The sequence below is a fragment of the Cavia porcellus genome, unplaced genomic scaffold (assembly GCF_034190915.1).
Source record: "Cavia porcellus strain 051 isolate PalLab524CR breed Dunkin Hartley unplaced genomic scaffold, mCavPor4.1 scaffold_26, whole genome shotgun sequence".
Lineage (NCBI taxonomy): Eukaryota > Metazoa > Chordata > Mammalia > Rodentia > Caviidae > Cavia > Cavia porcellus.
Genome location: NW_026947509.1, coordinates 34,482,412 through 34,766,010, shown reverse-complemented (window position 1 = coordinate 34,766,010; position 283,599 = coordinate 34,482,412). Strand labels below are relative to the sequence as shown.

The following is a 283,599-nucleotide window of genomic DNA, read 5'->3' as shown; positions in this document are numbered from 1 at the left end:
CTCCTTTTTTTGGTCTTTTTGAGACACAATTTCACTGTGCAGTTCAGGCTGGCCTTGAACTCACTTTGTAGCCCAGGCTGGCCTTGAACTCAAAGCAATCCTCCTGCCTCAGCTTCCTGAGTGTTGGGATTACAGGGGTGCACCAACACAGCTGGCTCAAATTTTGGAAATACTATACCTACTGTACTTGGTTTCCATTTAGCAATGTTTGTTGGAAATTGTTTCACAGCTGTGTATATGAAGCAACTTTCTTTCTTTCTTCCTTCCTTCCTTCCTTCCTTTCTTCCTTCTCCTCTTTCTTTTTCTTTATTCTTTTTTATTTTTTTGAGGCAAGGTCTTGCTTTGCAGCCCAGGTTGGCCTTGAACTTACATCGATTCTCCTGCTTCAGCTTCCTGAGAACTAAGACACCAGGCCTGCGCCTTCATCCCCGGTACCCAGTGCAACGTACTCTAGCAGTCTCACTGTATTCTGTTGTGTGGAGGCGCCATGACTCATCTAACCAGCAGCTTATTCATGAGCTTAATGTTTTACTGAGAAACAAAAATCCCACAATAAAAGTCCCTGAGACTTACACCTTTGCTAGCAGGCACTGCTGAGAATTCCCATGCTGCTCGTGTCTCATCGTTAAGCTCCCTAGGGACTCAGGGGAAGAGAGGGTTCCAGCATTTTTAAGATCTTACATGAAATACCTTTCCCTTAACTAAAAAGAAAAAATCATGCATTACGTCGATGCACACATAGGTGCTGTGAACATTCTCGGAACATTCCGTGTATGCTCTTTGATGTGGCAGCTTTCTAGGAGTCTGTGCTTTCATGTTTGTGAATTTCTCACCGGGACTTGGGAGAAAATATCTCGAGGTGCGCAAAGATCAGGGTCCTACAGGTGTGGAACAGCGCTCCCTGGAGCTGTGTGTCGGAATTTCTGCGGAGGTAGGTCCCAAACGCAGGCCCTGTGGACAAAGCAAGCCCAGATGGCCAGCCTGCTTCCTGCAGAGGAAACACACCAAAATACCCACAGGCCTGTCTCAGAAACTGGCCGGTGTAACAAGACAGCCACAAGGTATATTTATCTGATGGGAAAGGCAGGCCCCTGTGCAACGCACATCTGAATGAGCGCTGTGACCACACCAAAGGGCCAGAAGGTGAGAGAAGTCATCGCGGTGGGAAACCAAGAAGGGAAAGAGAAGCGCAACTCAGAAAGGGCCCTCAGGCCACCTGTGTGTAGCTGGGAATGCTCAGACGAACCGTGGATGGGTGAGTGTGATGGCACACACCTGCCATCCCAGCACTGGGGAGGCTGAGGCAGTGGGACTACAGAGAGTTTGAGGACAGTCTGGGCTATGTAGTCAAGCTGCGTTTGAAAAAAAAAGAAAAGAAAAGGTAAACAAAATAAAATATGCTCGAAGATCAAGCCTGAATTTGGCCGAAATGCAAAGAACAAAAACTACTAACAAAGGGAGAAAAATGATCCAGCGATCTGACAGGAAGCAAATATCCGAGGGTGCTGGGATGCAGCAGGCATGTGAGTGGGGACGGGCCTGAGGCGACTCTGGGAGGACCATCTCTGTCCTAGGGCCTGCCGGCGGCGTCCCTCATTGGAGGACTTCAAAAGGAAGCTTCTCACCTGGTAATCTCTGAAGCCCGAGCTAGCAATCACTCTATGGACCCGCAAAAAGAAATAGGTTGAAAAAACCAAAAACCTTCCAGCTAATGGCAGAGTGAGCAGAGAGCCTGAAATATTAATCCTCCGCATCCCCTCTGCAGGTCTAGAAAAGGGGCACACGGATTGAAAAATTTCCCGGCTGGCCAGGTCATGGCTCAGGGCTGCGGAATACAGAAACCTCCTCTCATGCAGATATGGTCTCAAGAAAAAAATTCCCTCCGAATTTTAGACTCCAAGAGATAATGACAGGGTGTGCAGCACAGCGACATGAGCTGGAGGGCCTGGGAGCACTGACAGCAGGAAGCTATGCAAGGAGAATTAATGGAGACAAAGAAACAGATATGGGATCATGGGGGCACAGGCTGGAGACAGAGGTCACCAGAGCCACAAGTTGCTGGGGCACGAGAAAACAGGGCAAGGGGCTCAGTATTATCTTAGGTAATACTTAGATAATACTGTGGGACAAGGTTGTGCCTCCCTGGGGGTGCTATAAAACTGCAGGTTTTATAAGTATCTCAGGTTACAGGAGGTGGGGATGAGAGGAAAAACAGAGCATGGGTGAAGCACAACTCTTCTTTCTTTCTTTTTTTTTTTTTTTTTCTTTCTGAAACAAGGTCCCACTATCCAGCCCAGGCTGGCCTCAAACCCACAGTGATCCTCCTGCTTCAGCCTCCTGAGTACTGGGATTATAGATGTGCACCGCCATGCCCAGCACAATCACCAACTCTTTGAAAATTCAGCTTAATTTTACTCTTGGTTAACATGTAACATTCACACGCAGCAACAGGGCCCGATGTGGTATTTTAACACACACCCCCAGCGTGCATGGACCTTGCCTGGGCCATTAACTCCCCCCTGCCTACCGTTTCTTTATGTGTGGAGCCCTCCAGTTCCCCGTCCAGAGTTCATAGCACAGAAAGGAGGTGATTATGGGGGACCGTCACCTTGCCGTCTGCCCAACACCACGGCTTTTCTCGTGGTTTGTTTTTGTTTTAATAATCACAGAAAACATAAGTGTCAGGCTTTTTAAAGTCTTAAACTAAGTACTGTAAAGGAAAGGATGTGTCTTTAAAATCCCCAAAGAGTAAAAGAAATAAAGGAAAGCTTTGGACTTGATCGCAAAGGAGGAAAAAACCAGGCACTGCAACATAACAATAAACAAAAATTCAAGCTTCCTTTGCCAACATACTCAGCTCAATTAAGGAACAGAATTAGGGGCCCGGGGGTTTAACTCGCTGGTGTAAGCGCCTGCCTGGCAAGTGTGAGGTCATGAGTTTGATCCCCAGTACCAAAAAATAAATAAATAGAGATAGAAAAGAAACAGAATTGAACTCTGGTCCTCTAAAGGGCACACTGAAGTGACACAGCACGTTCCAGTGTGAGAGTCCCATGAGACAAAGCAAATGTAAGTGGAAGCCCCGGTGGCAGCACACAGGACCAGTGCCACAGCACTTTGGAGTAAAGTCACTCACCACAATAAAGAAAGTTGTCTTTTGGTAATGAAAGAAAAACACAATTGTGAAGGCCACTGCTGTATAGTAATCTAATCCATCGGATGGCTCTGGATAAAGGCATATAAACTGAGCCGCCTGTAATCCCAGCACCTAGGAGGCTGAGGCAGGAGGATTGTTGCAAGTTCAAGACCAACCTGAGCTACAAAGTGAGCCCAAGGCCAGCCTGAGCTGCATAGTGAGACCCTGTCTCAAAAAGACAAAAAAAGTATAAACTGGACACTGTGACGCACACCTGTAAGCCCAGGATCTGAGAGACTGATGCAGGAGGATTACTATGAGTTTGAGGGCCAGGCATGGTGGCATATGCCTGTAATCCTGGTAGCTAGAAGGCTGAGGCAGGAGGACTGCTGCAAGTTTGAGTCGAGCCTGAAATACACAGTGAGTTCAAGGCCAGCCTGAACTGCACAGTGAACCCCTACCTCAAAAAGAGACCCCCAAAAGTTTTGGGAAATCATAAAAAAATTATAAAGATAAATAAGTCAGTTAAAGGAAATACCAGAATCAAGAAATTTAATAGGTGGTGGTTTTTGGACAGAAATGCGTATCTCTAACCACTATGGTCAAGAAGAAAAGACTCAAATGATCAAAGTAGAAAGAAAAACAAAGAGGCAAAGCTCAGATGGCGAGGAACAAAAAAGTAGAGAGAAACTTACAGGCATTGACATCATCGATGATTTGGGAACAAAACCCAATTTACCACAATTGAAATACGAGTTGACACAAGAAGCTGAATTTATTAATAGGCCAATAATCGTGGGAGACACTGAGAATCTTACCCAGTAATTCCTGTGCTCTTAAAACAACCCCTCTTCTTTAGGCTCCTCTGTCCCTCTGTCCCTCCCCCCTCCCCCTCACTCTCCCCCTCTCTTTTTTTCCTTTTGGGGCTGGGGATAAAGCACAGACCCCTAAGTACATTTGAACCACTGTGCTACAACCCGGCTCCTCATTTCAAATTTTTAAACAATAGATATTTTCCATATTGTATGAACTATTTCAGAACATAAGACAGTGTTCATGAATTTCTACCACCACACAAATTTATCCAACTATCAAACATAACAGAGGAAGAGCTATTACTTAAATGCAATTGTTAATATATATATACAGTTTATACACATAAACACCCATATATATACATAGCATACCCTAATTACAAAGTACTAGATAAAATTCAGGATGTTAAAATTATAAAACGTCATTACTAAGTCAGGTTTAGTATACAAATACAAGACAGTTTCAAAGTTAGAAAATCTATTGATATTGTGAATCATTAAGCAAAAATGAAAAGTCATCTGATTATATCAACACACACTTTTCACAAAAGTAAGTTACACAAAGGAATAAAAAATTATTTTCACGAGGCTTGGTGTTGCACATCTGTAGTCCCAGTACTCGGGAGGCTGAGGCAGGAGGATCACTGTGAGTTCAAGGCCAACCTGCACTACATAGTGAGACCTCCCTCAAAAAAAAGAAAGAAAGGAAGGAAGGAAAGAAGAAAAGAAAAGAAAGGAGAAAAATACTTTCTACACAGCACAGCAACTTTGTATTTAATGGTAAAGGAATAAAGACACTGACACTGAAATCAAACACTAATAACTTACAACCTTCAAACAATGCACTAGGACATTTAACAGAAATAATAAGAATAAATGCAACATTTGCTCACCAAAAAATCAGTAATATAAAAGGAAAGTTTAATCAATAAATTATGCTGAGACTGTCATTGAACAGTTCAAGGGTAAAAACTAATTTAGATGTCAGCGCATACCACACAGCAAGAGAAATTTCAAATTCATTAAAGAATTACATTTTCAGGGGCTGGGGATTTAGCTCAGTGGCATCAGCGCCTGCTTTGCAAGCGTGCAGTCATGAGTTTGATCCCTGGTACCAGTAAAAAAAAAAAAAAAAAGAATTACATTTCCAAAAAATCAATGACATAAGCACCTGCCTTGCAAGCACGCAGTTGTAAGTTCGATCCCCGGTACCAAGTACCAATAAATGAATAAATAAGTAAATAAATACTGGTTACTAGCAGAAAGTAAATACTTTTTTAAAAAAATCAAACAATAAAATGACCCCATGAAAATTTAGTAGAAAATTTGTTTATAAAACACACTGGAGGAAAAAGCTCTTTGCCAATTTAGAATGATTAAAAAGCAAAAAAGGCCAGGTGTAGTGGCACATGGCTGTGATCCCAGAACTTGGGAGCCTAAGGCAGAAGGATCACAATAAATTTGAGGCTAGCCTGGGCTACATAAGCAAGTTCAAAGTCAGCCTGCACTGCATAGTGAGACCCTGTCTCAAAAATTAATTAATTAATTAATTAATTAATGAAAATCATATTAAAAAATAAAATAAAAGCAAAAACACTGACTAACCAAAAGCAGAATTTTTTAAATTAAAAAATGAAACATCACATAACAACCGGAAGAAGCAAAATGTTAAATTATGTTCTTTGTGATGAAGAGATTCGAAATAAACAAAGAAGCAAAGGACGAAAACAATTCTCAGAAGAGGATTTAAAAAGACATGAAAACTTTTACTTCTCAAATTTAGCAAAGAACCTGGGCAGGTTCCCGAGAAATGCTTCCTGCTACACAAATGAGTAGGAACCCGTTAATATACACGCTTGGGATTCAGTCATTTAAAAAAGGACCAGAAAAACTGCATTAGCTTTTTATCCAATAATTCTTAGACTTCACCTTAAGTAAAATACGCAGAAGAAAGGAAAATTATATATAAAAATATGCTTACTTTGGTATTTTTTTCTAGTAACAAAAACTACATAAAAACTTGTAAATGCCAGCAAGAGGTTAATTTCATCAGGGTAATGGAGTCAATGGAAACTCTCCTGCATTATGTTTATGCTGACTGAGTTATGTAAAAACCCACAAACTAAAGACTTCTCTAGTCAGAACGATTTTAACTGATTGAAAAAACCCACGCAGAGAGGGAAAAAAACCTAGAAAAAAGTTTCCACACACCTAACAGTGGTGCCTTCTAGCAGCTAGTCAGTAGGTGATTTTCAAATCTGTTCTCTTTTATGTACTATGCTAATTATATCATAAGATACATGAACTACAAAAACAATTTAAGGTTCTCTAAAAATTATATCAAACTCTGGGAGAAAATTGTAAGAATTGTGGGGATGGGGATGTTGTTCACTGGCACAGCGCCTGTCTGGCAAGCACAAGGTCCTAGGTTTGATTTCCAATATGAAAAAAAGTTAAGGATCACGATAAAAATGAAAAAAGACACACACAAAAAAAGTTAAGGATCATTTTCGATTTTTCCTTAAATATCAGACCTTCAAAGTACGGTCAGGTGTAGGTTTGATATATGGCAAGTGTGAGGTTTACACAGAATTCAAAGAAATGTGTTGAGCTAACCAGAGGTCAGCTGGAAGGTATAATCTTACCAGCTCAAAAATGAACACTTTGACCAGGTTTAGTGGCACATGCCTGTAATCCCAGCACTCAAGAGGCTGAGGCAGGAGGATCACTTTGAGTTTGAGGCTAACCTGAACTACATAGCAAGACCCTGTCTCAAAGGGAATTTAGGAATTTGAGAGCAAAGCATAAAGTGGACAAGAGAATTAGAAAGCATCAAGAGAGAAAGCAGCTAGGGGCCAAGAAAGCAGTAGCACAAACCCCGCCTGTGATTCTTAAATATAATTTTAAAAAATCTTTCATTTTCCCATATGTCAGCCTTCATGGATAAAAACAACATTAAAAACTCCAATTGCCAGGTTGACAGTGAAAAGGAGGCTTAAAAAAATAATATCTAAAACATAACTCACCTGAAGTTTGATGAGTGATTAGCAGAAATAAACAGAGGCAGAATTTGAAACTTCAACATTTTTCGAATTGGATAGTTGCGTTAAATTACCTTACCTACCTTCAAAGGACCAAAAGAAGAGGAAATTTACAGTAGAAACTGAAAGCGAAAATCACTATATCTCAATATAGAAAAAGGAGCAACTCCATAGAGGTCTACACAAATATCACTTTAAAATTTCATATTAACAAGCGCTGTACAAAGAGCATCCCTTTTTTAAAGGTCCAAGCTTTTTTTTTTTTTTTTGTCAATGCGAAAGACAGAGAAAAACAAAAAGGCAGGGGTTGGGGACACAGCACAGCAGGAAAGCGCCTGCCTGCTAAGGACAAGGTCGTAAATTCAATTCCTGGTACCAAAAAAAAAAAAAAAAAAAAAGGAATAAAGAAAGAAAAAGAGAGAGAGAGAATGAAAAGGCATAGCACAATGATGAATAATCTAGGGTTTATCAGGCATCTCTAGAAACCAAGGAGCCATGGAAGGCAGGTTTTCACAGGGAAAAGACCTGCGAAGGTCAGGACTCCCTTATAGTAAAAGTTAAGGACAATGTAAACTTGCAATTTATGTTCCAAAGAGACAGCAGAGCCATCCGTGGTGGGGATGTTCCAGAAATGCCAAAAAAAGGGAGCCGAGATGGAAAAATAAATGTAGTCAGAGAACTTAGTGCTGCTCTTTAAAAATATCACTCATCAATCAGCTGAACAAAGAAATCAGATATCTGGGTGGCCCAGCTGGTGAGGAGGACAAGCAGACCCAGGTGGAGATGAGACCGTTCACAAAGACGATCTGCTCTGCAGAGGAAGGGAAAGGCTTTCACCGAACCAGTGCCGATTCTGGGGCCAACGCCTGGCAAAGGCCAAGGCCGTTTTCCACTGTTTGGTCTCAGCCTGAGAGCACAGCTCCCGGTCAGTCCCCAGCCCTGCGGCAGCTTCCTGCTATGACCAAGGTGCAGCAGGCTTCTCTAGGCAATTTCATAGCACGCGGTCAGAGATCTGATGGGAAGGGAATTGCTGAGGTCCGGAGAGGAACAAATGTTTACACCCCAGAGCTGAAAGCAGTCGCAGTTGAAATGAAAACAGGAATTTCTGTGTGTTTTTCCTGTAAGCAGGAAAATGAGAAATGAGAGGGGCCAAGGCTACCCTGAGAAAACCTAGAAGAGGAACAGCGGTGCTCGAGGGTTGGCTGGCCTGCAGGGCTGCATTCAGAGAAGTCGGGGGGGGGGGGGGGGGGCACGATGCAGGCAGAGGGAGAAAAGACCAGGGGTGGAAATGCTCACAGGAGGAGGGTCGTCCCTGGAGGGTGCTTTTGTTAGTTTGTTTTTAACCCTGAAATGAAATATTCCTCCAATATATCACTGTTTTGTGCTTTTCATGCTGTTTTGTTTTGTTCATTTTGTTTGTTTTTGAAAGGGTCTCCCTATGCAATTTAGGTTGACCTTGAACTCACTATGTAGCCCTGCCTAGACTCAAACTCCTGGCAGTGCTCCTGCCTCAGCCTCCCAAGTGCTGGGATCATGGGCATGCACCACCACATCTGGGGTGCTTTCTCGTGCAGAGGAGACTTGGAGTCCAAGGCCTTGGTTCTCCTGTGGCTCCCTCACATGATCCCTGGAGTCCCATCCCCAGAGTTCTGGCCCCTGACAGCAGCCTCACAATGCTGGCTATTGCTGCCTATCAGTCCACCTTCTGGACTGTGCAGGTGCAGGGCGCTGTGGCCCCTGGTGCCTTAACCCCTCACCCCACCCCACCCTAGCCCACCTGGTGTGGCTGCGTGGCTGTATGTGGGCAGCCCAGACAGCGAAACCCAGCTGCGTGGCTCGGCACCAACCCAGCCGTCCTTCCACTCCGTCCCGGGGCCTGGGTCTTCCAGAGAAGCTGGGCCACCGAGGCACGCAATGGCGTCATCTGTGGGTGGCAGAGCCCCCATCTACTCAGGCATCAGATCTGGGTCACCTTGGGCCGTTCGCACCCCCACCACCACCAGGAGAGAGAAAAACAGGTGCCGCGGCAGGTGTGCAGTTTGGGGGACCTGGACTTGCCCCAGCCCGAAGTCACGCCACCCAATCTCCCCGCCCAGAATCTGCTTGCGCTTGGGTTGAAGTTGGGCTCAGACACTCACTGGGCAGCAGTGACCTCCCACTCCCCTGGAAATAACCCACCACACTGCTTCTGGACCAGGCTGCAAAGAGGGACTCGGAGCCCAAGGACAGAGCCCTGGTGCCGACTCTGCCGGAGAACCGCAAGGTTGGAGCAGGGACTCAACGCTGAGCGCTCCAGGGAGGTTATGCGCACACTCCAGGAACATTATCGCTGCACCCATTTTACAGACAAGAACGCTGAAGGGTCCCCAAGGTCCCACAGGCAGAGGGGGGCCCGCTGGGGCGCACATCCTGGGTCCTTCATCACACACACCCCAAACCCCACCCCCGCAGTGCCAGCAAAGCGCGCCTCCATCCCGGAACCTCCCCCCCTCGCTCCTGAGCTGCCTGGCTCCGCCCCGCCCGCTCCTCCTTCTGCTTATCATTTCCCTCCCACGCTCATACCTCCGGGCCTCCCACGTCATCCACCCACTGTGACCAAGGGGGGACCAGTGGAGTCATCTGTGTACCCCATGGGAGTGTCCCGCAGCTGCCCAGGACATGGACCTTTAACTCATGACGCCTCCTAAAACGTGGTCCCTGGGAAAATCTTTCAGGGCAAGCGGAACAGGGCCGAGTCCTCCCCGGAGATGAGGGACATCCCGGGCATCTTGTAGACCCTGTCCTATCCCCACCACCATGGGCAGCCCAGAGCCCAGCCCAGGGCAGTCCAACAGACGTTTCTTGACCTGTGTCCTCACTGTCACGACGAAGCCAGAATTTTCAGATTTCTGACTCCTGCTGTGTCTTCCCTCTTGGCCTCTCCAAGAGACACTGCATTAAGACTAAGAGGTGCATGGTGACACACACCTCTAATCCCAGCCCTTGTGAGGCTGAGGCAGGAGGATTGCCATTAGTTTGAGGCCAGTTTGGGCTTCACAGTGAAATCAAAACCAGTGTGAACTACATGATAAGATCCTGTGCTCCAAAAACAAAATCAACAACTACAGTAACAAGCAACCGCCAGATGACAGTAGTCACAACTGGCTAGGTGCTCACCAAGGGACAAGCAGCCCCCCTCATTTACTGAATTCAGAGCCCAGTGAGGAAGAAACCAAAACCATTCCATTCTCCATGGAGGTAAACTGAGACCAGGGAAGAAGCAGCAGCTGGGAGTGGCTGGACTCAAGCTCCCATGCACTCTGCTGGCCCCCAGGCACCCCAGGCACACTGCTCAGGGCCTGCAAGGTGATCCCTGAGAGCGCTGGGTGATTTCCCAAGCAGATTCAGAAGGAGTGGGCAGGGCCTGAGAAGGTGCTGGCACCTATGCCAGTCCCACGGTGACAGCTCCAGGGCTGCCCATGGGAGGTCCCCACATTGACCTCACGCTATAATCCTGACTCAGATCAGGAGGAAGTTGAGGGTTCGTAGAAAAATGTCACTCACAATCAGGGACAAACTAGGGCTGCCTGCTGCTGCTGCTGTCATGAAGCGTCCCCAGGGACTGTCACTGTCCTGTCACAGCAAAGCTGGGGCAGGTGAGGCAGAGCCCCACGGGGGATGCTCAAGAGAGTCGATCAGAGTCTGTCTAATAAAAGCCAGGCCAGATCAGACACTTCCTGCCTCAGTTTCCCTAAATGGCCTCGAGGCTGTTACCTGTGGATGGTCCAGTGCAGCTGAGAGAGCTGGGAAATGTCACTTCTCCTCCAGGCTGGGCCACCTGCCTGCTTGGGGCAGCGCCACTTCCCTTCTGTGGCTGAACTTCCTTGGAGTGTAATGAGGGGGTGGGGCCAGAGGTTCCTAAGTGGCTGAATCGAAGCAGGTCAGCTGTTTCTGGGGGGACCCTCCACCGGGTACCTGTCCTCTGGGCAGAACCAGAATATGGGGCCAGGGAGCACATTTCCAGTAAGAGGACATGAACTCTCCGGTCTTCTTGGAAGATCTGTGCCTCTACTCAGCCAAAAGTGAAAAACATGCATGTGTGTGCGAGTGCATGCATGTGTGTGCATGTACGTGTGTGTGCCTCTGTCCGTCTGTCCGTGTATGTCTGGGTGTGAAGGCCTGGGAAGTTTTTGGAAGAGAAGGAAGACAAGGACATCACACAAGGACAACGAGGAGCTGACAAGGGCCACCATGACATCTGTCTAGCACTGCTAGAGTTAAGATGGGGAACAGAAAAGTGGGGGTGCTGGGAAGGTGTCAGGAGGCCAGGTCGCTGTGTGTATCCCCGGAGTGGTCGGCAGAGCTCACCTCAGGGTCTCCCATCTCGGATCCTCACACGTCCAGGCAATAAGGAAAGTCTGGGCTGAAATTCGGCCCAGTGGGTGCGGTTCCTAAGCCCTCAAGCTCTTGGAGGCCCCTCCAAGGACCCTGGTATGAATTATTCCCTCCAAGTCAAGTGGGCTGTGACTTTCGAATGTCTACAGAAATAGAAACTACCTGAGGTGGCCCTGGGTGATTCGTCCAGCATGGTCGTCGCTGTAGCAGCTGCATCTCATGTGAGAAGCTGCCAGCCCTCCAGAGCTCCAGCTCCCGTTGTTTGATGAGGAGGTTGACAAGATGGTGACAGCCATTCTAGCTCCCTGCACTGGTTCTGGTCCCATGGCACTGGTACATGGGTACCTGCAAGCCCGCTTCTTGCACCATAATGGGGCATCAAGACAGGACATTGGACAATCCTTTCCCTGATGAGGTCCCTGCACATCCCTGGGCCAATCTATGCCAACGATGGCTGCCAGATAGGCAGGACAGCCAGGAGTTCATGGCCAGCAGCATAGAAGAGGCCCACGCCTGAGCCTGTGGTGTCAGAACATTGGGAGGGGTCCCTCACCCTCTGAGTAGCCTGCAGAAAGCAGTATCATGGCTCAGCCCTCCTCCGAGAAGGCTTTACCAGCCTTCTCCGGCCACCTTCTTCATAAAAATGGGAGTTTCTGTGTCTTGTGGCTTGTTGTTTAAATATTTGACTATATGAGCACAACTCAGAACTGTACATGTGGGCGGCTAGTGTACTATCTCTGCCCCAGCTGCCTAAATGCAATTCCTTGCCATTCCCTAGGGAGACACACGGGGCTGAGGCTGGGGTTCCCCAGGGAGCAAGCCACCCAGGTCCCACCCATGGCCCCAAAACTGCACCCAGCACCCCCAGCCATCCTCAGCTCGACCCAACAGTCATAAAGAAGAGCTTCTTGGAAGACACCCCTCGCCCTCCCAGAGGTACCATAGGGTCCTGCTGGTCCTGTCACCATCCAGGACAAATGAGAGGCTTTGAGAGCCCGGGAAGATCCTGCCACCTTCCAGATGGGGACCATAGGACAGGACACCAGCACGTACCTCCAACATCACCAGCACACAGCCCAAGAGCTCAGGAGCTAGATCCTTCGAGGGTGGGGACCAAGCCCTTCTGATCGAGCTCACCACCGAGGAGGGCTCCACGACACCTGGGGACTCACCACATCCTCTCCCCACGCTGGCTCTGCCGGGGCCTCCAGCTGCTCAGGGCCTGGCCTGCCCTCCCAGAGCAGCCCCTCCACAAAGGTGATACTCCACAAGGCAGGGCACACACCAGGCAGGGAATGTCGAGAGTGGAGACTGGGGGCAGGAGGAGGGCAGGAGTCCAGCCCATGCTCCCAGGGCACGCACATACACACGCACACCCACACTGTGCAGGGATGTTGTGGAAAAGCTGTCCCATGAAAAAAACCTTCACATCGTCCTCGCACTTGTGCAACTCAGAATCCATCACAGTGGCAGTGGAGCGGCTCAGGGACCAGATACTGAGCAGCCTCACACCAGAGGCAGAAGGCAGCTCCGGGTGGGAGCAACAGCCAGGACAGGAAGGGACAGGGACAGGAAGTGGATGACAGCCTCCTGAGTCATCAAGGGAACCTGATCCTGAGGAAACCCCAGCAGGCCTGGGGTGGGGACCGCTCCCCTCAAAGAGGCTCTGCAAACCTAACTCCCCTGCTTACCTAACTTCTCTGAGTCTGCTTCCTCATTTGGAAACTGGGGTCACGAGTTCATCCATCAACCAGGGCTAACCTGTGCTCAAAGCTGGCAGTGGTACAGTAAATGTAGCACCTGCCACAGAGACACTGAGTCATCGCTGGCAGGGTCCGGGGGCTCAGGGTGCCCACCGAGCCCTTGCCTGAGACCATGTCCCTCATTGATTCGGTATCTGCCGCCATCTCCCCTGCAGGGTCTTTCTCTCAACAAAGGAAAGTGGGGGTCCCTGGTAATGGGTGCCAGCCCCAGCAGAGCCTGGGGGCAGGGGAAGGTGAGGTGGGATCAGAGGTGACTCGGGCAGGCTTATGTCATGTGGCACCTGCTCGTCTCATCTTCTGCTCCACATCTCCAGGTTCTGTATCCTTCCTTCCCTGAACACCACCTTGGCATGGAGCCTGCATGGCTCCCACGGATGCTCAGGCTGCTGGGAATCCAAAGTCCCAATCCTGGAGCCTTGGCCAAGTCCCAGGCCCCCATTCTGCCCCCTGATTGTCCATGAAGACATCTGGGCCCTAATTGCCACTGGTGCAGACCAAAGTTGCCAGGCTTACTTGCAGGTGGGCACGCTGGTGCTGGCAAACATCAAGGCCCGAAACGCTGAATGCCAGGAGTAGGGGGAGTAAAACTTGCAGCAGCCTTCTGGAAGGCACCGATCCCCCCTCCCCAGACCTCCCCTCCGTCCTCCCTGGAAATGCAACCAAGAGGCCAAAAGAGGAAGTCTAGGTACTCCACCAACTGCACATTCCTGTCCCTATTTGCCCTGTTCCGAAGAGCCTGGTGCTCCCGCAGCCCCGGAGCTGCCCAGGAGTCCTGCTTAGGAGTCAGCTCTCCCAGCTGTGGCTGTCCTGGCGTTGGAAGGCCATGGCACTGGGCAGAGGGGGGGCCTTTCTCTATGAAGATTCTGGAAGAGACAGACATCCAAGCTGCCACTGCTGCTGAACTCAGGGTAGGAACTCGGTGAGCTCTGTGATAACAGGACCCCACTTGGAGGGAAGCTGACTGTGTCCCGGTGGTCCCCATGCCCTGTGCATGGAAGCTCTGTACTCTGCGGGATTCTTGGGGTGGGGTGGGAAGGAACTGTGACCTGGCTGTCGGGAGGACAGGGTCCTAGGCTGAACCCTGCCAGGAGCTTCCTGCCTGATCTCTGCCTGCCTAGGCCTCAGGGCTGGTGGAGGGGACCTGGGTTTCTTCTCAGGTTCTGTGCTTGGCCTCCATGGCTTTAGCATTCAAGGTCACAGCTTCCAAGTTACTCTTGTTAGTCTCTTGAGGCCATGGAGAGAGGTGAGCAGGTGGTGGACCTTTTTGAAATATATATTTTTCCCTTTATGTTTCCTGCTGCCTCAAATGTACTGTTTTCTTTTTTATTTTATTTTTCTTTTTTTGCATTTTGGCTGTTAATATACATTTATTTATTTGGTGCTAGGAACTGGACCAGGGCCTGGACTGTGCTAGGCATGCACTCTACTCCTGAGTTACATGCCAGCCCTAGATTTCTGCTTAGTGACTCTCTACTATCCCGTCAAGCCCTCCTCTGCTTATGTGCATTTTTATCTTTGCTTGGCTTCATGGAAACTGCTAATTCTGGTAGCATGGGCTGTCCTTTTGTTCCCAGGAATCACCAGGTAGCTAATAACGAGGACATCTTCAAGCTTCCATAGTTAGGGTAATTATGGTACCTCCTTCCTTCCTGGAAATCTTCGATTGGATTCTGATTGTTGTTTTAATCCTGGAGTGGAGGCTAAAGAGTCCATACAGAGCCCCAGCTCTGTGTCTTCAGCCTCTTCCTGGTCACAGCCCGCACCCAGCCTTGGCCCTGCCTTCATCTCCACCCTGGCCAATCTGACTGTTGAAGGACAGGGCATTGAGGATGGTGACAAGGCTCATGCTGGCCTGGGCTTGCATCACTCGTCCTAAGGATTAGTGATCTAAGACTTCACAAATAAAAGCAGTTCCTTCTTTGAGCCAGCTGAGAGGTGCATGGTTATCCGCTTCCGTTACAGAGGAGGAAACTGAGGTACAGAGAACCCCAGGACCATGCCTAGACGTGCAGTGCACTACAGCTCAGAGGTGCACTTTGGACCCCAGCTTCATGGCAGTGCAGACCTGCGTCAGTCTGCACATGCTGTACCTTGATATTGAGTCAGTAAATATGCAAGGTGGTGGGAGGCTAACCATCCTGATTTGATCAAGGCACACATGTACCGAAACTTCACATTGCATCCCCATAGTTTGTACAAGTGTTTATTATGTGTCAGTGTCTTCAAAATTGAGCAGCAAAATATACCATGCCTGTCTGAGACACTAACCCACATTTCTGCCAGCAAGGACCCTCAGCCTCCACATCCTTGCTTTAAGGTGAGACCTTCTACCCTTGGCTCCTGCCAGGTCACCCTCCTCGCCGGCACATGGTAGAACCCCTGGACCCCCCAAAGGCCCCCTATGCCTCTGCCCTCCCTCTTCAACTGTGAGTGAAGTCCCTGCCCTCCACACTTCCCAGGTCACCCCAGTCCTCCTCTCCACCCTCAGGCCTCCCCACTGGAACAAAGATGGGAAGGACCCTGGAACAAAGATGGTGGTCTGGGATGGGGACACCCCTTTCCTGGTACCAGGCAAGCCCAACCCCCCAGGAGACGCCACCTCATGAGGACCTTGTTCAAGTTCCCTGGTATCCTGAGTGCCTGATCCTTGAAGCCTCCTCCTCCTCAGGCCACCCATCATCTTCCCTCCCCAGGGATCTGTACCCTTGGGGCACACAACTCCTGTGTAGGAGTGGCCCAGAGGAGCAGAGAGAATGTCAGAAGTTTTCTCAAGACTAAAAATGGCTCCATTTGAAGGTAGAAAACGATTCATGAACTGGATGCATACGTTCTGTAACCTAAGGTGACTGAAACCTGACTTTCCCTATTACATAATTTCCAAGTTACGGAGATTCTGTGAAAGTACATTAAATGCTGTTATGTAATGCACATAATGCTGTACGAAGGGAAAGCTATTACAGACGGGAAAGTTCTCGGTGTTCATAAAAATAATTGGATCTGTACTCCTAAATGAAAAGAGCCTGGGCATGAATATTTATAAGGAGGGCGCCTTGCTCCAAATGCAGGAGGGTGAATGCAGGCACCTTCTGGCTGCCCCCTCTCCTCCCTCTCCTCCTCCGAGGTCCCGCCCTGCTCCTCCAGCCTCTCCTCCCACTGCCCTAGCATCACCTCCTGGCTTCCCTGAGCCACAGAGCTCGGCCTGTTCCAGCCCAGGGCCTGCGGCCTCCAACAGCTGCTCCAGAGCCTCTGTTTGGTGATGTCCCAAGGACCGGCCCCAGGAGAACAGGACAGGGACACCCTCAGGTTTCAGAGCCCTGGTCTGTCCCCACTCTGACACTGGCCGGAAGAGCAGCCACAGCCCTGCCCTTCCTGGCCCCTCAATGTCTTCTGCACCCCCACTGCAGCCCTCCTCCTCCCACAGGGCCTGGCAGGCCCTGCCTCCTTCTCCGACCCCTCTCTGCTCCTCCCTCTTCTTCTGCCCATGGCCTCCCTCTGGCCCTGTCTGGCCTCTGGTCCCTGCCAACTCTTTAGCTGTCTCACTCCTTCCCTATCCCCACGGGGCTTCCACCCATTGACTAGGACCTGCATCCCTGCCAAGGCACCGGGACTGGGACCACTGTAAGCTCGGAATCCGGAACTTGCAGGACAGGAGGACACTGGTGGTGGGCAGTCTGGCAGGTCCCCAAGTGCCCTAGGACATCCTCTCCCCACACCGAGCCTTCAGCCACCTAATGGTGGAAAGAAAATGGAGCCCCTTGGGTCTCCCAGGGCCACCACCAGAAGTCAGGAGCTGAACTTCGGGGCCTGAGTGCCCTGGCTTGCAGCTGCCTCCCTCCACAGAGCAGCCCAGCTGCTCCCCAAACCAGCCTTCCCAGGAGACAAAGATGGGGGCCTCCTTTGCACAGCAGAGAGGGGGAAACCCCACTGTGGGGTGCTGGGCATGGAGACCAGGGGCTGTGTCCCTTCCCGGGCCCTGCCCACAAGAGCTCAGTCTCCAGGGGCCCAAGCTGGGTTTCTGAGGTCACATCGGCGCCACCTCATAGCTTCCTGCTGCCCCTGTCATCCCACCTGGCCATCTCCCATCCTTGCTGGCCCATTCTAACCTGGGGTCGGGCCACTGTGCCTGGGTGCCTTGTAACTTGGTGCTAAACGACAGGGCTGCCTCCACAGGCTGCCGGCCGGGGCATGCAGCTCACTGTTTCTGGGGCCCTCCCTGCCCTGGCTGTTTCTCCACCTGAACCCTACAACATACAGGACTAACTGCCCTCTTCCTGCGTAACAGCAAGGGTGGTGACTCCCATGACAGCCCCAGGACACAGAACCGCAAACCTGTGTACAAGGCCAGCCTCGCCCCTCACCGAAACTCAGAGAGCTCAGCGTCCGTGTCAGCAGATCCCCGGTCACTCTCAGCCACCATTCCCAGTCCTAGTTTCCCTGACCCTCAGGGCCATAGGCCCAGAGGCCAAAGGTGAGGCTGACCACGGTTCATGACAGAGCAGACCAGACTACCAGTTCATGTGAGCCCATCCGACATCTTAGACAGACACGGGTTTCATTTTACTTAGGTCACAGAGGACACGTCAGCGGGTCCCAACATGGTAGCTGGTTACAAAGGACACATCAGCAAGCCACAGGCCCGCCCCAAAACACTATAAAAAGCCTCTTAGCCTGGAAGAGACACTGAGGTCTCTCCCAGGTTAGAATAAATCTACTTGGACAGTTGAGTTCTTTCTGCTCAGTGAGTCTGTGCTGACAGCCCCAGCCCGCAGCTCTGGACAGTGGGGAAGACACTGATACAGGCCTGAGGAACCAGGGAAAAGCCAGCCTCACATAGTCCTGGGTGGTCAGCACTGTCTAGGCCCCTCAGCCCCACACGGCTGAGGTCACCTTCCCAGGCAGACTCTGCCACCTGGGCTGAGTCAAGGTGACCATTTGTCCAGGTCAGCCCAGGTGTGAGGGGACTCAGTGTTAAATCAGGTCAGTCCCTGGCAAGCGTGGAGATTGGGGACTGGCCCTGTCTTCAGTGTCAGGGTTCCCCTCCCTGACTGACCCCAAGAGGAGGACATTGCCCTGTTCAGTTCCTGGCTCAGCCCAGGACCCCAGCACCCAGCTGACTGGGCCCAGATCTATCCTGGCTCCAGGATATACAGGGGCCACCTTGCCACCGCCTAGATAGAGACATGTGTCCACCTTCAGGAGGGGACCGTGGGCAACCAAGGAGAGCAGCAGATGCTATGCAGACTTCAGCTCCCAGAAGTCGGCTGCCTATAAGAGTAATCGGTCTGGATGACCCAAGAGAGAAGTCCATGGAAGGTTGTCATAGGCAGAAATGAGTTCTTGGAACCAAAGGCTGAGGAAGCCGTTAGACTGAGAGCCAAGCAGAAAGTAATTAAGATTTAGGACACTGCTTCTTAGGCCTTCCTGTGGGGACTCGGTGGTGACTCTGTCTCAATTGAGCCAGCTTTGCTGTGCCAAGTGTTGCTCTCCTGCTTAGTCTTCTTTTTGTATTCCTAGTCTTATGTCTTTATTAATAAATTTTAAAGCACAACTAGATTCATTGTATAAGAATGTCCTGCTTTTATACTAGACTTCTGGGTAGAAACATTAAAGTAAAATGTACTCTATGATAAAATGTAGTCCCTGTAATGTGTGTGTGTGTGTGTGTGTGTGTGTGTATGTGTTTGTGTGTGTGTGTGTGTGTGTATGTGTGTGTGTGTGTGTAGTCTGAGTAAAAATGTCACCACCAAAAAATGCCTTGCCCTGGTTTATTCAAAAAGACCCCTCAAGACAAAGCCCCTGTCTCATTTAGAAGAACAAAACACGCGTCAACTATTGAAACATGCAGCAGGGTAACAGCATAGAGGAGAGAAAACTCACTCAGTAGAGAAACAGGATCTAGATCTTTTAAAATCTGGTTAGACTCGTTTTCATACTAAGAATTGGAGTCTTTGTCAAGTGTCACATTAAAAAATTCTGATGGGAAAGACCTTCTTCAGCTACTGATTGAGGAACTGAAGCCCTGAGGGCGAACTTTGTCTGGAATCAGACTGGTCCTCCTAGAATATGCAAGAAGCACAGAGTTCTCTTTCTGTAATGAGATGACCGCAAAAGAAAAAAATACCCGAGCAGCCGTGCATAACCTGGTCTTTTACCTTGTTTTCTTGTAAAACGGTTTTAACAAATATTTTAAATTGCTTTGAGAAATGTTGCTGCTTCCCAATAGCTCTTCACTTAAAGGATAGAAAAGAGCAGCTGCGCTGGGGCTGAAGAGGAGAAATTCAGAGAACAAGGAAGATTCCAGGTGTTTATCTGGAACGTTCTAGAAAAATACGAGATGCTTTTTAGGAGCCTGAGGAGGCAGGTGGAGTTCCGAGTCCCCACCCAGGCTGGTGCTTCTCTTCCGCTCCCCTGAGCATTTGAAGGGTGCCATTTAGGACAGGAGAAATAAAGCCCCCAGTCAGTCATTTATGCACAAAAACCTTGATTCTAGCTCTATCTTTGGGGTGAGAATAAACACCCCCAAGGGGGCCAGAGCCTCTTTCAGAGTCTTCTCAACATTGCCTCCAAGTGGCACTTCCAGAAGGGTCAGCCACAACCTGGTCACTGCCTCCTGCCCTGGGGGTCAGGGGGTCTGTGGTAGCACAGAAGGCTTCACTAAAAGCTTTACTGGGTGCAGGGCCACACACCTGAAATTCTAGCTACTCTGAATGATGAGGCAGGAGGATCGCCAGTTTGAGACCCACCAGGGAAATTTAGCAAGATTTTGTCTCAAAATTTAATGGAGCAGGGGGTGAGGGGGGCCAGTGCTGGGAATGTAGCTTAGTAATATAGGAACCCTGGATTTGATGCTCAGGGCAAAAACACGAAAACAAAGATGGCAGATTTTCAAAATGGTGGCCAGTGGGCCTGAGTGGCTGAGAGTAAGTGCTCGCAGAGCGCTCCCCCAGACTTTTCCACCATCCCCACAGCCCTGGGACCTGGGCCAAGCCTCAGAGAAGCCAGGGCTCACCCTTGTCCTCAGGACTGGAGGGTGGGGAAGGGGTGCCTAAGGGACTGAGCTCTTTCCAGCGGCTCCAGGAAAGGAGTCACCAATTTCCTTACTTGGTAGGAACAGCACCCAGTGGTCAGCCTAGCTGACTCTGTCCCTGATGCTGGCATCAGGGAAGGAGGGAGATGCTGTGGGTCGCAGAGAGAACAGAAGGTACGCAAGGATGAAGCAGGTTGGAGTCAGGGAATGAGGAGCCCCAAATGTCCCCCGGGAAAGTGTCCAAATCATTAAGAATGGAGGTGGTCAGGGGCATTCCTCTTAGAATTGGTCCACTCCACTGCCCCAAGGTAGATCACATCAGCTGCCTGATCACCTGGCCATAGGCTCTATAGATTTTCCAAGAGAATCTTCGAGGGCCCATGAGCAGGGACCCAACCCCCAGTACAGGTGTCCACAGATCCATAGCAGCAATGGGGCCAAACTTCTCTGTTTATCCCAGGATGAAGAGGGAGAAACCAGGGTATAACCCCGTGAATGGTGCAAATCAAAGAAGAAGGAGCTCGTGGAGCCAGGGGAGGGGTGAATGTGCAAGGTGCACAGGGCCACACAGGCCCCCAGGCATGGAGGACAGAGGAGGTCACAGTCCCTCCCCATGCAGCAGCTCCCTAACTGCAGCAGTGAGGCAGGGCCAGGCATTAAAGTGATGTCTGACCCTCAGGGGTCAGGAGATGCACACAAAGCCATGTCCCGCAGACCCAGGGCTCCCCCCAGGTCCTACAATGCTGAGGCCCAAAAAGGGGACACAGATGACCTGGGGCAAACGCGGCCTCCAGGAGTGGGTTCTCCCCGGCCCTGTGGCTCCTGCCTGGGCCAGGGCCCCATAGCCAGCTGCAGGGAGAGAGAAAGGGGGAGCTGTGCAGCAGGGGCCTCATTGGCAGCAAGGGGAGGTTGTTACCCTCTGCCCATCTCGCTCCTGACACCACTCAGAGCTCAAGGCTGGGGACTCCAGGCCAACTCTTCCACTCCCAAAGCACCAGCACACTTGAGCCCATCTGTGGGCCTCACTGCTGTGTGGTGCCCACCCCTACCCAGGCTGAGCTGAGCCACATGAATGGGCCTTGGTGCCAGGAGTCCCTGACACCTGAACCTGGGCGGCATCACCAGGTCCTGCCTGCTCAGCCTGGACTCCCCTCGGTCTCCAACTGCCTCCACCGCCAGAGCTGGGCGCCACCATTCCCCCACACGGTCTCGTGGGAACACAGGGCTCTTGTTCCCTGTGAGTCTCCCCAAATCATGACTGGGGAACCAGACTGTGGCTGGGGAAGTGCAGGGACAAATGTGGTTGCAGTGTCCCCTCTGACTCTGAGTCACACGCAGCTGGTCCCTTCTTTCAGTTGAATGTCACATCCCCAGGGAGGCCTCCCTGACCCCAGCCTGAGCCAAGGGGCTGTGTTATCAGTTCATGGTTCCATTTTTTTACCAAAATTGAAATATTTATGCTGAGCATGGTGGCACACACCTGCCCAGTACTCAGGAGGCTGAGGCAGGAGGGTCACTGTGACTTCAAGGCCAGCCAAAGCTATATAGTGAGGCCTTGCCTCAAAAAAAAATAAATAAATAATTAAAAAAAACCCCAAAATAAAACAAAAAAAGCTGTGATAGTTAAATATTTTAAACATGTTGAAGATTTGGGTGTTTAAATTATAAACTCCAAGGAAGCACATCTTCTCTGTTTAATAATTATTAAGATGAGTACTTGGGATGACCCACTGGTCTGCAGTCCAAGGATGTGGACAATCTGGGGTCCATTGGACAGGAAGCCCGAGGCCTGGTGTAGCCTTTCCCAATGCCAAGCAAGCCCCGGAGACCAGAGTGAAAGAAGGTGCCATCCTTACTAGACAGGGCAGGAGGGACACAGCAGGAACCTCTGAGGACATGTCCAGTCCAGAGGGGTCACCCCACGAGGCCACACTCCAAGGCCAGCATCCCCTCCTGAAGACTGGCCCAGATCAGCAGAGACTCCGAGACCTTCTGCCTCAGTCTGTCCCCAGGCAGGGTCCCCAGGCTGGCAGGGGGAGTTAGAACACAAATTCCAGCTTGGTCAGTGGGCAGGAAGCCCTGGGGAGAGGGTAGGAGGGTGGTGGGGGCCCTGCAGGAAGGGGCTGCAGTGGCAGATGGGAGCAGGAGGGCAGGGTGGGGCAGGGCAGGGGCATGGGCACAGGTGCAGAAAGCAGTGAAGAGGGAGCAGGCAGGAAAGAGCTGCTGCTGCTTGATAGTGGCCAATGTCAGAGTGAGAGCGGAACCCAGGGCAGTCCAGGCATGGGGGCCTCAGAGGGACCAGCAGGCGAGGACCTTCACCGTGGTCACCCATGCAGCCCCTGCCATCAGGATCCCGGGAAGGCCTGGGGAGCGGTTGGGTTGGGCTGCTTCTGACTGGGCAGAGACCCAAGCAGGCTAGTGCAACCGTCAGTCACCCAAGGACCTCTGTGAGTTCAGCTACCCAGAAAACTGAGGCCGCCCTGTCCCTCATGCAGAGCCTGCACCTTCCCCAGATCCCCAGGAAAACCCCAGAATGTAGGGGGCAGGGAGAGAGCAGCAGGGAGGACTGGAGGGCACGAGAGTTCCAGTAACCTAGGCCTGTCAGTTCTGAGGGAAACGTCCACATCGGAGATGACTGTGATGGGCTGGGGGTGACTCAGACACCATGTCATGCCCCAGCTGCAGGCCCAGGCCCAGAGAGCAGCCACACATCTGCTGAGCACTTGTCACACATGCACACAGACGCTGCTCAGCAGGACTCCTTAGGCCCAGGCCACCACCCCAGAGACCCCAGAGAGATCCCACTTCCTGTCCTCCTGATGACCAAGATTGCTTCCTACAGTGACAGACCCTGCACCAGGCCTGCAGATGTAGCAAAACCCTGAACACATTTCAACCACAGCCGTCCCTGCCTGATGACAAACCAGGGACCTCCACAGTCTCCCCTGTGTGCCTCCAGGAGCTGCCATCTTTCCTCCTTGCATCCCCTGCGGGCTCAGGCCCAAGCAGCTTGCTCACTACAGACACAACAGGCAGAACGGAAGGGGCCGTCGAGGAGTGTAGGTATCTGCTGTGTGCTAAGAATGTATAAGCCAGATATGGTGGGGCATCCCTGTAATCCCAGCACTCAGGAGGCTGAGACAGGAGGACTGCTACGAGTTTGAGGCCAGCCTAGGCTGTGAGTTCAAGGCCAGCCTGAGCTGCATAGTGAGACCCTGTCTCAAAAATAAATAAATAAAAATAAGAGAAGAAAAAGAAAGAGCGAGCTAGGGGAAAAAAGGGCCGGAGGTGTATTTCAGTGGTAGAGCGCTTGCCTAGCCTAGTAAAGTTCAAGGTTCAATCCCCAGCACTACAAAAACAAGAAAAAAACACTGTTAAAGGAGGCAGAAAGTGCTGTAGCTGCTGTGAATTCCAGCAAGCCATGCAAAACACTTCTGGCACAAAGTGAGTGATGCCATAATAAAGACTTTTTCAATATTACAATTTTATTTCGGTCACACAAACGAAGCATAAGAAATTTAAATGAAACAGTTACCGTGAAATTGGCAGAGAACTGAAAAATCTGCAGAGGAAGTAGACCTACACCCTGAGAACCAGCACTCTTTAGGGTTTCCTCTTCAGTATTGATTGACTTAAGGTTTGTAACGCTTTTAAGTGTGCTTTTAAATCCCGAGGACCATGCCGCAGGGATTTTGCACCAGCACTAAGAAGTACCTGTCCAGTTGGTGGCTGCCTCGTTGGCTGCTTACAGAGCATCTGATGCGGGGCTGTCACTGATCTGTGCCCAGCTCAGCGTGGGAACAGCAGGACCTTCTTGTCACTGAAGGAATCCACAAAGCTGTGCTCAGCGGCAGACATCAGGCCCAAGAGCGCAAAACCATCCCTGTCGTGTGGTTCCGAGGCACATGGCTGGCCAGGAAAGTAATTTCAGGTTCTGTTTCTTGTCTTCATTCCTGAAATCTCTAACAAGGACAGGCCTGCCACATATGTCAGCAATTCAGCAAGTGTGTAGAGTGATTTAATCAAACTTCCTGGAAGGAACACAGCCAGTCTTGTAAAATGCAAAAGATGGAAAATACAACGTGACTCAGCAGCTTCTCTTTGTCACACGGATACCATGACAACGTGAGGCCAGAGTCCAAAGCTCTAGTGCATAAACTGGCTTAAAATTTAGCATTTGTCCCGGAGCTAGTGGCTGAGCAGCTAGTGGCTGAGCCAGGAAGATCGCTGTGAGTTCTGGGCCTGCTTGGGCTGCGTAGCAAGTTCAGGGCCACTCTAAACTACATAGCGAGACCTCATCTCAACAAAACAAAGCAAAAACAAGACTTGGTTTTTTATTTGAGTCTTTTATCTCACTTTGAACCATTTAACTTACCCAAGAATGCCTAAAGTGATTTGTGACCAGATTTCTGGCGCACATAAATGTTTATATTGTCAAAGTGTAAATACCAACTTTTAATTCTGTTAGCTGTGACATTGGAGCAGTAGTGGCATTTTTTAAAGTGTCTCTCACTATGTAATTCAGGCTGGCCTCAAACTGTCTGCCATTCTCTTGCCTCAGCCTCCCAATAAAGTGTCCTTTTAAAAATGGGTGCAGTGGGGTAAATCCTAGCACTCTGGCAGGCTGAGGCAGGAAGCTTGAGCCCAGTGTAGGCAAGTTAGAAAGAATCTCTCAAGATAAAAAATAAACTGAGGGTGATAGTACACCCCTGTAATCCCAGCACTCGAGAGTTTGAGGCAGGAGGATTGCTGTGAGTTTGAGGCCAGCCTGGGTTACTTAGTGAGTTCAAGGTCTGCTTGGACTATGAAACAGGATCTACCTCAAAATAAACCAAACCAAACCAAAACAATAATAATAATAGTGATAATGTAGTGGAGACTCAAAAATTGCTAGAGCAGTAAATTTTAAATGCTTTCCCCACCAAAAAGAAAAAAATACATAAAGGGATAGCTACGTTGATAGGACTATTCCTGATTTGGGTGTTTCACAGTGGGTACATATATTGAAGCATAACAGCGTGCACTGTAAAATACACTCACTTCTTGTCAGTTATGCCTTGACTTTATTGAAAAAGTGCATAAAATGGTTTAGAACTTAGCATTTGAGCTGGGGTGGTGGCTCAAATGGTGGAAGAGGCCAGCTGAGTGCTGGGCAAAGAGGCTACCCCCTCGGGTGCATGTGTGCAGGGCTGAGGGAGGGAGCAGGCCGGCAGAAGGCCAGGCTACAGGGGTCGCGCAGGCCGCCCTGTGCAGAGGGACTGGCGCTCACAGTGGTGCAAGCGAGAAGGACCAGCCCTCGGTGCCCAGGATCTCCAGGCAGCTGTGGCAGTGGCCAGTCCACATGGCCCTATAGGACTCTATTGTGGCTCTTTGAGGTGTGGTCACATCCTATTCTAGGGAGTCCCCAAAAGTAAATAAGAACATTCATAGGTTCACCGTGAACCTGGTGCCACCTGACACCACTGTCGGTTTTCCCATGTTGGACCTCAGGGTGCTCAGTTTACTGGGGATTGAACCCCCAGGACCTTTGCACTGGGCCAGATTCCTAGCCCAATTTTTTTCTTCCTTTAAAATTTAAAGCAGGAGCTCACCAAACTGCTCTGGCTGGGCTGGAATTTGGCAGTCCTCCTGCCTCACCTCCCCGAATGCTGGGATTGAAGGCATTTGCTACCACAGCGGTGCCCAGCAGTCCTCACTCTTTATGATCATGAATAGACAGTAGGGGAGAAGAAAGCCCTTAGCAGAGGCAAGTCAGAGACAGAAGTCACCACTGTGCTGACACAGTGACATCTTGGTCTCAGGCAGCTGCATGCTCCAAGTAAAGGGCAAGAGCACAGTAGAAATTCTCATCTCACGGGAAGACCACATCTACTCTGCCAGCTAATTAGGGATCTGGTTTTCACTGTCACTCCAGGCTCGAAGCCCCCTCCACACTCCCTGCTTCTCTCCTGCTGAAACTGACTTCTGTTTTCCCCTGCAGTGAATCTTGCCTGTTCCTCACAAAGCTGTGCTGAGGGGCACAGACCCCTGTGTGGCCCCTGGGCCGCCCCAGCCACCCCAGCTGTGTTGCTTTCAGTGACAGCTGCTTCAGGGTCCTGGGAGATAACCTCCGTCCTGTCCCCGGCCAGCCTCGCCTGCTTCTCCGGGCCCCCGGTGGGTCCCAGTATTCATCCCATACCACGCTGCTAGGGAAAGCAGCTTCTCTTGCCACCCCAGGTCCCATATATCAGACAGAATCGACTCCCTCTCACTCCCTCTAGGTTTAGGGCCCATGTGTACAGTGCCTGCAGTGGACCGACTGATGAAGCATCAGTTCTGCGGTCCGACACTGTCCCTCAAAGCCATACACACATATGTTCATCCTTTGAAACCTTGTCTTAGTCTTTGTTTTGTTTTGAGACAAGATCTCGACATGTAGCCCAGGCTGGCCTCAAACTCACAGTGTTCCTCCTGCCTCAGCCTCCCAAGTGCTGTGATTGCAGGCATGCACCATCATGCCCAGCTCAACTCTCTATGCCTGAATGGTGTGTTCAGGGTCTGCAAGACTACGACATCACAGCAGATTAAATGCACACAGAAGCCACCACCATCTTTAAGCCAGGCACCGAAAAGATTCGCAGATCTGAAAAATAATGCTTCTCTTCTGGTTCATTTTTGGTTTTAGAACCTATAACTATTTTTCATGAAGAGTGTTATGTATGAAAATATGAGAAGGTTTTTGTTGTAGTTTCTATCATGATATCATCTGCATAAGAAAGTCCTTACCCATTTTTAATGTACAAGGTCACACAGCTTGAGACCCACTGCCCTGGCCCGGACAGGGTGGGGCACGGCTCAGCTGAGTGGGGCTCTGGACCGCTGCCCTGTACAGGATGCGAAGCAGCTGGACTGGTTTCCTTTTCCTCTCTTCTCCCCACCCCTTATATTTTTCTGCACTTCTCTTCCCTCTCTTCTTAGCGTCCTCTTGTTCTCTTTTCCCTCCCCATACCTCAATTCTCAAAACAAAAGCTGTACAAATAACAAAACCCTCCTGCCTTCATATGAAATGAAATTTCCTCTCACATCTGATTAGAGGTTTAATGACATTTGAAATGGCTTCTCTTTATTACTAATCTCACTCAAAAATAAGTAATGTGCATATTTCTCAAACACATCTTCACACGTAATCAAAGAACTGACAGTGAAAACGAGATTCCTCCCTTTGGGTTGGGCTGGCAGAGATTTGCTGAGTGCCAGAGCGCGGTGGGGACAGACAGCCCCAGTGGTTTCTAGAAGGCAGCTGGAGACACGGGCAAAGTGCCTTGGAAAGGACCAAGCCTTTGGCCTAGAGAAGCGAGAGAGGCTGACAGTTTCTCTCAGTGCCAGTGGCAGCTCGGAATCACTGGGGACCCCAAGAATTGAGAGCAAGAGCCCCCCACTGAACCCAGAGCAGCTGCCTCTGAAGACAGAGAGGGCTGCTGCACAGGCAGCAGACACGGCCTGCTGTAGGGTCCTCACCAGGGCCTGGGCCAGCCCTGCAGCAGGCAGCATGCACAAGGCAGACGCAGGTGGCACAGCTTAGGGAAGGGGTCTGCGGGTCTGGGGACACTGTGGAGGTTCCTCTCTATGTGGAAGGCTCTCTGGTGGCCTCCAGGTCTTCGGCAATGACGTCTGACTAAAACACACACACTGAAGTAGTCAGTCAGAGCCTGGCCATGCTAATGAGGCCGGCTCACCCAGAGCCTGGTCTCAGGCTATCCTGTTCCCGGGCAGGGACATGACACAGCCCTGCCAAGCTCTCTGCAAGTGCCCAGGACTCAGCCGCTGTCCCCCAGAAGTCCCTCTCCCCGCTGCCCTTCACTCTCTCAGGGCCACCCAAGCCCCAGCAGGCCCATCCTGTGGTGAGCATTTCTGAAGTCTGGGGACTGCAGGGACGGGAATTTTATGATGCAGGATTGCCAGACAGGCTGCTGCACAGCCAAACAGACCCCTACTGCCCTGTCCCTGTGCATGCTCCTCAGGGCTCCTGCGGGCACCTGCTGCCCTCTTGAACCCTCTGTCAGCTTCTCAGAGCCATGGAAGCCCCTGAGCTGTGGCCCAGGCTCCTCCGGCCCTGCCATTTGCCCCACATGGCCTGAGACTTCCCTGTGTCTGTGGTTGCAGTGGTAATAGTTTACCCATATGACCAGATCTTGGGGAATTTCAGTGATGCTTGTCACTCCCTTCTGGGTGCAATGGCTCATAAAGAGTCTCAATTCTAGAAAAACTGTCCCTAAGAGGCCAGAGATGCAAAGGTATGGCTTTCTGCAGAGACCAGCTGCAACTAAGGAGGTTTTGTGTGAATCCTGGTACCTCCCCCAGGGCTGGAGGTAGATAGAACAATGCCTGCCACCCCAATATGTCCTGGTACTGATCCCCAGGGCCTGTTAATGGGTTAAACCACATGGCAAATGGAAATTAAAGTTGCTGATGGGGTCAGGTGTAGTGTCACACGCCTGTAATCCCAGCACTCGGAAGGCCGAGGCAGGAGGATCACCTCAAACTGAAGGCTAGCTGGAGGATATAGTGAATTCAAGGCCAGCCTGAATCACACAGACTCTGTATCAAGTAGAAGGAGAAGGAAGAGGAGGAGGAGGAGGAGGAGGAGAAGAAGAAGAAGAAGAAGAAGAAGAAGAAGAAGAAGAAGAAGAAGAAGAAGAAGAAGAAGAAGAAATAAAAACCAAGAGAAAGAATTTACCAAGATAAGAATAAGAGTTTATTTGAATCAGAGGAGCAGCAAGCGAGTTGCCAAGGCAGAACTCACCATTTCTGCAAGAGATGGGGATTTTCATAAGGGCTCCAGGGAAAGAGCTCCAGGCAACAAATGTGATCATCTCGAGAACAGCTTTTCCAGGTCACTTGGATCCTTTAGGGTCTTCCGGGAGTGGCTACCTTGTGTCTGGAGTTAGGCATTCAGAGCTGGAGTTTGTCAAGGCCATTTCCTCCCAGAAGCCCTTTAGTTACCGGGAAGGGTGCCCTTCTCCATCTGCTTTAAGAAGAGGTGGCTCAGGCTCATCGGGAGCAACGAGGGGGTCTTGCGTGCATCAGAGCTCTGCATGTGCTGGATGGCTTTGATGACCTCGGGGCAGGTGACTTCCAAGACAGGCTTTGACCACTAAGGGTTTTCTGCCTGTTTTGTGACCCACAGGCAATCACCACGAATTACCTGGGTGGTACTAACACACTCACAAGAGTTCTTTCCTTTTCTTGTGTTTTGGGTCAGGGTCTCGCTCTGTTCCAGGCTGATCTTGAATTCACCATGTAGCCTAGACTGGCCTGAAACTCATGGCAATTCTCCTGCCTCTGCAAGGACTGGGATTACAGGTGGGCACCACCACACCTGGCTCACCAGAGTTCTTCAAGGCAAAGAGGGAAGAGAAGAGAGGAGGCAGATGAGAGGTGACAGTGGTAGGCTGCAGATCACTCAAATCTCGGTCCTGGAAGGAGGAGCCACCAGCCAAGGAAGGCAGGCAAGGCCATGACAAGGGATAGAAAGAGGCCTTGCCCTAGAGCCTGCAGAAGGGCAGCAGCCCCGCAGGGAGCTCCTGCACCATAATAAATCGGTGTCATGAGAAGCCCCTGGCAATGTAACTTGTTACAGCAGCAACCAAAACTAAGACAGCTTTTTAGGGGGCCAGCATGCCCTGTGTTCCTGGTATAGGGCCCCCGCTGAGCATTAAGGGGCAGGACCAAGTCGAGGAGCTGTGGGAGCTGGAAGCCCCTGGGGTGCAGATGGACAATGCCCACAGCCAGAGGGAGAGGATGGCTGGGTCCCCGGGGCTCCTGGAACCCTCTTCCCTGGGGATTCCCAAGGTGGGTCCTCAGCTGAGCAGGCTCTGTGGTCTGATCTGTGGGCCTTGGTGAGCAGGTCACGTTAGCTGAGCTCATTCTGAGAACCACAGCTTCCAAGGCTGCATTCTGCTGCCTTCTGATTGACAAGACCTTGTCTTGCTCAAGCCAACACAGCCAGGAAGCCCAGTCATAACCAGAAAGCTTCTGAGAAAGTTCCGTGACTCCGGTGCTTCACAGTCTCTGCTCCCCAGCCACAAACTACCCCCCAGCCAGCCCAAACAGAGCTGGTGGCATCAGGTGGGCGGCGAGCCCCCCAACCCTCCCAAATCCCAGCCCCTAGCAGAATGTAAAAGGCACCATCAATGCTCCATCAGTGACAGCTTTTGCAATGACAACTGAGCCCTGCAACTCTGAAGCCACTCTGTCATCTGGAGAGTGTCAGTTCCTGACCACGGGCCCTGTTCCCATCTTTCCATGTCTCCTCTTCAGGAGGAGCTGTGTGCCTATCACACTCCTCAACTTGCCTATTCCTGAACCAAACATCTTGGGCTTAGCTGCCTTAGCCTGGGCCTCAGGTGGCTCTGGGATCCTTGTGGGAGGTTCTGGGCTCTGTCACCATCCCAGTGTGGTGTGATCATACTTCATCTCTTAGCAATCGAGGCCCCAAGAACGTTGCAATCCAACATCTCACACCCACTTGGCAACCACTGTGTCAATCTGGAAGCTTCTTCCGTTCCTGTTTGTGTTCTTCTGAAAATCTGTAAATGTCATACTCTCTGAAGCTTCTGGGTTCTTTTTGTCGCACGTGAAACTTTCTCAACAGGAATTAATCGTGAGATCCCCCTCCTATGAGTTACCGTGAAGCAGCCATGTGACTTTTGGAAAAGCACTGACCTACATTGGGCTTGATTCTTTCATTCCAGGAGTGTTTGTTAAGAGCTCCACGCTAAACCCATGGAAGAAGCTGCTAGAGAAGCAGAAAGCAGACCGAACAAAGCTGAGTCCCAAGCTTGCAGCCCGGTGGGAGGAGACAGATACAAGCAAGGCACTAAGATAGATGGACAACTGGCTGGTGACAGATGTCAATGACAAACCTAAAGCAGAGAAAGAGGATCAAGGGTGACAAAGGCAGAATCGAAATCTGAATTCGACAGCCAGGAAGATCAGGCTGCAGAGGTGAGCACATGACATGAGGTGACGGCACTTCATATGAGGTGACAGCAATAGTACACTCACCTCACTGAGTTGTTATGAGGATTCTTTGTTTGTTTTGTTTTTTGAAACAAGGTCCCTCTACCCAGTTCAAGTTAGCCTTGAACTCACTGTGTAGCCCAAGCTGGCCTCCAATTCACAGCGATCCTCCTGACTCAGCTTCTTTAGTGCTGGAATTACAGGCACAGGTCATCACACCCAACTGAAAGTCTTTTTTAACTCGGACCTTAGGCAGTCATGGTGAAATAACTGAAATTGACAGATGACAAGAAATGTCTCTTGATGCAATTGCAGTGAGGGACAGATTCATCTTCTAAGTTCCTCTCACTGTTTTCATCCCTTTTGCTTTGTGACAATTATTTCCTCTGTCACAAGAGCTGGTATCCTATTTCATACATCTTTTCTTACAGTATCTCCATCTGCTTCAAGTGGCAACTAAAAGAATACTTCACACTGCCCTACTGGGATCATGTTGGAGAACAGGGGAAAACCCTGTGGTTTTCTAATGATTTTGGGTGGTTTCCTCAGGGATTGCCCAGTAGAAAGGTTTGGCTTCCTGCTTTCCTTCACCTGACAGCGGGTCTCAATCCTTGTTATGGGCAGGTATGAGGACGAATCAGACATACTTAAGAAACAAAGAGGCTTTCATTCAAGTCCCTTGCTCTCCCATTAACTGTCAGATTCCCACAATCTAAACACAGGAAAGATCTTTCTCACACATATTCTCTCCAGCCTATTCAAGACAGTTTTGGTGTCTGAAATCAGTGGAACATTAGTAGTGTCAACACTCAGGAAGCTATTAAATATCAGTTCAGTGGAATTTTCTTAGAACTGTGAAGCAAAACCAAATATAATTCAAGTGCAGGGAATAATTATCTTTACCCATGGTAGACCAGATGTTCAGATAGAAAATTTAGCCAGAAAACGCCATGTTAGCCTTGATCTTTGTACTAGAAATTTCCTCCTAATTCTCCCAGGGACCTGAAGAGAGTCCCAGTGGCAAGGCCAGTGAGAATTCTTGCTCTAGCATTCATGTGAAAGCAGGACTTTTCTCCCAATTTTTATTCCTTTAAATGTCAAGCTTGCAGAAAAGTTGAAAAACAATTAAATAAATACTCATTCGCCTTCCACATTACGTGTGTGCATGTCTTTGTTTTTTAGCTTTTGTTAAACCATTTGGAGTAAGTTGCAGACAAAAGGTCACTGCACACCTACACAATCCACCTGCATCCTTCTCACAAGACATTCTCTTTCATAACCACAGTACTATTGTCACAGCAAAAGGGTTCTGAGCTGGGCCTCCATCCCTCCTTCCGTCCCTCTTTTTAGAGACAAGTTCTTGACAGGTTGCCCAGTTCAAGCTCAAATTTGCAATCCTTCTGCCTCTGCTTTGTGAATAGCTGGGATTACAGACAGCCAAGAAATCTAACATAGATATAATAATGTCACCTCAGAGATGGTTCTTATTCAAAATTTCCCAACTATCTCCCAAACATCTTTTACAGCCTTTAAAAAAATTACCCTAGGGGGCTGGGGATTTAGCTCAGCGGCATAAGTACCTGCCTTGCAAGCAGGCAGTCTTGAGTTCGATCTCCGGTACCGATAAAAATGAAAAAGACAAAAAAAAAATTACCCTGTATTAAATCAAGATTGGAACATTATATTTGACTGTTTAATACATTCTCATTTTAGAGCTGTCTCCCTACCTTTTTTTTTTGTTCTTCATAATATTAACATATTTGAAGTCTTAAGGACTATTCCCTAGTCTCCATTTACCTAATTATCATTCTCATGAGGCACTCAGATTAAGCATTTTGGGCAAAAATAATACATACATGTCATCTCTCTGCTATAGATCACACAAGGGCATATAATGTTTTGTCTGCTCCATATTATAAACCTAATTCTGATCATTTGGTTAAGGGGATGGCCCATCTCCCCTCGTAGCTAAGATAAACTTGTACTGTTTGTTGCTGTGTATGTCTCCTGCACCCAGCACCCTCTCGTGTGAGGCCATTCACATCCGGTTATTTCAGGCTCTACAAAATCAAATTCATCCTGCCCTCTTATTCATCTGCTGTCATTCTTCTGTAAAGACAAGCTGAAATCTGGGTTTTTAACTATGATAGATTACATTTAAAACACACACAAAAAAACCTTCCCCTGGAACAAGGACAGTGGTCATGATGTACTGTGTACAAAAGAACTAGAGAATTTCCAAAAATCAGAAATTGCCATTTTGTGGTCCCCACTCCTTTTCCTCCACCTCACCCTTCTTAACCTTAAGCTGCTCCATGACACATGCTCTCAATGTAGATTTTAAAAGCTTTATCTTTTTTTGGTCTCTTTGAGACAAGGTGTAGTCCAGGCTGGCCTTGAACCCACTCTGTAGCCCAAACTGGCCTTGAACTCATAGCAATCCTCCTGCCTCAGTTTCCCAAATTCTGGGATTACAGGCATGATCAATCAATCATTCACACCGTGGGAAGTCATGCCATCAGCTCCATTTTCCAGATGAGGAAAATGAAACCCAGAAAGGCAATTTGCCCAAAGTCACTCAGTGACAGATCTGGATTCCAACCAGGACCCATCTGACTGTAAAAGTCATGTCCCTGCCCAGCCACGTTCCTGAACTACGGAATCAGTATACAGACACATACAGCAAACACAGCAATCCTCAGTGTTTATCAATGGTTAAAGATTTCTTCATCCTTCCCTCTTGAGTGTTAGCAACACATAATTAAAAGGCCAGAGAAACTTCACCAAAATAAAATATGAGGCTGTGTGGGTCATTGTTATCTTTGTCTTTATACTTCTTTATGTGCTCACTCTGGCATTACATACACTAAAATATTCTTATCTGTATTTCCTATTTTCCCAAGTTTTTCCTCAAACTTATCTATATTCCCAAAGTATTTCCCACAACAAACATACACCTCAGTTGTGACAGACACAGACCGTGCTTTAAAAGAGGAAAAAGGCATTGAACAAATTTCAGATTCACAAAGTCTCAGCTGGGGTCTGCCTGTCTCCCTGAGAGCCACCATCAGAGGGTAAATCCGTGGGTACATCCAGGTCTTAGGTGCCAGCAAGTGATAAGTTAGCAACATGCAGTTGCATGGCCCAGGCTACACCAAAGAAACCCATTTCCCACTTTTCCTGTAACCACAAGCTGGCTTTCTGCAAAACTCCAGACAGTTACCAAGGTCAGAAAAGCTTAAACCTTGCACTTCATATCTGTCAGAATGAGATGGACCACACTGGAAATGATCATGAAGAAGGGTGAGACAAGAAATGCTCTTTGACAGAAGAAAAGTGAACATACGGCTGGAAGGTCAGAACCTGGAGAGGTTACTGAGGATTTTAGAAACTTCTAGAAGGAAAGTCAGAATTGCAGACCAGACCATCATTACTCTGAGGGATTTACAAGATTCTTGGCCTTTGGAGTGTTTCTGTGTCACTTATTTTTGTTGTTCTGTCTGTTTCTCCTATAGCCTTCAGCAAGAAAAACAAATGCCTTTGAAAAACAAAAAATAGGGATCAAAAGGGGGAAGATGAAATCCCATTACAAAACCATGCATAATTCTAAATGACAAAAAACCACCAAAAGACATTAAAGAGCCTGGAAGGCATTATTTCTCCATCATCCAACAGGGAAAAAATGGAACAAACTGAAAATCAATAACTTTTCTTAGATCCCTCAGAGAACTGAGGTCACAGAGCAAACCGCTCACCTTGAAAAGGGGAGAGATGGAGGAGAAACCATGACTTACCGGACAGACACACCTGGAGCAGCGGGGCAGTCAGGGCACTAAAGTGGCCTGTGAGGAATTGCTGGTGGCCAGCACGGGAAGCGCAGACTCCCGGGGTCCTACACTGTCCTGGAGTTTTCCCCAGAACTCCCCCAGATCTCCTCTGAAGATGACAGAAAAATCCCCAGGCAAGGGAGTGGGAAAGTAACCAATTGACAATAACACCGCCCGAGAAAAGTAACCATTTTCAGAGTCCAGAACATTCTGCCCTCCCTGACCAAGGCCTGCCACGAAGGGGCACTCTGTCAGGGCCTCATTTTCCCTAGCAGGGAGCCAGGAGCCCCGCTTAATCTCCTGGACTCACATTAGTGCAGGGAAAAAAGGTCAAGGATGGCTTCTCAGGGCCACAGTCCAGGGACCCGGGTCCAGTGAGACTTGTCATGCTACCTCACACACCCCAGTACTTTATGCTGTTAGTTTCTTTGGCTGCCTTTACAAATACCCAAGCTGGGGATGTGGAGGGCCTTCAGCATAGAAATGTATTCTCCCACTGTGCTGGAGGCTGAAAGTCCAAAATCAGGATCCAGGGCCACAGGGCGCTCCCCACCCGGACCCCCATGCTGTAGAGAAGAATCCTTCTTTCTGTCTCCCCCTTTCTGGTGGTGGATGGCAATACGCTCATGCCTTGGCCTGCAGTTGCATCATTTCAGCTTCTGCCTCTATCACACGGCCTCTCCTCTGTCAGAGCAGACGAAATTTTACCTCTACCCTCTTAGGGCTTACAGCCAAATCTAAGAATTAAGCTTATCTAGAAATTTATAAAGAGAAAAGCATAGAAATGTGTTGCATGCAAACGTTATGGGACACGGGGTCCTTCACAAGATCTCTTTTGAGTTGCTGCAATAGAGTACCACGGACTGGCTGAAACACCACAGAAGCCAAATCTGCATCTCATGGTTCTGGAGGCCAGGAAGTCCAGCGTCAAAGTGTTGACTTGGAAGAGAACATCAAGTCTCTGCTTAAGATGGCACCCTGAATGCTGTGCCCCCACACAACAGAAAAGCAAAAGAAAATGAAGCCACTTGCAAGAGGTAAGTTTTCAACACATGAATTCTGGGGGACATTTCAGACCTCAGCAGAAATGAAGCCCCACAGAAGCAGCTCGAATCAAACGTGTACCTGGCTGGGCAAAGATAATAAGATGTGAAAATGTGATTAGGCAAAGGGGCAGGAGCTAGGATAGGTAGAAAAGTTAGTGTAACTGGGAAGAAAAGTTAGTTTAACAACTTGTTTGTAAAGATTTGCTTCCACGTCAATTTTTTTTTGTCCTTGATGATAAGAATGTAACTTTCCTCCTGGAGGGAGGACACTGTTGACATGGGAAGACAGCTTTTATCTCCTGCCGTCAGGAAGGAAGAGGGGACGCTGCAGTGTTCTGCCTGCTGCTTTTGTAAGTGCATTGAACTCGATATAATCTTCACGCCCATGCAGCGTATTTGGGGGTAGCAATGCTGGCTTCCTTCAGCTCTGTGTCTTTGTTTCTGGATACCTTGTCTTCTTAGAAAGATTCAAGGCATGGTATTTAGGACTTTCCCTAACCCAGTGTGACTTCCTTTTGACTAATTACATGTGCAAAGACCCTATTTCTAAATAAGCTCACATTCTGGGATTCCAGGTAAACATGAATTTTGAGAACACACTTAAAACCACATCAACAGATCCAGGATAATAAAAGTACATTATAACCAAGAGAGCCGCTAGACACAGTCTAAGAATATTCTTAGGAAAACTAAAAAACAGCAGAGAAGGGGAAAAAAACCCTAAAACCAGAGAAAACGGAAAGTCTGTGGCACCAATGGTAAACATTAAACAAAGCTCAGCTCCTGATCAAGTTGACCTAAAACCTATATTCAAAGCCTGATGGGCTCGGGGCCCATTACCTGGGCAGCATGTCCGCATTCAAGAAAAAAATCACAAGGCATACAATTAACGTCTCGAGCTGAAGAGACACAGCAGGCATCGCAGCTAAACTCTGACACGTATGGTGAAGAGATTAAGGTAAAATGTGGAGCATGTCAAGCGAGCTAATGGAAAAACAGGCGGATGGCATGCAAAACTTGATGAGTAATGAGAGCAGAGGTGGAAACCAGAGGAAATGCTAGAGATCACAGCTGAGGGGCAAAGGAAGAGAACGAAGGAAGTACAGCAGCATATCCAAGAACAAGAGAGAAACTACAAAAGCACTACCCGAGGTGTGACGAAACTTCTCCCTTATCTGAAGGAGAAGAGGACAGCGGCCGAAGAATTTGAACTAACAATGTTCGGAGATTTTCTCCATTAATGATGAAATCATGGATCCAGGGCACTCCAAGAACAACAAGCAGAATAAATACAAAAACAAACACATCAGCACCTAGACAGGTCACAAAGAGCAGACGATGTAAGAAAAGAGAAAATCATAGAGGAAAAAATACCTAGAGGGACAAACCTTACCTAGAGAAGAATAATCACAATGATGATATTGGACTTCTTGTCCAAAACAACACAAACAAAAAGAGAGCAGACAAAATATTTGAACTATTGTGTAGGGGAAGAGCTCATCTTCTACTTTTTTTTGTTTTTGAGGTAGGGTCTTGCTATAGAGTGCAGGCTGGCCTTGAATTCACTATGTGGCCCAGGCTGGCATCCAACTCTTGGTGATCCTCCTGCCTCAGCCTCCTGAGTGCTGGAATTACAGGTATGTGCCACCATACCCAGCAAGAAATCTTAAAAGAAGTTCTACAGAGAGAAGGAAAAAGACAACAGGCCAGAGACTGTTGAACATAAAGAAAAGGAAGAAACGAAGGTAAAATAAAATCTTTTTCTTTTAATTGGGCTAATGGTATCATGTACTGGGTGGCCATAGCTTGTGGAAAAGGATAATGAATGACAGTAACATTCAGAGACACAGGAGAGAGGGACTGGGGATCCCTGCTATCTGTGCCCCAGGAAAGCAGTGTGGGCGTTTGAAAAGAGCCAGGCCGAGCTATGAGGCTCCACTACAAGCTCTAAGTGGGGACGGGGGTGAGCGTGATCTTCTGCTGTTCTCTCAAAGGCCAAAGTGGCATTTGAGGCCTAGCTGATAAACGTTAAGAGAAAAGCGAGCGAGAACAGAACCGTACAAAATGCTGTCAAAAGCAGAGGAGGCACAAAAGAGAGGAAAGTTTAGAAAAATAATCAGAGAACCTGGGCAATGAATAGAACATAGTTGCAAACATGGTAGATATGAAGGAAATTTTGTTAAGAATTTATTTTCAATGCTCAAAGTAGGACAATTAAAAGGAGAGCAGATTTTCAGAATGGATAAAAAATATGCTGCCTATAAGGAACCCACTTTAATATAAAGATACAGATAAATTGAAAATAATGGTAAGCAGAGCATAGTGGTGCTTGATGTAATCCCGGCACTCAGGAGGCTGAGGCAGGAGGACCACCAATGTTCAAGCTGGCCTCTGAAAAAGCCTCAGAAGCAGCTGGATCTAGAGTGTGTGATGTGGGATTGCTACCCTAGGGTCGGGTAGGCTCGAAAGAATAGAAGGGACAGAAATAGGCCTGATGTTGCTGCTTGTCATAGGCTGCTTGCTCCTTCTGCCTTGCCATGGACTGTTTGCTTTGGAGTCAGCCAGTTATGGACTGAAACCTCCACAGAGTGTTAACCAAAGTAAACCTTTCCTCCTTTCGTGCCCTCTTGCGTCCCACTCTTCCTTCCATCTCAAATCCACCCATCCCCAAGGTAAGCTTTGAGCAAATGGCCTGTGCACACTTTTCCTAACCCACCCTGCACCCTGTGGAATGTCTTACTCTAGTCCTGTGGATTGAACCCAAAGCTTTCCTAATGAGCTATACTCATTTTTTATTTTGAGACAGGATCTCTCTAAGTTGCCCAAAAAGCAAGACTCAAACGTGCAATCCTTCTGCCTCAACCTCCCAAGTACTGGGGTTACAGACCTGTGCCACCATGCCTGGCTTTACTTCCAAGTTTTACTGGTACCGTGCCGGCCTTTTAGTCCATTTTATGCACATGGCTAATTTACATCATGAGCAGAGATGTGGAGCTGTCAGGTCTAAGATGCCAGCCCCAGGCCAGGGATTCCTGGGGAGTCAGGCTCACAGCAGGTAGGAGAGCAAGCAGGGCAAGCCCCAAAGAGCGAGGTGGTCTGAACTTGCTCTTGCGGTCAACCCACTCCCAGGATGGCCTGAAGACATTGACAGTGCTAGGGTAATGACGGGTCCAGCTAGCCAGGACTCAGCTATCTGTACGTTGCATCTGCCCAACTTGATACTGGACCCAGAGAACAACTTATCTCCAAGAGCAACTTCTATGTTTTCCTTCTCATCCCAGAGATAAACCTCCTGCTCCCTGTGTGCGCATGTTGCTGAGCCCTCTCCAATCTCAAGACTTCACAACCACCCAAGCACCCAGTAACTCTGCCTGTCTCCTGTTTTACAGACAGATGCTGCTTCAAATGAGCTGTTATTATGTCATTTTTCCCACCTACCAAACTCCTCCCCCAGCCAGAATAAAAGTAGTCCCACATCTTTGTTCTCGCTGAGAGCCACTACACCCCCCTAAGCTGTCCATGCCCACACTGAAGGCCTCTTCCTACTTTGTCCCCTTCTTACCCCTCATTTTCTCCGTGTTACCTCAGATTGAGTGCCAAAAAATACTCAGGTAAACTGAGGGATGACCAAGACCACCAAGTCAGGCCAAGTGGAATCAATAAGTGCAGTTTATTTGAGCCTGAGTGAAGACAGGCAAGAGGCAATAAGACCATTTGTGGGGGGAAGGTTTTATAGGGGTGTTCGGATAAGGGAGGGGTATGTAGGAAGGAGTGGGCAGTTCTTAGTCTGTGTCTGGAGTACTTGGGTGTCCTGGTGACATCCGTATCTTGCAGGTACGCTGCCTAGGGTGGCTGCTTGTTCATGTCCTTTGCAAGCTCTAGCTCCCCGCTATCCAGTTTTTTTTTGTTTTTGTTTTTGTTTTCTCTGTCTGGGCAAGGTCACAGGACCCCATCACTCACACCTGCTCATTTACCAAGCCACACTTTCATCGCAGCAGCATTGGGGCTTACGTCTCCAACATATGGATTCTGGGGACACCTCCCGGTGCAGCGCTCAGCCAAGGCCCTGTGTCACTGCTAATATTAATCAACTTCTGTATGACACGCTGGATCTGGAGCCTCCCGCCAGCCTCATGGGTTAAACGCCTCGTCACCAGCTGATGGCGCTATTGGGAGCTAGCGGAAACATTGGCAGGTGGGTGGGACTTAGTGGGAGGAAGTTGTGTCGTGAAGGCGTGGCTTGGGATAGTGGGACACACACCCTTTCCTTCTAGCACCAGGAACTGGGCAAATCATGGACTGGAGCCTCAGAAACTGTAAGCCAAGATAAAGCCTACACCTCCTTGAAGTTGAGTTTCTCTGGTGTTGCATCAGAGTGACAGATACAGTTTGCTTCTGTCTGCTACTCCAATCTGGGTACCACAATCTGTGTGGCTGGCAACCCTGAAATCTCCAGAGTTAAAATCCCTAATCGGCTGTAAGTGAAGACCCGCTAGATCTCCGCCACAGAAGGTCCTTGGGCAGTGCCTTGCGTTTCTCAGGAGTTCATGGCGGGTAGGCTTACGCCTGAGGCATGGAGCATTAATTTGATTTGCTGCTTGGTGGTGGTGGGAACCAAAATTCATTTGAGTTTTTCATGTACAGGAAGTGGTACTTCTCACCCTTGCTGGTCTCAGCTGTGGCTCACGGGGAGGGCGGGGGGGATGTTGCAGCCCCAGGGCCTGGGCTCACTAGCACCAGAGGCCGTGAACAACACAGTAAGAGGCCCCCCGAGGGCTGTCGTGAGAAGGGCTGCACTCCCATTCATGTGGTTTCCTCAGCGTGGAAGTCCCAGGCTCCAGACCAGGGTATCTTGAGCACATAGTTGTTTAAAAAGAGCCCTAAAGGTCACTTGTCCCAAAGATCACTTCACACCCCACCCCCAGGGTTAATAATACCACCTCCCACCTCTGTTTTTCTACTCTCCAGAGTGTTATATATGGCTCTGAGCCCATAGAGGTGAGTTTTTGCAAACATTCAGCTAATGCCTTGCTAAGCATGTAACAGAATTCCTAGAACCATGCACCCCTGGAATCACCAAGTAAATGTAACAATGACAAACGCTAATCTTGTATGCCAGAAATTGGAAATGCTAAGTAGCTTTGGGAAGCCAAAGGGCAACATTAGAGCTTTGAATATGACATTTCAAACTTATGTCAAAAAGAGGATACTTTGCAGGGCACAGTGATACCTGCCTGTCATTCCAGCACTTGGGAGGCTGAGGTGGCAGGATCACAAGTACAAAGCCATTGTGAGCTACTCATCCAGTTCAAGGTCAGCCTGGAGTTCACAGCAAGAGCCTGTCTCAGAAAAAGAAAAAGAGCTGGGGGGGGTGCATTTTATCCACTTCATACCCAATAGGATGACTGTAATTTAAAAAATGAAAATAATGTTTTGCTGAGCATGTGGACAAGATGCAGGCTGCACACTCTGCTGGTAGTGGGGTGGGAAAGAAGTAGCCGGTGTGGACCCCGCTTGGTGGTTCACCCAACAGCTTGGCAGAGTCCCTGGAAGCCCATTCCTGGATACATAGCATGGAGCATGCGGCCTCGTGGGTGAACCTTAGTATGCCATGCCCAGTGAGAGGAGCCAGGCGCAGAGGGACACAGACCGTGTGATTCTGTGTGTCTGTGTGAAACACCTAGAACAGGTGAGTCCATAGAGACGGAACGTAGGTTAGTGGTGGCCAAGGTTTGAGGTTGCTTAGAATAATGCTTCCCTTGAAGGTGGTAAAAATGCCATCTAGGCATAACATGCTGAATGAATAAAAGCTGCCAAATATACACTACCATGGTGAATATTTTCCAGGCCTGATGTTGTACATCTGTTATCCCAGCACTTGAGAGGCTGAGGCAGGAGGATTGCCACTAGTTTGAGGCCAATCTGAGGTATATAGTGAGTTCAAAGCCAGGCTAAATTACACAGTAAGACTCTGTCTGAAAAAAGTGAATTTTAAAGAGCTTATACAGTAGTATCTCGGCTTACAAACTTAATTTGTTCTACCATTTTGATTGTGAACCGAGTGAAATTTCCCCAGAAAGTTTCATTGTCACCCTGTGCAGAGTTTAAGAGTGGAAACAAGATTTTGCTGAGTACTTCTGTTCAAGAACCGAATCACTGGGCTGGGGATTTAGCTCAGTGGCATAAGTGCCTCCCTGGCAAGCATGAGGTTGGTAGTTCGATCCCCATTACCAAAAAAAAGAACAAAATCATTTGCCAAAAGAGGCGTTTCCTGCTGCCCCAGTGTTACGGCCCCTCCAGAAAGCCTCTCCAAAGCCACCATGTCCCATGAGACCTGGGGTCCCGCAGGACACACAGCTACACAGCTGAGTGTGAACTCCTCCTACCTGGACCTTGTCCTCTGGTCTGTTCGGAGCTCGGTGTCTGGAGGATGCGCTGCCTCCCCAAGGACCTGAGTGTTCCCAGGCCTTGACAGCACGGGGTCCCACGGACTCCATGGCCACAGAGCAGGCAGAAGTAGTGGCAGATGGCTTTGTGAGAAGGCGGAAGGTTCTAACATAGGACATGCGGTGAGCCCTGCGGGCCTTCATCAACGGGTGATAAACTTCAGGGTCATCTGCAAAGAGGACACGTGTGCTACACTGTACAGAAATGGGAGACAGTAAGGACGGATGGGTGTGCTTTTCACGGAAAATCAGCAACTGTAAAACAGAAACTGATGAACGGCATAAACTGTGGAAGCGGGGCCACCTGCTTCTCCTCTGTGGCTCTGTGGCATTTTAACTTTCAAGCCTCATACATACTTTATGTATTCAAAAACTAAAATTTTTTGGACACAACTTATTTTATTCAGATAGCAGATAATTCTGGTCACATGTAATCCAAGAACACTCAAATACTAAATCAAATATAATCACATGTTAAAGACATTCAGACATTATAGCCAATGATGCCAGGCTTGCCTGTGATCCCTCCAATAGCAAACCACATCCACCTTTCAGCGACCACCAACCCATTCAGCACAGCTTCCGTGACTGTGAGCTGTTCAAAGCTCCCAGTCTGAGCGCTGCTGACTAACTTTTTCAGGTGCTGAATAGCTTTGGGGGTCTCAGCAGGGGTTGGAGGGACCAGCTTGACCTTGGCATAGTGCCCAAATGTGGCCAGTGGAGGCTTTGAGTAAGTCACAGCAGCGTTCACTAGCACTGGGGCCTTCTCCGGACAAACTGGGCCATGGTTCTAAGGTGAAGGCCCACTGCAACGACGGCAGGCTGAATCAAAAACTGAAGTTGTAAAAGGTAGGACAGAGCAAAAGCCACCACAGAGTGAAAATGGAGGTAAATGAGGCTGATAATATAGTGAACTGATTTCATAATCACATGGAAGGAGGGCTTGATTCAAATACTGTACCCCAAACACAGTGGGAAACATTCTAGAACTACTGAGAACTACCCGTATTCCCAACACTTGGGAGGCTGAAGCAGGAGGATCACCAAGAATTTGAGATCAGTGTGGGCTAGATAGTGAGCTCACTATCAGTCTTATAACCCTGAAACTTTTATGGATGATATAGTTAGTGTAAAGCAAATAAGCAAATACATTTTTTACTGGAAGAAAAAGACACTAGTAATAAGTAAAAGTTACTAAAGAAAAACCCTGTACTGTTAAGTTTGAATTGGAACTATCAGTTTGAACTTGTGGTCTTTCTCAAAATGGATTTTCTAGTTTCGTCTAGTAAGGACAGAAGGACCCAGGAGCTGTGGCCCCCTGTGGCACTGAGAACATGTATTACTAAACTCCTGATGTCCTAGTGCCCCTGACCACTAAATGAATCAGGCCCCTGAGGTGAAGCCTCATGGAGTGGTTGATTCTGGGTCCGGGGCTGGAAATGCAGTGTGAGCTTGAAATATTTTGCCACATCAGTAGCAAAAAAGGGCTCAAATATTTAAAAGGTGACCAGGCAAAAGAGATTCAGGAGCCAACCTAAGGCTCCTGTGACTCAAAGGTAGGACAATTTGAACATCAGCATCATAACAGCACTATTTGATTTTAACATTTTTTAAAATAAAATCCATGAATCCACAATGATTAAGTCTTACAAAGTAGAAAGTCTTAGAGGAAACAAAATACCAAGCAGCAGATGCAGAAGAAATAAAAGAATTTAAAAGCACCATTTTGCAGCCACCAATGTGCAGTTCATCTGGGCAAACACTAGTGATGTCACATCTGATGCCTGGGTGGACCGGGCATTCAGTCGATCTTCTGACCATGTGGGAAGCCCCACAGGTTGCTCACTCCCCACAAATCAGGGTAACGGAGGGAGGCTTAGTGAGCATACAACCTCACCAACCACGAACGCCCAACGATCACTCCCGATGGGTGCAGAGTGAATTACCGGTGTGGAGACCTCAGCCCAGACAGTAAGCAGGACATGTTAATAGCAGTTCCACGCACAGCCAGCCTGGGATCTTCAAAAATGTGAATGTCACCAGAACAAACAAACAGCAATAACCTGAACAAAAAGGCGAGAGTCCATCTTAAAGGAGATTAAAGTACAACAGCTGAATAACATACATGGATCCTGATAGTTGTGCCTTGGCACAACTGACGCCGTCTTGAGCCCTGCATTTAGCTAGTGCCCCATATTTGACCCAGGAAAATGGAAAATTATTCAGGGTATAAAGCCCATGAGAAAAGCAGAATGAGCTGTACCCCAGGAGAAAAATTAACCTGCTCAACAAGAAGCAGGATACAGGCGTCAACCAAAAATTAATGTAAGATTCTAGCTAAATTGTGTCCAGCAGGATGTTTTTTGTGATTCTGTCTTTTAAAAACTCTGTAACTTTCTAGTTCGGGGCTACTTGTTTGGACCCTGGACCAGGGAGGTCTGTATACAAGTGGTCCGGAGCTCAGTTAATTAAATTCCAAGTTTTATCAGTCTGGCTGCTTGGATTCCTATATTGTTGTTCACAAACCCATCTCACTGATTAGATACTGGAAAAGAGAAAAAAATCCAGCTATAAAAGGCATGGGGGCAATTGTAACACCGAATACAAGCAGCGTGCTAGCTGCTGGCACTGCGGTAATGGTGCTGTGGTTTGTAGGAGAACGTCCTTATTAGGAGGTGCTGAGATATTTAGAAGCATAAGGTGTCAGCAACTTGCTTGCTGTTTAGCAAAATAAAACTACTTGTGAGTACACAGACACACACACACACACAGACACAGCAGTTATAGCAAAGTGTAAACAGCTGGGCAATGGATGGAGCGGGAGGGCGGGTTATGCGTCCCCTTAGTTCTTCTCAGAACATCTCAGAACACAGCACTGGGGCGAGTGTGTAAAGGGCGGATTGTGGCAGAGCTAGTGCCAGACCCAGAGTGCAGAAGGGTGCGCTGAGTCGTTCAGTCTGGCCTTGAACTCACCATAGTGCCCAGGCTGATCTCAAACTCAGTGATCCTCTTGCCTCAGCCTCCCTAGGGGTGAGATTACAGGTGTGCACCACCACACCCAGCTTTTGAAGGTTTCTTGCACTTTCCTCAAACCTCTTTGCCTCCATTCAGCACCTGGGAAGAACCCCAGGCCCTGTGGACACAGAACATAACACTAGGAAATTTAATGATGGAAAACACAGCTGGCAAAGGGGGATGGGTTGGGAGGAAGCACTTCGGGTGCTCCACGCCCTGGAGGGATCCCCACACCACCTCCGGAGCCTGGGGCCTTCGCTGGTGCTCACTGGGACATGGGGAGAGTCTAGTCCCACCCCAGGTGGCTCCTTCCTATCAGGGAACCCAGGAAGCCGCTCCTCTTTCAGCACTGCCCAGTTCAGAACCGCACTCATTCACTAACCCACTCATCAACAGTGCACAAAACACTGCTTTGGGTGCTAAGAAGACTAAAATGAACAAGCAGCCGTGGCCTCTCGCCTCACAGAGCTCACAGGCAAATTGCAGTTAAAACAAGTACCATAAAGGAGTCATCAAACTAGTGATGGGGAAACTGAGGCAACATCGAGTGACAAGCGTGCTGTGCTTAGATATGTTGGAGTATGTTCCCCACCCCAGGCACACGTGCTGGAAGTCTCCATGTGGTGAGAGGTTGAGGAGCCTTTAAACAGCGTGGCCTAATGGGAGGTGAGGAGATCATGGAAGTGCCACCCCAAGAAGGGACTAATGTCATGCTGCAGGGACCCTGGTTTGGTCCTGCAGGAGTGAGGCTGAATCTCTCTGGCTTCCTCTCTCACCATGTAATCTCTCTCTCCTGCACAGGAGTCCGCCATGACACCATCCGCCATGTTGGATGTGACCACAAGACCCTCACCACAGCCAGTAGATGCTGGTGCCATGGTGCTGCAGAACTGTGAGTTGGTTAACTTCTTTTCTTTAGTAAGTATCCAGACTCAGTTGTTTCTCGATAGCCACAGAAAATGGACAAACACAACCAGGAACATGATCAGCAGGCTTTTGGGTAGGTTAGGGCAATGGCAGGGAAAAGGTTAAGGCCAGAGCTCTGGCTTGAAAAACTGGATTGGTGGCAGTGGCCCTCAGTGGGACATCTGAAAGAAGCTTGTGGTGTGGGGGGCAGGCAGATGTCTGCCTTACTCCTCCTCAGGACACTACCACCATTCCCAGGATGACGCACACAAACTCCTTCAGCCCTGTGCAGTGTCCTTTTATTTTTGCTCTTCTTTGTTCTCAGGGGCAAATTCTGTGCAGCATCCTGTACCCTCAGGAGACAAGGATCCTCTGGCTTGCTAGCAGGGAGAGTCTTTTCCCACTGTGTCCTAAAATTGAGGTGGGTGTGGAGGGCATTGAGGGGGAAGGGAACGGTCCACACACACACACACACACACACACACACACACTCCTCTTTCCTCTGAGATTTATTGACTGAGCTTTGTAGAGGATAGAAATCATTGAATTCACCCAAATTTAGTCAAGAGAAACCCCACATTTGTCCTGGGAGATGGAAGGAACCCCTCCTCTAACTCCATCACCCACCATCTCCAAAATAATTAGAGCTTTTTGGTTTGAGTTCATTGTGTGCTACGCATCGGTGGCACGGGATCTCCCTGGCAGGGCGACAGATGGCACAAGGGCAGTGTGGACAAGGGAGCCGACAGTACAGAGTCTCAGGAATTAGAACCTGTGGGTTCTAAGCGGCTTCATTTCCTGGGGCTCCTGCAACAGATGACCACAAACTTGATGGCTTGAAACAATAGAAACTCAGACCTCCAAAGGGTGGAAACCAAAATCCAGGAGTCAGCAAGGCCACCTCCCCTGAGGTTGGGAGGAGCCTGTCCCCTGCCACTTGGGCTGGTGGCTGCAGACACTCTTGCTGCGGCTGCCACTTTCCAATCTCTGCCTCCTCCGTCACCCTGCCACCTCTGCCTCCGGTTGCATTAGTGTCTCTCCCCGGCCTCTTCTGGGGACATTTGTCCTTCGGTTTAGAGCTTGGCCAGATAACAGACCCAGTGAAGCCTTTTGTCTCAGGGTGTTTAATTATATCTGCACAGACCTTGTTTTCAATTATGGTCCCATAAATTACAACCGGGACGGGGACTGGGGATTTAGCTCAGCGGCTGCCTTGCAAGCATGCAGTCGTGAGTTCGATCCCCGGTACAGATAAAAAGGAAAAAGACAAAAAAAAAAAAAAATTACAGCCGGGACATGGTCTTTGGGGGGCCACCCTCAAGCCACTGCAGAATACAACTTTCTCAGGCTGTGGGGTTGAGAGGCAGCGGTTAAGAGTTGCTTTCTTTCTGACTTGAGGCCAGCACCTCGTGGTGAGGGCCACTCATATTGGAACTGCACCAAGAACTCCCACCCCGCAAGGGCTCTCACTGCTAAGAAAACAGAAAGCATTCTGGGAAATGCCAATGGGCCCCACCTCCTGCCCACTCTGTAGATGGCTCTCCGCCGGGCCTGTCCTCAAGATCCAAGCTTTGCAGGCTTTTGGCCGGCATCCCAGCCCCAGTGTCTCATGCACTGTCAAATTTATGACCTTGGGTGTTGACCTTGCTTCAAATTCCTTGAGGAGCATTCACTGGCTGCCCACCTTCCGACAGGCCTCAGCCTAATGAGAATCCTGCCCACTTGGCAGGGGAACGTCACCATCAATTTGGATCTGTTCTATCAAGTCCTAAATTCCTGCAAGGAGTGGGAGTTTCAAAAGTTGCTACAAGACAGTAAAATGCCTATGGTTAAAATCATCCCGCAGGCTGGGTGTAGTGGCACATGCCTGTAATCTCAGCACTCTAGAGTCCGAGGCAGGAGGATTATAAATCCAAGCCCATCAGGGGCAATGCAGTGCCTTAGTAAGAGCCTGTCTCAAAATAAAAAGTGCAGAGGGCTGGGGATGCAGCTCAGTGCGAAGCCCCTGGGTTCAGTCGCCCTTCCCAGCACCAGAAGCCAGGACTGCAGTGCCCAGAGCCAAGTCTGCTGGCTGCCAAGCATGGGTTGGAGCTGAGTGGCATCATGTCAAGGGCTCCGGTACCTCATCTTGCCCTGCAGCAGGAGATTGCAGGCCATGCCGAGATGCACAGGGCTCTCTCTGCTACCTCTGCTGCCTCCTCCTTTGGCAAGATGGCCACCTCGGACTGAAGGTATGCAGGATGGTAGGAGCCTGAGCCAGAGTCTCGCCCACAGAGGTGGACTTCAGCCTGTCTGTTGGTTAAATGAAAAACACTGGGGGGGGGGGTGCGCTATACTGAGCATGGGACCCACCTTCCTTCTGCCCTGCTGGAGTCTGCCCAGGGCTGTGTCCCAGGGTGGCGTCTGGGCCCTCTGCACCCTGGCAAATGAGCACACAGTGAGTGGATGACGCCCCAGGGTCTGCTTGGAGGAAGAGATTCATGATGGGGGCTCTGGCCGACCCCCCGGGGAGAAGTTAATACACAGTCCCTGGGGACGAGAACTCAGAGCAAAAATACGCCTGTCCAGACAGGCTGGAGGCGGGGGATGGAGACAGCAGCCAGGCCCGCTGCCTTCTAGAGGTAAAGAGCAGCCGGAGACCCCAGTGAGCAGAACTGTCCAGTCCCGGGGGCCCACACAAGCCTCGGACGCACAGGTGGGTGACCAGGGTACCCGGACCCGCCCTCCCCTCCGTTCCGAAATGCCTCGCTCTTCCCAGGCCCCCTTGATACCTGCGTGCTTCCCTATAGGTCAATATTAGGTGACAGCTGTCCTTTTAATCCTGTGGGGTGACCGTGGGCTGTACCCACCTTGACACAGCTGTATAAATTACCCCCGACGATAGCCTCCCAGGGAGACCCACTCGGGCCCCTCCTGGGGCTCAGAGACTGTTCCGCTTCCTTTTATTTTCAGGAAAGCTCTCAGCACTGCGCCCCTTGGTTCCTGACCCCACTCCTCAATTTGTGAGACCGCAGTTGTCACATGGGTCACCTAACAGGTCAGGAGTTACAGCGTCCTGCTTTACAGTTGAGACGGGAGCAGGATACGTCTGGGAGAGTTCCAGTCCCGCACCCAGTTCCTCCTGCACCGGTCCTGCGCTGGGCATCCCCAACCCAGACGGACCAGAGCCCAATCAGAGGCGGTGTTGAGCTTTGCTGGTCTGTGGCATCGCCCCCTGGTGGTAAATATCGCTCTGCCCGCGCCAGGGAAGGGACCGGAGGAAAGATTATTTTCTCGTTTATCGCCTTGGCCCTGCGAGATCCAGAAATCCACCCCAACACACCTCTTACTGTTTCCCCCCACATAAGGACGGACACCGGTTTGTTTCTCTTATCTATTTCAGGAGTGATGTTCCACATGGCACCTCATCAATTTGTACGATGTTTATGTTTTTATGTATCAGTTTAAATTTTTTTAATTCAAAAGGTAGATTTATTATTATTATTATTATTATTATTGATATTGATATTATTACTAGGTACCAAGGATCGAACTCATGACCTTGTGCTTGCCAGGCAGGTGCAAGAGGATTCACATCGAGTCACCAAATTAAAAATATGGGACAGCTAATTCAATTCGGATTTCACACTTTGATCTTAGCCATAGGCCTGAGAAGCAATTAAATTTGGATCTCAGATCAACAACAAATAATGATGGGTGATTAGCGTGATGGGTGCTAATTCTAAAAGACTTGTTGTAGGTGGCCTAAAATCCAAAGTTAAGGCTTGGAATTGTGGTACCCACCTGTAATCCCAGCATTTGGGAGGCTGAGGCAGGAAGATTGCCAGGAGTTCTAGGCCAGCCTCGACTACCCAACAAGACTACTTCAAAGAAAAACAAATAAAATCCGAATTTTACTGGCTGTCCTGTACTTTTATTTGCAAATCTGACAACTCTGTACCCTTTACCTCGTTGCACCCTAGCTGACACTGATACATCCTTTTTTTCCATGCCCTTGTATATGCGTTATTTAACTCAAGAAAGGGGTGGAGCTCCCAAGGGGGACTGTTTTGTAAACTAAATTCCATTTAACAACATCCCCTGAACAAACCTTCACAGTACTCAGTTTGTTTTGGGGAGAGGTGAGGATGAGATGGGGTCACTATGCAGTTCAGGCTAGTTTTGAACTCACTACATAGCCCAGGCTGGCCTCAAGCTTGCAGCAATCTTCCTGCCTCAGCCTCCCCAGTGCTGGGATTACAGGCATGCATACCACGCCTAGCAACACTCCATCTCTTTCCACGATCCAGTTCTCATGCAATCCCAGAGTGCGGCATTTAGAAACCTGGAGGTGAGTGCAACCCCTTGATTTCTGTTGTTGCCAGGTACATGGTTCCTGGTTTCGTGGTGATCCATGTTCCTGGCTGTCTGCGGCACCCAGGAAGGTACCCGCTCAATTTTGCAGCTATAGTTGGCACGGGTGGCACCACGAATCTGGCTCATGAATTGGGCGTTAGACTGCGGGGCCCAACCCTTGCCCTGGCACTCACTTCATACTGGCTCCAGGGACCTTGGAGGTGGCCACCCCAATGATTGTGGCAGGGCCGCTGCACTGCTGAGCCGCTCCTCTCCGCTAGATGGCAGCCTCCTCTCGAGCAAGCAGCTTCGGGCCTGGCGTGGGGGGCGGGGCGGTCATCGCTCTGTGCTCCCAGAATGCGCTGAATCGCTTGTGCATCGCAGCATCCCAGAGGCGCGCGCTGGACTGAAGACCAATGAATCCGATATCCCGCAGTCAAGGTGGTGGGCGGAGGGTGGGCAGGAAGTGCGGGATTTGGGTCAGACTCGCTCCGCCGCCGTGTGACTTGATATTCGTTTCTTGTTGCTGCAAATTAGTTCACCCTTCGTGGCTTAGGCAATGCACATTTGGTGCTGTATAGTTCTATAGGTGAAGTTAGCAATCGGCTAGCCAAAAGCGAGGTGTCAACAGGGCTGAGGGTCTTTCTTGAGGTTGGAGCAGAAAATCCATTTGTCCTGTTTCCCCGCTTCTAAAGGTCATTCCTGCTGCTCAGCCCATGCCTGGCCCCTTCCCTCCAAATTTAAGGCCAACGCCCCGCCGACCTCCCAGGTCACCTCCCTTTTAAGTATCCTAGGGATAAGTGTGGCATGGTGGCACACTCCTGTAATCCCAGCACTTGGGAGGCTGAAGCAGGAGGATGCTTACAAATTCGAGACCAGCCTGGGCTACAAAGTGAGCTAAGTAATAAGACCCTGTCTCAAAAAGACAACAACAAAAAAAGTGTCCTTGGGATTATATTAAACCCATCTGGTAATCCAGAGTTGTCTACTTCAAAATCTAGGCTAGGCTATAATTCTGTCTGTCACCTTCCCCAAGGAGCCTAACATATTTAGAGGTTCCAGGGATGTGGATGTGGGCATCTCTGAGGGACCATTATGCTGCCTACTGCAGACCTAGAGCAAGTATTTAACCTCCAAGAATTCATTTCCTTATAAAATACGGTTCCTGAACCAGGTGTGATGCACACCTGTCATCCCAGCACTTAGAAGGCTGAGGCAGGAAGATCACCACAGGTTTAAGGCCAGTCTGGATTACATAGTAAGTTCAAGTCCATTTGAATTATAAAGTGAGCCCCTATTCAAAAAAATAAAAAATTAAATTTAATAGATAAAACAGAGTTCCTGCGGTGGCTGGTATGGGGCTGGGCATGGTAATTGTAGTAGTTTGCTGTGGCTGTATAACAAGTCGCCTCTATACTTAACCAGTAAAGAGCCAGAGCGAGTGACAGCACTGAGTGGTTCCCAGGGCCGTGGATGGGGGGCGTCTGCCAAGATGCCTGTGAGTTGAAGGAAGACTGGGGTTCCCTCAGTGGCCGCTGGCAGGAGCCCCCAGGTTCCTGGTCCCCTCTCCTCAGGGCTGCAGGATTCCTCTCAGATCAGCAGCTGGTGACCCAGAGTCCCAGCAAACTCCAGGACTTTTCATCCCAGCAGGACCTTTTGACTTTTCCAAAATGAAAAATAGCTGCTTTTATGAGATCTGAACTAGTAAAAAGAATACGGTCCCATCGTCGTGGATTCTTTTCTTCTCAGTGCTCTTTGACTTTCAAATATTTTGCTGTAACTTTTTAAATCAGGTTACAAGCCAGGTGTGGTAGCACCTGTAATCCCAGCACTTGGAAGGCTGAGGCAGGAGGACCACTGCAAGGTTGAGACCAGCCTGGGCTACAAAGTGAGCTCAAGGCCAGCCTGAACTGCATAGTGAGATCTGATCTCAAAAAGACACACACACACACACACACACACACACACACACACACACACACAAACCCAGTCCTTTGAAGGTTACAAACCTTCAAAGGAAGGAAGGATTAGTCATTTGGGTCCAGCCTCTTCTTACCATGCCCTTTAAACTGTACCCAGAAGGCCTTGCAAACCAATTAAAGCCCATAGTGGGCTGGTCCTGGTGTTCCTCTCCCGACCCCCGTTACAGATTTCTCTCCCATCCCAGACCTGGTCAGTGTCAGCCTCCTAAAGCCAAGATTCGGTGGGTACTCAGCCCCCCACCCCTGCCGCAGGCAGCCCCGCCACCCCCAGATCTAGAAGAAACAAAGGATTGTCCCTGCTAAGCCAGTGTGTCTCTGGTCCCTTTGTTACATCAACTTCAAGGTAACCATGGAGGAATTTAAAGTGCTCATTTTTCAACACCAGCTGACAGAACCCCTGCCTTTACTACTGCTTCTTGAATGAAGTCTCCTCCCACCCCACCACCACCCCAAAAGCTCCTAAAGGGCTGGGCCCAAAGAACCCAGGGATGGCTGGACCCAGCCTGATCATTCATCTCCCTGCCTCAGATCCCAGGAGGCTGGAAGCCTTGCCATCTCTCTGCCACACTGTGGCTTCCTTGTGCCCGGACCGATGAAGAGGAACCCCTCCCCCTAACAGTGAAGGGTCCACCTGTGGCTGGATGGGCAGCACTCATGACGCTGCCCGCAGCAGGCTTTGCACTGCTTTCCTCGTGGCAGGGACAGAGCGGTTCAAATGCATGGAGAGTCTGAGACCTCGGCTCCTTTTCAAAGCGGTTCCTCTCCAGATCAGGACTTTGATAAAAGTTGATGGAAAGGAGCCAGTGATTTAGCTCAGCAGGCATAAGCGCCTGCCTTGCAAGCAGGCAGTCATGAGTTCGATCCCTGGTACCGATTTTTAAAAAAAAAGCTAATGGAGAAAGCAAAAGCCAAAGCAAGGGAGGCCGGTCAGTTGAGTGAGCTCACTGGTCTGATTCATCTTGAGGGTCAGTTCAGCAGCAGCACTTGTCACTCTATCCATCCAGCCCCACCAGAGAAGGGCCACCAGGAAGTCGTGATAGTGACCTCTTGGACTGACACTGCCAGGGGGGAGGCTGGGAGGGGCTCCCCAACCCTGGTGGAGGAGGGGGCTTTTATCAGATTTCAGTTTAGGGTTTTCCGGGTGATAGCTTGCTTTTCAGAGTCCTTTATTTATATATTTTAATGATAATTTAAAACTTGGCACAGTTGATTTTTTTTAAAGAAAATTAACAAAAGGAACAGTGTTCCCCAGCCTTGGGGTCCCTCTATCTCCCCTCCCCAGGCTCTTGCTCATCCGGTGCACAGGGCAGCTGAGGAGCTTCGGCTTTGGGGTTTGCTTGCTGGGGTCTTTGCTCTCTTTGGCAGGCCTTGGGCACCCACAGAAGACTGGAACTGTGGAGACCTAAATCCACCTCCTGCACACCCATCAGTGGCCCTGGGCCACTGCTCCTGGTCCAGAGAGCTCCGCAGACTGAAATGGAACAGGACCTACCTGCCAGGCCCCGACTGCCCAGAAAGGCCGCTGTGTTTCAATTCCAGGTGCAGACGGCACCTTGGTTCACTGCTTTTGAAATGCTCTGGGCGCATGCAAATCCGTTTTGCTTGACCAAAAAGGCCTATGGTGGGGGATAAGTGGCAGTGCCTTTGGAAGTTGCCCCCATGAAAACTATGAAGAAAAGAAACAGGGTCAATTACACCAGTGTCCAATAGCAACTTCCCTCTGTTGGAAGATTTGCGAGAAGTTGCGGACCAGAGGCCACTGACCGGGACAAGAGAGGTAGGGCGCAAGGGTATTGTGACATGCTCCAGGAAAGACAGCTTTTCCCTCGGCCAACCAAAGCCGGAGCCCATTGGGGCAAGGGAGTAGGCTGGACATGGAGCAGCCCTCGGGGGACCCGCAGGAGGAGTGCGCTGAGGAGCAGGAGGACGCTGAGGAGCAGGACACTCTGACCCGGTCAGCCAAGGGTCGCGGTCAGGTGCTGCTGATAGGCGGATACTGGAAGCAGGCCGAGTGCTGTGAGACCCTGCAGGACTTAGGCGGACCCTCTTCCAGCGAAGCCACCATCTCTCCCAGCAGCTCCAGCGAATGCACCAGGCGGCTACTCAAGCGCCCAGTCGACAGCGTGGCGAAAGGCTGTGACGGCCCCGCGGCCAAGCGCAAGCGTTCTATGGAGAAGGTGCAGTGCAAGAAGCCCAAACCCCAGCCTGCGAACCCATGCAAGCACCAGGTGCCGGGAGCTCCACCTGCAATCCCCGGTTCAACGGAGCGGGGCGCACAGCTGCTCCTCGTGCTGTGTGGCGCGCACGCGCTCCGCACGCAGCTACCGCGGTTGCAGCTGCTGCTGACCAAGGTGCGCGCCCGGCACCGCCGCCCACCCGCCGCGCTCCTCGGGATCGTCATGCAGCCTCGACCAGAGGAGGAGGCCGAGGCGCGCCACCGCCTGGAGAGCCTGCTCTGCAGCATCTTTGCGGGGCACATACCTCCTGCGGAGGTGCACACGGCTGTGTTCCGCCCCGGCCGCGCTTGGGGCACCCTGGACGTGCAGCGCGCGGCCAGCCAGGCGCGCAGGGTCCCCAAGGTGGATCGCGAGACCCAGACAGATGGTGAGGGACCGGAAGGCCAGGCTGGAACTTGCGGCCGCGAGGGCCCAGTGGGCTGCCGTCCTGAGTCCTGTCCCTGACCCTTACCTCTCACTCCCCAGGAACAGACACGACCTGGCCTCGCGGCCTGTGGGGTTGGAGTACCATTTGGAGCAGAGATGAGCTCACTCTCTTAGCCCCCCGGTGTGCTCACTGGGACGATCTTAGTTGTCCCGAGGAACCCAATTCAGAGGGCCACGCCTCCCACTCTTCACCCACTCTTGGGGTGTCGACCCCCAACTGCTTTTAGTAGAGTCCTGATCGGGATTTCGTAGGAACAAGGACCACCCCTCCTTCTCACGTGGACCAGTCCTCCCTGGGTTCTTCAGTCTCCTCCAGTAATAACTCCCAGTGCAAACCTGCTGCTGCGGGTCAGGCGCTGTTGGAAGCCTCTTCCAGTCCAGTGCTCACAGCGACCCTCTAAGTTTGGTGCTTGGAGCCGCTGACCTCCTGCAGAGTTTTGTCCCTTTGGTGCTGGAGGTTGAACTCCAGGCCTTCCTCACACTGAGCTACCTCCCAAGCCCCTTTTTAAGTTTATTATTATTATTATTATTATTATTATTATTATTATTATTTTAGAGGCAGTATCTCATCAAATTGTCCAGGCTGGGCTTGAACTTGCAGTTCCCCTGCCTCAGCCTCCAGAGTTCTCACCAGCAGTGCTCTAGACCTTTCTAGCCAGGAATCCAGCCTGTGGCAGTGGGGAGTGGGGGCACTGAGCCCGTCTGTCTGGGGAGCCCATCTGTCTGGGGAGCCCGTCTAGGCACGAGTAGGGAGTGGTCAGGCTGGGGGCCCAAAGCCCAGCAATAAGCTCTGTGGGGCCCAAAGCCCAGCAATAAGCTCTATCCCCTCTACCTGGTGCCAGAGCGAGTGTCCTCCATATGCAACTTGATCCCATGTGACAGCTGAGGGTGGAGGACCAGTGCTGTCCAGCTCCAGGAAAAAGGGTGAGGCGACTTCCTGGTGTCTAGAAAGGAATCACGAGCCAGTCCTGGGGGTGGAGTCCCAGCTGGGGGATGTGTCCTGACTTCTGATCTTCCAGCCTCCTGACACTCATCCTCCTGTCCTCCTCTACAGCAGTCCCATGGTGTCAGCACTCCTGGTCAGGAAGGCCTCCTGCTTATGGGCTCTTCCAACTGTGATCCTCAGCCATCTGCAGACCCAGTCCCTTGGCCATGCAGCCTCTCAGGTGCCTTGTCCTTGTTGTCCCCACCCAGCTTGCCTTCACCCTCATTCAGCTCAGGCAGCTAGCAATGAGCCCCTGCTGGACTCTGGCCCTCCCTGGTCCCCATGTTCTGGGACTGGGGAACAAGAGAGAATGCAGGGTCAGACTTTTGTGTCTGTTCAAATGTGATCAATGTTGTACAAACTGACTCACAAAAACAAAACTGGCTTCTGGCTGGGATCGATAGAAACACTTATGAGAGGTGGGTCTCCTCCAGAGGGAGCTGAACCATGGGAAGTATTCGGATAGAGCTGGGGGTAATGGGGGAAATAAGCTGCATTCCCCAGACCCCTGCACGATGGATGCAGGCAGTCACTAAGCCTGGTACAGTGATCAAATTACGGACTCACCAGCAGGAGGAAGGCGTTCTGGGGGAAAACCCTTGTGTGGCATTCTGCATTCTCCTGGGACAACCTCTGTCCCCAGAGTGCCCCTTTCTGCTTTGAGGAAGTACCTTCGATGTTTCCTCCTCCTGCCTCCTGGGAACAGAGATCTGTTTGCACGCTATTTCTCTCCTTCAGTGGAAACTTCCGGGCATCTCTTTCAGGTCTGCCCAGAAGTTCTGCCAGCGTCTGACATTTTGAAACCGGTGGTTCTCAACTCGGGGCGATATTAACATCCCCTCCTCCCCCTGGAAAGGAAGGGGAATCTTGTAGAGCTTTCAATGATACAAACAGCCAGCTGCGGCACATGTGCCATGGGTTTGCCACCTCTGCCCTGGGACACAGCAATGTCAGGAGATATTTGGTTGACATGGGGTTGGGGGATGTTAATGAATCAAGGTCGAAGTTGGTGCTAAACTTCAGATGACACACAGGACAATCCACAACAAGGAATTGACCAGCCCAAAGGTGGGTAGGGCTGAGGCTGAGAGCCGCTGATGTAAAGCTGGTGGAACTCGCACATAGCTGGTTTTGCAGAGGTGAGTGCCTGATGAGTCTCGGCATGTCAGCCTGATCCCAGGGGATCCCTGGCCTGAGTAGCCAGTGGAGTCCCCTTTAGGCGTCCCTTGCTCTTGACCTTGGAGCAAAACCTTTCTTACAGATTCTCCCGTCCCCTCCGATTTCTTACTGCTTGCTCCAGGGTCAGCCAAACAGAATCCAGCACCATTGATGCTTCACTGCCGATCTTAACCCTAACCCTAACCCTTCGTACCTTTGGTGCCTTCCATCTTCCCAGTCAAGGGATTTTTTAATTCTCTACAACTGAGTCCCTCTTTGCCTTCTGGGATCATGAAAAGAAAGAGCCCTGGACTGGAACTTGACTCTTGTCTGTGCCCCGACCAGTTGTGTGACCTTAGAAAATTTACTGATGTCTCCAACATCAGTATTCTCTGCAGAAAAGGATTACCATGGCCAAGTGTGGCACACACCAGTAATCTCAGCACTGGGGAAGCTGAGGCAGGAAGGTCACTGCAAGTTCCAGGCTAATCTGTGCCACATAATGAGTTCAAGGCCAGCTGAACTACATACTGAGACCCTGTCTCAAAAAGGAAAAAAATCATCATCAAACTTTTTGCAGGACCTAGAAGCCCTAAAAAAGGTCCTGTCATTTCACGTTCAACAGTGGGTCTGGCATTGTGTGGGGACCCCTGGGAACCCTTTCATATAGCTGGCTGTGCCCCAAATTTTGTCCTGGATAGGGTTTACCCTCCAGCAGGCTGCAGGGTGTGGGGCAGAGTTGACAGCTCACCTGCACCTGGACATACTTGGATTGAAGGCTTTATCTCTCCTTGGGAATGCATTTTATGTTGCGAAATGTGAAGTTTAGTCTTGGTAAAATACCTTTTCTTCTTCCATCTTGAAATGGAAACCAAGGTACTGATTTAGAGAAAGCTGCATAGTCTGACCTGACCAGGGTGGGTTTCAGAGGTCATCATCTGTTTTGCCAGTGGGGTGAGTCTGAGATAATTGTGTTTCCTGAGCAGCTGGAGGGTTGTAATGGAGATGTCTGTGGCGAAGGCACAGGTGGGAAGGACGCCAGCTTTGGAGGAAGGAAGAGCTACTTGGAGACAGAAAGGGCTTTGGGCTGTGGGCTGTGAGGTGCTCAGAGCAGCCCAAATCTTCAGGAAGGTTACCTGCACCTTCCTGAAGGCCTGGACTTCCTGTATCTGAGAACCAGTGTCAGAGCTGTGTGTACCAGCCTGGACACCTTACAGTAAAGAGGAAGTCCAAGGAGTCCCAGCAGCACAGTAGAGAGCTACCTGACAGTGGCGCCCAGGTGGCAGAATCGTGGGACCCAGTTGTCATATGTTCCCCTGACAGGCTTAGCCTGGCCCGCAAGGGGCAGGGTGATTCTCATCTTCTGCCATCCTGGCAGCTTGGGAGGAGGAAGGACCACAAGAGGTAGCCTCCGGAGAACCTTCCCAGAGCCCCGACCATGGGAACCACCCTGGCTTCTGTGACCTCACAGGAGGCGTGGATGACCGTGCCCTGGGGGACCCGGGTCAAGGCAGAGGCCAGAGCCAGGGCCCCGCTGGGAGGGAGCCTGGGACCAGGCATCTCCATGGGGGCCCATATTTAATCGGGTGGCCCCACCATGAAGAAGGTCAAGAAGAAAAAGGCCAAGGCAGAGGCCCGGCACCGCCGGGAGTCCCTGTCCCAGCAGACTAGTTCAGACTCGAGCACACAGCCCAGCTCCGAGGTCACGCAGCCCAGCTCTGAATCCAGCACACCCAGCCAGCCACAATCAGGCCAGCCTCCCAGCACCCAGCAGCCGAGCCCCAAGCCCAGCCCACCGCAGCAGGAAACCCAGCCTCTCCCAGCGCCGGAGGTCCGCCTCTCCACTGCGAGCCTTTCCAGCCCCAGCCCCGGCCCCAATGTGGCCTCTTCGCCCAGGAAAGCAGGTGCGCTTGCCTGTCTCCAGGGGCGAGTCCCTCGGTGGCTGGGGTGTGGGTTAGCTTGTGTTCTTGAGCTGTGCTGGTGAAGCCTGCAAGGTGTTCTTTTCGTTTTGACCCAAAAGACCCGGATTCCTGGGTTTTGTGTTCCTCGGCATCCCGAGTGTCACTGAAGACCGCCAACACATGTTATCCTTCGTCTCAGCTCTGTAACGACGCCAGCTCATTAGAAGTTGGTGTGGATGCTGAAACATTAAAACCGAGGATGCAGTAACAAAATATCTTGTTTAAAATGAAGGAAAGGGCAGCACTGCCTGACTCTGACCTCGTCAAGGCTATAAATAAACGATACCTAACAAGGAGACCAGAGAAGCTCTTCCCGCAGGGCCTGGGAGCTGAGAACCAGCTGGCCTGGGAGGGAGTTAGAAGAAGTCTGGCTGTTGTCCCCAGGGGTCTAAGGTCCATGGAGATGGTGGCCAGGTACAAACAGGCTTCCCAGCTTGTCTTTGATTTCAGACACGTAAGTTTTTAGTTCATAGGTCCTAGATGTCGCATGGCCATCCTGCATTTTTATTTGCTTAATTGGCGATCTGCAGGCGATTCTAGAAACAGATTTCTGCTCAATGTAAACAGCTTCCCAGGACTCACATCTTCCCCACAAGGTCAGGGCTGTCTGGGAAAAGCAGTCCCATCACATTGAGTAGCTGATTAGCACTAGATCCTGTGATGGGGACTCAGGTGGCATCAGGGAGCAGGTGGTATCATGCTAAAGCTCACCATCACGATGCCCACTCCCTGCTTACTGTACCCAGCCTTAGAGTTCATCTTCTCATCGGATGACCTGAGAGGGAAGGGACCATTCATGTCCCATTTTATAGATGGAGAAACTGAGGCTCACAGGAGTCAAATCACTCTTTGTAGAGCAGCCCCGATAGCACTCTAGAGTCCGTATCCTGAACCACAGCTCAGCCGATGTGCCCTCTGGGATGATGAAAGCACAGAACAGAAGAGAGTAACCCCAGGGTTGCCATGACAACGGGGTCCAGTGGCTGAGAATCCAGCCCCCGCCCAACGCTGAGGGTCTGAGAGCCATGAGAGGTGCTGAGTGTACTGGGAGCATCGGCCACAGAGAAGCATTTCTGCTCCGTGCTCTTTGGAACTGGGATTGTAGGAAGCAAAACTTTCCATTCCCGATCTTGTAAAAACAGCACAGGACTCGTCCCGGAGAGGAGACCAAGCAGGATTCCCTGGTGGCTTGGTGGTACCCGTGGTAGACACCTACACTTCTGGAGGAATTGTCCTCCTACGAGCCAGCATGGGAAGGAATGTTGAAGATACAAGATGAAGACCTTTAAATAAAGGAAGTAATTTCTAAAATCAAGGCTGTTTGCAAAATACAGTAGCTGAAACAAAGTCTCCCTCTAGGATGACTGTAATTAAAAAAATGGACAGTAGCACTAGGGACAGTGGTGCACACCTGTAAAACCAGATACTCAGAGGCTGAGGCAGGAGGATCACAAGTTCAAGTCCGGTCTGCATGACCTAACAACATCCTGTCTCAAGATGGGCTAGGATGGGCCTCAATGTTAGAGAGCCTATGCGAAGTCCTAGGTTCAATACTGAGTACCACAAAAACAAAATGAAAAAGCTATATAGTCACAAATATTGTTGAAGACGTGGAGAAACTGGAAATGGTGTAAAATGGTGCAGCTGCAGTGGAAAACTGGCAGTTCCTCAAAAAGTTCAAGAGTTGCTGCCAGGTATGGTGTACATACCTGTAGTTCCAGCATTTGGGGGGTGAGGCAGGAGGATCACCTCAAGTTCAAGGCCAGCCTGCACTACATAGCAAGACCCTGTCTCAAAAGACCAAAAAGTGTTATGATTTAGCAATCCCACTCTTGAGCATGGACCCAAGAGACTTAAACACTGCAGTCTCAGGCCAGGCATGGTGGCGCACCCCTGTAACCCTAGCACTCTGGAGGTCAAGGCAGCGAATGACCTTGTGAGTTCAAGACCAGCCTGGGCTACGAAGTGAATTCAGGGACAGCCTGAACAACACAGTGACACCTTATCTCAAAACAACAGCAACAAACAAATGAAAAAACCTCCAGTCCCTGCAAAAACTTGACAAGAAAGTTCATAGCAGCATTATTCACAATCACCGAAAAGTGGAAACATCAACTTTTGATGCACCATCAACTGATGATGGATAAACAAAATCTGGTAGAAAAGCAGCACAACACAGTGAATGCAGTGAAATACTGACAATGAAAAGGGTGATGAGCCCTAAGACATGAGGTGATGAATCCCAGAGACATTAGGGTGAATGAAAGAAGCTGGGCTCCCACCAATGTGAGTTCATGCACTTGCATCTGAAATGCCCAGGCCAAGAAGGTTTTTTGCCAGGAACTTGGTGGAGGAGGATCCAGGGAGCAAATGCTAGGATGGATATGATTTCTTTTCTTAAGAAATGAAAATGTCCCAAAATTAGGCGGTGGTGGTGATCATAGAACTTTATGAGTAAAACACAAGTAAAAGCCACTCAGCACTCCTGAGTGAGGAAATGTTGTGGTCTGGGAATTATCAGCTATAATGTTTTGAACCAAAAAGTAGTGAAACAAGAGTACTGCCTTTGGAAACCCTCCCTTCCCCATGCCAGGAGGGACGGGTGGAGTTTGCAGATGCTCCTCCTCCCCAGCCAGGTCTGGCTGGATGGGTACAGCAGAAGTTACCCAGCCAGAAATCCTCCTGCCTAGCAGTAGGAGGCTGCCTTTAGTTGCTCTGGGTTTCCATGGTGACCCTGTTGCTGCCACATGTATGTCCACAGCTTGGAGGTTAGGGAGCCTTTCAGTACTGTCGTCCTATCTGTCCCTCAGCTCCCTCATCAGCCCCCTTCTCTGTCCACCAGGACCTGTGATCTCCGTTGCCCTGCAGCCCTGCTCCTGGGCCGCCTGCCCAGGCAGCTCCACTTGCTGGCGGCGTCTGGGGCTTTGCCACAACCGTATCTTCGATGTCCTCCTGCCTCGGGACTGGCAGGTCGTGCCAGGGAGAGGACTCCCCAGCCTGCTCACCTTCTACAGGTTCCCGGGCACATGGGGGGCTGGTGCCTGGGGCCCGAGGTTCACAGGGCCAGGCTCTGTCCCCAGCCCTTGGGAGCAGTCTGGAGTAGCTTCCTCTGGGAGTGACAGGCTGAAAGGAAAGGCTTCCCTGCAAGTTGCCACTTAGCTGCATCTGGGGACTCACCCACAGTGACAGAGGGGTGTCTGTATCCTTCCTTTCTGGGACCTGCTTCTCAGCAGTTCCATTTTTCTTTCCCTATAGAATCTCTCCCTTCCTCAGGACACACTCCCTGCCTGGGCATGGTGTTGCACATCTGTAATCCCAGCTGGTGTGGTGTTGCACACCTGTAATCTGGAGGCTGAGGCAGGAGGATGGCAAGTTCAAACCCAGCCTGGGCAACTTAGTGATTTAGCAAAACCCTGTCATAAAATTTAAAAACAAAAACAAAAGTTCTTTTAAAGGGCTGGGGATGTCTGCCCGGCTTCAATCCTTAGTACCAAAACAAAAACCAAAAGACAAAGAAGTTGCCTCCTTCAACAATTCCATGGGACTCTGGAACTGTGGGAGCTTCAGTTTCTGCACCCACCTGGGAATTTCCTAGAATTTAGTGATAAGAACGGATAATGACTCATGAGCCCCCTCCAGGTAACAGCAAGGCCTCTGCCACTTGGTCCGACTGTTCCTGGGGTCTCTACCAGGGCCGCCCGGCCCAGGCTGCTCTGTGGATGGCACCCTTCCTGCCCCCGCTGTGTCACCTGCAGTCTTGTTCACTTGTCCTTGTGTAAAGAGCTTCCAGGAGCAATGCCAGGTCTGCTGCTGGCCTCCTGAGGGGATGCTGGGGCTGCAGGCCCAGTGTGACTGTGTGCAGGTTCTAGGATACCCTGAACCATGTGCAGCTGCCCGGCGAGTCACGTCCTGGGCACTCAGAGGCCAGGACACAAGGCAGGGAGCGCCGTGTCTAGGGAGGTCCTGGGAGTTTCAGAACAAGACAGAGCTTGGGATCTAGCTGGACACCTTGGGGTTCCCTCGAAGTGAGCTGAGCTTCAGAGAGCCCTGGGATCCTCTGTGGCTTACACTAAAAAGGAAGAGCCGAGGAGGCCAAGGAAAGGTGGAAATGAGGCTTGGGGTCGGCACGAGATGAAATCCGGGCTCTCGGCTTAAGATTCACATTCACATTCCATGAGAGTTCCTACCTTGGTAGCATTTCTAGCAGGAGGGCTGCATTTTTGGAATGCCCTCCCGGTACTGCTGGTGTGATAGGGTATTTTTTCCTGCCTTTCTAACAGGTGGTGTATATTATTTCCCGGGCTTCCTTAGCTCTAAAATTGATGGTAGTGTACACATGTGCACCTCCATCCCAGCACTTGGGAGGCTGAGGCAAGAGGATCACAAGTGTTTGAGGCCAGCCTAGGCTACATAGTGAGTTCCAGGCCAGCCTGGACTACACAGCAAGACTCCGTCTGCCTTTCTCCCCCAGCCCCACCCCCCAAAAAAAGGAAAAAGAAAAGAACGCGCGCGCGCACACACACACACACACACACACACACACACACAGGAGTCAGATGACAGAACCCACCTCCAGCGTGGCTGTGAGGGCTGAGTGACTCCCAGAGTAAGGTGTCCCACATAGGAACGGTGCACTGCAGCCATGACCCCCTCAAGACCTGTTCTTCCTCCAGACACCAGGGTAGCTGATGTCCCAGGGGGTGGGGATTTATTGGAAGGAGTAGGAGAATAAGATTCCCTCAAGAACAGGGTCAGGGGGAACCGCATAATTTCTACTTTCTCCCTGCTGCAAAGTCCTCTTCCTTAAACCCCTTCCTGCTTGCTCTACAGAAAATCTCCCAGAAAACACTGCACTTCTCGTAACTCACGTACTGCCAGCCCTCGGAACTGTTGCTGTGGCCCTGGGGGCCCTGGGGGTTGCCTACTACATCACTGAAGCCTGGTGAGGAAGCCCAGACTCACACCCAGCAGGTAGGAAGGGCCCTTGTCCCTTTTCTGAGCACAGAAGTCTCTGCAGGTGGGCTGGGTCCACGGTCAGGGCACGGGGACAGAACCCTGACTTCTCCCATGCTCCTCTTTCCCTGAGAGGAAGTGGGTACTAGACAGACCAGTGGGTGTGCAAGGACTTGGGGCAGATACTCCTTCCCCACCCTCTCTGTCTTCCTCCTGTCTCTGTCACTATGTTCTCCATACTTCTTCGTGGTGTGCGAGTGATCTGACTTCCTAGCTATGCTGCAGGATCCCTGAGGGCATTGCCTACCCTCGCCCTGCCAGGTTCAGCCCTCCCCAACCTCAACCAGACTCTCTGCAGCAGAGCCTGAAGCAAGGATTAGGTGCACTGGAACAAGGAGAGGATGAGGCCTCAGCCTGATCCCAGGTGACCCTAAATGTGAGCTGCACCCCACAGCTGCTCTCACAAGAGGCTTGAGGCCTCGGCTTTAGCTCCCTGTGAGTCTGTCTGTCCTTGGCTGCGGCAGGAGTGCAGGTCTTTGTGTAAAAAGCAGCTCCACTCCCCTCTTGGCCTCCACGGCTCCCGGGAGTGGGCAGAGAATGGCCACCGTCTAGCCTGCTAGGAGTAAATGCTCAACTCTCTCAAGAGCTGAACCCAGAAAATAACTCCAGCAAGAGCTCAGCATCCTCCCCAGGCTTCCTGTGCCTTCTCTCAGGGCACTTGTGAAGTAGAACTTGGGGCACCCTCGGCCTCAGGAATTCCACAGCAGTTAACAGCCTCCGTTTTCCTGTCTGGGACTAGGGAATGTCACAGCATCTGCTCATTCGAGCTCTTTGGCAGTGACATGGTGCTGCAGGACGGAGCTGGTGGCCTGTGGGGCTCAGGCCTGCTGCTGAAGTTGTTGGAAAGGTGCTGGCTTGGAGTTAGAGCCGACAGCCTCCAGCCCCTGACAGCGTTACCAGAGGGCTGGGTGCTAGATGGCCTGACAGTCGGACTCATCCCTAGTGGGGACAGCAACCACCCTTCCCAGGGGGTCAGTGAAGGGCCCACAGAGGTTCAGGGCTGCTGCTGGGGGACAGAGACGCTGAAGGCATGAGGAATGCACTGCCCTCATGTTCCCTTCCCGAGGTTCCCTGCAGCAGGGCCCGTGGCTGGTGAGCCTGTGTCCTAGTTACTTTATCTTCACTGGGAAATAATACTAACACCTACGAGTTAAAGGAGGATAGGTTTATTTTGGCTCAGTTTGTAAAGGTTTCGGTCCATAGTCTGCTGGCTCCAAGCCAGGGTGGCATGGCAGAGGAGAGCTGCCCATGGCCAGGTGGCAGGAAGCAGAGAGAGGGATCAAGGGAGGAGGAGGGACACTCTCCCAGGCCACGCCCCCAGTGACCATCAGGCTCCACCCCCAACATCACACTTGACTATAAAGTCATCAGCAGAGGAATCTTGCACACTGTATGATCCACTTACCTCCCCAAAGCTGCACCTGTGAGCACCTGAGGCTTTGGCGGGGGGGGGGGGGCAACATTGAGATGGTGACTATGACCACACCTGGGCCGGGGCCCAAAGCCCCTTAGCATCCAGAAACTCGGGGATTGGGGCAGGACTGTTAACTCTTTAACTCTTAAATGGAGAGGATGACTGGGCATGGTGACACAATTTGTAATCCTGGCACCTGGGAGGCTGAGGCAGAAAGATCACAGAGAGTTCGGGATCATTCTGGGCTCTGTAGTGAGTTCAGGAGAAGCTTGAACTACCCAGCAAGAACCTGTCTCCAAAACCATGGCAGCAATAACGGCACAGCTCTCCCTAGGTTCAGTGCTTTGCGCAGCTGCATTATGGTGGCCAGTGAGGTTTACCCAGGGCACAATTACAGCTAACTGAAAACTTCTCATTAGGTTTGGGGGTGGCTGAAAAAACTCTGGAACATGGGGCACAGTGCTGGGTGTGAGATAAAAGGGTTCTATGCCACGGCAAACAGCCCATCGTCTCATGACAGTTCACCAAAACTGCACTGACGTGTGGCACCTGTAATGGCACTTCATAGTGTTTTTTAAACTGGCTCCTTTTCTTCACTTCAGTGCTTTTTGTTGTCATCAGTAGCAGCGGCAATTAAGGATGAAACCCCTTCACACTGAGCTATGTCCTCCGCTCTTTTGTTTCTTGAGACAGGGCCTTGCTAAGCCACTAAGTTGTCCAGTTTGGACTTGAGCTTGAGATTTTCCTGCCTCAGACTCCCAGTGCACCCCTCTTGCCTGTGCAGAGTGGCAGCTTCCGCAGCCCCGGCTCCATCTGTGCTGGAAGTGGCTCCTCGTCCTCCTCGGGCCTGGCTGGCGGCTGCCCTTGCCTGGGTGCGGGGTCGGGACACAGCTTTCCAGAGGTGGCTGTAACTGCCTGGGGTGGGGGGTCCACTGCAGCCAGCCTACCGCACCCCAAAGGGAGTGCCCTGGTATGGGGCCTTTGATACCTGGGCTGTGTTTGGTGGCTCCGTGAGTGCCTGGCTCTGAGAAGAGCGATCAGTGACACTGGCTGCCGGACCTGGGCCCAGCTGAGCTCCGCAGGCCGTGATGTCCTCTCGTGTCCCTGAGTGACGGCATCAGTAGTGTCCATGAATGCACAGACAGGCAGGGCCTTTCCGCCAGGTCTGAGTCCACCACCGTGGACCCAGCAGCCACGTCCCCCCGGCTGTGCCTCACCCAGACTTGGACTCCATTCCTGGCTCAGTCACATCTGACACTTGGTCTTTTTTTTTCTTTCTTTCATTTAAGCAATCGGTGCCCAGGTGTCATTTATTTAGGTTTTGTTCTTTTCTTAAAATTTGTTTTATACCAGTACATTTTACACACGTACAGGTCACATTTGTCCCGGGAGATCTGGACCTTTCCCTCAGGAATCTTGCTGGTGTTTTCCCCACTGCCCTCCCCTCTCTGCCGCCCTCTTCCCCTCCTGAGTCACAACAGCTTTGTTTTTATAATTTTCCTTCTATTTTTTTCTCTCGTCCCTTCCCCTCCCCCCACTGCTCCTGGCCCCTTGTTCTCTTTCTCATTTGAGCATTTTCTTCCCATTTCCCAACAGCATACATTTTGGTCTTTTTTATACTTTCATTTTCTCACACCAGAAAAACAATGTGGTATTTGCACATATGTGTCCAGTTTCTTTCTCTTAAAAGCATGGACTCAAGGTGTATCCATTTTCCTAGAAATGTCTCAAGCTTATCCTTTTTTTATGGCAGAGTAGTACTACATTATATAAAAACCCACATCTTTATCCATTCATTGGTTGATGAACATTTGGGCAGTTACTAAGATTTAGCTGCTATTACTGTGCTGCTATGAACAGAGGTGTGCATATTTTGCTGTGGTATGGTGTTCTTAATTCTTTTGGGAAGAACCAACCAAGAAGAAAAGTAGTTGGTTAAATGAAACTTTTAGTTTTAGTTTTTTGAGGAATCCCCACACTGGTTTCCACAGTGCTTACAAAAGTCTACACTCCCATCCACAGTTTTCTCCAGCATTTGTTATTGGTTGATTTTTGATACCAGCCATTCTTTCTGGGGTGAGGTGGAACCTCGGTGTTGTTTTAATTTGCCTCTTTGGAGTGACCGGTGATACTGAACATTTTTTCATATGTTTGAAGTCTCTGTTCATTTAAAGTTGCCCATTTGGGGATTGGATCTTTAAATGCGAGGCTGATTTTTTTGAATTCTTTATATATTCTAGATATTAGCTGTTTGTCTGAGGAACAGCAGGCAAAGAAGGTTGTCTCTTCACTGTGTTGGTGGTTTCTTTTGCTGTAACACTCAATTCTCTCAACACTCAAATCACATATCCTAGAGCAAATGATAAGATTTAAGTTCCAGGATGAAAAGGGAGAAGACTCTCTAGGAGGTGAGGTCAGTGCAGACACAATGCAGAGCTGGATACGGTGGTGCATGCCTATAATCCAGACATTCAGAAGGCTGAGGCAGGAGGATCTCCGAGGTTTTGAGGCCAGCCTGAACTATGTAGTGAGACCCTGTCTCAAAAAACCAAAACAGGGGTTGGGGATTTAGCACAGTGGCATAAGCATCTGGCCTAGCAAGCGTGGGGTTGTAAGGTCAGCAGTTCGATCTCCAGTACCAAACAAACAAAACAGACAGATTGCAGCACTGCAGTGGGTGGCACTGTGGACAGGGAGGACTGAATCCAGGCTGTCAGATGTCACCTGGTGATCTCTGGCCAGAGGCCATAAGGAGCACAGCAAAGCGGTCTGTGACAAAGTGACAGGCGAAAGGTATCTCCTTTTCTGTGCCTAGCATGGGACAGTGGCATCACCATGGGTCTGGTGAGCTCCTCAGTGGTCACTTTTTATTAGAACAAATAAGTCAGTCTGGACCCCGGGACTCACAGTGGTCCCAGGCCGGGGTAGGGGGAGGGTTAGACCAGCCTCAGCTGGACCATTGTGCCTTGGCGTTTGTACCCAACCGGAGCAATGTAGCAAGCAGTACTCTATAGGAAACTGAGTCCCTCAGGACCCTCAGGACCCTCAGGACCAGGCAGCTGCACAGGGCAGGGAGGCGTAGCCCAGAGCCGTGAGATCTTGGTGGTGATGAGCACGAAGGTGCTGTCTAGGTCGAGGTCTAGGTCATCTCTCCCTGCCAGGCAAAGCGGAGCCCACATCCAAGCAGGCGGGGCTCCTGCCAGCAGGAAGGAGTGACAGGGAGAGCGGGGCATTGCGGGTCCTCCTGAGCCTCAGGCTCGGCCCTCAGTCTCCGGGCAAGAGAAACAGCTCTGGAATTCCCTGTCTGGAGAGTGAAGAGCTGGAGAGTGAAGAGCCAGCTGACAGCAGCAGCGACATTACCTCCCGTTGTGGGAAAGATGCTTCTAGAACCTTCTTTTGTAAAACCCACTGCACCGCTTCCCGGGCACCACCTCAGCCAGTGATGAGGCATGAGCAAAAGGCTCCCTTCCCGCTTCCTTGGGCACTGAAGGCAGTGTGGCCTGGGCTTGGAGAAGCTCTGGCTTGGCTCCTGGGGCCCTGAGGGAAGGAGGAGGAAGCCGGAAACATGGCCACTGGGCTGGGTCGGTGCCCAGCACTTTGCCAGGTCACGAGGCCAGAGGGCATGAGGGTGCCCCACGTGGCTGTGTGTGGCCAAGAGGAGAACAGACGTGGACACAGATATTGCTTTCCCACAAGTGGATTGTAGCTGCCACCCCTTACCCAGGAGGTGTGGCATTGGGAAGGCCCTGTGTCCAGGCTGACAGAGGCTGGCCTCCGCCAATGGCTCTGACCTTACTCTCTCTTACAGATCCGGTTTCCATCAGAGGACCTCTCTTGTCACCAATATAGAGCAGCAACAAAAAACAAAGAAAAAGTTTCTTTAGTGTGTTTTACTCAGAGACACAAATGGACAGGGGTCAATGAGGGGCCTTGGGGACTCTTGGGCCACAGGTGAGGTATGGGGACCCATCACTCCTGCCTGCGGCACAGACCAGGCACTGCCGCCCTGGTACATGCTGAGAGAACAAGTGGTTTGTTTAGGATTTGCCTGAATCCAGCACAGGAACCGCAAGGCTTCATTCAGTGCCTACAGCAGCAAACCACCAGCTGCACTTCCAGTCAGTGCTACTCAGAGTTGGTGGCTCGGGAGGAATGTGCTGGTGCATTTCTGGCCTGCCCTCAGGGTCACACACTGTCCCTGGAAGTGCTTCTGTCACTTCCTGTGAGGAGGTGGCCTGACCCTGCAGCCCATGGTCAGTCTGCCCAGTACCTATGGGCCTCTGCATCCTGGAGGGAAGTCGTCCTCCGGGTAGATCTCAGTGGAGCCAGGATGGGGAGGTCGCACAGGAAGGGAAGACAGTCAGTCCCGGGACAGAGGCTGCAGAGGACTCCCAGCCAAGGGGGGCACTGGCACGTGTTTTAGACCCACTCCTATCTATCTGGGAGGCAGGTGGTCCCCTCTGGGAAGGAGCCCCCAGGCAAGGAAATGAGCTGCCAGTGAAGCCAAAAGCAAGAGGTTGGGGTCAGCCCTACAGGCACCTGAGGGCTCCACACAGCCACATCCAGGGAACCTGCTGAGAGTCTCAATTGGTAGGGAGGAGGGGCAGGCTCGGTGGCACGTACCTGTGATTCCAGCAGTCAGGAGGCTGAGGCAGGAGTATTGTCACCAGTGTGAGGCCAATCTGGACTACACAGCATTCAAGATCCTGTCTCTGAGAGGAAAGAGGGCTGGGGATATAGCTCAGTGGCAAAAGCACCTCCTTGGCAAGTGCAAGGTCCTGGGTTTGATTTTTGGTACCAAAAAAAGACTGTTGGGCAGCTAAAAATGCCTCTGAGGCGGGTCTTATGCACCTGCCATTTCCCCACCATCCAGTGCTGACCTGGACAGCACCCCCCTTGCACCTCCAGGGAAACTAGGGCCTCTGCTGCTGATGAGGTGCCTGGGGACCCTGTGGCCCTGTAGTGGTGAGACCACCCGCAATGCGTGGCTCAGCCCAGGCTGGGCCTTCCCCACGAACACTGCTGTGGGCTCCTCTGCAGACCCTGGCCTTCCCCTGTGGCCCCCGGGGCTTCTCAAAGACAGTGTGGACCCCAGGGGGAGAGGAACCCACAAGCAGAATGCTGGGGGTGCTGGCATGGCCCTTCTTCCTGCTGCTTCACCCTTCCCAGTGTGCACGAGAATGTTGCCCTTGGACCCATTTTGGGTAAACCGAGACCTGGGTTAGGCCATTGTATCCCGGGTGCTCTACCCGGGCCATTGTAGATGATTTCATTTGCTGCCGATTCCAAGTAGCAGCCCTTGGGAGGGAGATGAGTGGCCGGGTTACATGATGAATTCAGTGCCACGGCCCTGTCTGCTGGGGTCGAGCTGGGCTGAGCCTGGCAGAGGCCAGGAGTAGGGCGCTGCACCCTCACCTGATGGAGTGGGCCTGGCTCAAGGCCTGTGGTCTTGAGACCACAGAACAGTGAGGTTGGGGGTCCACACCGGGGTGGGAGAGGCACATGGACTGGGGTAAAGGACAAAGGACAGAGCCAGGACCAGAGAACCCTTCCTCCTGCAGCTGCCAGGGACTGTGGACGGGCTGAAAGGTCCCGGTAAGGCTCCATTCACACCCTGCAAGACAGCCACTCTCCTGCCAGGCTTGCAGCCTGGCACACGGCCTTGCCTAGGACAGGGACAGAGTGACCAGGGGGCCAGAGCCGTGCCAAGGCCCAAAGGAGACACCTGAATCGAAGCTTTTTCTGTCTCCTGCCTTGGCACTTAGAGCCAGAGCCAAGGGCAGCAAAGCAGGCCTGGGCCACTGAGGACTCTAGGAGCCGGGAGCTGCTGTGGCAGGTCCTGACCTGGGGTGGGGTGGTCTTGTGGAGACCTTGGTCCCCAGGCAGCACCTCCAGGCATGCGGGGCCGGCATATGCACCACCACACCTCAGGCAACCAGTTCCCCAGAAACAGCAGGACTGCAGAGTGGCACAGCACCCTTGCAGCGTCCCAAGATGAATTCCTTGCCAAAACCAAGTGGCCCCAAGCCCAGAGCTTGAAGTGCCACCTCGCAGGGCTGCCAAGGAGAAAGAATCCAAGCAAGAGGACAGCTTGGCTCCAGCCACGGGCTGAGCAGGGTTGGCGATGGAGTGTGAAAGGCTTCTGTTCCAGATGGGAGGAGGGACACACACCTCCCAGAGCACTCTGGAGGCTGAGGCAGGAGGGTGGCAAGTTGGAACCAGCCTGGACAACTTAACGGCTTAGAGAGGCCCTGACTCAGAGTAAACAATGTTAAGGGCTCCAAGCAGGTAGCACACGTGTAAGTTTCTGTCCCCAGATATCAGGGCAGAGGCACCCAAGGAAATCAGTGGCAGATCATTTTTCGTCAGATTTTATTGGTAGATTTTAGGTATAAATGATCACACACATAGTAGAAAATTTGTACCTGTCCATGATATAACTTTTTTCCATTCTCCGACTCTCCTTTCAACCCCTCCTCCTCTCCCAATTTACAAAAGCTTTGTTTCGTTTTCTTTTCCCTTTAACTTTTCCCTTCTTTCCTTTCCCCCTCCTCTCTCCTTTGTTCCCTTCCCCATTGAAATACTTCCTTCTTATTTCATATTTATTATACATTTGGTCCTTATTTACACTTCCACTTTCTCACACCAGAGAAACATTGCGGGGTTTGTACAAGTGTGACTATTTCCTTCACTTAAGAGCGTGGACTCAAAGTTTATCCATTTTCCTAGAAATTTCTCACGCTTCTCCTTTATGGCAGAGTAGTACTCCATTGTATAAAAATATCCATCTTTATCCATTCACCAGTTGATGGGTACTTGGGTTATTTCCAAGATTTAGCTATTACAAAATATATAAGCATGGATGCGCATGTATTGCTATGGTATGATGCTTTAATTCTTTGGGAGGATACCCAGGAGGGCAATGACTTAGTTTTTTTGAGGAATCTCCACACTGATCTCCACAGTAGCTGCACCAGTCTGTACTCCCACCAACAGTGACAAAGGGTTCTTTTTCCCCGCATCCCCTCCAGCATTTGTCATAAGCTGATTTCCTGATCCTGGAATCTCAGTGCTGTTTCAATTTGCATCTCCCGAATGATCAGGAATGCTGAACATCTTTTTCATATATGTATTATTTTTATTTCTTCATCTGAGAAGTGTGTGTTCGTCTCAGATGCCCGTTTTGGATTGGGTCTTTAAATTTGGGGGCTCTGATTTGAGTTCTTTATATTTTCTCAATAGTAATCCTTTGAGGAAGAGCTGAGATTTTTTCCCACACTGTTACCTCTTCACTCTGTTGATGGTTTCTCTTGCTGGGCAAAAGCTCCGTCATGAGACCCCAGCCGACGATCCTTTCTGATAGTGCCCATGTGCTCAGGTGTGGACCACCACGACGACTCTCCTTGAATGCAGAGCACTCACCTCCGCTCGGGCTAAACCCGGCCCCGCCTCCACGTGGCGCTGTGTACCGAGCTGGCTAGGCCGGCTCTGAGCAGCGTGAACAGGGCTGGCTGAGGTGCTGACGCGTGATCTCTGAAACCAGATGGCGGTTGCTGTTTCTCCCTAAGCGGCTGAGCCCCGCTGGGTGCAGAGCCAGCTCCAGGGACCTCCAGATGAGAGGCTGTGACTTTCTGCAGCAGTGAAGGTTTGCACAGCAGTGCTGAAGCAGCAGCTCCTACACCCTAAATGCTGCCTCAGTGGCGGCGTGCAGATTGGCCTTTGGCAAGTCCTCTTCTCTGTGCGTTGCAGAGGGGCTTTCCGGCCTCTACCCCACTCAGCTCACAGCACTCACCTGATCCCCGCCATTCTCACCGTCACTCACCCTCAGCCACTTACTTCTTCACGAATTAATAAAACCCGGGTTAGGCCCTGGGTCACAGCCTTTGTTTCATGAGCTCTCCTCGGGACCACTGGGCTGCCTAGACTGTAATCATGTCTTAGTGTTTTTATTCTCCATGTAGGTGGCACTGGAGGTGGTAGATTAGAATGAATTCGCCAGGATTCCAGTCACATTTCTATAAGATTACAAATACAAATTTCCCGGACCTCCACAAGAAGTCATAGAGTCTCTGCCCACACCAGTGTCTGAGTGTTTTACCCATTTTATCTTCCAGCAGATTTAATGTTTGTGTTTCAACATTTAGATCTTTGATCCATTGCAATTCTAGTTTAGTGCATGGTGAAATATATGGGTTCAGTTTTAATCTTTGCCATGTATAGAGCCTGTTTTTCTAGCACCTTTTATTAGAGAGGTTATCTTTCTCCCATTTAATGTGTTTGGCACCTTTGTCAAAAATAAGGTGTCTTGGGCTGGGGATTTAGCTCAGTGGCTTAAGTGCCTGCCTGGCAAGCGCAAGGTCATGGGTTCGATTCCTAGTACCAAAAAAAAAAAAAAAAAAAAAAAAGGTGTCCTAGTATGTCTGGAATTGTTGTTTCGTTTTGTTTTGTTTTGGTCAGTACCAGGGATCAAACTCACGACTGCCTGCTTGCAAGGCAGATGCTTATGCCGCTGAGCTAAATCCCCAGCCCCACTATGTCTAGAATTGTTTCTGCATTTTCTAATCCATTCCACTGATCCTTGGGGTTTTTTGCTAGAACCACAATTTTTATCACAGTAGCTTCATAGTATAATTTCAGGTCAGGGATTGTGAGGCCTCCAGCCTTGCCATTGTTGCCCAGAATCGCCTTTGCTATTCTAGGTCTCTTCTGGTTCCAGATGAACTTAAGGAGTGTTTTCTCTAATTCTGTGAGATATGCTGTTGGAATTTTTATTGCAATTGCATTAAATCTGTTTTGGAAGTGTGGCCATTTTCACTAAATTGGTTTTTCCTACCCAAGGCAGAGGATATCGATTTTTTTTTTGATACCCTCTTCAATCTCTTTTTTTCAGAATACAATGGCTTTCAACGTAGAGGTCTTTTCTTTCCTTCATTAGATTGATTCTAGATATTTCATTGGGGGATACTATTGTAAAGGGCGTTGTTGCCCTAATTTCTCTCTCAGTGAGTTTGTTATTTATGTATTGAAAGGCTATTGATTGTTGGGTGTTGACTTTGTATCCAGCTACATTACTGAAATCTAAAAGTCTTTTGGTAGCTATTTTGGGGTCTTCCTTGTAGAGTGTCATGTCATCTGTGAATAATGATAATTTAACTTCTTTCTTTCCATCTTTATTCCTTTTATTTCTTTCTCTTGTGTAATTCCTCTGGCTAAAGTTTCCAGAACTATGTGGAATAAGAGTGGAGACTGTGGACATTCTTGTCTTGTTCCTGATTTTAGAGTGAAAGGTTTCAGTTTTTGGTGGCAGGCCATTTGATATGTGTTTTGTGCCTTCAGTGACCCATATTGTATGTATCTGGTGACACTGGTTTTTTTTCCTGTGGGGAACCAGCAAAAGAAGAGTCACGTTGTGATTAATTAGGAATTTGAAATTAGCACAGTAGTGCACAGTAGTACACACCTGGAATTCGGAGCTACTTGGAAGGCTGAGGCAGGAGGGTCACAAGATCATTAGCAGCCTGGACAACCTAGCAAGACAAAAAATGAGGGTCTGGGGATGCAGCTCAATGATGGCGCATGATGGGGGGCAGGGGTGTCTCTCTTGTGATTCACTGAAATATTGCCTGCCCCTGGAAGTGTCTGACACGTAGCCAGTGGTCAACAATATTTTGCTTGGATTAGGAGCAAAGGAACCAGGGAGGAAAGGAAAAGGAACAGAGATCAGGGTTTAGTGTAATACTTTCCTAAGAAAATGGAGGAGGCCACACTGGTGTTTTGCTTTGCTTTGAGGCAGGGTTGAACTCAAGGCAATCCTCCTGCCTCAGCCTCCCAAATGCTGGGATTACACCATGTGTGCCTTACACCATGTATGGATTACACCATGCCCGGCTGAAAAAGACCACATCAGGAAGCACTTTTTTTATTCTACTGGCATTTTGTTTTAGCTGATCTTCCCTCTGTCTTTCTATCACTTTGTTTCATTAGTTAGCATCAGACATAAAATCCAGGGTGTTTCTCAGTCTCCGGGGAGGCCAGCTTAGAATCAGCCCAGCTGTAGTGAGGTTGCGTACACACCAGTGTCTTTGAAGGGCAACTGAGGATCCCAGGGACACACACCACAGCTGCCATAAGAATTGCAATTGTGGGGATTTAGCTCAGTGGCATGGCGCCTGCCTGCCAAGCATGAGGTCTTGAGTTCAATGCAAAAAATAAAAGAACAAGGACTGTGACCTCATGGAGTCCCGGGATCCTCCACTGAGCACAGGCCTCAGGTTTAGCACCGATGTGGCAGAGGGGACCGCAGTGGGTGCTAGGCACCAGACACCTCCATCTGTCTCACTGTGACCTCCAGGGCTTGCTCCCTGGGGTGAGCCAGGGACCCACAGCAGACCCTAGACTGGCAGCCAGAGCCTTTGGCCCACGCTGGGGCAGGAGAGAGGCAGTCACGTGTCTTCCTTCTCCAGGTTTCTCTCTGCTCTGCAAAGGTGACCCAAGGATCGGGCCAAAGAGAACAACAGCAAACCACACAGGAGGTCCTGCCTGAGGCTGGAGGAGACCAGCCGGCCTCCTAGGTGACAGGGCCTCAGAGAGCGCCTGCAGGTTTCCCGGGGTAACTAAGGCAGGATGACACTCCTCGCCTCTGCCTGTGTTTCACCCCCTGTTACCTTGGGACTCTGGGACAAAGCCCTGCTCGGCTCCACAGGAAGTCATACTAATCACACAGGGAGCAGCTGTATCACCCTAAATTTACCAGACTGGTTTCATCCCTATTCAAGAGCCAGGACCCTCAGTATTTGCAAAGACATCTAGTGGCCAGCTCTTACAATGCCCATCCCAGATGTCCCAGGGATGGACATCTCCACTCCTTGCCCCAAAGCTGCAAGCCCCTGGGATTCCAGAAAACCAGAGCCTCACAGACCACCCCACAATGAGGTCACCCCCAAGCAGGGGTTATTACCCCATGACAGGAAGTGACATCAGCTCAGCGGTTGAACTGCTCTCCCATAGAGATGATTGCTCCCCAGGCCCTCAGAGAACACCCATCAGCCAGACTAGAACTAACCAGATCATCAGGGCTGCCTAGCACCCCTTCTTTCCCTTCCCCTGTGTGAGCCCAAAGTTTCAGGCCCTGAAAGACAGCTCTTGAACAACCTTATCTGTGCTTCCCAGCATGGCAGTATGGGGGACTCACACTGTACCCCCACCCTGGCCCTTTGCCGAAAGCTCTGGGCACATCCATCCAGCTGCCCAGCAGGTCAGAGCCCCGAGCACAGCAGAGCTGGGAAGCCAGGGCTTGGCATGGAACCGGGCGAGTTTCCCTCTTGCACTGCAGCTCCTTGGAAACCAGGGAGAAGGATACCCCTCAGTCCAGCAGCCCCAGCTCTTGGCAAAGGCAGCTCCTTCTCCTTGGGCAGAGGGGGAGGGGGCCTTTCTCTTCCTTCTCCCAGGAAGCAGCAGACCCAGAAAGACCTTATTCAGGAGCCCGCTATTGAAAGCTTCCTGAAAATGCAAATTTCTCCCAAGTGGAGCCTTCTTTTCAAACACTGTCAAGTCCCCGGTTCCCACCTTCCCACTAGGAGCTGAGCAGGATTCAGTCCACACCCCAAGAATGCTGGCCTGAAAGGACAGTAGGTGCCAAGGTCCGCTGGACAGTGACACGGCACAGGTGGCAGCTGAAGGCTCCATCCTCTGGCGTCTCCCTGTGCTGCCCTCGCCCTGGCCTGCACCTCCCTGTGTGCGCTGCCCCCCTGCAGGGCCATGTTCATCAGGGTGTCCAGGAACAAGGCAGGATTGTTGCCACTGGCCAGAACGCCAGCTGGGGCCTGGATGAGCCCCTGACTGCCCCCCCCCCCCCGCGCCGCCAGCCCAGGGATGGGCAGTGGCCTGTACCTCCTTCTTAGAGCACCTGTTTAGGATCCCCCGAGAAGCAGAATTGGCAGATGCCTGTGTGACTGTGTGTCCTTGACCATGGCATTTGTCTGTCTTGCCCCATCCCAAATGGCCCCGGTACCACCCCATGGCTGAGTGGGGGTCCTGCCTCCCCAGAGGCTCCCCAGGGCATCAGGGAGGAAGAATTGAGAGAGCCCGGAATAGTCCTTCTCTCTTCTCTGCACCCTCGCACCCCACCAAAACGCTTTCCCCAGATTCTACAGGAGCTTACACCAAGTATGTGTAACCGGAGTTTCCGCTTTTCAACGGGAGCCTCCCATGCAATATGTCTGTTCTCTAAAAAACTGAAGTGTCGCATCATACTGTCAGACATTAGCAGGCCTGAGGGACAAAGGGAGAAGTGTGCAACCAAATAGTGTGCAAGCGGGGTGTGGGGGTGTCCACGTGTAATCCCAGCTCTTGAGAGGCTGATGCAGGAGGACTGCCGTGAATTTGAGGCCAATCTAAACCACACAGCCAGACCCTGCCTCAAAATAATAATAATAATAATATCCACTACCGGTTATAAATGGAGTTGGTGTAGAATCCATTTGTAAGCATTTTGTAAAGCTTAGCCCTGAAGCAATCCTACCACACATCCTACCTGCGTAAGGTGACACACTGTCACACACCTTCTGACATCTGGCCCCCCAACTCCAGAACGAGGGTCACCGTTCCTGGCTGTCCAAATCCTCCTGCCCAAGGAGGAAAGCAGATTCTTCGAGACCGCCCTCCCTCGGGCCAGGACCTGGTTTAGATCAAGAGCTCCTCTTCTGTAAATTTCTTATGTGGCTAAAGCCCTGAGGCTATGGGGGTTAGAGGACATTGTACAATTCCTGACCAACTTTTAAGTAACATGGTGATAAGCATCGGGACAAAAGTAACTCAAACTGGCGCTCAGGGCAGACGTCTTCACAGCCCTGCCCGCCTTCTAGCTTGCAGGCACCAGTCTCACAGTGTCTGCTTTACAATAAATTCTCCCTAGAGTTCTCAGCCTCCTCTGTCTCAACTGAATTCTTCCATCCAGGACACAAAGCAACACCTTCAGCCTTAGAGTCTATGCTTAACAGCTCTTTTTTTAAAATTTTATTCTTTTGGTTTCTTTTTTGAGACAGGCTTTTGCTATGCAGTGCAGGCTTATCTTGAACTCACTCATTAAAACACCAATCAGAGGGGCACACAGAGCGGCTGGACTCATCCATGGGCCGGGAGGGTCCCCAGCTCACGGGGATGAGGGGCCTGTGCTTCGGGTCCTAGGGGACATCCCACATGCCCTCTTCTCCTGATTTTCCTCTGTATCCTTGATTAGGGACTTGGCCTGAGCTCAGAGGCCTCTTCTGTGAGTGACCTCTGGAGTACCTGCGTGGTCACACGACAGCTGCAATTTAACTTAGGGGGTAAGCTAACCAGAAGCCTAATTTAGGAAGAAACTTTTGTAACAAATGGCTGAGTCTCAGCCAATCACAGCAGCTGCACCTCAGCCCACAGTGTCACTGCAGCCAGCAACCCTGTACCCTTACCTTTGAAAGCTGGTGGCCAATCTTGGTTGGCGATAACCCTTGGGAGAGAAAGAAGACAACCTGCATTCTAGATCTGACTCCCTGAGATGGAGGCCACTGGCCACATGTGGCCACTTAAAGTTACTGAAATCAACTTTTTTGAGACAAGGTCTCACGTGTAGGTCAGGCTGGACTTCAGTTTACCATGTTCCCAGGCTGGCCTCTAACTCATGGTGATTCTCCTGCCTCAGCCTCCTGTGTGCTGGGATTACAGGCCTGTGCCATCATGTCCGGCCCTGGAATCAAATTTTAAACACAGCTATTTAATCACATAAACCACACTGTCACTTCAGGCAGAGAACTCTTTCTTCACTGCGGGAAGCTCACCAGTGCTACGTGTCTGGCTGCCTCTAAACGATGTCACTGTCCCTGAAGCCATGATGTCACGATGGTAGCAGCAACACAGCCATTGCCCTCACCCTGAGCCTAGCAAGCTGGCTGCCTCCCACTGTGACCCCAAAAGTCTTCTGACCAGACCAGACGGTCACATCAGACACAGCAAGAGGAGGCCCCAATGGTGCTGGAGTCCCCACACCTGCTGAGTCTGTCTCCTTGATGGCCCTGCTCCACCACCACCACCCCTGGGCAGGAAGAGCCCTGGCCCAGCTAGCCTGAGCCAGGAAGGCAGTCAGAAGATTAATGTTCAGTGGTCCTCAGTCCCCATCAGGTCCTTGTGAGTTCCACTTGTTTTAGTCCCCAACACAACACTTCCTGTGTCTCTTTACCCAGGGACCCTGGCTGCAGAAACATGAGACATTAGAAGGGAGCTGTGTGAGGGACACAGCTCACTGTGTATGGGACAGGCTGGAAAGAAGAAGAACTTGGAGCCAGGTGTGATGGCACACACCTGTAATTTCAGCACTCATGAAGCTGAGGCAAGAAAATCGACATGAATTTGAGGCCAGCCTATGTTACACAATGCAAAAAAAAAAGGAAGAACTGGGTCTGCCATCTGCAGTGTTACCCTTTGACCCACTCTCAGTTGGAAGAGGTGATAGTTCAGGGTACCAGCTCAGGTGGTGCTAGTGCATGTGTGTCCTAGGAAGGGAAGGGGCTGTATCAGTCTGTTTTGCATCCCTGTGACAAAACACCTGAGGCTGGATACTTTCAAAAGTAAAAAGGTTTATTCAATTCATGATTCTTGTGGCTGAAGTGTCCAAAAAGCATGGTGCAGATGATTTGGTGAGCTCCTGCTATGGCTCCACATGGTGGAGAAATGGAGAGGCAACCAGATGGGTGCATAGGGTGCCATGCACAGTGGCCTCGACACATGACAGCCTGCTCCCAGGAGAGCTCACCTGCTCCAAATCATCTGCATGAATCACCCTCCCTTAGACCCTGCCTCTGAGGTCTCCCACTCAGCACTGCCAGTCTGGTAACCAACTGTCCAGAGCATGGTCTCCTGGGGGACATGCCCAAGCCATAAGCAAGCTACACCAGGGCCTGACACATTCAGCTCCTGGCTACACCATGGCTGCCTCTGGGCCAGTTTGGGTCAGCGCCTCCTTATAGACCCCTGACCTCGGGAGGCCTGTGCTCAGCTCCACCAAGTCTTTATTTTCTTTATTTCTTTTGTATCAGGGATCAAACTCACGACCTCATGCTTGCCAGCTAGGCGCTGATGCTGTTGAGCTAAACCCCCCGCCCCTTTATTTTTTCTTAAGACAGGGTCTTGCTCTGAAGTTCAGGCTGGCTTTGAACTCACAGAACTCCTCCTCCCTCAGTCTCCCAAGCGCTAGGATTACGGGCCTGGCCTTCGCCACCACATACAGCTTTGGTGACCTCTTTAGGCTCTCAAACCTCTTTAGGTTTGAGAGAAGGGATGGATCCATTGCTGCCCTAGGAGGCCACACACCCGGAATGAAGATGAACATTTAGTCAGCGGCCACCCCACCAGGGCTCTTTAGCGCCCCCACCTGACCAGAGGTGAGCCACGTGGAAAGGCATTTCTGATATAGGTGGCCTTCCCAGACCCCAGACCTGTGTCCTCCAGCGCAGGCCGACCGCAGGGCAAAGGTGACCACATCTGCGTAAGCCCAGTGCACTCAGCACTGTTTACTGTGGACTTTTACCATCTAGCGGGGCAGTACCTGTGATCTGAAGTCCACGACCTGGACAGCCCCTCTGTGCAGTGTGCAGCAGGAGGCTGACCTCCTAGGCGGTGTGTGTGTGTGCACGTGTGTCTGTGCGTGCGCACACGTGCAAGCTTGGCTAGGCTGCGTCCCAGAGAAAACCGTCTCCTCCTTGCTGACGCCCAGAAAAGCTGCACCACAGCTGGATCTGCGGAGGTCCGGCCCCAGGGCAGACCCCCATGTGGTGCGTGGGAAATAGAGGACCAGGCTTTCATCCCTGAACCTAAGCCGCTTCCAGACATTTGCACTTCAATCATAGTGCTGCTCAGAGCCCAAACACTGACCCAAGGTTCCACTGAATGACCTGCGCCAGCCTGAGCTGGTCCAAAGCGCTGTGTAACCAGAGAGTACCAACCCCAGGCAAAACTCAGAGAATCCCACACCCCATCTCAGGGCGTCAGGTGCAACTCAGGGTCACTGTGGATTTCACTACTCACGGGGGACCTCCACAGAGGTATCCCCTCAGTATCTCCACCCTTCCCAAACCACTGAGCCCCTGAGGGCCTTCATGGCTTTGGGGGACATCTGCTGGTACTTGGCAGTGACAAGATGTTCCCTCTCATGGGGTCGGGCACCAGGATACCTCCAGATGACATGGTCACTGTGCTCATCACTTTGCCATCAACTTTATTGCTTTTTTTTTTAGACAGAGTCTTGCTATGTAGCCCAGGCTACTCTCGAATTCATAGTGACCTTCCTGCCTCAGCCTCCCAAATGCTGGGATCACGGATGTGTGCTGCCACACCCAGCTTTTCCACCTACTTCCATGAAGAACGTGCAGGGACCCAGGGAGTCGCAGAAGCTCCTCTGCCTGTCTTTTTCAGCTGCAGTCCCACAGGACCTCCAAGGTCGCCTCTGTCATTCAGGAGGTAGCCAGGTTGGCATCAGAAGAGGCTGAAATAGGGTGAGGGGGGATTGGTGGATGAGGTAGGGGTAGGTCACCAGCTGACAGGAGTCCGCCCTCGCGCCTTCCCTTACCTGGCCATTCTGGCTTCTCCCCCTGTGTGAATTCAGACAGGCGACTGAGCCTTGCCCTAGCCTCAGTCTCCACATCTGAAAAACACAGAATAGCAAACTCAGCTCTGCTAGTCTGAGGTGCGGAAAATAATGTACATCAGAGGTCAGCCACGGGAGGGTCTTGCCAATGGAAGAGGATTCACCGACCTGTGTCACTCCTACCTCCTTCCCAGGAAAGACAAAAGAAGCCCAAACATCAGCTTGTAGCTGGGTAAGGGGCACATACCTGTAAACCCAGGAGCACTCTGGGAGGCTGAGGCAGGAGGATGGCAAATTTATAAGCAGCCCAGGCAACTAAGCAGGAACAACAGAAGCAAAAACGAACCAAAAGGATAAAGGGCTGAAGTCTATAACTCAGTGCACAGGCTGGGTTCAATCCCATGTACCAGGGTGGGAGAACACAAAGGAGCCAGCAAACTAGGTCAAGACCGGAAAATCCCAATCTCTGGCTCAGTCCCCACCTGAGCAGCCGCCTGCCTTGTGCCAGCTTGGGCGGGGGTGGGGGGCACTGTTCCTGGTGCAAAAGCAATTTGAACTTTTTCTTAAATCAAAATCTTCTTCCCTTTCTAAGGTCCTTGTCATTTTCTGTTAATTTCATACCAGAGCCTTGGCTGTGTACACACAGCACAATAAAGGCAAACTGCACCAGCCCGGATTCCAGTCTTTGTTTAACATCCCGACCTGCCCCCCACCATGGCTGGGAGGTTTGGCAATTGTTAGCCGGATGTGTGGAGCCCAGAGAATAAAGAAAGAGCGCAGTGGTTGGGTTTGGATCACTGTCACAAGGTCTTTCCCGCGTCTGCTTCTGTCTTCTGGTACTCACAGAGGTGAAGGGACAGGGTAGGCTCCCTTTCCCTACCAGGCCTCTCGGTGGCTCTGCTGCACTGTTTCTGCCCACTGGCAATGTGGCAAGGCCCTAAGGTGCCGGCCCCTTCCTGAGCCTGTCCGTGCTGCAGAGCAGTAGGGGCCAGTGCAGACTCTGAGGACCCCCAGGCCTCCTCCCCCAGGTGCCAACCAGGTGAAAGGGGACTGGGGTACCTGTGACACCCACCTCCACCACTGCCCTGGCACCAGCCAGCTGCGGAGACCTGGTTGCCCCTCCTCACCACTTCCTGGGCAAGATCATAACCTCGACTCTATGCTCATAAAAGGGACGAGGCTGGGGCAGGGTGGGGCTGGGGGTGGGCCTGGCCAGCACCGCCCAGTGTGGTGGATTTAGACACTTGATTTCACCTCTTCCCTGCCATTGTTGCTGGGCACTGCTAGTGTATTTTCTTCTTTGTGGAGTGCTTCCCCACCAAGTGTTTTTAAAGAGGAGCTATGAATTACAACCTTTCTGGTTTTATCTCCTTTCTGGAAATCCAAATCTGGGTTCGAAGCTATTTTTCTTTGACACTTTACTTTTTTTTCCTCTTTGGTATTTTTTCCAGCAGGAGCTCGCTATATAGCCCGGACTGGCCTTGAACTTGTGGCAATCCTCCTGCCTTACGGTGTACATCACTACACTCAGGTCTTTGATATTTTTAAGCAATTTGAACTTTTTCTTAACTCAAATGTCAATGTTATGAAATCTGAAGTCAGGGCTAGGGGAAGTAGAACAGGGACAAAGCTCTTACCTAGCATGCACAAGGGTTCCATCCCCAGTACTGCAAAAAAGGAAAAAAAAAAAAAAACTATCTCAAGCCCATATAACTTTAGATGTGAGGGGTTTGAGACAAGGTCTTGCTATGTAGTTAAAGCTGGCCTTGAACTCCCTGTGTAGCTCAGGCTGGCCTCAAGGCAATCCTCCTGCCTCAGCTTCCTGAGTGCTGGGATTACAGAAATGTGCTGCTACACTGGTTCTGAAGCCAACCTGATCTTTGTTCCTCCCTCAGTCCTTGCAGTATCAGGCTCCTTGGAATGTATTTGTCATGGCAGGAGCCTTAGCTGTCAGCTTGGACCATGAAGCTATGATAGGAAAATACCAACCTACTCACACAGACACACAGCCTGTATCAGCCATACGGGGTTTGCTGCGAATGTCCCCATGACAGATAAAGAAACTTTTATTGCATCTGTGCTACTCTTATTTAGTGTGCATTCTTAGCAGCTGAAATGAAACTGAACTCATTAAATCTGCTTTGGTTTATACTTTGCAGAAAGCAGATTATTTTTCCCCTTGAGCTCGCTCACATCATTCCCAGATACCAGAGGCCTCGGCTGTCAGGGGCGCGCCTAGGGGACATCGAAGCCTCCGTCCTACCTTGAGCCCCTCCCTGGGAGCTCATGCAATGGGTGCAGGGTGGAAACTGCCTCTAGCCTTTGCTGAGTGACCCTGACTGAGGGCACAGCCATCCTCCCTCCTGTCACTAGGAAGCCCCCTTCTCTGGCCACAGCTCTTGCCAAACTGAGTCAGGCAAGCATTAGAATCCTTGACCAGGAAGTGGGGAGAAGGGACTTCAGGGTGCAATGAGCTTCTATTGCCACCCTCATGCTGGCACCCTGGGCTGGTGCACCATCGGTGTTCTGCTCCCAGAGCCACTGGCCTCCAGGGTGGTGGCCTGGGCTGAGCCATGGCCTCCTCCCTCCATCTCTGAGCCCTTTCATTCAGCCTCTCTCCCGTTTTGGTACAGAAGCAGAGCACGGGTGGACATGTTCCCCCGCTTTCTCCAGTAGTTTCCGAGTCGCCAACCCAAAGCTGTTGCTTGTGTGTTCCTTGTTGATCATCTCTGTCCCCCCCACTCCGAGCTCCACAGAGGGCAACTTGCAGGATCCATAGCTACACACAGGCTGAATGGCCACACCTTAGACCTGGTGCCTGTGGAACCCTTGAGGGTCCAACCCTGGGCTTCTCCCTCTGGCCCCCAATCTCAGCTCTGCCTTGAGCTACCCGTCCACCGTAATCCAAGAGCCGAAGGGTCTCCATCAAGCTTCAGGCTTTGCCCCCAAACACTGGTGTGATCAAATACACAGCCGCGGGGCCTTCCTCCCCTCATGTAGGGGGCTGACGTCCAGTGCAGCTTTGGGTCGCCATTTCTCACACACAGTAAGTAGGTGCTCAAGAAAGATTTGTTTCGGGGACTCGAAAAAATCCTCCGAGGGAGAGGTCAGCGTAATTAGGGCAGGAGACAGCGTGCCTGGAGGAGAGGATTAGAGGTTGCACAGGAAGACTGGCTGAGTATTATTAACGGGGCTTTGGTCTATTACTGTGTAAAACTACACATGGGGAAAGAAAGAGCCTCAGGCACCAGCCGCACGCAGATATTTAAATTTAGGTGAAATCAAATAATGTGTGCAAATGAGTTTCTCAGAGGCAGGAGCATCACTGCCAGCGCTCAATAAAGGTCTCTGTGGCTTGTGGCCACTGCTTTGACACCACAATAAAATCCTTCCTGGCGAGTTAGGCTGCACCCTCCTGAGCCCAAGAGGAAGGAGATGTCCCCACCGAGCCTCATCGGCGCCCCCACCTGCCACATAGGCTCTGCTGCACAGGGGAGGGCAGCGGCCCAGCGCAGTGAGAACCTAGCGGGTGACCGGGCCTTCTCGGGTGCTGGTAAACGCGAAGGCCCCCATATGATGGGGCGGCGTCAGCATCCCACGCTTCCCCTCACGTCGCTCACCTTCCTGTCCCAGTCTCCGCGTGCCCGACCCCCCAGCTCAAAGCGAGGGCGCACGGATACCCTGGCCCTGCGCCAAACCTGCGCGGCTCCTCAGAAATCCGCGTTTGCTCCAGGATTCAAAAGAACCTCGACTCTGGAAGGCGTCTGCGTCCACACGATCTACCCTCACCCTCGGCGGCTCGGGGTTAGTACCTAGTAGGTGCTTAGTAAGTATCTTTTGGACGGATGGAGGGACAGAGGGACGGACGGATGGCAGGCAGGGGGCCTGCACCGCATGCCGGCTGGGGAGAAAGCCCCACCCCGGCGCACCGCTCTGCTCCCCGGCCCAGCGCGCCCGGCGCCCTCCGGGAGCGCGGCCCGAGCAGGCTGGGGTCGGGGCCGGGCCGGGGCGGAGCGGGGCGGGGCGCGTCCTCCTGCCGGCGCCACCACCCCCGGGCAGGCAGGGCAGCGCGGCGGGGCGAGCGGCGAGCATGCAGCGCCAGCCGGAGCCCGCGGGCCCGGCCGAGCCGCGCTTCCGGGCGCTGGTGGAGGCGGCGGGCGGCCGCGGGCAGGTGCTGCTGGTGGGCGAGCTGTGGGAGCGAGAGCCGAGCCGCGCGCTGCTGCGGGACTTCGCGCGCGCCGTGTTCCCGCCCGACACCGCCGCGGGGAAGCCGGGGGCCGGGGCTGCCGCGGGCGCAGGGCCCGGGGCGCGGGGCACGGGGCGCGACATCCGCGCGCCGCTGGTCTTCGTGCTGTGCCGCGCCGCGTCCCTGGCCGCGCGCGAGCCGCGGCGCCGCCTGCGGGAGATGCTGCGCGACGTGCGCGGGCGGCTGCGGGCCGGCGCGGCACTGGTCGGGGTGCTGGTGGCCGAGGCGGGTCCGGAGGACGCTGCGGCGCCCGGGCTGCGGCTGCTGGAGGCGCTGCTGCGCACAGTGTTCGGCCGCCGCGCGGGGGCTGAGGTGCAGGCGGCCACCTACTGCCCCGGCCGCCCGGCCTCCTGCCTGGCCGTCCAGGCTGCCGCCTGCAGGGCCCTGCAAGCCGCGGGACACGGGCGACCAGGTGAGCTGCGCAGGCTGGCGGGCGCGGGGACCAGAGCGGGGGGCTGCGGAAGCCCCCACGGGGATCCCACTTTAGGTCGACCTCCTTGGTTGTGCAACGAGGTAAACTGAGACCCAGAGCTGGGAGATGCCCAGCACCAGGCTTCCCGGCCAAGGGGGAGCGGCCCCTGGCAAGCAGTCGAGCTTCGGCAGGAGGCAGGGAAAGCCGAGGGGACACGCGCAGCCAGGGGAGAGATGGGGGACGGGACAGGCCGGGAAGGCGGAATTGCCTTGGGGTGCAGAGATGTGGGTCGTGTGCGTGGGTGTAGAACTGGCCGAGTGGCAGGGTCGGAGCCCCAGGAGAGGCGAAGGGAGGCGGAGTGCAAGCCCTGGGGGACTCCAGTAGAAGGCAAGGAAGAGGTGCCGGAAGGGTTCCAGGGACTGGGACGCTGAGTCGCCTGCGCCCCCTGGGTGCCCCCCAGGCTGCCACCCACTGTGGCGTCTCCCTGCTGCCCCCGTGTGCCCACCGAGGCCGCCCTCTTCCCGCACCTTGGGACTCAGGGGCCCCAGAGTCAGAATGTGGGCACCCCGCGGAGCTAGGCTGGGCTGGGGCCTTTGCAGGGCAAGCACCTCCGAGCTCCCGCTGCTCCTGAAGAGTAAGCGATAATGACGACACGTGTGGCTGCCTGCTCCCTCCCTGGTGTCCGTTGTCCAAGCTGGGACTTGCTGCACTCAGGGGGAGGCGCAGGAGCGGGGCTCCTTCCCACGAGGGAGACCTGGCACCTGCATGTGACAAGTGTCACAAACGCAGTGCGATCTACCTAACCTCCCCCAGGCCCTTAAGCGCTTTCCGTTGGGGCTGGAGGCTGCGTTGGAATCTGGGCTGCGGCATCCGGACAGGGAAGTGGCCCCTTTGGGCTCTTTGACCTGATCCCAACAATGGCTGTGGCTTCCGGAGCGTGGGCCCGCACAGCCTTCCCTCCCCTCCTCCTCTGCACCAGACGCATCTCCTCCCCTCTATCAGAACTGAGTTTCCCGCTGCACTCTGGCCTGCAAGTCCACCGGTGAAATCCCAGAACACTTGGCTCTCCCCTGCTCTTACCTCGTGATTTTGTCACTGTCGCCTGTTAGTTTAATACCCTTCCATTTCCCAGTATCCTGGCTGGCTTGCAGGATGACAAAATAAGCCTTTTTTTAAAAACAAGAACACAGCTAAGGGTTTGGCTCAGTGGTGCCAGTGCCTTCATGGCAAGTGCCAGGTTGTGAGTTCGATTCCCAGTACTGAAACAAACAAAAAAGTGCAAACACTTTTGAAAGTGTAATGTTTTGTGGAAGCCTCATTCTATGAATGGCAGAGGTCTTGGGTGTGAGAATAACTCACACCCTCCCATCTCTTTCCAGCTCCTGCAGCTCCTGCTCCATGCACTGGTGTTGCTAAGGTTCTTCTAGAGGCCATTCTTGTTGTTTATGTCTTTCCTCCATACCTGATAATGGTTCTTTTAAAATTTTTTTTTAAGTTGTTGACCCTGAGGTAGAGGCATTTCACTTAGGTTTGTGGTGCCTACTTTGGCTGCCTTTTTGGTGGAAAACCTAAGCATCCATCTTGTTAAAAGGAAGTACAAATGAAAAGCACATCAGCCAGGTGTAGATTATGAACAAAGGCTCGTCTATGACTCTGCTGTCCTTTACCTAACCTCCCCCAGTTCACTGTGTAGCCCAGGCTGGCCTGGAACTCAAAGTGATCCTCCTGCCTCAGCCTTCCAGGTACTGGGGTTATAGGAATGTGGGATCACACCCAGTGCCCAAATCTTTTTTTTTTTTTTTTGTACCAAGAATTCAACTTAGGACCTTGTGCTTGCCAGACAGGCACTTATGCCACTGAGCTTTATCCCTGGCCCTCTGAATCTTTTTTAAAAAACATTTCCTCTGGATTTTATTCTAGATAATCAGGGATATAAGGTAATCTGCAGATAACTGAAGTGGTACTGTAATTTTAAGAACTCCAATCAACACTGTTTCAAGTTATAATTGTTTTATGCAATTCTAAAAGAGTTTCGATCTGTTGTATTCCTGTTGTTAAGAAACAGTTTTTTGGGTTTTTTCTTTGTTGTTGCTGTTTGGTTTCAAGACAGGGTCTCACTATGTAGTTCAGGCTGGCTTTGAACTCACTTTGTAGCCCAGGCTGGCTTTGAACTTGAGCAAATCCTCCTGCCTCAGCCACCTGAGTGCTATGATTAGAGACATGCACCACCACACCTGGCAAGAGACAGTTTGAACTGAAAATGAGGGACTGATGACTGCTCTTTGAGTATTGGTGTCATGTAGTGAATTGCATGCCATATTTTGTTTTGTTTTTCCTTTTGCTGTGGTTTCCCCCACATGGTACCCAAATGGCAGGGTTTTTTGAGGGGGACTGAGAGCTTCGGACAGTTGACATTCGTTCAGGTTTGCTGAACAGGACCCGGCTGACCTCTGCTCCTGGGCCTTGTGTTCTTTCTAGCAGAAGGAGCCTGGGAGAGACAGCAGCTCCCAGGGCTGCTGAGCTGCTTTGCCTGGGGTCCCTGGGGCCACAGGAAGGAGCGAGATGCCACCTTCTCCAGAGGGTCATCTCAGGGTGAGTACTTTGGCTTCTTGGAGGGAAGGTCTGGATATAAGGACAGGGGACCGATGCCCTTGCAAGGCTTCTGTCCTTCTGGGCAGCAGGTGGCCAGAAAGGTGGCCAAGTGTGGCATAGGCATCATCACAGGCATACCCAGGGGTCCGTGGAGGACAATGGTGTGAATGACATTTGAGCCAGGGGAGGAGGCTTCCCATGTGTGGGAATGGCAAAGCTGGAGGGATGGCCCTGGAGCAGAGGTATGACAGTGGATGTGGTGCCCAGAAAGGGGACAGGCCTCAGAGTCCCAGGCCAGGGTGTGGAGACAGTGAAGGGCACATCTGGGGCCACTGGTGTTTTCCAAGCTGTGCCTCAAGATGGGGTGTGTCAGAGAGGTGACCTGAGTGCAGGGATATGGAAACCAAATATAGAGTCCACCTTGGAGTCACCTGCAGTGACCTCAGGATGGACAGTAGTAGCCTAGACCAGAGGGGCAGGGTGGGTGAGGAGAGGCGGGAACTCACAGGAGCGTTTTTTGGGGGGGTGAATCATGGGTTGCTAAAGGGAGGTGAGGGAAAAGGGGAGAGAAAGATTATAGGCAGTGGCTTAAAATAAAGTGTGAGTTGGGCATGGTGGCGCATCCCTGTGATCCCAGCATTCAGAAGCCGAGGCAGGAGGATCACAGTGAGTTTGAGGCCAGCCTGGGCTACGTAAGCAAGTTCAAAGCCAGCCTGAACTACATAGTGAGACCCTGTCTCAAATTTTTAAAAAAGTTACCCCAGGAGGGACTAGCCATCCCTACATCACCTGAGGCACCCTGGTCACAGTGTCTCCCATCCACACCCAGGGCGGGCTTCCTACAGGGCCGGTGGCTGAAGGGGGGAAGTGTCAGAGCTGTCTTAGCACTCTGCCTAGCACAGTTGAAAGCCTGCTTATAAAAGAACAAGGCCAAGACAAGAGGACCTCAAGTTCAAATCCAGCCTGGGCAATTTAGCAATTTAGGGAGACTCTGTCTTCTAAAAAAAAAAAAAAAAAATTAAAGAAAGGAAAACAAATACTAAAAATCATTCACTTAATTTTATCACTCAGCAGTAACTATGATCAATATTTAGGGACAGACCATTCTGTTTGTTTGTCTGTACATACCTCTCCCTGTGATTTTTTTTTTTTTTTTTTTTTTTTTTTTTTTTAGTGCTGGGCATCAAACTCATAATCTTGCGCTTACCAGGCAAGCACTGTGCCACTGACCAACCCTTAAATTTTAATAAAAGTTACTTCAATATGATATTTAAATAATCTGCAGCGTACAGCAAGTACTTAAAATATCCAGCTGAAAAAAAAATATTAATTTCAACCTCTTGGTAATCATTTGGGATGTGTCTAGAAACTGAAAGGGATAAAAAACCAAAGTGTTAATGACTCCCGGAATCATTAACAACTTTACATAAATCACAGGTAACTCTCTCTGGAGTATATAACAAGTCTCATGTAGGACTTCATGTATTAAGATGGAAATTTCACCTATGGGCTGTACTCCTCCGTCCACAAGGGGAGTGGTCCAGGTTCCCTTGTGGAAACTACAATCTGCAGATGCTCAAATCCCTCATATAAAATAGAGAGATGTTTGCATGTAAGCCGTGCACATCCTCCTGTATCCTTCACATAATCTCTAAGAGCAGAGTCCCTGACTTTGTGGGCACCAGAGGCTGGTTTCCTGGGAGACACTTTTTCTGTGGATGGGGGAGTGGCTGCAGGATGATTCAAGCACGTTACATTTGTTGGTACTTTGCTTGTTATTATTGCATTGTAACATAATGAAATAATTATGCAGCTCACTATAGTGCAGAATCAGTGGGAGCCCTGAGCTTGTGTTCCTGCAGCTAGACAGTCCTATCTAGGGGTGACAGGAGACAGTGACGCCCCAAGTGTGTGCTTCTGTCCAGGCTACTCTGTAATCTCATTTTGGAGGCTGTCACTGCAGAAAACCTGTTTCACAAAGATAGAATGTTGGAAACAGAAGCAGGCTTTTCGGCACTTTCGTGACAATTTGGGGATATTCTAATTTGACTTTAATCCAGAGTACATGAGGATCTAAAGTTGCATCTAACATACTTTTAAGGCTGTTGTCTCTTGCAATCCCAAATAGTTGATCTTTGCCTAGCACAGTCAGTTCCTCTGATTTATGCACAGCGGGTCTGGGATCCATTGCTTCCTGGTTCCGGGACCTATTATGGCTGGGAAGTATAAGCTCAAAGTCTTTTGAAAGCTAGAATGGGTGATCACGCAACCGCTGGGAGAAAAAAGACCCTGTCTTGGTCCCTTTCAAAATCTCTGCTAATGTTTGAAAACTCCAGAGTTCACTTGTCACTCCCCTAATTCCAGTTTGGTTTTGAATGCAGCCACTTTATCTGCCAACTTGAGTGTGGTTTCCTTCTCTCCTGAAATGAAAGATGGACTTCATGGAGCAATGAATGTGTCACGTGACTCAGCAAATTTTGTGACCCATTCTGTGTCACTGAAATGTGGTGGCCATTTTCCTAGGGAAAAAAAAAATCTCGGTAGTGACTCGCAATTCAGAGCCTCTGGCTCATGATGTACCTTTAAAAGCCATCTTGCTGCTGTATAAGAGAAGACACATGCGCACTGCAGCCATCTTCTTAGAGGGCTGCTCTAACAGAAGGGAGTTAAAGTCATCAACTTTAGCGGCGTTGATGATTTTAATCACTTCTTAAAAAACATTGTCAAGCTCAGGTAATATTTTCCAGCTAGCCAGCTTTTGTGTATGGATGGCACAGTGTACACTCACATTCAAAAGCAACCTCTTAAACCCGCATGGTGAAACCAAAAACCATCCCATCAAGGCGCCTGCGCTGTGGTGCCCATACTCAGTCAACATGACCAGTTCAGCTTCCTGCTGTACAATCACTCAGACCCTAAGAGTTGTTTTGGAGCTGTGATGTTAGTTGGTAACAAAAGTGCATGGAGCATACCCTCCTGCCTGTCCTCCAGAAAAAATAGACATTATTGTGTTGTCAACATTGGTAGACGGGTCAGCCTGGCTGCTGTACCACAGTAACCCGCTAACCCTCTCTAATAGTTGTACCTCGATACCCACTGCTACTTCAGCAGTTCCCCCAGCTAGCATGTGAGCTGAAAGAGGAACATATGACACCTTTGAACTGAGGCCTGTTTTAAAAATGTCAGATGTCCTTAGCAGCAAGCAAGACCACCTCTTCCTCAGTAGCAAGGGCTTCCCAGCTTAGCAGTGCGGTTGACCAGTCGGAAGAGTGATGCTCTCAGGACAGACACATTTGATGATGTGGGGACTTCAGGCTTTGCTTCTCTAATTTATGTTCACATTTTTTTTTTCCTTTTGGGAAACTCCAGAGGCTCATCTTTCAGTGCAGGGTGCTTGGTCTCCAAGTAGCAGAGCAGCGTTGAAAGTTTCATGGCTTTCTTGAAGGTTTCACGGCCTCCCCATGGAATACAAAGTAGATCTGGAGAATGTGAATCACCTGTTGCAATGAGCCTTTACTTTAAGTAGGCCTCGTGATATTTTCTTTTAAATACAGCTTTCTTTTTGTTGGTGGTTTTCGTCTTTTACTGTCCCATCACTGAGTCTTCCTTTTCAAAGAAGCTCTCCAGTGACATTTGTTTGTTACTTACTATGGCCAGGGTTAGCTTGTCAACTTACTAAACTGGGTGAGAGAGAAGCAGGTAGTTAGGGAGAGGCACAGACAGAAGTGGTAAATAAATAATGGAGGCCCACATGCGGACAAAAATAAGTGTCAGATCCTGATTTAAAGCCTGCCACCAGATGCAGCTTGTCACTGCCACTCACTGACAGGGCTTCATCATGAGTTTACAAGCAGTGGATTTTTTTCTTTGCTTCACAGTCAGGCCTTCTCTGCTGATAATGATTTAGATCTGCAGCTGCTCACCAGTGCTAGCATCACTGTCTCAGCCCCACATCAAGCAGTGCGATCATGTTTGATTCTGTAGATTTTTTTTTTTTCACTATGTGGTTCAAGCTGACCTTGAACACACTCAGTGTAGCCCAGGTTGGCCTCAAACTCAACAGTGATCCTCCTGCCTCAGCCTCCTGAGCACTGGGATTACAGGCTTGTACCACTACACCTGGCTTTTGTAGAATTTTATACTAAGGGCTCAGTGCTGAGTGCCTTATACATTTGCCCATTTAGTCCTTTTTTCTGGACACTGACTTGGGACTATTAGGGAGCCTTCTGCTTCATGAGAAGCCCTGACTCAAACCAGCATGCACTGCAAGGGACTCATTATTTTATCAAAAAGATGGTCTAGGGGTGGAGCTGGGTCAGAGTCAGCTGATCCTCTCTTTCCAGGACCCAGTGTTTCCTGCTCCCTGGAACCCAGCCTCAGTATTGCTTTCATCCTCAGACCTGGAGCAAGATGCCTGCAGCAGCTCCTGATTATTCCCGTAGGATAAAATCCTATCAGTGGAATCACTGGGTCAGAGGCTATGTCAGTGTTTCAGGTTTTGATCTGTGTTTTGTGGCTTCTCGGTGAAGCCTACTTCTTCTCATTCAATCCTTGCTCCCTGACCTTCTGACAGCATCTGTCTTCTCTTGTTCCAGAGACACCACAGGACTCCGAGGATGAGCTGGCCCTGACTGCCATCTTCCCTAATGGAGACTGCGAAGACTGTAACATTGGGTTCAGAGCTCAGGACAGGGCTGCCCGCCTGTCTCCTGAGCTCCCTGGACACTCGAGATGAAGCTGGACCTGGGGCTGTCGCTGCTCTGTCCTACAGACTGGGCGTCATCTCTGTGTTGATCTCGCCTGGTAGCAACTACGAAGACCCATCCACTAGGGGGCTGCCACAGTCCTAGTTGCCCGTGGGACCACAGGACTTGCCAGGACCAGCAGGACCTGGGAAAACCTCTGCGGGCCCTGCTCCTCACTTAGTAACTGCCCCCTTGTCACTATGGATAATGAAGTCATTTGGTCTCTCTGTGCCTCAGTTTCTCTAAGCTGTTGAGCTGTGGCATCTTAGGGTATAGGGGCACATGCACAAGAGTACGAACTGGCAAGAACTCTGGACCCTACCCCTGGGGAGTGACCCTGGCATGGTCTTTGGAGCTTGTTTCCCAGTGCCCGAGGTGCAGTGCCAGCCAGTAGCTTTCCCCCAGAGGCCAGACCGCCCCTCTGGGCAGCATTGGAAACTTGTGTCTCAGTGTGGCTTATCGGGCATCAGTGTGACTGTGGGGCATCTGTGGCATTTAGTGGGCATCTCACAACGTGCAGGACATACTCTCAGACAGCAAAGACTTAGTTCCGTCAAAATTCCAGTTGCGCAACCTGTGAGAAACTGCGGAGGAACCGATTACCTTGTGTGAAAGTCTAGGAAGCCGCCCCCAGAAAGCTTCAGGCTTCCTGGGACATTGGCTCCCAGAAGAGGCTGGAAGAAAGCATGCACTGTGGTGCGGTGGGGGGCAGCTTGGGCCACAGCCCAGATGCCCATGTGTTGCAGGACAGCAGAAATAGCAACTCCTGCCTGCAAGAAGAAAGCGCCCCTCTCTCTCATGCTGACTCAGGGTGTGCCAGGCCCTTTGAGATGCTGGGAGCTGCACCAGCTGCAAGTGAAGCTCGGGGCCTGGGATTCAAGCCGGGGACTGCTCTAGGAGTCAGGTCTGAACCCAGGGTCGGAGCAGATGCAGTCCAGTGGGGCTGGATCCTGTTGCCTATGAGTTTGAGTTAGATGGGGGACTGTGTTCCTTGCAGAGCTGGCAGGGCTATTTTGCACTCACAGGGGCTGTCGCCTCTGCATCTCTTGTGCACCCTGCTTACCCTGGAGAAGGCCATCCGGGGACAGCACGGGCAGCTCTGAATTTCCCCCAGCATGAACCATGCTCAGGAGCAGTAGCTAAACGCATGCAGTCCTGCGCTCCGCACTCTGCGCATGCTGGCCACGCCCAGTACCACGCCCTCTGTGATGCGGCCACTGGGAGAACAGGAAACCTCAGCCACCCAAGGGGCTCTGAGATTCTAAAGAAGGCCCCTCCCTGCTCGGTGCCTCAGTTTGTCCTCTGTACCAGAGCGCCCAGTCCTGTCCCTCTGTGGTGCCACGGAAGGAGTGCGAAGGTGACCAAGCAACGTCTTCCTTTGGGTTAGATCCAAACAGTGCGGAGCCATCGGAGCCATCGCCCCGGTAGCGGGACCCAGTTGGCTTTCTTCACGCAAAGATGAACTCAAGGAATTCCGACTCACAAAGTTTACTGATTTTGTTTTTAAGTGGGGAGACTTCGTATCGTGGAAGCTGCTATCTTTTTTTCTATTTCTCTGTCGATTTCTTTGTAATCATCTGGTTGGAGTTTTATTACTGAGTAGGCGTGAGAAGGTTTTTTAAGTTAGGAATTTGTCTAAGGTCCAAGTTAAAAGGTTTAACAAATCTTTTGCTTGTTGCCCATATTTGAAACTTGGGAGTCTGCACATGTAACAGTCTAGTTTTTGGGTGGGAGGAGGGGCCGCGCCTTTCCACCCCATCCTGTCCCCCAGCCCCGTGGCCCTTTACTCTTGTGACACTGGCTGGTTGCTGGTCCTGGTGGATATTTGAGCGGGGCAGCTCTGGGCTGAATGATAGGTTGCACGGTATTTTCTTCACTGCTTTCATTACTTCTTAGGAATAGCTGAAGAGGAAAGGTCTTTGTTCACTGGGATTTGGGTTCTGCCTCCCAGAACCCAAACCAGCTGAGCACCATCCCCAGGAGCCATCACTGAGGGCAGAGCAGTCAGGCCTGTCTATCTGCTTCTGGCTTGAATGGAAAATTCCTTACATCCAATAAAACCAAGCCTCACCTCATTGATGTCTTATCAAAAACAAAATAGCTGTGGTCCATGCCTGTAATCTCAGCTGTCTGGAAGCTGAAGCAGGAGGAGTCCAAATTTAAATCTCAGCCGGGGAAATTTAGAGACATGGTGAGATCCTGTCTCAAAATAAAAAGGGCTGGGTATGTATCTCATTGGGAATCCCCTGGGTGCCCTGTACTGAAAACAAAAATCATCTTGATTCTCATAGCAAGTTCTCCTTAGGGTCTCTGATGGGTAAGGAATGTGGGCGCCTGGCCAAAGCCTCTGGAATCATCTTTGGCCTGAATGTGCCCTCACCCTGGGTAAAATCTCCACAGCTCTGCTGGCAGGAATTGGAAAACAGAAGTAAACTTGGTTTGTTGTGTTTCATGTTTCAGTATGGAGATTGAGCCCAGAGCTTTTTGCACTGAGCTACATCCCTGAGCCCTTTTTATTTGTTTAATTTTGGGACAATGTCTTCCTTAGTCACTAAATTGCCCAGGCGGCCTTGAATTTGCCATCCTCCTGCCTCAGCTTCCCAGGATGCTAGGATTACAGGTGTACACTGCCACCCTCAGTTGGAAGTCACTATTCGAAAGGAGATTTTCAAAGGTAACATTCGGTTTGGTATGCACAGTGCATGTTTGTGTACCTGCCCATGTTGAGAGGAGCTAAATTGGCTTTTACAAGGCTTAGAGAAACCTCTGTCACCATCTGTTTTCCCTGTGTCTATCCCCAAGAGGGGCTCCTCTGTTGCCAAACCAAACACTTCAGACGGGAGCAAAGGGGCCAAGTGCTGAGGCAATGGCAGGGGGTTCCTTGCGTGGCTGGAACAAAGGCTTGGGGGCCTTGTTGAAGACAGTAGCCTGTCAGAGTGACCCCATCGCCTGCCAGCTTCCTGAGGTCAGGAGACCCGGACTTTGCTCTGTTTGCAGGGCAAACATGGTTGGAGCAAGAGCGGCTCTTTGTTCCAAGGGCTACACCAGCCACTTGCCTGCTTGTGTGCAGATGAGGACTGGGATGGGGGTGGGGCGCCCCTCCTCTGTGTGACCTCGAGCTTCGGTGGAAAATGGGGGCACAGGCAGCAGGGACCCCAAGAGTCTGACTGCAAGCCTTACCAGAGCCCTCTGATACTGGACACTTAGGACGGCCTGACTGGGAGCCGGGAAGCCCCATGGGGCTGCAAGTGAAGGAGCAGTGTCGTCCCGAGGGCCCACTGCAGTGCTGTGGCTTTGGTGAAGTGAGGACCCTACTGGCTCCCGCCTGGCCTCCCCAGCTCAACTGGGCCCCTGCCTCAGACCCGGGCCACCTGTTCCGTCCCGTGCAGGGGACAGTCCAAGCCTCTCCAGGGAGCTGGGGTCTCTGTGTGCAGCGGCCACACTTGGCTCAGTGCTGTGACTAAGCAGTCCCTGGGGTCTTGGTCAGGAAACCTGGCTCTGGGCCTTGGATCCCTGAGCTCTTCCTCTTCCCTGTTAGTGGCCCCAATCTCAGACTGGTCTCCCCCTGACCACTGCCACCTCTGTACCTGCTGGGCTGTGGGTCTCCCTTAGCCTCTGGCCACCACCCTGGTCCGGCCAGGCTGGCACAGCAGCTCTAGAGAGGCTGTGAAGGAAGGGGGCTGAAGCAGGTGGAGGGCCAGGGGGCCGGATGGGGACGAGAGAAAGCCCAGGCTGGGCACGTACCTAGACTTTTTTTCTAGTAGCCTCCATTCAAAAAAGGAAAAAAAAGCAGGTAAGGTTCATTGTATTTAAACTCAAATATTACCGCAACTGTAAACATTTATTTTTGTTTTTTGGAGACAGGGTTTGGCTATTTAGGCTGGCCTTAAATTCACTTACGTAACCCAGGCTGGTGTTGAATTCATACTGATCCTCCTGCTTTAGCCTCCCAACTGCTGAGATCACAGGTGTGCACCACCACGCCCAGCTGCAACTGTAAATTATTAATGAGAATTTTTCATTGTTTTGCATACTAAGTCTTTGAATCCTGTGAGAATTTTACACTTAGAGCCCAATTCATATGTTACATTTTTACAGGTGTGGTACAACACACCTGCAATCCCAGCCCTCTAGAGGCTGAGGCAAGAGGATCACTTCCAGTTCCAGACCAGCCTGGGCTACAAAGTAAGACCGAGTCTTAGCAAAGTAAATAAATAACTAAAATAATTTTTCACCAGTAATATTTGATCTTATTCAGAGTTCTTGAAATTTACAGTTGCAGAAATATCCACACTTTTATTTTATTTTTATTTTTATTTTTTTTTTTTGTCTTTCTCCTTTTTATCGGTACCGGGGATCGAACTCACGACTGCCTGTTTGCAAGGCAGGCGCTTATGCCGCTGAGCTAAATCCCCAGCCCCCACTTTTCTTTTCTTTCTTTCTTTCTTTTTTTTTTTTTTTTTTTGGTCTTTTTGAGACAGGGTCTCACTATGTAGTTCAGTCTGGCCTTGAACTCATTTGGTAGTCCAGGCTGGCCTGAACTCAGCAATCCTCCTGCCTCAGCCTTCCGAGTGCTGGGATTACAGCCCACTCCACATCCTTACTGTTCCAGTACACTTAAAAGTTTTTCAGTAATTGAACCATCTGTTCAATTTTCATTGATTTATAAATTAAATTTTAATTAAATTTTGATGTAAATTTTAATTTCCATTAATGAAAATAAAACATGTCAACTTCCGGGCCTGGGTTGTGCTTTGCGACAGCCGTGGCTAGCAGCTGTCGTAGAGGTCTTCACGGGGACAGGGGTGCCAGAGACCTACGATGGAGCTCGCTGCCACTGCCACTCTCCGCCCTAGCACAGGACAGACAGACGCCTGGCGTGCATTTTAGATGGCCAGAGAACCCTGTTCCTCCTAGGCACCTCCTATGCCTCAGTCTACCCAGATGGACTACAGCCGTGCCTCTGACCAAGCCTCACTCTGGAGGCCGGCGTCCATGGCCGCTCTTAGGGTCTGCTCAGTTATCTGCGACCGCGGGGCGGACGACACTGTCCGGCCCGTGACACTGCCCTCGCGGCCCTCGGCCACCAGACCGAGGTTCTGGAGAGCAGCTCTGCGCCAGCGCGGCCAGCCGGGCCAGGTTTGGCGCCCTCTACAGGCAAGGCTGAGACAGACGGGTCTCGGTGACACCCCACCACTGGCCACAGAGAAATGGCGGGACAGAACGAGATTTGATTGCGCGGCCCTGGATTCTAACGCCTGCTCTATCCGCCCCATCGCGCTGCAGTTGCGAGGACTTAGGACCGACTCTTCTGAGGCCTAGGGCAGGAAAACACTCGCGACCTCCCCGCCGCCCGGCTCTCCGCCCACAGGGGGCGCTGCAGGGAGCCTCGCTGGTCGCCCCGGGCCCAGGCGGCTCTGCCAAGCCATAGCCCAGCCACTACCTGGGTGAGACCGCGGCTGTCTCCTCCGGGCCACTCCTGTATTGGAAGGGAGAAGTCGTTCATGGGCAGTGTGCGCTTTGTCACAATTCTTTCTGTGCTTTCGCTGGGTCCTAGGAAACGGACGATCTAGAGAAGGCAGGGGTTTAGTGGCCACAGATTCGGGGCTGGCGGGGACCCGAACAGACCCCTCTAGTGAGCCTTCCGCGGCCCTGCGCTGAGCAACCCTGAGCCCCTGGGACGGAACGTGGCAGGCGGGCGAAGGCAGAGGAGGGGACAGTGCGGGAGTCCGCAAGCGGGGAGAGCGGGCGTCCGTGCGGCGTCCCCTACGTCGGCTCATAGGAGGGTGCGCAAGTGACAAGCACAACGTTCAAGCTGGAGCCTGCAGCATCTTCCCGACAGCAAGCCTCTCTCCCAAGAGCAGAGTGGCGAATCGGCCGCCTCCCTTGGTTCCAAAGGTTCCCTCTTTCCAGCGCTGAGCATCAAATCCAGGGCCCCGCACAAGCTGGGCAAGTGTCCTGCCGCCGAGCCGCAGCCCCATTCTCTATCCTTCAGAATTTCGAAACGTTAATGTACACTATAAACTGTCTCAAAACTAAAGAAAAATATTTGTTAATTTATAAAAGACAGATTACTTACAGATATTATAATAGAACACTCTTTGCAGGGTTTCTTTTGATTTTATTTTTGTCTTTTTTTTTTTTTTTTTTTTTTTTTTTTTTTTTGAGACAAGATCACACAACAGTTCAGGCTGGCCTTGAACTCACTTTGTAACCCAAGCTGGCTTCAAACTCGCAGGGATTCTCTTGCCTCAGCCTCCTGAGCGCTGGGATTACAGGCGTGTGCCACCGTGCCCGGATTTGAGTTTCTTTTGAAAACAGACTTGCTTTTTTTTTTTTTTTTTTTTCCAATTTAGAGTCATTTCTCTTAAAAAAAAAAAAAAAAAAAATTCTGGTACCCGCACCCCGCAATTTCCAGTGTGGGCTCGGTGGCCGTTGTTGCAGTAAGACCCCCAGAGCAGCAGGTAGCGATGTGAACACCGCTCGCCCATTACTCTACACTCTTTTTCTCTGCAATGGCGGGTGAAGGTGGGGTCCTCTCTTCATAGGGGTGGCCATTTTAAAGCCTGATGTTAGGTGTAGGCCAGTGTCCCCAGCGCGCAGGAAGTCAGACCTCGAGGAAGATTACAAAAAACAAAGGCATCCTTTTGTACTGTACAGAGCCACCTAGAGCGACGGCAGCGTCGGAGAAGACACAACCCGGGGAGGAATGCTAGCGAGCTGGCAGGCGGCGCGGCGGGCAGCCCAGGGGTGCGCGGGGTCCTGCCCAAGAAGGGAGCCGCCGGCCAGAGCAGGCTACTGACTGAGCTGAGCTCCCGGGAAACGAGGCGGCGCGGCGGAGCGGACTGGGCTTGACCTGACAGATACGCGGCGCGGCCGGGTCGGCAAGCGAGCGGACTGGCAAGTGCGGGGCGCAGTCATGATCACCTCAGCCGGTGAGCGCTCCTTGAAGTCAGCACCCGAAGGAAGAAGCCGCCACCGCACCGGCTTTTAGCTGAGTCAGGGCGGGTGACTGGGCATCTCCGGGTGGAGCGCCGGCCTGCGCGGCCCGGGCCACTGCGGCTCGGGTACCGGGATGTGGCTGGGGCCGTGTGGGCCCCGCGCCCCTTCGGTGCAGAGGCGTTGGACCGAATCGGCCGCCTCTGCCTCCGTCGGCGGCCACACCCCCGTGCCGGCGCGGACCCCAGACTTGCGGTTTCTTCCGACTGTGTGGTTCGCTGCCGTGCAGAGCCGTTTGACAGTGAGGTGGGCTGGGGCTCTGCTCCGCCGCCTCGCTGCCCGCTCCGCGCTTCGGATCCGGCCTCGGTCCGGCTTCCTCGTAACAAAATGCGAAACTAGGTTCGAGGTGGGGACGTGCCGGGGTCCATTCCGGTGCCGTTTAGTCACCGCACGCAGAGAGAGGACTTGTGTGTGCGGTAAAAACAGCACAGTCCTGAGAGCCAGCGTCTCCTTTTGCGGTCAGGTGCTCAGTTAAGTAGTTTGTATCCAAGAAAGAACTTGAGGGTCCGCAGGGCAGATTTCGTACAGTTAAACAGAGCTTAAGAGGACAAATGCAATGATATTTGAAACTGGTAAGTTACAAAGGTCAACCTTGTGGTTTTGGGTTTTTGAGACAAGGTCTCAGTGTGTTGGCCAGGCTGGCCACAAGCTCAGGTGATGCTCCTGCCTCAGCCTCCTGAGTGCCACTGGAAATTACAGATAGGTGTGGTGGCACGTTAGAGGTGAACTTTTTGTTTTGTTTTGAAACAGAGGCTTGCTATGTAGTTTAGCCTGGCTTTGAACTCACTATGAAGCCCAGGCTGGCTCTGAACTCTTGGGAATCCTCCTGCCTCAGCCTCCCAAGTGCTGGGATCACAGGCATGTGACACGACACCCGGTTTAGAGATCAGTTTTTGAGTGGAGTTTTTAAGCTCTGTACTACAGATTGATGTGTATATGGCTTTTTACAACTTTGGTTCATTCTCCCTTTCCTGCATGCATACTCTTCCTTCTTGTTGTTTTACTCTGTACTTTGTCTGTCTCACAGCTATTTTGTTGCAAACAAGGTGGTTATTAGAAGATAGTAATCTGAGGAAATTGGTGGAGATGCTGAGAGACAATCATAGTTATTTTCAAATACTTAAGGAGTTGTTACCTATATGTGGAATTAGACTTTTGTCCTTGATGGATTTCAGTATAAAGAAGAGCTTTTTTCCAGTTAGTGAGCTACAGGGGTAAACATTACATTTCTTTCCTTATAAATGCGTTCTATTTTTTAGATGTGACTGTATGTTTTTTCCTACTGTGGACTGAACCACCTTGGTTTCTTGCCTGGGTTACCGTAATACCCTTAAGACTTTGTTTATCCATCCATATCCCTTTTAAAATCTGTTTATTGGGTTTTTAGAAAGCATTAATCACAGAGTATTTCTTTGCATAAAATCTTATACTGCTTGCATGTAAGCAAAATAAATTCCAAATTCTTAACCCAATGCCTGTGTGACCTATTTATTCCTGCTCCATCCTGCTGCTGCTTCTCTTCACTCACTGCATCAAGGTCTCAGATTCTCTGTGTGTGGATTCTCTGCTGAAGAGCCCTTACACATTCTGTTCCTTTTCCAAGCTTCTTTTTCCCACATTTTCTGAGTTTCTCATCCTTTCTTCCTAACTCAGGTGTTAGTCTTAAATGACCACTCTGTTAAAACACACCGCTGGTCCCCCGTAGCTGCCACTTCTCTCCATCACAGTTCTGTAATGACCTTGTTTGCTTGCCTGATGACTATTTTCTTGCCCTGGCAAAGTTCTGTATAGGAAACTTGTTTTCACAATTCTTAGAACATTGCTGAATGCATTGCAGAGTTCAAAAGTATGTCTTGAATGGAAAAAAAAATCAGTCCACCAGTCACATCAGTAAATAGGTCCCTAGATTTTAAGTAGAGACTGAAAAAGCTTCAATAGCAATGTAGTAGAATTGGCCTCTTCGTAGTGGCAGGACTGATGAGTCATGAAGTTGTACTCCGAGATTCTGTAGTAATTAAGGTCTTTGGTTAAGTTTATTGGTTCACTTGTCAGTTTTTACTCCAAGCTCCATTACTTTGCTTCCTGTCCTATGTAACTCTTGTTGGCTTAGGATCTGTCCTAGGTGCTAAGCAGGCTAGTGGCTTGCTTCTAGTGTGTCAGCTTATTTGTTTATTCACCAGACACTCAGCAGGTACTAGAGAGTAAAGAAAGAGGTAAGAGGTCAGCATACACTGTTAAGTCCTTCGAGAGGTTTGACCGTGAAAGGAAGTAGGGTGAAGAGCTGCTTCTTCCTTGGAGGCAAATGTAAAGTTCAGTGAGTTAGAGGTGGTATAGATGTGTAGGGGCAAAGAGTGTGGGAAAGCTTAAAAATAACAGTTTCTTCCCCCTCTTTCCTTTCCTACTTCCCAGAAGCAACAATTTTTAACTTCAAAGTTGCGTCTTATGGAACATACCCATATTGAGAAATAATACCCAAATATTGCTATAAATTGACTTAATAATTTAGCCAATATCTACGGAGTTCTTCTTTCCCATTCCCTCTTCCATCCACAGGAGGGACCTGTGTTCCTTTTTTTTGGTTGCAGGTATTCGCCACGATGCGCAGCAATAAATTCTTTTTTTGAGTATAAGCATCAACAGTTTTAAAGAAAAATAATCATACTCCTCATGAAGTCATCTCTCAATATAAGCCTTTTTTTCTAGTGCCATATGATTTTGACCAAGCATGTATTTCTGAATGAGCATGTTTCATAATTATGATATGCCTTTTGTCTTCTAGCTGGAATTATCTCTCTTCTGGATGAAGAAGAACCACAGCTTAAGGTATGAGCTGAAAACCAAAGTCACTAAATTTACTATGAATTATGACACCATTTGAATTTTTTATTGTGTGTCACTATGATTTAAAGTAATCATTCCATATACCCTGTTGCCAGTCACTGAGGACAGTCTTTTGGCAGTAGCCACTTTTCTTTGCGTTTTACACAACTGAAGCAAAAAAGCTCAACAGAAAGCACAAAAAGCTGCTTTTTCTGTACACATAAAGTTATTTTTAGTTGATAGAAATTTGGAATGTACTTCCAAGTAAGAGGCTCTAGCCACCTGCATCTATTTCCATCTAAACTAGCAACTTTGAGTCAGTCCTATGTATTCTAAGAAGGAAAACCTTTCTTATGATAAAGAATGACATTACAGCCAGGCGTGGTGGCACATACCTGTAATCCCAGCACTCTGGAGGCTGAGGCGGAGGATTGCTGAGAGTTCAGGGCCAGCCTGAACAGCATAGTGAAATCCTATCTCAAAAAGCCCCCCCCCCAAAAAAACGCCTGACTTTATATGGTTAGTCAAGTGTTTGTGTTTTGTTTTTGGTTTTTTTGAGACAAATTTTTGCTCTGTGGCGCAGGGTGGCCTTGACCTCACAGCAGTCCTCCTGCCTCAGTCTCCTGAGTGCTGGGAAGTCTACTATTTTATGATTGAAAATAGGGAAATATGTATAAATTCAGGAAAAAGTATTAGTTAATTTATAAATATTTGCCATAGATTAACATTTTTTATGACTTATTGAGGATTTTACCATTGATTTGTTGGAAATTTTAAAATCAAGGGAATGGTTAGTCTGTCTCAAAATAGAATTTGATTTTATCTTTTACAGGAATTTGCACTACATAAGTTGAATGCAGTTGTCAATGACTTCTGGGCAGAAATTTCAGAGTCTGTAGACAAAATGTAAGATGCTACATTATTCCTATAAGTTTGAAAAATGCAGATCAGTTTTCATGGTGTATAGATGTGATGCTTACTCTAATTCTAATTTATTTAGTTATACTGCTAAATTATACCTTGAATATTTAGAATTGAGATTTTTAAGGAAAACCATAGCTTGAATGAGGCCTGCCCTTTGTAATTTCTTTCAGAGAAGTTTTGTATGAAGATGAAGGTTTCCGGAGTCGGCAGTTTGCAGCCTTAGTGGCATCTAAAGTATTTTATCACCTGGGAGCTTTTGAGGAGTCTCTGAATTATGCCCTTGGAGCAGGCGATCTCTTCAACGTCAATGATAACTCCGAGTATGTGGAGACCATTATAGGTAATTATCCTTGGCTTCTGCTTCCTCTAGTGATTGCCTGGGCCACAACAAGAGAAGAGGAACATGGTTAAAATACATATAAACTGTATGTAAATGACAAAGCTTCCTTCTTAAATTTTTTTATTATAACCTTCCAAAAAGACAAAAATATAAACATAGAGCCAGTGGGATATTTGACCTTGTTTTTATGAAATGAACTGATCATTGTCTGTTCCAGAGGAAGCTGTGGCACATGGGGGGGTCATTTGGCCATTATTCTACAAAGATGGGCTAGACACAGCCTATACTTAAGATGCTTATAGTTTGATTAATATAAAAAAGTCTAGTATATTTCTGTGTAATAATTGCTATTATAGGCCTTTTTTATTATAAAACTTTGGTCATCAATAATGGGAAAAAAAGTTGTTTTAAAACTGAAATAGCAACTTTTGAGTCAGCAACTAAATTACAGGGAGTAATAATAATTTTGGTTAAAATAAGGCAGCAGTATAGAAGTGTTTTGAGTAGTGTGAATCTTATTTGAATTGGTGTGTAGACCTTTATTATTCTTTTTCATTTTCATTTTTATTGGTACCAGGGATCGAACTCACAACCGCCTGCTTGCAAGGCAGGTGCTTATGCTGCTGAGCTAAATCCCCAACCCCCCTTTATTGTAATCATTATAAAGAGAACAGTTTTGATTAAAAGTATAATTTGTGTGATTTTAAAATTTATTTATTTATAGTTGTAAGTATGTATGCTTGTAAAAGTAGACAGTGTCTGTGTCAATTAAGGTCAGTTGTCAACCTGACTGGTTTGTACCTGCCTACGGTATTAATAAAGCCCACTTCCAGTATGTCTGGGTAGGCTGGGAGCTGGGGCTGTGGGTGCTAAATCTGGTCCCCAGCCCCTTCCTCCAGCAGTCTCCCTCTGTTCTGCTTCTTGCCCTCCATGAGGTGAGTGGCTTTCCTCTTCCATGTCCTGCCGTTTCTTTCTGCCTTGGAGCCATCCCACACTGGACTAAAGCCATGGGCCAGATAACTCTCTCCTTCTCTATGCTGTGGGTGTCATGTGTGTCGTGCATTTTATCCCCTCAATAGGAAAGTTGGCCAATGCAATGTCCTTTCTGATAGTTTGGTCCAATTTAGAAAATAATCAGAATTACTTTATTTTTCTCATAGCAAAATGCATTGATCACTATACCAAACAGTGTGTAGAAAATGCAGATTTGCCTGAAGGAGAAAAAAAGCCAATTGACCAGAGATTGGAAGGCATTGTGAATAAAATGTTCCAACGATGTCTAGATGATCACAAGTATAAGCAGGCTATCGGCATTGCTTTGGAGACACGAAGACTAGATGTCTTTGAGAAGACCATACTAGAATCGGTACGTGGACAATGACTTTTTTTTTTTTTTTTTTTGTCTTTTTCGTTTTTATCGGTACCAGGGATCGAACTCACGACTGCCTGCTTACAAGGCAGGCGCTTATGCCGCTGAGCTAAATCCCCAGCCCCGACAATGACATTTTAAAAATTGTTCATTGTAGGAAGAACCAGCACAGTGAATTATTTAAACTGCTAATGTCCTGGGTAAAGAGCAGAACATATATATTAGGGAGTATATTTTATATGTTTATATATATATATATATAAACTTTCTATTTTGTGTTCATAAAAATACCTGCTTTTCTCCTTTGAAGTCTTGCAGATGTATTACCCTGTCTTTTTTAAGAAGCTCGTACTAGCCGGGTGTGGTGGCTCCCACCTGTAATCCAAGCACTCAGAAGGCTGAGGCAGGTGGATCCTAGCAAGTTTGAGACTAGCCTGAGCTACAAAGTGAGCTCAAGGCCAGCCTGAACTGCATAGACAGACCCTGTCTCAAAAAAAAGACCAAAAAAAAAAAAAGAACCTCATACTGACAAACTACTGTTTTAATGCATATTACTTTAGAACTATAAACTAAATCCGAGATTTGAGAATGTCTTGAGATAATTAAGACAATTGTAAGTCCCTCACTTAAGAGATCTGAAAGGTGCAGAGCTGAGGTCTATGCACCCAGGTCCGTGGGGCTGCTGGGCCACTGCTCCCCCTTCCCACCAGCTGGTGTCCCATCCTCCTCTTGTCTCACTCCGCATCTCAGAGCGCACACCTGTATAGGCGGAACTGTGAAACAGTGCGCTCACTGTTTTGTGGTGGAATGCTGATATTTTTAATTAGTATTTAATGTTTAAAAATGCATTAGTCATACCCCATTGAGCTGATTTCATCTTACACTGGTTAATCAACAGCTTGCTTTTTGAGAAACACTTTTATAGCTCTTCAGTTTTCTTCTGTATGTTGTAGGACTGTTTTAGAGGAGTATCTCAACTGTGGGGGGGTGTTTGTAAGAACCACAAAGTACAAACACATATGGGTCTAAACAGCTCTAGGTGCCTAAGTCACTCTTCTAAGACTTGTGTTTCCTAGCCATAAGTAAGTGTGGGCACTAAATCAGGAGCAAGTCTAGTAGTAAGTCGGGAGGTGGAAAGTCATTAATAGACCCAGATGGTAAGGCATAGCTGCTCAGCCTGGGAACATCTGGAAATAACATCACGCTACTATAGTACACTACATTGATATAGTGGAGCTCTTCAGTGATCATTAAAGACTAAATTATTTTCAACTCATTTTTTTCCATGTAGAAATAAATTCTTCTCTGAAGATTTCGCTCTAGCTAGGCATGGTGATATAATCCCAGCAGAAGGATCATAAGTTTGAGCTCTGACAAACCCTGTCTAAGAAATAAACAACAGTGACACTGGGGATGTAATTCAGCACATCCTGGGTTAAGTCCTCAGTACCTCCTAATCCCTGCTCTCTAAAATACAGATTTATAGATTTCTCTCTAAAATGGTTTAAATTTTTAAACCAAGTGGCTTAAATTATTTGGTACCTTGAAAAACTAAGAGGGTAGATTAAAGTAGTTCAGGCACTAAGTAAATACAATGCTTCAGTAACCAGATAATAAAATATCTTTAAATTATCTCTTTCAGAATGATGTCTCCGGAATGCTAGCTTACAGCCTCAAGCTCTGCATGTCTTTAATGCAGAATAAACAGTTCCGGAATAAAGTACTGAGAGTTCTAGTTAAAATCTACATGAACTTGGAGAAACCTGATTTCATCAATGTTTGTCAGGTAATTACACTGTATTATGTTACATTTCTCCACCCATGCTATGGCGTTTGTACAGCATTCTACATTTACTACATGATATTACTGTAGCGGGTTCGTATATACATTTCAGGTGATCTTTACAACGGGCCCATGAGGATACCATGCATGACTCTCATTCCTTTTCATTGACAAAACCAGAATCTTACCACACTAAAGATCTACTTTGTTACAATACATTCTTTATATATTTTTTTTTATTTTGAAAATAATTCAAGTAATTAAGGAAATCTTGGGAACAAAGGAGGTTAGGAAAAAGGAAGGTAAACCAGGTGTGGTTTCGTGTACCTATAATCCCAGCACTCTGGAAGGCTGAGGTTAGAGCATCACAAATTCAAGCCCAACTCTGGCAGCTTAACAGGTTAGATCCTGTGTCAAAATAACCAGAGTAGAGTAGAGTAAAATAGAATGATGCAGCTTGTTTAAAGGAAGTCTGCTCTGTTCACTTTATATTTCAGTTTCATCCCTTGGAGGCAATTTTGTATCGTTTAGCTATCTTATTCCTTGTCCTTTTATGATTTTGACATTTTTTTTATTTGTTTACTTTTTGTCTTTTTGAGACAGGGTCTCACTATACAATTCAGGCTGGCCTTGAGCTCACTTTGTAGCCCAGGCTGGTCTAGAACTTGCAACGATTCTTCTGCCTCAGCCTCCTGAGTGCTGGGATTACAGGTGTGAGCCACCACGTCCAGTTTATTTGTTTGTTTTTAAAGTATGTTTTTTAACAGGTAGTACATCCACCTGATTTAAAGTTCAAAAAGAACTGCAGAACTGGGTTTAGTGATGGACACTTGTAATCCCACCTACTCGAATTTGTACCTGGGTGGATTATAAATTTGAGGTCAGCCCAGGCAATTTAGGGAAACCCTGTCTGAAAATGAAAAGGGTTGGGAATTTAGTTCAATGATCCCTGGATTTAGTCCCCAGTATATAATCCTACTCCAAATTTAAATTGAGTTCTTAAACAGAAAATCCTAATTTTTTGGATAATTTTGCTACACCTATGACAAATCATGAGAAACGTGCTTCATGATGATAAATCTGATCCCTCGTCCTGATGCATCACAGTGCAATAAGTGTTAAGTAAGTGGATGATTTCTCAAAATACAGTAAGGCAGAACATACAAGTTAAGGAGCAGTTGGATAGGATTTGAAGTAGCCAAGATTCATTCATCTGTTAGTATCAAATACTCCACCAAGTGGAGTATTAGGACCTAAGTATGTAATTTGTGTGAAGTTTTTTTTTTTTTTTTTTTAATGGTAAACATTGCCATTTTTAGGAAAACTGCACCTAGTGTTGGACTTAGAAGCAGAATGCTGGACTTGATACTCTGCCCCAGTTTGCCTGTGCTTGCATCTTACAGTCTTCTGCATGGACGACTGTTGTGCTGCAGAGACCTTGCAGATGAGGCTCCCAGTTATTGTTTCCCTGTCCTTTATCTCTGTTTCAGTGCTTAATATTCTTAGATGATCCTCAGGCTGTGAGTGACATCTTAGAAAAACTAGTAAAGGAAGACAACCTCCTCATGGCTTATCAGATCTGTTTCGATTTGTATGAAAGTGCCAGCCAGCAGTTTCTGTCCTCTGTGATCCAGAACCTTGGAACCGTGGGCACCCCCATTGCCTCTGTGCCTGGCTCTACCAACACAGGCACTGTTCCAGGAGCTGAGAAAGACAGGTATGAGCTATCTTTTTCTGCATCATAACTGATTGAACAATCTGTATTTTATTTGGGGAATAGTTATACTATTCATAAATAGCATATTCTAAAAATAAATTTAGCGACTACTGGCACAGAAAGGAAAACCAAGCCTGAGAAGAAATAAGAGGGTTTACCTAGTGGGGAAGCCTGCCAGGTAGCATGAGCAGTAGTTAATAAAGTAAGTCAAAACCAGAACTGTAGGTGGGGTGGGTGGGCTCACTTTAGGATTTCTTTCTTAGGCGTGTCTGGGCTAGGTAATTGTGGGAAGGGAAGAAACATTCTCAAGCTTTTTGTGCTTCTTTTGGAACTAAATTTCTTAGATGAGTGCAGCATTAAATTTTATTTTCCTATGTTTTCTTATGCATTTAGACTACTACGCAAAACATTTTTGTCTTAGTTATAGCTGCTTGTCTTACTTCCAAGTTAGTCGCACAGCAATGACAGTCATTCCTTCAGCACTTAAATGTTAGATCCCTCTAAATCTGTAATACTTCCCAAGTGGTTCTAAGTCTTGACAGTAGCTTGCAAGGTTGCACTGCTGTCTTCATTGTCCAAAGGTTCTGCATCTACTTGTTGAATCAACTGAGGATTGAAAATATGGGGGCGGGTACATCTGTACCTAATAGGTACAGATTCTTTTTAAATAACCCTAGACAATGTATTGTATAACATTTGTGTAACATTTACATTGTGTTAGATGTGGTACGTCATCTGCTCATGACTTAAAGCAGGTGGAAGAAGATGAGCTTCGATTATGTGTAGTCACTGGGTCCGTTGTTCGTCTGTGACTTGAGTGTCCACAGATTGGAGAGCTTGGCACCGGCAACCCTTGGGTGCCAGGAGCCGCGTGCTCCTGATCTGGCCTCGCTGTGCCCTCCCTCAGTTTGTCTCTTCATCCTCACCGCCTTTACACTCCCTTGGCCTTGCTACTCCTCAGAATTACTAGAATATTCCCAGCAGTGGGAAGATTTTCTCAAACTCAATTTTTATTATTTGTTTTTGTTCCTTTGCTTTATTTTCATCCTTTGTTGGGGCCTTCTGTTACAGCTGTGTTGGCCCTCCTTTGCTCATTGTCTGCGTTGTCACTTTCTTTGGAATCCCTTTCCGCCTCAGTTCTTTTGGATAACAGTTTATTTTGTTTTATTTATTTTTTATTTTTATTTTATTTTATTTTTTAGTATCAGGGATCGAATTCCGGACCTCAGCTTACCAGGCAAGTGCTTGAGCTGCTGAGCTGACTCCCTGGCCCCCATTAGAAAATGGATTGGTTAACAATTTAAATAAAGTGTGAATATCTTAAGTGTTTCATTCAGTGAGCATTGTAACACACACACGTGACCAACACCTCTGTTAAGTTCTTGAACCGAAGGAAACTACTCTTTTGATTATTTGGTCACAATAGGTTAGTTTTCACAATAGGTTAGTTGCTGATTCTTGGTAATCATAAAAATGGGCTTGTAGAACATGTATTATTTTGATTTTGTCTTTTTTTCACTAAGACTGTGTGGTATATAGCTGTGTGTTGGTGTGAATTTGTAACTAAACCTTTTCATTGCTGAGTTGCATTTTCTTGTTCTAAGCTTCACCCATTCTGCTGTGGGACATTGACTACTAAGAACAAGGCTGCTGTGAACAGTTGTGTGCAAGGCCTTTTGTAGACATATTCATATTTTCTTGGCTAAATACTTGGCAGTAGAATAGCTAAATATAGAATACACGTTCAAAACTGGAAAGAGAACGCCAAATTTTTCCAAAGTGATTATAGCATTTTACCTTTCTGCCAGCAGTGTCTAAGTATCCTAGTTGCACATCTTTGTAACATTTGATGTTTTTGTTCTGTTGAGTGTTACTCCTTCCATTGATATAAAGTGGTGATTTATTATGATTTTCAATCACTTATCAGATGTGTGTGTGTCGTGACTATTTTCCTAATCATTGACTTGTGAGCACCAGTATTGATTTTTGGTGAATCGAACATTCTGTTTTGAGGTCCCACAAAGCTTTGTGGCTAAAAATACATTTTGTGAGACTATTTTCTAGAAATTACACAAGGTTTTATATCTCGTGTATGATAGACCTCAGTTTAACTGTACTGTATATGGTGTGAGGTGGGGCCGAGGTTCTGTTTGTTTTTCCATATGAATATCTAATTGTTTCATCACCATTTGTTGAAAGGACTCCTTTCATTGTTGAGTTGCCTTGGAGTTTTACAAAAAACAGTGACCATATATATGTATGTGTGTTGTTAATGTTTTTCCTGTCCTTTCCATGCATCTGTTTATGTATCTTTTATCAAGACTACTTGTTATTAATTATGAAAGCTTATGGTAGATCTTAAAATCAGATAATGTAAAATCTCTCTCTCTTTTGACTTTTGCAGTGGTGGGGATCCCAGCACACATTAGGCCAGTAGTGGCAAATCTATGGCATGTGTGCTGCTGCAGACCTTTTTTATCACTGAAGGCTCTCAAAAGTTTGCTATCACTGTCCTACAGAACACTTCAACACTGATTTACATCCCCAGGCCCAGAGTTTTTAGTTTTTTAGAAGATTTTTGTGGGTATTATGGATCTTCAGGTTTCTTTCTGTCTGTCTGTCTGTCTGTCTTTTGTCTTTTTGAGACAGGGTTTTACTATGCAGTTCAAGCTAGTTTGGAACTCCTAACAATCCTCCTGCCTCAGCCTCCTGAATGCTGGGATTGTAGGAATGCACCATCACACCTGTCGATCTTTTGTGTTTCTATAAGTCTTTGGGGATTCTGACTGGAATTGTGTTAAATTTATTCTTCAGTTTAGGGCACATTGAAATCCTGACAATATTGAAGCTGTTCTCCATTTTTTTCTTTACTTTTCTCAGCAACATTTTACAGTGAGTACAGATGTCTTATACATCTTTCCCTAAATTCCTTAGATTCCTAAGTATATTCTGTCTTTTTATGCTATAAGAAGTGGTATTTTTAGGTTTCTATTTCTAATTTTTGTGTTACTACGTCATGGACATACACTTAGTTTTCTGTGTCAACACTGAATCCTTTAACCTTGCTCATTTTTTAGCTTTAGTAAATTTTGAAAATAGTTCCGTTTATGCAGGCATGGTGGCCCAGCACTCTGGGAGGCTGAGGCAGGAGAATTGCTACAAGTTCAAGGCCAGCCTTAGTGAGTTTAGGACCAACTTGAACTACATAGCAAGACCCTGTCTCAAAACACAAACAGGAATCAGAGTATCTATAAATAAAGACCATTTTATGTCTTTCTGATCTTTTCCATCTGTTTCTCTGCACTGGCTAGGATTCCCAATACATCATGGAATAAAAGTGGGGAGACTGAACAGCTTTATTTTCTTCCCAGTTTAGGAGCAGAGCATTTAGTTCGTTTCTTTATCTTGTATCATTTTCTTAATGTCTTGTTTTGAGATTTTTTTCTCATAATAATATATGGGATTTAAGACTTACAAAGGAGGCTAGTTATGATAGTTTTTCTAATTTTGCTGCTTTCTAAAACTTTGTCAGGTGCCAGGCATGGTGGCTCACCCTGTCTTCCCAGTACCTGGGAGTTTGAGGCAGGAAGAACACTGGGTTTGTGGCCAGCCTGGATTACATAAGTGAGTTCAAGGCCAGCTTGCACTGAATAGCAAGACCGTGTCTCAAAATAGACTACCATAACATTTTCTGTTCTCCTTGCTGGTGGCACATGCCTGTAATTACATTTGGAAGGCTGAGGCAGAAAGATCCCCAAGAGTACAGGGCCAATGTGGTCCACATGAGTTCAAAGTCAGCCTGAACTACATAGGGAGACTGCTCCCACCCAAAAAATATATATAGTGTTGTGCCTGGCAAGTGTTGGCTGATTGTTCCTTTCTCTGCTCAGCCTTTGCTCCTCTGGGTGGTACTTTGACCTGGAAAAGAGCATTTGTTGGCTGTTCAATTGTAAGAGTTGTTGAGTTGCAAATGCTTTACTGAAAACTGGTTTTAAAATGGCTGTGAAGGCCCAGACCTGCAGGCCCGGCACTCTGGAAGGTTGAGGCCGGAAGGTCATAAGTTTGAGCCCAGCCTAGGAACTTAACAAATACCTCATTTAAAATGAAAAATGAAAAGGGCCAGTGATGTAGTTCAGTTCAGTCCTCAGTATAGAAACAAAACCAAACACCTGTTAGTTTGCAGCGGGTGGTTGGTTTATCTCTACCTGTTTTGGGAATGAGGAGGGATGCATTGTTCTGTTTTTGTTGCATTTGTTCGTGGATTTCACTGAGCTAGTTGGTGTGTTTTTACATGTCTGGGAGAAATTCAATACCCTAGGCTTACTCTAGCTTAGAGATGAGAATTTCTTCTTATTTGTAATACTCATAAAATTATCTTTTTTTTTTTCTGGGGAAATACTTAATTTGGACATGTCTCAGGTCTGTGGCATAAACAAATTGCCTGCACATTCTATTCTGAGGCAAATTGTCAGATTTCTGATTGTCATTCTTTTCATTTTAGTGAGATGATGGAAACAGAAGACAAGGCAGGCAGTGCACTTGTTGGAAAAACACCAGATACAGTGAGTATGTCTTGTGAAGTTGAGGTTGCCATTTAGCGTGTATTCCTATGGTGTGCTGTAAATTCTTTTAAATAAGTGATATAAGCCAGCATTTTTGGAAATTTATTACATTTAATATCAAAGTCACTTTACAAAAAGTGAATTTTTAGTAGAATGTACAGCTGTTTTATTTTGTTGGTACTGGGGCTCAAACTCATGACCTTGTGCTTGCCTGGCAGGCGCTTGTTCCACTGAGCTAAATCTCCAGCCCAAGAATGTACAGTTTTAAAGCTTGATGCAAACTAGTACTTAGAAGAAATTAAAACCTGCAACCTGAATTGCAGAATGATCCCTGTCCAGAAAGAATTCTGATTGCTTCTCAGGAGGTGGATAAGGTGTGGCATTTTCAGGTGTGGGGCATGTCCTTGTAATCCTGCTCTTTTTGGGGCTGAGGCAAGAGGATTGCAGTTTGAGCCCAGCCTGGGCAGTTTAGCAACTTAGTGAAAACCTGTCCCAAAATATTACAAAAAGGGCTGGGAATAGGAAGCCCTGTGTTTAATCCCAGTGGTAGGGGGTGCGGGTGGGGGGACATGGTGATTACAGAAGGTATCTTACCATGTAGCAAAGTTTATATTGGCTTTCTTGCTCTTCTTTCTGTCTTTCTTTCATGGAGTTTGGGATTAAACCTAGGGCTTACCTGTGCTAGGTAGGTGCTCCACTACTGAGTACTGTCCCTAGCCCTGAGCTGTTGTTCATGTTCATGCTACATGAAAGGGTAGGGTGCGTCATGGAGCAGTTGTCTATTGCTGGTCAGCGTTTCCTCCACCAGGATGTGGGCTTCTGATGCATGTGTGTAAACCTTTGCTGTTCTTCTCTTGGATAGAGGACAGAGTTAGGTGTCTGGGTGTCATGGGAGTTGATGAGACTATCTATGAGTGCTGATTGAAGACATTGTCACTCTTTCAGTCTTACCTATAGAGAGTTTCTCATTTGTACAGTTGCACTGTATAAAAAATTTTCCTGAAAATCATCAATAATTATTCTTTACTAGTATTTTTTAATTATTATTAGCTATTTTACATTAAGATTCACTTTGGAATGAATTGTGTTATTTCATCAGGCTGGTGTCCTATCTTAGTAGTTTCTAATGAAAAACTAAATAAATTTTTTTTTTACCAAATAACAATAGCAACTTCTAAATCCTACCATTATAATAAGTTTTGGTTTATGTACATAGCCTGTTTTAATTGCACTAGTTTTACATCTAATAAAATAAGTTGGCTTAATAAATTTTAATAATATATGAAGTTTTGTTCTTGTTTTGGCAGAGTCCAGAGCCCAAGGACCAGACTTTGAAAATGATTAAAATTTTAAGTGGTGAAATGGCTATCGAGCTACACCTGCAGTTTCTAATACGAAATAATAACACAGACCTCATGATTCTAAAAAACACAAAGGTAGGCAATTCATCCTTAGTGGAGTTGTTTTTTTAAAAGATATTTTCTTATTGAACATTTTGTATATTATTCTTGGTCAAGGATACTAGTTTTAGGGTGGAAGTAGGGTGTAGATCAATGAGAGAGCGTGTGTGCCCAAGTTAGGCCTTGGGATCCACGTGCAGGTTCCCAGAACCAAAGACAGTGAGTAGGCCTCTGACTTACTGGAAGCAGGGGGGAGTTAGCAATGATTGAGCTCATGTTTTTGTGCTGTTTTGTGCTCTCATTAGGAAGCTTAGTGAACTTTTTTTTAACTTCCTATCTTAAAGTATATATGTAACAGTTGGACAAATAACACAACCAGGGTAATAATATATAGTTTGTGTATCTATATTTCTCACTGAATCACAACTCCTTGAGAGCTGAGATTCATACAGATTATTACAACCTTTGTTAAGATACCGAAGCGTAGGGGCTGGAGATTTAGCTCAGCGGCATAAGCGCCTGTCTTGCAAGCAGGCAGTCATGAGTTTGATCCCCGGTACCAATAAAAAGGAAAAAGACAAAAAAAGATACCATAGCAATTATTAATTTTAATTATTGAACAGGTGATCTGTTTCAAAATGTTTTCATATAAAAAGATATGTAACAAAAAAATTTTTCTCCTTTACATATCCAATGTCCCTACTCAAAGATTTTTATTCTATCATTTAATATATTTGTGACACTGGGTGTTGAACCTAGGGCCTTCATACAGAGCCATATTCCTGGTTCTTTTTATTTTTTATTTTGGGACTTGGTCTCTAAGTTGCTGAGTTTCTCAGGTTGGGCTTGAACTGGCAGTCCTCCTGCCTCAGCATTGCAGAGAGCTGGGATTACAAATATGCCATCCCACCCAGCTTGTTTATCCTTTTTTTTATAGCTGTATTCTTTCAGTGAATAAACAGTTCTTTAAAGTGAAGTATATGTCATAGTGCCTTTTTAAATGTTAATGCAATTTTTACAGATGCAAAAAAACCTCCACAGAATCACATACTCTGCATTTATGACATGTATTTGAGACTGGTTTTTATAGTACAATTTCATTAAAAATAAAATTACTTGAGCCAAGCAAGGTGGTGCATGCCTGTAATCTCTATACTCGGGAGGCTGAGACAAGAGGATCGCCACAAGTTTGAGGTCAGCCAGAGCTACATAATTAAAGGCCAACCTGAACTATGTAATAAAAGCCTGTCTCAAAGTAAACCAAGTAAAATACAGTGGTGGATGGGGAACATAGCTCAGTGGCACAGGGCCTGCCTGGTAAATGTGAGGTTGTGAGTTCATTCCCCAGTACCAAAAAAATACAATGTAGTATAGTACAGTACGATACAATACAATATAATACGGTCATACCTTGGTTCACAGACTTAATTTTTTCCACATTTCTGGTCCCAAATCAAATTGGACAACAGCCGAATCAAATTTCCTCATATGATCAACATTGAACCTAACCATTGAATTTGATTGGGTTCTTAACTAATTTGATTTGCAACCAGAATCCTGGAAAGAATTAAGTTTGTGAACTGAGGTACCACTGTAAAATAAAATGACTAGTGACCACCAGTTGGGTGGGGAATACTAAAGAATTGTGGCAGTACTCTTGAGGTACCCAGCATCTTAGCCAGCATGCTGAAGAATAGAAAGTATATTAAGAAACCAAAGAACAGAAAATCTGCTACTTTAGTTCCCACTTAAAATTTATTGTTGACTTTATTAAGACTAGAAATAAAGCTATTGACTTGGCTCTTTTTAAGTAAACTAGCTATTTTTATTTAAAAAAATCCAAGGCTCATATTCTAAATAACAATTTATTCCTATTTTTGCTACAGAGTAGAGCTTCTGAGTGTGTATGTGCACATGCACAAATGTGAGTATCTTGCCAGTAATCAAAAACTTGGTTTTTTTTGTAGGATGCAGTACGGAATTCTGTATGTCACACTGCAACTGTCATAGCAAACTCTTTCATGCACTGTGGAACTACAAGTGACCAGTTTCTTAGGTAAATATGCTTGGAGATTTCCACTTTGGTTTAAGATTATCTTTAACAAAAACTGTATGAACATTGTTACATGCATATTCCCACAACTGCATATTCCCACAACATTGTTACATGCATATTCCCATAACACATAATCCTGAGTTTTATGTTAGAAGCTCAAGCTGAGCAACTTAGTGACTTTGGGATACCCTGTCTCAAATAACTAAAATGATGAGAATATAACTCAGTGTAAAATGCCATTGGTTGATCCCAATGCCCCAATAGATAGACAAATAGATAGATAGATAGATAGATAGATAGATAGATAGATGAAATGCATTTGTAAAAAATAATTACTAAGTCTTCTTTTCTTCTAGAGATAACTTGGAATGGTTGGCCAGAGCCACTAACTGGGCAAAATTTACTGCTACAGCCAGTTTGGGTGTAATTCATAAGGTAATGTATTTTTTTCAGTGTGTGTGGGCATCAGAACAGAAGCAGTTTTTCTGGGGTTTTAAAAAAAAAAGGTACTGTTACTATTAGTTTGTCTTTTTGAGGCAGGATCTCACTGTGCAATTTAGGCTGGCCTTGAGCTCACTTTGTAGCCTAGGCTGATCTTGTACTTGCAACAATCCTCCTGCCTCAGCCTCCTAAGTGCTAAAAAAGCTTATCATACATGTACAATTACAGTTTAAGTCAGGTCATTTCTCTTACAAGGAAAGATGAAGTAAATACAGTGTTAAAATATGTGGTTTTTTTTCTTTTTAATAAAAGTGAAATCCTTTCCTTGTGAAGACTGAGCCACTTTACAAAGGATAAATTAAAGTGGTTTTGGTGTAGTATAAGAAGAAATTGGGGAAATGTTATAGAAAAAAATGAAGCAGTCATTGTTTTGGGGGGTGCATTTAGCAGTCACTGTTTTCTTTTTTTTTTTTTTTTTTGTCTTTTTCATTTTTATCGGTACCGGGGATCGAACTCACGACCGCCTGCTTGCAAGGCAGGTGCTTATGCCGCTGAGCTAAACCCCCAGCCCCAGTCACTGTTTTCTAACCAAGTGGTAATTGGATCTTGAGATATGAAACTGTGCAATAGAGCACTTCAGTACCTCCATCCCCCACAACAGAGCATTTTGGAAGACAGGCAGAACTTAAGAGAAAATCCTGTGTCTGTTTCCACTCCCCTTCTCTTACTGACATCTGTCATGGCGCAAACCCACAGGGTCACGAGAAGGAAGCATTGCAGTTAATGGCAACCTACCTTCCCAAAGACACGTCTCCAGGGTCAGCCTACCAGGAAGGTGGCGGGCTCTATGCACTTGGGCTCATTCATGCCAATCATGGGGGCGACATAATTGATTATCTGCTGAATCAGCTCAAGAATGCCAGCAATGATGTAAGTGTTGAAATGGAAAATGACATTTTCACTATTTAAGAGCCTAGGAGAACATTCTATCTGCCAGATTATTTTAGTGAATAGATGTTACAGAATTAGGGAATACCATACACAGTACTAGTCTCGTAGAGTTTTTGGTTTTTTTTTTTTTTGTTTGTTTGTTTGTTTGTTTATTTTGTCTTTTTCATTTTTATCAGTACCAGGGATCGAACTCACGACTGCCTGCTTGCAAGGCAGCCGCTTATGCCGCTGAGCTAAATCCCCAGCCCCTGTTATTTGTTTTTAAAGATACTTTTCTTTTTTCCCTCTGTAAGCTAAAATTGTGCTTCATAAGTGTTTAAACCCTGTCTGTGACAAGAAAAACAAAGTACCAGATATTTATAAAACATGTATTGATTCTCATGCTTTAGAAGTCTTGGAAAATTATCAGTGATCTTATAAGTGAAGATCAGAATTCTTGCTACTTTTGATCATTAATAATTTTTCCTTTTTTATTTTGTTTTGATAGAGGATCTCACCTTATAGGTCAGACTGGCCTTTAACTCACTGTGTAGCCAGGCTTGTCTTGAACTCCCAATTGTTCTCCTGCCTTAGCCACCTAACTGCTGGGAAGCCAGATAAGGACCACCACACTTGGCAGTCATTAATCATTTTAAAAATGTGTCCCTTTGAAGCCGGGTGTGGTAGTGTCCTCCTGTAATGCCAGCACATGTGGGGCTGAGGCAGGAGCACTGCCATGGGTTCACGGCCCGCCTGAAGTACAGATGAGACCCTCTCTCAACAAAAAAAGTATTCTTTTGGAAAAACTTTATTAAGCAGCTCGGTTATTATTTTAAGGATCCCTGAAATAGAATTTTAGACTTAGGCTTTCATTTTCACTGAGCTCTTTTACAGGGCTGTTTAGAGTGGTTGAGTGAGGACACCTGTCCACATACTTCGTTGAAAAGAGTGGTCCAATGAGATGGTCTGTCTCAGCTCATCAGCCCTAAGCATGTACCCTGTGGATGTGTGTGCACGGTTATCACACATTCTCTCATAGCAGACAGGGTTTAGGCGTCCAAACAACAGTTCATGGAAACCCCCTCTGGCTAACTTAAATAAGGAGATTATTGAAATTAGCTTGTATAGTTCATAGAAACCCAGTTCTCATGAAGGTTAGGGGCCAGGCAGCTCCTGGAATCTATCTGGTGTTTTGGTTTCTTTTGTTTTATTTGAGGGGTTTACCAGGAATCAAACTCAGGACCTCATGCTTGCCGTGCAGGCACTGCACCACTGAGCTAAATCCCTGGCCCTAAGAAATCTGTACGAGAACTTAATGAGCTCTTCTCTCAAGCCCTTCTGTCAGCATGAACTTGAATGTTTTGTCCTTGGATTATTCTACTTGGGAGATGTTACAATTCCGGAGAAGTGCTGTTAGCCAGGCTGGTATCGGCCCATGCCTGGCTAAGGCAAAGTGAGAGCTTCCTAAATGACAGTCCTGCCACTGCCAACCAGTTCAGAAGGCGCATTCCCAAAGCAAGGTTGGAGCAGTCACCAATAAAAGGATGCCATGCATTCGAAAATGACATGACCACTAATACTTACTTTTCCAGGGAGCCTGTTTTGTCCGCAGTGTGCTCTGTTAGCCTCCCTTTTCTCTTCTGCTGTCTGGTTTTCCCTCTGTACTGCCGCCGCCTCAGCTCACAAGCACACGCAGCTCTCACGTGTCTCCCTAAGAATCCTCCCCTTACGCTTGTATGTATGTCCTTGTTACTGTCCAGTCCTTCTCCCTTTCTCATGTAAATTTATTAAAAGAAAGTTATGCTTTCTGCTCTGTCCACTTTCTTTTCTCTCATTTGCTTCTCTTTTTGTTGTTGTTTTCTGGTACCAGGAATTAAACTCAGGACCTCGCACTTACTAGGCAGGCACTGTGCCATTGAGCTATATCCTGGCCTTTCCATTTGTTTCTTTATTATTTTGCATCAGCAAGCATCATTCTGTTAAAATTTAAATTGTCAAGGTTACCACTGGTTCCAGTTTTATGTTGTTGTTTTTTTTTGGATACTGGAAATCAAACTCAGAACCTCACACTTGCTAGGCTGAGCTATATTGCTGGCCCACTGTTGGCTTCCTGATTGTCAGATCTTTTCATCATTCTCACTGAGCTAACCTTTACATACTTAATGTAAAAATATATTGTGAAGTTGAAATAAAAGCTTGGGTTGTGAATACAGTGTATCAGATCCACAGAGCCAGTGCTTTTCCCCTAGATCGTTCGGCATGGAGGCAGCCTGGGCCTTGGTTTGGCTGCCATGGGAACTGCGCGCCAGGATGTGTACGATTTGCTGAAAACAAATCTTTATCAGGATGATGCTGTGACGGGTGAGTGACGACAACAACTTTAGGATTAATACCAAGTGTTATTTCTTCTACTTTTTTTGCAGCCTGATAAAAATCTAATATTTTTCTCTTCTTGAAGAAGTGGACTTTGCCAATTTTGTCAGATTTATAAAGCCACATTTTGCAATATGTAAGGTTTTCTAAAACATATCCTGTATGTACTTTTAGAACTTTTTTGTTAACATAGACACATTTGTTTCCTAGCCAAAAGGATTATCCTGGTTAAATCAACACTTTGAAATAGTTGCATGTACATGCTTGTGATACAGATAATTGAACAAAATAACGAGGAAAAAAAAAAAACAAGTATGGAGATTTGCTCACTGAACTGAGCTTGTTCATTCTCGGAGCTAATGGTGGGGTGATAGTGGAATTTTTTTCTGGTTTTTCATAGACCTGAGTACAGGTGACAGTGCTCACGGTACTCCACCACTCACTTCCCACCGTGCGGTTTTCGGGTTATTGTGAGTCCTTCCTGGCTTTCCGCTGATGCTGAACTGCTGCACCCTCTGAAAGTCTCAACCCTGAATTTTTCTGCCATCAGTTGTAGTTTCTTCACACTTCTCTCTCAGGTTACAAGAAAACTGTTCTTTTTATAGTGCTCTTGGTTTTACAGTGAGGTTGTTGCTGTCACAGTGATGATACAACCTGGCGTGGCTGTCGCACATATCTTCCTCATAGGTGCTCCCACTTTGAACTCCTTTGTGTAGTCCTCGAAGCCTTGCCCTCTTCCTATTAGCCACTGAAAGATGGTCATAGTGGATGTGTGCAGAGAAGCTGTTTGGCATACACCCTGCTGTCATAGAACTGATAGTTACAAATTACTTATTAGCGTAATCTGGTATCAGGAGGACGTCAGTAGTGCATGCTGATGATGTAGAAAAAAGTGTTGCCTTAATGACTCCTTTGAAGCTGTCGTAGGAAGTGATGGTACACTCTGTCAAAGTGTAAGAGGAAAATAGCTATAAATACGTGGAGGTACCTCCACATAATGTCTTCCTTTTTATCAAGTGTTTTTAAGAAAAATGCTACAGGCTGGGCATGGTGGCATAACTATGAGCTCAGTACTCGGGAGACTGAGGCAGTAGGACTGCTGTGAGTTCAAGGTCAGCTTGGGATATAAGGTGAGTTCAAGACCAGCCTGCAATATATGGGAAGACCCTGTCTAGGAAAAAAAAAAAAAAAAACGTAGAGAAGCTGGTTACAGTTGTCTGGATGACTGATGCAGACAGATGCTACTTTCACACATGCGCTGCTGAAATGAGCACAGTAGATGCTACTTCCAGTTGGGTGTGCCTGACTGACTATAAATAGCTCTTTTATTTTACTCTGCTTTCTAGGAGAAGCAGCTGGCCTGGCCCTAGGTTTGGTTATGTTGGGCTCTAAAAATGCCCAGGCTATCGAGGACATGGTCGGCTATGCTCAAGAGACACAGCATGAGAAAATCCTGCGTGGGCTGGCTGTGGGCATTGCTCTGGTGATGTACGGGAGGATGGAGGAGGCTGATGCGCTCATTGAGTCGCTCTGTCGGGATAAGGTAAGGACCATTTGTTCTCTTCCCCAGCGTCTCATCCATGGCTCTGGGATTACCTGTTTCCATTGGAAAACTTAGGTGCCTTTGTTCATAAAACCGCCCAGGTGTATAAATTCTAATGAAATTTAAGAAAAGAACAATACTGGTTAGAAGAGACGAATGGGAATAATTTGAGGATCTGAAATTTAGCCTAGGCTTGAAGATTCAAATAAGCAAACTAGAGAACTTCTTTAGGAATTTTTGTTGAGTTCTTTAGAAATAATGTTTTAGAACTGATTTAGTAAATACAAAGTTTACCACATTCTTTTATCAGGAAACAGTGACAATCTCTATATGTCTTTATTTTGTTATTATTGTCTTTTTTTTTTTTACTGGAAATTAAACTCATGACCTCATGCTTGCCAAGCACGCACTGTGCCGCTGAGCTATGTCCCTGGAAATATCCTTATTTCGTTAAGGGTTTTTTTGTTGCCTTTTTGTTTTTACAGTAACACTGGGTATGGTAGATAGCAGTAGTACTGACTCTAAAATCTGTCTTTGTGTGTGTAGTACTGGGGATTGAACTCGGGGCCTTTACCCTCGAGCTACATCCCTAGCCCTGTCCTCTAAAATCTGAACACTGCTGGAGTTTATTGATTAAATCAAGTAATTCATTTTTTCCATGTCAGTTATGTCTCACTCAGTGTTCAGTGCCTAGAAAATAAATAATAAGGTAAAAGTAATTTAGAATGTAGAATTAGAAGTCAGCTTCTTTGTTGTTTAATAAACAGAAATTGACTATCATAGAGATGTGGGTATTACTATTGATCTCAGTTTATACTTTCTAGAAAGTACCAGGCAGAATAGACTTTTAACACAAGATATTGGAAATTAAGAATAACTAATTCCTTTAATGTGTCTGTCATTTAGAAAACTACCAACCCATAAGTCTCTTTAAGTTCATAGTTTCCTACCTAAAACTAACTTACCTAGTAGTCGGTTGGTAACAGTTCTGGCTTTTGTTTGTTTGGTGTTTTGTGAAGGGTTTTGTTTTGGTTTGGTGTTTGGTTTTTGAGATGGAGTCTCTGTGCTCTCCAGGCTGTACTCAAACTCCTGGATACAAGCAGTGCTCCCTCCTTGGCCTCCTGAGTTGCTAGGACTCTAGGCTTGCAGAACTATAACTGCAGCAGTTACTCTTTGAAGTGATCAGTTGATGATTAATATTGAATTATTCTTTCTTAGGACCCAATTCTTCGAAGGTCTGGAATGTATACAGTGGCCATGGCTTATTGTGGCTCTGGTAACAACAAAGCTATTCGACGCCTGCTGCATGTTGCTGTGAGTAGCTCGACGTTTCTTGGTGAATGGGTGGAAGGGAAGGTTTGCAGGTGGATGATGAATGTCACAGTCCATCCATACATGCAGAGCAGAAGGCAGTGTCATGGCTCAAGTTCAGGTCTCCTTCACTGAAAACGGTGGTGCTTAACCCAGCCCTGGATTTATGGACAGGCTAATTGGAGGGCAGTATAAATGGATGTCTTTAAAGCCACTTAAGTGCAATTTCTGAAACCCAACTCCAAAGGACACCCTCAATTGTGAGGCACTCTCACCGTTGTAAGAAAGTATAGATGTCCTAGTGTAGGGAAATCTAATGAATGAGGAACCACTTCTTTCCCAGGCCATGAAATTAGCCTTCAGGGACCCTCCAGAGTGTATCTTACAAGAGATCCAGTGCCTGTGTTCTCCAGCTAGACTTTTCCAAAGTCCTCTAAATAGTATGTAGTTTAGCAAGAATAAGCAGCACTCTCTGGTCATCCAGTGGACATTCCATAGACGTCCTGATTTAGTGGGTTTCTGTCGCCTTGTTGCTAGGAGTGGGTAAAACCCAGAATCACTCTCCCCTGTAGAAAGGTTTAGACTGTTACTTATCCCTTCTTCCCAGAGATACTCAGATCCTACAATATGTATTTGTACTGGCCTTTATCAATGCATTGGTGTTGAACCCTAAACATTTGGATTTTGCTTGAACTTAGGACATATTTTATAATATTGAAGAAATGATTAGGTTCTCAGTATAACCCAGAAATGACACTGCAACTGAGAAGTTATTGTCTTTCCTTTTTAGAATTTTTTGAAAGACACAAAGTTGTAGATTAATTTTATTTTATTTGTTTTGAGACAAGATCTCACTATGTAGTTCAAACTGGTCTTACACTCATTTTGTAGCCCAGGCTAGTCTCAAATTCACAATAATCCTTCTGCCTCAGCCTCTTGAGTGCTGGAATTATAGGCGTGTGCTACCACACCCAGCTAAAATTATAGTTTTAAAAATAGCATAATGTCACAAACTGAAAACCAGGAACAAAAGGAACTGTAGTTTTTCCTGAGAGGACAATCTATTAGCTATAAATGGACGTTCTCTTTCCTACCTTTCGTGAAACAAAGATTACTTTTCCTATTTCAAAGGTGTTAGAAAGTGCTAAACAGTTGTTCAGGTGCAAAGTTTCAGTCCTCTAAGGAAGATTAAAAAACATCAAAAGCTGCTACGTGCCCCTTCTCTCTCTTTTTGTTTTGTTTTGGTTTATTTGTTTGATTTTTTGTTTGTTTGTTTGTTTTAAGACAAGCCCTTGCTCTAAAGTCCACATTAGCCTCAAATTCATGGCAATCCTCCTGCCTCAACCTCATGAGTACTGGGATTACAGGCATGTGCTGCCACATCTGACTCCTTTCTTGTAATACCAGATTGTACATAGTGTTTACATGCATTTGAGAATTTTACACTTACGATCTAAATTTTTTAAATCAGGTTACATTTTAGTAAAGTCTTACTAACCCTTTTGGGGGAAGGAGTTGAGACAGGGTCTCACTGTGTAGTTCAGGCTAACCTTGAAGTCAGAGTGATCCATCTGCTTCATCCTCCCTAGTGCTAGAATTACAGGCTTGTGCCACCACACCTGGCAAATTCTTACTACCATATAGAATGTCCAAAGCATCTGAGCTGGGTCTCAACAGCTGAATGGTGGCAGATCAAGAAGAGCTACCATGCTATCACTGCAGCCTAAACCAGTAAAAAGGCACCCATCCTAGATGTAGCTACCTGTTTATACTGCAACCTGGTCCCCAAACACTGGGTCAGCATGCAAAACAGGTTAAATCCTAAAGGTCCATTAATTACAAACCCACAACAAAAGGTCTACCAGACATAATTCACAAAGCCCTAAATTTTGTCCTTCCTGATCCTTGGTTTTTCTTAATTTTGTCCTGATAAATCTTCTAAACTAAAAACTTTTCATTCTTAATTACCTACAATAGTTAAGAAAATGGTTAATTTCATTCTAATCATGATTGCTTGCTTATGCTAAATTTTAATTTGCATAGGTAATAGGAAAGCTTGAATGAATTTTTCTCAAGCTCCTTTTGTTGTTGTTGTTTGTTTGTTTTCAGATGGGTCTTACTCTATAATTCAGTCATATAAACTCACTTTGTAGCCCAGGCTGGCCTCAAACTTGCAGCAATCCTCCTGCCTCAGCCTCCTGAGGGCTGGGATTACAGGCTTGTGCCACCACACCTGGCCGATTTCTGCTAAATTGAGAAAGACATTTTTAAAATACATGTGTTGTTTTTAAAGTTTTATTATATATATTCAAGGTGTGCAATATTTCATCATACATGGGGAAAGATTCTAATTAGGGAATGTTGTTGATGACACCTCGTTTATATTAGAATGCTGGCTGCATCATGTCAGTTTAGTAATAGAGAAATAATATGATAGACTCATCTTCAACTTCTTTTCCCAGGTCAGTGATGTTAATGACGATGTTAGGAGGGCGGCGGTTGAATCACTTGGCTTCATTCTATTCAGGTAATAATTTCGAACTTTGGATTGTGGTCAGCTCAACAGGAATATATCTAGATCCAGAGTGCGGACCTTTTGGTGATAAGTCCTGTTCATCCGAAAGAGGATACAGAATAGTATGATTTCTGAGAATTTATTCGGGAAGAAACAAAACTGTTCTGCTGATTTAATTTTGTAAATTCCAAAGAAGATCTCTAGTGCCCCTTATTGTGTATATTGGTAATTCAATTAGGATGTTACACAAGTTTATAAAGTGTCTTAAAGCTCTTTAATGAAAATGAAAGCTAATAGGCCTTGCTTAATTGCAAAAACATGAATATTTTGCAGATTGAAAAATTATTTTGAACTTGCAGACGCTTAACATGATCTTGGCAGGACAGTGTAGTTGTGTTTAAAAAGACACACTCTAAACCAGTCTGCCTGCACTGACTCTTGACTCAACGTCTTACTACCTGAATGATTTTAATAAAGTTACTCAGGCTCTAGTAGCCTGTTTCTTCAGGTATAAAATGGGGATAATAGTACATATTAGAGAATGATGGTTATTTTTGATAGTTAAGCAAATTAATACATCTAATGCCGTTAGACTAGTCTTTGGCACTAGTAAGCACTGTTGAAGTGTGTGTTGGTCATTGTAGCAGTCAGAGTAGTGCTGGTGGCAATGAGTGTAGGAGTCTTTTATTACTGTCTGCTTAGCTCCAATCTCAAATATCAGTGTTTCTTTTACTTTACTTAAAAGTTCCATGAAGAAAAGTTCAGAATATTTATTTAGCCGTATTTAGACCCTGCCTGTAGCTAATGTGCAATCAGTTCCTATGGTACGTGCCACTTTTCCTGGGAGTGAAACTGTGTAAGGATTGTGATGTTCTAAATGTGGACTTTTGAAAATGTGCTGTGAACCAGGCATGTGATCCTCTGCATAATATCCCAGATAGACAGTCACCTTACTGCAGACTGACACACATTTTCTTTCTACTGTGGATAGGGATGGAGTGAAGGCATGCCATGGTGAGGGTTGTAGTCTAGCTTAGCCTGCATGAGACCCCGGATTCTCCAGCACCACACACTAAAAACAGAAAACAAACCAAGCATAGTGACATGTGCCTATAATCCTAGCACTCTCAGAGGTTGATGCAAGAGGACCAGATGTTCAGACTTAGCCTGGTGACTTAGCTGGGCCTTGCTGCAAGTTTAAAAAAGTGGCGGAGGTAGCTCATAGCATGCTAACAGGTTTCTTACTGTACCAGTTTTCCTCAGTGAGGTTTTTCAACCAAATACTGATGTCCTTGCTATTATCCTTTTTCTTTTTTTAAATTTTATTTTAAAGAGAATAAAATCAAGCAACATAAAACAGAATAAAGCAAATCAAAATAAGACACAGTGTAAGTGACACAGGATTTCAAAACAAGGTAATAGGAAATCAATAGTGGTGGTCTTCAAAATAGCTGCCCATAGCTTCAGATATAGTAAAATAAAAAAAACAGAATAGAACTGATCAAAACAAAATAGTGAATGAAATACAGGACTTCAAAACAAGATGATAAGGGGCTGGGGATTTAGCTCAGCGGCATAAGGGCCTGCCTTGCAAAGAGGCAGTTGTGAGTTCGATCCCTGGTACCGATAAAAAGGAAAACAAACAAACAAACAAACAAACAAAACAAGATGATAGTAAATCTAAAATGGCTATCACAGTATATTTTGTTATCTTTGAAATGGCTGCCCATGCCATCAAATATAATAAAATCAAACAAGATAAAACAATAAAACCCAACCAAACAAAACAATGAGAATGATACAGGACTTGGAAACAAGAGAATAGGAATTTAGCAATGATTACCACCTTCAGAAGGAGATCCCCCATAGCTGCTACACTGCACACTACCATCCTCCAAATAGAAAATCAGGCTACTGGCTTCAGGCCTGCAAAATCAATGAAACACTAAACACTATCAGCATGTAAGTATTTCACCTTATTAGCTATCATCACAGCCTGTATCCTGGACTAGCCGGTCATCCATGGCAGGGGGCGTTGAGGGACACAGGACTTTGGCTCTTGTCTCCCTGGCATTTGCTTTTTCTAGGCAGCTTGTGCGTGGCTCTGACCCACAGGAGGTCTTAGCTTCTTGTTGACTTCTTCTTCTCCTCCCCCACAGTCTGCAGATGGCAGCAACTCACAGGGGACAGCTGGTGTCTGGCTCTTCCAGTCAGCCAGCCTGCATGTTCTTTTCTCCTTTTTTTTTTTTTTTCTTTTTTTGATGTTGGTTTTTTGAGACAGGATCTTGCTATATAGTTGAGGATGGCCTTGAACTCACTGTGTTGCCTAGGCTGGCCTCAAACTTTTAATCATCCCCATCTCAGCCCCTCTGTTACAATTTTATGTCAACTTAGTGTATACTGTTTGTTCTCTTTTCCGACCCATTTTCTTTTCAAACTCATTATTTATGTTCTGGATGCTATAATTTTTCCTTGGTTAAGTTTTGTGTTTTTCATTTTTTTTGCACACCTTTGTTTTCCTTTCTTTACTAGATAATATGAAGCAAAATGAAAGTTTTTAAGTCAGTTTAAGCAGTTGTAATCTAGTTCCCTGTTTTGAAGATAAGCCTATTAAATAGAATCTATTATCCAATGAGTTTTTACTGCTAAATTTGCTTTTACATTATAGATTTAACATATTCATAAATAGAAATAATGCATCAAAGTATGTACTTTTTATGTAAATAGTTAATATTGGAATTGTATTTCATCTTACAGAATATTCTGGAAGTAGTAGAATGACCTCATTAATTGTAGAAAAATTTCAGTTGATTGTAAGCAAAGACTTTTTTAGATGTGAAGCGAAGTAGATTTTCAATGTTACAGCTAATTTTGTAAGTTCACATATATTTAAGCATATACACAAGTTTAAAAGCAATACAGAGCATGTGGAAGGATAGATCTGATCTAGGTCGTAATGGGTAGGGCTTTGGTAGTACGATTGGAAACTATGGTATTTAGATTTCTTGAAAGAATTATGTATGCCTTCAGATACATAAAATAGAGAATTTCAAATACTGTATTGTTACTGTAGTATCTGAAAACTTAATCTCGTATATTTGGCAAGAATGTGTGCCATACTCATCATACTAGATTGTAGAACCAAAATAAAGAATGATTTTTAGTGGTTGCAGATAACCCAACCTTAAAACTGCTGAAGCTGGGCACATGCCTAGCACTCAGGAGGCTGAGACAGGAGGATCACTACTAGTTTGAGACCTGTCTGAGCTACGTAGTGAGTTCAACACCAAGCTGGACTAGATACCAAGACCCTGTATCACAGAACAAAATACAAAAAAAAGAAAGAAAAAGAAAAACTTAGACTAGTAGAGAAAAGTACCTGAACTTTGATAATTTAGAAACTTAATTTCTAGAATATATTTTTCCTAATAGATGATATAAAATCCATAAGTAAAGGTAACAGATTGGAATGTGTGTATTTGGATCCATGTCCTAGTAAAGGATTCTCCCACTGGGAGAATGTTTCTTCTTCATTTGCCCTGATCTTTCCATAACCTGTTCCCTAAACCCAGCTGCCTAGGAAAGGTCAGTGATAGAGCGAAAGGCTGAAGAGTAAGTGTGGATCCACTTTTTTTCTTTGTTGGTTTTGTTTTGTTCTTTTGGGTTTTTTTTTTTGGTACAGGGGATTAAACTCATGACCTTGTGCTTGCCAAGAAGGTGCTTATGCCACGAGCTAAATCCCCAGCCCTCAATCAGCTTTAAATGCAAAGCTGAGGTATGGCTATCCTCACTACTAATGTCAGCCTCAATTTGTTTCCCACCTCTAGAAGTAGCATTTTAAAAAAAGAAAAAAAAAAATCAAAATTCAGTAGACAGAAGCGGCTACCACGTACTTAGTGCCTACCGCTGCATCCTCATAAGAACTTCATGAAACACAAATGAGAAAACCAAGAATCATGGGAAATTAGGTATCATTTGCAAATTCATCAGCTTTCCATTAAATGGCACAGATTGAACTCATTTCCAGATCCAGCTGTGCAAAATAAATAATAAAAGTGTGAATGAAAAATTTTGTGCCAGTTCAGCTGAGTCACTGGGCAAAGACAGGCAGTCATGGACTGTTTAAGATATTGCTTACTGTTGAGACCTCATGCAGCTAACTCTTGCATATTTATTAATACCTTCAAGGAATGTGATTCGCATACTTGAGCAATTTCATTTGCTTCCTTCTCTCGTAGACCCTCTGCTAATTAGATGCCTGGTACCAGTCCTCAAACCAACAGTTTTAGTTCTAAGATCCTATTATATGGGGTATCTGGCTACTGACCTCCTATACCTTCTATCAAGACAGTTTCCTGAGTGAAGGAAAATTACAACTATATTTAACTAAACCAGACTGTAATTGGCTGACTTAACTCCTCTCCAGATGTGATCATTGTTTTGTGCACTTAATTTTAGTCCTTGATCCTGTCATTTGTTCATTCCTTACACTTTTATGGTCTTTTTAAAATTTTTGTGTGTGTGTGTGGTACCGAAGATCGAACTCACGACCTTGCACTTGCCAGGCAGGCGCTTATGCCACTGAGCTGAATCTGTGGCCCTAAATTTTTTTTTAAGAGTAGAAGGGTCTTTAATGCAGGCATAGGAGAGCTGCAGAGAGGTTCAGGAGCTCAGACAGGTGCTGTTTCACTGAGCTATATCACTGGCCACTTTTATGGTCTTAAAGACAAGGCTCATGCTTGTTCGTTTTATTCTTAGCACGACTTTGCATAAAATTAGGATCTAAATAAGTTTTATGAAATTGATTTTTATAAGCCTGAAATTTATTGACTTACTTCATTTGAAAACCATAACATTTAACCTGGATTGCTTTTGTTTATAGCTGTTCAAAATTATTTTTTTGGTGAAGTAATTTTGTCCAAATAAGAAAATTGGGTAATCATAAATATTCAACTCAATTTGAAGAGATGATTTGACATGTGGCCTAAAGTAATTATTTACGTATTCTTTCAGTCTTGTTCATCAGCTTACTTAGATGAAAACTTTACTAGTTGTGCTAGACATAACTGACTTGCTCTTCAGTTTTGTCACCTTCATTTTCAGTGAGGAGAGGTGTGTCTAGCAGAATGATTGAGGAAGACTGAGTGGTTGAGTTTCGGAGCCTCACTGGGCTCTGGTACATGGTAGAATTAATCCCATTTCGCATTCCATGTTTCATGAAAAATTTAGAGTTCTCTGTCATCGGATTCCGGAAGTAGATCTTATTGGAACATTTTCTAACAGTTTTTACAGACTTTGTAGCCTTGTAATTACAGGTGATATATCTGCCAAATGCATCCCGAAACGTCTTGTTGAAGAGGGTATAGACCAAAGGATTTACCCCTGAGGAAACATAGCCTATCCACACAAAAATCTCCAGGAGCATTTGGAGAGTACTCTGGTTGCAGGAATCACACAGAGCTAAAGTTATATTTGTAATAAAAAAAGGGCACCACATAAGCAAAAAGAGGAAAAATACAATTCCAAGGACCTTTGAGGCTCTCTGCTCATTGGAAATGGTTTGTGTAGACTTTTTTCCAATTGTGGACATTTGTCGCGTAAGGGTTTCATCACTTGAGTTGGGCAGAGTTTTGTCCTTGTGAAAGCCATCCAGCATTGCTGCCTTCTCAGGTGATGAGCTGGGAGTTTCATCTCTTTGGAATACTGTGGACACATTCAGCCACGTTAGACTCTGAGGCGCCTTGTTTTTGAGTAAGTAAGCTTTCTTCTGTAGAGCGTGAATGGTGAGAAAGTAAGTAACAATCATGATTGCAAGAGGCGTGAAGAAGGCAGCCAGCGAACCAAAAAGCATGAAATTGCCAAAACGCTCCTTGGTCAGCGCACAGGTGATATTGTTTGGATTAGGCACATCAGTATCTATCCCTTTAATAGGGACTGGAATGGCAATGCCTAAGGAAAAGGAAACAGGATAAATTGAGTCACTTTATAACCTATACCTCTCAGGTTTGGCCCTTTCAGATTTGTTCCCTAGGAATTTTATGCTAGTTAGTACACTGTAGTTCCTGGCGCCTGCAGTAGGCACTGTCAGGAAGATGTCTGACAGGAGAACCTAGGTAAGCACATCTGCTGATCTAAATTGGCTAGTGTGCTGATGATGAACCTTAAGAGCTTTCAGTGGGAACAGCCAGCAATCTGCTACCCGCAGGTTTACCACCGCTGTGTTAATGATGGGAGGTTTGTAATAAAAGCTCCCCTACACCTGTACAGTATGTCCATGATAGAGTAGGAAATGTCTTCATTTTTTCTGTTTTTCATAAGCTATTTTTTTTTTGTGGTTATACAGTTTAATTTTTATCTTTTGATATTTGAGTGTCTTTTAAACGTTTAACTTTTTAGGGAAACTAAAGGGTTAATTTTTTCTTTTAAAAATACTACTTACTGTTTGTAAGATTTAGAGTTCTTCTGATATGAGTGAAAGCTAAATCCTGCAAATTTTTTAATACTTTAAATAAATACCATGAAGTAGATACTTTAATATGGTGTTACATAGTGAAATATGTAATTTATTAGAAGAGTGAATAATACAAGATTAAAGCAAATCTTTTCTCTTTTTTTTTTTAGTTAGTACTGGGGATCAAACTCATAACCAGACACTTGTAAGGCAGGCGCTTATGCCACTGAGCTAAATCCCCAACCCCAAATCTTTTCTCTTTAAAGCAGCAGATATTTCTTAAATATCTGAATCAACTGATCTTTTGTTTTATACTGTTTCATGAATCCGAAAGCACTATATTCTCTGCACAGCCTTGTCATGAGCCTTGCCAAGAACATTTCCATCAATCTCTTCTTAATGGAGTCCAATACTATTTTCATCAAGCAGAAAAAAGATGCTGTCTACTTATTTTGCACTAGAGGTCAGCACACTACAGCTTAAGCTCAAATCTGGCTCACATTCTGTTTCCATAAAAGTTTTACTCCTCACCCTTAGAGTAGTATGATATCTATAGCCGTTTTTGTTCTACAGAGTTGAGAACGTGACTGAAACTACACAGAACCTATAAGCGTAAAGTACTTTCTTGACCTCTGCAGAAAAAGTATCCTGATTCCTGCTCCAGGTCATGATTATTTCTAGCTCCAAACACTTCCCTTTTGAAGTCTGTTTGATGTACTTATGCTGCTGGGTTTTTTTCCCCCATCCTGCTTATCTGTGAGCCTCTAGGACATTTCTCCATCTGTCAGTCTTCCTCTCTACTGTCCCACTGCCATCATCGTCCATGACTTCATCCCATGGATGACCTTTCTGGCACCTTAATTTTATGTGTCTTAAACTCTGCAATTATTGTATTCCTGATTCCATAATTCCACTTAAAATGATCCCATATAAAAAATTATCTTTCTTGTTTGCTAGAGCACTTCTCTTTTCGTTTGTCTTGACCGTGAGTCCTTCTGTCTGTCTCTTATTTTCATGTTTTAGTGACTCACCCATTATGACTTACATTGTCTTCCTATCCAGTTAATAGTCAGTACTTTGGAGTTCTCACTGGCACTTTTTGTACCCTCACCTTGTTGTTTATGTTCCTGTAACAGAATACCACAGACCAAATAATTTATAATGAACAAAAGTTTAGTCTGAGATCCAGGAGCTGCATCTGGTGAGGGCCTTTTTCTGCATCATAATATGGCAGAAGTTACTAAATGGGAACAAGCAGGAGAAAGGGCCACACATCGTTTATAAAGATGAAGGTGCTCTCAATATGGCTTTAATCCATTCCTGAGGTCAGAACCCTCCTGATCTCATCACTGAGAAGTCCCTACCTCAGTACTGTCACACGGAGGATTAAGCCTTGAACACAAGCTTTGGGGGCCACATTCAACCCACAGCACTAGAATAACTGTTAATTCAAAAGAAGAAGGGGAGCTCTCTTGCGTTTTATAGAATTTTGAAACTAACCTTAATCCTGTTATGTGAGGGACTTTGTGGATTTTGGGTTTTTTTGCAATTGGTTCTATGAAGCGTGATGAGGTAAAAAGAGCATTAATCTTAGTCTTGGTGCTAAGAAGCTGTGAGCATCCCTAAGCCAACTATCTAAAACCTCTAGGACTATTTTTTCTCACATATAAAAGGAAGATTTCTCAGATCTCTTTCAAATCTTTAAATCTAGAGTCTTCCTTTTAATCCTACATGTTACCACTTTGTGGCAAGGTAGTTTATATATCTGCTTTCCTTGAGTGCAAAAATTATTTGGTATTCATTCATGTATTTTTAGTACCTGGCACATTATAGGTACCCAATACAGATTTGATCAATTTATAAACTCATGTTATGCAAGCTTAATTTCGATACTTCTAACCAGCAAACTGTTATATTAGCTTTGTAGCATTTCGCATTTCCAAATGTTCCAGTTTTTCTTAGGGAACCATTTCTGTCTTTTTTCTGCATAGTTCCCTTACCATACCCCGGTACACCTGGCATGGTTTGCTGTCCCTCACTGCAGTGAGCTTACCAAAATAAATGAGTTGCTTGAAATGAATGGCTTCAGTTTTTTTCTGCTTCAGATTTTGCCTCACATCCTCTTTCTCTAGCTTTTCTGGGAGTGCAGGGTACTAGGCTGGTCTTTGTCGGTCAACCTCTCTCTCCCCTTGCGAGTCTCTTCATCTTGAATAGACTTTTTCCCTAACCCTGCCTCCTTCCCATGCTAGAGTAGAAGTTGCACGCCTTGCTTTTACCTCCAGACTTTTCAAAGAAGTTTGGACCTAATATCGTTGGCTTCAGGAATATAAAGGTCAATTTCAGTGTCTTAATTTTTGCTCTTAATGTTTTTTTTTTTTCTTCCTCTAAATTTATTTTACTAGGAAAAAGTAAATATGCTGGTGTGGTTGTTGTATATGTTGCAAATCTTTTTTCTGATACTAATTTAGCAGAGCGTTGAGTAATGTGTGCTATACTCATGCCACTGGATACTCTATGTAGAAGCTATCTTTGAGCACTGAAGACAAGCACAAAACCATAAAACATCTGGAAAACAGTGTGATTTATTTTTCTGTAGTCATTTCTGAACATGGGTTTAATGTTTTCTTTGCATCTGTCTTAAAACTTTTTAATGTATTTAAAACATCAGCACAGACATTTATCTGCCTTTAATTTATATGCATATTGAAACGTTAGTTTCTTAGGTGAATTTATGAACTTTGATACAAAATGTTTTGTTGTTTTTTCTGTTTATCTTACGTGATTTAAGATACAGTGCTTTTCATTTTTTGGTTACTTTAATGTGATTATTGAATTACTTATGCTAGCTAGACCTTAATGAGCTATTGACAGATGTAAAGACTTTTTAATTTTGACCTTCGTGGATACCCGGTTAAGTGGGTTGATACCCGTCAACATTGTGAAGGTGCTTCTTTCTGAGCACATAAACTTTGCTACTCCTTCATGGGCTTTGCTAGGAGTATGTCTTAGGTGAATATAAGCGCCTCATGTGGCTGCCTTCCTGGACCTGTCAGGCAGTTTCCTGACCTCCTGACATGTCATCTTCCTAGCCAGTAGGAACTAAAGGCTGTGTCCTCCACCCATACCTTGGCATTCTCCACATACCTATTGAAATTAACCACACCACTGTAATCTTGATGAATGCAGTAGCTCGGGAGTTATATTGATTGGCCTGGATTGGCTTTTTGATGGCTATGTAGCGATCCACTGAAATGGCACAGAGGTGTAAGATGGATGCAGTTGAAAAGAGAACATCAAGAAACAACCAGGCAGGACACAGAACAAGTGGAAGGGGCCACATAGCCTCTGAAAGAAAAAAACAACCAGAAACATTTTCTCTTGCAGAATGGCAACCTCAGTTTACAGTTTAGCTTCAGTTTTATATTTAACTTTAGATCTTGGAAACAGCAGTACTAAATACAATTATTTCTGTAAATTATACCTTTTAAATACCTGTTTCACATTGAATAATACAATACTTTTTCTGAGTCAGGGTATCACTGTAGTTCAAACTGGCCTTGAACTCAGTGATCCTCCTGCCTCACTGCTGAGTGCTGGGACTGTAAGTGCATACCACCATGCCTGGCCCAGTTTAACATTTTTAACAATATTTTACAGTGCTCTAGAAGATTTTCTGGGAAAGGTCATGTCTTAATCTTAGAATCTAGATGCACCACATTGGTTGGTATAGGGCAGGTACTCAGAATACCTCAGAACGGAACTTTAGAGAGCACTTCTAGACGATACTGGGCGTATCGTCTAGAAGAGTGGTGTGGCCGTAGACTGAGGAGGTCTTTCAAAGCAAAGACTTAAAGGGTAGCAGAGAAGCCTCTGTGTAGAGAAAATCTAAGCAATTTAATTTTCTCCTTCTTAGCCTTAGCATTCAAGTTGTCTTTGCCCTAAGTTTAAAGCAGACTAACAGACTGAACAGAGTGAAAAGAATCACCCACGACTGAGGGTTTTGCAGTGGGAGCTAAAGCGAAGACTACCTTCCAAACTGACCTAAAGTTTTAGATTTGAGGCTCCAAGCAGAGAGAGAAAAGTCCTAAGTTCTTTGTTGTTATTTTTCCAGCTTAGGCTGCACTCAGGCCTCCTGCATGCCAAAAGAGTACTTGGCTACTGAGCTGCACCCTAGCCTGTGCCTTCAAGTTTTGGGTTATAATCATATACACTGATCACAGTGAATGATGAAAAAGTGACTAATAGTCTTTCAATGCATGTTCTCTCTACATCATCTTTTAAAATGAATTGCTAATAATTTAAGTGTACCTCTTCTGAAAATTAAAGACTGGAAAATTCTAGTCATAAATCTTGCAGCCATGAGCAGGAAGCCACAAGAGAAGTCTTGTGTAAAAGCGCAGGTCTTTGGAATTTGACTCTCTGACCCACATACTCCTAACTGAGCTGAAGGAAAGCTTTTTAGCACTGATTTAAGTCTGTAAAACTTGTTAGCCTCTAGCTTTCCAACACAACAAATTTATCTATAAGCTCCACTTTTAGAGCAGAAAATGGGAATTATATTTAATGCGCAGCTGGGAGAGAGATATAACATTCTGTGTTTCATGAAGTACTAGTAAATAATATTTTTGTGAAACTCGACATAAAGTAGCCAATAACTAGTAAGTCAATAGAAACTTTCATGAAAAGCAAAAAAAGCAGAGTTTGTAGTAAAGAAGTGTTCTGATCTCCTGGGATATTTGTAGCTTGTGGTAGAGTACTTGCCAGTTGTGCTCAGGGACCTGTGTTCAATCCCTAGCACTGCACAAAAGGCTTCTGCAATTGTCTAATAGATCGAGGTGATCTAAGAATTGTAGAAATGAGAAAGAGTTCTAGACACTCTTATTTAATAAAGGGACTCAAGATCAGAAATACTTGAATAAAGATGAAGCTGGTATGGTAAAATAGTTTAAATATTTAAAAATGTTATTTGATTTGGAATTTTAGTTTGCTTTACAGATTTATAATTAAATTTATTTGTTATAATGTATTATGTGCAACTAATTTCCAAAAGGACTTGGACATTATTTAAAATTTGAAATAATACAGTTACAGGTCTAAGATTTTGTTTGTTTGTTTTTTGAGACAGGGTCTTACCATATAGTTCAGGCTGCATTTGAACTTACTATGTAGTCTAAACTGGCCTCAAACTCATAGTGAGCTTCCTGCCACAGCCTCCCAAGTGCTGGGATTACAGGTGTGCACCACCACACCTGGCAAGGTTTAAATTTTAAAAAAAAAGAGACCTAAGAGTAAATCTATGGGAAATAAGTTATCAGGTGCATAGGCTAAATTATTCCTTCTATTCTGGAGCTCTAAATTTGACTCTCATAAATCAGAAAGAAGAAAATATTTTTATTATATAGTATTTGTTGTCCCCTGGTAAAAAAACAAAAATTTCTCTGAAAAACAAATCCTATTTTGTACTTGCTTCCAAATTAAACTCAGCAGAATTAATTTCAAATGAGTCTTAAAGAATGTCATTTTCATGCATACCTGAAATAATTTTAGGCTGAGGAAGAAGAGCAAATATAAAGAGCAAAACAAGTCTTAGATAGGTCTTGATTATAGACAGTCAATTACTTATCTAAATACCATTCGTAGCCTAAATATTTTGTTGTTTAATGTGAAAATGGTAAGCTTTTAATACCATCATGTGTGGGGAGTGGTAGAACTATAACTCCCCAGCGGTGCAGCATCCTCACAGGCATGGGTCTACATCAGTCAGTCAGTCATCTCAAGGATTCAGACAAGTATTGGTCACAGTATTCTTTTTACCACTTAATGTGAAATACGCATTAAACTGAAAAAAAGACAAAGTTCTGCCTCTTCCCTAGGGGGGGGAATTATTAGATGGAGTTATGAGATAAATGTTGGCTCTGTATGCCAAACATGACAGTTTGCTTGACAGGATTTCTCATTTGTGTTTGAGAAAGCAGAGTAGTAGAGAAAGCAGCAGTTCAGAGTCTGAATTAGAGTCAGTCCTCCTGGATTCAAAAGTTCTAATGCCTCCTTCATATCTCTGCCACTTATTTCCTGATGCTGGACAAATTTGTTGTCCTCTGTTCCTCTGTCCTCTGTAAAATGAGATAACCATACGTGGTATATAGGGTTGCTTTACAGGGTTACAGATTCAGTGCAGAATGCGTGGGAAGTATTTAGAACAAAAAATGGAGAAGGCACTCAATAAAATGTTAGTTGTTACCGTTGTTGTTTAACAGAACCTAGCCAGCTAATCCAGCCATGGGAAATCAGAATCTCAGAAACAAGCCAGATCTCAATTTAAAGTAAGTTTTGTTTCTGCTGCAAGTGTATAGTGCATCTGATTGAATTTAAAGCCCAGGTTGGCCTCAAATTCACGAGCCTGTTGCCCAGTGTCCAGAGTAGCTGGCCTCCCAGGGGCCCCACTATGCTGGTATAAGATTTTTAATACTTCCGAGAGGCTGTGCCTGTGGAACTGACAGAGCTGTGTAGTATACAAAGTTGTTGGAGAAGGACAAATCCAAATACACTGTGTGTGCACCCATGTGTATGCATATGCATGTGTGTTTTACTGGGGATTGATCCAGGGTCTTCTCACTGATCTATATCCCTGGCCATTTTTTTTTTACTTTTTTGAGACAGAGACTTGCTCAGTCACTAAATTGTGCATGCTTTGTTTTAGTCTCAGAAATTCTAATGCTGCTTCTTTATCTTCCAGGAAAGAAAAACATAGTTCAGTACTTAAATTATTTTTATAAAGCTTCTGTTTTGTTTCATTACTGTTTTTCTACTGTCTTGGATTAGATGTCTAATATGATAATATCTGAAGTAATTTAATATTTATGAAAATACTTGGTTAACTTTTTAAATTTCTACTTTCCAAAAAAGAACTGCTTCCCCCGCCCTTTCAGAATCAAGCAGAAGAGTGCTCCACTCACTTGCCATGCGCATTTTATCGGGTCAGACTCCCTCCTACTAAGCTCCAATCAGTGGTATAGTACAGGCCGGGCGGGAGGTGACAGAGGTGGGCCTTGCTCCGCAGTCTCACCACTGTGGAAGGCGTGGAAGGACTCTGAGGGACCCAGTGATTGGCTTCACGCGGACAGAGCCAGAGTCCCATCCTAGCAGGCCGCACTTCAAAAACCTGCCTTCCAGCCGTTTTACACACTGTTCTACAGACACTGTGTCAACTGACAGATCCCAGAACATGCAGTAAGTTATAAATAAGTAATGGGAATCAAATGCCATGTATTTTCCTTTCACATTTTTAGTCATTTGATGAGAGATGGAAAGGTTTCGAGTGTTTTGGAGGGAGGCTATTGTTTAGTCTTTTGTTTTGGTAGTACTGGGAATTGAATCCAGAGGCTTCACAGCTATATCCCTAGCCCTTCTTTACTTTTTGCTTTGAGACAAGGTCTTACTGAGTCACCAGGTTTCCCAGGCTGGGCTCCAACTTGCAGTCCTTCCGCCTCAGCCTCTGAGAAAGCTGGGAATACAAGCATATGCCACCTTGTCCTACTTGAAATGTACCTAAGTGTACATATCCTGTCTTTTATGTCAGCATAAGATGTATTTTTTCCTGCTCAAGTATTTCTAATGCACACATTTTCAGGCGTTATGTTGTAAGCTGCTAAGTTGTGTTCATGGCTAACAAAAATTATGGGCAAGACAGTAAAAAACAAACAAAAAACTAAAACTGTAAAGATTGGGTCCCACACCTGTAATCCTAGCACTCAGGAGGCTGAGGCAAGAGGATTGTTGCAAGTTTGAGACCAGACTGGGCTACAGAGTGAGCCCAAGGCCAACCTAAATGGCATAGTGAGACTCTGTCTCAAAAAAGACAAAAAAAAAATTGAATCCAATGCTCCTAGATAAGACGAAATGACAGAAAATTTTCCTCGCAAAATTTACTCAAAAGGCTGGTGTGCCAGAATTGTCCTAATGTTGGTACACTGGAAACTCAAACAGTATGTAACTGGATACTGTGCAAGTCAGCAGCTGAATAAAATACCCTTCAGTATAAGGGGCACTTTTTAATCTTACTGCTCTTTTTTTTTTTTTCAACTTAAAATTTGAATACTGGCTGGCATACAGCTTCTATATTACTTTTATTGAATTTTCTTGAAATGAAGATACTTAAACTTCTATGACTTACAGAACAAGGACACTTCTTTGTGGACTTCAGAAGTTCTAAGATTAGCCCCAAAATTAGAGAGGAAGAAAAAAAAAACCATTTGTGCCTTTTAAAATTATCAAAAGTTCTAAATGCATTACTTTAGAAGGTCTTCACATTTATCATCATGTAAAAGGCTACCCCAGACCTGTTAGAAGTCACTTCCCTATCTGTACTATACATGGTTCCTAATCTATAAATGCATCCTGTGAAGTTTGTAGTGGACAGCATGCATCTCCTCATGCCTTTCTTATAGAAACAGAATCATATATTAAATCACAAAGTCAGACAGTTTCCTGTGTTAGTTTATTTTTTTAAAATGTACTAACACAGTTATTACATGAGGCTGTGATTTTGTTTTAAAAAAGTATCTGAAAGAATAAAATGTTAATATAGTAATTACTAAAGATAAATATGAAGATTATTCTACATACTTAATGCTAAAATGTTTGTTTTCCACTAACTTTTATTGCCAAGACTATCTTAGGCACTAAAGTTTTGTATATAGAGGCCGAGAATTTAGCTCAGCAACGTAAGTGCCTGCCTGGCAAGCACAAGGTCTTGAGTTCAATCCCTGCTACCAATATATATTTTATATATACATAATTTTATATAAAAGTTTTCAGTTGCTGGAATACCTAGTATTTTCCCATAGAATATATGGAGTTATATGTTTATTGTGTTTTTATATCATTGGCCAGCTCACTAAGGAGTTCTGTCATTTAAAATTCCTTAACTATTTAGCTGAAAATTTAAGTACCCACTGCAGTTATTTTGTGTGTAGTAGAGTTTTATATTTATAGACTCAAGGATTTTTAAAGTTAAAGTTCACTTGTGTAGCTCATTCATTTATTCACTGTAACATATTAGCTAAAGTTTACCACAGTATGAAACAAGCATTTTGACACTTTTGGTAAATCTGGTGAAGCCATGTAGAGTGTGATTTAATACTTTGAGCCGCTATTATGAAGATAGAAATGAGAACTTGAATATTATATTGTGCCATCATTATATATTTCTATTACTTTATATCTTTCTAAAGTAAGACGTCTTCATTTTCTGTAGTTCTGTGTAGCATTAGATTATTCAAAAGATAACATATAAAGGGAGGAGTATGGGTAGAGTCATTAGAGAATCTGATGAAAGGCAGTAGGACTTCATTCATTATTGCTTGTCCTGACACAGAATTTTCATGATTGATTAGGTAATGTTGACTTACAATGCAAAATTTAAACTTACCGCCATTGTGTTATATTTGGGAGAACAAATAATTTCAGGTATCTTTCTGTTGTTGCTTATGAAAAGAGTTTAATAGCAGTTTCTCTTTGCCTTCGAATTTAATAAATCTGTGCATTCTAGTTTAATTAATTTCACTGTATCTTAAAATGTTTATACTTAAAAGTAAATATAATTCCTACAAGCCGTACCTACTACAGATAGTCATTTTTCTTAAAGCATTTTAAGAAGGAATATCAATTTATACCAAAAATTGACTAAGTATCTTTTTAATGCTGATCCTGAGATAGGAGTCTTCATGATTTATCAGAATTATTAGTGTTTACTCAGTTCTTGTAACTAGAAATGATATGCATAAGTCTGCTTTTATCTATTTTAATATCTTTTTATTTTTAAATTTATTTTAATATGTTTATATCTTTTAATATCTTTTTATTTTATTTCAATATCAAAATACATTTTTTATTATTACAACTCAGGTTTGGTCCACTTATTTAATTAATTTTAAGGTTTATCAAGAACACAGAGGGTTGGGTATCATAAAAGGTTAAATAGATGGATTGTCCCTTGGGATACTCTGAGCCAGACCATTTCCTTTAGCAGTGAAACATCATTTTTTCTTAATTTGACAGATGTGTGGGAATTGTGTTTAAGTTCAAAGTGCGTAAATTATAAAGAGATGTAACAAGAATTTGTAAAACAATTCCAGATTTAAATCAGGGCTTAGCAATTCCGAATTTAAATTGGAGCTTAGCAATTTATATTGAGATTCAGTGATTAATTATTCAAAGATATTATTATTAATAACTAGCCCAGCACACACTTGTCCCCAAAGTGTTCTAATTACCGCTTCATTAAGGAAAAAGCCTAGTAATTATACTTTCTAGGTAATGTATATAAAATCTTTTCATATTGCTAACTCAAATGACTTTCAAAATAATCTTTTGGATGGCTGAAAAGGGACAAGATTATTTCTAAAAAACTCAGTTTTTGTTCTTTTAAATTGCTTATTGAGGGAGCCGGAAATATAGCTCAGCAGTACAGCACCTGCCTGGTAAGCACAAGGTTTTAAGTTTGATTCCCAGTACCAAAAAAAAAGAAAAAAAATTTGATTATTGACCATAAAAAAATTATGAAAAGTGAGAGGCTATTATTTGCTGGGTAGTTCAAGTTTATCTAATTCAAGTCCATTTTTTATTTCAAAGAAAATAAAGGGTAAATAACTGTCCAGTTCTGTAATAGTATATGATACAGTTCTATGACTCAGTGATAGCAACAAAGTGCAATACTTACCAAACATTATTGTCAGGAGTGCAATTGGCATCACAAACAGTCCAACCAGCAAGTCAGCCACCGCCAACGACATGAGAAAGTAATTGGTAGCGTACTGCAGCTTTTTCTCCAGTGAGACGGCCAGAATAACAAGGATGTTTCCCCCAATGGTGGGTATTATCACCATGAGTATCAGAAGAGCTGCCCAGTTCAGCTTATTTCCCTGTTCCTCAAAAGTTTGTTTCATTTCCTCTGGGATTGATCCTTTCTGAAATCTAGACCAGTTAGAAGAGATTAAGCCACCAAGTGTACTTTGCAAAACATGCTTGGGAATTTTGCTTTGTTCAGACATTCTATAAGAGAAAGCCATTTGCTGTTTTTCTGATCCAATCCAGTTCCAGTTTTCTGTGATGCAGTCCACGGTCAATAGCTAAGCAGGTCATCTCCTTTTTTTCCCAGGTCAGACACTCAAAGCCAAGTTGACTCCTTCCTTTAAAAACAAAAAATTTCATGATTTCTAAAATGATAGCATACACACATCTGTCCATATTTCTAGGTAAGACTTCTAAGTTTAGTATTTTGTAGATTTCAGAAAGCTCAGTGCAAGAAACCAATAGTTAGAAAAAATCAACTATTGGTTTGTCTCTGTCTCTGTGTCTAACTCACTGGCTGTAGTTGTAGAGTTGTGTTTGACCTTGACTGCCAGAATTCCTCTAGATACAGATATGTAAATTGCATTATTTCCAAAAAGCAGTAAAAACATTTGAATTTATAAGCAGCCCCTCCCTTCTCTGTAGATCTGTCATACATTTGATAATGCAGCCAGTGCCCACACACAAAAAAATACTCTGAATTTGCCTCTAAATATTAATTGTAGAAATACATTAATTTTTCAGTGGTTATTATAAAAACTGTTTCCTGACCTTTGACTGCCTCTTTACTCTAGAAAGTACAGAATAAAACAGGGAAAGTACTAGTTTGCTATACTCTGGTCACCCACCTAGGAACACTCCTTAAGGTCTAAATAAATTATTTGCCCACTAGGAATCCTTATATGTAATTGATTTCTCTGATTAGGTTTCATTCTTGCCAATTTAAATGCCATTTTTATAAACATGTTTTGGAATTTCTTTAATTTGAGAGAAAAATATAGCTACTAGCAGTGTCTAAATAGTCATTTTTAGTAATTTTACCTTTCATACCATGTTCTGGCAGCAAGTATTTTTTAAAACTTAACATTAAACCTGCTAAACTTGAACCAGATCTTTTTCATTTGTTTAAGTACTAATTTTTCTGCTTAATTTTCCACATCTCCCACCCTTAAGGAGGAGGAGAAGCTAAGAGGATGATTAAACCATTTGTGTTAAAATTACAAGTCTGATATTAAAAATCTCCCCTTTAACATTAGTAACTTTTTCATTTTTACACCACTAAATAGAAGTGGAAGATTATGGAGGCAGAGCTGTTAAAGGTTAAAAACCAAAGCACCAGCAGCAAACCCTGCCCAGCAGGTCCCTAGTGATCCGCTACTCACCTCTCTTTGGCTTGGGACTGCGCCATGCGCTGTTGTCGGCTCTACAGTGGCCTCGCTCACCACAGTGACTGAAGTCCTCCTCCCACTGACTAATTTGGAGCCTCCAGCACCACACTTGCAAGCAGTGAAGCAAACGTGTTGTGCAGCTGTAAGCTTGCCAGCGAGGCTATTTCCTCTTTGATATGTTCGTTTTTAGAGAGCACCAGCATTCGTTGTAATTCATAAAAACTAGCACTTGAGACCTTTACTCAATTTAGAGACTTAAAAACTCTTTGACATCTGAGAGAGTTTTAGTAAAATCTTTTAAGTTAAGATCATTTTGTTTGGAATTAATCTGGGCTGTTTTTCCTGTTTGAGGGAAAAAAGATATCATCTAGAGATTCTAAAGTTTTTATTCAAAGAAGATTCCACACTGTTAGCTTGTAGAAATTTCCACCGTTCTAATTTCTAACGGTGAAACAAGATTCTTACTCAGCGTGTATGCCCTTGTGGTGGAACACAGTTAATTTGCTCCGGTTGCGACCTTATATAGAAGAGCACAGGAAGGTCTGAAGTCAACATGTATACATAGGTTTCAGCAGAAGCTTTGTCACTGCCCGTTTTTTGTTTTGTTTTGTTTTGTTTTTTGGGTTTTTTTGCCTTATTTCAGAAAATTGGTGTATGGATTTTAGTAGTTGTTCTGTTTTCTCTGAATTGTGGGACTAACAGTATTAGTACGGTAGCATTCTTGATGTCCCTTTTTTTTCTTTTTTCAAATCCATTTTATTCAAACATAAAAAGAAAGAAATAAAGTAAAACTACAATAAAATGTCAAAGCACATCAAGCAGGGTGATGTGCTTTTTAAAAGATCATTATGCATCACTAAAATTTTATTTAATTATTTCTAGGTCAAAGGTGCCATTTATGTCCCTTTTTGTTGCCTGAAATTTATATTTCTTAGCTTGTGTTGGAAGCTACTGGAAAATAGTTCCTTTCTGTTCTGATAATATCGGGGAGTTTTTTCAGTATTCGCTACTTTTGTAAAACTCAGAATTCATTATTTTAGAAGCACTTGCTAGGAATTATAGATAACAGATAAACATAATACTTAGCAAGTAGATGGATTTTTATGACAAAATTTCTAATCAATAATATAAAAATATTATTAAATATCACTTTATCCTGAACCACGATTTCATATCTGTTTGTACAGAAAGGTAGGGGGTCTTTAAATAGTGTCTGATTAAAAACAGCAGCACCATTATATTCAATGAAAAGAATTAAACAACATAAACCTCCATTATAGATAAAATTTTTTAAAAATATTTATTGAGGGGAAAAATATTCATTGACTAAAAGCCAGGCATGGTGACACACAACTGTAATCTCAGCACTTACGATGCTGAGTCAGGGAGCTCACCACAAGTTTGAGGCCAGCCTGGGCTACATAGCAAGTTCAAGCTGAGGATAGACTATAGGACAAGAGCCTTGCTCCAAAGATAGATAGATAGATAGATAGATAGATAGATAGATAGATAGACCGACCATATTCATTATTTTCTAAATAATGTTAGCTATTATTATTTGCTTGTGTTAACCCTTTCATTTGCATTCACTCAAGTTTCATTTTCTTTCATTCAACTCTTTAAGTGACTAAAGTTGCTACTTTTTAAATGTTTCATTTTGTATTTTTAATCATTTAATGTATGGGAATGTAACAAGTTAGAACAACTACTTGGCAGTATCAGGTTACTGAGAGCATAGTTGAGAATCAGAACAGAAAAGAACTAATAAGTTAGATAATTATGTAATTCTATAAGTTCAGTAATTATGTAAAAGAATAGATAGTCTCAGAGTTGGCAGGTAACTAAACCCAGCCTCTAAAAACTCCCATCACTTTAAATGATGACCTGTAGGCCTCCACTAGTCTGTTTACACACACAGCAGCAGCACATACACAGGCAGATTTTTGCCACTGTCACCTCTTTAATGAAAATAATGTTTGCACATTGCAGTGAATCTAAAATAGCACAAATAATGTTCACTGATGAATACACTCGAGACAATTTTAACTAGTGTTTCTCTTCCTGCTTCAGATGAGAGTAACAAATTAAGCACTTTGATGATAACAAACAAGATCAACTGAAAAAAGGAAGAATTACAAAGTATAGACTTGTAGCTCTTATCAAATCAAACCCTGCATAGCTTTATGTGGAATAATTGATGGCATAGTGATAATTCATATTTTTTTAAAAGGCCAAGCCAGGGGTGGGAGTGCATGCATATAATCCTGGCACTCTGGGAGACTAAATCAAGCCCAAGCTGAGCAGTTTAGCAAAATGGTAAAAAGCCAGTCTCAAAAAATAGCCCTGGGGTTGTGCTTGGAGATGTAGCTCAGTGCAGAAGCCCCCGGGTTCAACCCCAGCACCCCAGTACCAATGAGAGGGCAGGGTAAGAGCTCGCTAAATCATGTTCATTTAGCTCTTTGGGATTTCAGAAAATAAGAAATACATTTTTACAAGATTTCCACCCATAATGAAACATGGTAGAGTGAGGTTGTTTTGTTTTATTTTGTATTTGGTACTGGGTATCAAACTCACAACTTCGTGCTTTCCAGGCAGGCGCTTATGCCTCCTGAGCTAAATCCCCAGCCCGTAGAATGAGGTTTTAAACGTCTGGAAACTTTGTGTAGAATACCCCACTTCCAAAAACCAGATAAATTAATTCCTACTTTTAAAAATGGTTTAATGATCAGATTTAGCCTCTAATCTCTCTATAACAACAACAAAAACCCTGCCTAAGTGCATTTTTCTAAGATAATAATGTTTTCTCTCTGAAGCCTTTTAAATTTCTTGAACAGATTCTATCTTTGACTTAGAAGGTCTGTCTCATGTCTTTTATACAGCTAAGACAGTTTAAACATCAGCCAAGGACATGTTTTTTAATCTCTTATTTTGTCACATCTATCAACAAACCATTAAAGACTGTTGAACAATAGGGAGTTACCTCTTACGCATTGACTCACTGAGTGTAATAGACTCATGGAGACACATTGGTGAACAAGACCACCTTTTTCTGCCCTCATTAACTTCTATCTTTAAGGGATGCAGACAAGCTTATTGCTAGTTATAATACAGACAAGGGGAGCACAGACTGGAAACCAGGTCATTTGCCATTCTGCTTTTGCCTGCACTCCGCCTGTGCAGATGCAGCCTGAGGTGAAAGCTTTGGGCTTTGCAAGCCTTTCTTGCGCATGTGTCCTTGATTTCACGTGCATCCAATGCTGCCCGTGCGTGTGCCATTTCAATTTGGTTAGTCTCTACAGGAGCTTTTAAAAGCCTTTGCTACTCACGTACCTCCTTTTTCTTCCTTCCCAGACTTTTTAACCAGATACACCATTAAGTAAATATACTTTTATATTCAACATATTGGACATGTGAAAAAGCTAAGTAACGTTCTGTACTGATAAAATATGTCAAATATTGATGTCCTTCTCTATCTTCTACCTGCATATATAAAATCACTATTTTTATGTGATTTTATGTGACCATTTGTAGACACTTATTTTTGTCAGTATATTCATGGAGCCATAGAAATGAGCTTGTATTGCTGATCAGGGGTTAATGAGTTAAGTACTTTGCCAGTAAATGCTTGTACAAGGGTATTGTAACAAACCAAAGGAATTACTTTTTGATGTTATTTAACACTCCAGTGTTTTGTTTAGAAAAGCTGAGATTTAGGGAGTATCAGAATTCTCTAAAATAATTGAGAATATCTATTTATTTTCTTTAATCCACCTTGTGTGCTTTCTTCTCTTCCCCCCTCTTGCTCTTTCTTTTTCTTGCAATTTTTTTTTAAAAGCAGTCCTGTTTAGCGTTTCACAATGTAGATTTTGGTAATTCCTTCTCCTAGTTTGTAATACATTTGATCCTGTATAGTTGCATGTAAACCAATAATTGGGCTTAGATACTCAATCATTTTTTCTCCTGTTGTTTATTTATTGAGGAGCAAGGCTGGCCTTCTACAGAAGGTCTGTGTCTCTCAACTATGTTAGCAGTCACTGATAATCATTGAGATCCATGGACTCACTACTGGTTGCAAAATGGTGATAGAATTTTATCATGACTTCACTTTTAAACTTATTTTAAGGTTTATAAACACATCACATGTCTCTGTGAGGTAAGGATTAATGTTCACAAGTTTCAATCTCAGTGAGTATTTGCATTCTGATCATTTGGAAAGGTTCCTTTGTCCTTTTAGAGCTGCCTATTAATGCATTGAAATAAACATGTAAGAATAGTATACTTTGTTGTACTCTTGAAAGAGGTGGAACATCTAAGCTAATTTATTAAAGAATTTGTCATTCCTTACCATAACACTTTCTTGCTCAAGAATGTATCTGAAACTGTTACCAGATTGAGAAAGTGGCAAGTTCTTTAAAATAAGCCTTTGTGTTTAATAAGCCTTCATAGCCTGTTTCAGCTTTATTGCAGTTAACTAGGGAAAGCTTTACATTAGGCCCACAGCATTTATGTTCCCAGGCAAAATTTTCCAAACCTCATGAGATCACACCCATTAGGAAACACAATTTAAGTCCAATCTCTATCCCTTTTAAGACCTTGTTTCATGGTTGGTTTAGGAGAGTATTGTTGAGGCTTTAGCTCAGTGGCAAAGTGCCTTCCTGACAAGCACAACATCCTGAGTTCGAGTCCCAGTACCAGGGGGGAGGGAAAGAGTAGCATTATTGCCAGGTGTGATGGCTCACACCTGTAATTCCAGCACTCAAGGCTAAACCAGGAGAATCACTATGAGTTCAAGGTCAGTCTGCACTACATAACAAGACCTTGTCTGAAAAATGTTAGTTAATTAAATTTTTAAAAATTTTAATAATACAAATTTTGTTGTAAAAAAGAGAGAAAAAAGTGCTCTAAAGGATACAACTGCAAGTGTGTTTAGGGGTGTTAAATAGCTGATCATATTAATGTTTTTGGTTGGATCATTGAACACAACTGTTTGCAGTCTCTCTGTTTGAATGTTCACTTTGTATGCTTTGGTACTGTGACTTGAGCAACTATCTCTAAGATGATAATCTATTAACTGGTGATTTCTTACTGTTTTGTTTTGTTTTGTTTTTTTGTTTTGTTTCTTTTTTTGTAGTTCTGTATTACCTGTACCCTTACACCGCTTTATTTTGTTTTTTCTCTTTTTCCTTTTAAATAAAATTTTTTTTAAAGTTTTTTTAATAATAATAATATTGTGATAGCTTATTCTCAGTATAATACTTTCTTAACAAATGGAAATTATAAACTACATTGTTTAAAATAGATTTTAATGTAAGCCCTTTCTGTGAGTCAGTGTCTCTGGCATATCCTGCCTTTGCTGAGCCAGAGGGCACGCTGGTTACGTACTCCAGGCCCTTAGTGCCATAAAAAGTTGCTGAGAAAATCTGCAGGTCAGAATGCTGAATACAGTCAACTTTCTAGGGTTAGTGTCCAGCTTGTTTCATATTGTTTTGAATGAACCTGTGGGTATCACTTTACCTTGTCTTTTTAAAAAACAAAAGCCTAAACTCTAGCATATTAATAGACAAGTTTGTGTTATTTTTGTGTTCTTTTGTTATAGCTGTACTGGGGATTAAACTACCTTCACACTGAGCTAAATCCTCAGTCCTTTTTATTTTTTATTTGAGACAGAGTCTGGCTAAATTGCCCAGACTGCATTTGAACTTGGGATCCTCCTGCCTCAGTCTCCCAGAGTGCCAGGATTACATGTGTGTGTCAGATAATACATTGAACTAAAATCCAAAACCAGTTTCTGGTTAATGCATCAAAATTTTAGTGACAGCAAAGTAGTACTTTCCTCTGCTATACTACCAACTCTCCTGTGTATAACATGGAGCAGCCATTGTTTTGTGAATTAAGCAATTAAAGCTCAGAGATTTTCTGCTTAAAACCGTGCTAATAAATGATTGTGTTAGAATCAGAATTTAGGGCTTTCTGATTCTAACCCTATATTCTTTCTACCATAGCAACTAAAGAAAAGGAGACCACAATCTTGTAAGAAATGAGTTGTCAGGGCCAGGGATTTAGCTCAGCAGCATAAGCATCTCCCTGGCAAGTGCGAGATCATGAGTTTGGTCCCCAGTACCATAAAAACATAAGCTTCTCTGAGAAATTATTCATCTTGTTTTCAATAAGAGATGATCAGGGCTAAAATAAGGCAGTAGAAACAAGTAAGCTGAAAAGTGTCGCTTGACTTGGTGATCGATTAAGTGTGCAGAGTGAGGGATGAGTGATGGTGGCTGAGAGCAGTTGGGAAGAGCACCCTTCTTTATTCCATTTTCTGTTTGGGAATCCTGTGATTGACTGCATCTGTACTGTGGTTGTTTAAAGATACCCAAAGGCCCTTAGAAATTCAGATGCTCTCAGATTATTTGGAACCTATTGTTTAGGATCCCAAGGGACTTAAACTGAGATGAGTGTGTTTTAATTCCCAGATAACTCTGTTGTCCTCTGATACTGTTGTACTCACTTAGTGAGAATTATAAATTCATAATTCTACATGGCGATTGTTCTGAGGTTTATAGCCTCAAAAATTTGCTCTGTGATAGTCTTGCTAAAAAGACTTCCAGGGGCTGTAGATTTAGCTTAAAGGCACAAGCACCTGCCTGGCATGCACAAGGTCATGAGTTCAATCCCTGATACCCGCCCACCAAAAAAGGTGTTTCTGTCTGTGTAGAGAAATTGCACTTTCTTTTTGGTGCAGATAGAGGGAAGAAAAAGATGCCATATTCTTGAAAAATCTTGATTTATTGGTATGATTTAATGTGGAAGTTATACAAAACTAATTACTGCTTCAATTAAAGAAGCAGTAATTAAAAGCTAGCACTTAGAAAGAAAGAAATTCACATATGCAGTTTACGGTCCAGTGATGTGCCAGTGATTTACACACATGGCCTTGCATAGTTCCTGCTTGTACACATATGTACAAATAGTAACATTAGTAAGATGGCTGTTACCAACAAGCCAAGGAATTTTATTCAAACAACAAATCAGAATTTAGTTACTTATTTCAGTGTGCGTCTCACTTTTTTAAAGCAAATTGTAACTTCATTAAAAACTGAATTATAGGGCCGGGAATAGAGCCCACTATTAGAGCATTTGCCAAATACATATTAATCCCTAGGTTCACTGCCCAGCAAAACACACATACATACACTCTGGATTATATGCTTGGGAGTAAAGTAATGTTTGTACTTGTTGGTGCCTATAATATTGTACCTCGTGATGAATCACAGTATAATGGTTCTTTACATGATAATATAAAGTGTATACTTTTTTTTTTTTTTTTTTTTTTGGTTCCAGGGTTCAAACTCATGACCTCACGCTTGCCAGGCTGGTACTTACATGGCTGAGCTAAATCCCCAGCCCCCCTATAAAGTATATTTTAAAACCTCAGTGGCTACATTGCTTCAAGATGATTACCAAAATTATGGGTATCATTACATGGAGGGGCATGACTCATTCAAAAAGGACTTAGATTTGACCCACTATCTCAGATGACTGGCAAATATTCCATACTAAATTGTGAGGGAATTTATGCCACGATTTACTTTTTCTGAATGCTTGTTACAGTCTAAACCCACTACCCCATGCATTGTAATCACTCAGTAGATACAATTAGACCCAACAACCATGATGTCTTAAAGATACAGAGAGGGCACTCCAAGAATATCTGATGCTTTCACAGTTTTCAGAGGGATTTCACGTACATGATCTCGTTTGACCTTCAGAACAACCAGCCTTCAATGGCAGAGATACCCACCAAGTGCACCCTGGGTAAGCTTTTGAATGGATAGGATTTTAATAGTGTGGAATTAGGAAGACTAAACAATTATAACATGAGCAAATCCAGAAGATGAGAGATTAGGACACGGGGGTGGGAGGGTTACCAACTGGAATGGAGGCAGAATTTGGCAGAATACAGGGAACATCGAAAAAGAGGTGGCAAGGATCAGGAGGTAGATTTTTGGAGATGGGAAGGGGTGGGGTAATGAGATTGCAAATGATCAGGATATATTTTGTGCGTGTACCAATTTCCCAAAGCAAACCTCTATTATGTATTGCCATCACACACTACCTAACAGAAAGTCTTTTAGACCTACCATACTCCCAGATATTGTACCAAATTCCTGATTTGTTTTTTGTTTGTTTGGTTTTTGTTGTTGTTTTTAGACAAGGTCTCTCTATGTAGCCCAGGCTAACCTCAAACTCAGTTATTCCCTGCCTCAGTCTTCTAAGTGCTGGGATTATCTACTTATTTTTTCTCAAGCTTTTTTCCCATGTTCCAATGTTTGTTCCTTTTCCCACAACATTTATGTTTCCGCTATTGAATCATATCCATCCTTCAAGTCCCAGTACAGATCTTACCTGTGAAACCTCTCTGAACCTTCCATGTGATCTTTCCACTCCAAACTTCAGAGCACTTAGAAGAAATTAAAAGACGTTCAAGTATGTGGTAGCCATACTTATAATCCTAGCGGTCAGGAGGCTGAGACAGCAGAATCACCATTAGTTCAAGGTCAGCCTCAAGTAGAAAGCGAGACCCTCTCCAAAAAGAAGAAGAAGAAGATGCTCAAATAGCTTTCACAGATATACTGATTCTCCCTGGTTTGATTACCCAGCTGAACAATAAATTAAAGGAGGAAGCGGAATGGGAAAGGACTTAATGTGTTTCCCATTGTTTTAATTATTAGGCCTTGAACCTAATATGAGATATTTGTTGATTAAGTATGAATTTAGTTTGACTTTGTGTGTTACTAAGTAATGGCATTTATTTTATCTGTAGTACCTAGTACTGCGCTAGTAATAGAGGTGAAGAAAATATATGGATGACATGTTAGCCTTTGGCCCTTTAGACTTTTGCAGGCTGTGGATTTATTTGTTGATAACTAATTACATCCCAAAGTACATGAATTCTTATGTCAGAGGATTTGGGTGTCAGATTATGGGAAGAGCTGTAGGCTTTTAACCCAGTAGGAGTGAAAATAGAAGTTGAGTGATGGTGTCAACTGTTAGTAGTATAATAACTCTCCAATGTTATCTTTGGAAAGCACTACTTGGAATTTCATTTTTTGCTTGTTAAAATGAGGAAAAATTACCCTGAAATAACAGGCATTAATTTAAATCAATGATAGTTCATTTTTAGAAGTCTTAGAATTGTAAAGTTGAAAGACACCTTATAAACATCTGGTCCCATTCCTTTTTTCAGAGGTAGAAGCAGCTTGTCTTAATTAGTACAGGTGCTTAGAAACAAAACAGGAACTGGATCTTAGGTTTTAGATATGTACGACTTTACTATTTATCTCATTATGCCTTAACTGAAAGCTTATGTTATTACTATATTATCAGTTATTTGCATATTTTTGTATTATTCCTACAAAATAGTCAAGAAAAATCTATCTCTAATTACACATGAAGAAGTCATGAAGAAAACTTACATGACTTGCCTAATGCAATATAAATAACAAATTATCAAAGCTAAAACTAAAACCAAGATCTTCTATTTCCTAGTACACTGCGTTTTTCACAGCACCATACTATTTTTCCAGTTTAAATTACATAGTAATTGCCTTAGTATTAATTCTGAATTGCTCTTAGAAGTAAGCTCTGTCCAACAAAGCAGTAGACTATGTAGGCGTTAGTAGTCCAACCTTCCCTGATGGCACAATTTCATTTTCATGGACATGGTTTTTAGCAGCTCAGCTCTACTCCATTTAAAATTGGGAGTTTACCACTCACTGGAGTTTGAGGGTAGAAGACAGTTTCAGCTTAGCATTAAAGATTTGAATTAGTTCATGATAATAACTGCTTTTTAAATAATAGGATAGCCTTTTTAAAAACCAACTTTTTGCTACTGCTTCATATATACACAAAACTATACACAAAATTGTGAGTCTGTAGGTTGGTGAACTTCAACAACTGGACACACCAGTGCAGACCCTAGTAGGTTCAAGCTCAGCCCCGAACCAGCCTCCTGGAAACCCTCACACTCACTGTCCCGGAGTTAGGAACGTCGTCCTGCTGCTTCCAGGCCAGCAGTGGAGCAGAAGAATCTTCTGAGGGATGAGCTCACATCCTCCACTGGCGAATTTATTCTTTTTTTTCATTGCTACTAATATGGAAAAGATGAAAAAGAACAATTTCTGTATTCTTGTCAACACAAAAATAGTTGCTAAAGGCAAAAAAGTTTAGAATTTCCTTATCATTCTGCATCAGCTTGCTATGCACAAGAGTAACACCATGGTATTTAAATCTCACACAACTCTGGAGACATCCTAGAGCCTCTGTAAATAACTTCAGTCTTCAGAACAAAATGCACAGTGGCTCAAACACAGGAAAGTAGATCCTGCATGATCCCTGCATAGCTGCAGCCCTCTGGACGGTGCAAGGGAATAACCCCAATGCAAAGTCACGCTGTGGAGGCCCAGGGATGCGCCGTTCTGGTGGATGTTCTCTCAGTGGAAAGATGGAATTCTGTTATCAATAATTAGAATTCTGTGAGAGATTAGTAATTCTGCAAAGTGTTTCTCATAAAAAAAAAAAAAGAACTTGGTTAAGATCCTTGAGGGTTGAGCTAATCGTGGTGGCGCATACTTGTAATCCCAGCACTTGGGAGACTGAGGCAGGAGGAGAGCCAGGAGTTCAAGTCTAGCCTGGGCTATAAAGTGAGTTCAAGGCCAGCCTGAACCATATAGTGAAACCCTACCTCAAAATAAGTAAATACATAAATAATACCAAAAAACCCCAAAAGACAAAAAGATCCTTGGTTTGTGGTGTGTGATGTTGGTTTGTAATATGTTCTCCATTCCACTGACTTTATTTTCTCTCTGTATTTTCAGGACCCCTGAACAGTGCCCCAGTGTTGTCTCTCTGCTGTCAGAGAGTTACAACCCTCACGTGCGCTACGGAGCTGCGATGGCCCTAGGGATCTGCTGTGCTGGGACAGGAAACAAGGTAAAGCCCTGGCGCAGGCTGCTTTCCCTGGCAGCATGTGGAGTGGCTGTGAAAACACAGAGTCATGTGGTGTGTGGGCCTGGCTTTGGTTCACGGAGCCCCTGGTATTCCCTTACACACCTGCACTGCGGTGCCTGCACTACCGCGTAGAGGGTCACAGACAGGGGTGATCCCTGAATTTGCATTAAAATCAGGGACACCATTTTGAAAGAGCAAGGGAAAAAGATATGGTGAATGAAGTAAATTTTTCTTTATAAAGAATTTCTCTGGTCATTTACATGGCATTCTCAGTGTGTAATATTTGTAATTAGTGTTGCAAAAATCAAGGTTCTATGAACCCACCAAAATCAGCTCTTTTGATAGCATTTCTGGTTTTGTGCCTGGTTTTTTATCTCTCTCCGTAGTGGTAACCTGGTACTTATTAAGCCCTCAAAAGTTACAGAATAAAAAAGTTAAGTTAGGTAAGATGTTGAGATTGATAAAGAACCTCCTGCCTATTTCTCTGTACTTTACATTATTTAGAATAAATTCCTCAAAGTCAGATTTGATTGTTTTTCTTTTTTCTCCGTGCTAGGGATTGAATCCAGGGACTCCCACATGTTAAGCAAGCACACTGCCACTGAGTCATGTCTGCAGTCAGATTCATCCATTTTTACAGTGGATGTGGATTTGGGGTTGAGGAAGGTTATTTCACTGATACATTAAAAAGTACACATATTAATTGGGTACTGTGGGGTGTTTCAATCCATGTGTACATGTATAATGTTTAAATCAAGTTAAACATATCAGACTCCTCAAACATTTGCCATTTCTTTGTGGTAGAGGTGTTCAGAATCCCAGCTTTTTAGTAGTGAAGTGTTATCTAGTCCGGCACACTGGTTAACAGTAACCTATAGCCCACGATCAGCCTTCCCCCTTCTTCACCCCCTCCCACAAGTTGACCAACAGTTATTCTTGATTTAAAACATTGACATAATCATCACGTTTTGCCTCTCTTGGCAGACATGCATACTTTGGCTACCTCTCGGGGTATTTGTGTATAAGAGAATGTAGTTGCATATTTAGGGTCCAAGAAAAGAGTCACGTTTGTAACTCAACATATAATTGTACATTTATTGACTGATTCTGGGAATTTAAATTTTTGGGCGGTCTTTTTTTTTTTTTCTATTTTCTTTTTTGGTATGGATATTGAACTCAGGGTCTCGCACTTGCTAGGCAGGCACTGTGCCACTGAGCTGCATCCCTGGCCCTGGGAATTTAAATTTTAATTTGCTTGACTTTTTCTCTAATAAAAGATACTAATATTAAATGAAAATAGTTTTTTCTAGCCACGTATTATTTAAGCTACGAAAAAAATAGATTTTTTTTCCCTGTATGTGGCAAGAATATGTAAGAATTGATGGATACATTGTCCCCTTCCAATATTTTAACCATTCTTTACCTTATGCTGCTTTTTCTTCAGTACCTACCATTACCTGACAATTTTTTTTGACATTTATCTAATGTTTTGATTCCCTCTACTGAAATGTAAGGTCCCTAAGACAAAATGTTCAGTGCTAGAACCAAAAATCGTACCCAGCACAAAAAACAAAACCAAATAAAAATCATACCTGCCATATAGTAAACTCTCTGTAAATATTTGTTGAACTGATGATAAGAGACAAGATCACTTAAGGGTATAGTGTGAACAAGCCACGCACTGTCTCTGCCTTCACAGAATTTTATTGTTTAAATGTTTTAGATTATAGAGGAGAAACTCTTATATAAGAATTTATCCTCAGACTGAGGTGGGAGGATCATCGTGAGTTTGAGGCCAGCCAGGCTACAAAGTGAGTTCAGGGCCAGCCTCAACTGCATGATGAGACCCTGTCTTCAAAAATCAACAAACAAATAAACAAACAAAAAATTAAGTTGTATTAGAAAAATCTTTCAGTATATAAGTGTTCTTTGTAGAAATTGACCTCCAGTTTTTTTGTAGGGCATATCTGTCCATAAACAAAGAAAGAATGTAGTTGGATGTTTCACCAAGTATTTCCCCCTTCAGGTCTTTAGTTGATATTTATGTTTGACCTCATAAGTTAAATATAAATTGAATTTTTTCCAGATTATTCTAAACCTAATATGCTGTCTAGAGCCAGTGTTCTTTGAAGCACAGCATCTGACAAGTTAATTCAATGAAAATTTTGTATTACTCATATATAAACAAGTCTGCTTTATTTCTAAATAATTTATGTGATCTAGGTATCAGTACCTATCCAACTAAGGTTTGTTGTTTCTTGAAGCATCAGCTTGTTCTAAAATATATTTTTAATATTATATTACATACTTCAGAGATGAGGATTATCTTTTATAGATTAGGAATTCTGTTGTATTTTTGTCATGACTGCTTCATAAAGCTCATTAGCAATACGTTTGAAAACAATCCTCTGCCTCACACCATCACGTTTTCCATGCAGCAGGGAGAAAGGGTGCACGTGTCTGGCATGTATTATCTGCTAATAGCACTGATTAAAAATGTAGACATCACATGTAGAGAAGTCAGTTTAATCTTCCCTTTTCTTGGACTTGGAATGAAGGATATTGAATTAAGAATTCATTCCTGGGGCTGAGGATTTAGCTCAGCAGCAGAAGTGCCTGCCTTGCAAGTGAGTTCGATCCCCAGTACTGATAAAAAGGAAAAAGACAAAAAAAAAAAAAAAAAAAAAAAAAAAGAATTCATTCCTATGGCCCTTCCAGATTTACTCTTTATCTATGGACCTTATAGGGAAATTGGATTATAAAGTGGTGTCTCCCAAATAGAAGGATGTTGGGCAGAAAGAGTTCTTCGTCAAATGCTATGGACAAATGATGGATTAAACAAAGCACATGGTTTCTTATAAGGCTTCCTAGTGCATTTTTTTTTTTTGGATATATACATTCCTAGAGCCCTTGATACGGTGTGTATATTCACTTTGAATCAGTATTTCACTTATTTGAGCAAATAATCCTTTTTTTAATAGAACTGATATTCCAAAGAAAATGTTAGTGGGGGAAATACTGGTGAACATTTTGGAAAATCGTCTGTGTTCTGAAGTATAACCAAAAAACCCATCTACATTAGACTTCCTTTGTTTTGTAATTCTAAGTAATTTGGGGGGGTTGTTGTATGGGTTTTTGGTTTTTAATTTTCATTTTTAAAATAAGACTTTGTAAAACTCTGTGATAGTACTCTACACTAGTGTTTGAAGGAGGTTGGATGTATAATTCAGGTTTCAGAGCTGGTCTGGGTTTGCTACTTCTATAATTTTGGGATGAGTTATGAAATTTTCAGAGTCTAGGGGCTAGGGATTTAGCTCAGTGGCATAAGCACCTGCCTGGCAAGTTCAATCCCTGGTACCAAAAAGTAGAATAAAATTGAATAAAAATCCAGAATTCATTGTTCATAAAAATTGTTTTCTGCTGGTTATTGTTGAGCTTTTTATTTTTATGATTAATAGAATTACACTAGGTAACACATAAAATACTAGTACTGTGCCTGAAAAATAATAGGTACTTATAAATGTTAATACAGTTTTCTCTAAATAATTTTTCTCTCATGATTTCTTCATGACCTTGGATACTGAAAAACACTCAGCTCCTAAAACTTCCAAATTTTTACTTTTGTTGATCGTACTGAAGCTTACTTGTGAACTGTTGTCTTCAAGTAAACTTAAAGTAACTTGTTAGTGCCCTTTTGGATGAAAATACTGCCACTGAGTCAGAGAGTAAGAATAACTTATTTGGAAATTCAGCCGTATTATCTTAAGGGTTTTTGTTTTTGTTTTTTAAATCCTTTAGGAAGCAATTAATTTGCTAGAACCAATGACAAATGACCCTGTGAACTACGTGAGGCAAGGTGCTCTCATCGCTTCAGCTCTCATCATGATCCAGCAGACAGAAATCACATGTCCCAAGGTGAGCGAACAGAGAAATCCCGAAACTGTGCAGCACATGTGGGCTTTTCTGTAGTAACTTAGCTTCTTTGGAATATGTTTGCATCTCAAATATGGTACGCGCTGAAGAAACAAAAAGAGAACATATTAGTGGTAAGTAAATGAGAAAACTTAAAATATATTACGTTCTTTTAGTGTACTTTTTACAGATTTATTGTCACTTTGTTACTTTAAACACATAACCATACTTTTTTTTTTACATTTTTAAAATTTTACTTTAAAGAGGATAAAACCAAGGAAAATAAAACAATAAAAACAGTAAGATAAACTAGCATAAGTGTTACAAGACTTCAAAATATTACAAAATCAGCAGTAGTTACCATAATACCTCTTATCTTCATAATAGCAGCAGATACCTTTGGACATAGTAAAACTCAGAACAAAATAGAGCAGAAACAATAAAAACAAAAAAATGAATGCAATAAAGGACTTCAAAATAAGCTAATAGTAAATCCAAAATGGCTATGATATTATGTCTTGCTATCTTTTAAATAGTTGCTCATGCTGTTAGATTTAGCATGATCAAACAAAACAAAAGAGAATAAAACCGCCCAGTGTGGAGGTGCATACCTGTAATCCCAGCACCAGGAAGGCTGAGGCAGGAGGATTGTTGTCAGTTTGAGACCAGTCTGGGCTACAAAGTGAGCTAGGACCCTATCTCAAAAAGACAAAGATAAATAAATAACAATAAAAATTAGAGTACATAGAGTGATGAAATCATAAAATCAGCATTTTTGCCTCTTGTTGTCGTTTTAAATTACATTCAACAGGGCCAGGGATGTAGCCCAGCAGCATAGTGCCTGCTTGGCAAGCATGAGGTCACGAGTTTGATTCCTGTCATATAAATAAATAAATGTCAACAGAATGACTTACTACTCTGATACAGAATACTGATTCAGGCAGTCCATGATTCTGTCCATCATTCTGAGACGATAAAAAGTCCTGTAGTTACTGTGTACAATCTCAGTTTAAAAGTAAGCACATCACGTTCTCTGTTGGCACATCAGCCTCCCAGGTGAGCCTCTCCACAGGCTTTCAGATGGCTCCACCATCGTGCATACTACATCCTGCATTTGAGTGGGAGTGCAGTAGGCGCTCACTGCTAGTGCTTCAGCTGATGGCCAGTTCAGCCTGCTACTTTTGAAGTCCCATGTTAGAACCTAAGACACAGGCTCATGTGGAGTGCTCCAGATCATCCCCAGAAGCTTGATTCTCCAGACTTGGAGAGGGGGAAAGACAGCAGCTGCTTTCCCCAGAGAGCCTCATCACATGTCCTCTGCAGTCCTCACCTACCCTCGGGGAATTGCAGAACAGCTATTTGAAAACATTCCCTTATGGTGGTTTCTAAGTCTAGATAGTAATGATTGATATTTAAACAGCCTTGTATTCTGCTTGTATTTGGGAAGTGGTCAAAAATATGATAACAGGAACAACTATTGACATTCTGTCCTCTGTCTTACCAACCACATATTAGAACGCCCTCATTTTTAGCATAGTAAATTTTGGGAGGTAGAGAAAGGAAAAAACTATAGAACTTACTGATTATTCATTCTACTTTTATAGATTCTTAAAAAAAAATGTCAGTTTCTAAACAGTGATTGTCATTTTTCTTTGATTTATTATTCAGTCTTTTCTCTCAAAATTATTTTCAAGTCTGCCAAAATTTGTATTATGACACAGATAGAATCTGGCTCTTTGTCTTATTTTTTATAATCTACATAATATACTATATCTTCTAGAACATAAACACCTTGCCAAACATAGGCCATATTTCTTTTTGTTTTTAAAAAGCAGCTGTCATGAGTAGCTTTTATTCCTGCCTTGATCTTCTCTTGAGCTTTTGGAGTAATGTCATTAAAGAAGCAAATTTAGGTTATGGAATGCACTGCATCAGTCTTATGCAGATACTCACTTTGACCTCATTGTTGATTTCATGTTTTTTGTATTGTCCACAAAATATGTTTTACCATTTTGCCATCCTTACTGTAGGATTTCATGAATTTTTACAGCCATCATCTCACCACCCAACAGTGGCAGAATCCTTTGAGAGAAAAGTAGGATAAGCTACATAGTCTGAAAAAAAATCATTCAATCTGAGAAATTTCCCTTTCGGAAAGAGTGGAAAAGTATAGCAGTGTTTTATGTTTTAATCATTATAGGTTATATTGAATGAGTCTTAGCTGGTACAAGTAGATATCCTCAGGTTGTGTCACAATCTTGAGTACTGATTAAAAATGTTGAAACGAGCCCACATCTGGTGGCCTTTGCCACTAATACAAATTGGGTGGGCAAATGTAAGCATGTACATACGGCTGCAGAACAGAAACTGTGTAACAGTTAAGTCTCAAATGTTCTTTCAGGCAACACTGTGCCTTAAAGGGGAATTATTATTCAGCTAAAGTTCAAACTCTTGTTTCCTCAATTCCTGGTTTTTGTTTTGTGACAGGATCTCCATACACAGTTCAGGCTGTCCTTGAACTCACTATGTAGGCCAGGCTGGTCTCAAAGTTGGAACGATCCTGGTGCCTCAACCCCCTGAGTGCTGGGATTACAGATGTGAGCCACCACACCCAGCTATGCCTTTCTTATATCGCTCCTTGGGACTGGTTTCTTTCTACCCAGCACCCTCTGTACTTAACATCTATCTTTTATTTTTCTCAAAAGAAATTCATCTTTAGCAATGAGATTTGAACATATACACAAATAAGCATTGTGTTTAGGATCAGATTAAAAGGTGACAGTGCACAAGTAGGGCCTGGTGCTCCTCCTTGCCTGAGGTCGTTCTGGCCCAGGGAAGCTGTTCCCACCAGTGACAAGCACACTTTTCCAAGCAGGGTCATACTTTAGTCAAGCTTGGTAGCTTCTGTAGTCCTAAAATAAATCAGTTTGGAGAACTTAGGTTTTGTGAGAGCTCATAATTCATCAGAAATAATTTCAAAGAACAGTGACCCCTTTCTCCCACATCTAAGAGTGGATTTTTACTTTTCCAGAAGTATAAAGTTTAAAACATGGTAAAAACTGAAAATCCATTATTTTCAGGACAGTACATTTTAGATATTCATATACAGTGGAGCACAAGGATCACAGCATGGCTAAAATCTTAACTGCCTTTGCTGTGAGCTTATAAAGTGGGAGAGTTAGGCAAGGAGTGCAGCTCAGCAGTAGGCCCTAAGTTCAGTCCCCAGCACTGCAAGACAAAAACGGTAAAGGAATCCCCGGTACTGATAAAAATGAAAAAGACAAAAAAAAAAAAAAACGGTAAAGGAAAGAAACAGGAAGTTAATATTTTCTCCAAGAAATTCTGCTTTCCATTTTGTGAACAGGTCTGTACTGTCCTTAACAATAAAATGAATCATGATTTTAATCCTGATTACCATTTGTTTATGATATTCAGGAAAATGGTTGTTGCACCTGTCTTACGTCAGTCTTTACATCTCTACAGTAAAGAAATAGACCCAGTGATTTCCAAGTTGCCTTACAAATTTAAGGCACTGTTCTTATCTACTAAAATAGTCATTCTTTACCAAGAATAATGAATATTAAGAAATAAAACAGCAGGGAACTTTTTTAAATGATAAAAACTTACTTTTAAGAGTATTCATTTAATTCAATTAAAGCTTATAAATATATGTTTACATTGACTTTTTAAAAATATTTATCTTTTAATTTTACTAAATAGCTTTCCTGTTGTTTATATTTACATTTTCCTCTGTAATGTACACAGTCTTTGTCCATTGTTTCTTTTTATAAATTCATGAAACCTTTAGGACATAAAATTTCCATCCTATATAAGGTAATGTTAAGTATTCATCTAAAGTAAGTTCAGAATCAAAGGAACCAGAGTGAAAATATCAAGACTTAGGATTTCTAAAACTGAAAGGAAATGTGATAATAATTTAGTAATGCTGCATTAAGGCCTGGAACTGAGTGCCTAAAATGGTCATGCAGTAGGTAGTGACAGTTAGTTCTTCATTTTCCCCACTATTTTGTTGTTGCCTATGAATCAAATAGGAGAACCATGCTTAAGGGTCATTATTTTGACAGCAGTGTTTAGACTGTGGAGATCTACAATCAAAGGGCTGGTAAGGTGCTGCCTGCAGTATGACAAGACAGCCACACTTTGGGAACTGTGCAGTGCTTTACCTATTACGTGGCAAGTGTGTTACCGTGGCTAGTCCTTGTCACAGCCTGGTACTGTGGCCGCCATGATCCCCACAGCAATGAAGAAATGCTGAGACTCAGAAATGCTAAGGCAGAAATACTGAGAAGCCGAGTCTGGTTCTGCCGTTCTGCCCCTGTATCCCAGTGTGGTCTCTCAGACCAAGACACACAGAGGGGAGGAGATTCTGAGACAGTGTGTGCTGCAGGTAAAGCCCTTCCATTAGGGAAACCCAAATTTGGTGTTTTCTGCTTTTGGCAGATTTGGGGAGCTCATTGATCATGTGCTTCTTGAACAAGCAGACCTCTTCGTGGGTGCCTACCATATGTAAAGCACTGTTCCGAAAACAAGTGTAAGACATGGAAGGAACATAAAATAGTTTCCTTATTGCCATCCAAACAGTTTTAAAAGAATCACTTACTTTATTAAAAACAAATTTATAAATATTTTAATAAAAATAAAACATTAATTAGAAGATGGAGAAAAGAATAACGAAGTAAACAGAAATTCCCAGTAGTTTCACTTCTGTCTCAGTGTGCTCCTGCTGGTGTGAGTACTGCTTCTCACAGGGCCTTCAAAAGCTGACATGTGCACAGGAGGAAAACCTTTACTGTGCATGTGAAAACAGTGACCTCCCAGCCCAGTGAGGCAGTTCACTTATGGGGAAGTCTGCAGGGTTGACAGTAAGCAGCAGGGCTGGAATTGGAAGTTTGATGGAGGCCTGATTTGGCTGGGGTGGGTAGGTCCGCTGACTCACAGTGGTGCGAATGAAGCAGGGTCAGCGCTCCTTGAGCCTGAATCATCCACACCGATGAGGATTGAAAACAGCTGGTGCTTCCACGCCAGACCAGTCAGCACGCATGAGTCACGGGTGGTGCTGTCCTGCCTTCGTGTCTGTTCATCTTGCTGTGTTTTTGAGTGTTGGGAATCTATTGAATGAATTGTCTCTTTGCTGTTTGAGTCATTTATGGCTTAGGAAATGAGTAGAATTAGACTTCTTTTTCTCGTTTTTGCAGGTTAATCAGTTCAGACAGCTGTATTCCAAAGTCATCAATGACAAGCACGATGATGTCATGGCCAAATTTGGCGCTATTCTGGCCCAGGGCATACTAGACGCAGGTAATGGTTTTCAGTCTTCTGCTTTATTTATTTACTTAAAATCCAGTCAGATAACTAATAAACGTTCTAGCTATGAGACACAGTGGAAAAGGAATGTTAAGCAAATTATTCCTAGAGAAAATTTGGAATTTGCAGTTCGTAGAGATAATTTTGGTAGAACCATAGTATAGACTATGAGATTGTCTTAGTTCTTTTATATTAATAGTTATGTAGGGCTGGGGATATAGCTCAGCGGCGTAAGCCCCTGCCTGGCAAGTGCAAGGTCCTGAGTCTGATTCCCAGTACGCCCCCCCCCCCAAAAAAATTAGGTAAGTTTGAAAAGTTATCCCCACTCTGCTTCTGTTTTCTTTAGTTAAAGTCTACCTGATAATGTTGGGAGGATTAAAAATATACAGGCAGCAGGTTGAATAATACCTGTCACTTTCAAAGTGCTCATTGAGTGTTGGCTCTTTTTTAATAGTATGTGTTTTAGATAAGTTAACACTGAATTTTTGTTGTTTGATTTTTTTTTCTTTTTGAGGGCATTTTTGTTTGGTTAGCTTTGTTTTTGTCTTTTTTGAGACAGGGTCTCACCACATAGTTCAGGCAGGGCTTGAACTGACTGTATAGCTCAGGCTTGCCTCAAACTCAAGGCACTTCTCTTGCCTTAGTGTCCCAAGTACTAGGATTACCTGTATTCACCATCCTGCCCAGTGAAAAAAATTTTGAGGAAAACATGTTAGATTCTAACATCTAAAATAAGATATACAAAATATTTGCCTAATTATGTCTCTGGCTCCAGAATTCACACACTTTCCCAGTATACGATGGCCTATTTTAAAGATAGAGTGATTCGGGGCTGGAGGTTTAGCTCAGCGGCATAAGCACCTGCCTTGGAAGCAGGCAGTCGTGAGTTCGATCCCCGGTACCAATAAAAAGGAAAAAGACCAAAAAAAAAAAAAGATAGAGTGATTTTTTTTTTTTTTTTTTTTTTTTTGTCAGTACCAGGGATTGAACTCACAACTGTGCGCTTGCAAGGCAGGTGCTCATCCCGTTGAGCTAAATCCCCAGCGATAGAGTGATTCTTAAAAATATTTTAGACTTGGTGTTAGTTTGATGATGTTTGGGTTTTTTTTTTTTTTCTGCTTTATTATTGGTGAAATCTCAAAGAGGTAAAAAAAAAAGAACATAAACCTACTTCAATAATTGTCTGCTAACTTGAAAGGTAAAGAAGGTAAAGATAGCGCCTCAAGGTTCGTGGCAGTTCCATTATCAGTTGTAGTTCTGCTATTTCTAGAACATCACATGTTGGAATCATACAGTTTGTCACCTTTTTAGGATGACTTCTCTGGTAACAAGTATTTAAAACAGGATTTAAGAGGAACATTTTACTACATAGTCTTTTTTTTCTTTTAGTTGCCACATTTAGAAGTTTAATTTTTTAGACAACAATTTGTTTTACTTGTTTATTCAGCCTTACAAGTTTTTACTGATTTTCACAAATAAATTAAGAATCTAAAGAAAATTCTGTATTCCAGCTTGTTTTTACCATCTTTACTGGAGATCACCTCTCCTTTCCCTCCTTTTTCTTTGAGTCTCTCTATTAGCTGTGTCATGGGCCAGTTAAGTTCTGGTGCTTCTTTCCCTGTCTCTCTATTCAACTGGCTTTTGCTTTATGTATTTAGTGCATAATATTACTTTCATATTCTTTTTTCACTACTCTTCTCCAAAACTGTACAACTTCATTAGAAAAATATTTAGTCCTGGTCTCTCTCAGTGAAGCTGGGGGTAGAGAAAATCTGAAGAGAGCAACTTCAAAAGGTTGAAATTGAAGTTTATGAGAACTTAAATGATTTGACCTCTGGGGGGAAAGGGCAAAGACTAACAAAGTTATATATTGCAAGAGATTTAGCTCAGTGGCATATTGCCTGCCTGACAAGCATGAAGTCCCGAGTTCAGGTCCCAGTACACCCTCTACCCTCTGCAAAAAAATAGAAAGTTACAATTAAAGTCTGCTAAACTAATTACTGTCAACAGGATAAACTCTCCCTTGTTAATTAAATCTCAGAATATGCAAACAAAAAGCTGATTAATTGAAGAAGATGGATTTCGTTGAAATGGAAGAAAAATCAGCTTCAAGTTTTAGACCAAACAGTACACTCTCTAGGCAGCCGTCCTCTCTGCTGCCAGCCCAGCCCTAGCCCCGGGTGAGGTACCAGCTGAGCTGTGTGTTCCCACAACCCTCTCTTACAGCTACCAGTACTTCTGTGTCTTATTTTCAGTACTCAAGCGTCTATCTTCTCTACAAGACCAACGGTTCCTTGGGGTCTTTTCCAATATTTTGTTCCCATTTCTCAATAGATTGTAAGCATTTAATGGATATTAGGGAGAATGCAGGCAGACAGTAAATGTATATAATTATAAATATAATATACTGACCATTTTCTACAGGTAAAAATCTCAAATGAGGTATTGTAGAAAAATATTGCAATATTTTTTTTAAAAGATATCAAGAGCTGAGCTCAGGGGAAAAAAAAAAAGTTGAGCTCAGGACCTTGTGCTTGCCAGACAGACACTTGTGCCTCTGAGCTATATTCCCCAGCCCCTGTAGAATATTTTTGAAATCTTAAATAATTTAAACAGTAGACTTTTGACTCTTAAAATGCTATTTAGTTTACTACAGAAATTAGTAGGCATGACTTGAATGAGAAGCCAACATTGGAATCCAAATTAGGATCCTGAGAGTTGGCACAGACAGACTCCACTGTTACAGGCCGTATTATATAAACTGCAAGAGTTGCACCTCAGAGTTCCATAATACAGAACTACCACTGGTGATTTCAGACCAGGTGTAGCAACACAGCATCCCTGGGGCCGTATCTGACAAAGATGTGTTTTGTTTTCATTTCCCAACAAAACTTGCAGTGTTTTTTGGGGGGGGGCGGGGGATACAGATTAGAACTTCTGATTAAAACAAAATGACTGTCAAGCCTGGGCCCACAGTACTGGTAAGACATCCCCTTTAAATAGGATGTGTGTTTTCCTTGCTGTTTTAACCCCTGCTGCTTCCAGCCCTTGTTTTTCTCCTGGTTGTTTTACCTAATTCAGGCCTGATAGCTGCAGGGCTCAAGAAAGCTCCAGCTGTGGGCTGATAGCTCTGGTTCACTGGTTTTCAGTCTGCTTCTGTGTCCTTCCGAGATGCCGGGGGACTTGGTGAGACGTGGAACAGGTCAAGCTCCAAAGCTGTGCAAGGTCCCAGAGGCCAGATTTCTTATGACATAACGAGCTCTGAAGTCATTATTAAACGTAACTGTCTTTTCACAGAAAACTACTTGAATCACCTGGCAGAGGTTACAGTTTTCCTTTTGCAGTAGTAGTGCAAGTGCTCAAGTTCAAGCCCTTATTTTACCAATGAGAAAAACTCTTAGAAATAAAGTGGTTGTCAGTGGTCACAAAGCGAGTTAAGGTGCGTGCCTACCCATGTAGGTGACAGAATAATTTACAGTGTAATCTCTGAGCTAAGACTTTCTGTAACTGCAACATAGGATGTCATAACTATAATAGATACTTTTCAGGTAATTTTTATGCTGCTTAGCACCTAAAAGAACAAGAACCAAAAAATATTTGTATAAATATGAATATATTATATAAGTATATATATTTCTGTACTCAATTAAAGCACATTTATACAGAAACTTATATGTACCAAAATTTTGCTTTTTAATAGTATATTAAAAACCAATATATAATGTAAATTAGCCTTTAATTTAGCATCACAGTTTTGATACCCTTGTGCTTAGTTTTTAACAATGCCTGCCTGCAGAGAAAGAAGCTGTAGATTTTCCCTGGGTCTAGTTTTAGTACTTGCAGTTTAGAAGACCATAGCTAGGTCACTTAGTTCCAGGAATTCCATATTTGCTTATATAAACTGCGCATTGGAATAATTACCAGCTGGTTCCCTAGTGCAGTGACTAGAATTGCTTATTATTGCCCTCCCAAATTCCTATTCACGGTTTCTCTTGTTTTTTCTACAGGTGGCCATAATGTCACAATCTCCTTACAGTCAAGGACTGGGCACACTCATATGCCTTCTGTGGTTGGCGTCCTTGTCTTTACCCAGTTCTGGTTCTGGTTTCCTCTCTCACATTTTCTGTCATTGGCTTACACCCCTACCTGTGTCATTGGCCTGAACAAGGATTTAAAGGTATGTGTGGGAGGCCTTATCTTGAGTGGGGTATCCTGTTCATATTCACCACCCACCCCCAGAGATCCCCAGGCAACTTCAATGTCTATTAGCCTCTCCAGAGCCTTCCAGCTGAGTCATTGCCTTTGATGGAATGTGTTACTGGTCTCCTTGTTAGTCTTGTAACTTTGGGTAAATCAGTAGAGGGAATGATTAGAAAGGAGACAATATAAAGACATGAAGACTTTTATCAACCAGTCTGAGTAGTTTCACATAATTCCAAAGCTTGTAGGAGTCCCTGGTTCCTCACAGTGGAGGAACACAGGCACACACCTAGGACTCCGGCACCTGGGAGGCTGAGTGAGGCAGGAGGTCTGCTGCAAGTTCAAGTCTAGGCTGGGCTGCATGGTGAGTTCCGGGCTACCCTGCACTGCATAGCGAGACCTGTCTCAAAAAGTCAAAAAACGGAAAAGGCTGTGGAAACCTCTGAAGAATTTAAAGCCAATAAATGACATGAGAGTTTTATTTTAGAAAGATCATTCTGCTGTCGTTGGAGAACTGTTAGCAACAGTATTGCAAGATTAGCGCTATAGCAGTAATCTGGGAAAGGAAGAGTAAGGAGCTAAACTAAACCTTTACTAATTAATAAGGAGTGGAACTGCATGTGGTGACACATACCTATGATCCAGCATTCAAGAGGTTGAAGCAGGAGGATCACCATGAGTTGACTAGGCTCTCCTGAGCTACAGCCTGAGTTCAAAGCCAACCGAGATACTATTTCAAAAAAGAAAAAATTTTAATAAGGAATAAAAGTTTGAGACAAAAAAACATTTCAGAGTTACGTGATGCGAGGGCAATTGATAAAAGAAAGAATTATACTTCAGGGAAAGGCAAAATGGGAGGATGTTCTTTGGTAGTGGCAAAAAACAAGACCCACTGTAGGGAACCAGGGACTCATAAAATGGAAGTTGTCACTTAGGCCAAAGACGTTAGGTGCTGGGGGCCCCGTCATCACTGAGGGCCCCCCAGAGTGTGAAAGCAGAGCCTTCATACAGCACATCCCAGCCCCTTCTAATGGTTTTTATTTTGATACAGGATCCCGCTATGTTGCTAAGTGGCTGGTGATGGGCTCAAGCTTCTGACCTTCTTGTCTCAGCCTCCCAAAACTGCTGGGATTATGGGGGTGCGCCACTGTACCTGCCTGGCTCATGTGTTTTTTGTGTGTTTTAATGTGGTTTGTGTTTAGATCTTTTCTGAGTCCTATGACCTGATTCATTTTCTTGTTTTATAAATGTCAAAGACCTTTTGACCTTTAAATAACTCTTCTATCTGGTCATCACAGTTGTTAAAATGTTCTGTTAACTTTTCAGAGTGGAAAAGTTTTAGGCTAAAAAACAGCTGATTGAATATTTCATTATACTGATTTTTTTTCCTTATAGCCTTTTGGAAGCAGGTTGTTCTTGGTTAAGTTATTCAATGTTAGAACTTCACATTTGTAAATATGTAGCATTTTTATTTCTCAAAGCAAGAATATTTTGGTTTCCTGTCCCTAACTTTTAACAATGTAATCGAACATCCTGTGTAATCTTTGGGACTTTTATCTTCTGCCAAACAGTTTTATGTTCTCTGTTTTCATTCTTCACACAGAAAGTGAGGTGAAGATGAGGTTCTTTCCCCTATAAGTTTGGTGAATAGCACTCTCCTTCAGTGCAGATTAGGGAAATAGAGAAAACGTAGGCTGGAGAACTTGCTGCTTTCTCAGTAAGAAATGTGAAGCTGACCTCTGCGCTAGGCTCCTGGTAGACTTTTCCCTGGCGTGATTATAGGGTGTGAAAGCTGGGTGCAGACTGCTGTGTGTGAGTGCAGGGTGATACAAGGAATGGATGGGAAGCCTGGGGGGCGAAATGGGTAATGCTCTCCACGGAGGAGGGGCAGCTGATACAGTGCCCACACCGTGAGTAGGATGGAGAAGCCGAAGGGATGCCTGTTCAAAGAGGCAGAGCCTCAGGAATGTGCAGGGGGCTGCAGTTAATTCTAAAGTAAAGTACCTAAGCTAATTCAATAAAAGAAAACAGACACCCTTCAGAGGAGTGGTTATCACTGAATAGTTCTGTAACCAGACGCATCATTAGCATGGACTCGAGTGTGCTGGTTAGAAGCATAGAAGTCTTAAATCTTGATATCGATTATTTTAATGGAGGAGGCAAAACTTATCTTTCTTTCTTCAGATGCCGAAAGTTCAGTATAAATCAAACTGTAAACCATCCACATTTGCATATCCTGCCCCTCTGGAAGTACCAAAAGAAAAAGAAAAGGAAAAGGTAAGTCCTTTGTTCCTGTGAGCAGCATTTGTTCTTATAAGGAGGGGCTCCTGGATATTTTAGTTGTATTTGTTTTTAAATAGGTTTTATGGTTTAAAAGCCAAAAGACTATAGATTACCAATCAAGGTGAGTGATGTCATTCATATGCCTTTGCTTCTATTAGATCAGTATTAGACCAGTGGTTATACCTCTAATTTACACTCATGTTGTACCCACCTTGTGATTTTGCTCTATAAAACTTTTACGGCGGGGGGGGGGGGGGCCTGGAGATTTAGCTCAGCAGCATAAGCACCTGCCTTGGAAGCAGGCAGTCGTGAGTTCGATCCCTAGTACAGATAAAAAGGAAAAAGACAAAAAAAAAAAAACTTTTACAGGGGAGTGGGCTCACTGGTGACCCATTTGGGACCCCTCCTGTCTCAGGAGCTAACCTTACTCCCCAGTAAATTTTCCTACTCTTTATAAAAAACAATAATGTAAGCTAAGAGGCTTTTCCTCTCTTGGTCATCCAAGTTCCATGTCACAGGAGTCACAATTTGTGAATCTCCTGGGTTTCCTCAGTACATGCAGTCATTCTCTGCGTGCTGTTCCACCCTAACATATATCATTAGTAGTTTCTTTTTCTTTTCTTTTCTTTTTTTTTTTTTTTTTTTTTTTGTCCTTTTCTTTTTTACCAATACCGGGGATGGAACTCACGACTGCCTGCTTGCAAGGCAGGCGCTTATGCCGCTGAGCTAAATCCCCAGCTCCCATAGTAGTTTCAATTTATATGGATTTCCTTTTCCCCCCAAAGCTGCATTGTTTTACCAGTTCCTTATTTGATGTATGTTTAAGATTGTTTCTTAAAGAAAAAAAAAAGTTCCACTGCTGTAGGCTACAATGAAAGCCTCTGTACACATACGCTCATGTACTTGTGTAGGTGTATCTGTAGTTAGAGTCATATAGACATGGAGGTGCCTGCATAAGCTGCATTATTTCTTTTCATATTAAGATATTGATATTAAGATACTAAAGATATTAAGTAGTTTGCCTTTCAAAATGGCTGTCACCAATTTAAACTCCTGCTGCAAGTGATGCCACTTACTGGGTGCACACTACAGAATAATGCATTTAGAGAGCTACACTTACCTATGAAATTTTACTCAGCAAAATTTCCTTCACAATACTTCATGTGCAGAAAGAGTTCCTTTTTTCAGAATGATGTTCCATAATCACCACTTGTTGGTTATTGCTACAACTTTGATTTGTAAATGGGAATAATTGTACAACTGAGCAGATTGAGGGTGGCAGGTAGTAACTATCCTCTGATACCAGCACATTGTTTGGTCAGCTGTGTTTCTGAACTGCCGCCTCTTTTAGGTCTGAAGCAAAGCCAGCTTCCACACCAATATTGCCCAATTTTTCAGGGTCCCTGTTTCAGTGAAACTTTTGATTTCAGTAAAATCCCCTCAATTAACATCACTGCAGGCAAACTACTCACCTATTACAGGGCATCTGGTCCTAAGAATACCTCAAGGACAATAACTGGAGGAAAATTTTTAGACTTTCCAGGGTTTTCCCTAAAACAAAAAGGGTATAGCTTCCAGCTCCTTATCTTAAATGTATATGATAGCAAATTCACACTCATGATAAACTGCAGATGAAAACAAGGTTATGTTGGAGACCGCTTCCAAGCACTAAGGAGCCTCCTGATGATAGTGTATTATGTAAATAAACATCCTCCTGGCTTTTTGTACTTACTTTCTGATTATTTTGTTTTTAAAAATACTGCCAAAAACACGAAATTGTTGGATGGAGTTTTTTTGTGCCTATTTGTATGTAGATTATAGATTGTGATAAATTTACCTTGTTCTCTTTCTCTAGGTTTCCACTGCTGTGTTATCTATTACTGCCAAGGCTAAAAAGAAGGAAAAAGAAAAAGAAAAAAAAGAGGAGGAGAAAATGGAAGTGGTAGGCATAATTTGGTGGTCATATAGGTTGATAACATCTGATCTCTATGGTCCAGATTCTTCCTTAGTTGAACATTTTTATACTTTGCTCTTGGCTTCTTTCAAATAATTGCCCTGTTCCAAGCATATGGAATCATAATTTTACCTGAAAGAGACTCTAGAAACTACATCCATTTGTCACAGAATAGATGGGTACAAATTGAGAGACAGCCAAAAACCTTCCCACCCTTCAAAACCAAATCAGTTGCCATTATCAGCCCTAAGCAGAGGGGCAAGTCTCTCACCTGTGAGCCTGGCTTCCCTTTAGTTCGCTCAGTAAATTTACTCACCAGCATGGAATAAAACGAACTATATTGAGTGACTTTTTTTCTCCCCTAGGATGAAGCAGAAAAAAAAGAAGAAAAAGAGAAGAAAAAGGAACCTGAACCAAACTTTCAACTGTTGGATAACCCAGCCCGAGTTATGCCTGCCCAGCTTAAGGTCCTCACCATGCCAGAGACCTGTAGATACCAGCCCTTTAAGCCAGTAAGTCACCAACAGCGCTCAGCTGCATGTGCAGTAGAATCTGCAGGGCAACCAAGTGTTGATAGAGAAGGGTAAATGGCCCGAGCATTGGAGGACAGCTCACTACTGCTAAAAACTTCCTCTTAGCAAAAGACAGACTGTCCCCTGTTCCATGTAGGCTTTGGAGAGCTTTTCTCTTTCTGGGTGACTCTGCGTACTATCTTCCGTTCAGCATGATTAGAAATGTAGACTGCGGAGCCAGATGTGCTGGTTTGAATCTTGATTCTACCATTCAGGCTATGTGAACTTGGGCCAGGTTCTAAACTTATTTTGCCTGTTTTTTTTATTGCAAAATTGGGATTATCATTGCTCACTCATAGAGGTGTGCCACTAATGAGACATTACTGGGCAAAAACACAGGAGACCCAGCTTAGTTTATTAAGTGTTCATCATCCTTATAATTATACTGCTGTCACAAATTGTGGGATCTCAGAATTAGAACAAGATCTTCATGATCATTAACGTTTCCCAACGTGAGATGTTTCATGTTACAAATGAATGCTAATCACGAATAGTATGGTACTGCCTTTATCCTTATACTTTTATATATAGAAAACTAGAGAGCTTTCTGGATTGTTATAAACTTATTCTTGTCACCTTGATGGTGAGTTGAAGACAACTTTACCTAGGGTTTTAAGCTGAGTTCTTATGTGACTGGATTGTCGGCTGGAGGAGGCTGGAGGAGGACCATGGAAAATAGTAGATCTGGTAGTTTAGAGCTACAAGTGGGCATAACTGGGTTTCTTTTCCAGTGCTTTCACTGCTTAGCAGTATGATGAGACAAGTCATTTAGCTTGTGTTTCAGTTCTTTGCCCTATAAAATCAGTGTGGTATTACTCCTCACTTTTCAGGGATTAAATAGTGTTGCAGGGGGCTGGGGATTTAGCTCAGCAGCATAAGCACCTGCCTTGCAAGCAGGCAGTCATGAGTTCAATCCCAGATACGGATAAAAAAGGAAAAAGACAAAAAAAAAAAAAAAAAAAAAAAAGTGTTGCAGATAGAGCACCTCAAACAGTGAGAAGCTGATCCGCAGCACCACCTACTCCGCAGGAGCAAAGGCACTGACGGAACCACCATTAGCGCACCCTCAGATGTCCTTATTCTCTGTCTCTGTGGCCCAGTGCAGCTCTGCGGCGTGTTTACAAGAATGTGTTCCACAGCATGTGTGAACGCCCCTTGCCAGCTGGCATGCACTGTACCCAGGACAGAGGTGTTAGGACACAGATAGGATGAAGCACAAGGATAATCAGTAGCTTTGACACTTAACGGCAACAAAAGGCAAAACAAACAAAGAACTTAAGAGAGCAAGGCATAATTGCTCAAGGCCGTGAGGCCACAGTATAACACTAGGGTACCACCATTGGAAGTTAAATAATTGTTAAGCTTTCACTCTCACTAGGTCAGGGATAGCTCTAGTAGCTCTAACTACCTGGCTGTGTACCCAGTACACAGTGCAAAGATGAGGGGACTCTGTGTCCCCAGAAATCCCTATCCAGCTATTAGCTGACCACCAAGCTAGGTGGAGACATGAGTGGCCACACAGGATAGAAATAGCCTTTATAGACGTAGCTCAGAAAGATCAGAAGACAAATAGCAACAAAAGCAAAGCCTGGGGTGGAGGGAAAATCTACTTTATAGAGTCACTTCATGAAAATATTTAAAATGTCCAGTTCTTAACAAAATTTTAAAAAACATGTAGAGAAACAAAATGTGGCTCAATAATTAGGAATTCTATAAACAGTAACTAAATCGAAAACCTCTGTAGAGAGGCTCAGCAGCAGGCTTGAACACGAAGGAGAAAAAAACAAGCAAATTTAAAGACAGGTCAATTGGGAAATCATCAGAGCCACGGAAAGCTCTGGGGCATGTGGGGCACTGCGGAGCAGACTGACATCCAACGTGACAGAAGAATGAAGATAGTAGCTGGAAACATCCCAGTTTTGATGAAGAGCTAATTTCTACATCTGAGAAGCTCAGTCATCTCAAAATGGGATAAATCAAAGAAATCCACACCTATGTAAATTATAATCAAACTATTGAAAACCAGAATTTTGAAAGCGGCAAGGGAGAAGCAATTTAATCACAAACAAATAAATCATCCCCAGTAAGATCAGAATGTGATTTTTAATTAGAAATATAGTGATTCTAAGGTCATGGAATGACACACAGTATTGAGAGAAGACTGAAAAATTTGGCATCCAGAGAACCTGTGCTTCAAAAATTAAGAAATTAAGATATTCCCCAGACAAATAAAAACAGAACTTGTTAACAAACCTGCCTAAAGCGGAGCGATACAAGAAACCCTTTAGACTAAAAATGGAAGGACTCTGCTATCAGATACAAAAATTGCCTACACAGAACAGTTACTATAGATAATTCAGTGTTGATGTGCACAATATGCAGAGGTATAATGCACATTATAGTAAGAGCACAGAGGAGTGGGGAACCCACAGTGTGGGAACACCCTTCCAGGTGCTAAGTTACAATGTGCTATTAAAATTACATTGATTATTAGTCAAACTGAATGTGTAACATATTAATTGTAATATTAAGACTATCCAAAGAAAACTCAAAAACATAAAAGAACAAGGTAATCAAAGTAAAATACTAAAGTATTTTAAAGTAAAATATGTATTTAATGCTGGAGAAGTCAGCAGTGGTGGCAGAAGAAAGAAACAAAAGAATATCAGACATACAGAGTGCAAATAGCAAAGCAGGCACCAGTCACACTTTATCAGAGATCCCATGAGTGTAAAGGGTTACACATGCCAATTAAAAGGCAGAAAAGTTGGCCAGTGGGTTTTTCTAGAAAAATGATTGAGACCCAGGTATGGTGGTGCACGCCTGTAATCCTAGAACTCGGGAAGCTGAAGCAGGAAGATCAATGCAAGTTTGAATCCAGCCTGAACTGCATAGTGAGACCCTGTCTTAAAAGAAAAAGAAAAAAATCAATGATCAAATTGATCAAATATGATCAAATTATGTACTTTCTAGAAGAGACATGCTTTAAGTTTAGAGATACAAATGGAAAACAAAGAATGGGAAAAGGTATGCCATGCAAACACTAATCAAAAAGAGCCACAACAGGTCCCTAATACAAACAAGATAAATTTTTAGGCCAGAATTGTTGCTAGAGAAGATGAGTACATATTATAGTGATAAAAGAATTGATGAGTCAGGAAGATGTAACTGTTATAAATATGTGCACCTAACAGCAGAGCCCCAGAGTATATGAAGAAACGGAGGAAACTGGAGTGAGAAATAAACAGCTCAACAATAATGTTGGAGATTTTCATACCCTGCTTTGAATGAGTGGAAGGACTAAGTAAAAGATCAGTAGAAGACTTGGTAACATCATAAGCCTGCTAGACTGATTACATTCTTCTCAAGTATATGTGAGACATTCTCTGGAATAAACCACATTCAGTCTGTAAACAGACCTCAATCAGTGTAAAGGTACTAAGATCATTCAATGTGTGTTGGAAAATAGCAGTCAATAAGAGGAAGTTTGGAGAAATCACAGATATGCAGGGGTCAGACAGTACCCTTTTAAGTAACCAGTCTGTCAAAGAAGAAATACATGGAAAACTAGAAAATGCCAGTTCATTGTCTTAGAAAAAAAATTTTAGAAAAATTTCAATAAAAATACAAAGAAATGGTGAAGCAATAATATTTTAAAAATTGCTTGGAAATCAAAAGGAAAGCAGTAGTACACCAGAGTTCACCATACTCAACAAAAGCAGCAAATAGAGGGGCATGTTTAGTAGAACTGCCTATATTAAAAAGGGAGACCAAAAATAATAAGATAATGTAAATAAAAAGATTTTTCTGTTATTCAGGAGACAGAGGCCAAGGAGAATCTCTTGAGACCAGGATTGAAGACCCATCTGGGCCACATAGTATGACCTTATCTGTAAAAAAATAATAATAGCAATAATAATAATAATCTTCCATCTTTTTTTTTTTTTTATCGGTACTAGGAATCGAACTCTCAACCACCTGCTTGCAAGGCAGGTGCTTATGCCACTGAGCTAATGCCATTGGAGCTAAAGCCCCAATCTTCCATCTTAATAAGCTAGAGAAAAGGAGTACAAAGTAAACCAAATTCGGGCAGAAGAAAGTGGATAAACATTAGAGCAAAAATTAATGAACAGAGACCATTACAAAACAAAAAATTGGTTGTTGGTTTTTTTTTTTTTTTTTTTTTTTTTAACAAAAACCTTATAAAAGTGACATGTGTGCATGTTGTCCCAGCTGCTCGGAAGACAGAGGCAGGAAAATTACTGGAGCCCAAGAATTGGGGGTCAGCCTGGGCAACATAATGAGATTCTACCTCTAAAGATAGAAAAATTAGCAGGATTATAAAATTTTACTTTAGCAACTGTGTATCAACAAATTAAATATCACAGATAAAAGGAAGATTCCTAGAGAGATGCAAAACTATCAGAATGACTCATAAAGCAATGGCAAAACTGAAAAGATGTGTAAAAGCAGAGGGGTTGAATGAGAAATCAGAAAACTTGATACAAAGAAAGACCCCGGGGCAGATTCTTTCACTGGTAAGTTCTGTCAAGCATTTTTTAAAGATTTACACTGATCCTTCACAAATTGTCTTTAGGAACAGGAAAGGAAGAACATTGCAAATTCATTCAGAGAGGCCAGCCTCACCTCCACAGTGAAATTGAACACGGCTGTTTGTTACAGGCAACTGGTAGACTGAAAGACAGTATTTTACCATGTCAGTAATTCTCAGTTTATGGTACAGATTCAACAAATTTCCAGCTACCATTTTTGCAGAAATAGACAAAGTAATTCTAAAATACATGGAGAAATGAAAGAAACCCAGAACAATCAAAAGAATCTTGAATAAAATTGAAGGAGTCACACTTGCCAGTTTCAAATCTTTCTACAAAGCACAGGAATCAAGACAGATATGGGTGGTGCTGGCATAAGGATAGACGTAAGGAGGAATGGAATTAAATTGAGAGTGCAGAAGTAAACCTACATGTTAATGATCAACTGATTTTTTGGCAGGGTTGCTAACATCATTCATTAAGGAAAGAATAGTTCTTTCAAGAAATGATGCTTGGGGCTGGGGATTTAGCTCGTGAGCTCGATCTCTGGTACCAAAAAACAAAAAAAGAAATGATGCTAATAAGAGCTAAAAGTGTAAAACTTGGAAAGCTTAGCTATATGTAAATCTTTATGGCTTTGGGCATTATTTTCTTACACAGGTTACAAGTTGGGTATTTCTTCTCCAAGATACATGAGACCAGAGTGGTTTTGGATTTTGGAGTATTGGCATATACATAAGGAGAAATCTTAGGAGTGAGACCCAGATCCAAACAGAACCTTGTACATATACTCTAATGGTCACTTCAGACCTCAGTGTGAGCACAGCCTCTTTGTGGCTGCGTTGCATTACCTGAAGTCAGATATGGAACTGCCCTCTTGTAGTGTCCTAGTGACACCCAAAAAAGTGTTACACTTGGAGCCAATTCAGATTTCACATTTTTAGGCTATATTCAACCTGCACCTAAGGCACAAGCAAACAAGAAAAAGAAAAAAGAAGAAATTTATTAAAAACGGGGAGTGTGTGGTGCTAGGGATCAAACCCAGGGCCTCCCACAGTGTTCTGCCACTACACTGGCCTAGTGCTCAGCTTTAATCTGTAGCTTCAGAGTGCCCTTCGAGATACAAATGACAACCACAGGGTAAGAGGGTTTTAGTCGTATGTCTGATAATACACTTGTATCGAAACTGTATAAATAAGTCTTACAATTCAGTAGTAAAAGTAACCTAACTTTTTTGGTTTTTTCCACCCTAACTTTTAAATGGGCAGTGCTCTTTGGTTTTGATTTGTGGAGTGTGTATGTGGCACTAGGGATCAAATCCACAGTCTCACACATGCTAGGTAAGCACAAGCATTTGTTTTTTTAATTCAGGTTTTTTTGGAGAGGGGAGGATCTTATTTGAGGCAGGATTTTGGTATTTGGTTCAGGCTGGCCTCAAATTCACTTTGTAACCCAGGCTGGCCTCGAGCTCAAAGCAGTCCTCCTGCCTCAGCCTCTCAAGTGCAGGGATGCCATGCCAGGCTAAAGTATTTGAATAGACATTTCTACAAAGATACAAATGGCCAATCAACACATGAAAAGATGTCTGCTCAGTATCACTAGTCACTAGGGAAATGCTAATCAAAATCACAGGAAATGACTAAAATCATACCCAAGGGAATGGCTGTCATTTAGGAACGTAAGACAGATAACAGTGTGTGGACAGGAAGGTGGTGATGTGAGCCATTGTACCAACTGGGAAAAGATTTGACTAAGCCTTAGAAAGCCAACTGTGTTCTTCCTGTGTTACCTGGTAGTTCCATTTTCAGGTACATAGCTATGTGAAACTCGCACACTAGTGTTTATGTTAGGCAAGGATCATGAGTTTGAGGCCAGCCTGGGCCACTGGCCAGGCCCTGTGTCAGAATGAAAAGGCCAAGGACATAGCTTAGTGCTGGAGCACTTGCCTAGCATGTGTGAGGTCCTAGACCTGAGCCCAATGCATCATCCCCCCAAAAAGAATGAATGTTTTTGGTTGATTGGTTGTGACAGGGTCTTACTGTGTAGTCTAGGCAGTCCTGAACTCACTGTGGAGCCCAGGATGGCCTCAGACTCACAGTGATGCTCCTGCCTTAGTCTCACAAGTGCTGGCATTATAGGCCTGAGCCACCATGCTTGCCCTGGCTAACATGATAGATGCACTTGACTATTTGCCAGTAAGAAGAAAGGGTTATCGACATAAGCTACAGTGTGTTTGAACCGTGAAAACACCAGGCCAAGAGAAAGAGGCTCGAGCAAAGGCTGCATGCTGTATGCTTTCTTCTGTGGCAGATGTTCCCAACAGGGATCTGTAGTCAGAAGTTAGATTCGTGGTTCCCGGGGTAGGAGAGCAAAGTGGAGGGTGGCTCCCAGTGGGTTCAGCTTCCCCATTAGGTTGACGCAGATGTTCTCGAATTCGCTAATAGTGGCTGTGCAAGTTTGTGAGTGTACTGAAGTGTACACCTTAAGGGTAAATTTTTCAGGATAACAAGTTGGAGGCCAGGTTGGGCAGTTTAGTGAGATCCTGTCTCAAGATTAAAAACTAAAAAGAGATAAGCACGGAGCTCGTCATAGAGCATTTGAAAGGCCCCACACCCCCCAGCACTACAAACAAAAAAAGAAAAGGTGACTTTTATGTTATGTGACTTAGGCCTCACAGAAAGTGCCTCTCCACACACACACCAGCAGCAAGGCCGTCAGAGGGGTGCACTTGAAAGAGGCCACCTTCTTCCTCTGCTTCCTGAGTGTCTGGGTGGAAGTGGAGCACCTGGCAGCAGGAAGTGTTGCTGGGCCCGGAGCATCCTTTCGCCTCGGCCTTCCTGAGGAGCATATTGCAGGGTCTGGGCTGGAGTCTTTCATTCTGTTAAGCACGAAGCATTGGTTATAACCTAGAGCTACATGTTTATCAAAAAATAGGAAACCCTCTCATGAACGTGGCTATTTTCACCTGTTTGCTGCCGGATCCTTGTCCATTTGTCCACTAGGAGGGTCCAGTAAATTCACAGCCCTGGAGGGTTAGGACAGGGATCCAATGCTCTTTTCTTGGGATGAGGCCTCAGTACCATGCCTCCGAGACAGCCAGCTTTATAAGTTGTAGGTTGAAGTTGCAGATGCATATGCTGGGAGAAGGGAAGCTGTGTAGAAAGGCAGTGATGTACACCAGTGTCGTGGCAAGGCAGGTCAGAGGCCTGACGCACACAATCAGATTAGGTGCAGCTGCAGGGAGGCTTATACATATGTAAATGCCTTGAGTGATGTGCTTGTGCCGCTTTTCCTTCCCAGTAATGTGCTTTGCTAGAAATATGGTTTTCCAGATGTGCCCTGCACTGTGGGCTGATTTAATTATGGAGCAGCTCTACATTTCCTTTGACACAGGCAAGCACATAGAACAAGATTAGTACAGCCAGAGCTTACTGTGTGGATTTACCTTCTTCTAATACACTGAGAGAGGGTGAATGGAGTCCTGCTACAGCCTCCGTGCCTTTGCACCCGTCAATGTGTATTGGTGCGCATCACAGGAGTCCATAGATGTCTGTGTGATATTTATATGATTTTCTCCATCCTTCAGGAATTGCTGGGGGAAGTGGCTTTTCATTTGTGAATTTTCTTGTGTCCAAAATGATGGTCATTTCCCAAACCTCGCAGCCGCTGATACTCATTCACGTCAAGTGGGGGTCTTGGCAGTGCAGGTTCTGTGCATCCAGGCGGGACCAGCCTTGCAGATCTGTACCGGGCTCTGGGTGACAGCAGCAGGCAGCAGGGTGTGAGACCTCAGATGCTGACCTGGGAAATGCTAGCGGGGAGCCTTGGTACAGCCTCCCCACAGAGCAGCATCCTGTGCTCTGTCATCCAGGGCCACCAGGTCAGCTTTGCAGGGCCAACAGAGCTCACAGTTACCTGTCCTTTGACAGTGCACCCACAGCTTTTTACTTTCAGACCAGTGAGGCAGTTTAACCAATAGGCGTTCAGGTGTAAAACCCCCTGCTGCATGAGTGGGCTCACTCTGTGCATCGTGTGTGTTGACAGCTGTCCATCGGAGGCATCATCATTCTGAAGGACACCAGCGAAGACATCGAGGAGCTGGTGGAGCCTGTGGCAGCCCACGGCCCCAAAATTGAGGAGGAAGAGCAGGAGCCAGAGCCCCCCGAGCCCTTCGAGTACATCGATGACTGAGCAGCCAGGCTGCGCCAAAGTAAGTGTTCCTCCGCCTCCCTGTCAGGCTTCACAGTGGCTTCCGCGAGGGGGTTCTCCACTTGCCCTCCTTGTTACCCGCAGGGTGTGAACCAGTCTGCTTTGTAACCCTTTCCTGCGTCTTAAGCAGAGGTTCCTTTTCTTCTCTGCCCCTGCCCTGGAGTACTTCCTGGTGCTGCTCTGAGGCTTTGAGGATGGGAGGAGATTGAGCCCGCTCTGTGCTTCCTTCCTCAGCAGTCTCGCCCAGCATGGCGCTCGCCTAGAATCCCAGCACTGTGTGAGGCTGAGACAGGAGGATCTCATGTTCAAGCCCAGCCTGGGGAACTTAGCCTCTGCTCAAAGTAAAACAAGGTTTTTTTGAAAAGGGATGTAGCCAGGCATGGTGTTGCATGCCTGTAATCTTAACATTCAGAAGGCTGAGGCAGGAGGATCTCCGTGAGTTCAAAGGCCAGCCTGGGCTACGTAGTGAGACCCTGAATCAAACAAAACAAAAAGGCCAGGGCTATAACTCAGTGGGTAGGTCTTTAGTTCAATCTCAGTAGTGAAAAAAAAGAAAAGAAAATCTTCTCAAAAAGTACTCAACTGCACTGCATGATATGCTCAGTGCCAGCATTGGTGTGTGTTCTGATGTGAGCATGTGTGAGCAGTTAACACTGCCCCCAGGTCGAGCTGTGAGTGGCACAAACATAACTTCTGATTCTCTGCCCTCTCGTTTCTTGGGTGGATCTTGAACACCTAATGTATGTGAGACACGCTGTGGATTGGGAGTTGGGGGCCATCAGGCCACACCCGGGGCTCCACACAGTGCAGGGGCTGGTAGGGGCACAGCCGTGCTGGTCCCACCCTTTCCTTTTCCATGTCCACTGGCATCTGGGGACTCGTGAGTGGTCCAGGACCCGCCTTCGTAGTTCTGACCTAACATTCTCACAAGTGTATTAGTGTGTCACTCCCTACACGGTGACAAAATCGAATCAACAGACTGGCGGCACTTGTAGCCTGCTGAGTGTTGCATATGACTAGTGAGTACTGCAAGCTTTGGGAAATCTCAGGTAAATATCAGGCAGAAACCCTGTCCTGATGAAAATACTAGGCCTCAGAGAACAGGCCTCTGAGCGGGGGTTTGTGCTGCTTTGCTGCATAACCTGCTTGACAGTGCTCTTTACACTTTGTTGGTTCCCAAAGCATTGCCTGCCCAGCACATGGCAGCATCACTGTCACGATCACTCAGCCTGTCCCAGAGCAGAGTCCAATCAAGTGGCCCTCACAGCCTTTCCGAGTGTCTCAGCGAAATCCCCCATGGTACCTTTTGATTCAGTGAGCCAGAGTGACTAGGGCACCTGGAAACTGGGCCCTAGTAGTTTTTAAAGGATGAAATGCTTAGATGTGTTAGAAGTTTGAAAGCTGGGTTATTAGGACTCCAGGGGCAGGGTTGGAGCTTTTAAGTTTCAACAGCCTGTAGTTTGGAAAGTTTGAAATGAAGAATGACGGCGCTTCCACTACCCCTCTTCCCTTCCCAGGCCCTGGCTGCCCTGAAGCCCAACCCGCTGCTGCAGGGAGAGTGCGCGCACAGCCTCAGGCTCTGCTCCTCTGTGCACATCACCTCGCCTCTGCGCCCCCCAAAGAGCTCGTCTCCGAGTCCTGGGCTGAGGAGAAAACACACGACTCTTCAGTGTGCTCTTTCACAGAACTTGGTTTTCAAATAAAAACATTAAAACCTCCAGATGGACAAGACTGCTGGTCTGTTTTTTCAGCCTGGGTTCAAATTACTTCCTCCTTGCAGAACCTAAATCCAGAGAACCAGGCGGCGACTGTGATAGGGGTGCAGGCCTCTGACCCTGATGACTAATGAGGCTGCTCAGGACTCCGGCCACTTGGCGTGCTCTTCAGTGTGACTGTCCTGCTGTCAGTTTTTCCTTTTGTGTGTTAATAGGTATCTTCAGTGTGCATTTTTTTGTTTTTGTTTTTGTTTTTTAATTTCCCACCACCTCTCAGTGTGCATTTTTATCCATTGTTTGTTTGTTTGTTTGTTTGTTTGTTTGTTTTAGTACCAGGTTTGAACTCAGGACCTTGCACTTGCCAAGCAGGCCCTTGTGCCACTGATCTAAATCTTCAGCCCTCAGTGTGCGTTTTAAAAAGCATATAACTTCCAGAATCACACAGGAGGCACTGTGCCCTTCCCTTGGCATGCTGGTTAGATGGCTTCTGAGCCTGAAGGAAACCCAGGAAACACGAATCCTTAGCAGAGGAGGCTGTGTAGGCACAGCCCGAGGTTAGGTCCAGGGCCGAGGCTCCCAGTGGAGATGGCCCCACTAATTGCATTGCGTCTGCTCCTGTGTAAGCCTTCACTTCCTCAGCATCAGATGCTCTGTACAGGATTATCTCATTTCCTGGCCTCATTAGCGGTGGCCTTCCTGTGGAAGCTCTTAGCATTGCCTGCGTTTCAGACAGTCATTCCTTCTGTTTCCCTTTATGCCCAGATGTTCGAAAACAGAAGGCAGTCTCCAGTGATGTCACTGTCCAAGAGAGTGGCAGGAGGCGCGGCGCGGTCACTGGCCTCCCACCCACCTTTCTGTGTCCTTCTGGAGCAGAGGGCTGGACTCGAGAGAGCTGTCCACACCGGCTCTACTCAGCAGCACCGTCCAGAGCTTCGGCCCCCGGCAAAGTGGCACATGAGGAGGGCGGGCCATACAGCTGAGGGCCACTCGGGTCCAGCGATGATGGGGCCATGTAGCCCTGAGAGCTAAGCAGGAGCAGAGACCCAGCTCCCCTACCACAGCCTGGCATAAAGTCTCCATTGAAAACAGGGTGGGAGTTAGCACTCACATGGTCAGTAGGGCAGGGATGGGCATGGTGGAGGACGTGACAGTGAAGCCAGAAGTAAGCAGCTTCTTAAATTGGACCTGATAGCAGCAGCTGGCCTTTCTCCTGGTCTGCAGGTGAAGGACTGCTGTCTCTCGACAGTGCCCTCCTTGCCAAGCACAGTAACACACCCCTATAATCCCAGCACTCAGGAGGCTGAGGCAGGAGGAGCACTATGTTCAAGGCCAGTCTGAACTACATACACTTATCTCAAAATACCACCAAAAAAAAAAAGATGCCCTTTGACGTGCTGTAATATTCCTCCTGTCTCAGAGCTCCCTTTGATTAACAGGCTGAATAAGTGTCTTTATTCAAGCATCCAGTTGTGCAGGATTCCCTGGTCCCTGGGCAGGTTCCGCTGCCCTTTAACTGATGGCCACCTTGAGAAATCTGTGTTTGGTCATCTTCACAGTCTGCTGCTCCAGGCAATGTCTGGCCATGTGAGTCTTTGTGCTGGTGACTTGATATCTGTGTCTGACTCAGATCTCATTTTCTCTGGCTCCTGGGGTGCACAGCCAGCTGCTAGGCACCCCAGCTTAGTCCGCACAGCTGTGCTTCACCTCTCTGGTCACCCTGTGTCCATCACTCCACCCTTACTGCCCCCGACCACCAACTGGAGAACAGCGCTGGCTGCTGCCTCCTCCACTCGAAATCTATGTAAGATGCAAACCATGGCAGGCTCGGTTTAAAAGCCGCCAATGCTGCCTGGCTGAGTAAAGCCCAGATCCTGGACTTGGCATCCATGGCGGCCCCAGGGTGAGCTGCTGCTGTCCTCCCAGCCTGCAGTCTCTTCAGTCCTCGAACCTCACACTGCACCCAGGGCCACAGCTCCCCCTGGCCCTTGCACACACCCCTGTCTCTGCCTGAATTGCCCTCCTCTGTGGCCTCTGTATTTTTGGTGTAGGTCTAGTAAATCTGCAGGTGTGCCCTGAGTTTCAGGGGCATCCTGATGAACCCGTCGTGAACTCAAACCCGTCAAGCATCTTAGCCTTGCAATGTTGGTCATCTCTGTCGACTACACAGCTGGGCATAGCAGCTCCCTGAGGAGATCCAGCTGCATAGCCCAGGCAATACCCCAAATCACGCATTTAAGGACAGTTTCACTGATGCTACTTTTGCAGTATGTTAAGTTGAAGCGTTGGAAGCCCAACCACCCAAAGCTGGGGACCGGTAGTGAGAAGCTGTATTTAGAGACTCCCTCCTGGGCTTTTCCCATGAAGCTCAGGCTGGCTCCTCCCTGCTTCCCTGGGACCAGGTCCCAGCCCAACAGTCCCAGCATCCTCGTTCCCCACTATTACCCACTGCCTAACCTGAGCCCCGCCTCATGCCTGTCCTCCTAACTGTGCTCTTCAGAATGGTCTTTAGGAGCCACGACTAAGACGAGAACAAGCTCAGTAGTGGCCATGAGCAGAAGGCACTTGAGTCCTCTGTCCAGAGCCACCTTCCCATGGGCCTGTGTCTTTCTTCACTTCTGCAGTGATCCTGTTCTCCCCCGAGAGGTGGTTTTTAGTTAGCTTTGCTTGTGAACGGGCCCGGCTCCTCTCTGCAGCACAGATGGTATATCTGGAATCTCTCACTGGCACAAGGACATGGGGAAAATTGAGCTTGTGGCTCTGACCAACTGTGTCCCCAGCCTTTGGCCCAGCATCCCTGAGACCCTTGCACTGTTCTAAGTGGCCCTTCACAAGTGCTTCTGGGTGTTTCAGGGGTTCAGGTTCCTTGACAGGTGAGTGGCGGACGCCCATCCAGATTGAATCACATCATGGGAACAGCAAGGACTCTGGCCCCAGACCAGGGTTCAGGTCCCACCCCGGCCTTCAGTGGCTTCCTCATTTGTGCAGAGGAAGTAATGTCGACCTCAGGTTGCTGGGGATTGAATAACAGCAAACTGCCACAGGCTGCTAGGGTTGGGATCCAGAATGTCTGCCACAAGGCACGCAGGGTTAAAGTCTCGTGGGCTGGTTGTGGGCCTGTGGGAGCAAGTACACCCCGGGGCTACAGTGATGCCTGGTGGATTAAGTTTGGGTGAGTTCTGTAACTGAATGGTCTGCTAGGAGGTGGGCTTGGCTGGAGCAAGTATGTCACAGGTATCGTGCTTTAGGGGTACGTTTTATACTTTGTCCCCAGTTCTTGTCGCCCTCTCTGCTTCCGCGTGAAGTGAGAAGCTTTCCTCCCCCGTGTCCTTCCCCATGCTGTTCCTGCCCCACCATGGCCTGAAAGCAATGGAGCCAGCTCACCATGGACTGACCCCTCTGAAACGTGAGCCAGAATGAGGCTTCCTCCTCTAAGTTCCTTGTCTCAGATACCTCAGCACAGACGGGAAGCCAGCACAGAGGCCTGCTGTGTGCTATGCCCTGCCCAGAGCCACTCTCTCCCCCGCAGCCACCAGAAGAGGTAGCAGCGCCGCCTGGACCATCCAAGCAAACAGCCTGCACACACGGAGGGCTTCACTCCATTCCTGCTGGTCCGGGTGGTGCGGTGTCTTGTGAGGACAGTCTGGCAGAAACAGCTTGCTCAACACCGAAAGCCACTTTTACAGTGGACTTTGGGGTTCATCTTTCCATTTAACCCCCTTCCCCAAGTCCCTGGATCCTCTGGGAGTGTTTGCTTCTGCAAGTCAGCAGACCCGCTATGGCCACTCAGCCCACTCTGCATCCCCACCCTCTCATGGTCTGTGTCCCCTTCACACTCCTAAGCCTGCTCCTCGCAAAGGCGGCAGTAGCAGGAGCCGCCCTGGGCCTGGCACGGCCTGTGGGCTGCGGCCTTGCCGTCTGTGCTGGCAAATAGGAATGCTCGGTATTTCCCATCATGAGTATCTGATTTGTAATAAAGTTGCATCCGGAGATAATTACCTTCAAAGGTCTCGGGCCTTCCTCGGAACTAGGACTTGGCAAAGAGTCACAGAGATAGAGCATTTCCGACTGAGTCTGGTTCCCATGACCCGTCACGGGCAGCCTCTGGCTCTGGGGCAGGCATGTCAAGAGAGCCCTGATTCAGGCCACGGATCAAAGGGGTTAGAAGCATCCATGCCGCTTGCTCATGCTGGCCATGAGCTGGCAGCCCCCAGAGGAGAGTGCCCCTGAGCAGATCCCTTCCTGGGTTCCTGGGATAGGGGCTCCCATTCCCTCCTGTGAGCAGCGCTCAGGCCTGTGGGCCAGCACATGCAAGATGGCTGGTGGTTCTTCAGCAGTTTCCTGTCTTCTGTGTATTCATTTTGCTTCCAAACCAATCTATAAGTCAGTTCTCTAGAAACAGGCCCCAAGTAACCCCCGAAGGCCCGCCTTGGCACCTGAGCAGGGCTGATTTCCATCCACGGTGGTCTCCTGGCGTACTATATGTTTGTCCAAGGCGTTGTCCTGCTGATGAGCATCTGAACTTAACAGGACGACTGGGTTTGATGACTGCCCTACTCCTGGGACCCAGAGCAGGGTCCGGCTCAGTGTAGGCACCCAATAAATATATGCTGGCCAGGCTGCTGAGCAGGTATGGTGTGCCCGTGTGCTGGGTACTGTGGTCAGCACTCTCCTCACTTCCCATCTTAAAATCAAATCAAATCAAATTTCATCTTTAAATCCGTTCTAAAGCAAATGCTGCTCTGCCTATTTTACAGATGAGAAAACTTGGGCTTCGAGTGTGGAGGGCACACAGGAAGTTGCAGGGCTGGAATTCAAAGCCAGCCTCACTACAAAGCCTGTTTGCTGTGTTTGCTTCTTAGCTGCTATGGCATTGATGCAGCAGAGGCAGAGTCCAGGTCAGGAATCCAGCAAGCAACTCTGCTGCCCTGAGACGACCACACTGAGAGGCTCTGTCCCGGGTGCTATGGGGTCCTGCAGACAGCTGAGATCCCGGCCACTCAGAGGGCGTGGGTACAGGACACCAGTGGCCCCATGTCCCCTCTGGCAGCACAGATGAGCTAGAGGTCAGTCAGGCCCTCCTGCAGCATAGCTGTGTCCATGAGAAGTGACAGGTTTAGCCGGGCATGGTGGCTCACGCCTATAATCCCAGCCCTCGGGAGGCTGAGGCAGGAGGATCGTTGCAAGTTTGAGACTAGCCTGGGCTCCAAAGTGAGCCCAAGGTCAGCCTCAACTGCATAGTGGGACCCTATCTCAAAAAGACCAAAAAAAAAGAAGTCGTGGTGGCAGGGTTCACTACCAATGGCGCACGCACATTCCTAGAGGCCCCAGAAATGAAGATGATAGACCAAGAGGCAGCAGGCCCGCCAGGCAGGTCCTTAGCTCCCGGATGCTTCCTCGTCTCCTGTGCTCACCATGGCAGTTACTCTTCACCCTCAAGGGCTTTCGGTTGGTTTGTTTCTCCATGCACTGAGCCATATAATCCCACCTTTTTTTCCCCCCTCAAAGCTGGGTTTGAACTTGGGATTCTCCTCCCTCAGCCTCCTGGTGGCTGAGATTACAGATGTGTGCCAACGTACACAACTTAAACAGCCCATATTTTGAGATTATTCATGCTTTTTTTTCCTGGAGGCCTGTTTGTGCACCTCCAGCTGCAGCTTGGGACACCTCAGGAGACAAGCCACCGGAAATTAGAGCACAGCGTTAGAACACAGAGCAGGCAACTGCTGGTCCAGGAAAAGGGGTTTCGCTCCCCTTAAAGCAGCTACGACGTGGCCTGCTGTGGCAGTGGAGTTAACGCTAAGAAGCTGGGGACCAGGACGCTGACGGCAGTGATAGCCAGGGGAGGGTAAACTAAGGGGCCCCTCGAGCCCTAACCGGCCCTGCCTCACCCCAAGCCAGCAGCCTCCCTGAGCAGTACATTCTCTTCTTCTCTAAAGCAAGACACAGCATCCCGGACTTGGATTTCTGGCCCCTGACGCCAAAAGAACACTTGAAAAGGAGCAGCATGGATGCCACAGACTGAATCACATCCCCCGCAGGCCCCTGCCGAAGCCCCAGCCCTAGCAGCCTCTGCCTGGACATCTCAGGACAGAGCCTTGGGATGCGTTGACTGACATAAGATAAAGCCCTAGAGGTGGCCTCATCCAGCCTGAGCCCTGAGCTGGTATAAAGCAGTGAGAACTGGGCAGCACCAAAGACAACCGTGGGGGCACCCCGAAGGAAAGAGCCACCCGCAAACCCTGGAGAGCGGAGTAAACCTGCTGAGAGCTCGGCCTGGGCCTTCTGGCCTCCAGAAGGTGAGAGGCTAAATCTGTCGGGGGCTGGGGGGAGGTGTGCTTGTCATGTTGTTTTTATTATTTTTGTTTGCAGTACCTAGGGATTGAGCCCAGGGCCTTTGCACAGGCATGCGTCTCCAGCCCCTTTCTTATTTTTTATGTTGAGGTGGGGTGTCACTCCGTCCCTCAAGCTGTACTCAAACTGTTTTGTACTCATGCTGCCTCAGCCTCCCAGGTGCCGAGATTGGGCTTGGAGTTTACCTCAGTGGCACAGGCTGCTGCCTGGCAAGTATGAGGCCATGAGTTCAATTCCCGGTTTAAAAAAAAAATGACCAAGCGCTGAGTTTACAGACACACAGTACCACGGCTTTAAATTTGTCATTTTTTTTTCAAATCTGTTTTATTTCAGGGATAAAAAGAAAGAAGAAGAAGAAAAGAAAACTATAACAAAATTTTAAAACATGTCAACCAAGTGGCTACAATGGTACGTACATTGCTTATTGTCACCCCCAAATCATCCAAAGCATAAGAATCTGCATTCCATTGTCCAAACAATACCAGCACAAATCTTTCTCTTCAGTGAACCCAGAAAAGTCAGTAGTATAACTATCTTAACTAGTTTTTATATATATATACATATACATAAATATATGATGTTTCAGTGTCTCACACTAATGAAATAATATGTTTACATGTGTGTGTGATTTATTTCACTAATGAGTATGTTCTCAAGGTGCATCCATTTACCTATTAAAGTCTCCAGTTTATCCTTCTTTATAGTTGAATAGTACTCCATTGGATAAAAATAGCACATCTTTTTATCCCAGTCCTCAGTTGATGAGCATTTAGGTGTTTCCAAGATCGGGCTATTATAAACTGTGCTGCTGTAAACATAGGTGCGCATGTGTCGCTGTGGTAGGATGTTTTTAATTCTTTTGGGAAGATACCCAGCAGGGGAGTAGCTGGGTCGAATGGGACCTCCGGCATTTGTTATTGCTTATAAATCTGATATTTCAGCCACTGGGTCTGTGGCATTCTGTCAGAGCAGCCTGGCATGGGGGACTACTGGGAGACAGTAGTTTTGTGGGGAGAGTTGGCTTTTTGAGACAGGGTTTCGCTATATAGTTCAGGTTGGCCTGGATCTCATGGTGACCCTCCTGCCTAGCCTCCTCAGTGCTGGAGCTACAGACGTTCACCACCACGCCCGGCCTGGGTTTTTTTCTTATTTAAGAAACAGCCTCCGGGGCTGGGGATTTAGCTCAGCGGCATAAGCGCCTGCCTTGCAAGCAGGCAGTCGTGAGTTCGATCCCTGGTACCGATAAAAACGAAAAAGACAAAATAAAGAAAAAGAAAAAGAAAGAAACAGCCTCCCTGTGTTGCCCAGGCTACCCCAAACTCCTAGCTCAGCTGATTTCCCCTGCCGCAGTATCCCACACACCTGTGCACCCACATGCACCGCAGGAGCAGCCTGATACTTTTTAAAGTGTGGGGAAATTTAAAACTGAGCTGAGTGTAGTGGTGCACACCTGCAATCCCAGCACTCAAAAGGCTGAGGCAGGAGGATCACTGCATGTTCAAGGTCAGCCTGAACTACATTGCAAGACCCTGTCTCCAAACAAACAAACAACAACAACAACACCAAAACCTGACTGAGAGCTGCATTTTAGGCAGGGAAGGGGATATTGCTAAACCTGTTATTGAGAGAGCACAGGGAAGGTGGCGACACCTTCATCCAGTTCAACCGGTCTCCGAGCTGGCGGAGACCCTGAATGAGCCCCAGGGTGGCAGCGCCTGCAGCCCCCTGAGGATGTGCTGGGGAGGGCTGGAGGTCCCTCCAAGGACCCGGGCCCCACCGCACCCCACCTCGGGGACTCCCTGGTGGTGTGAGGCAACGCTGTGTCAAGGGAAAGCGGGAACATGGTCCATCTGGTCCCCGTTCTTCCCTCTACACAGGGACACACATGATCCCTTGAGCCAGCTGGTTCTAGAAAGAGTGAGCTGGGCAGGACATGGCCACCATGCACACCTATCATCACTGGGCTCAGGAGACTGAGGCAGGAGGAGCCCTGAGAGTTCAGGGCCAGCCTGAGCTACATAGTGAGACTCTTGTCTGAAAAATTAAAATAAAAATAGAAAAGAAAAGGTGAGTTAGGGCAGGTCAGAGCCCCGTGGAGCCCTGGGGGCCAGTATGAGAGAGGAAAATCTGCCCCTTGTGTTGGCTCTGGGTTTGGCGCTGTCGGAAGCGGTAAGTGCGGCCCAGCCTGAGACCTGACCTTTTAAGGCCGGGGCAGCTCCGGTTTACAGCGCTTTGAAGCCCTGACCCAGACCTGCGGGGCTGGGCTACCATACAGTTCCACTGTCCCTGGGCCCCTGGATGAAGTAGGCTCAGTCCCCTGCCCTGCCCTCGCTGCTGTCCCTGCAGCCTGGCTCCAGGACAAAGGCTGGGCAGAGACTGGCCTGCCCCGCCTGTCACAGCCGTGCTCAGAACCCAGAATGCTGATGTCCCGCCTCTGGATAGTTCTCCCAGGCAGAGGCTGACCCGGGCAGGCTGGGAAAATGGAGACATGGATGAAGGTGGCTCGTCCGGGTCATCCCACGCCTCTCTGCCAGAGCCATGTGTGGAGGCCCAGGGTCAGAGCCATAAACAGGGCCACACCCTCTGCCTGTTCCTGCTGGGGACAAAGGCTGCTCACTGCTCTGCTTCTGGCAGGGAAATAGGGACCTGGGTTGTCTTTTCTGCACCAACTCTGGGGCCACAGCCTTCACCAGGTGGGGGCCCACAGCCAGGTGGGTCGGCCCAGGGCGAAGGTGGAGCCGGTCCCTGCTTGAGGTGGAGCCCAGGGACCGGGTCACTAAGGTCTGTGTGACCAGACAGAGCAGGCTCCCCCCGCTGTCCCTGGCTGCCGGATGGTGACCGGGGCCTTGGCTCTGCCCTTCCCACCTGTGCATGCAGTGGGGCCTGGGGTGCTGGGTGCAGCAGGGGCAGGGCAGCCAGGTCATCCTGGCACCAAACATGTGGCTCCCTCCCCTGGACTCCCAGATCCCCCCTCGGTTTTGCACTCCACACATTTATGCAGAGAATCTGGCTCCGCATTGCATCCCTGCCCAAGAACCCCCCACAGAGGAAGATGCAGGTGCCATGAAGGTGGTATGGGGCTGGCCTGGTGCACCTCAGTATTGGGCTCCTCATGTCATCTATCCAGTGCCCCAGCCTTCAGCTGAACGGTGTCCCCAAAATTCCTTTCCAGCTGGAGCCTCACAGCCCTCCCTGGAAAGGGATCCCATGTAATCTTTGAGATGCAGTCACACAGGAATCCGGCGGGACTAAAACCCAATGTGTTCTTGTAAGAGAAGACACAGTGACTGTCACACTGAGACCAGCTGCAGCTGAGGGCGCCCAGGGACACTGGCAGCCACCAGAAGCCAGGAGGGAGGCAAGGGCCAGATTCGCCCTCTGAGCTTCCAGAAGCCAGCAGTGGCCATCACACCAGAGAGGATGACTCCTGTCACCCACAGCCGCCCAGGTCATGGCCATCTTCCCAACTGGTCCAGCTGCCACACCTGCCACCCTTCCCAAGCCCACTCGTGATGCAGAGAGGCACCCATGCTTTCCACCCAGGGACAAGAGAGGAAGAGGAATGCTAGGGACACAGGCCTTCCCCAAGGGACTCCCCAGAAACTGTGTGCTCTGTTTCTGTGTGCACCCCTTGGCCAGCACTGAATCTTCTATGAGTAGGTTCCCAGCTAAGAGTGGCTGGTTCACTGCTGTGGAAGGAGGGGAGAAGGGAAACTGAGGCTCAGGAGCTTCTTCCATCATAGACAGCTGACCTCTATTGGGGTACATGGACTCATGTTTTCCCCAGAGCCCCCCACCTTCCTGGCTCCCTCCCTCGTTGCTGCAAATAGAAGGGTTCAGTTACAGGACACTGCGGGTCAGCTGCAGTACCCCCTGGGCCACCCAGCCTCTGCCCCCACAGTAGAGGCCAGCACCCAGCCTCTGCGGAAGACAGTCTGAAACCTCTCAGGGTCACCCTGCGCCCCCACCACCCGACCCTACAGGAATGATTGGCCTCCATATGAGTGTGATCAGAGTACACAGGGTCCTCTTTCCAAGTGTCTTCACAGGTGTGATCAAAAATGCAACGGATGCTGCTGAGACTGCCATCTCAGCAGGAAGGCCCGCCCAGTGTCCTCTCCGACCTTAGTCACCGGATGCAGCACGGTGAGACTTCTGGCCTTTCTCAAAAGTTAAGATGGTGAGCTGGGGATTTAGCTCAGCAGCATAAGTACCTGCCTTGCAAGCAGGTGGTCGTGAGTTCTATCCCCGGTACCGGAAAATAGAAAAAGAAAAAAATTTTTTTAAAAAATCGAGATGGCCATGAAAAAGACTTTTTAAGTAAATTCAGGACATCAAGGCAGCCCTGACAGCACAACTAAAGACACTGAGGAAGGAGGACTGCAGAACTGCTTCAGAAAGCGGTAAGAATGAGGGGACGATGTGCTTAAAGCAAGCGGGAGGATTTTGAGGGGGATTTGTAGTGCTGCGTTTTTGCTGTGATAATTTTTTTTTTTTAAATTTCAACATTCACCATAGTTTTCAATCACACTCTAACTGGAGATCCCAAAACAGTGTCCTGAGTGCTCCCAGGAGACTCCCTGTCTTAGGTACTTTTTTCTCATCACTGAGACAGGATACCTGACACCCAAAGTTAAGGAAGGAAAAATTATTTAGCTGAAGGTTTGTGGAGGTTTCAGTCCATAACCAGCTGGCTACAAGGCAGGGCTGCACCTGGCAGAAGAGCAGCAGTTCCTGACAAAGAAAGACAGAAAAAGCAACCAAGGGAACAGAGGAGAAAAGCCTCTTTCTGTCCCTTATGTTGTATGCAGGCTAACCGACCCAGGGCACTCACACCCATAATCCTAGCATTGGACCATGAATCAGTCACAAACTCTAGATTCAGCTGCCTCTGAAGCCTACCCTATCCCATCACTGTATGAGGCTTTGGGGAGGCGTCCAGACATAAGCCATATCATTCCACCCTGACCTCCCAAAGACTCATGCACATCCCTTTATCCAAAAGACATTTAGTCCATCTCCAAGAGTTACCGAAGCCCTAAGAGTTTCAGCATTGCTGAAAAGTCCAAGTCCCAAATGTCCTCTGAGATTTAGGGCAAACTCTTAGCTGTGAGCTCCTGTACACATGAAAAGAAAGTTAAACTTCCAACATTCAATGGTGCAAGACAGACATTTCCATCCCAAAAGTTAGAAACAGGAGAATACAAAAGATTGGGACCACAGGAGGTCCAAAATCCAGCAGGGCAGACATTAAATCCTGTATTCCATGTGCAGCATCTGAGACAATCTGTGGCAAGCTGTGAACTCCAAAGGCCTGGGTGGCTTTGCCTCTATGCAACTGCTTGGTGGTCGCAGCTTCCACGGCTTCTCTCTTCGGCCCACTTTGCTCCTTCCTTGCAGTTTTCTTTAGATGACCCACACAGAACCGCTGGGGTCCCCACTGAACCTGTGTCTCACAGCTTCACAAACGGGACTCTTGGGGACACACTGTGGGGCCTTCCAGGTCTTCTGAAAGTCTTCCTGACACCACAAGTCTTGCATTCTGCACGCGTCTAAAACCAGTACCATGTGATGATGCCAAGGTCTACAGCCAGCTGGAGCAGTAGCCAGGCTTCCTTCTCTGTTGGCTGCAGGGATTGAATGCCTGGATCACTGGGCATCCTAAATCCAATTCTGAGGAACAAATTCCCTACGTGGCTGCTATCCTCAGACTTGGAGCTGGGTGAGTTTCCTCGAAAAACAAAATCTTTCATGTTTGAAATACTGAGGCTGCAAGGGTGGAGTCCTGCTGTTCCGTGTGATGTCCTCAGGCCACTTTTTGTATTCTCTTAATCCTTCTCATTAATCAAGATCTCCTCTTTTCTGTCTTTGCAGTTCACAGCTTTACTGGAGCTTCCTTTCTGGCCAAACTCACAATATTTTAAATCATTCTGCTGGGCTCCTTGCTCTTGATTCTCAGGATAGATCTGCTAAAAGCACCCAACATATAGCCATGCCATGGCCTCAGCATTAGACTGACACCCCTGTAGTGGTTCCCCCCTTCCCCCCTGTTTCTGTAGTTCTTGGGAGGGGTTCCAGTGACTCCAGAGCCTCCGACCACAGCAGTCCCATCGCAGATGGACCTTAGCTCCTGCCGGGACCGGCTACCCTGGAGCTGGTGGACCCAGATGCTGAGCTTCCCTGCAGGGGGTGGGGCATCTCCGTGTGTTTGCTGTCACTGCTGGGATTCGGGGACAGCAGACAGCACCTGGGTGAGCCTCAAGTGCGCCCACTGGATGATGTGTTCACACCCTGGGCTCTGGAGTCAGCCTGCTGGTTGTACCTGCGTCTCCTGTGCCTCTCCAGGCCGGCAGCCAGGCCTGTGTGCTTCACCACGTGGTGTCCCAGCCCCAACTCAGCCTGGGGCAGCCAGTGCCCAGGTGAGGGGGCTTAGGCCTGGACACCTCTCAGCATCTCTGCTGCTCCAGCCCCTCACCCCAGGGTTCTGGGACCCCTCCCAAGCCGCAGGGGAGGGAACAGGGGGCAGGGCAGGCTGGGACCCTGGCTCTCCGCTCCTCCTCACTAGGAAGAGGCCCCTCGGTCCTGGGAGCCTGAGCGGGTGCAGGCTGAGCCTTGGTCAGTGTGGAGCCGAAAGTGTTGTAGCCTCATCCTTGCGGGAGGGGCGTCGGGCATTCAGATGGGGAGTAGGGTAGGTATCCCAGGGAAGGACAGAGACCTCAAAGCCCCAGACGCCAGACCCCAGAACCCAGGATGGGGCCTCCATGGGTCCTCTCTTGTTCTATTCGGAGGGTCACAGAGCCCCAGGCCACACAGAGGGAAGGCAGGGCTAAGGCAAGCAGGGACAGGCAGGCAGAGGGCGGGAGCGTGGGAGCCAAGAGGGCCCCTCTGTTCCACTTGTCTTTTTTGGGTTTTTTTTGGTACCAGGGATCGAGCTCACGACCTCACGCTTGCCAGGCAGGCGCTTATGCCAATGAGCTAAATCCTTGGCCAGTTGTCTTGAGGAAGAGTTTTGTCACTGGAGGTAGTGGTGGTATCCCGGATTGCACCCAGCTACGTCCTGAGCTCTTTATTTTTTGAGATAGCTTCTCACTAAGTTGTCTAGTTGCCAAGGCTGGGCTCAAATATGCAACCCTCCTGCCTCAGCCTCCCAATGTGTTGAGATTACAGTTGGGGACCAGCAGGAGTTTGGGCCTGGAGGGAAGGGATCAGCCATGATGAGACAGAACCTACAGCAGGGAGGGCGAGAGGGAGGCTGCTCAGTGTCACCTGGCTGGAGGTGAAGGCTGAGCCTGGGTTGGCAGGGCTGAGGTTCCCACAGGATGGCGAGGACCCTGCCCCATACGGGGTGATTTCCTTCCTGTGTCCCACCTGGAGCCCAGCCAGCCAGCCCTTGACACTGTGAGACTACCAATGTCACCCAGACTGTCAGCCCAGCTCGGGTTTCTCCCTGAGGACTCACGCAGCCTCTCCTCCACCACAGCCATTGTTGCTCCTGTGGCGTCAGACGCCTGTGGGGAAAAGGGGCAGAAAGACACTCAGGTCTCACCCTCCCCTCGATCCTGCCCGCTCATGGGAGAGTGTGGGTGAGGGCAAGGGAGAAGGGGCACTCAGTGCTCCTTATGCACATCTGTTATCACAAACTATTCTTTCGCATTACCAACTCGTCAGCTATTCATTCATTCGCCCAGGTGTCATTTTGTGTCCCTGCAGGCCTCACTGTGAAAGCCACGGGCCCTCTAAGAGAACATGGGTTTGGACCAACGAGGCTGGGAAATGTCGGAGGCTTGCAGGAATCCCACCTGGTAGGGAGTGACAGGCAGGTCCCTGTGCGCCCCGCCTTCTGTCCCCATACTGTGTCTGTGGTCCCAGCACCCACTCTCCCAGCGCCAACCAGTGCACCACCCGCCCGGCCCCCATCATAGCCACTGACACCTGAGTAACAGTTCCCCCCAAAGCACAGACTCGGGTTCCCTAGCCGCCGCTGCTGGGCACCTCACAGGTTCTGGCCATGCGCTACTTTGAAGCCATGCCAGAAGCCGTGGCCGCCCTGCCAGACGCTGCTTTCCAGGCCCGGGTCTTTCCCTGTAGGACCACTGCGGCTGTGCCGTGACACAGGCCCTGGGGGACAGCAGACGAATGCCAGTCCTGAGCGGAGGGCCTCCCCGGAGACACACTTTCCCGGCTGCCACCCTCCTTCCAGGAAACTCCCGCTCTGTGACAGCAGCAGCCATGGGTACCATGGGTACCCAGCTAGACCCAGGTCCTCATTCCCATGGCTCTTCGTGCCCATTCGGAGGGTGTTTTGAGCGGTGACCTGAAAATAGCTTTCCTGGAAGGATGTATTTTTAGCCTAAGCAGCGCCTTACTGTAATTAGCCTCTAGACTTATGCTTGGGCGTTACTGCACTGATCAGATCCAGGCCCCAGCTGGCTCTCTCCCCAGGGGCAATGAGACCCCCCTGCAGAAGCCCCAAGCCTGGCCAGTTTCCCCAGAGGATCCGGATCAGGTCTTTGCGCTGAATAGCAGTGGCCTAATCCTTTTATCCAGCTTGGGGGTGACCTCTGGCAGCTCTCTTTCCTCTGCCAAGAGCCTCAGCTCCTCACCCTTCCTCCACAGCCAGACAGCCGCTCAGTAAACACTTTCACAAGCTGGGAGCAGTGTCCGCCCCACAGTGCTGGGGCTGAAGCTCACTGAGGGCTGTCTGCGGCCGAGACTCAGGTCTGTCCGTCACCCCTGACTGCAGAGCTCAGTGGGTGCCTTGGATGTTCAGTGCATGGCTGAACAATTCTGTACATTCCGAGGATTTGAAGCTGGGTCTGGTGGTGCACATCTGTAATCTTAACACTCAGGAGGCTGAGGTAGAAGGATTACTGTACATTGTACGCCAGCCTGGGCTACAGAGTGAGTTTGAGGCCAGCCCAAACTACATAGCAGATCCCATGTCAGAAACAAAACCAAACTTCAACAGCAACACCAAAAAATGAACCCTGCATTGGTGAAGCCACTTTTAGTTGATAGGATACTGTGAACTAAAGTTTCTACCTCCGTTTCTGGCACAGAGCTTCTGCCCCTTGGGCATGTCTTATGACTGACTGGCATGTCTTTTGTTCTAATGAGGTAACTTTTGTTGGGTCCTCGTGAGAGCTGGTCATCAGAAAGACCAGGCTGTGATTAAAGGCTTGGAGCTTTCACCCTATGTCCACGCCCCCTCCTGGGGCTGGGGTGCCCTCCGACTTTAGGCAGAGTGAAAGGGAATGGTTGGAAGCCTCCAGGCGTCTGGGAGAGTCCTACTTAAACCATTTCGGTAGGAAAACTGGCTGATCTGAATCTGCTGGGGGAGGGGAGCTCCCAGAAGGGACATAGGAGCTTCAAGCACCATCACTATTTGGGGGTGGGGAGGCTGGGCTCGCACAGGACCTCAGGTCCTAGCGTCTCCTGGGCGGTGGCTTCCTGTCCCAGGCATCGCAGGCAGGGCGGGGCACAGCTGGAGGCCACTCTGCGTCTCCTTCTCCCACTGGCCTGATCACACTTCCAGAGAAAAACCCCATCGAAGGGACAGCTCAGTCTGAGGCCACACATACCCTGGCCCAGTCATTGTGGCCAGTGACAAGGCAGTGAGGGGTGGATTCCAGGGGATGCCCAGCAATGTGTCTTTCACTGTACTAAATTCTAACAAGTAAAAAATTTTTTTTCTTACACCATAGATAAAGTAGGAAAGCAAAAGCACCTCATCTGCGCCACAGTGCACCTGGTTTATCTCAGGCTCACACCAAGAGCGGCAGGCACATTCCTGCTTTTGGGCTCCAACCCCAAGGGTTCTGCCCCCCCTGGAAGGGCTCGGTCTATTTATAGTATGCTGGAAACTATGCATCAAAAACCAGCCAACTGAGGCAGTTAGGACTCAAGATGTCAGGCTGGGGCTGCAGTTTCAAACGGCCACCGCACAGTGGCACAATCCGGGCCATCAGGCAACACACTTGGACAAGAAAGCAAGGCAGGAGGATGTATGTGAGTGAGTGTGTTGTGTGTGAGTGTGTGTGTGTTACTCAGAGTCCAGAGTTCACCTTGAGTCCTGGTCTCTCCAGCTGTGTGAACGTTGAGGCATTTGGTTTTTTGTTTTTTGTTTTTTTTTTTTTTTTTTTTGTCTTTTTTCCTTTTTATCAGTATCGGGAATCGAACTTACGACTGCCTGCTTGCAAGGCAGGCACTTATGCCGCTGAGCTAAATCCCCAGCCCCTGAGGCATTTCTTAACTTCTCTGTGCCCCATGCTGTTCTTCTTATCAAAGACAAAACTTGAACACATAAGAAGATTGATTGCAAAAGCTGAGGGTGGTGTTGCATGCCTATAACCTTAGCACTTGGGAGGCTGAAGCAGGAAGATCGCTGTGAGTTTGAGACCGGGCTACCTAGCAAGTTCAAGGCCAGCCAGAACTACATAGCAAAACCCTGTCTCCAAATAAATAACTAAATAATAAAAGACTGATTTTATTTAGCCTGCAGCACATCACACTCATGGTGGCTTTAGGTCAGACTTGCACTTGGAGGTGTGAACGGGTTACCCATGGACTGGTTTAGCCATGGGTGGAGAAGCAGGCAGTTAGTCGATCTGGAAATGTCTGTCTGTCTGACTGGTGTGGGCATTGGGGTCAAGCAGCTCTAATCTCAGCTAACCCGCCAGCATGGGAAGAGCAGAGGCTGTGGCTGTCCTTGTGACATGGAAACAAGGGCGACACTTGTGGTCTATGGGTTTCATGATTCTCACCCAGGCAGCTTTGCCCTGAGCTGCTTTCTAAAGCAGAGGGCAAGGGTGGGGAGGGCACCATCTCTCATAAACAGAACTGCTGTCCATGCCACAGATGCTCAGTTCGATCAGCTTAGCAGGGTGCTGGCCATACACAGTGCTGCCGGCTTAGCAAATAAGAATACAAAGCAACGAGATGTCCTATATGCAGGACAGATGAGGCACAGTCAGGACGCTCATTCAGACCTTAGCGGTAGCTATCTTCAGAACTTGTCAAACCCAGCACTCACTGCATTTTTGTTGTTGTTTTTTAAAGGTCTTGTGAGTATCAGTGCTCATCATGAGTTCAGGATGGATTTAAAAGCAAGTATGACTCTGTTTAGAAAATTATCTGAAATTCAAATTCAACTGGATGTCCTGTATAGTATTTGTCTGATAATCCTGGCATACAGTTGTGCTTTTACTGCATGTTTACTGTTATTCTTACAGCTAGGAAATTGTATTCCCAAGCCAAGGGCAACAAGGGCCCTTCCTGCCAGGCAGGGGCTGGGGAGAAGGTGGCCCTATTTAGGGCGGCTTCTTCACACCTCCTACCTGGCTCCTGGCCACGGCTGTACCACAGAGCCGGTTTTCTGTCTAGGCCGGGCTATGGCCCCAGTCATTGGCCTAGTCTGGCCCTGAGCAGGCACAGAGCCCTGAGCAGGCACAAAGCGCTGCTGAGCTTCATTCAGCTCAAAAACAACCGGCAGGGAGTGAGAGCTGAGCTCTTGTTTTATTTGGCTGTTTACTTCTTGTGGTGCAGGCAGGGAACCCAGGGCCTTGTGCATGCTCCACAAGCCCTCTGCCACTGCGCTAATACCAGACTTTTCTGCCCTGATTTTTAAACCCCAAATGTCACATAAAAAAAAAAAACAACAACAGGGGCTGGGGATTTAGCTCAGTAGCATAAGTGCCTGCCTTGTAAAGCAGGCAGTCATGAGTTCGATCCCCGGTACCGATAAAAAGGAAAAAGACAAAAAACAAACAAACAAACAAAAAAACACAAAACACCCCAGTGTACTCTGGAGATTGGTGCAGCGGCGTGGAACTCTGGAGCCGCAGCTTTGCAGCAGATCCCCGGTGTCACTCTTGGTCCTTGGTGACTGATGCTTGGGGTAAAATGGGTATATCTGCGCCTCCTGTTTTGTTTTCTCTGAGACAAGGAGCTCCCTGTGGTTGAGCCTGCTCCCGGGCTGTTTGTGAAAATACATGAATGAACCAATGAATGAATGAGTGACGCGAGTAGTGAGGAGGTTAGGGGACCGAGGCGCCCAGATGTGAACCCCAGTCTGGCATCCAGCTGCGAAGCCTCACTTCCGCCGTCCGGAAGTTTCCCCACCGCTGGCTTTTGCTCCCAGGATGCTTCGCGCCGGCCGCGCCTTGCGATTGGCTAAACCGCGCAGGCGGCGGCGGTTGCCGGGGTGACGGAGCTCGGACCCGCGAGTGCCGTGTTGGCTGCCGAGCCGCAGGTAAGCGGGTCCCCTAGCGCAGCGGGACCTCGGTGGGCCTCCGCCGATCCCGCAGCCTGAGGCCGGGAGGAGCAGCGCCGGGGTGGAGGGCGGAGGGCCGGGTTCCGCCGACCCTTTTCCCCCGAGGAAAACCCCGAGTGGATGGATGCTCCCGCCTCTCAGCTGCGGTCCAGGGCTCGTACCCGCGAGGGCCCGCGGTAGCCGCCCGCACAGCCCAAGGACGAGCCCCGCTGCTTCCCGCAAGTTGTCCCCGAGTTTTGCTGCAGTAGCTGAAATTCCAGGAGACCCCTCCTCTCACGCCCGGCGGGATAGTGGTCCTGCCAGCGGAGGGCCTGGAGCTTCTAGCTGCCTTTCATCTTAGCAGCCTGCTACCGCCCCAGACACCCACGCCGAGTCTAGTGTCACATAATGCAGCAGAAACACGGTGCTTGCTATGCGACTTCGTTACGGGCCAAATCCCGTAGTCTACGGTATCCGGCTAGCTTCCAAGCCCAAAATCTCGCACGAATTGAGAAGCTGCCCAGTGACTTAAGTCTTCCCTAGCGTCCACAGGAGTTAAGAGCCCTGGTGCTCAAATTTGAGTACGTGCAGAAGTCACCCAGGGAGCTTGTTTAAAAGGCAAATTTCTGGGCCTCTGGAGACCTGCCCGGTCACAACAGGCTGGAGTATGAATTTTCAGTTGAGCAAACTTTCTGGCTGGTCCTGACTCCAATGGTCTAAATTTGAAGAAATACAGTGCATCTGTTAGAATCCGTGTGGATTTAAATTCTTACTTTGTCACTTAGGAACTGTAAAAGGAGAATGTAAGTGACATTTACCTCTGGGGTTTACCAGGAACAGTAAACACCAAGCATTCTGCATGGTGTCTGGCAAACAATAAACCCTCCGTATGCCATAGCTGTTAGCATAAAAGACTTAGGAGAAAGTTCTTTAATTGCCAAGAGTGGCATAGCACTAGAACACCCTGCGGCCAGTAAATCCTCAGTACACCATAGCTGTTAGCATAAAAAGCTTAGGAGAAAGTTTCATAATTGCACCAGAGTGGCAGAGCACAAGTACACCCTGCAGCAGCTGACATTCACTTAGTGGGTCACTAGTCATGGAAGACTTCTCTGAAGAAGGAACATTTATTAAGCACAGGAGTTGGCCAGGTGAGGAAGAGGGAGAAAAAGCTTTCCAGGCAAAAGCATTATATGTGCAAAGGCCCTGAGGCCAGAAGGAGATTAAATTCTCAAAAACAAAGTATTCTTATTTCCAGGCCTTCCAAAATGCCACCCCTTGTTCAGGCTTCATTCATTTGTCCAGTAAATACTCTGCTAGGTGTTGTGGGTACAAAAGTTAAATGCACCTCTCAGCCTTTAGACAGAACTTTAATACCACTCTCAGCTTTTGAAACACGATTATAATCACAGCCATAAAAGTAGGGTACCCAGATGCCCCTGAGGAGAAAGAATCGCCTTGATGAGGACAACATGAGGGAAAATATTTCATGGGAGGCTTCTGGAAGGTCAAATCTGGACTGTTAGAACTGGGGAGTTAGGGGAGCCCATCCAACTGAGGCTTGGAATTAGGATGTGGGGAGCACCGGGTTCAGTGTTCCAGGGCCGCTGTGGCAGTGAAAGGAATCGAGGAAATTGATGGGGCCCTGAGAAAGGCAGGTGAGCTGGGTGCCCCAGCTGGAGGCCTCTGTCTTCTCTCAGGGCAGCTTAGAGGGCAGAGTCACTGTGACACAGGGTGCCAGACCTCCATGAGGACCGAGGGACAGAGACAGACCAGGGTCCCACGGCCCTCAGACTCACCCCCAGAGACAGCTTCCTGCCATTTCCTAAAGGTCCCACCTATACCTGGTGGCCAAGCCCTAGGGCTGCAGGGTCTGGGTGACCTTTAGTGCCCAAGCCATAACTCTTAGTAGATGTAATCTTCCTGACTGGCGCACAGATCCTCGCACTGGCTGAAAACGTAAAGTCACGGACTGGCTCCAGGAGTGCACAGCCTCAGGTTCTTAAGACTGCAGGAGCTCTGCTGGGGCCTCTGCATTAGGCTCCGAATTGGGGCGATTCGCCAAGGGCAGCATTGTTAGTCTACAGCCCAGAACAGCAGGGTCCTGAGGAGGAGGCCGCAGGTACAGGCTTCCTATGCGGTCCTCCTGTGTCCCAGTGGCCCAGACTGAACCTGCGGAAAGCTGGAACGCCTGTGCTAGGCCCCGCTGGGCTGCAATCGAGGTGTGTGGTGCAGGGCTCTAGGGAGGGGTCACCCGGCCTCTCCTGCCTCTGCAGCCTCCCTCCCTGCACCCCCAGAGCCCGCGGTGGTGGTGGCCCTGGTGGCCCTGGCGTCCTCCTTGCATTTCCTCGTCTCCTCCTCCCCCCAGGGTAACCCGCTGGCCTGTCACTGCAAGGTCGCCAGGAGCTGTCGGAGGAGTCCCATTCCCTGCCCTGCTGGGAAGCCTTTCGGTGACACAAACGCTGGTCTCATCTGCTGGCCTCGCGGGGACTGTGCTGCGGACTGGCGGTGCCATGGGCGACGTCCTGGCTCACGAGTCGGAGTTGCTGGGTCTAGTCCAAGAGGTGAGTCCGGGCCACTGGGGCACAGGGCCTCAGCAGCGCCACCTTCGGTGCCTGGTCATGTTCCTGGGCACCTCGCGGACCTCTGCCTCTTCTATCATTTTCCGCGTTATTTTGTCTAAACAGCGTCGCGCATGTGCCCAGCGGAGGTGCCCGCGGCGCTGCCCAGTGCGAATGCCTTTCCTGGCCTGAGCTTTGTCACTGATATTTCGAATTCCATTTCTAGGGACGACTTCCCCGGGGCCTGCAGAGCTAAACCAAAAGCCATCCACCCTCCCGCTGGGCATCCAGCCTGTTCACACTGCTCACAAGGCGTTTTATTTTCTGTTAGTGACACTCCCAGCATCCTTCTTGTTTTGTTTTTGAGACAGGATCCTGCTGTGTAACCGGGCTTGCCTTGAATTCATTTTATAACCCAAACTGTATGTGATCCTCCTGCCTCAGCCTCCTAAGTGCTGAGCTAACAAGTGAGTGCTGGGGCTGGGGATTTAGCTCAGCGGCCTAAGCGCCTGCCTTGCAAATGTGTGGTCATGAGTTCGATCCCTGGTACTGATAAAAGAAAAAAAAAAAAAACAAGTGAGTGCCACCACACCTGGCCTGTATTTTCAGCTCTCACAGTGTGCAGTGAGTGATAAGTGTAGCTGAAGCCCAGTCCTAATTTATTTTCCAAAAGATGCCAGTTTGCTGACAGTTCCCCAAGGCATTGAAAAACCGGCAGCAGGGCTAAGGCGGCACAGCTGCACTGAAGATGGTTCCCTGGTAACGTCAGGACAGGAAGGTTGCCATACCTTTTGTTCTCCTGCTTTTGTTTTCTGCAATGCTGGGAACTGAGCCAAGGGGGCTGCACCACCGAGCCCACCTCAGCCCTTTTCATTTTTTATTTTTTTTAATTTTAAGACAGAGTCTCACTAAGTTGTCCTGGCAGGACTTGAACTTGTGACCCTCCTGCCTCAGCCTCCTTCAGCGCTGGGATTACCATGTTCCTTTTCAAAGCCTTGTTGAGGTGTAACTGACAAAAATACACATATTAAAGGCACAGAGCTTATGTTTTGACACCTCGTGAAATGATCGCCACCATGGATCATAATTAATCTGCTGTGGTCCTAGATACACCTTTATCTGTTGCTTTCTTTGTTGGTAAAAACATTTAAAATCTACTGTTAGCACATTTTCAGTGCATGGGCCAGCACGGCTAACTGCATCACCATGCTGAATATTAGCTCTTCAGGCTGTGCTGGTGTTGCCTGAGTGACACTTTGTACCTTTCGTCAGTGTTTCCCCATTTTCCCAACTCCTGGCAGCCACCGTTCGACTCTGCTTTTGTGAGTTTGACTGCATTTTCATGAGGATGAGATTGTGCAAGTCCCTGTACTCAGGAGGCTGAGGCAGGAGGATCACTACAGTTTGAGGCCAGGCTGCCCTATGTGGCGAGACCCTGTCTCTAAATCAAAAAAACAAAAGTGAAATCTTGCAGTATTTGCCTTTCTGCATCTGGCTTTTTTCACCTAGCGTCTGTCCTCCAGGTCCCTCTGCATTGTTACAATGGCACGATTTCCTGAGGTTGCTTAATGCTTCATTATATGTATTTACTGCATCATCATCATCATCATCATCATTATTATTATTACTACTACTGCTTGCAGTCCTGGGGATTGAACCCACAACCTTCACCCTGAGCTCCATCCCAGTCTTTTTAAAATCTTTTTCATTTTGAGACAGAGTCTCGCTAAGTTGCCCATCCTGGCTTGAATTTGCAGTCCTCCCGCCTCAGGCTCTCAGAGAGCCTGGACTACAGCTACGCACCACCGAGCCTAGCTACATCCCGCTGCACACTTTTCTTTCATCTGTCAGCATGACTTTTGTGAATGAGGCTGCACTGTGTGTGGGAGTGGGAATCTCTGTCTGAAATACTGATTTGCATTCATTTCCGCAGGTGCCCAGCAGTGGATTGCTGGATCACATGCTAGTTCCAGTCTTAATCTTTTGAGGCCCCCCTAACACCATTTTCCATACTGGCCATGCCAATTTGTAGCCCTGCCACAGTGCACAGGGAATCTTTTTACTTTCTTGCCAGTGATCACTACCTCTAGTCTCTTAGGTAACAGGTATTACCAGGGGACAAGCACTATCATGCTGTGGTTTTGATTTGCAGTTCTCTGAAAATTGGTGACACTGAGCATTTCATTTTTTCTATATTTATTGTTCACTTATTTAGCTCGTTATCCTTGATACAAGGTCTTATTATATAGTCCAGCTTTATTTTTAACTCACTATGTTACCTAAACTGACCTTGAATTTAAGGCAACCCTCCTAAGTGCTAGGTTGTAGGTGTGCACTGCCGCGCCCTTTGATGTGCCAGTGACCTTTTGTGGTGTCCTCTGGAGAAATGTCTGTTAAGGGCCTTTGCATGCTCATTAATTGGACTGTTCGTTCTCTGCTATTGTTTATACTCTGTTTTGCAGTATTTAGAGTTTGCTGAGTTTGAGGACACGTTGAAAACATTTTCGAAAGAATGCAAAATGAAAGGAAAACCATTCAGTAAAGCAGCAGGCAGCTCCTTGAGGGTCTCTGGATCATCAGCTGTTCAGGTGAGGTCTTCCCCACCTTCATCCCAGGGGATGACAGAGATGCCCCAGCTGGAACTCGAGCTGCTGTAGGGAAGCCAGGACCCCACGGTGACCCTGGGTGAATGTGGGACGTCCTCTGGGGCCTCCATAACCTCCAGGGCAGTGTGTGCCACACACGAGCGCTGGAATCCCGGCTGTTTCATGCCCATCTCCTCAGTCCCTGCTCCCCAGGGCCAGGCCTGGCCACGGGGGGAGCAGGCCTGCACCCCTGCCTGGTCCCCTGGATGCTGAGCTGCCAGATGACACCATGACAGCCTGCTTGGCCACCTCGCCCAGCCAACAATGTACAGTGCTAACATCACTGAGCCACATAATTCCAAATAGTGCAGGTGGCACACCTGGAGTCCCATCCTCTGGAGACTGAGGCAGGAAGATCAAAGCTTCAAGCCAAACCTACATAGCTTAGTGACTTAATAAGACCCTGTTTTGAATTATTTTTAAAAGGGAGGGGGGCGGTTTAGGGACATCGTAAAGACTACTTACACTGTTGGGAAACAGACCCCCAAAACTTCCTCATCTTGCAAATCTGAAAACTCTACCTCTGTTAACTCCCCACTTGCCTCCCCCTGGGCTTCGCCATCACCAATTGTGCTGGCTGTGGAGGCTTCTGACGCTGCCAGTCTTTGAACCCAAGGCCTCGCACGCAGCCCCAAGAGGCAGGAGCTCTTCCCCTCAGCTGCAACGTGATGCCTGCTGATTGTTATATGTTTTCTACGTTTTTGTTTTTGTGTTTGGTACTAGGATTCAAACTCAGAACCTTGTGCTGTCCACATAGGTGCTGTGCCACTCAGCTACATCCACTGTTGCTGGTTTGAGACAAGGTCTTACCTCCACCCCATCCCCCACCCCCTTACCCCTCCACCCCACCCCCGCATTGGACGCACACACCTTGATCCTCCTGCCTCAGGCTCCTTAGTAGCTGGGATTATAGGCGTGTGCCACCGAGCTAGCTCTCTCCCTAAATGGGCCTGCTGTGACTTTGTGAGTGGCTTGTGAGTCTCCGCACAGTGCCTTCAGGATTCTTCCATGCTGTGTGTAACAAGACCCACTCACCTTCTCAGGCCTGACCCGGCTCCCCGGTGTGCAGCCCCCATTCACCCCCCTCCCCTGGGGGTGCTTGGGTTCCTCCTGCCACCTGCCCGCTGCGAACACTGCTGTTATAAACACACAGCGTGACTGCAAGATACAGCGGCTGTTTAAATTTTTAAAAGTAATTTCCTACAGTAAAAGACACAATGCCAAGAATGACGGGATACGTGTGTTTGTAGCAAGGGGAGACTCTGCAGGCAGATGTCCTCTACCATAGTGAGATTTTTCATTTTAAAATCAATCTTTCATCGATCAAATGTTTATGGTGCTTTCGGTCACATAAAAATAGAATGGTGTGCCTCCTCCCCTTGGGTACCACATCTGATTGTCTGACTCCTGGCTCTTCCACAAGGTCAAAATGACTGGGAAAGATAAACACTTTGAATTAATTAGGGACCTCAGGGCAGACACGGCATCACAAGTGAAGACGCTCAAAAAAGAGCACTTCCAGAGCTGCTTCAGAAAGTGGCAAGGATGATGGGCTAAGTGTTGAAAGCCAGGGAGGAAGGGTGGCAATGTGTCTCCTACTGTAAAAAAACAAAACAAACCTCAATACCCCAGGTCACCTAGTTTTTGATCATGCCTTGTAGATATTCAAATATCTCTTCAAGACCTTTTCAGTTTTCACAGATCTAAACGCAGAAGCAGTCACACTGAGGTTCCATTTGGGGCAAAGGGTTGTTCTGAGACAGGGTCTTGTTATGTAGTTCAGGCTGGCTTTGAACTCAAGGTGATCCTCCTGCTTCAGCCTCCTGAGTGCAGGGATTACAGACATGAAGCACTGTGCCCAGCTGTTAGTTAACTGAATTTATTGAAGAATTGCCAAGTCGTTTTATGTAGTGATTGTACTGTTTGCATCCCCATCAGCAGTGCATGGGGGCTCCTGTTTTACCCACATCTCTACCAATCTTATTATTTTCTGTTTGGTTTTGGAAAGTAACAATGTTTGAAGGGTGGTACCCTGTGGTTGTGACATTTTGGGGTCCATTTTTCTTTAATATGACAGACCTTGACACTTTCCGGTGGTCACAAGTGCTTCTTTTCTGTCCCTCCATTCAAGAAGTCTGTCCACCACCGTAGATTTCCCAGACAGAGAGCAGCACTGGGCTAGATGAGCACACCTGTAAGCCCAGCACTCCATAGGCCAAAGCAGGAGGACTGCTGTGAGCCTGAGGTCAGTTTGGGCTACATCGTGAGTTCAGGGTTAACTTGAATTACACAGAGAGACCGCGTCTCAAACTCCCCTACCACCAAAACAAAACAAAACAAAAAAACCCCAGCCATGTTTCAAGCAGAACACATTCAGCGCCAGCGTCCTCCAGGGCACGTGTGCAACTACAGTGACCTGGCAGCAGCAGCTTAGGGTCCAGTGGCACAAACACAGCTCGGGCAAAGTGAGGATGAGCCGCCTGGACACGATGAGAGGGGAACTGATAAGGAAGCCTAGGACCCGGAGGCTCTGTGCCTAGGCGCTCAGGAGATCATAGAGTGCCTGGGCCGCCACCCCCCAGGCTGCCCTGGGGTGGGGGGTCTCCTTCTGTCCCTCAGTCACCAGGGAGCCAGGAGTCACCCGGAGGAAGCAGTGTCTGTGAGAGGTGGCAGGTGGCCAGAGGTAACTTTTGTAACACAAACAAGCAACCTAACAAATAATCATGCACCAAGATTATATGGGGGGTCATTTTTACTAATGCCCAAAAATGGAGCTGAGCAGTACAGCACCTGCTTGGCAGGGGCAAGGCCCTGAGTTCAAATGTCGGTACCAAAAAAATAAAAATGTGCAAACCAGTGGCCAAAAGCCGGGTGCTGGGCGGGGGTCTCACAGAGGGGCTCTGTTCTCCCCCTGCCCCCGCCAGCATCACAGCTGCACGGTGGCCCCTGCCCTTGTGCGGTGGCCGAGTCCCCACCCCACCCAGTCCGCAGGGCTCTCTGTTCCAGGCCAGTGGGGCCCCAAGGACGCAGCCTGTTCTGCTGTGGCCCGCAAGTCCCGTACTGGGTCCCTGCAGGGCCCCAACTCTTCTTCGGAGGGCTCGGGTTTGTCCCTGGAAGCTGGAACCCAGCCATAGACCTGGGGGTGGGGGGACGTGGCCCGATACCTCAGCTCCGCAGGGGCGCTGCTGCAGAAGCAGCCTCTGCCCAGCAAGGCCCGCACTGTCCCCGCAGGAGGAGCTCCTGGCTGCCTTCGATGACGGGGACCAGAAGACCTTCTTCCGCCTGTGGGAGCAGCGCGTGCCCCGCGCAGTCCGGGACGGGGACGCCCCGGCGCAGAGGCTGGAGTTCTACCTGCACATCCACTTCGCCGTCTACCTGCTCAAATACCGCGCTGGGCCGCAGGTGGGTCGCCTGGGTCGCTGTGTGCGCAGTGTCAGGGATCACCCTGCGTCCTGAGCAGGGATTCCCATCCTGTGCCTGCGCAGATATTCATATTTTCTCTCTCTCTCTCTCTCTCTCTCTCTCTCTCTCTCTCTCTCTCTCTCCTTTTTTTTTTTTCCTGAGATGAAATCTCACTCTGTAGCCCGAGTTGGCCTCTTAACTCGTGGCGATCCTCCTGCCTCAGCCTCCTGAGTGCAGGGATTACAGGTGTGCGCCACCACCACACCTACTTTATGTTCTGGTTTATATGAAGTCTCAAGGACGCGGGAAAGTGGATGTCTGGTGTCCCTGTGACATTGTATTGGGGTGACTTTGAGGTGGCGTCAGAGTGGCTGGTGGCAGTGTGCCCATCAGGCTTCCTGGGGACAATGCCAGCAACAGGGCTGGGACCCTGTGGATGCCTCGTGGAGCTGGAGCCCTCAGACAAGCATCTTCTTCCAGGACAAGCGAGAGCTAGATGAGCGGATTTCATACTTCAGATCCTTCCTGGAGACCAGAGGGGCGGCGCTGAGCCAGACCACGGAGTTCCTGCCCTTCTATGCCCTCCCCTTCGTGCCCAACCCCCTGGCACACCCATCTTTTAAGGAGCTCTTCCAGGTGGGTAGCAGCTGTGAGCAGGCGACACTGTGGTCTCCACAATACTTCAAAATCCTAAAATTGTCAGGTGTGGTGGTGCACACCTGTAATCCCAGCACTGGGGAGACTGAGGCAGAAGATCACCGAAAATTTGAGCCAGTTTGGGCTACCTAGTTTCAGACCATGTTTCAAAAAAAAAAAAAAAAGCCTAAAATCTATTCTCATATTATTGGCTTGGTTTGCTGTGGTTTCCTGTTTTATTTTGAGACAAACCCTCATCATGTATACATAGCCCATACCAGCCTGGAACTCATGGCAATCCTCCTGCCTCAACCTCCTGAGCACTAGGATTACCCATGTGTGCCATCCTGCCCAGCCTCATTATTTTTTTTACTGTAGCCCTAATTTACTTAGTCTTTCTCTTATTAGATAGTTAATTAGTGTTGGGTTTACTTTTTGTTCCCCCCATAATAGCTGTGATGTGTGTTCTTGTTCATGGAAACCTGAAAGAATTACAGCACGCAGGAGACTGAAGCAGGAGAATTGCCCTGAGTTGCAAGCCAGCCTGGGCTACATAAATAAGTTCAAGGCCAGCCTGAACTGCATGGTGAAACCCTGTCTCAAAAGAAAAAATCGCAAGAGACACAGAGCAGTCACACAGTGACAATATTTGTGATACAGAAGCTAGAAGCAGCCCGGTTACACGTCACTAAGAGTGTGCATAAATAAATGTTACCGTCATGAGTGGAATACTGTGCGTACACCTGTGAGAATAATAAACTAAATTAACACAGAAGAATCATTAGGTGGATGCAAGGGGCGGCACACTGTGGGATTCCCTTCCTAAACCCATCAAGACAAACACGGGAGCTTTTACGAGCGTGCATATCCGTGTCAGCGTAGTTTTACAAACTGGGCTCAGTACCTACTCCTGTAACCCCAACACTCGGAAAGCTGAGGCAGGAGGATCATTGTGAGTTTGAGACCAGCCTGGGCTACAAAGTGAGCTCAAGGCCAGCCTGAAATATATAGTGAGACTAAGATCTTAAGTTCAAGGCCAGCCTGGGCAACTTAGTGAGAGACTGTCTCAAAATAAAACATAGAGGGGGCTGGGGATTTAGCTCAGCAGCATAAGCGCCTGCCTTGCAAGCAGGCAGTCGTGGGTTTGATCCCCAGTACCGATAAAAAGGAAAAAGACAAAAAAAAAAAAAAAAACATAGAAAGGGCTAGGGGTACAACTCAGGGGTCCAGCACTTGCCTAGCGTCGGGGAAGCCCTGGGTTCAATCTCCAGTGCTGCCACAGAACTAAACAAACAGTGTGCACTTTTATAGGGAGCAAGAGTTCTTACTGGCTTGATTGGCAATTAAAATTTTTTTTTTAAGAACAGATTCAGGGCCGGGATGTAGCTCAGCAGCACAACGCCTGCCTGGCAAGCTCAAGATTTCGAGTTCCATTCCTAGTACCAAAATTAAAAAAAAAAACAAAACAAAAAAACCCAGGATGCAATAAGATGAACCTTCGGGATGCACAGTTTTGTGAATTTTATCACACCCCTTGACTTCCATAACCACTGCACCAGGGGCAGGGTACCCAGTTTTTGCTTTAATTGCCCCAAAGAACTGCCTGTGTTGTCCTTTTGCCACCTGTGAGCCCTGCTGCTAACCTCTGGCCACCTGGCTTCCATTTGGTTTGAAAAGTGGGTTTAAGCTGGACACAGTGACACACACCTGTCATTCCACTCCCCTGGGAAGCTGAGGCAGGAGGACTGGCAGTTGGACCCCAGCCCCGGCAATTTAGTGATTTAGCAAGAACCTGTCTCAAAATGACATCAATGACAACAAAATAAAAAAGGGCTGGGAATGTAAATCAGTATGGAGGCCTTGGACTTATTCCCCAGGACCAAAAAGGTGTGTGTGTGTGTGTGTGTGTGTGTGTGTGTGTGTGTGTGTGTGTTTGAGACAGAGTCTCACTATGCAGTTCAGGCTGGCCTTGAGCTCTCACTTTGTAGTCCAGGCTGTTTTTGAACTTGTAACGATTCTCCTGCCTCAGCCTTCTGAGTGTTGGGATTATAGGTATGTGCCACCAAGCCCAGTTTAATAAACTTTTCTAGCACCATAATTTTTGTTTTTTCAGACATAGTCTCACTATGAGTCTAGGCTCGCCTTGAACTCACTAAACTTACTATGGAGCCCAGGCTGGCCTCAAATTTATCATGATCCTCCTGCCTCAGCCTCCGAGTGCTAGGATTACAGGTGGGCACCACCATGGACTTTTTTGGTCTCACTAAATCCTTTTATCTAGACTGACATGCATCACATCCTCCCTCTCTGTGTGGCTATCTCTTTCCTCGGCCTTAAGGACTCTGCCTTTCCCCTCAGTCAGGTAGAGAGTTCTGTTTTTGCTCAGGATTTATTGGGCTTCTCGGATGTGACACTTTGGTCTTTCAACAACCCTGGAAAATTCTGTTTGTGCTGTCCGTTAGCCTTTGTTAGCGCCACTGAGTATCTGATCACGGGTACATAAGACTTCTCATTATACCTCCACATTACTTTTTCATTTTAAAAAATTGTGGTAAAATACGCATAATGAAATTATCATTTTGACCGTCTGAAGTGCGTATTTCAGTAGTACCTTGTGTATCCACATAATCAGACCCTCTTTGCCTTTTAACAGCTCTTGTTTTCCGTCTCTTGATCTTTTTGAATGATTTGTTTACATCTCTCTCCCAGTTCATAGATTCACCCACTAGCTGTGTCTAATCTGCTTTCTTATCTTCTTATTGAATTTGTAACACAGTTTCCTTTCCTTCTTTCAATACAAGTCTCAGCTGTGTAGTTAAGGCTGGCCTTGAGTCCACTGGTTTAACCTCAAGGTGACCGTCCTGCCTCAGCCTCCTGGGTGCTGGGATTATAGGCATGCACCACCACACACAGCTATGAAGTTTTTAAAATGGAAATTCTTTCTGGCTTTATTCAGATTTGTCTGATCCTTGGCTGTCTAATTTCTTCACATACTAAACATTTATTTTGTATTCTTAGTTAATTTCCGTATCAGATGCCTTTGTAGGTTTGATTTTCTTTGTTTCTTCAATTGTTTTCTTGCTTTGTTTTTAGTCTTCACAGTGAAATCATTTTTCTTGGGGCTGGAGAGGTTTCTTTCCAGAACTGAACTGGTCCAGTTCCAGTTCAGTTCTCCTGAGACAGATTCGATCCAAGACTGTGAAATTAAATGATTTTCTGAAGGTTTTGGGGCCCTCACAGATAGCATGAGCCTCAGCCGTCGCCTTTCTTCGGGTGCTGTGTGGTTAGGCTGCCTCACAGGAGGCGGGTGACTGGGCAGGGACAGAAGCATTTGCTGTGGTCCCCTCTAGTGGCTTTTTCATCCTTCACCTGTCCCAAGCTGCAGCCCTTGGGCCTGGGTGCCAAAGGGGTCCCACCTTCTACCTCCCTGCCCAGCAGCACATAGCACTGAGCAAGGCCCCTGGATTTGAAGTCACCCTCAGGACAGTCTCTGGTGCTCCCTGGTCTCAGGATTCCTTTAAAGGCCGGTCTCTGTCCCGGCCAGGTCTGTTCATTGTTTGCATTGGTTTTCTCACAGTCAGTCCAGCAGTGTTGACAGAATGGGAAACTTGTTGTCAAGTGGTGTAGTCACTCTCATTGCTGAAACAATACCAATGCTGGCCACCTAAAGTTAAAGGAGGAAAAGTATTTTGGCTCTCAGTTTGGAGAAGTCTCAGTCCTTAGCTAGCTGGCGCCAAGGCGGGCAGCCAGAAACAGGAGTGATCAAGGGAGGAGGAGGGAGCAGACCCTGCAGGCCACGCCCCCCAGAGACCACGCCTCCAACCAGGTCCCCCCCACTCCCCCACCCCCCCACCCCCATGTAGTTCTAAACTGGTTGGATGAATCCACAGATGAGCACCCCACCCCCACTCACATCCCAAAGTCCCGCCTGTGACCCCACCCAGGTTGGGTGGGGGACGTGGAGACTTAAACTGCGAGCTCCTGCACCTGACGTCATGAAGCCGAGGTGAGCGTGCTGGACCTGAGCTAGGGTTTAGGTAGAGGAGTGGAGAGAACAGGAGGGATCTCCGGAAAGCCTGGGGGGGGGGGAGGGCGGGGCCTGACATCTGTCTGTCTGTTGCCTGCCACAGTTCGTTTCCTGAATCGGGTCCCCAGTGGGATTTTGAACGATCAGAAAAAGCCTGTGATCTGCCTTAAAGTGCACATGCACAAAGGAAGACAGCGGAGGAGAAGGGTGGGATGGAATGATTGTTCCAGCCACTCTCCAGTGCCCCGTGAACGTGCGGCCATCCGTGCCGCCCGACTCCCGATGCATCCCTCCCCAGGCTGAAAGCGCAGAGACAATGGAGCCGTTGAGGCTGGGGGTGGGCTCCTGCCTCATCCTAGCCCTGTTTCTGTCAGTTCTGAGCATCTCGGGAGCAGTTAGACTGCAAATGGGTGTTTACCCATCATGCAGAATGGTCATAAGCAGGGAGGCGGCCTACCTGGGCAGCTTCATGGCCCCAGGAGTGGTTTTGGTGGAGGTGATGGTTTATTTATATGTTTTTGGGTGGTACCCTGGGATTAAGACCAGGATGTTTTTATTGAACTATATCCCCAGCTTTTAAACATTTTTTTATTTTGAGACAAGGTTTAATTAAGGTGCCCAGGCTAGGCTGGAATTTAGGATCTTCCTGCTTCAGCCTCCCGGAATGCTGGGATTAAAGGCATGCACCACTGTGCCCAGCTTTGTTTGTGTGTAAGCTGCCTTGATTTGTGTTGCCCAGCACTGCAGGCCCTGCCAAGGTTCTCACCTGCCAGGGGTCTATGCAGATAGCCCTGAGCCGGAGCACTGGGTGTTGCTTCCCCAGCGCTGTCCTGTGAAGCCTGGGACACTGGCAGGGACCTAGCACAAGCTGTGTTGGCCTGTGGTCAGGTTTGGGCTGGCCACATCCCCCAAAGGCCCTGGGGAATGTCTTCCTCCCTTTACTTCCAGCTTCTGGTGGCCCTAGCTGTGCCTGTGTCTGGGCTTCCTCCTTCCCAGGGGGCCATGGGGCTCGTGGAGACCTCATCATCACCGTGACCAATCTGCCACCATCACCCCCCAGCAGCCTGGTGACCTGAGGCCCCAAGGTCAGGACAGCTTCATTTCACCCCACAACAACACACTGGGAATGGCCAGGCCGTGCTGGGGAGTTAAACACCTGTTGAAAAGCCAGGACTTTCTGCCCTTTGGTAGATGACACACAGAACAGAGTGACTGGGGATGGGGAAGGGTCCAACGCCCTGGTGAGGAGGGAGGAGCTGCCGGGATGGTCTGAGGGCCACAGGGTGGATCCCAGCCGCAGTGGTCGAAAGTTTTTGTAGATCATTGCTTTGGGGTGGAAATTGTTGGTTTAGGTGGAAGACTGACTTCCTTTGTTTCTTTCTTTTGAAATGTAGTACTGGGAACTGAACCCAGGGCTTGCAACTGAGCTACATTCTCAGCCCCTTTTTAAAATTTTTTACTGTGAGGCAGAGTTTTTCCAAAGTCACTGAGTCACCTAGGGTGACCCCAAACTTGTGATCCTCCTGCCCCAGCCTCCCAGAGAACCAGAATTACATATGTGTACCACCATGCCTGGCTTTCTGTTTCTTTCCCGATGAGTATTCTCATTGGAATAAATAACTTACTTTTAAGGAACAAGTCAAATTAAAACTGTATCCCAATGCTTACATGACCTGTTGGAAGATAATTGTGCCAGGTGACAGCTCCTGCTTTTTTCTCACCTCTCCAACTGTACAGAAGCAGGTCCCTTTCCCAGGAACCATCTGGAACTCAGCGATAACCATTTGTGTTGTGACCCCCTTGCCCTGTGCTCCTAAGCCGCTGGTGGAATCCATTTTTGGCATTCAGCCTAGGAAGACTGCTTGTGTCTAAATCACAGTGAATATCCTAGTTGTATACAGTCACCTTTCCCTGTTGCAGTAGTGAACTGTCTGTAAATGCTCCCCTCGGCCCGGTGCCCCCCTGCCAGGAACTCCCCCCCCACCCCTTCAGCCACTGTCACATGGCCAGCAAGGCCACTGGCTCGTGGCTCCCATATCACTGGATCTGCCAACCATAGCTGGACACTCCTGTGGATGTTTGGTAAGTGAGTGTTCTTATCTTTTGTTTCTTTCTTTTCTTTTTTTTTTTTTTTTTTTCACTTCAGGATTCCTGGACTCCGGAGTTAAAGTTAAAGCTGGAGAAATTTCTAGAGTTAATTTTTAAAGCCAGTAACACACCCAAGCTTTTAACAATCTATGTATCCTTGTGACACGAAGGAGACCAGTTGTGGTTACAGAGGCCCGAGACTCAAGGTGCCAGAGATGTGGTCAGGTCACCAGAATGTCAAGTTGTACCACTGTCAACCATAATCCAGTTCCAGTGGGGACCCTCAGAGTACCAAGGGGACATTAGGCCCTTCAGTTGCCCCCTAGTGACAGATTTCCCAAAGTCATGAGTTTGTAAGGACACAGCTCTTGTTCGGAACAAGCGAGTATAGTGTCGAAAGTTATTTTATACCACCAGGCATGGTGGCACAACACCTGTAATCCCAACTCTCTGGGAGGCTGAGGCAGAAGGATTTCAAGTTCAAGCCCAGCATTGTGTACCGAATGCCTACTTTCCTGAACTTCTTTCTCATCCCAGAAGGAGAATGCACAGCACAACAAAGGTAAATCATCTGGAAGAAACACTTTCCAAGGATTTGTGGGCCAGGTCAAGTTTTAAAGTGGGACATGGGGCCAGAAATGGAGAGAACTCACGGCTTTGTCAGTGAGGGTTTCACAAGCCTAAGTATTCCCAGGGCCTCAGGGCCCATTTTTCTGGGCCAAAGTTGTGTGAGCTCCTCTCACGTACAAGGTGACTAAGGCCGGGAGTAGGTGCAGCTAACAGGGAACCGGAGGGGGAGCCACTGCCGTGCTCCACTGGACAACACAGGCAGTGTAGCCGAGGGAGGAGTTATTTTCGAGACAAGATCTCATCATGTAGCTCAGACTGGCCTGGCACTGGTAGCAGCCCTCCTGCCTCAGCCTCCCAAGTGCTGGGTCACAGGTGTGTGCACCATGTTCATCATGGTTCTGTGTCTTGGAAGTTGCTTGAATTCCTCTGTTGGGAAGGGCGTGTGGTGTGCTTCTGGCCTTTGATAAATCTGGATGGTACAACCTTCCTCTCCAGCAGGGGGAGTTTTGCTATGTGAAATTCCTGGCCCATGAAATGTCATATTTGCCCTTTTTGAAGAAAAATAACATCAGGGAGGACGTTAAAACTTTCTGCCGTCGTGTTTTTGTGCTTTTCAGAAAGTTAATCTTTTTTGAAGAAAGAAAATGTTTATAAATTGTTTAACTCTCTGTTTACACATTGGTAATATTTTCAGCTCTGTCCCATAAGGAAGGTTTTGAGGGTGTCAGATAAGGGAGACTGGGAGGCCAGGCGTGGTGGTGCACCAGGTCGAGGCCAGTCCGGGCTACATTTCTTTGAGACCCTGTCTCAAAACAACGCAATAAAAAAGGAAGGCCAGGATGTTTGTTTTTGACTTCAGTCACCTCAGGTGTTTCTCTTCCTTCTGTCGCCATAGCAAAATGCCCCAGGCCCTTAACTTGGAAAGCGAAGGACTTATTTAGCTGGCAGCTCTGGAGATCCCAGAGAGACACAGGTCTTAGCGTGGGGTCCCCACCTCCCACCCTGGGGACCAAGCCTCAACACAGGCACCTGTGAGGACTCTCCCCCAACCCCAGCCCCAGAGGTGTGTGTCCAGGTCACAGTGGAAACGCACTCATCCACCCCCAGGAGTGCCTGGAGCTGTTCCCAGGCCGAGACTCAGGGCCGCCTGAGCCAGCAGCCCTGGGGACAGCTTGGCCACACTTCCCAGATGCAGCCCCGGAGTAGGGAGCAGTGACCGGGGTGGCCTGCCCTCAGCTCTCCAGGCTGCTGGTGGGGGACTCTGGCAGAGAGCCCCCTGCCTGCCTGGCCACTTGGGCCAAGACCCGGTGGAGTGGTTTTCTGCTTTTTCAAACCATAGAAGGCTCTGAAATCCTACCTCATCCTGGACCTTATTTTTTTTCCAGGATTAGTGAAGCAGCGCTAACTTTTAATTAAAATGAAAACCTGTCTCCCAGACAGGACTTGGCCCTGAAACGACCTCATAGCACAGAAACAGAAAGAAAGACACAGGGTACCTCATGCATTTGTGAGCTGAATGTAGGAAAACATTGATTTTATTTCTTAGATGTGGAGAGAAGAACAGAAAGAATTTCCACCGGATTCAGTCAAGGGAGGAGATTTTGTTTGGAAACCTAGCAACGATTCAGTTGAATTTGCAAAAACAAGAAATTTTTAAATCAGTGATTACAAAGAGTTTTGTAAACGTACGTAGCATGACATAGAAGTAAAATTTTAGGCCTAAATAGTGCCAAGATCAGTGGTACGGTAAAATATGCTGAGCATGGGTGTGGTCACCCTTGGAGAAGAATGTAGTTATTTTTATTTAATTAAAGAAAGAAACAAAATAGAATAAAAGGTAGAGTAATACAGAATTTTTAAAAATTAACACTTAAGAAATCACTGTTGATACAACGTCACATATTGTCATCTTAGAGATAGTTGTTCAAGTTACAAAATCAAAGCCTAAAAGGTGGACACTTGAACATTGACAGTGCATTCTGTTCAACAGAACAGAACCATTCTGTTCAATGACCCAACAAAAATTTAGTAATGTGGTCATCTATCTTACACACTTACACGTATAGTATATCCTTTAGAGCACTTTCCTTTCCTTTCATTTTTACATGTATTATACATTTTGGATCTTATTACTCTTTCAATTTTTATTATGTTTTTATACTAGAGACACAATGTTATATTATAAATATGATTCATATTTATTTCACTTACGAGGATAGGCTCAAGTTGCCTCCATTTACCTTAAGATCACCCTTTTTATAGCTAAGTAACATTCCATTGTATATAAATACCACGACATTTTCATTCACTCTGTGGTTGATGGGAATTTTCGTTGTTTCAAAGATCTGGTTATTACAAATTGTGCTGCTATGAACATGGTGCACGTATATCACTGTACCATGACCTTTCAGTTTTTCTGGGAAAATACCCAGGAAGGGAATAGCTGGATTGAATGGAACTTTCAATCCTAATCCCCTGAGAATTCTCCATAGTGCTTTCCATAGTGGCTGCACCTGTCTGCACCCTCACCAACAGTGGAGCAGTGTTCCTTTTTCCCTGCAACCTCACCAACATTTGTTATCATTTGATTTCTTTATGGCTGGCATTCTTTCTAGGGTGAGATGAAATCTCAGTGTTGTTTTAATTTGCATTTCTCGGTTATTTTTGATTTTGTGGTTGTCACCACCGCCGTTCTCTCACTGGGCTCTGACACCCACTGTCTCCTAGAAACCCTGCAGCGGCTGCACCAGCAGCTGGTGGAGGCCGAGCGCCGGTCCATGACGTACCTGAAGCGATACAATAAGATCCAGGCCGACTACCACAACCTCATCGGGGTCACGGCTGAGCTAGTGGACTCACTGGAGGCCACAGTCAGCGGCAAAATGGTAAGCGAGGTCCCCAGCCATGCGTCTGTCTACCACTGAGTGTCTCAGTAAAGGTGAGATCCTACCAGTAGAGTTGCCAGGTTAGGTACAAGGATCCATATTTTGATATATGGCGCAAAATCATTTTTCTAACACATCAACAGCGATTCCAAGCTCCCTTTTTCTGCACTTAGCAGATCTGTCCAGGGTGGCACCTTGAAATCTTTGCCAGCCTGGTAAGGGAAACTTGGTGCCCTAAACATTGTCAGTTACACTTACGTATGAATCTGAATTGCTCTCCCTGAATCACTGGTCACGCTATTCGGTCTGGTCTGGTCAGTTGTCTGTGCCTGTCTTTCCTCCTCTTGTCCTGAGCAAGCTGGTGACGCCATTGGGTTTGCCCGTGGGGGAGGTGGTTGTGGTGGCCCCACTCCTCAAGGGAGGAGTCGCAGGAGCGAGGGACCCCACAGAGAGCCATGAGAACTCTCGTGGGGGTCCGCACTTCACCAAGGGCCCTGCTGCGAGGGGGAGGGCGGGAGAGTAGCCAGGGAAGAAGGGCTGGAGGAGGAGAAGGAAAAGGAGGAGGAGGAGGAGCTGCAACTTCAGCAGGAAGCACATTTGAGCAAGCTTCTGGGCTGCAGAGAAGGAAGCAGGGCGCAGACTTGAAAGCACAGCGTACATCTCGCTACTGTGCAGCTCACCTTGTGAATGAACAGGTGACAGGTGTTTACTTCCCCACCAGTCTCAAGCCAGGCCTACCTGGGCCCTCGGTGTGACAGGGCTGGGGACATTCGTCGTCTGGCTGGGCAGAGGTTGCAGTTAACTCAGGAGCCAGGTTCTCTGTCTCGACGTCTGGCGGCACTCGCTGTGGCCACAGTGGCTTTTTGTTTTTAACCTGAATTTACAGAAACTGAACCCAAATCTGGTTATTCTCCCAGCAGCAGAGATGCACCAGGCAGAGTCACCTGACTGGAAGTGCACTGTCACCCGGTCACCTCTGCAGGACGCTGGTGGTTTTCCCTGCCCGGTCAGGGGTCAGGTCCATGTGTGGCTTCCTCCCAGGCACTTCCAGATTCCCGCTAGCAGTTCTTTTTCCAGCTCCTCTGTTTCCTTACCACACCCCTCAGAGGCTCTCAAGGGACAGCAGGCCTCGTGTCCCTCGACAGATCACTGCCTCTCACGCCTGTCCCCTTGCAGATCACCCCTGAGTACCTGCAGAGCGTCTGCGTCCGTCTCTTCAGCAGCCAGATGCGGCAGAGCCTGGCACACAGCGTGGACTTCACCAGGCCCGGCACGGTGAGCGGCCAACCCTAGTGCGTCCCCCAAATCCCACGTGAACCCTGCTGGAGACAGGGAAAGTGCTGGAGCCAGCCCTGGAGGGGTGGAAATGCCAGGGAAGAGGAAAAAGCAGTGTTTGAGGAGAGAAGTGCTGTGACCCGCAGGGGCAGAGGAATGGAAGGAAAGCTTTGCTCTCTCAATTTAAAAAACAGCTATATTAGCTGGGCATGGTGGCACATGTCTGTCATCCCAGCACTCAGGAGGCTGAGGCAGGAGGATCATTGCTAGTTCAAAGCTAGCCTGAGCTACACAGTGAGTTCAAGGCCATCCTGACCTGCACAAAGAAACCCTGGCTCAAAAGATGACAAAACAAGACACAGCCATATTAATCCAGGCGTGGTGGTGAACCCCTGTAATCCCAGCACTCTAGAAGCTGAGGCAAGAGGATCAAAGTGAGTTCAAGGCCAAGCAGAACTGCAGAGTGAGACCCTGTCTCAAAAAGACAAAAAGGGCTGGGGTTTTAGCTCAGCGGCATAAGCGCCTGCCTTGCAAGCAGGCAGTCATGAGTTCGATCCCTGGTACCGATAAAAAAAAAAAAAAACCAACTGCTACTTTCTTGGAGTTGCCTGGTCTAAGGCGGGGCCGCCTCTTTTTCTCTTCCTTCCTTTCTTTTTTTTTTTAAACTTTTTTGGAATAATTACAAACTTAAAGAAAAGCTGCAGTGACAGCACGTATGGCACTGGTGTCCCTTACTCAGACCCAGCCACAGTTGGCTTTTACCCCAGACGTCCCCATCCCATCCTCATCCTGCACAACCACACAGCTGACTTCTGACATCTGTCACAGCCCTTTACACCTAAATACAAAATGCTGCCTCTTTCATTTATCATCTGAACAGTACACAGAATGGTACACATTTATAGATTAGTATGTATTTCTTAAAATTAAGAATATGATGCACTCCTGTGAACCCCGCTCTCAACAGGCTGAGGCAGGAGGACACGGAGACCCTGTTATACAACAAATAACTACCAACTTCGTTGAGTCAAACATTGAGGCCATGTCTTCTCCGATGCCCCTTCCAGTTTTGTCATTGGCGCTCGCAGTGCCCTGGTGGTGCCTCCTTCCCTGGGAGCTGGGGTCTGACCTCCACCTGGTTTCCCAACATTGACATCGTGGGAGGACACGGTCTCTCCTGAGTGCTCGAGCCAACTCCGCCTGGCTCAGGGCAGGGCATGCCCTTTGGGCACCTGTGTGTCAAAGCCATGGGTTTGACATACAGACGAGGGTTTGCATACTAATGGCAGGGCGTTCACACACAGAACCCCACTTTGGTGTTTAAAATAAAAGCTGCTGTATCCCACATTCTCAAGAGTCTTTGAAGCAGTTTATTACAAGGAAAGATAAACACAAGGAGTGAGACAGGGAAATGAGGGAGGCAAGGTCCTAAGACTGAGATGCCTGCCCTATATCTCTGTACCCGCGAGAGGCAACCCTGCTCCCTGGCAGCCTGTGCGAAGAGGTGCACAGTTGTAACCTGCAGTGCTGAAGGCCAGAGCGGGCTTTCTGCAGCCCTTCTGGCTGTGCTGAGGCAGTGTGTGCCTCTCACATGGCCCAGAGACACCACAGGGCAAGGGTGTCCCACCCCCCACCCCAGGCCAGGGCACCCCGTGTAGCTCCTCTCAGTGCTGGAGTCCCTGCGAGCCCCAGACTGCTACTTTTTTTTCTCACGTATTCATCTTTTATAATTTAAAACCAAAGCTGAATCCATGTTTTATGAAGACCAATGGTCACACAGCTGCCATGCAGCCCTGTGCTGAGGCTAAGGAAGCTTCTGAGCACAGGCAAGGAGCAGATGTCCCCTGCTTCCCCAAAGGTGGCTCAGAGCTGGTGGCCATGTGGACAGAGCAGGGACAGCTGCATGATCCTGGCAGTGGAAGGCAGCCTTGGGTCTCAGGACAGAGGTTTGTTGTTGTTTTTGTCTTTTTGAGACAAGGTCTCACTGTGCAGTTCAGGCTGGCCTTGAACTCACAACGATCCTCCTGCCTCAGCCTCCTATACACATGTGTACACCCCCACACCCGGGAGACAGTTTCTCTCTGAACCTTGCAGGGCTGGGGGCTTTGTACCACACCCCAAACCCTGGGGATGGCCAAGCTGATCTGTGTGGCCCCTGTCCTCTGGGGCCATCTGCAGGCCAGCGGGTACAGAGCGTGCCAGCCAGAGAGGACGGCTTTGACCACGCCTGTCCCCCTTTGTCACTGGCCTGGACGTGGCCTGTGTCATGTGAGCAGCCCCAGGAGCACTGGCGGGAGGAGTGCAGCACGGGGACTGTTCCTGCACCCACGGCATGAACTATCCTATCACTGCGGTGGTGCCTGCCCCATGGCCGCCTCCCCACCCTGGAGCAGTTCATTGAGTTGGGAAGTGGGCTGAGTATCCGCCCATGTCTGGCCCTCAGGGAGCAGAGGTGACAGGGTGCGGCCTTGCTCAGGTCAATGCTATTCAGTGCTGGGCCACCCTGCCTTACGGGCATGGTGCAGGGCAGCATCCCTGTCTGATGCCCATTGGGTGCCGGCAGTGCCACCCCTGCATTTGACAACTCAGTGTCTCCAGACAAGGCCACGTGTTCCCTGGGGGCAGAATGACCCAGTGGAGGAATGCTACATAGGAAGGGATGAGGGAACATAGTGAGCATCAATCGGACATGACCGGGGCCGGGTTAGCAGGGGAAGAGGAAGGAGGCTGAGGCGGGCAGGTCTACAGAACGGAGAGGCTAAGGCTGAGGACAGAGGAACTCAGCCTCCTGGTCTAGCGCCCGGTGCTCGGCCTCAGGGTCCCCTCACCAGGGAGCTGGCATCCCAGTGCTGGAGGTGAGCTGGTCCCCAGGATGCTGCCGGTGCCACAGGGTCTCCCGCAGGGCCACTGCACACTGAAGTTCTTCTGCTGCCTGGTGACAACCTCTGCAAATCTCCTGCTCCACGGTCAGCCTGGGCTACATCAGCCATGCTAACACCGCCGTCTGCTCTCTCCTCTTCCTTGCAGGCCTCAACTATGCTGCGTGCCTCCCTGGCCCCGGAGTAAGTCGCTGCCCAGGAATGTTGTTAATAAGGAAGCCGAGTCAGGAGTGGCTCTGTAAACACTTGCTGTGCTGCCTAAGTGGACGGGAGGTGCCAGTGGTTGTGAGCAGCACTGCTGCTCGTGTTACTGCTGTCTGTGGGTGAGGCAGCATTGAATGGGGGTAACGCTGAACTGCTCCTGTGGTGTTCCTCAGAGATTAAAGTTTCTGGTACATAAACGCATTAATCCTGCTATTGGGCACAGCCAGGCCCTGCACGCTGAAACAGGGTCTCTCTAAATCCCTAAGTGGCCCAGCCTGGGCTTGTGATCGTCCTGCTTCAGCCTCCCAGAGTGCTGGGATTGCAGGTGAAGTGTCTCAGGATTTAAGCCTTTGCTGTGCCCTCCAGGACCTGAGCGCAGCTGTCCAGGTTGCCAGGTGCCACCCACACCATGGCTTGGGCTTGGAGGTCAGGGCCGGGGTGGCTCCGGACCCACTGACCCGGGTCTGCTGCCTGGGCCAGCAGTGACTCAGAAGTCCAAGGTGGCCGTGGCCTTGAACACCAGCTGTATGGCCTGGGACTGCTTAAATAACTCCTCTGAGCCTCAGTTTCCTCACTTGGGGGATGAGAAGAAGGGTCTAACTGTTGGGTTTATGTGCAGATAAGAAGGAACTGATGTGTAGGGAGCACGCAGTCCAATGACAGGGACATAAGCCCTCAGGTTTGCTGTGACCCGCCTGGGTCACCTGCAGAGAATAAGGGAATGTGTGGAGGGGGCTGGGGACAGAGGAGGTGGCCTGACACTGTCCTGCCCATCAGATCCCCGAAGGCCCACAGGATGCCGTCCTGTGGCCAAGCACCACGTGGTCACACTCAGGTGCTGGTCTTGCAGCCCAAATGGGAGCGACAGCGAGCTCAACCCTGGGTGATGCCTGTCCTGTCCCTTGATTCCCTAGGCAGGACCAGGACAGTGGCTGCGGGGCCCTGGGTGGGACTCTTCATGCTGAAGAATGCTGATGGGCTCTGCTCAGAGTCAGCATGGTGCCTGGTAGAGAGTTCAGGTGGCCCCGTGGTGACTTCTTCACTGTCACAGGGAGCCTAGCCTGGAGGGACTGCAGTGACCTCTACAGCTGTTTGGGCAGAGACACATTTTAGGAAAACGTGATTTAAGAATAAAAACCTGTGTAACCCGGCATTCAGAAGGCTGAGGCAGGAGGATCGCTCAGCATTCAAGGCCAGCCTAAGCTAATATCGAGACCATCTCAACCAAAAATAAATAAAACCTCCATCCATCAGCAGAGCAGGCAGAGCTGGGCTGGGAGCGTGGGGCAGGGCGGCTGCAGCTGGAGGCCGCTGGTCCTCACCTGACCAGTCTGGGGCGCTGACCTCGCCTTTCTCTCTGAACACAAGCAGGAAACTACAGGACATGCCCCTGCTGCCCTCCCTGGATTATGAGAAGCTGAAGAGGGATTTGATTTGGGGGAGCGACCGTCTGAAAGCCTTCCTTCTCCAGGCGCTGCGCTGGGTAGGTGCCTTTCCTCTGAAGTCACAAAGGCAGAAACAACAACAAAGCCCAGCGCTACGTCTGCTCTCTGCTGGCTGCTGGGCTTGTGTCCGGCCACTCCACTAAAGCTTTCTTCCTGCTGCCTGCCACACCCCAGACCAAAGCAAGACTCAGCTCCCATTGGCAGGATAGTTAGTGCGACAGCCCGCCTCGGTCCCCAGCTCCTGGCCACACTCGGCTGGGCAGAGCCACACTGAGGTCTTACGCCCCCTCGGAGACGGCCCTGGGTGCCAGCAGCACCAGGAGCAGGATGCTCCCAGTTACCTGAATTTTCTCTCTAGTGTGTTCGGTGCTAGAAATTAAAACTGAGAAAGCTGAAAATATGTATTTACTAACTCATGTAAATATTAAGCCAATGCCATATTACCATAAATAACATTTTAAAATGAAAAATAAGTTCCAAAGGCTGAGCGTGGTGGCACAACCTGTAATGCCAGCACTCGGAAGGCTGAAGCAGGAGGATTGTTGCGAGTTCAAGACCAACATGGGCTACAAAGTGAGCTCAAGGCCAGCCTGAACTTCAATAAGACCCTGTCTAAAAACAAGAAAAGAAAAGAAATTTCCAAATAATAGACAAAGTTAGCCAAGTGTAGTGGTAGACATCTGTGATCCCAGCACTCCAGGGAGCTGAAGCAGGAGGATCACAAGTTCAAACCCAGTCTGGGCAACTTGCAGAATCCCTGTTTCAAAACACAAAAAAAGCGCTGGGAATGTACTCAGTACAGCAGTCTTATGTTCAATCCCTAGGTCTAACAAAAACAAAACAAAACAAAACACCAGTGAGAAGAGTTGGTATTGTTGTACATTTCTCCTGCTCCTTAACATCTGGCTCCCTGGAGGCCCGCTGGACCCTCCTGTCAGCTTTTGCACTTGGTTTGCCAGTGTCACAGTGACACAGCTTCCTTCAGTGACAGCATCCTCATCATCTCGCTCACACCTGTCCACACCCACCTGTCCAGGTGCATTACACGCGCCCCCCAGCAGCACTCTTTTGGTCCCCACACCACTACGGCCCCACAGGGCATCGCAACCGGGCCCACGCCGCCGCGGCCATGCAGGGCTGCACGCGCGCATGCGCACACGCCTTGCCCATCCTCCCTCCCCCACCCTACCCCACTGCAGAGTGCGGGCTGCGCTCAGAGCCCGCAGCTGTCTGGCTGCACCCCTGTGCTCTGTGCTGAACCCGCGTCCTGTCGCCTTTGTCCCCCCACCCCCAGCGCCTGACCACGTCGCACCCCGGGGAGCAGCGGGAGACCGTGCTGCAGGCCTACGTCAGCAACGACCTCCTGGACCTTCGCAGCCGCAGCCAGGTGCGTCGCGTGCGGGGCGGGACGGGGGCCGCGTGGGGCTGTGATGGGGTCGGGTCAGGCGCGGTGATTGGGGCCCCGGGGAGCTGTAAGCAGGAGCGGCGGAGACTGGTCAAGATGCCCTGACTTCTCTAGGGCCGTGCGAAGCAGCTGCTGGATAACACATACATATACATGGTTTCCATCAGCACACGTCTGTGGGACGTGACTCCCTGTGTCCTGCGGCCACCTTTCTAAGGTGTCTGCAGTTTCACGTCTCTCCGCGCCCTGCCCTCCCAGGCCCCTCTGGCCAGCGCTCTCTCTCTCTTTTTTAAATTTTATTTTGCTTTCTTTATACTTTGACTTTATTATGTAAGAGAAATCATGCAATATTTAATATTGTATGTCTGATTTACTTCACTTAACATTATGGTCTCAGGGTGCCGCCATTTCCCTATAGATGACGCGAATTTATCCTTCTTTATGGCAGAGTAGTACTCCATGGTGGGCATTTGCCATGTTTTCTTTATCCATGCATCTGTTGATGGGTATAGAGGCCACTTCCATGATGTAGCTCTTATGAACTATGCTGCTGTACCCGTGGGTGTGGGTCATCTCTGTAACAGGATGACTTTAACTCCTTTGGAAAGATACCCAGGAGGGGAGTGGCTGGTTGCATGGAATTTCCTGTTGGTTTTTGAGAGGTCCCCATGCTGATTCCCATGATAGAAGCTCTAGTTTGCGTTCCCACCAGCAGCATGGGGCTTCATTCTCCCAGCCTTTGTTCTTACCTGTGATCGTGGTCTCTCTTTCTGGAGTAAGCTGGGATCTCAGTGTTGTTTTAGTTTGTCTTTCCATAACGGCCAGAGCCACTGAACATTTTCTCGTGTGTGTACTGGCCGTTCGGATTTCTTCTTCTGAGAAGTGTCTGTTCATTTCAGGTGCCCATTGATTTGATTGGCTTTTTTATTTTGGGGGTCTAATTTGTTTTAGTACTTAGCCCTCTCTAGTTGACAATTTTTTTCCCATCCTGTAGGTCGTCTCTTCACCCCGCCCTTTCCTTTGCTGTGCAGAAGCTTTCTAATCTGCTGAGACCCCATTCGTCGGTTCTTGGTTTTGGCTCTTGTGCAGCTGGAGTTCTGCTCAGAACACCCTTGCCTCCATCTCTTCCAGGAGTTTTACCTGTTTTATCTTCCAGCAGATAAAGTGTTTGTGCTTTAATATTTAGTTCTTTGACCCACTATGACTTTGGCTCCGTACCTGGTGGGAAACAGGGGTCTCGATTAGGTCTCCTGCAGATGGGCAGCCAGCTGTGAAAGACGCTGGCGTTGTCAAAGATCACATAACTGAACGTGTTTGATTGTTTCTGCATCTCTATTGTATTCTACTGGTCCACATAGCTGTTTTTTGTTTTTTTTGTTTTTGTTTTTGTTTTTTTTTTTTTTTTTTTGTCTTATTTCACGGCCAATACCATGCTCTTTAAAGTCTGAAATCATGATCCCCCTTCCTTGTCCTTGTTATCCAGCATTGCTTTTGCTATCCTAGGTCTCTTCTGATTCCATGTGAATTTTAGGATTACTTTCCCTGGGGCCGAGGATTTAGCTCAGTGGTGCAGCGCCTGTCTGGCAAGTGCAAGGTCATGAGTTCGATTCCTGGTGCCAAAAAAAAAAAAAAAAAAAGAAAGGATATTGGTTTTAGAAGTGTGGCCATTTCAAAGATCTGTTATGTCTGGGGATGCATACTGCTGCTCCACAGCCAGTGGGGATCATAAACTCAGCACCAGTACTGGAGTAAAGGAATGAAATTTAAAACAAAGGAAGATGCTTTATTTGTAAGAGAGAAAAAGGCAGAGACAGAGGGAGATAATAAGGCTAAGCGGCCCTGGAAGGCGGGCGGGATTCCTGAGAGACTTTGACCCAAGCTTCCTTTTATTAAGTGACAAAGACCCCCCCCTCCCAGCTCAGAACCAGAAGTGGTCACACCCCGATGGGCCCTCTGGACTGTCACAGGCCCTCGAGCCCTGACTGGGTGGTCAGTGGTTGCACCATCCTGGTGGGCCTTTGGGTCTCTGGAGTTCATAGGTTGGTTCAGGAGAGGCCACGTGTTCTAGCATTGAAGTGAGAGGATTTGAGCAGTAGAATCTCGGACCTGGAGTGGGACCTCGTGGGTGTGAGCTCTGAGTGTTCTCTGAATTACCCTCCTCGGCTCCTCTACAATTTCCTGGGGGCACCGAGGGGTAGTGGCTGTACCCTGCTGCTCTGTGTCCATGCTGCCACTGGCCTCTGCATTGCCCCTCTCGGCAGGGCTCTAACTCTTTCTGGTCAGGCTGTGCAGAAGCCTAATGAGGCCCCGCTCTGTCCTCTCCCGGACCCTTCTGCAGAGCAGGGGACCCCGTGCCCCGCGCTGTCTGGGGCAATGCTCCGGGCGCCGTGCTGCACACAGCCTTTTGCCCCTTCCCTGCGGTTCTGCCAGGTGAGGAGGGCACAGTCAGATGTATCTTGGATGCTGCAGCTGTCATGTGGGGTCCCCTCCTGTGTCACCACTTTTCGTCCTGACTCATTTACTTTAGACATTCGGGTGGGTTCTGTCCGCTAAATCCATGTCCATCAGATCCCAGTGGAGAACCCAGGCTCCCTGCACCGGTGGCTTTGGGCTGCGTATTTCCCGGCTGAGCCCCAAGAGGCCTGGTCTCCCACTCCCCGACACCGTGTCTGTCCCCTGTCCCCCAGAGGACCGTGCTGCAGCTGCTGCACTCCAAGAGCGAGGTGGTCCGGCAATACATGGCCCGACTTGTCAACGCCGTGGCCTCTCTGGCCGAAGGTAAGCGCTTTCCCTTGGGGACAGAGAGGGCCTGGGAGAGCCCTCGACTCCGAAAAGGAACTCGCATTCCACACTTCTCAGAGGTGATGTGGTTCCACCCAGCAAAGTGGTACAGGCCCATAATCTCAGCCATGTGGGAGGCGGAGGCAGGAGGGTCACCAGTTCTGATCCCACTTGGGCAAGTTAACAAGACTCTGACTCAAAAAATAAAAAATAAAAAGATCTGAGGATGTACCTCAGTGTGAAGGCCCTGGGATCAAGCCCTGGCCCCACCCGACCCCACGAGAAAAGATAGATTTTCCACCTTAATTTTTCATCAAAAGTTCATCACTTGGGTTCATCATTTAGCTCAGCGGCATAAGCGCCTGCCTTGTAAAGCAGGCAGTCGTGAGTTCGATCCCTGGTACCGATAAAAAGGAAAAAGACAAAAAAAAAAGTTCATCACTTTATTTAATTCATCAAAAGTCTCTTGTGGAGATCAGTCCTTGTCACATTGCAGTAGCTTCTTTCAGAGAAGATTTTGTGGCCTTTGGAGTTTATTCCGTAGCCTTTCTGTTTTATTAAGCTTTCGGTTTTGTAACAATACCTTTTGGATTTCTTTCAAGCCTGTAGCAGGTAATATTCTTTCTATCTCTTTCTAATTAAAGGAAAGTAAAGTTGGAAAAACCATGAAACTGACTCCAGTGAGCAAGGCATTGGTCCCTTCAGTGTAGGACAAGCTGGATGGTCCCTCAGATGCCCCACTACCATGACTGAATTTACAGTTTCACACGATGGAGTGATCTCCCCTGAGTTCCTGTTTGTTTGAGCTCTTTTTACTTTTTAAAATATTTACTTATTTATTTAGAGAGAGGGCCTCACTATGTAGTGCAGGCTACATAGCACTACATAGCACTTGAACCCACTCTTTGGGCCATGCCAGCCTGGAATTGCAGTGATCCTCCTGCCTCAGCCTCCTGAGCACTGGGATTACAGGTGTGTGCCACCATGCTCATGGCTTCTTTTCTGACATGGAATGGCCCACACCTTGCTGGGTCGCACGTCCAGTTCCCCTCCATGCTGGAGCAAACCAAACCCATCCTGACCCGCTCTCTGGTGTGTCCTTAGGTCGTCTCTACCTGGTCCAGAACGTGCAGGTGCTGCGGCTGCTAGAGGGCAGGCTGAAGGAGGACAAGGACGTGGTCACCCGCGAGAACGTTCTTGGGGCCCTGCAGAAGTTCAGCCTCAGGTGATGACCAGGCCAGGCTCACCTGGGCTGCTGTGTGGTCAGGCTGTGGTGTGGGGTGCTCACTCAGCTCTGAAGCCCCCCAGGAGGTGGGCAGCGATCTTTCCTGTGTGGGGGTCAAGGAAGCTGGAGCAGGCGGCACCACTGGGCTCCCCTGGTGCCACCCACTGTGGTGCCAGTGACATGCGGGGCTGTGTCTCTCCCCACAGCAGCCTCAGGCTGCTCCTGATTCCAGCATCCTTGAGCGCCGTGGCTCTGAGGAGTCGGGGCCAGGGCCTCCTGGGCACCTCTACTTGTGTCCCCATTGCCCACCTCAGTCACAGCCAGGACCTGGTGTGACACATCGGACACGCAGGGAGCAGCCACTGAGGATGCCTCTGTCCCCCAAGCTCTGTCCAGGACCCCATTACTTCCATGAGCCCCAGCACCATACATGGGCCAGGCAGGAATTCGAGAGGGGTCTCAGAGCTGTCCATCAGCACAGCCTCCTCTGAGGACACTGAAAGCCATCTGTGCAGAGAGAGCCCTGAGTCCCCTCCCAGCCCAGCCCCGGGACCGTGGCCCTGGGTTCTCCGTGCTTGGCTTCCCTGGGCCCCACCCTCACAGCCCCACCGGAGCTCTGTGCCTCCATCACCCAGGGGTGTCCTGCCTGTGCCTGGCCGTGTCTTACATGGTGGCTCATCAGCTGGTGGACATTTGGGTGTTTTGTGTTTTTTTTTTAAACATTACTGGAAATGGAAGCCAGGAGCTTCAGTTTTTATTTTGAGACAGGGTCTAAGTCACCAAGTTGATCAGGCTGGGCTTGAATTTGTGACCCTCCTGCCTCCAGCTTCCCAGAGTCCTGGGATTATAGCCATGAGCCGACACACTTGGAAAGCACTTTTGCTTTTTTTTTTTTTCTTAAATTTCATATAGATTAGAGGACCTAAAGCTTATAGGTCATAAAAAGTTTAAATGAGGGCCAGGGATTTAGCTCAGTGGCATAAGCACTGGCCTCACAAGCATGAGGTCATGAATTTGATCCCTGGTACCAAAAAAAAAAAAGTTTAGATAAAAACCTATTTTTCGAAGAGGATTTTTGATGGGCCTGTTTCCTGGGTTAAGTAGATCAAAAGGTGTCAACATATATCCATTCAATTTTTCCAAGACCGGGTCTTGCTTTGTGGTGCAGGCTGGCCTTGAACCCCATAGTGTAGCTCAGGGCAGCCTCAAATTTGTGGCAGTCTTCCTGCCTCAGTCTCCTGAGCACCACAGTTGCAGGCCTGCGCCACCATGGCAAAGCTAAATATCCATTCAGTTCCTGGAGTACTGCTTTGCTGGTTCTAAATCTGCAAAAAGAAGCTCCGAAAGCCTACACCACCTTACGACCTCATCTTTCTAACTCGTTCCCAGCAGGGCGGTAATTCATTATTCCCACTACCTGGCAGCTCTGAACCCCCAGTGGTGCCTGCTGCTTGCATGATCGTCCATTGGGTGGCGAGGGACAGTCCTGCTGGGTCTGCAGGCCCCACCGGGGTCTGAGCCCTCGGGAATGTTAGATACCTCAGCATGGCCCTGGGCCGTGGAAGGTCCTTGGTGGGGTTAGCAGGGAAACCACGCTGAGTCCCCATCTGCCATCTTCCCCCTTCTGTGACATATGGCTGGTGGCCGTGCCCCCCCTAGGAGACAGGTTCCCTGGGTGCCTTAGCTCAGTGGTCCTGTCCTTATAGGCGCCCGCTGCAGACAGCGATGATCCAAGACGGCCTGGTCTTCTGGCTGATCGAGATGCTGAGGGAGCCCGACTGCCTGTCCGACTACACCCTGGAGTACGCAGTGGCCTTGCTCATGAACCTGTGTCTCCGCAGTGCGGGTCCGTGTGGGGACGGGTCATTGACCCAGCAGGCCTGGAGAGGGTGGGCCCTCAGAGGCAGCATTGGCAGGCTGGGCGTTGCCAGGCCTTAGGAGAAATGTTTCTGTACCTGCAGGCCCCACCTGGAACGGGGGATTCAACTCTCTCCTCTTCTTTCACCTTCGCTGTTCAAAGTTAGGAAATTCACTGGGCATCCACCTGAAGCCCAGCACACAGAAAGCTGAGGCAGGAGGATCCCTGTGAGTTTGAGGTTAGCCTGGGCTACATAGTGAGACCTTACCTCAAAAACAAAACCCAGGGGCTGGGGATTTAGCTCAGAGGCATAAGCATCTGCCTTGCAAACAGGCAGTCGTGAGTTCGATTCCTGGTACCAATAAAAAGGAAAAAGACCAAAAAGAAAAAAAAAAAAAAAACCCAGTACAAATCTTGAGATCAAAAACTATGTCCCCAGCGTCTCCAGAGGTAGGTTGGTAGCAGTAGCAGTGACATCCTGCCATGCTTGTGATCACTGCCCCTCCCTCCATGAGCCAGGAATTCTCATGTGGGCCTCACAGGCTGCTTCCCTACCTGGGCAGAGGTGGTGGCCTTGGTATTTCTGCCCAGTCCCGGGGACAAAGGGGCTTCATTCCCAGAAGCAGGTAGTGATCAGGCCCTGGCGGGAAGTGCTCTGCCTCTGACTGGTTTGTCCTCTGAGCTGCTTACCTGCTTGTTGACTGAGTAAATGAGAGTTACCTCATTCTTCTGGGAGCCTTAGCCTGAAGCCCCAGGTTTTAAACTGTGTATTAAGTCATGATCAGCTCGTCTTTGTCACCATCTGCCTGCAGCGTGGTGATGGTGTTTGGGATTGTGGGAGTGGTGTGCAGCAGGTGACACCTTACCACTGGGGAACCGGCCTGCTGGGAAGTAGGAACAACACCCCCAGATAGCGCACCTTAGGGGGACTTGGCCCGCTGAGTCCTCTGCAGGCCTCTGCGAGCACTGCAGGATTCCCTGTCCTACCCCGAGGTCATGGAGGACCCACGATGTGTGGCCAGCCCGACCTGCCCACAGATTGCTGGAGCTGAGGTGCACTGTGTCTCCACAGGGAAGAACGCATGTGCCAAGGTGGCAGGCCTGGTGCTCAAGGTGCTATCAGATCTCCTCGGCCACGAGAACCACGAGGTACGGGGGTGGACGGGTCAGGGGCTGGCCCAGGTCTTTGGCTGCTTCTGAGCCTTGAGAACTCGGGAGCGGAGATGCTTCCTGTGCGTGCTTCAGCTCCCTCTCGGCCTCCCCCTTCTCCTGTCGCCCATCAGGACCTCTTGTGCCCAGCGTCAACACCCCACCCCTGGTGCATTTAGTCCACATGGGGGGCCTAAAATGGTCCGATACAGCCGGCCTGGGTTGTACATACCTATAATCCCAGCACTTGGGAAGCTGAGGCAGGAGGATGGCAAATTGGAACCCAGCCTGGGCAACTTAGCAATTTAGTGAGACCCTGTCCCTCACCTCCCACCCAACAAAAAGACAGGAAAATGGCTGGGGACACAGCTCAGTGCAAAGGCCCTGGGCTTAATCCCCAGCGTGGCCCAGGGGTCATAGAATGCTGCCCTGTGGCCTCTGGATCAGTTTGACTTGCCTCTGCTTTCTCCCCATAGCCACTGTTATTTTCTGATTTTCAACTTAGGGGTCTGAAGCCCGTTTTGTATAAAGCAGAGGTGCAGGAGAGAAAGTGTGCCACAGTGGAACCTGTCCTGACAGATGGGGCGCTGCAGTGTTATCTTGGTGGGCTGCTGGGTCCCCACACATCCGTCTCCTCCCCATCACACATGCCAGCCAGGCATAACTCCTCTCGGGCCCAAATGCACTCTTGTTTGACTCTGTGCATATTCAAGTTTTTTGGTATGGAAAAAGATGCCACAATCAAAATCGGGCCTGTAATCTCAGCACTTAGGAGGCTGAGGCAGGAGGATTGAAACCAGCCTGGAATACATTGTGAGATTAAAGGGGACCATCAAAGGCAGATGGGTTTGGGTGTGGATGCAGCCACAGCACTGGGTGTTCTCTGCACGGGAACAGCTGTGTGGATGTGGGGTGGCAGACAGGACAGTGGGGTCAGCAGGGTGCAGTCATGGGGATTGGGAAGGTTGGGCAAAAGAAGTCTCAGGAGCAAGGATCACAGGCAGATACAGTTTGGTTTTGGACTTAGTTGCAGCTGTCACTGGAGTGTGCAGGTGGTGGCCTGTGCCATCCGAAAATGCTCCTCCTGGGCTCGGCTGGGCTACGGTGCCTGCTGTCCTCCTGCCCAACGGTGATGCCAACTACTTGGGTTTGCAGTATTTGGAAACTCGCAAATGACTGTGTTTCTCTCCCCTTGTAGATACAGCCTTATGTGAATGGAGCTCTGTATAGCATCCTTTCCATTCCGTCCATTCGGGAAGAGGCCAGAGCAATGGTAAGCAAGTGTGCTGCTAATCCCAGCTTCTCAGGAAGAGGCTGAGGCAGGAGAGCCACAGGCTCAAAGCCAGCCTGGAAATTAAGCAAATCTGTCTGAAAACAGAAGAGACTGGGGAATGCAGCTCTCCCAGCAGAAAGGCTCTGCATTCAATCCACAGTGCCATAATGAAGGGGAAGAGAAGGAAGGAAGGGAGAGAGACAGGACAACATGCAGGCCACACGGGGGCTCCCCTCAGCCTATTGCACTGTGGCTTAGAGCCCCAGGGGCTGGGACCAGACTCTTATGTAGCTCATGGACTCCTTGGCACAATGTGACATCTGTGCTTGCTGTTTCCTGGAGATCCTGTAGCTGTTCTCAAAAACCAAGGGAATCCCTGAATTTGAATGATTATGAGCCCAGTTTAGAGCGTCTCTAGTAGGGTTAGTTTTTGCTGGGTAGCAGCCAGGCAGGTACCCGAGCAGCACAGGTGGTATGAGCCTCCTCATGGGCTGCTGGGTGCAGCGTGGGCTCCCTCGATGATGGGTTTGCATCATGCTTGTGTCTGAAGCAGAACACATTCATCGGGTGATCTGTCTTCACTGAGAGCCCAGTGCCTCGTGATCCATCAGCAAAACAACTACGCTCTGGTCCTTTTTCCTTACACCCTGTGAAACCAGGGAAGCGGTGCACACATTGGAATTCAGGCACACACATTTAGCACGGACCAGGATGGCCCAGGACACCACCCAGGCCGGAAGAGAGCCCCGGGAGGGTGTGGAGCCTCGGGCTCTGGGGAAGTAACATCTGTGCAGCCGGGGGCCAGGAAGGAGTCACGAGAAGGGAGGCTAAAGGGCGAGGGTGAAATCTGGTAAAAAACATACACAGCAGTTTTTTTATTTTATTTATTTTTTAGAATTAAATTTATTAAACTACAATTTTTTTTTTTGAGACACAGTTTCACTATGTGGTTTAGACTGTCCTTGAACTTGCTCTGTGGCCCAGGCTGGCCTCAGCTTTCTGGGCACTGGGACTAAAGGTGTGTACCACCACGCCCGGCAGCAGTTTTTACTATAAAAAGAAGACTGGAACCGAGCAGAAAAAGTGCATGCCTAGGCTTCTGTCTGGTGTTGCACAGTTAGTTCACCTGGGTCTGGGTCCAGGGCCATGTGGCCCTGCAGAGCTCCAGGAGCGCCATCCCAGGCATGGTATCTCTGGGGCTGTGGGCGCAGAGGAACCAGTATGTGGTGGTGCCCAGGATGTGGCTTCACAGCAGGGGACACAGAAAAGTGAAAGTGCCGAGGAGAAAGGACCTATTGGTGAAATTACAGTTCTTTTGCTTTATTATCTCATAAGCCAGACGTATCAATCAGGCATAGGGGCACACACCTGTAATCTCCACGTTGGGGAGGCTGAGGCAGCAGGATTGCTGCAAGTTTGAGGCAGCCTGGGCTACAAAGTGAGTTCAAGGCCAGCCTGCACTGCATAGTGAGACCCCGTCTCACACACACACACACACACACACACACACACACACACACACACACCGAGAACATATCGTACGAATATAAAAACTCTGGGCTTGCAACTGGGCAAATGGACAAAACATTTGTGTGATTATGGAAAGTGACATAATATGCATTCAAAATTAGTTCCAAATACTATTATACTTTGTGTGTGCGCGAGTGTGTGTGCGCACGCACCTGTGTTGTGTGGCTTTTGGTGTTTTGGTTTCTTTGGTCTTGCTGTGTATCCCAGGCTGGCCTTGAACTCACTCTGTAGCCCGCATTGGCCTCTAATTCACAAAAGTCCGTTTGCCTCCACCACCTTAACACTGGGATGAGAGGTGTGCAGCCTCCCAGCTCTGCTGGTCTTACAAAGAAAGCAGGGGCACAGAAATGAGACCCAGAGACCCGTGCACACTCCAGGAGCTGCCCGGGGCCAGGGCTGGAGGAGATGCAGGGCTACACAGGGCTGCCCTGGGGCTGTGCAGCTCCTGCAGCTGGGGCAGGGTGGTCCCAGCCTGGACCCTCCCTGGCATCGGGACTGTAGTGTCCACAAAGGGCTGGACCAGACCATGTGCCCTGCCAGATAGGAAAGTGGTGCTCCACCCGCCCCACACAGTGGCCCTGGACCCACAGCTCGCGTGGCCAAGCCAGGGTTCCTGTCTCACTTTCCCCATGTCCAAAGGACAGGTCCTCCACCTGTGTGCATCCTTAGCCGCCCACTCTGAATCTGCAGGGTGTGTCGCTGGCAGCATCCTGCTTTGTGCCCGCACCCCACTGTGTTGGTAGCTGCTGCGGGCTCTGGCTGCCACCAGGAAACCAAATGCAGGGTGCAGATGCAGCTTAAAAGCACTGTGTGTGGCAGGGGTGGGCCTACTCGCGGGGACTCATGGTCCTGGCTGAGAAGTGAGTGAGGTCCGGTCCCGAGTGAGGAGTTTACTAAGAGGACCATTCCCACGCACAGCAGTTTTGGAAACTGGTTTCAGTGATGTATATAATTATCCTCAAAAGGTGTGCCTGTTTTTTTGTCTAGTAATTCTGCTCCTGGAGCCTCACACTCAACATGACCACAGAGTTCTCTGGGTTGTGTGCTGGTGACAGCGGTCCTGGTGCCATGGAAATTGGCACAGCCTGAGCGCCCAGCTTCAGGGGATGGGGAAGCCAGAGCCCAGCTGAGGAGAGGGGAGGTGGTTATGAGCCCAGGGCTGGGTGCAAATCGCTTTCTGCCAAGTCTGGTTTCAGTCTCATGTGGTAGGGGTCACTGAGCCCACGAGGACGCACCCAGTATGTGCCCCGCCTTCCCTGTACAGGCCTCAGCTGCTGCCCTCCTATGACTGTTGTTGTTGCCATCATAGCTGTTATTGTCACTGTGACTATTGTTTGTTCCTGCAGCTACAGCTACACCGCTGCTCAGGGCTGTCTGTTAAGCATTTCTAACCCGTGCATTTAAACCACAGCACTAAGTTGTCAGCGTGCACTCGGTGATGGGAAGCGGTCCCCATACAGGAAGGAAGCACCCCAGGACTGTCACCATGACCTCCAGAGGGGCATGGCAGAGATTTTCACCCTTTTTTCTGTAGCTTGTGCATGTCCTACTGAAAACCTGTGTGATTTCCTAACTGCGGGGAAAACCCTGGCATCTGCCTGGTGTTTGCATTTCTAAGGGGACCATGTCCCTCAGAGGCCTGTGGTGACAGAGGAGCTGACTGTCCAGTCTGGGACTCCGAGGACTGTAGGAGGGATGCGCTGCCATGTAGACAGATACAGGATGGAAACCAGGAGGACCATGTCCCTCATGCCCAGTGTCACACCCAAGACAGGTGTTTCAGCCCACAGTCCCCTCAGCACCCTGGAGAGGGGCTGTGCTTGCACTGTCCTGCTGCTGGTGACACCAAGGTGTGCAGGGGACCTGGTGCCCCTGCTTCTGCCACTGCCTGGGGCCTTCGGCCTGGACTCCCTGCCGGAGCTGCCGCTCTCTTTCCTCTTTTCCCCTTTCCCCTTCCCCTCCCTTCCTTCTTTCCTCTTCCCTTCATCCTTCCATCCTTCTTCAGTCCTTCTGTCTTCCATCCTTTGTCCTTCCTTCCTTCTGGGATGGAATCCAGGGTCTCTCTCCCTAGACAAGCCTCTGCCATTGAGCCATGTCCACTCCTACCCAGTGATGATTAGGGGTGTCCAGGTCTCTCCCGTAGCGGCTGGGACCCAGACATGGTCTTCTGAGTGTTACAGGCCAAGTGTCCCCAGTCCAAAGCAAGACTCTGAAATGTCCAGAATCTGAAACCTCATGAGCACAGACTTGAAGCTGCATGTAAAAAATTCTGCATGGTGAAACTGTCTCACACACAGACTGGCCGGGCGGGATGTTTCAAAGGGTTACCTTGAGGCCACATGTGAGGGTTAGTGACCCAGGGTCAGGGCGCGGGTCCCTTCCCCACAGGGTCTCCCTGTGTGTATCATTCCTGATCTTAACTGAGGGGTGCCAGCCGGGCTTCCCCATGGTCCCCTGGCGGAGCTGCAGGCAGGGGCAGGGGCGCCTCTCTCTGCACCCCCGTTTCCTGCATGGAGCTGATCGCAAATGCCATGCTTATCATCCTCCCATCTGCCGGGCAGTTGGCCAGGATCCTCTGAAGTGAAAAGTTACTGCTTTCAGGATAAAACACTCTCATCTTTATGACTTCTCCTTGGGACAATTTAGATTAAACATTACCCGATATATGCGGTTTTAAAAAATAAGCAGAATTTCTCTGTGCAGTGTTTTCTATTAAGAAAGTGTCTCCAAGTGACCCTCGTTACAGAGGATGGCATTGTTTGTCTGCCACGTAACTGTGGAGCTAGAAATATATGAACAAGTAAACGAGAACAAAAAGATCTTTAAAGCTGTGAGTGGATAATCGCTTGCAAATAACGCAAAGGAAGAAAAGATAAGGGCAAGGGAGCCTGAATGGGCCCTTTGTCCTTTTCTTTACCCTGGGGACACCGCCTGGACACTGCCATTCCTCGATGGCCAGTGATCACTGTGGTCTCAGGCACACTGGGCCCAGTCCCACCGCTGTCCCTAGGTGATACTTACCTTCTCCTGGCCCTCATGTGGGGTTACACGGAGGCCTGAGGGCATTTTGGTATAGAAAATGGAGCCACAGAGGTCAGCTGTCCTGGCTGTGGAGGGCCAAGGCAGACACTGGCCAGGGACTGTCTGACATCCTACAGGAGTGGGGCTCGCGGACATTTGGTAGTCCCTCCTGTCTCAGCCTCCTCCACTGTAGGGCCCTATGCATGCCTGTCCAGCTTCGATGCAGTGAAGTCCTGGGCTCTGGGCCCTGCCCCACCCGCACCCCACTCCTCTTTCCCTGCTGTTACTGGGTGGCACTTTGTTTGTCCCCATGGCTGCTGCTGAGCTTCGGACCCCTACCAGATCTGCAGCACCCACCCAGCAGCCCGTAGGTGTGCCTGTCAGACTCGATGTATAATCTGCAGGTGATGCCATGCGCAGGCCCCTGGCTCTCCACAAATACATCTTCTGATGGAAAAAGAATGCAAGTCTTTAGCTGGGAGTGGTCGCACACACCTGTAATCCTCACACTCAGGAGGCTGAGGCAGGAAGATCACTTCGAGTTCGAGGCCAGCCTGGGCTACAAAGTGAGTTCAAGGCCAGCCTGAGCTGCATAACAAGGCCCTATCTAAAAAATAAATAAATAAAAATGGCTCATGTAAAGAGCTGCTGTTTGTCCATATGCTTCTCTAAACAGATGGTTCTACTGTTCAGAATCCATATTTGTCCTTCAAATCCAGAAGGCGATGTATAAGCTCAGGGAATACACAGGAAGGAAGTCACCTGCCCAGATCACGTATTGCCCAAACTGAGGGGAAATTGGCAGTGAGATTTTACAGTGATTTTTTTTTCCCTAATTGTTGTAAAATTTATAAGGAACGCAAAAGAGGATAATTTCTCTGCTGCAGGGTATGGAGGAGATCCTGCGCTGCTTCATCAGAGAGGGCAGCGCCGAGATGGTCCGCCAGATAGAGTTCATCATCAGGCAGCTCAACTCTGGTGAGTGTCCCGGCACTGCGGTCACCGCACATCCACCACCCAAGCCTGGGGACGGACGCCGGGCTCCCTGGGGCTGTGACTCCTCAGGGCATGAAAACCAAGGTTCAGCCAGGTCCTCAAGGCCAGACTTTCCACAGATTAACGACCTCTGTTGTGCTGTAGACCCGAAGCCCGTAAAAGCCAGGAAACTGTTTCAGAAGCACCTCCCTAACCCACAGTTCTCTTTACGGGCCAGTCCCAGGCCCCTCCTAAATCCTGCTCCTCCCGCTGCCACAGGAACCAGGGTCGGATAGGGCAGAGGCCAGTTTTTATCACATCTTCAGAGAAAGTGTCCCCGTCCTGCCCTTGTCCCTGTGTTCACTGCAGCAGCAGGTGTGCTGGTCAGCTGTCCTTTCTGTCACCATGATGACATCCCCTCCAAGAAGGGGGCCAGGGGGCAGCCTGGGGCAGTGGGGTGCTGGAAAGCCCCTGACACAGAGGCCTCAAGTTTTGCCAGCCTCTGGGGACGAAGCTGTCACTTGTGTCCTTGCACCCAGGCCACAGCCAGCACCCAGGAGGCCAGAAGCTCACAGTTGGCCTGTCTTCCGCTGCCACGGCTAGGCAGCCACCAGGGCAAACAGGACAGACCTCAGGGCTGTGCCCATGCTGTCAGATTGGGGCCCTTGGTGGAGCACTCTGAGGCTCTCAGATGGCTCCATAGGCCGCTAAGCTGGAACACTGCTGTGGGGCATGGGGAAGAAGGAGGTCAGGGGCTCCTGGCTCAGTGGGCACTGGTGGGGTGAAGGGCCAGGGCTTGGCAGCCCTTGCTTCTTTTCAGCCCCATTTCCATTTGAATCCCCTTCCCTTTGATGCCCACAGAGTGAGAAAAAGTCATCCCAAGCTCCGGTAGGCAAAAGATAGAACTTGGTTTTCTTCAATGACTTTGCCCACACCTGGCAAATAAAACAAAACAAGACCTTGGCCTCCATCCTGGCCGAGGCTGCCCCTTATCTTCTGCTACTGGTTCCCCTCCCAGGCCGGCCTTTGCCCCTCACAGGCCACGTCTGGCTTGGGATTCTCTTGCTACTGCCATCCGTGCAACCAGACAGGAGAGCCAGCCCAGCTGCTTCCGCCCCGGGCTCCCTCCCGGCTGGCAGCCGGGGCAGGATGCAGGCTCCATTTGCTCTCCAGCCCTCGAGACATTTTTCTCTCACACAAGCCCAATCCCTGGCAAGCGTGCCAGAGGGTGACGAGGGAAGAGACAGCTGCGGCCTTTGTAAGGGATCTGCTTTGGCAGAGGCGCAGCTGGGCAGCCCTGCATGTTCTGGAAGGCTGGAAAATGCCCGCCTGCTCAGCGAGTTCCTGTTTACATACAGGGATGAGAATATTTCTTTTTTCATCTCAAGTTCACAAGTCACTGCTTTTTTTTCTTCTGGTTTTCTGAGATAGGGGCTAGCCATGTAGCCCAGGCTGGTCTCAAACTCATAGCAATCCTCCTGCCTCAGTCTCCCCAGTGCTGGGATTACAGATGTGCACCACCACACCTGGCTGACGTCCCTAAACTGCTGTTTACCATGGGACAGAGGTGGGTCACCAGGGGTGATTGCCAGGAAGCTGCTCCTTTTTTTTTTTTTTGTCTTTTTCGTTTTTACCGGTACCGGGGATCGAACTCACGACTGCCTGCTTGCAAGGCAGGCACTTATGCCGCTGAGCTAAACCCCAGCCCCAAAGCTGCTCCTTTGAAACAAGACACATGTCACCAGTGCCCAGTTGAGGTAGACCATCTGTGCCTTCGTGTCCCTGCTGGAAACGACTGTTTATGGGTCGGTGCCGCCTTCCCGGTCTGAGACTCACACGATGGCATCACCACACTCTGTTAGGGGGTCGGGCTCTTTCCCTGCTTTCACCCTGGGTAGCTCGCAGGCATGGAGCAGGTTTTCACATGTCCAGGGCCAGTGTCCGTCCTCCAGGACTGATTCTTTGGCACATGATTCACAGCTTCAAGTGCAGAGTTAGAAGTAAACTTAGGAGTCTGGCTGCATCACTGGGCAGGGATCACCCTGGTGAGGCCTGAGGGACAAGCCTAGCCTGGGACTGGGCCGAGCAGAGTGTGAGGCCTGCAACCATGGAGGGGAGTATGCTCTGGCCTGCCCGGGCCACTGTGCCAGCCTGGGTGTGGGGAACCGGCAGAGACCGGTTGCTCAAGGAAGAGAGGACCATGTCTAGCACCAGACCCTGCCACCTGTTCAGGTTGGCACCTCGGGGCTTCGAGGGCCACTCAGGGGCTGCATGGGGCACAGCTGTCCCAGGAAGGAGGTGCTGGGACCTGCAGGGACCGTGTTGTCCTGGGGACAGAGCATGAGCTCCACTGTTCTGAAAGGGCCTCTTGGAGGTGGCTTGGAGTCAGGAGCCACTGTTGTGTGCAGCAGGAAGTGAGCTCGAGAAGTCCCAAGCAGAGTACAGAGTGACACACGGGCTTGTGGCTGCGGTCGCTTCCACGCTGCGTGGCAGCAAAGTGGCCCAAGGTGGATGGGAGGCTGGGAACCAATGTCAGTGACCTACTGGCCTCACAGGGCAGTCAGTGGCCACCTCTCCCTCAGCGGGGAGTTTGGTCACCCAGGGCACCTGCCTGGCCCCTTCTAAGCCAGCCACTCCATCTTCACACACAGCCCAGGCTGCTGCTTCCCCCTGCCTCCAGTCTGACGCCCTCTTTCCTCTCAACCTTTCTGTGCCTTCCTGCCTTGCCTTCAAGAAACAAGTGCCAATAAGGAAGGTACGAGCTAGGCGCGTGAGCTCACCTGAAATCCCAGCACCCTAGGGGGCTGAAGCAGGAGGTTTGCAAATTTGAGGCCAGCCTGGGTCACCCATGAGACTGTGTCTCAAAATAAAGCATGGAAAAGGTCGGGGGACTTGAATAGAGAGCTCAGGGGTTGAATAACCTGGGTTCGATCCCCAGGACAGTAGAGAAAGAGAAAAAGAAATTGCATTGGGGACCCAGGAAGCCATAAGCCAGGTGCTCTGTCCCCAGGACCGCATGACCAGGACAGTAGATGGGTTAGATCCGAGGGACAGCCACCTCCTCCTCAGCTTGGTCACCCCATCCCTCGGTCATGGGGCTTAGAAGCCTGCTCGGAGGCTCAGCTCGCAGCTTCCACGGAGAGGATGACCAGCAAAGCCTTCGCCCTCTCTTACCCCAGACTGAGGGGCGCTTGTCTCCCAGGCTGGCCCAAGGATTCAGTGAAGTTGCATTGGTGCAGGGCCAAGTTGTAAATACTTTCTTTTCCTCCCCAAAGTTCCCTCAAGCTCTATACTGGCTTTTAGTTTTTCCCACACTACTCAAAATGTATTCTAATAAACATGGAGAGATTTGTTAAACACTGCTAAAGAGAATATCAGACAGTGGCTGGAGGGGTCAAGATTGGAAGCACTTAAGAGGCCAAGTGTGGTGGTGCTTGAATGTAATCCCAGCACTCAGGAGTCTAAGACAAAAAATCTTCGAAAATTCAAGACCAGCGTGTACTACATAGGGAGACCCTGCCTCAAAAAAACAAATAAAGGGGCTGGAGATTTAGCTCAGCGGCATAAGCACCTGCCTTGCAAGCAGGCAGTCGTGAGTTCGATCCCCAGTACCAATAAAAAGGAAAAAGACAAAAAAAAAAAAAAGAAAGAAATAAAAATTAAAAAGGTTAAGACATGGGCATGGGCGTGGCTGGGAGTGGCAGTGCCATTCTCAGTGTGGCTGCGGGACCCAGATTTGTCGACCGAGGCTCCCCCTGGGTTCTCGGTCATTCACTGACCTCTCCTTTACAGAGGAGCTACTGGACGGTGCTCCTGAGTCTGATGACGATGAGGAGGAGCAGGAGGAGGAGGTGAGTCAGCAGCGCCCATGGCCTGTAGAAAACCCGTCCTTTGTGACCCTGAGTGCCCTGCCACCCCGCATGGTTGGTGGGAGCAGAGGTCTTGATCTGCCATGGCATCCCCACTCTGGTGACAGCTCCGGCACAGCGGGGTGGTGGCTCTGCCTAAAAGGCCCCCAGCATCCAGGAGCCTGGCCTGAACTTCCCGGAGGTCAGGTCAGCCCTGGGCTACAGGAGGGAGGAGATGCAAATTGCTGCCTCTGGGCCTTGGGGGTCTCCAGATATGGATATCGAGATGCAAATTGCTGCCTCTGGGCCTTGGGGGTCTCCAGATATGGATATCGATGTGCTCACTTCTGAGCCTGTGACAAGCACATCCCAGGGCCAGAAGGGACAGTGGGAGGGCACAGGCCGCAGGGCTAGAGGCGGGGTCTGCAGTTCCGCCACAATCATCCTGCGGACACAGCGGTGCTACATGGCCGTCACGTGGGATTTACGAGCCCAGGAAGAGGACTGTGTTGTGTCATTGCTATGGCCCCACAGCCAGAAGGGTCCTCAGGAGTGATAGGAGATTAGAAAGAATAGGACGCACCCTGACAGGAACGTGGGCAGCCGGTGGGACCTGCCTCTCTGATGGATAGACATTGACAACCCAGCTGTCCCCACCTTTATTTATACACAGTGGAAAGGGGGAAAGCGCCTGACAGGACCAAAAGCGCACGTTCCCAGTTTGCTGAGAACACTGAAAGCTGAACATCCTCAGAGCCGTCTGTGCCGTGGTTAATGGGAGCACCAGGGCCGGACGCCCGCGGGACAGGCCACACTCGAGTCCCAGCGGCATGTTTGCTCCCCTCTCGGCTGGACCCTGCTCCAGCCCCAAATGCACAATTGATCTCCACATGTCTTGAGTTCCATGCTACCCTGTGGAGGGGTACAGCCTGTGTCCACCACCCAGCTCCCCAGTATCGGGCAACACCACCCACACGAATGGTGCTGAGACGCTTGGGCGTTGGGAGTCCTGGATTTCAATTATTTATTTACTGTGTAGCCCAGGCCGGCCTCTAACTTGAGATCCCCCTGCCTCAGCCTCCGAGTGCTGGGAGTTCAGCATGTGTCACCATCCCACATTCTTCATGTTCTTCCCATCTGGGTTGTCTTAGCTGTGACAAAGCCACCGCTTTGGCTCTCACAGTAAGAAGGTTTGGTGGCATCTGTGAGGGGTGTGGCGTGGCGGCGTGGGCTATAGTGGACTCTCGGGTGACAGGAGTTGCGCCGTTTTCCCCTCGGGGAACTGAGAGGAGCAGACACCCTGCCCCAAGCTCCAGGGAACACTCGTCTTGCCTTCCTTTTGTTTGGGGGAGCAGTTAGTCCTGAGCGACTGTGGGGAGATGCTTCTGTTTTGGGGAGCAGTCAGTCTGCACCTGGATGAGGGGAAGTGTATTTTTCTCTGAGCTCCAGTGAGTTTAACAAGTGACTGAAAAGCTGGGTGTGGTGGCACATGCCTGGGACCCCATCGCTCTGGGAAGCTGAGGCAGGTGGATTGAAAGATCAGACCTAACCTGGGCAAATCATGGACTTAGCAAGACCCCGTCTCACAGTAAAAAACTTACAGTGGTCCAGGAACGTAGCTCAGTGCAGCCAGTCTGTGCTCCCAGAAGCAGGGCACAGGACCTGCCTTCTCCAGCCTGTGTACACCAGCTGTTTCCCCCTGGGGCCACAGGTGGCACCAGCAGACACCCTGGCATTGTCCTCACGCAGCTGGATGGGCAGACTTGAGTGGCACCCTGGGCTGCACCCTCCAGCTCAGGAGCACCCAATGTGGTGGTAAAACTTGCCTTCAAACAGGGTCGGCAGACTTGCTCCGTAGTGGAAATTGGGAAGGTTTCGGACCTGGCAGGACACCTGTTCTCAGCTCCAGCCCCTCCGTTCTGCCACTGAGCTGGGAGGAGCTGTTAAGAAACCTGTGCTCCCATGGGACCCTAAATATTAGAGAATGTCATGCAGTTTATGTGTCATTAAAGTCTTTCCTCAAATATTTATTTATTTTTGTCTTTTGAGACAGGGTCTTACTATGCAGTCCAGACTGGCCTTGGGCTCACTTCGTGGCAGCCGAGGCTTGGTCTCTAACTCGCAGCAATCCTCCTGCCTCAGCCTCCTAAGTGCTGGAATTACAATCCTGCGCCACTATGCCCGGCTTCTTCAAATATTTAAAACCATGAAAATCACTCAGGAGGCTAAGACAGGAGAATTACTGCAAGTCCAAGGGCAGCTTACACTACTGCAAGACCCTGTCTCAACACACACACACACACACACACACACACACACACACACTCACACCCCATGATGAAAACCATGGTCATTCGGGGCCATATTAAAACAGGCCTCAAGCCGGGTGTGGTGGGTCATGCCTGTAATCCCAGCACTCAGGAGGCTGAGGTAGGAGGATCGTTGCAAGTTTGAGACCAGCCTGGGCTACAAAGTGAGCTCAAGGCCAGCCTGAATTGTATAGTGAGACCCTGTCTCAAAAAAGACAAAAATAAAAAATAAAATAAGTAAATAAAACAGGCCTCTGCGCATGGCCCACAGCACTGTTCTGAGTTACGGTTTGAGTGAATAATTTCACAGCTGGCCTCTGATGACTTTTTCTCACTGTGGCCCTGGGGTCCTCTGCACCTCTGCTTTTCCCCTTTGGGAATTTTCGGTTTGCTTTGGGTTTTGTGCTATTTTTGCTGTCGATTCTTTAGTTTCTCTGGTGACTGGGGAGCTCTGCTCGGCCTGGGGCTGTGGTATGGAGGAGATTCCCCCCCACCAAGTGGATGGGGCAAGGCCCTTGTGCAGTTCACCTTGAAGTGTTTTCTTTGGAAAACATCGGTGGTGACTGCTGGGATTTCCGGAAGATTCTGGAAGAGAAAGGGGGAAGAGAGGAGGACAGGTGCTTCAGTGGAGCACTCGGGCGGTGGCACTGCTGACCCCATCCATGGGACGGCTCCGAAGGAGACAAGAGCCATCTCCAGGGACTTCCAGCCAACCTCGTGTGGCTTAGTGGTCAAGGTATTTTTTAACTAATATTTAGATCCAAAACAGATAATGCCATCAGTACTGTGTGTTGGCCGCTTGGGAACATAGTGACCGGGCCCAGTAGGGTGGCCGGAGCCAAGGGAAACACTCCACCCTGCTTGCCACAGGCCGCAATCGCCTCGCCCCCTATTTTTCTCTTAATTTCTCAAGATGTCTGGACCTCAGCTACTGGGCTGAAACTTGGCTGTGCCCACAAACATGCCCCCTTCTATACAAAAGACAACGCTGGCCATGCACACCCTGTGTACAGGCCTCTTAACCCAGAGGCGTGAGGGAACTCATAAAGTAACCTGAACAGTAGTGAAAAAGCAGCTTATAAAGGCCTGGGCCAGGAGCCGCAGGTGTGCAGTCTGAGCACGCAGGGGCGTGGGCAGCTCCACCCCCAGTGCTAACACTGGTGGCCTTGGGAGGACACAGAAGTGGGAGCAACAGGTGGAAGAGGACCCAGGCTCGGATTCCTCTAGCCAGGGAAGCTGAAGTAGCTCAAAATCACCTGCTGTGCATTTCTGTGCATTCACCAGACAAGGGCCTCGCTGGGGCACAGTGCAGAAGTGACACTGGGACCCCACACACACACCTGCGGCCACGTGCAGCACACGGGAGGGCACGGAGCTGCAGGGACCCCGGGTTTGGTTAAAGATGGGAGGGACCTTGGTCAGGTGGTGATGGTGCGTGCCCATAATCCCAGCACTTGGGAGGCTGAGGTAGGAGGATTACCAGGAATGTGAGGCCAGCCTGAGCTACATAGCAAGTATGTCTCAAAAAGCAAACAAAGATAGGAGAGACCTCAGTGTGTCACATGCAGCTGGGAAGGCTGACGTATAGTGCTAGATGTGGGACTGCTGAGGCAGGGGGAAGAGGAGCTCTCATTCTCCTCTCAGCTGCTTCTTATGCTTTCTTGGCCCAGGCATCCCCAGGGAAGAAAGATGGTCATCAGAGAAGCTTGGGAGGTGCCCACGAGGTACATGGCCACAGCGGCCCCTCACCCAGCACTCCAGGATATGGGTTCTCCTAGGCCTTTGCTTGACCCCTGCAGCACGTCAAACAAGTGACAAGTGACAGGCTCAGGACCCCGGGGCAGCGTGACCGCCCCAGCAGCCAGGTTTCCGTGCCCCAAGTCAAGGTGAGGTCCTGTGTGTCCAGCTCCCAGGTAGTGAGTGGCAAGGAAAGCCTTTCCATCCCCATCCAGAAGACTGGTTTTAAGACAAATATTTCCCCCTTCTTAACAAAACAGTTTCTATGCCAGATGAAGTCAGTCGTGGACGCAGATTTGCCGGGTCCATGTAAGTGACAGTCACGTCCCTCTCACCCCTGTTTCATTCTGTCCTGACTACGTTATGCCAGGAGTCACTCGCTATTTATTGAGCAAATATTTAAGGGCTTTGAAATAGCAGCGTCCTAAGAAATGACAAGGAAGGGACTCGAAACTAACTCTGTGCACATAGTTGTGGTTTACCAGGCGTCCGACCCTGAACAGAGCTCAAGCACTGGCGCCAGGGGCCTGAGTCGCCTTCCGCCTGTGCCGCTCATGGCAGCCTGGAGGGACAATGTGGTGGTTCCCTCTCCCCGGCCACAGCACGCACAGCAGCTTGCCACGTTTGCAAAGCTAGGGAGGAGGGGGAGCGGGCCCACCCATGCCCCGGATCAGCAGAGTAGGCCCTGGGCCACGACCCTGGGGACTTCCCATCAGATGCGTCAGAGTGAGGCAGAATACAGCAAATGGTTAATTTTTTAAAATTATGGTAAAAGGCACCGTGCTGTGAGTGTTTCACTTCAGATACGCTCATCCCATTGTCCTCGACGCTTTCTGAAGCAGCTCTGGAAGTCCTCCTGCATCAGGGTCTTGGTGGTTCTGTCTCAGCTGTCTTGATGCCCGAATTGATCCAAAATGTCAATCTTCCGTGGCATTTTGACCTTAGGGAAGAGCCAGAGGTCACACGGTGCCAGATCCAGTGAACTAGCTGGCCTAGGGCACACGGTCACTTTTACACGCTGCCTCTGCGCTGGGTGGCCTTGGCAGCAGCATTCACCATGTTGTTGATCACACCTCATAAAGACACTCAAGAAAGAGGACTCCAGAGCTGCTTCTCAAAGTGATGGGGTGAGAGAAGCACATTCAGAGCAAGGGGGAACATTCTGAGGGAGATTCGTGGCAATGTGCCTTTGCCTGCAGTAAATATTTTAAACATTTAAGCTCTCATTGTGTATTTTGATTGTGGAAGTCCCGAGCAGGCACGGGACCCACAGAGGGCTCCATGAGGAGTGTGAGGGTGGTTGGGGGCAGGATGGGGTCTCCTGGGGACACCGCAGCCCCCAGACTCCAGCTGATCACCTCCTGTGTGCATGTACTTTCCTGCCTTTCCTACAAGGCGCGCGGGGAGCCCTCACGTGTATGGACACTTCGTCTGCGTTCTGGTCAATATTTGTTCTGCGGAGCGAGATAGTGTGTGGGTATAAACCATGCACTGGGGCACACACACAGTGCTGCCTTTTCCCCTCCTTGATAATCTTCCAAAATCCCTCTAAGTCACCCAGCAGAGCAAGTTGATCTTTTTAACGCCAAGATGCAGAACTGTGTGTTTTCCTGTCCTTGAACAATGCAGCAGTGGAGATCTGTATAAATACATCCTTCTTACTGGAGCAGTTCCTTATACGGGCTTTTGCTGCTAGTTTGAGGCGAATGGCCTTTTAGTGTTTTCCAGATTGCATTTTTAAAGATCTCTTAATAAGTCAGATTTTACTAACAGAATAGGAAGGTGACTTTTCGCTCCCTCTCCATCAACATTAGGTACAAGTACTCTTTTCTGTTCTTTGGGAGTTTTTTTGAAACAGGCTGTCACTATGTGGTCTAGGCTGGCGTTGAACTCACAGCAGTTCTCCTGCCTCAGCCTCCCAAGTGCCAGGGTCATAGGCCTGTGCCACAACACCTGCCTTATTTGTATGGTTTTTGCTGCAGATCTTTGTTTTGGTTTGGTTTTTTGAAGGGGAAAGGAAAGAAAGAAAAAGAGAAAGGCAGAGGGGAGGGAAGGGGAGGGAGATGCTGAAGATGTTTTTAAAAAGTTTTAAAGATCTACTAGATTTTCTTTTAGAGCATCTGGGTTTCCTTCCTGATTAAGGTTCTCCCAATCCTCAATCTTACATTATTATTTTTATATATCTTATCTACTATATGAAACCTAAACCTCTTAGGTATTCTTCTAAAATTTTTGTCTTTTCCATTTAAATTTTAATTATCATATATTTTGTACATAGGAAGAAAATATATGGTGTGTATATAAGACTTGAAGTAACATCTCAGATTTCTGTTTTCAGGATCTTTGTACACCCTTAACCCACGTAGGCCAAAGATTGCAAATCTTTTAAATTTTTGGTTGAAGTTTATGTACCTGGAAAAATTTAAGAACTAAGAATTTGAAGAGAAAAATTCTATTATTCCGCTGCTATGGGTGTTCCAAAGCTGGAATTCTGGGCGTGAGAAGACACCAGGTTCCCACTGGCTTAATGCGCCGGTGACACACTCATGAGTATCTGGTTGGGCCCTGTCCCCCGAGTGGCTGTGCCATTGTGCCACCCACGGTGCCAGTCACCCAATGGGACAGTCACATGTGCACCCAGGGAGTGCAAGCCACACAGAAGGGAGACATGAATTACAGCCCCGGCCCAAATGTGTTAGGCGTGATGGAGGATTCCAAAGCACCTTCGTTTTGTGTGCATTTTGTGTATCAAAATCTGGCAAATTAGAAGTTATAATTGAAGTAATAGTAACTACTAAAATATTTATGAATTTTAAAATGACAAGAAACCCATGACATAAAAAATAATAATAAAAAAATAAAAATAAATTTAAAAAAAGAAAGAAACCCATGACATGCTAATGTAAGTAAAATACTTTTATGGAAAAATTATTATCCAGAACCAAAAGAAAATAAAAATTTCTTGAGGTGAGGTGCACTGTTTTATCCTTGCAAGTCTCTTTATGTCTGATTAGACAAGGCAGCTGGATTCTCGGATTGGCCCATGGGTTCTGTTTGTTGCTGTTTTGATTGAAAGGGATAAGTGATGCCCTGCCTCAAAAATAAAATAAAATTAAAATTAAAAAAAAAAAGACCATGAATCAGCGAGAACAGATAATTTTATTTCTTCCTTTTCAATCTCTAAATCCCTATTTTCCTAAGTGTTTTTTCTAACTGTGTTGGCCGAACAGAAATGGTGCGAGGCTGGCCCAGGGTCTCCTCCCTGCTCTCACAGGGAGTTTTCGGGCCCCATACCCAGTGTGGTGCTAGCTGTGGGCTTTTCATAGACACGGATGGTCAGGTGGAGAAAGTTGTCTATTCCTAGTTTGCTGAGCTCTGAATCCTGTCAGATATTTTTCTGCATCAATTCAAGTGATCTTGTTTGGTTTTGTGGTTCACACTGTTTTGGGCAGGGGGAACCAGGAATCGAACTCAGGACCTCACGCTTGTCAAGCAAGCGCTGTGCCAGTGAGCTAACCCCCTTGATTCTACCTTAATGCTTCGGTGGAATTCACCAATGAAACCATCTGACCCTGGACTTTTCTCTGGGGAAGGTCCTTGATTACCGGTGTGATCTGTGTATTTGTTATAAATCTATCTGTTTAGTTTTTAAAATTTCTTGTGCCTGGTATAGTGACACAGGCCTGTAATCTCAGCACTCGGGAGGCTGAGGCAGGAGGATCACTATGAGTTCAAGGCCAGCCTGGGCTACATAGAGAGACTCTGTCTCAAAACAAAACAAAAACAAAAATCCCTCTTGAAGTTGAAAGTCTGTCATTTCTGTTTTTTTAGGATTTTCTTCCATTTCACCTGTCCAGGTTCATAATTTCAGAAGTGATGTCCCATTTTTATTCCTGATTTTAATAGTTCGAGGCTTATCTCTCTCTCTCTTGGTCTGTTGAGCTCAAGGTTTGTGGATTTTGTTCATCATTTTGCAGTCAATGCAAGCTTGAATCAGGTGGGAAGAGCCTGATTCAGGTGGAGAACAGCTGTTGTGGGGCTCTGAGCTGAGAACGGCTGCCTGGGCTCAAAGCCCGAGACAGCCTTTCACTAAACTGGCCAGGGTAGGCTTGAATTTGGGATTGCCCTGCCTCAGCCTCCTAGCATGCTAGGATTACAGGTATGCGCCACCATGGCCAGTGAGTAAAGTGATCTATCTGCTCTGCCCATACTGCTCTGGATAAGATCCTGTGTAGATTTCCTGGACATTCTGAGCCCACATGAGCGGATTTTCAGGACCACCCAATCAAGGCTCCATTTGAGTTCACTGCAGCACTGGGGGTCACACCTGCAGGTGACAGAGGCCTCATTCCCAGGAGCTTGAAGTAGGTGCCCGAGGACCAGGCTCGGCTGAGGTTGGCCCAAATCCAAGGATGCTGATGGTCCAAATTGGGACCTCTCACTAACTCAAACGCAGGAACTCTGACTGGTACAAACTGTTCCAAATTCAAGCCGTCAGCTGTCAGGGTGAACATCTCTGGATCCCAGACTCTGGACTGCAGGATGTGGCCACCAGTCAAAGATGGCTAGCTCTGATTTTGCTTTTGTTTTTTTGTCTTTTTGAAACAGCATCTCACCATGCAGCTCAGGCTGGCCTAGAACTCACTTTGTAGCCCAGTTAGTCTCCAATTTGAATCCATCCTCCTGCCTCTATCTCCCAAGTGCCGGAATTACAGACCTGCACCACCTTGCCCTGCCAGCATTTCCCCTCTGGCTGTCAGTGGAGAGAAGGACAGACAGGATTGGTCTCTTCTTCACAGAACCGATTTTTAATTTTGTTAATTTTTCTCTCTTATTCTTTTTCTTTAGTTTTATTTTGGGTTAGTGAAGGCTGACCCAGGCCTTTGCACTGAGCTGTATCCTGAGCCCCTTTTCTGTGTGTTTGCTTTGCTTGCTATTTTGAGACAGTCTGGTTACATCTCTGCCTCAGCCTCCCAGAGTGCTGGCGTTCCAGGTGTACCCCGCCAGCTGGCTGCCTTTTAATTGACTTATTTCTGCTTTGTCTATGTCTAATCTTTCTTACTTCCTTTTTCTAGTTTCAGATTTGGTGTGCACCTCTTTTTCTGGCTCCTTAATGTGTACAGTCAAGTTGTTTATTTGTAGTCTTTCCCCATTCATGTAGACCTGGGTCGCTGTCTGTTCCCTTCCGACTACTGCTTTCATTATGGCCCTACGTTTCAGAAGTGGGTGCTTCATTCTCTTTGGTTGCAAAGTATTTCCTGTTCTTTTCGTGATTTTGTTTTCCTGGCACCCCTGGGTTATTTCAGAAGGTTTTTTACAAAGCCCCTGGGGAGAGAGGCATCAGTTACTGAACAAGTTCCCAGATAAAAATAAAGATGATCCCTGTGACGCCTGCATGACGGCACCAAGAAACCACCAGAAAGGTTGAGCAGGCAGCTCCATGGGAGCTGCGCTGCCCAGGAGCTCAGGGCTTGTTGATTTTCACGGCTGAAAGCTGGGGGTGGTGGGGAGGGGGGACAGGTTTAAATATCATGTTTGCTGTCCTTATGGACAAGTGGCTGTTGAATAAACAGTCAGGAAGCTAGGTGTGGTGAATAAACACTTCTCCAGGCAGACGCGGTGGTGCAAGCCTGGAATCTCAGCTGTCTGGGAGGCTGAGGCAGGAAGATTACAAATTCAACCCCATTTCAGGGAATTTAGAGAGACCCTGCCTCAAAATAAACTTTATTCTTTTTTTTTTTTTTTTTTTTCTTTTGGTACTGGGGATTGAACTCAGACCATGCGCTTGCAAGGCAGGCGCTTATGCCACTGAGCTAAATCCCCAGCCCCAAAATAAATTTTAAAGGAGCAGGGATGTTGTTCAGTGCAAAGGTCCTAGGTTCAATCCTTCATAGGACAGGAAAACAAAACCCTTCAGGTTGTCACAAGCCTTAGTTAATTTCCAGAGAAACTGGAAAGTGAAGCAAGTTGATCTTTGACAGGGTTTTCTGGGCCCTCATGGCTCTTTGGAGGAAGTTCTTACTTCACAGCGTCTGTGGCCAACGCCCCTCTTCTTCTGTCAATGGCACTTTTATCCAGGCTCTAGTCGTACTATGAATTAGACATTCGGAAAATAGCAGTTCACCATGATCCGCACCTCTCCCAGATGGTGATACATTTCATTACACAGCATGCTAGGACTCTGCATTCGTTAATGTCTCCACCAGTCTCAGCAGGAAAGTTCTTAGGGATTGGGAGGGAACCTATCAGGCTGACAGTGGGACTTTACTTGATTTTCAAAATTCCTGATTTTAGTGTTGCTAACAAATACTTTTAGTTGCTTCCTTGCAAGGCAAGTTTGGGGAACTGTGTCACATTGTCACATGCCCAGGCCTGGATAAACATCCAGAGTGTGTCATTCATTCTTTTTTTTTTTTTTTTTAAAGACAAGGTCTCATTATGTAGTTCAGGCTGGCCTCAAACTCAGGGCGACCCTCCTGTCTCAGCCTCTCGAGTGCTGGGGTCACAGACGTGCTCCATCACGCCTAGCTCAGTTTGTCAGTCTTGCTTACAAGTAAAGATGGTATTCCTGAAAAGGGATTCCCCTGACATCCATGGCACCAGAGCAAGGCAGAAGTACTTACATCTGTCTGTCCTAGCTTATTATACTGGATATTGGAAAGATGGGCTGTGGAGACCAGGATTTAATAATACAGTCAGCCCCTCCTGCTTCCTTGGGAACATTCCCAAGTGAGACTGCCCACACACTGCTGACCCGCCTGTTTCTCCGAGGCCTCACCTGCGGCCTGCAGTGTAATCTGTGCGGATGTTCACAGTGAGGTCCTGCAGGACCAACCAGGAAAGTCAGAGTAGGGACCTAGTGCCCATTCAACACCTCACCTGGGTTTTGTTCCAGGTGTTTACATAGAAGCCACTGGATGGGCCACCTCTACTAATCCGGGATGAACACAGCAAAAGAGGGACCCCCCATCACTCCACAGGGGTGACCCTGGTCCTATGCTCCCTCCCATCTGCAGGCCTGGGCTCACTGGGAGGTGACGCTGCCTACCTGCGACTTCCCTGCTCCCTTCCCTCGGGCCCTGGCAGCCCTGTGGGACCGGTGTGTCTGCTTCTATGGCCAGATCAGTACAGCGGCTCCCAGGCAATTCCTCCAGGCTCTGCAGTTTAAACGGTTTTGTGGGGGTGGATAATTTCAGACTCGTGGGGACACATGACAGCTCACCATCGTCCTGCAACCCTTTGTGTGACTCAGGCCCTTTTCAGTTTCTACCATGGAAAGTTTTTAACAAGTTTTCACTTTTTTTTCTTTCAACTTTTAAAGAACCCAATGCATCGCGTTTAAATCTTCAAATCCTTTTTCAGTTGAACTCCAAGAACGCATTCTAGTCTTAAGTCATAACACTACTCAAATATGATCAGTTATGTAAGTTACCATAAAGTAAATTATTGACATCTATAAAAATCAGAGAGCACTTTTGCTGTGTTTTTATATTGTATTTGCGGTTTCACCAAGGTCCTTGGGAGTGGATCCCTCCCTTCCGTTTGCTGGAGGACCTCAAGGCTGGCTGGGATCTTGATAGAGGTTGCACTGACTCTGTAAGTCATTACAAATTTTAGTAGTCCCTATTTATAGTACATGATAATTACATTCATGGTGGGGAGCAATACCTGTTCATAAAATATTTTTATTTGTTTTTACTTCCTCCTTTCCCCTTCTATTTCTGGATTCCCTTCCCGGGTTGTAAAAGATCTGTGTCTCCCTGTTTCTGTAGGTCATCTGGGGGGCAGAACTGGTATCTTTTTGTTGTTATTTTTGGTTTTTGAGACAGGGTCTCACCATATAGTCCAAGCTGTCCTGGAATTCACAGCCATCCTCCTGCCTCAGCCTCTCAAGAGTGCTGGGATTATTGATGTGTGCCACCATGCCCAGCTACTGATGTCCTTATAAAGGAGTGTTCCATTCTGTGATCATATGTGTCCCCTGTAAGGTCTTTCTATAATGTGCTTCAAATCTAATTTAAGTGTCCTGTACATGCAATTTGAATCACTGTTGTTTACCTTCTTCCCTATCCAGAATCATCCAGGGAATGATTAATTAAGATGTGGGGAAATTCAAGTGTGAGTCGTTTGAAGAAGAGAAATCAGTAGTGGAAACAGTGTAATGCCCAGGTTAGTGCTTTTCTAAGGATTCAAGCCCAGATGTGGCCAGGCCTGGGTGATGACCTTGATGCTGTGGCAGGGTTGTAAGGAAGCCCAGCTCAGCAGCTCTGACAATGGGAGGTCAGGAGGAAGTGGGAGAGGCTGGAAAGACAGAGTCCAGGAAGGGGATAAGTCAGAGAGGGACAAGTACCTTGGAGCCCTACAAGCACATGGGACCTGGGTCTCCCAAGTGGCAATGAAGAACTCGAGCAGAGACGATAAAAACAAATGACAAGACGGAGCGTGGTGGTACAAGCTTGTGATCCCAGCACTCGGGGAGCCTGAGGCAGGAGAACTGCCATGACCTTGAGGCCATCCTGAACTACACATGAGTTCATGGGCAGCCCCACCCAGGTAGTGTGACACTGTCTCAAAAAAATGAAAATAGACAAGGACAAATGTCCTCCCAGAAGAGGCCCAGGCAGTGCCTGCTTAACACCTGGGATAGTGACAGTGGTGCTTAGGATAGAGCAGGAGACTGGTGAGCTTGGCCCCAGCTGCGGATGGGCTGGGCTAGGATCTGGAGCCCAGGCACCAGCAGAGGAGGGAGGTCTCGTCTGCTTTCTGCCCACTTGCCCAGCAGCCTTCCCACGCCACCTGGATTTTTTCCTGGGAGCTTGCTACATCCCTCCTGCACTGAACAGTTTCTCTAGGCCTGGTGACAGCCGCAGGGTTAAAGTGCCAAATACAAGGGACTGTGGCACATCCACCGTGTTTATTATGCTGCTGCCCAGGTCATTCATCAGGGCCACCAGAGAGGGGGGACTGGCCACGCCCAGAGAGGCGGGATCTGTGTGGGCCACGCCCAGCTCTGGGGCAGGGTCATGGCTGCCCTTCAGCCCCCTGTAGAAAGCTCAGACAGGAGGTGACCACTTCAGCAGCTGACCACGGCACTGGAAGGCTTGAGGTGGTGTTTTGTTGCTGCTGTTGTTTTTATTTTTTTTGAACTGCATTTTATTCCAGGATAAAAAGAAATGAAAAGAAACTACAACAAAGTGTCAAAGCACGTGTGCTGTTTTTAAACACATTTCCTAAAGTATCAGGGTGGAAAGCAGGAAACTGGATCTTGTTCCTTTTACATGTTTTCCACATCATTAATTTTCAAGGTGGACCGATCCTCCCAGTAGATAATGTTTTACCAGCGCACGGCCCCAGGCACGGACATTAGGATGCAAAGACAGGCCCCGGGAGGCCCCAGAGCCGACCCCCGTGGCCTCCCTGGCTTCACGACCCGTGCAGTGCCCCTGATATCAAAAGCCTCGGGTGAATGCTGGCCCTGATCGTCATCGTGGTCACTGTCACGTGATCCATGGAAGTGCTGGCTGCTCTACACCCGGCCTCTGGTTTGATGTGGCTCTGGGGAAGCTTGAGCACTATAGAATAGGCTCAGAGAGGGCTGGTACCACCGAAGGGCCTGACGTGAGGGTGGATGAATAGAGAGCAGGAGCCTTGCGGCCTGGAGCAGAGAGCGTGGCCGAGGCTCGGGATTCCTGTTGCCCTGGACCCCTTCACACACCACTGTTAGGTCACTGACCGCCCGCCACCACTGCAGGGCCCACCCTGTGACTCATCTCTGCTGTCTGTCGCTTCGGCCAGCATGCCTGGCACGGGACAGATTACACATTTAATTCTCAGTCCCATTCCTTAGCTTGGAACCCTGTGTCTAAGGTCTATGTGATGACTTGTAAGGCTTTTCCATGACCCAACCGAGTCAAAAAAGAAACCAGCGTTTCCTACTCCGGCTTTGCTTTTTCTAGCACCTTTTTACTTTCCATGCCCCTCTGCGTCTTGGGCGCAGCCCCTGGGCTCGCAGACCGATGCTGGGATGCGGTGCCCAGTGGCTGACTCATGGCTGCCGCCCCCCTTTCCATTCTGGTTTCCATGGAAACAGAAGTCAGATGAGCCAAACAAGGTGAAGGCGCTTAGACGCTTCTGGATACCTAGGTGTTTACACCCTATTCGTCTACCTTCTGTTTCCATGGAAACAGATACAGAAAGGGACAACCTGGGCTGGATAATAAATTTTTTTCTCTCGTCTAATTTTTTAAAAATTACACCAAAGCCATGTCTGGCCTTTTCCTGTTATCATAGGTTATTGGACCAGTAGTGCATTCCATGTCGTGAGGGATATTTCTTTCTCCCGTGCTTTCTTTCTCAGGGCTGGGGACGAACCCAGGGCCTCACAGTGAGCTACATCCCCACCCCTTTGTATTTTGTATTTTGGTAAAAGCAGAATGAGAGTGCTTTGAAATAGAAACAAAGAGAAAGAAAATAAAAGTCAGCATTTGCCATGTGGGGTGGGACGCTGCAGAGTTCACAGCGCACCTGAGCTGCCATTTATTCCAAATCACTGCTTTTGGCTGCTGTTAACACTTCCTCGATTGCCCGATAGCCTAAGTGCCACTGAGGCAGGGTCGGCTTTGCTTTGTCCTCCTGAGGTCTGCTATCTGCCCCAACCCTTGGGTTGTGCCAAGTACTTACTTCTTAGGTAACTCACTGTGGGAAGTGAATGCCCCAGTGGAACATTCAAAGCTCCAGTGGGAGCTTTTTTGTTGTTGTTCATTGTGGGTTTTTTGTTTTGTTTTGTTGAGACAAAGCCTTGCTCTGTAGCCCTATCTGGCACCCAACTCGTGACCCTCCTGCCTCAGCCTCCCACATGCTAGGATCACAGGTATGCACCACCATGCCCGACAGGAGTTCTGACCCTTCCTCCTGCAGAGAATCATGCAGAGGAAGGGAATGGGGTGGGAAGAGTTCCCTACAACACTCAGCTGTATGACTCTGGTGCTGCCCAACCGCCTCGGGCTACTGCCCTGTCTCCGAAATGCACACAGGGGGTCACGCTAGGCCTGCTCCTCCTAGAGCCAGCACACCTGTCCCCTGCTCCGTGAGGTGGCTGGGGTATCCTCTGCGGTTCCGCCTGACTTCATCTGTGTGCCTGCAGTGGGCCAGGCTGTCCGGCCTCCCAGTCCTCCTCTGACACTTGGCCAGGGCTCTCAGGTCCAAGACGGGAAGAAAGAAGCCTCAGGCTCTGAAGCTGAGACTCTTGGGGACCAACTGGGGCCCCATCTTCCTGACCAAAGTGACAAGGCCAGCTCAGACTCAGAGCGGCTTCACCTCCATCTGGGAGGAGCTGTGAAACCACACCAGGAGGGGTTCGTTTTCAGGCCTGGGGGTCGAGCAGCTGGCACCCCGCCCCGATAGGGTGGTTGGTCTTGGAACAAAGCACTGGGGGCATCACGCCCATGCAGGCCTGAGCAGGGAAACCCACAACTCGCCTGGTGCCGTTTACTGAAAAAACTCTGCCTCTATCGACTGAGTTCCTCCATGACCTTGGTATGAGCAGCATGGGCTGGGGGCGGTGCACGCATGTGATCCCAGGATTAAGGAGGCTGAGGCAGGAGGATCACGAGTTTAAGGCCAGCCTGGGCTGCATAGCAAGAAGCTGTCTCAAAAAAAAAAAAAAAAAAAAAAAAAAAAAATGACCATAAATGTAAGGATTTATTTCTGGAGATTTGCTCTGTGTGTCTTTCTTTACTAAGGCTGCCTGACATTAATTACTTTTGCTTTATAGTAGGCTGTAAAGTATGAATCCTTTAACGTTTTTCTTTTTCAAGGTTTTTTTTAACATTTGCATTTAGTATAATTATCTGTTTACTATCTGTCCATTTTCTATCTTATCTCTTTGTTTTCTATTTTCCTGCCTTCTTTTGAAATAAATAAGTACGTGGCCGGGCATGGTGGTACATGTCTGTAATGTCAGCACTCAGGAGGCTGAGGCAGGAGGATCACTGTGAGTTGTTTTTTGTTTATTTGGTACTGGAATCGAACTCAGTACTTCACACCTGTCAGGCAGGCACTGTGCCACTGAGCTGTATCCTTGGCCCTGGATCACTGTGATTTTAAGGGCAGTTTTTACTTCACATTGAGACTGTGTCAAAAAAGAAAAGCTACTGTATGTGTTCTGCCACCTTTTGTATTAAACAAGTACAATGGCGTCCCATTTTAATAAGGCTTTCACTTTCAATCTGTCTTTAGTAATTTTTAGCTATATTTGAATTTTTTAAAAAATTGCTTCTAGGGAATGCTGCATACATTTTTTACTTATGATAATCCAGTTCAAGTTAGTGCTGAAGTTTTACTGGTGAACTATAAGAACATTACACCAGTGCTGGGCATGATAGTGCCTGCCTATAGTCCTGGCCCTCAGGGGACTTAGGCTGAGGGTGGCTGGGCATTTGAGGCCAGCCTGGACTACATAGTGAGACCTGTCTTTAAAAAAATTTGTTTTAAAAAGGAACTGTGTAGCCATTCCATTTCCATTTCTTCCTTTTTTGTGCCTTTTCTGCCATGATATGCCTCTACGTCTTTTATTAGCTCAATGTTATAAATAGCTGTGGTTTCTAGAGATGTGAGGGTAAAGGGTATACATACATTTACATACGCATCTGTGACTCTCCACCCATCATTAATAGGGCAGGTTTTTGAAATCTGGGGCTGGTTTTAGTTCACCACCCCTGTGCAAGCGTGATCTTGGTGGATGTACGTTTAGCGACTTCTCCAGCACCTAAAGGCCCCCAGGGTCTCGAAACTGCCACTCTTGGCAGAGAGAAGTCCCAGTGAGCCGGCTCATTCCACGATGGTCCCCTACTTGTGACTGGCCGCTCCCATTTCCCTTTATCTTTTGCTCCCAATGGTATGAGATGTGAGGTGCTCGGCCTTTTTAGCATCCACGGAACGTGTCAGACCTATCAGTTCCTGTTTGTCCCCAAATGTGAATGTGTTATTTCCTGCAGGCCCCTCCTCCTGGAAATCCAGTTTCATGCGTGTTCAAGGGTTAATCTTGGCTAATGGACCCCACGACTTCCTTCGCTGTCTTGTGATAACTTTGCCCTTTGTTCTCCTAGCAAGGTACCGGCGTCTTCTTTTTTCCTGTGCTGCCCGGGCTTTCTGTGGGCAGCATTAGAAACCGTGGGTTTAGTGGGAACTGCAGGCCAAGGGCAGAGGACGGAGGCCGCAGAGCAGAAGCCGGGCTTCCTGCTGGAACCGGGAAGAGATGTCATTCGGCAGTGTGTGACAGTGTCATCCCTTGGATGGTGGTGATACCTCAGCTTTTATCTGGGAGGTGGGAAAAATGCTAGGGAGGCTCTGGAGTCCCTGGGCCTTGACCTGAGCCTCACAACCCGGGCACTAGGCAGCCTGTGGCCCTAGGGTGTCCCCCTAGGGAAAGGCCCCCGCACAGCCTCAGTTTCTCTGAGCCCAGGGAACAGAGCAGAGCACAGCTGTGTCAGCCCTGGCCAGGGGTCTGGCAGCAGGATTGAAACCACTGTGGCATCTGCTCTTCTGCTGTGATTGAGGTCAACACAGCTCCACGTCCTGGGTCCCCGCCCAGACAGCGAGGGGGTCAGTGACTCAGCGCCCAGTGCCTTTCATTACCTTTGCTGCTCCGAGTCCTGGCCAGGCCTGCAGCCACCCCTTCCCCAGCTGCCATGCACGTGGCCAGCAGCCCGTCTTCTCAGAGACCCTGGGACAGACACAATCTTGTTGTTTGTAACTCACGGTACATTTCAGACATTCCAGAAAGCACAGGGAGTGAGAGAACAACAGATGACCATGGATCTTCGCCGCCCTCCCTGCCAGAATCAGCCACTGCCCTGAGATCGGTAGACAAATTTCAAGGATTCTATGCTGCTGCTGTTTTGAGGCAGGGTCTCACTGTATAGTCCAGGCTGACCTTGAACTCACTGTGCCAAGCCCAGGCTGGTGTCCGATTTAGGGCGATCTTCCTGCCTCAGCCCCTGAGGGCTGGGATCACAGATGTGTACCATCATGCCTGGTATAAGAGCCTGTACTTCTATAATAACCTTCACGTCTCCATGAACAGGGTGCACAATTGCTTATGGTTTGCTTGCTACTTTATTTTCTGGGTATGTAGCCACTGACTCACACCCCGAGGTTCTGTTTTATAACCCTTAATTTTACATACACAATTTAATGGTCAATGAATCATTTAGCACCTTTCTTTTTTCACAATGTTGTGTGTTCCAGCTTCGTTCAGACCAGTAAGCAGCACCCATTTGCCCCACGTAGCTGCTCTCTGGCCGGGTGGGCTAGGCTGTCTCGGTCATGTGTAGAGTAAGTGGAGCCCAGGACCTGCTAAGCGCCCGCAGGCTGGGGCGAGGGCTGTGCTCGGCCTTCTCCTCCAAGTCCCAGGCCTGCCAGGAGCGGGATCAGAACTGGAGGAGCCCAGGCCAGTGGCACCAGACAGAACCAGGATGAGAAGAAGTTGAGTCCCCTCCTGGAGTAAAGGCTGCAGTGATTTCCTCTAGCAGCCAGCTATGGAGTTTTTCCTGTTTCGTTTTGTTTTGTTTCTATGAGAAATTTGAGGTTTGTCAAGCTTTATTTAAGGACTTCGTGACTTACGCAATTTACTGAAGAACCATTTTGTTTCCTTGCAGTGGCTGGAGACCAAGTGCCTCCCCAACTCTGTCATGTAGTTTTATTTTCAGACAGAGCCCCCCCGAGTCACTCATTTGCCCAGGCTGGGTTTAAAGTTCCTATGCACCCATGCATAGTTTTAGCACAACCCCCATGAATCCGCTGGGCCCCTGCTGGTGGAAAGCAAGCTACTTCCTAGAAAAAAAATAATAAAATAAAATTGCCTCTCTCCTGCCTCAGCTTCTCAGAGAGCTGGGATTACAACTGCACCTCCACACCTGGTTGAAAGAGTTTTCCTTTCATTCTGGCTTAGATGCAAGGACATCGCTTCCAGCGAGAGGGTCCTGTGGGGGGTGACACTCCCTGCCTTGGTCTCTAGGGCCTGTTGCCCTCTGGCTCTGATGTTCTCATCTGTACTTCACGTGTCCACAGAGCTGCGGCAGCAGCAGCTCCCTCTCCTCAGACCACACAGGAGCTTTTGACTACCTTCACTCAGGTCCCCTTGGGCCTGCAAGTCATCTTCTACTCTGTCGATTAAATATGTTGATAAACCCTGCTTTTCCCAGGGCAACTTTGCCATTACCTTTTCCACTTCCTTCCTTCTTTCTTTCTTTCTTTTTCTTTTTTCACTAGACGGGATTTTTCTGTGTAGTTCAAGTTGACGTCAAACTCACAGTGATCCTCCTGCCTCAGCCTCCCAAACACTGGGCTTACAGGCATGTAGCACCAGGCTCAGTAATTCCATATTCCTTCCGGACTTTAGAAAAAAGTCTAAGCAAAAAGAGCAGCTAAAGCAACAGACTGGAAGGCATAGGGAAGGAGGGTGTTAGGCTCTCTGGTTTCCACATGCGGTCACTTCAGGACCCAGCTGTTAGGCTGCTGCCGAGAGCCAGAGAAGCCCTTGGTAAACGAGGGAGGCGATGGTGAAAGCAGCCTTCGTGGACAGGGTCCACCTGCAGCCTCCGGCCTGGGCACAAACCCGGCAGGAGCAGGGCCAGGGGCCACCAGGGGGAGAACGCAGAGCCCACTACCCGCCTGCTCACCTAGGGCCACCCTGGATCCCCATGCGCAAGGTTCCTGTGTTTTCACAAAGAGCGAGGTTTACGATTCCACGTTCCGAGCAGCTGTCTCAGGTTTAAACTGCTCAGAGGAGTCCTGTCACCATTCCAAGTGGCTGGCACACTGGATACTTTCGCTTGTCCATCACCCGTGAAGCCACTGAAATGTCCCACTCCCTGCGCTGTATCTGTGAGGATCTGAGTTTTCAAATGCATTTAGCGGTCAGCCTCAGTTTTGTTTTCAGGCCAGCTGCTTGAAGGCCGGCTGGCCTGGAGTATTATGTATCGAAAGCGTCCAGCTAAGAATGGGGCAGTGTCACAGGATCGCGGAGCCGCGGCAGGGAAGCTTCGTATGGGAACACGGACATTCATCTGGGCCCAGCTGCCTTTGTGTGAGCAATGCTTAATTCCTGAGTAATCAGTTATCGCGGACGCGGGGCTTTCTGTGAGTAACCCGATGCACTCTGCCAAGCACATAAAGGCCAGTAATTTTAGTTAAATTCCGCCAACAATGGTATTTCAGACACACCCTAATGAGGCATTTATTCGCTGAGCATTTCCGTGTCCATCTCTCCTTTCCTGGAGCAGATTGGTTAATGCCACGAGGTTTCCTTCAGCATTTGTGAGCCAGGCAGAGGGGCTGCAGAGGCATCGGTCCACTCGGTGGCTGTTCCAGGTGACCTGTCTGCCATAGCCTTTCCCTGCATGATGCTGGGGTAAGGGACAGGGAGCATCCCCGCTCACCCTGCAGGGCTCCTTGGCAGTCATCACCAGGTACCCCCTGGCTCTCTAGTTTAGCTCCTTTCTGAAAGTTCTCGGTGTCCTCCTGCTGGGTCCACACAGCACCACCTCAGAAAGCAGAACAAACGCACGCTTAGCAAGCGCCATTCCCGGCAGGCTCTATGCTTTCATTGTCAGGGCCACTGGGGGACCCCTCTGCCTTCCCACAGCCCCTGCCTGTGCTCTGTTCCCAGGCGCTGAAAACCAGGGCCCTGCAGGGAGCTCTGGCTTCTTAAGTTTGGTTGGTTTGATATTTCTGATCCAGGGTCTTGCTATGTAGCCTAGGCTGATCTTGAACTTGTGGCAATCCTCGTGCCTCAGCCTTGTGAATGCTGGGATTACAGGAGTGGGCCAGTCTACCTGACTCTGAAGCGCTTCTAATTAAAAAAAAAAAAAAAAAAAAAGCTTTTAAGTTTTTAATTAAAGAAACAAACACAATTGAGTAGATAAGTGTCTAAGTCGCTTGCTACCTGCTCAGTGGTCCACCTTCAGGACCCGTGCAGTGATCTGCAAGTGCATGGCTCCTACGTGTGTTGTAATTGCTGTCAGGGAAGAAATGCCTACAGTGGCCCCAGCTGAGGTCAGCCGCTGGCCTCCACCCCTCCAGGTGGAATGTGGGGTCTGTTGTGTTCCTCGGTGGCTCATGTTGCCTCCTGGCGGAGAAGTGGCATGTCACCAATACCTGGGCGGACCTGTGATTCACATGCCCGTTTCCAGCCAGGGCCTCGGAGGCCGGTTCCCCGGGGACAGCGAAACCTTAGCCATGCTGGCCCCGCTGCTCAGGCTGCCCGGTTCCCAAGGAGCTGGCTTCACTCACACAGCCCAAGGCATGCGCAGCGCCCGATCCCTGCGATGTTGCTGCTCGGCCACGGCCCAGCACTGACCTTGGGGTGGTACTACCTTTGGGGAACTCTGAGTGGGTTTTCAGGATGCAGGGCTTCGAGTTCCTGTCAGCTGCCCTCCTTAGGAAGCCTAAGCCTAGGACTTAGCTCTCAGTGGGCCAGGACCCTGAGGTCTGGCAGGGACAGAGGAGCCCTTCCCGCCTGATCCCTGCCCAGCAGTCACCACAGCACCAGGGAGCGCAGGTGCCCCGGGGACCGACCAGCATTGAGCACCCTGGCACAGAGGGGCCAGCTGCGCTCCAAGGCCAGGCTTCTGGGCTGTCACTGGAGATCAGCCACTTCTCCAGGCCTTTGTTTCCTACCCAGGAATAAAAGTCACCTGCACCAAGGCAAGATAGGAGCCAGGCAAGTGCTAGGGACATGTGCAGCCTTCAGGGCTCTGTAATAAGCGTGAGCCCCAACCCATGCTGCAGAGGCAGCTCCCGGAGTGACGCCTCAGCTGGGGGTGACAGCTGTGTCCCCATCCCCAGAGGAAGTGGTGCTGGTTGCTAGCAAAGGCCCTCGGCTGATCAAAGCAGCCCCATTGGTAACTAAGTAAATGTTCACCCAGCTCTTCTGTGAGTGCTTTTTATCAAGTGCCCACTTTCTTCTTTTCTGACAGTTTTTGTTGTTTTGCACATTGGATTTTTTTCATGTGGTTTTGTTTTGTTTGGTTTGGTACCCGGGATTGAACTCACAACCTCACACTTGCCAATCTAAATGCGTGGTCCCATTCACATGCTTTTTTAAAAAAACTATGTGTCATGTGTGATTTTTTTTCCCTTACACTTGTTAACAGTGTGACTTACAATTATGACGTTTTATGTATTTACTTATTTTTATCTCTTTAAAAAAAATGTATTTGCAGTACTGAAGATTGAACCCAGGCTCTCTGCACTGAATTATATCCCCAGCCCTTTTTAGCTTTTGTAATTTGCAGACAGAGTTGCTAAATCATTCTAGCTAAGCTCCAGCCTAGCTGCCTCAGCCTCCCCTTGTTCTGGGATCACAGATGTTGCACCCCACACCTGGTTTAAGCTTTAAATACTGAAGCTATCTTGCCTCACTGGAGCATAGCCCACTCAGTCTCCGTGTGCCATCCTGCCAGTGTGTCATGGGACCCCATCATTCATGGCGCAGTTCTACGGTGTGTCTGTGAGAGATGTTGTGTGTTCCTTCTTGGGCTCTGCCTGTCTTGTTTTCATACCAGGGTAAAACCAGCTGCAGACAGTGAATTAGGAAACGTTACTTCCTCTTCAGTTTGCTGAATTGATATTACCTCATTCAAACTGCCATGGATTTCTCCAGCAAAACCATATGGGCGGGGGCCTGGAGATTTAGCTCAGCGGCATAAGCACCTGCCTTGCAAGCAGGTGGTCCTGAGTTCGATCCCCGGTACCGATAAAAAGGAAAAAGACAGGAAAAAAAAAAAGTATATGGGCCTGGAAATCTCTTTTATACAAGCTTTTAATGTAAAGAAAGGAAAGGGGGCGCACTGCATCTTCCCAGAAGCCAAATGGCTCTGTTTTTGGCTGAGTCTTCTTAAAAACAACAAAAACAAACCATCTGGGGCCAGGGATGCAGCTGAACCGCAGCACCTGCCTGACTGGCACAGGCCCTGCTTCCGCCAGTTTTGCCATGACAAAAACCTGCCTGGCCTGTGACTGATCACTACATTCTTTTTTGGGGGCGGGGGGGGGGTGTTTGCGACAGGGTCTCCCTACATCCACAGTTGGCCTTAGACTCACTATGTAGCTCATGCTGACCTCAGATTCTCGGGAATTCTCCTGCCTCAGCCTCCTCAGCACTGGGGTTACAGGCATGCACCTCAGCGCCCAGCTGATTGTTGCATTCTTAAGATCAGCGACACAGCACTGGCCACCATTCAGGTTTGGCGCTGTCCCTTCTGCAAGCCCCGCCTGGATCCACTGTGCAGGATCCTCAGGTGCCAAGATCCTGGCTCAGTCCTGGTCCCAGTAGCTCTCCACTGCTACCTCCTCCTACATTTTTGCCTGAGGATGACCCTGAAGGGGACAGGTCATGGTGGCGATACTTTCTGCACAGTGATGTCCCCATCCTCAGTGTCCATGGCTGACACCAGAGCACTGGCCCTCCTCCACCACAAAGCGCCTGAACCTGGTCCCCTCCAGCATGTGCTTCGATCACCATGGCCGCCGCGCCCCCCCCCCCCCGGTTTCCTGGTGCATGTGGGGGTGGCCCTGTCCCCACAGCTTCACAGCAAGGTCGGCATAGGGCAGGTGGCCCTGGGGGCCCTGAAGGCAGAAGCTGATGGTCGTGATGGGCCAAGGCCTCCTCGGGCCATGGCACTGCACCTCAGAGGGGTTGTGGCAGCTGGGAGCGGCCCCACACTCACCCTGTCCCCTTGGAAGCAGGAGGACCATGACACCATGGAAGCTGACCTGGACAAGGACGAGCTGATCCAGCCCCAGCTTGGGGAGCTCTCGGGGGAGAAGCTGCTGACCACAGAGTACCTGGGGGTAAGTGACATGTGGCAGGCCGGAGGGGATGCGACTATGCCTGGCAGATATCACGGGACACAGGGCCCTCATGGGGTCCTGGAGGCCTGTCGTGGACTGTGGCAGCAGTGCTGGGGAGCGCAACTTGGGGCACATGCCAAGGCCGGTGGTGTCCGGAAGTGGCCCTGGCTGTGACACAGTCATGGCCATCACGCCTGCAGTCCCTATACCCACCTATCAGGAAGGCACTGGAGCGGACGAGGCTGCCCGGCCAAGTGGGGGAGTGGGGGCAGCCCCAGGCGCCTCAGGCAGCAACAGGGAGGGGCACAGGTCAGGGACAGAAAACAGCAGGGAGCTGGCAAGAACCCTGGGCACAGTGCAGAGGGCTCCAGAGAGAGGGTCTTGGGGTGCACCCAGCCACCAGTCCCAGCATCTGAAAGCCTGAGGGTCTGGGCCCCTGGAGCCCCCGGTAGTTTGGGACCTGCCAGTTGCACAGGAAGGGAGAACCCCAGCTGGGGAGCAGGAGGGACCAAGGAGTTGGGCAGGGGGCCATCCTCACCTGAAGCCACAATGGGTACCTGAGGCTCCTGGGGGCAGTCACCCTGATGGGACCCCACAGGCTGCACACAGCAGGACAAATGGGGAGGGACATGACTGTCAACACGGGGCACCATTCAGTAAGACTTGAGTCTTAGGACACCTGCAGATGATCAGGAGCCCAGGACACCAGCAAGTGGGGCTCCTTTGCGAAGCAGGGGTGATGCATTCCCCACACACGTGGGTGCCAAGCCTGTCGGCACAAAGTCCCCCAGGTGCTAGTCATTGGCAGTTGGATGGCAGCGGCTTGGGGCACTTCCCTGTCACCCATGGTGTGCTGAGCAGTCACCACTTCTGTCTCAGGTCCAACGGCCACCACCACCTGGCTCACAGATAAGGGGACACCACCTAGAGTCCCGTCCTTGGTGTTCCTTTGGACTGACCTTTAATAACAGTGATGGGTGAGCTTCACAGGAGCTTAGCCCTCAGCCACACGCTTCTCACACCTGCCTGCCATTCACTTCATCTTCCCAAAACACTTACTGGGCACATTCTGCTAGAACCCGCAGTATTTCCTTGATTCTTGCTGCTTTTTGAGACAACCTCACTGTGTGTTCCCGGCTAATCTTGAACTGGCTGTGTAGCCCAGGCTGGCCTCAAACTTGTGGTGATCCTCCTGCCTCAGCCTCCCCCGAGTACTGAGATTACAGGCGTGCGCCGCCACACCTGGCTTTCTTCCTGTGTTTTCTGAATGCCTCTTATCTATGATGAGTTTGGAGCGCTTCACAGGTGCCTTTAGCACAAAATAACCCCTCTGCAATGGTCAGGCCTGGGACCATCACACATTTTCTTGCACATGATTGTTCCTGAAGAGCCCCGAGCCCCTTCCTGCCCCAGGAAAGCCAGGAGTCACCAGAGGAGTGGCTGAGGCAGTCACATTTCTCCTGCCTCCTATGGAACTGGGTCAACTCAGCATCTCCTCAGCAGACCAGGAAGTTGCCTGTGACCCAGCACCAGGTGACACAGGGGAGGTTACAAGGACAGCAGCACGAAGTGACTGAAATGAAACTATGTTACTTTGCCTGCCGGGTACAGCACAGTACACTTGTAACCTCTGCTACTGCAGAGGCTGAGGCAGGAGGATTGCAAGTCCTAATGTGAGTGAGTCACAGATTCTTAAAACTAGCGAGTGGGAAGTAGCGCCCCCCCCCCTGCACTGCCATTGTGTTGGTCATTTGCTACAGAATAAACTGCAGGCAGCCAATTATTGTCCCATTCATGCTAAAGATTGCAATCTTTTTCATTTTTGCGTGAAATTCGTGTGTTGAGCCATGCCACTGGTGGCGCACACCTGTAAACCTAGCACTCAGGAGGCTGAGGCAGGAGGATCATTGCAAGTTTGAGACCAGCCTGGGCTACAAAATGAGCTCAAAACCAGCCTGAATGTCACAGCAAGACCGTGTCTCAAAAATTAAAAGAAAAGAAAAGAAATTCATATATATTGTCTAGGAAAATTCAAGGAACAAGATTTTGAAGGGAAACAAATTACATTGGTTGTTATTGGAGAGGGGTCCCAGAACAGGCCTCGAAGGTGAGAGAGATTCAGGGAAGCCGGCCACAGAGGTAGTTGTGGTCAGGACCTCACAGAGGCCAAAGCACAGAAGACGGTGTTCTTTCTTTTTTCTCTTTTTTCATTTATTCCTGTACCAGGGACTGAACCCAGGGCCTTTGCTCTGAGCTGCATTCCCAGCCCGTTTTGTGTTTTTTATCCCAAGGGAAGAAGATGGTGTCAACCCCAGGTTTCCTTCTGGGTTTCTCAGTGTTACAGTGATTTCTCCTTTAAACAGTTTCCCTTAGTTATGCACGAAGCCCTCACCTGGAAACCTGGAATAAAGAAAAGAAAAATTCCTCCTGGTTCTGCTGCCTGCTAACCAGCCTGCACATTTCCGGATTCATTCCTTTGTAGTCTTTTGTGTATTTTTAACAGAACTGAAAGGATCACTTATGTACATTGTTATTACCTGATGTTTATTTAATGCTTTAAATAAACGTTCTTCATGACCGCTTACTTTGCAGGATAAATGGCCATCTAATACACCAACTGACAAGGCCATTTTTTACTTGTTAATTCTTCCGCTACTACACAGATTTTTTTCAGTTTTACTCCATAATAATTGTATAAAGAACAGCCTTATTGAACATTTTCCATACTTTGGATTCTTTAGGTAGAATTTGCACCCAAAGATGTGAGCATTTTTATGACTTATTATAATAAAATACCAAGTCATATCCCACAGTAGTCTCTAATGTCAGCAGTGATATATGATATATGTCAGCAGTGATACGTGATATTCATCTACCAGTAGTGGAGAGAATCATTTCTTGGTCACTCAGATAATAACAGCTGAAAAGTGGTACTTTTTTTTTATTTTTCTTTTTTTTAGTTGTTTTGAGACAGATCTCACTATGTAGTCCAGGCTGGCCTCAAACTCATGGTGATCCTCCTGCCTCAGCCTCCCAAGTGCTGGGATTATAGGCATGTGCCAGCATGCCCAGGCGACATTTTTGTTAAGTTGTAGTTTGTATTTGTCCCCGCAGTTGATTGTTTTCCTTCTCTTTACTGGTATAAGAATACTGGAATACTTTCTATTCTGTGACATGTCTGTGTAAATTCTTTGCCAGTGGTTTGTAGGAGCTCCTACGGAAACCATTAACCTTTTTGCTGGTACATTGGCTGCAAGCGTTTCTCCCCAGTTTATGGTTTGCCACCTCTGCTACACACTTTAGAAATGTTAAATTTTCATTATCTCAAGTCTGTCCATCTTTTCTCCCTTGTCACTTTAAAAAGTCTAGTTCACCGGGCATGGTGGCACACTTGTAATCCCAGCACTGGGGAGGCTGAGACCGGAGGAGCTCCATGAGTTGAAGGCCACCCTGGGCTACACAGTGAGTTTAAGGACAGCCTGCACTGTATAGCGAGACCCTGTCTCAAAAAAAAATTTTTTTTTAAATATTAAACTAAAGGTAGAAGAATGGGAAAGAGAGTTATATCCAAAATAAAGTCTGGTTCTCCGAGAGATGTGCTAAGCTACCGCAGACTCCTACTTCGTTTCCTTTCCTCTCCTTGTTTTAAAATTCCCGCTGCTGCACAGCAGCCCTCCAGGGACCCCCAGGCTCCGAGCTCCCGACCCGACAGTCTGGGCCAGGTCTCCCCAGGCTCCCTCTGCTGTGCCCGGGCGCCGCCCCGGAGCAGCGTCCCAGCCCTGTCCTCTTGCATCCCCAGATCATGACCAACACGGGGAAGGCACGGCGGAAGACACTGGCCTGCGTGCGGCGGAGCAGGGACGAGCCCCTGTGCAGGCCGGTCACCCCCGGCGGCCACCGGACCGGGGGCCCTGTGTAAGTCGGCATCAGGCGGGGAGTCCTCCTCCCCACTGCCATGTGAGAGGCGAAATAAAGCGTCGGTGTTGGAAAGCACTTACCTCTTTATTGTGTGTCTCCCGAGCACCTTTGGGAGGAATGGGGGGCTCCCTCCTTACCCCACCACCAGGCACCTTCCCAGAGGAGAAGTGGGTTGACGACAGGACCTCCAGGGCACTTTAGCGGATCGAATCATGGTGGGGCCGCCGGGTGCACTCCTGCCTGCCCTCTCTGCGGCCTCTCACAGGGCTCAAGCCCTCTGTCGGGGTAGGAGCTGTGTAGTTAACACTGCAGGTTGAAATCAGACATCTTGGCACATTCCTGTAGTTCCTGCGCCAAGAGGCTGAGACAGGAAGATCTCTGCAAGTTCAAGACCCTCTGCAGGGCCATCACAAAGTGAGTTCAGGGACAGCCTGGAATAGATAGCAAAACCCGTCACACACACACACACACACACACACACACACACACACACACACAGGATTCCAGTTCTATTTTTGCATGACTCTAAGGTGCCTCTGTGGGTAGGGATGTGACTCAGCGGCAGAGAAGGTGCCCGACAGGCCTGAAGCTCTGGGTTCCACACCCAGCACCAGAACACAAAAGCCGGTGAGCAGCTCTGCACATGCTTAGCCGCCTGGTGTCTCCAGCCAAAGCCTGGCTCGTACCCCTGGGGCACCCAGAGTCCTTGGCCCCCTTGAGGCCCAGGGACTCTTCCCCCATCCAGAGGGCGCTGCCCAGAGTCACCTGGGCAGAGGGTGGGTCCTCCAGAGCAGGCCGAACACCTGCATTTACCCATCCCAGCCCAGCCCACTTGCATCTTAAAAGACTGAAAGATGTTGAGTGTTTGATTGGTTGTTTGGTTGGTGCCAAGTACGCTGAGCTGTACCCCCAACTCTTGTTATTTTATTTTTTATTTTGAGATAGGGTCTCCCCAAATTGCTGCATTGCCAAAGCTGGGCCCTAATTTGCATCCTCCTGCATCAGCCTCAGTGCTGTGATGACAGGCGTGTGCCCCAACAGCTTGGCAAAAAGATGTCATCACACATTAAGGACAGCGGGTCATGCTACACGTTTGCAACGCAGTTTCCTGACCCAGTGAAGGCAGGCTGGGTTTATCATCAGGAGCAGAAAGGTGCAGACAAACACAGCACAAGGCCCGGTGTCCTGGAGCTCCCACCCGCCCCGGCCCAGGCCCAGCCCTCCTGGCCCCAGGCACCCCCTGGGCCCATCTCTGCCCACCTGTCGCCTCTCTGGCTCCTCACACATCCCCGATGAAGGCCTCCAGAGGCTCCCACCCTGGCCACTTGGTTCCCCATTCAAAGCCCTAAGAATTGGGCAGTGGCTTCCAGGCAACACTGGTCTCCACCTGAGGCTTCAGGGACCAGTGCAACTCACAGCTGCCCAGCCACCAGCATCCAGCACAAGCCTCGCTTCGGGATCCCGCCCCCTCCCCTGCAGGCAGCCCTGGCCCCCACACCCTTTCTTCTGCCAGTGCCTTCCAGAGCTGGGACCAGGTCCCTGTCCCCTCCCTGTTCTCTAACATTTGTTCTACCCCAACACCCACACCCTCTAGGGCTTGCTGCTGGGGCCTGGATGAGGGATCCCCACCTTCCTTCAGCCCAGGGACCCAGCCTCCTCCCTGCCTCCACCATCCTTGGCTACCAGGCAGGGACCTTCTGGCACCACTCAGTTCCTTTGGTCCTTGTTTTGCTCATATCAGGGCTAAATGCCTGGCCAGCCACAGGACCTTCTCAGTCACCACCTGGGGATCCTCAGGGACCTTGCAACCTCGCTGAGTGGGAAAGGGCTACATTTTTTGTGATGCCTTCAGTCTGAAATGCTGTAGTATAAATGTGTACGTTTTTGAGCTGGGCATGGTAGTGCGTGCCCAGGATCCTAGCACTCAGCAGGTTGAGGCAGGAGTGTCACAGTGAGTTTGAGGCCAGCCTGGGCTACAAAGCAAGACCCATCTCAAAAAAAAAAAAAAAAGGAAAGACTCCCGGCCCTGGTCTTGGGCCTGCCTGCCTCTGGTCACGCAGGTGGGACCCGTTACATTTCTGCTGGCCAGATTCACCCTTCACCTCATCCAGGGCATCGACCCGAAGCCCCGTGCCTTGCACATCAGCTGGAAGTGTCCTAGGCCTGTGTCACCCAGACCAGAAAACAGGCTTGTGTGTTAGACACCAAAGCCAGGAATGGTGGCACCACCACACCCGTAAGTGATCCCCACACTCCGGAGGCTGAGGCAGGAGGATCACAAATTCAAATCCAGACTGGACAAAGAAGTAATTTAGCCAGACACATTCTCGTTCGTACAAGGGATGTGTGGAGGCCTAGTAATACGATGACTACTACTACTAATAATAGCAATAAGTAAAACCATTTAACAGAAAGGTGGCAGGCCCGGGTTTGCTGTCTCAGCTCTGTGTAATTCTCAGTTTTTCCTACTTTACCGCAGGCTTGAGGACCATCTCACTTCTCCCCAGAGCACCCAGCAGGCCAGACATGAGTGCACGAGGGCCTTGTGGGCCGTGCCCCAGGCCAGCTACGTGGAACCCACATCCAGGGTCCCTGAGCACCTCCCGCCCTCGCCATGTAAGAGGCTGCTGCCCCTCTCAGTTGGGCTGGGTGGGCTGGTGTCACCTGGCATCTCGGAGCGGCAGCTGGAGGTTCCCCGGCCAGCTGCTCTCAGGATGCTTGGCACAAAACTTAAAAACATAAATTTTAAAAAGCAGCTGGGGATGTAACTCAGTGTGAAGGCCCTAGGCTCAATCCCTACACCCTTTTTATTTTTAATAAACTGAACCCAGGGTCTTTGCACTGAGCTACGTCCCCAAACCTTTCTCAGTTTTTCATTTTGAAAACAGGGTCTTGCTAAGTTTCTCACACTGGATTCAGACTTGCAATCCTCCTGCCTCAGCTTCCCAGAGTGCTGGGATTACAAGCGTGCACCATGTGGCCTGGCTTCGAACAACACAGCAGTGTAGCTCCAGGCCCAGGGCCTCGGCACCTCCACAGCTTGGTCAGCTGCCAGTCAGAACTGGCGTCGGGGAGCAGACGGCTCTGGACTCAGGCATACAATCAAGTTAGTCAGAGAACGAGGGGGGATAAAGGTTGTTTTTTTTTTTTTTAAGATTCCAGAAAGAAAAAAGTATTTTGAACCAAAAACGTACAAAGTATTTGTTTTTAATTTTGGGGAGGAAATTGAAAGGATGCTGAGCAGCACAGATAAGCCTCCAATTTCCACTCAGATAGGAAAGCGGTGGCGGGGCCACTCGGTGCCAGGTGGGGCGCATCTGCTGCTGGCCCGAGAAGCCACGGCTGCCAGAGCTGGGCCCTATGCCGGTTCAGAGTGGGGCGCAAAAAGGGGACTGGGCTGGGGGTCCTGGGCCACCTCAGAGGTTTCACCAGCCGAGCTGGGGCGTGGCTCGGCTACTTTGCTTTCAGGAAGGGATCGGCTCCCTCCTCTGCCCTGAGGCCGAGGTCTCCAGTAGGCTGAGAAGTTTTGATCAAAAGCCCGATGAGGGGGGCTGGGGATTTAGCTCAGTGGCATAAGTGCCTGCCTTGCAAGCAGGCAGTCGTGAGTTCAATCCCCGATAAAAAGGAAAAAGACAAAAAAAAAAAAAAAAGCTGATGAGATCAGAGCACCTCCGAAGTGGGGTGCATGTGCCTGTGGGAACTCATCTGGCCTGGACACCCAGGTTTGCCTAAGTAGCATCCGGTGGCCCTGTCACTGCTGGCTGTAAACCGGGCCCTGCTCATCCCCCTCACTTCCTGTTGGTGTCCCTGAACTTGCCACACACAGAAACGGCTGAGTGGTACTGATTTCTGCCCTCACAAACCCAGACCCTGGCAAATTCCCGCTCCCCACACGAGTAGTGTGGGTGCCCACCAGGGCATAGCGCCTCTGCAGTCACAGCCGGTGCCCAGGGCATCTGCCCAGATACTCAGTGGCCCCCAAGGTGGACTAACCCAGCTCACAGTGCACCCTGATAGCCTCCTGGAGACACTGGGCCCACAACCCCAGGCCCCTCCTCGCACCTGCCCCTGTCCCTGTCCCACGACTGATGGGCCTCGGCACCTCCACAGCTTGGTCAGCTTGCCAGGGTCAGAACTGGCGTTGGGGAGCAGAGGGCTCTGGACTGACTGGCGGGGACCCAGGCTCCTGCCCATCCCTTCCTCCCTCTCCTCTTCCCCTCCTCCCTCTCCCCTCCCCCTTCCCTCCACTTCCAGGCCCTTTACGCCACCCCAGCCCTGCCTCTGCCTTCTGCTGGAGATGGGGTGTTCACTGCCTTCTCCTAGCCCTATCAGGCTAGCTTCTAGCTCAGGCCAGCACCCCGAGTTCTTAAAAATCCTGTTCTTGGACACAAATTTTCTCACCTTTTTCTTTTTTTGTGCTTGGGATTGAACTCAAGGGCTTTGCACTGAGCCACATTCCCAGGCCTGTTCTCCATTTTCATTTCAAGACTGACTTACTGAGTCACTAAGTTGCCCAAGCTTGGACTGAATTTGCCATCCTCCTGCCTCAGCCTCCCAGAGTGCTGGGATTACAGCACTGTAATTACAGCACTGGATTACAGGGCTGTGCTCCACACCAGGTGGAGTCCTCCACTTGGAAGAGTCAGACTCCAGATTCTGCTTTTTCCACTCTCTGGATCCACAGTATGGACTCCAGCCTCCCACTGTCCACTCTGTCTGACCCATCCCCAGCTGCCCCGGGCCTGTGCCCTGGGGGCAGTGATGCCTGCTGGAGGGTTCCTCCAATTGCTGCCTCGGTGCTGGGTCTGGGCTGGTGGCAGCAGCCAAACTGTGGCTCAGGGGCTTACAATGCCAGTTTCCAGGCCACATCCAGACTCAGATGAGGGCCGGGGCTGCTGGACCAGCAGAGGGAGATGTGGGAGGGCATCGCTGGTGCTGTGGCCTCTGGGGTAGTGAGCCCAGGCCCTGTAGTGCCCGCAGCACCAGCTCCCAGGGCTGCAACAGAGCCACGGCCTGGGCAGTACCTGGCGACCCCATGCAGCTCCCCTGGATTCAGAGGCTCGGACCTTGCCTACAGCACTCGCTGGCCCTGTGGAGGGCTGCAGGGTTCAGCCACAACTCTGTGCCAGTGCGAGCCGTGCCAGCCCAGTCAGCTGCATAGTCACTGCGCCCCCAACCTGTCCCCTGCACCCTGCCAGCACACTGAGCTGTCTCTGCCCCAGCAGCTGAGGACACGACAGCAGGACAGCAGGAGGAGCCACGCCCGCCCTCCACAGTGACACTCTGCCAGCCAGTGAGGGTGCCCCAGGACCCAGGCAGTGGAGAGACCACCAGGTAGGGATGCAGGTATCTCGAAGCCTGGGTGCCCCCCTTCCAGGCGCGGTACACCCGGGACTCCAGGACACCCCCAGGTCAAGAAGCCCAGGAGCTTTCCTTGGCACCTGGAATGCAGAGCCAGGAGGCCTAGTGGAAGCCAGCCTTGAACTCACCCAGGCTGGCCTCCACTTCATGGCAGTGCTCCTGCCTCAGCCTCCTGAACACTTGATCACTGGAGTGTGCCGCTGAGATAAGAAAAATATAATCCCCAACCTGCTGCATGTCGAGTGTGCAGAGTTCGTGTCCCCTGAAACTGAAGAGTGAATTCCAAGGGACAGAGGGCTAAGAGCAGCAAAGGCCTAAGAGGGACTAAAAACACAGAAGAGCAGTCGCTGCTGAGAGGCAGGGGGTCCCAAGTGGGCAGCCCTGGGCTGTGGTCACAGTGGAGTCACCGCAACACGGTGGGTCGGACTGGAACCAGCCAGTCCTATGCGAGTACAGCAGCTTAGCTAACAGTGACCCAGTGGGCTCAGAGGGTGACACGTGGAATGGGCCCGAGGGTGACATCATTAAGCTGGGCTCGCTGTGGCTTCTGAAACAGGAACATTTTAGGGATGGGATGGGTCCAGACAGCCTGTCACCCATCCAGGTATCTGATGCGTATCTGGACTTGGGACCAGGTGGTATCCATTACTGTGTAATCTCAAGTTTCCGTTCATCCCATAGAGTCTGGTCCCTGGGACTTTCATCTCAAGGCCTGGCCTCCTTCAGATGCATTTCAGACTTCCTAGGGCCCGGTCCCTCCCTGACTCTGAATTAATTTTTTAATTGTTTTGTTTTGTTTTGTTTTGCTTGAGACAGGGTCTCCATGTGCAGTCCAGGTTGGCCTGGAACTCATGTCGATCCTCCTGCCTCAGCCTCCCTGTCCAGAGCTGGGATGACAGGTGTGTGCCACCACGCCTGGCTCTGAGTGTTACTTCTTATCTAACTTAGCTGCCTACACCACCGGTCTGGCTGCCTGGACTGCTCTGTCCTCCCAGCCCTTGGGTCTCAGGTCCCACAGCCTCGGTCCCCTCCCGAGTCCCCCACTGTTCCCACAGACACCTCACCAGGGTCTGTCATTGTGCCCCCATGAAAGTGTAGGAAAGCAGCCATGTGTGGCTCTGGCGAGGACCTTTGTCCCAGAGTCCTCCAGCTTGCTGCCCCCGGTGTCTTTCAGGAAAGGATAGAAGAGGCATTGGGCACCACAGGTTTGGGTATGTGGTGGGCCTGATGGTGGCACTGCCCTGTCCCCTGGCTCCCTCTTACCCACCGGCCACCCCTGCATCCCTGTGTTGCTCTGTGTGGCCTGGGCAGGGTGCGGGGTCTTCAGGTGGCGCTGTCTGTTGTGTCCGGTCCTGGGGCAGGGTCAGAAGCACAGGAAGTCAGAGCTCGGGCCCTGCCACAGGCAGGAAGTGGCTCCTTTTCGAACCTGGGTCAAATCTCACTCAGGAAATCCAAACTCTAAACCTGCTCTGTGCTGACCATGAGCTGCAGTGGAAAAAAAATCTCACACTGTGAAACTTTGTTTCAAACGCAGGATTGTTACACTGAATCGGTTAGTCAGCCTGGGGGTGTGCGCCAGTAATCCCAGCACTTAGGGAGGCTGAGGCAGGAAGACCCCAAAATCAAGTTCTACTTGAGCAACTCGGTGAAATCCTGTCTCAAGAAGAGTTTTTGTTACATTGCTGGGTGTCACTCTGCGGCAGGCTACCCCTGGGTCTGACTGGTGCGGTGTCCGAGGGGTGTCCTCACTCACTGCTGGCACCCTGGCAGCTTAGGTCCCTCTGTCCACGGTGACCGTCCCTGAGACAGTGGCCCCATGAAGCCACCGTGCTGCCAGAGCAGTGGGTACAGAGGAGCGGTGCTGTCTGCAGGGCTCCCCATCTCCACGCCCAGCACCACCACCTTCCTTCCAGGCCCAGCGCCACCCAGCACCTCTGTCCCACAGCAGACCCTGGGCCAGAAGCCACTGCCATCCCATCATCCCCTGCCCATGCCCAGCGCCTGCTGGTCTGCCGACCCTTCCCGGCGTAGGCAGGGCTCCCCTCAGGCTCCAACCTGCCCTTGCAGGCCACTGGCTTCAGAGGCCCTGCTCCTCCTCACCTCACCTTCCCTGCTG

General features: G+C 47.8%; 6 protein-coding genes, 1 long non-coding RNA gene and 1 pseudogene across 21 annotated transcripts in view; 4 read left to right on the top strand and 4 right to left on the bottom strand.

Annotated features, from left to right (window-relative positions):
- The window catches only part of Gpr55 (G protein-coupled receptor 55), a 17,645-nt gene extending 5,096 nt beyond the window's left edge, over window positions 1–12,549 (bottom strand). Inside the window, exon 1 of one of the 3 annotated variants that reach the window (XM_063237126.1) lies at window positions 12,420–12,549. The gene's annotated coding sequence lies outside the window, so the exon portion shown is untranslated. Of the gene's footprint in view, window positions 1–833; window positions 1,252–6,977; window positions 7,075–12,419 lie in introns of those variants that run through there. The other 2 variants (XM_063237127.1, XM_023567010.2) reach the window with 2 other exon arrangements.
- A 30,411-nt stretch (window positions 12,550–42,960) lies between these two features.
- Window positions 42,961–43,262, bottom strand: LOC100713677 (ATP synthase subunit g, mitochondrial-like; annotated as a pseudogene).
- A 15,753-nt stretch (window positions 43,263–59,015) lies between these two features.
- On the top strand, window positions 59,016–77,747 carry Spata3 (spermatogenesis associated 3). 2 transcript variants are annotated; one of them, XM_063237125.1, is made up of 4 exons: window positions 59,016–59,424; window positions 62,324–62,495; window positions 64,312–64,452; window positions 76,372–77,747. In XM_063237125.1, exons 1-3 carry the CDS (start codon window positions 59,118–59,120, stop codon window positions 64,415–64,417), a joined length of 585 nt encoding a protein of 194 aa, XP_063093195.1. In that variant the 5' UTR covers window positions 59,016–59,117; the 3' UTR covers window positions 64,418–64,452; window positions 76,372–77,747. The 2 variants fall into 2 exon arrangements, with proteins under 2 accessions (XP_063093195.1, XP_063093194.1); XM_063237124.1 differs by lacking the exon at window positions 76,372–77,747 and adding an exon at window positions 69,717–69,799.
- Window positions 77,748–82,137: 4,390 nt separating this feature from the next.
- On the bottom strand, window positions 82,138–86,341 carry LOC134473274 (uncharacterized). Its single transcript, XR_010043461.1, has 3 exons — window positions 83,596–86,341; window positions 82,506–82,580; window positions 82,138–82,421 (listed from the first exon to the last, which is right to left on the bottom strand). It is a non-coding gene; the product is annotated as an uncharacterized LOC134473274 (long non-coding RNA).
- Window positions 86,342–86,566: 225 nt separating this feature from the next.
- CUNH2orf72 (chromosome unknown C2orf72 homolog) lies at window positions 86,567–96,182 on the top strand. Of its 3 annotated transcripts, none has more exons than XM_063237122.1 (3): window positions 86,568–87,181; window positions 89,663–89,773; window positions 94,369–96,182. In XM_063237122.1, exons 1-3 carry the CDS (start codon window positions 86,614–86,616, stop codon window positions 94,506–94,508), a joined length of 819 nt encoding a protein of 272 aa, XP_063093192.1. In that variant the 5' UTR covers window positions 86,568–86,613; the 3' UTR covers window positions 94,509–96,182. The 3 variants fall into 3 exon arrangements, with proteins under 3 accessions (XP_063093193.1, XP_063093192.1, XP_063093190.1); XM_063237120.1 differs by having other exon boundaries at window positions 86,569–87,181; window positions 89,660–89,773; XM_063237123.1 differs by lacking the exon at window positions 89,663–89,773 and having other exon boundaries at window positions 86,567–87,181.
- A 5,085-nt stretch (window positions 96,183–101,267) lies between these two features.
- Window positions 101,268–186,026, top strand: Psmd1 (proteasome 26S subunit, non-ATPase 1). Its single transcript, XM_003474602.5, has 25 exons — window positions 101,268–101,453; window positions 104,297–104,340; window positions 105,170–105,243; window positions 105,432–105,601; window positions 106,762–106,967; window positions 108,613–108,756; window positions 110,244–110,470; window positions 114,972–115,032; window positions 116,340–116,468; window positions 118,400–118,488; window positions 118,845–118,923; window positions 119,686–119,859; window positions 122,109–122,220; window positions 123,579–123,775; window positions 124,994–125,089; window positions 127,549–127,613; window positions 157,166–157,280; window positions 161,097–161,213; window positions 166,427–166,529; window positions 170,543–170,712; window positions 172,920–173,012; window positions 174,874–174,960; window positions 175,338–175,484; window positions 184,142–184,307; window positions 185,824–186,026. The coding sequence occupies exons 1-24, from the start codon at window positions 101,438–101,440 to the stop codon at window positions 184,286–184,288; spliced, it is 2,862 nt and encodes a 953-aa protein (XP_003474650.1). The 5' UTR covers window positions 101,268–101,437; the 3' UTR covers window positions 184,289–184,307; window positions 185,824–186,026.
- On the bottom strand, window positions 126,030–146,717 carry Htr2b (5-hydroxytryptamine receptor 2B). Of its 3 annotated transcripts, XM_023566854.2 has the most exons (4): window positions 146,286–146,714; window positions 144,773–145,241; window positions 137,197–137,397; window positions 126,032–133,550 (listed from the first exon to the last, which is right to left on the bottom strand). In XM_023566854.2, the coding sequence occupies exons 2-4, from the start codon at window positions 145,119–145,121 to the stop codon at window positions 132,658–132,660; spliced, it is 1,443 nt and encodes a 480-aa protein (XP_023422622.1). In that variant the 5' UTR covers window positions 145,122–145,241; window positions 146,286–146,714; the 3' UTR covers window positions 126,032–132,657.
- An 18,466-nt stretch (window positions 186,027–204,492) lies between the features above and the next one.
- Window positions 204,493–281,481, top strand: Armc9 (armadillo repeat containing 9). Of its 8 annotated transcripts, none has more exons than XM_063237117.1 (23): window positions 204,493–204,622; window positions 206,991–207,186; window positions 209,646–209,771; window positions 213,060–213,230; window positions 213,711–213,866; window positions 220,040–220,132; window positions 220,519–220,543; window positions 223,279–223,436; window positions 224,613–224,711; window positions 227,739–227,773; window positions 229,163–229,277; window positions 230,534–230,626; window positions 233,332–233,422; window positions 234,530–234,650; window positions 236,357–236,496; window positions 237,581–237,657; window positions 238,856–238,930; window positions 244,369–244,459; window positions 248,249–248,307; window positions 272,097–272,204; window positions 276,004–276,119; window positions 278,602–278,738; window positions 281,348–281,481. In XM_063237117.1, the coding sequence occupies exons 2-23, from the start codon at window positions 207,136–207,138 to the stop codon at window positions 281,458–281,460; spliced, it is 2,250 nt and encodes a 749-aa protein (XP_063093187.1). In that variant the 5' UTR covers window positions 204,493–204,622; window positions 206,991–207,135; the 3' UTR covers window positions 281,461–281,481. The 8 variants fall into 8 exon arrangements, 6 of the variants coding, with proteins under 6 accessions (XP_063093187.1, XP_063093189.1, XP_063093185.1 ...); XM_063237119.1 differs by lacking the exon at window positions 281,348–281,481 and adding an exon at window positions 279,011–279,713; XR_010043459.1 differs by lacking the exons at window positions 278,602–278,738; window positions 281,348–281,481 and adding an exon at window positions 259,864–259,946 and having other exon boundaries at window positions 272,100–272,204; window positions 276,004–276,197.
- The last annotated feature ends 2,118 nt before the right edge of the window (window positions 281,482–283,599 follow it).

Bases quoted from the DNA above. Each gene is read 5' to 3' on its own strand.
- Htr2b (XM_023566854.2), bottom strand. From the start codon at position 145,121: ATGGCTTTCTCTTATAGAATGTCTGAACAAAGCAAAATTCCCAAGCAT. The intron at 137,398-144,772 runs GTAAGTATTGCA...TTTTTCTTTCAG, and splicing joins ACTCCTGACAATAATGTTTG to AGGCTATGTGGCCCCTTCCA. The intron at 133,551-137,196 runs GTATGTGGAGAA...CCTTTTCCTTAG, and splicing joins GGTGTGGTTAATTTCAATAG to GCATTGCCATTCCAGTCCCT.
- Psmd1 (XM_003474602.5), top strand. The intron at 115,033-116,339 runs GTGAGTATGTCT...TTGTTTTGGCAG, and splicing joins TTGGAAAAACACCAGATACA to AGTCCAGAGCCCAAGGACCA. The intron at 123,776-124,993 runs GTAAGGACCATT...ATTCTTTCTTAG, and splicing joins AGTCGCTCTGTCGGGATAAG to GACCCAATTCTTCGAAGGTC.
- Spata3 (XM_063237125.1), top strand. From the start codon at position 59,118: ATGAAGAAGGTCAAGAAGAAAAAGGCCAAGGCAGAGGCCCGGCACCGC. The intron at 59,425-62,323 runs GTGCGCTTGCCT...TCTGTCCACCAG, and splicing joins CTCTTCGCCCAGGAAAGCAG to GACCTGTGATCTCCGTTGCC. The intron at 62,496-64,311 runs GTTCCCGGGCAC...CTTGCTCTACAG, and splicing joins AGCCTGCTCACCTTCTACAG to AAAATCTCCCAGAAAACACT.
- Armc9 (XM_063237114.1), top strand. From the start codon at position 207,136: ATGGGCGACGTCCTGGCTCACGAGTCGGAGTTGCTGGGTCTAGTCCAA. The intron at 209,772-213,059 runs GTGAGGTCTTCC...CTGTCCCCGCAG, and splicing joins CTGGATCATCAGCTGTTCAG to GAGGAGCTCCTGGCTGCCTT. The intron at 220,544-223,278 runs GTAAATCATCTG...ACTGTCTCCTAG, and splicing joins GAATGCACAGCACAACAAAG to AAACCCTGCAGCGGCTGCAC.
- CUNH2orf72 (XM_063237120.1), top strand. From the start codon at position 86,614: ATGCAGCGCCAGCCGGAGCCCGCGGGCCCGGCCGAGCCGCGCTTCCGG. The intron at 87,182-89,659 runs GTGAGCTGCGCA...TGTTCTTTCTAG, and splicing joins CGCGGGACACGGGCGACCAG to CAGAAGGAGCCTGGGAGAGA. The intron at 89,774-94,368 runs GTGAGTACTTTG...CTCTTGTTCCAG, and splicing joins CTCCAGAGGGTCATCTCAGG to AGACACCACAGGACTCCGAG.